This window comes from Haematobia irritans, chromosome 4 (assembly GCF_050003625.1).
Source record: "Haematobia irritans isolate KBUSLIRL chromosome 4, ASM5000362v1, whole genome shotgun sequence".
NCBI lineage: Eukaryota > Metazoa > Arthropoda > Insecta > Diptera > Muscidae > Haematobia > Haematobia irritans.
Genome location: NC_134400.1, coordinates 189,179,205 through 189,417,095, shown reverse-complemented (window position 1 = coordinate 189,417,095; position 237,891 = coordinate 189,179,205). Strand labels below are relative to the sequence as shown.

General features: G+C 31.6%; 4 protein-coding genes and 1 long non-coding RNA gene across 6 annotated transcripts; 1 reads left to right on the top strand and 4 right to left on the bottom strand.

Annotated features, from left to right (window-relative positions):
• Nucleotides 1-1,511: 1,511 nt before the first annotated feature.
• LOC142234993 (peptidoglycan-recognition protein LD-like) lies at nt 1,512-13,342 on the bottom strand. The gene is made up of 5 exons (XM_075306208.1): nt 12,835-13,342; nt 6,945-7,307; nt 2,152-2,333; nt 1,940-2,087; nt 1,512-1,859 (listed from the first exon to the last, which is right to left on the bottom strand). Exons 1-5 carry the CDS (start codon nt 12,839-12,841, stop codon nt 1,702-1,704), a joined length of 858 nt encoding a protein of 285 aa, XP_075162323.1. The 5' UTR covers nt 12,842-13,342; the 3' UTR covers nt 1,512-1,701.
• Nucleotides 13,343-22,495: 9,153 nt separating this feature from the next.
• Pmi (Transmembrane protein Pmi) lies at nt 22,496-31,866 on the bottom strand. 2 transcript variants are annotated; one of them, XM_075303859.1, is made up of 3 exons: nt 31,706-31,866; nt 30,613-30,952; nt 22,496-23,293 (listed from the first exon to the last, which is right to left on the bottom strand). In XM_075303859.1, exons 1-3 carry the CDS (start codon nt 31,729-31,731, stop codon nt 23,129-23,131), a joined length of 531 nt encoding a protein of 176 aa, XP_075159974.1. In that variant the 5' UTR covers nt 31,732-31,866; the 3' UTR covers nt 22,496-23,128. The 2 variants fall into 2 exon arrangements, with proteins under 2 accessions (XP_075159974.1, XP_075159975.1); XM_075303860.1 differs by having other exon boundaries at nt 30,619-30,952.
• Nucleotides 31,867-33,764: 1,898 nt separating this feature from the next.
• Nucleotides 33,765-34,286, top strand: LOC142233074 (uncharacterized). Its single transcript, XR_012721305.1, has 2 exons — nt 33,765-34,031; nt 34,089-34,286. It is a non-coding gene; the product is annotated as an uncharacterized LOC142233074 (long non-coding RNA).
• A 10,690-nt stretch (nt 34,287-44,976) lies between these two features.
• Nucleotides 44,977-62,707, bottom strand: Rabex-5 (Rabaptin-5-associated exchange factor for Rab5). Its single transcript, XM_075305034.1, has 7 exons — nt 62,402-62,707; nt 62,075-62,338; nt 57,213-57,525; nt 56,990-57,147; nt 56,657-56,913; nt 46,322-46,564; nt 44,977-46,243 (listed from the first exon to the last, which is right to left on the bottom strand). Exons 1-7 carry the CDS (start codon nt 62,544-62,546, stop codon nt 45,245-45,247), a joined length of 2,379 nt encoding a protein of 792 aa, XP_075161149.1. The 5' UTR covers nt 62,547-62,707; the 3' UTR covers nt 44,977-45,244.
• Nucleotides 62,708-91,403: 28,696 nt separating this feature from the next.
• Nucleotides 91,404-216,985, bottom strand: LOC142236510 (protein FAM135A). The gene is made up of 8 exons (XM_075307719.1): nt 216,606-216,985; nt 202,826-203,220; nt 144,810-145,059; nt 111,827-112,157; nt 99,733-103,001; nt 99,316-99,527; nt 94,600-94,840; nt 91,404-91,770 (listed from the first exon to the last, which is right to left on the bottom strand). Exons 1-8 carry the CDS (start codon nt 216,680-216,682, stop codon nt 91,578-91,580), a joined length of 4,968 nt encoding a protein of 1,655 aa, XP_075163834.1. The 5' UTR covers nt 216,683-216,985; the 3' UTR covers nt 91,404-91,577.
• Between the last annotated feature and the right edge of the window lie 20,906 nt (nt 216,986-237,891).

The following is a 237,891-nucleotide window of genomic DNA, read 5'->3' as shown; positions in this document are numbered from 1 at the left end:
TATGCGTATAGAAAATTTTGTTAAAATTGTATTTCTATAGAAAATTTTGTTAAAATTTTATTTTATAGAAAATTTTATCAAAATTTTATTTCCATAGAAAATTTTGTCAACATTTTATTTATATTCTATATTTATTTTCCATCATCAGCAAATGTGTTTGAAGCACACACATTTGCTGATGATCAACCCTTCCATCAACGCAAGGATTAACGCATGATATGTAACCACGGATGCCACAGTTAGAATTCTACCAAAAATGGTAGATTTTTTATTGTTAGGTAGATTGGTAGAATCCTTGATGTTTTGGTAGATTTTGCAATGTATTTCTTTCCAAAAATTTTCTATTTTTTCTAGAAAATTTTGACAAAATTTTCTATGAAAATAAAATTTTGACAAAATCTCCTACAGAAATAAAATTTTGACAAAATTTTCTATAGAAATTAAATTTTGACAAAATTTTCTATAGAAATAAAATTCTGACAAAATTTTCTATAGAAATAAAATTTTGAAAGAAAAATTGACAAAATTTTCTATGAAAATAAAATTTTGACAAAATCTCCCACCGAAATAAAATTATGACAAATTTTTCTATAGAAATAAAATTTTGACAAAATTTTCTATAGAAATAAAATTATGACAAAATTTTCTATAGAAATAAAATTATGACAAATTTTTCTATAGAAATAAAATTTTGAAAAAAATATGTTAAACAAAATTTTCTATGAAAATAAAATTTTGACAAAATCTCCTACAGAAATAAAATTTTGACAAAATTTTCTCTAAAAATAAAATTTTGACACAATTTTCTATAGAAATAAAATTTTGGCAAAATTTTCTATAGAAATAACATTTTGACAAAATTTTCTATAGAAATAAAATTTTCACAAAATTTTCTATAGAAATAAAATGTTGGCAAAATTTTCTATAGAAATAAAATTATGACAAATTTTTCTATAAAATAAAATTTTGACAAAATTTTCAATAGAAATAAAATTTTGACAAAATTTTCTATAGAAATAAAATTTTGACAAAATTTTCGATAGAAATAAAATTTTGAAAAAAATAAAATTTTGACAAAATTTTCTATAGAAATAAAATTATGACACATTTTTCTATAGAAATAAAATTTTGACAAAATTTTCTATAGAAATAAAATTTTGACAAAATTTTCTATTGAAATAAAATTTTGGCAAAATTTTCTATAGAAATAAGATTATGACAAATTTTTCGATAAAATAACATTTTTACAAAATTTTCTATAGAAATAAAATTTTGACAAAATTTTCTATAGAAATAAAATTATGACAAATTTTTCTATAGAAATGAAATTTTGACAAAATTTTCTAAAGAAATAAAATTTTGTCAAAATCTCCTATAGAAATAAAGTTTTGACAAAATTTTCTATGGAAATAAAATTTTGACAAAATTATCTATAGAAATAAAATTTAGTCATCATTTCTAATTAATTTGTCAAAATTAATGATGAAATTAAATTAAATAAAAAATAGAAATAGCAGGGCATATTAAAATTTATTTGAAATTAATCAAAAAATTACATATCAAAACATATATATATTTAAAATGTCATATGTATAAACTATTCGAGAATTTCCTATTGAGCTTCAGCTGAATCGATTTTAATATTGACAAGGTAAGGATCGTCTCCTCACGAAAATATGGCTCCATTTCAACCAATTCTCCTTATTTCATAATTTGTTCCTCATTGCAAAACGTACAAAATTGTTTATGGTTATAAATACTATGAAATTTCTTAAGCTTTTGACGTTTAATTGACTCTTTAATAAGAAACTTAAATGTTTTTATGAGTCCAGAAGGTGGAAAGTTTCGATCAAAATTTCCTAAAAAAAAAACAAATAAAAACCAAAAATTGCATTGTTTTTATTGTAAGTTATTTTTCAATATGCTCAGTAGGACCTACCTATAAATCCTATGACCAAAGAATGTTTCGGATCCACTCCCTCCATGTTACTCTCATAATTCCATCCTCTAACTTCGTAAGCCACGCCATTACATCCAATTAGGAAATTGTAAGGTAATTCTTGATGTGTTTTCTTCGAATAGTTATACTGGAAGAAATTTCAAATAATGTTAAAATGCAAAAATTAAATTATGATAAACAACCCTTTATACCTGCAGTTGTTGCAGAAGATATTGACATTGTAATGGGTTATCACAGTTTTTGCTTCCGGTTTGTGTGATTATCACACTATTAAAATTGTGGCCTTCTATATGCTGACCCATGGGTAATTTCTCTATGCTCCATACATCATGATGTACCAAGTCCAAGGAAAATGTTATCGATGGTAAGCGAGCTATAAAAACAGAAATCATTTGTTATAGTCAAAGTAGAAAAATAAATACACAAAAAAACAAAAAAAAACGAAAGAAAAGTGTTCTTCCAACATTTGAAAAAAAATCGCAGAGATGAGTTTTTAATCCCGATAATAATGACGGCAGCATGTGTCTATAGCCCAGTATGCAATTCTAGCGAACCTGATATCCATAAGAAATATATAGGCGTCTTTACTAGCAAAACCTTCGTTAGAATGGTGTTACCGACTGTTTGAATTTCCTAGAAAACCATTGTTATATTTGCTAACAAAAAATCCGACGTTTTTATCGATTTTTAAATTTTGTTCCCATAACAAATACATGAGAAAACTGTGTTATCGGCACACAAACGAAATTTCCATTGGATATATCACTGTGTTATTGGCACACAAACGAAATTCCATTGGATATATTACTGTGTTATTGGCACACAAACGAAATTTCCATTGGATATATCACTGTGTTGCCGGCAATGATTTGCTCTGGAAGTATATACCGATTTGCTCTGGAAGTATATACCGACCTTAAGTAAGTAGAAATTTCACTACAGTTGCATTGGCACTTTTGCTACCGAAAATACCGTGAAGCATTATTATCGATTTTTCCTACTCCCATAAGAAATACATGGCAAAACTGTGTTATTGGCACACAAACGAAATTTCCGTTGGCAGTGCATACCGATTTATAACAAAACTGTGCTGGCACGGAAACGATATTTCCGCTAGATGCGTTTACCGGCCTTAAGAAACACAGCAAAACTGCTTTATTGACCTACAACAGGAATTATCGTGAGAACTGCATACCGGGCTTATATACCGGAAGTATATACCGACCTTAAGTAGGTAGAAATTTCACTCGAGCTGCATTGGCACTTTTGCTACCGAAAATTCCGTGAAGCGTTATTATCGATTTTGCCTACTCCCATAACAAATTAATGGCGAAACTGTGTTATTGGCACACAAACGAAATTTCCGTTGGAAGTGCATACCGATTTATAACAAAACTGTGCTGGCACGGAAACGAGATTTCTGCTAGATGCGTTTACCGGCATTAAGACACACAGCAAAACTGCTTTATTGACATACAACAGGAATTATCGTGAGAACTGCATACCGGACTTATATTGGAAACAAGTCACTAAGTAGATATAGTTAGCCTAAAGTAAGGTAAGTCAATTGTTTAAATTTTCGACCATGAGTAGATCAGAATTACTACCTCTACCTTTAGAAAAAAATGCAATTGGAATTTTTATCTAGAGGTAGAATAGATCAAAATTACATATCGCCTGAGAGTGATACCCCTAACTAACGGATATCTAAAAATGGGCATGGTTGTTACTGGATTATGTTGTTGGCAAAACGAGGTTCTTGAAAATGAATACATAGCTGATTCGCATAGGAGTTTTTATTGATAGTAAAAAATCACCTAAAACGTTGTTATCGATGTTTTACATTATTGTTCCCCTAATGAGCTTTACAGACTATCAGTTATTCCGGACGGAATGTCGGTAATTGTAAAGAATCTTAAAGTGTGTCGGATCGATACGACTTGTCGTCGATGACTAAATAATCGGTAAATGTGTTATCGATCCATACATTTACAGACTCTCAGTTATTCCGGACGGAATGTCGATGTTTTGTAAAGAATCTTACAGTATCGATACGACTTGTCGGCGATGACTAAATAATCGGTAAATGTGTTATCGATCCCATAAACATGCAGCAGTATCGATTATGCCTTCGGACTTAAATTATAATGTGCACAATATATAGGATATGTTCGACACGAGCACTGTCGTCCGGAATAACTTATAGTCTGTAAAGCGCATAAGAAATACATGTCAAGACCGTATGGTCTTGAGATGCATACCAGACGTACCAAACAAAGTTTCCTAAATTATATTGGAATGATAATTTTGCGCAGAGAGCGAAGAGCGAATTTAATGCTGAGAAATCAGTATGGTTATAAAAAACGAAAGCCATTTGCTTTTGTCATGAGTTTTATGTATCGATAATAATCGATAACATCGTTTTAATGAATATTTTGCTACAACACTTTTATTTGTGGAATGAAATGTATATGGTCGATAACAACATCAACCAGAGATTTTAATAAAATCATGTATGCATACTCCTAACATCCGCCTCTTTACCGTTTTTAAATCTGGCATGCTTGGCGATAAGACAGTGTTTCCATAAATTGTATGCGAACTTTTTAAAGATTTTATTAAAACTCAGTAATCAACTGTAGCAAATATTTCGTTACCAATAAGAATCGCATAGCTCCTTTTGATAGCGAAATTTCAATGTGACAACGGTGTTATCCACATTCGATATATTGAACTATAACGTCCAATATACAACTCTTGCAACATTCCTGTTGTATGACAATAGCATAGGTTTGTAATATATTTCTGAAGGGAGCAAATTGATAACAATCGATAACATCGTTATTTCAAAAATTTCGCTGATAAAAATGTCTTTGCCACTTATGGGTATCAGAAATGTAGTTAGTTTAGGTGGCAGCCCGATGTATCAGGTTCACTTAGACTATTCAGTCCATTGTGATACCACATTGGTGAACTTTTCTCTTATTACTGAGTGCTGCCCGATTCCATGTTAAGAACAAGGACGTCAGTTTTATAGCCGAGTCCGAACGGCGTCCCACATTGCATTGAAACCACTTAGAGAAGCTTTGAAACCCTCAGAAATATCACCAGCATTACTGAGGTGGGATAATCCACTCCTGAAAAACTTTTTGGTGTTCGGTCGAAGCAGGAATCGAACCCACGACCTTGTGTATGCAAGGCGGGCATGCTAACCATTGTTTTGTGGTTATTGGTTTTGTCAAAATTTTATTCCTTTAAAATTTTTTTCAAAATTTTATTTCTATAGAAAATTTTCTCAAAAAAAAATGTTGTCAAAATTTTATTTCTATAGAAAAATTTCCCAAAAAAAATGTTTGCCAAAATTTTATTTGTGTAGAAAATTTTTCAAAATTTGATTTCTATAGAAAATTTTGTCAAAATTGCATTTCTATAGAAAATTTTGTGCAAATTTATTTCTATATACAATTTTGTCAAAATTTTATTTCTATAGAAAATGTTTTCCAAAAAAAATTTTGTCAAAATTTTATTTCTATAGAAAATTTTGTCAAAATTTTATTTTTATAAATGTTCTTTTTCAAAATTTTATTTCAATAGAAGATATTGTCAAAATTTATTTCTATAGAAAATTTTCTCAAAAAAAAAAATTTTGTCAAAATTTTATTTCTATAGAAATTTTTCTCCAAAAAAAAATTTTGTCAAAATTTTATTTCTATAGAAAATTTTCTCAAAAAAAAAATTTTTTTGTCAAAATTTTATTTGTATAGAAAATTTTGTCAAAATTGTATTTCTATAGAAAATTTTGTGAAAATTTATTTCTATAAACCAATTTGTCAAAATTTTATTTCTATAGAAAATGTTTTCCAAAAAAAAAATTTTGTCAAAATTTTATTTCTATAGAAAATTTTGTCAAAATTTTATTTCTATAGAAAATTTTATCAAAATTTTATTTCTATCGAAAATTTTGTCAAAACTTTGTTTCTACAGATAATTTTGTCTAATTTTTTTTTTCTATAGAAAATTGTGTCTAATTTTTATTTCTATTGGAAATTTCGTTAAAATTTTATTTCTACAGAAAATTTTGTCGAAATTTTATTTCTATAGAAAAATTTATCAACATTTCATTTCTATCGAAAATTTTGTCAAAACTTTGTTTCTATAGAAAATTTTGTCTAAATTTGGTTTTCTATAGAAAATTGTGTCTAATTTTTATTTCTATAGAAAATTTTGTTAAAATTTTATTTCTACAGAAAATTTTGCCGAAATTTAATTTCTACATAAAATTTTGTCGAAATTTTATTTCTATAGAAAATTTTTATTTAAATTTTTATTACTAAAGTAAATATGTGTAGTACCTCTTAGATGGAAAGGAATATTTTGCAAAATCTACCAAAACATCACGAACCGTTCTGAAATGATATTTTTGTATTATAATTGCTGTCAGAAATTTATTGAGAATGGCATTATCGGCCGTATGACCAACCAACATAAATTATCGCTAACCAAAGAAATTTCTTGAGAATGGTATTATCGGCCGTATGACCAACCAACATAAATTATCGCTAACCAAAGAAAGAAAATTTGTAATTATTATTCGAGCGAAGATTTCGTTTGCATACCAATAACACAGTTTTACCATGTAATTCTTATAGGACCAATATGTAAACAGTCGGTAATAATGCTTCAAATATGCGTAAATGTAGTAAATATACCAATCTATGTCTTACGTTTGGCGGCGATTTCCGTCAGAGGTATATATCTGGGTTTAGGAGGAAACTGTAAATGATCGATAATGCCGTTCTTTCAAAATCTATGCAACTTACCATTGTAAAGAAGATAATTTAATTTAAAACACAAAAAGTAACATGCGATCGACATACACATACGAACACAGCTAGATGCCAGATATTTTTTCTAATAAAAATTTTACAACTTGCACATATCATTGTTTGTAAATCGAAAGTCTTCAATTTCTACTAAAACTTACTTTCTACTATCAGTAAATATGCAGCTATAGCTATACCGGCTAGAAACAGCAATGCAAATGCCAAAACTTTCAATTCCCAAAAATGGCTGCGAAAGGATTTTGTACTGCCAATGCTGCTGCTGTTGGAGAGTTTACTCTCAAAGGACCATAGGGAATTGTCGGAGAGTAACAGAACGTCTTTATCCTTGAAACTGCTATTAATGATGTTCTTGTTGTTGTTATTGTTAGCATTCTTATATTGGCCCATAGACCATCGACGATCTACCAACAGAGGTGTACTCTCATTAGATTCGATCAAAATGATGGTTTCATCCAACGATCCATAGGATTTTCTACTGGTGTTGCTGGTGTCATATTTTGAACCTTTGAAGATAGAACGTTGAAAAATATAAGTCAGTAGTTTCAAAGCAAATAACAAATTCACGAATTGTTTGAAAATATCTTGTATCCAGTTGTATAGAGTGATGAGTAAGGGTGATGTCGTCTTCTGTGTTTGCACCTTCCAAATGAAGAGTTCTACACCGGAATTACTGATCAAAAATGGCATTTTATTATGACCAGAGACAAAATAATGTTATCGAATAAAATAAAAAATGGCAATTGGGACTAGACACACTGACATTTCAGAGATAAATGGAATGTTGATTACCTTACCCAGTTCCTTATCTTTCTATATTCAGATACCTATGGGTAGATGAAAAGTTTAGCAATTTATCTCTCAAGTTATCAGCATCCACTAGTAAATGATACTCAGAGAAAAACGTGAATGGTTTGATTTTATTTAAAACATACAATTTTGACAAATTTTCTTATGGATGAAATTTTTGACAAAATTTCCTATAAAAGAATTATCTACAGAAGAAAATTTTTACAAAATTTCCTGTAGAAGAAATTTTGATAAAACTTTCCATTTTGACAAAATTTCTTCTGGAAGAAAATTTTGACAAAATTTCCTTTGGAAGAAAATTTGGACAAAATTTCCTATAGAAGCACATTTTGACAAAATTTCCTTTAGGAGAAAATTTGGACAAACTTTCCTATAGAAAAAAAATTTGAAAAAATTTCCTATAGAAGAAAATTTTACAAGAAAGAAAAACTTGGAGAAAACTTTGACAAAATTTCCAACAGAAGAAAATTTTACAAGAAAGAAAAATTTGAAGAAAATTTTGACAAGAAGAAGAAAATTTCACAAGAAAGAAAAATTCTAAAGGAAATTTTGACAAAATTTCCTATAGAAAAAATTGTAGCAAATTTCCAATTGAAGGCATTTTTGACAAAAATCCTTTAAAAGAAAATTTGGACAAAAATTTCTATAGAAGAAAATTTTGACAAAATTTCCTATAGAAGCACATTTTGACAAAATTTCCTTTAGGAGAAAATTTGGACAAACTTTCCTATAGAAAAAAAAATTGAAAAAATTTCCTATAGAAGAAAATTTTACAAGAAAGAAAAACTTGGAGAAAACTTTGACAAAATTTCCAACAGAAGAAAATTTTACAAGAAATAAAAATTTGAAGAAAATTTTGACAAGAAGAAGAAAATTTTACAAGAAAGAAAAATTCTAAAGGAAATTTTGACAAAATTTCCTATAGAAAAAATTGTAGCAAATTTCCAATTGAAGGCATTTTTGACAAAATTTCCTATACAAGACAATTTTGACAAAATTTCCTATACAAGAAAATTTTGACAAAATTTCCTATACAAGAAAATTTTGACAAAATTTCCTATAAAAGAAAATTTTGACAAAATTTCCTATAATAGAAAATTTTGACAAAATTTCGTATAGAAGAAAATTTTTACAAAATTTCCTTTAGAAGAAAATTTGGACAAAATTTCCTATAGAAGAAAAATTTTACAAAATTTCCTATAGAAGAAAATTTTACAAGAAAAAAAAATTTGGAGAACATTTTGACAGAATTTCCAATAGAAGCACATTTTGACAAAATTTCCTTTAGAAGAAAATTTTGACAAAATTTCCTATAGAAGAAAATTTTGACAAAATTTCCTTTAGAAGAAAATTTTACAAGAAAGAACAATTTGGAGAAAATTTTGACAAGAAGAAAAAAATTTTACAAGAAAGAAAAATTCTGAAGGGAATTTTGTCAAAATTACCTTAAGAAGAAATTTTTAACAAAATTTCCTATAGACAAAAATTTAGCAAATTTCCAATTGAAGAAAATTTTGACAAAATTTCCTATAAAAGAAAATGTTGACAAAATTTCCTATTGAAGAAAATGTTGACAAAATTTCCTATAGAAGAAAATTTTGACAAAATTTCTTACAGAAGAAAATTTTGACAAAATTTCTTCTAGAAGAAACTTTTGACAAAATTTCTTACAGAAGAAAATTTTGATAAAATTTCTTGTAGAAGAGAATTTTGACAAAATTTTCTTTAGAAAAATTTTGTCCAAATTTTCTATAGAAGAAAATTTGGACAAAATTTCCAATAGAAGAAAACTTTGACAAAATTTCCTATAGAAGAAAATTTTACAAGAAAGCAAAATTTGGCGAAAATTTTGACAAAATTTCCTTTAGAAGAAAATTTGGACAAAATTCCCTATAGAAGACAATTTTGACAAAATTTCCTATAGAATCAAATTTTGACAAAATTTCTAATAGAAGAAAATTCGGACAAAATTTCCTATAGAAGAAAATTTTGACAAAATTTTCTATAGAAGAAAAATTTGACAAAATTTCCTTTAGAAGAAAATTTTACAAGAAAGAAAAATTCTAAATTTGGAAATTTTTGACAAAATTTCTTATAGAACAAAATTTAGAAAATTTCTAATTGAAGAAATTTTTGACAAAATTTCCTTTAGAAGAAAATTTGGACAAAATTTCCTATAGAAGTGCATTTGGACAAAATTTCCTATAGAAGTGCATTTTGACAAAATTTCCTATAAAAGAAAATTTTGACAAAATTTCCTATAGAAGAAAATTTTGACAAAATTTCTATAGAAGAAAATTTGGACAAAATTTCTTATAGAAACAAATTTTGACAAATATTCTCATAGAAGAAAATTTTGACAAAATCTCTTCTAGAAGAAAATTTTGACAAAATTTCTTTTAGAAGTAAATTTGGATAACATTTTCTATAGAAGAAAATTTTGACAAAATTTCCCATAGCACATTTTGACAAAATTTCCTTTAGAAGAAAATTTGGACCAAATTTCCTATAGAAGAGAAATTTGAGAAAATTTCCTTTAGAAGAAAATTTTGACAAAATTTCCTATAGAAGAAAATTTTACAAGAAAGAAAAATTTGGAGAAAATTTTGACAAAATTTCCAATAAAAGAAAATTTTGACAAAACTTCATTTATAAGAAAATTTTGACAAAATTTCCTATATAAGACAATTTTAACAAAATTTCCTATAGAAGAAAATTTTGACAAAATTTCCTATAGAAGACAATTTTGACAAAATTTCCTATAGAAGAAAATTTTACAAGAAAGAAAAATTTGGAGAAATTTTTGACAAAATTTCCTATAGACGCAATTTTTGACAAAATGTCCTATAGAAAAAAATTTTGACAAAAATTCTTCTAGAAGAAAATTTTGACAAAATTTCCTTTAGAAGAAAATTTTGAAAAAATTTGCTATAGAAGCACAGTTTGACAAAATTTCCTTTAGAAGAAAATTTGGGGAAAATTTCCTATAGAAGAAAATTTTTACAAAATTTCCAATACAAGCAAATTTGGATAAAATTTTCTATAGAAGAAAATTTGGATAAAATTGCGTATAGAAGAAAATTTTTACAAAATTTCCTATAGAAGCAAATTTTGACAAAATTTCTTATTGAACAAAGTTTTGACAAAATTTCCTATTGAAGAAAATTTTGACAAAATTTCTTGTTAAAAAAAGAATTTACCTTTACAGTTAAGACGTTGAGAATAGTGTGAATGTAGTATAAGACTTCTCTAAAAGATTGCAAAGAAATGGAGGAGATGTCCTAAAGATTTTTAATAAATCGGATCAAATTAAACCTAAGAGCAAGCGCGAAGTTCTTAGAATGTCTTAGAAATATCTATGGAAGTCATGCAAAAATATCTAATGGAGTTTGAGTTCCACTAAAATTCCTTCCCCAATAACTGTAAGTCAATTGGTCCGGCATTATTGAACTAAGAGAGTTTTTTACAAAAGGTAAAGGGTGATACGGTCAAAATTTGGTCAATATAAACTTGACGTATTTCTTTCAATTTTGCATTCAAAAAACCTGAACACCCCTCATTTTGAAGGTGTGTGTGTGTAGAATGTTGCTCCTATTTTGATTTTGGTATTCACTCTTCAGTTGTCAAAATGCCGTCCAAGCAAGTAGAGCAGCGTATCAAAATTTTGCTCGCGCATCGCGAAAATCCGAGCTACTCGCACGCAAAGCTGGCAAAATCGCTAAAAGTTGCCAAATCAACCGTTACAAATGTAATTAAAGTGTTTGGGGAACGTTTGTCGACAGCCAGGAAGTCTGGATCGGGGGGAAATCGAAAACCGGAAGCCGCTGAGACGACAATGAGAGTTGCCGGTAGTTTCAAGCGAAACCCAAACCTCTCTCTCCGAGATGCCGCAAATAAGCTGGGTGTATCGTCGAACCAAAAAACGAGCCGGACTATCGACTTACAAGAAGGTAGTGACTCCAAATCGCCATGATAAACAAAATACGACGGCCAAAGCGCGATCCCCGACGATGCTGACGAAGTTTGACTGCGTGGTAATGGACGACGAAACCTACGTCAAAGCCGACTACAAGCAGCTTCCGGGACAGGAGTTTTATAGGCGAAAGGTAGCAGATATTTTCAAGCACATAAAACTGTCAAAGTGCGCAAAGAAATATCTGGTTTGGCAAGCCATCTGTACCTGTGGCTTGAAAAGCAGCATTTTCATAGCTTCCGGGACTGTCAACCAAGAAATTTACGTGAAAGAGTGTTTGAATAAGCGTCTGCTGCCTTTCCTGAAGAAACACGGTTGTTCCGTACTGTTTTGGCCGGATTTGGCATCTTGCCATTACGGTAAATAGGCCATGGAGTGGTACGCCGCCAACAACGTGCAGGTGGTTCCCAAAGACAAGAACCCTCCCAACACGCCAGAGCTCCGCCCAATTGAGAAATACTGGGCTATTGTCAAGCGGAACCTAAAGAAGACCAAAAAAACTGCTAAGGACGAGCAGCAGTTCAAGGCAAACTGGCTTTCTGCGGCGAAGAAGGTGGACAAGGTGGCTATACAAAATCTGATGGCAGGTGTCAAGCGTGAGGCCCGGCAATTCGGATTTGGAAAAGCGAAAGCCTAACTGAATAATTTTCCTGAATTTTATACTAATTGAACTTGAAAAAGAAATTTAATTTGATTTTTTAAATAAACGATTTCACCGATTTACACGCGTTTTCCCTTGACCAAACAGAAATGTGATGACTTCTTTTAACCCACTTGTTTTCCCCCCATCACAAAAGTGGTGGTGGCAAGTGGAGGTAATTTTAAGTAGACACCACTGGATGGTGTCCTTTCTTTCCTGTTTTGCAAGCTCCCGACTTTGTTGCACGACCAAGTATGGTAGTACGGTCTAGTGAAAATTCCTGCAGCATGCCAATAATGGAAATTTCGTTACCAAAAAATGCCTACGTATTTTTTATAGGTAGCAGAAATATCACTAAAGCTACATACCGGACCCAAGGTAGGTCAATTATGTAAATGAAAGAAGTTGGATGAAGATGATGTCTGTCCAAAAGTCAAAAAATAAAGTACTGAAGTCATGTTTTGCCATCCATCTCCCCCGATCATTTCAATTGGAGAAGATTATTTTTCTGGCTGGGTCACCATCTTCTCCTGATTTGGCGACTTCTTCTTATTTACAAACCTATGGAGGTGAATGGTATGGTAGGATGGATTACAAGTATCTTACTTACCGTTCATATTTTTACAAAATTGTATTCCTCCCACAAGATAACTGATTTCAAAATACGCTCTTCACTCTTCGACTATATATTCACTTTTTTTATCGAAAACTTTTCCTTGGACTTGGCTCTTCACTGTGAGCTTTTTAGTGGAGCGTAGGTTTTATGATTTTTTACATTTAACACACATTCACTTCAGTTCAGAGTTGTCCTGTCACAAGGACTGGTTGGTTATTTTCAACCACAAATGTGCTTACAGGCAAGCGTAAGCAATAGGAATTTAGCATTTTCTACAAAATTTTATGTATGTTCAAAATGAAGAGAAATTTTTTGAAAATTTCTCCAAACGATCGTGAATATTAATGTGCACTCATGTACACTCTACGCTGGACTAATGGGCCTATTTATGTTTGAAATCGAATTTATAATTTTTTCTTTTTTTTTGTCAAGAATTTAACTATGGCGATCGAATACTGAGGAGATAAAATTTTGTTGTCTTTTCACAACAATGCAATCGGACGTAGTTTTTTCGGCACCGCATGCCTTCACCACTTGTCTGTCGTAATAATCGTCACTCTTTTTTCTGAGCACACTCTCTCTCTCTCCAATTTAAAGGAATTTATTGTTGGAATTTGATTTTAAATTTGAAGCAATAATAAATAAGTACGCTTGATGTAAACAATACTTCCTTATAAATAGGCCTTTGATACGAGGGTCTATAGGAAATGTTGTCAAAATTTTCTTCTATAAAAAAACATTTTTTTTTTCAAATTTTTCTTCTATAGAAAATTTTGTCAAAAATTTCTTCTGTGGAAAATCATTTTTTTCAAGGAAATTTTGTCAAAAATTTCTTCTATAGGAAATTTTGTCCACATTTTCTTCTTAAGGGAAATTTTGTCAATTTTTTTTTCTATTGGATTTTTGTTTTCAAAATTTTTTCTCTATAGGAAATTTTGTCCACATTTTATTCTTAAGGAAAATTTTGTCCAAATTTTTTTTCTATTGGATTTTTGTTTTCAAAATTTTTTCTATATAGAAAATTTTGTCAAAATTTTCTACTATAGGAAATTTCATCAAAATTTTCTTCTACATGAATTTTTATAAAAATTTTCTTCTATAGGAAATTTAGTCAAAATTTTCTTCTACGGGAAATTTTGTTAAAAGCGTCTTCTTTTTGGAATATTTTTTTCTCTCTATAGAAATTTTTGTCCACATTTTCTTCTTAAGGAAATTTTGTCAAAAATTTCTTCTATAGGAAATTTTGTCCACATTTTCTTCTTAAGGGAAATTTTGTCAATTTTTTTTTCTATTGGATTTTTGTTTTCAAAATTTTTTCTCTATAAGAAATTTTGTCCACATTTTATTCTTAAGGAAAATTTTGTCCAAATTTTTTTTCTATTGGATTTTTGTTTTCAAAATTTTTTCTATATAGAAAATTTTGTCAAAATTTTCTACTATAGGAAATTTCATCAAAATTTTCTTCTACATGAATTTTTATAAAAATTTTCTTCTATAGGAAATTTAGTCAAAATTTTCTTCTACGGGAAATTTTGTTAAAAGCGTCTTCTTTTTGGAATATTTTTTTCTCTCTATAGAAATTTTTGTCCACATTTTCTTCTTAAGGAAAATTTTGTCCAAATTTTTTCTATTGGATTTTTGTTTTCAAAATTTTTTCTCTATAGAAAATTTTGTCCAAATTTTCTTTTACAGGAAATTTCATCAAAATTTTCTTCTACATGAATTTTTATAAAAATTTTCTTCTATAGGAAATTTAGTCAAAATTTTTCGTCTACGGGAAATTTTGTTAAAAGCGTCTTCTTTTTGGATTTTTTTTCAAATTTTCTGCTAAGGGAAATTTTGTTAAAATCGTCATCTATTGGAAATTTTGTACAAATTTTCTTCTGTTCGAAATTTTGACGAAATTTTCTTCTATAGGAAATTTTGTCCAAATTGCCATCTATATTAAACTTGGTCAACATTTTCTTCTATAGGAAGTTTTGTCAATTTTTTTTCTACAGGATTTTGTGTCAAAATTTTTTTTATAGGAAATTTTGTCAACATTTTCTTCTATACAGAAAAAGTTGTCAAAATGTCTTTTATATATAGGGAATTTAGTAAAAATTTTCTTTTATAAATTGTTTTTTTTTTTTAATTTTTCTTCTATAGAAAATTTTGTGAAAATTTTGTCTAATTTTTTTTCTATTGGATTTTTGTTTTCAATACTTTTTTCTATAGGAAATTTTGTCCAAATTTTTTTCTATTGGATTTTTGTTTTCAAAATTTTTTCTCTATAGAAAATTTTGTCCAAATTTTCTTTTACAGGAAATTTTGTCAAAATTTTCTACTATAGGAAATTTCATCAAAATTTTCTTCTACATGAATTTTTATAAAAATTTTCTTCTATAGGAAATTTAGTCAAAATTTTCTTCTACGGGAAATTTTGTTAAAAGCGTCTTCTTTTTGGATTTTTTTTTTTTCAAATTTTCTGCTAAGGGAAATTTTGTTAAAATCGTCATCTATTGGAAATTTTGTACAAATTTTCTTCTGTTCGAAATTTTGTACAAATTTTCTTCTGTTCGAAATTTTGACCAAATTTTCTTCTATAGGAAATTTCGTCCAAATTTTCTTCTATATTAAACTTGGTCAACATTTTCTTCTATAGGAAGTTTTGTCAAAAAAATTTTTTCTACAGGATTTTGTGTCAAAAATTTTTTATAGGAAATTTTGTCAACATTTTCTTCTATACAGAAAAAGTTGTCAAAATGTCTTTTATATAGGGAATTTAGTAAATTTTTTTTTTTATAAATTGTTTTTTTTTTTTTAATTTTTCTTCTGTAGAAAATTTTGTGAAAATTTTCTTCTATAAGAAATTTTGTTACAATTATCTTCTAAAGGAAATATTCTCCTATAAGAATTTTTTTTGAATTGTTTAATATTTCCTTCGATAGGAAATTTTTTCACAATTGTCTTCTATAGAAAATTTTGTCGAAATTATCTTCTAAGAAATTTTGTCCACATTTTCTTCTATACGAAATTTGGTCAAAATTTTCTTCTATAGGAAATTTTCTCCTATAGGAAATTCGTTCAAACTTTATTTCTATAGGAAATTTTGTCAAAAATTTCTTCTACAGGAATTTTTTTCAAAATTTTCTTCTATAGGAAATTTTTTTCAAAATTTTCTTCTATAGGAAATTTTGTCAAAATTTTCTTCTATAGGAAATTTTGTCAAAATTTTCTTCTATAGGAAATTTTGTCAAAATTTTCTTCTATAAGAAATTTTGTCAACATTTTCTTCTATATAAAATTTCGTCCACATTTTCTTCATTTTTGAAAAAATGTTCTGTAAGAAAAAATTTTGTCAAAATTTTCTTTTATATGAAATTTTGCAAAACTTTCTTCTATAGGGAATTTTGTCAAAAATTTCTTACATAGGAAATCATTTTTTAAGGAAATTTTTGTCAAACATTTCTTTTGTAGGAAGTTTTGTCAATTTTTTCTGTTATAGAAAATTTGATCAACATTTTCTTTTATAAGAATTTTTTTCAAAATTTTTTGCTATAGGAAATTTTGTTAAAATTTTCTTCTATAGGTAAGTTAATATGTTCTATTCCAAGTTTGGTCAAAATTTTCTTCTAATGGAAATTTCGTAGAATTTTCTTTAATAGGAAATTTTGTCTAAATTTTTTTCTATATAGGAACTTTTGCAAAAATGTTCTTCTATATAGTAAAATTTTCTTCTATATGAAATTTTATCAATATGTTCTTCTATACGACATTTTGTCAATATATTGTTCTATAGGATTTTTTGTTAAAATTTTCTTCTAAACGAAATTTTGTTAAAATTTTCTTCTATAGGTAAGTTAATATCTCCTATTGCAAGTTTGGTCAAAATTTTCTTCTATAGGAAATTTTGTCAAGATTTTCTTTTATAGGAAATTTTGTCTAAATTTGTTTCTATATAGGAACTTTTGCAAAATTGTTCTTCTATATACTAAAATTTTCTTCTATAGGAAATTTTATCAATATGTTCTTCTATAGGACATTTAGTCAATATGTTGTTCTATAGGAAATTTTGTTAAAATTTTCTTCTATAGGAAAGTTATTATTTTCTGTTGCAAATTTGGTCAAAATTTTCTTCTAAAGGACATTTTGTTAAAATTTTCTTCTATAAGTAAGTTAATATCTTCTATTACAAGTTTGGTCAAAATTTTCTCCTATGGGAAATTTCGTAAAATTTTCTTTTATAGGAAATTTTGTCTAAATTTTTTTTCTATATAGGAACTTTTGCAAAAATGTTCTTCTATAGGAAATTTTATCAATATGTTCTTCTATAGGACATTTTGTCAATATGTTGTTCTATAGGAAATTTTGTTAAAATTTTCTTCTATAGGAAAGTTATTATTTTCTATTGCAAATTTGGTCAAAATTTTCTTCTAATGGAAATTTCGTAAAATTTTCTTTTATAGGAAATTTTGTCTAAATTTTTTTCTATATAGGAACTTTTGCAAAAATGTTCTTCTATATACACGCAAAAAAATAATTCTTTCCTCCCAAACGAAATTTTAGACAAACAAAGTTCGTTTCTCATTTGCTTTTCGTTGAAACGAAGTGTATTTGGAAGAAAAGTATATACTTTTTGTGATAAACGTTCATTCTTTTCCAGGATGTTATAACAATTTCATAAAGACTAACTCAAAAATTTTTTTTCTGGCTAATTGCATTTTCCCTCACATCTTTCTCACTTCCACGAAGTTTTTTATTTCTTACCACCTTTTTCTGTAATACAAACAATGTAGAAGAAATTATACGATTTTATAAATTAAAAATTTTTTATTTACCTTTCGCCTGGACGGAGAATCGAACCGCGGACCATGCAATTTGTAAGCCAACACACTATCCACTGAGCTATGTAGCCGTTATTGTCATCAATAGATAATTACCCATATAAGTTATATTTATATAGCATAGCTTGCGGCGCCCACGAGCCGATTAAACAAAGTTTATTTAACAGAAAAATACATTTAGTTGGGCACCGTGGAGCAGTGGTTGCTACGGCCGACTTGCATGCCAAGGGTCGTGGGTTCGATCTCTGCTTCGACCAAAGTTTTTTTTTTACATATATTCCCGATATGGTCGGAAGATTCCGAAAAAATTTTCAACATTACATTCTACTATATTAAATTTTTACTATGAACTTTAAAATGTGTCTTATTAAAGACCTAAAGTCAGAAAAGAACAGTGTTTGAGATAAACGAAATGGACTGTGTTTTTGGTTCAAAAATAACTTTTTTATTGAAAAAATAAAAATTTTCTACCAAACAAATTTTTTTGGTGATAAAAATATATACTTTTCGAAACAATTCTAAAAACTCTAACAAAAGAAAAACGTTTTCGGTACACGTTTTCCAAACGTTTTTTTCTTTGCGTGCAGTAAAATTTTCTTCTATAGGAAAATTTAGCAATATGTTCTTCTAGAGGACATTTTGTCAATATGTTGTTCTATAGGAAATTTTGTTAAAATAAGTTAAGTTAATATCTTCTATTGCAAGTTTGATCAAAATTTTCTTCTATAGAAAATTTTGTTAAAATTTTCTCCTATATAGAAAATTTTGTTAAAATTTTCTCCTATAAAGGAAATTTTGATAAAATTTTCTTCTATATAGGAAATTTTGTCAAAATTTTCTTCTTTATAATTTTTGTTAAAATTTTCTTCTATAAGAAATTTTGTCAAAATTTTCATCTATAGGATTTTTTCTCAAATTTCTTCTAAAGAATTTTTTTTCAAAATTTTCTTCTACAAGAAATTTAGTTAAAATTTTCTTCTTCATTTATGTGGTAACTACATGCTTTGTCACTGAGAGAATCATACTCAGTGACAATTTTTGCAGCATACCTCGTATGCATGTAATCAAAAGCATTTTTATAAGAACCTTTGTTGTATTTGGGTTTATTTATTTATTTTTTTTTATTATTGATCATCATTATTTATTTGATTGAATAGCATTAGGCCTAAATAAGCAAACTTCTTGCAGAATAGCTATGGTAACAAACTCGTTAAAATAACTAAGAATATTGCAATTTCGCTACATTTTCATTAAGATCTCATTGAGTGAATATTTCGATTTTTTGAGAGATTTGTGGGAGAGTAATTGATTTTCTCTACTGTACCACCCACACCGGCCTGGTTTGTTGTTTTATTCAACAAAAACGACAACAACGACACCAAAACAAAAACTATCATAAATAATTCTTGTTGAAGTGTATGTTGTTATTAGTTTGAATGGCGGACGAGGGCGACGTTTCTAGGTACTTCGTTGGAGTTATCATTCTTGAATATCTGTTTGGTAAACAGAGGTAATGATCATCAATGGTGTATACCAGTGTTGTACATTTTAGGTCTTTTTGCAACAGTTCAAAACAAATCGTCTCTGCCGTCCGAGGCGAGTATCGATGTAGGGCACACAGTGGGATGAAAACAATTGTTTTTTTTTATTAGTTTTTTTATGTCGAAATTTTATTTGTCGAAAATTTCTCTTATATAGGAAATTTTAACAAAATTTTATAATTAGCCCAATTCTCAATAACAACTCACTGGGAATTTTTTCCCTATTCCCTGTTCCTTTATTCTAAACAAAATCTCCCTGGGGAATTTTTCTTTATTCCCTTTTCCCTAAAGGTGAGTATTAAGTTCGAGTTTAGCCGCTAAAGTGAAAACTAAATCAGTAAGAAAAATGCATGAAATTATACTTATTTGTTGCAAATTTTATTATAACTTGATGGGGAAAAGCCCAAAGCAAATTTTCACAAAGGTTGTATTCCTTAAAATAGATTATTAAAGCAAAGTAATCGTGAAAAAATGACGTTTTTAGCGGCTAAACTCGAACTTAATACCCACCTTTATTCTAAACCAACTTCGAAAATGGGAAATTTTTCCCTTGGGGAGAAAATTGGTATTACAAATGACAATAAAAAGGGAAAAACGATGACATTTTTTGGGTATCATTCCCCCCAAAAAAAAATCAGGGGAGTTGTAACCAAAATTCATCATTTCTCTGTAATTTCCTTAAAACCCTTAAATTAAAATTGATGATGGTAGGCATCCAACTACAGATCTGTACATATTTTAAGAATTATTTTAGTGGCATCGCGTGCTTTCTCCTTTCTATCCTTTAGACCTTGCTACGTTGATACGCCTCTCCTCAGCTACTACCATAAACACGGCACGTTCTACGCGTTTAACTCAACTTTTACATCAATTTAATACAATTTCAATTCAAAATTTTAATGTTAACAAGTATATACGGCCGTAAGTTCGGCCAGGCCGAATCTTATGTACCCTCCACCATGGATTGCGTAGAAACTTCTACGAAAGATTGTCATCCACAAATTTCAACTCACATGGTTGTTAAATATCATATACTACCACCACATACCAAATTTCAACCAGATCGGATGAATTTTGCTTCTCGAAAAGGCACCGGAGGTCAAATCTGGGGATCGGTTTATATGGGAGCTATATATAATTATGGACTGATAGGAACCAATACCTGCATGGTTGTTGGATACCCTATACTAACATCACGTACCAAATTTCAACCGAATGTGAAGAATTTTGCTCTTCCAAGGTGCTCCGGAGGTCAAATCTGGGGATCGGTTTATATTGGGCCTATATATAATTATGAACCGATATCGACCAATTTTTGCATGGGTGTTTGAGGCCATATATTAACATCACGTACCAAATTTCAACTGAATCAGATGAATTTTGGTCTTCCAAGAGGCTCCGGAGTTCAAATCTGGTGATCGGTTTATATGGGGGCTATATATAATTATGGACCGATATGGACCAATTTTTGCATTGTTGTTAGAGACCATATACTAACACCATGTACCAAGTTTCAGCCGGATCGGATGAAATTTGCTTCTCTTAGAGGCTCCGCAAGCCAAATCGGGGGATCGGTTTATATGGGGGCTATATATAATTATGGGCCGATGTGAACCAATTTTTGCATGGTTATTAGAGACCATATACTAACACTATGTACCAAATTTCAGCCGGATCAGATGAAAATTGTTTCTCTTAGAGGCTCTTAAAGCCAAATCGGGGGATCGGTTTATATGGGGGCTATATATAATTATGCACCGATATGGACCAATTTTTGCATGGTTGTTAGAGAACATATACTAACACCATGTACCAAATTTCAGCCGGATCGGATAAAATTTGCTTCTCTTAGAGGCCTCGCAAGCCAAATTTGGGGGTCCGTTTATATGGGGGCTATACGTAAATGTGGACCGATATGGCCCATTTGCAATACCATCCGACCTACATCAATAACAACTACTTGTGCCAAGTTTCAAGTCGATAGCTTGTTTCGTTCGGAAGTTAGCGTGATTTCAACAGACGGACGGACGGACATGCTCAGATCGACTCAGAATTTCACCACGACCCAGAATATATATACTTTATGGGGTCTTAGAGCAATATTTCGATGTGTTACAAACGGAATGACAAAGTTAATATACCCCCCATCCTATGGTGGAGGGTATAAAAATTTATTAAAATAAAACAGTTGAAGTAAAACAGCTGACATCGAATACTCTGAATTATTTCTCCCATGTTATTCCCCTCCCCTACTGGTTAGAATATGAGGATTTTATTCCCGGGGAAAATGAATTCCCAGGGAACACATTCCCTAGGGAATATTCAGAATTGGGATAAATATGAATGGAATTTTTTTAGATAATTTTCTTAATGATAGTTGACCTTTAAATTCTTAACTAATTAAATTTTGTTAATTTTTTAATAGGTTTTTTTTTAATAATCTGTAGGAAATTATGTCGAAATATTATGCAGTCGGTGATTTTTTCAATTTTTTTTTTTTATTCAGGATGTTTTGCCAAAATTTTATTCTTTAAGAGATTTCACGAACATTTTCTTCAATAGGAAATTTTATTAAAATTTTCTTCTACAGGAAATTTCATTAAAATTTTCTTCTATTCCAACCATTTAACTATTCTTAGACCTAAAAAAAGTGCATAGTAAACACCGCAGAAAAGTCTGCCAAAACCGCCGTTGGGCAATGGGATTAATGCGGTGCTGAGTCTTTTAACAAATTAAAGTATAATCCAATATTCGACCCAGCCGAACATTCGTTTTAAATACATTCTTCTCTTAATTTTTAAATTGTTTTTATTAATTTTTTACAATTTCAAATTTTTATAATTATTATTTTAAATTTACAACTAATACAAAGAATCACTAAATTATAGATTTGTTTTTGGAAAACAACACAATTTTAAATTACGAGTATGCACAACGTTTTGTTCTAGAGTTTTTTTTTTTTTTGTTTAAGAAGAAATTAAAAAAAAATATGTGATGATCATTTACTCTAAATATGACAACGACGTTTTTGGGCGAAAAAAAAAATTAATTATTCTGAAAATATTTTTAAAATTTCAAATTTCATACACATAACCTAAATATAAGTTAAGAATATCTGGGATACATAAAACATTCACCACATATCATTTGGTATAAATACAAAATAAAATTGATCTAAATTATTGGTGAATAAAATAATGTGATTTGCTTTAAGCTTTTGCGATGAACATTTTTTAGCATGGCTTCACTAAATCATTTTGTAAAATAAAAACAAATTCAACTGAGAGATTTTTAAATTAGAAAATGAGACATATAATTAAGAAAAAAACTCCCAAAATAAACAAAACTAAGCCATTGAAACTATTAGTATTGTTTTTTCATATATATATAATGTCTTCTTAACTGTAACTAACTTCCATGAAATGCATTCAAATTGTCTTCGTTTAGAGACAGATTTCGTTACCTGAATTCTAAAAAGTTGGGTTTGGCCTAGAAATGTCTTCTTCGTTTGAAAAACAAAAACAAATAATAACGACGTTGGAAACCTACTGGCTTTGTTTTGCCATATCATACAGAAATTTCAGCATTCTCTCAACCTTTGCATAAAGTATGAAATAAAAATATTTAAAATTATAAATAAATGTATATATATAAAAAAAAAACTAAAATAAAACTGAGATGTTTTGGTGTTGGCCTTTAAATCGTAAAATACATTTCACCATTCCCCTACGAGATTTATCTGTAGAAGACGGTTTTTCAATTTTGCTTAGATTACTTAAAAATGCTGTTGCTTGCTGCCGCTAATTGGAAAACAAAATGTGCGGAAATGAATATATCTTCGGGGGAAAGGAGCTCATTTAGAACATCTTCTGTTTCGATTTTTTTTGTTAAAGCGAAGCTTCGTGGTCATACTACGTGAAACTACTTATATGATCGCCAAATTTGCCAAGCACAAAGCGCAGCAGATAGCAGGGTAACACTACGGTGTAAATATTTGGTTTTTGTATTGGGCTCATAGCCCAAGATCACAGGAGATGAAACATCGTCTACGGGCAGTTTACCTAAAACTTCTTCATTGTTTTCAACCTGTAATTTTAATAAAAGAGAGAACATTAATATCTTGTGGGTGAAATGGAATTGGAAAATTAAAAAAGAAACAAGTATATACGGCCGTAAGTTCGGCCAGGCCGAATCTTATGTACCCTTCACCATGGATTGCGTAGAAACTTCTATGAAAGACTGCCATCCACAATCGAATTACTTGGGTTGTGGTATCTTAAATCGTTTTCTAAATTGTGAGTTAGTCCATACGTGGTATATATTAGACAAAAAATGTATGTGTAGGTAAGTCTACAAATAATTACGAATCGATATGGACTTTTGCACGGTACGTAGAGAGCCAGAATTGAAATATGGGGGTCGCTTATATGGGGGCTATATAGAGTTATGAACTTGATATGGGCCAATTTTTGAGTGATTGGGGATAGATTTATCTGAGGGCTATATATAACTATAGGCCGATATGGACCTAGTTAGGCATGGTTGTTAACGGCCATATACTAGCACAATGTACCAAATTTCAACTGACTCGGATGAAATTTGGTTCTCCAAGTTGCCCCAAAACCAAATCTCGTGATCGGTTTATATGGGGGCTATATATGATTATGGACTGATATGACCAATTTTGGCATGGTTGTTAAATATCACATAGTACCACCACGTACCAAATTTCAACCAGATCGGATGAATTTTGCTTCTCCAAAAGGCACCGGAGGTCAAATCTGGGGATCGGTTTATATGGGGCTATATATAATTATGGACTGATATGAACCAATTCCTGCATGGTTGTTGGATACCATATACTAACATCACGTACCAAATTTCAACCGAATCGGATGGATTTTGCTCTTCCAAGGGGCTCCGGAGGTCAAATCTGGGGATCGGTTTATATGGGGGCTATATATAATTATGGACCTATTTGGACCAATTTTTGCATGGTCATTAGAGACCGTATACCAACACCATATACCAAATTTCAGCCCTATCGGATGAAATTTGCTTCTCTTAGAGGCTCCGCAAGCCAAATCGGGAGATCGGTCTATATATAATTATGGACCTATGTGGATCAATTTTTGCATGTTTGTTAGAAACCATATACTAACACCATGCACCAAATTTCAACCGGATCGGATGAAATTTGCTCTTCCACGAGGCTCCGCAAGCCAAATCTGGGGATCGGTTTATATGGGGGCTATATATAATTATGGACCTATGTGGACCAATTTTTGCATGTTTGTTAGAAACCATATACTAACACCATGTACCAAATTTCAACCGGATCGGATGAAATTTGCTCTTCCACGAGGCTCCGCAAGCCAAATCGGGGGATCGGTTTATATGGGGGCTATATATAATTATGGGCCGATGTGAACCAATTTTTGCATGGTCATTAGAGACCGTATACCAACACCATATACCAAATTTCAGCCCGATCGGATGAAATTTGCTTCTCTTAGAGGCTCCGCAAGCCAAATCGGGAGATCGGTCTATATATAATTATGGACCTATGTGGATCAATTTTTGCATGATTGTTAAAGATCATATGCTGACACCATGTACCAGATTTCAACCGGATCCGATGAAATTTACTTCTCTTAGAGGCTCCGCAAGCCAAATCTGGGGATCGGTTTATATGGGGGCTATATATAATTATGGACCTATGTGGACCAATTTTTGCATGTTTGTTAGAAACCATATACTAACACAATGTACCAAATTTCAACCGGATCGGATGAAATTTGCTTTTCCACGAGGCTCCGCAAGCCAAATCGGGGGATCGGCTTATATGGGGGCTATATATAATTATGGACCGATGTGGACGAATTTTTGCACGGTGTTTAGAGACCATATACTAACACCATGTACAAAATTTCAGCCGGATCGGATGAAAATTGCTTCTTTTAGAGGATCGGCAAGCCAAATATGGGGGTCTGTTTATATGGGGGCTATACGTAAAAGTGGACCGATATGGCCCATTTGCAATACCATCCGACCTACATCAATAACAAATACTTGTGCCAAGTTTAAAGTTGATAGCTTGTTTCGTTCGGAAGTTAGCGTGATTTCAACAGACGGACGGACGGACATGCTCAGATCGACTCCGAATTTCACCACGACCCAGAATATATATACTTTATGGGGTCTTAGAGCAATATTTCGATGTGTTACAAACGGAATGACAAAGTTAATATACCCCCATCCTATGGTGGAGGGTATAAAAAGTCGTTAGGTTAGATGATAAGTATTTCAGTCCAAAGAGCTTCAAAAAATTGTTGTGTATCCCGAACTTGTAATGCAGATTCTATATGCTATTGCTAAAATGTTGCACATAGGTCTTTGTTTTTATATAGCCCGATACATTACGCACATCACGCTTCATTTACACACAAAAAAAAAAAATTCTGATTCAATCACGAAATTAATTGATCCAATTAAGTTTTTAATTGAAATGTCTTCAATCACAGAAATGATAGTATCGATTAAAAAATTAATTGATCCAATTAAAAAATTAACTGATACTATTAATTTGTGTGATTGATTTTTATTTCAATTAAAAAATTCGTTGAATCAATTAAAATTTTAAGAATAGTTTTTTAAAACTAAATTAAGATTTTAATTGGAAAGATGTTCGTGAAATTTTTTCTGTGTTATAAACATACGATTCGTTTTCTGTCTGTAGGCAGATAACTTCGAAGATGAGCTTTTCGATTTGCATAAAATTTTATATTTGGCTTTATTTTTAGACACATTAACAAACATTTTTTTTTATACACCGATTATTTTGATCTATTCGATTTCCGATTTTATTTCCATTGAAATGATCCCCAGCATTGAGAATCTTGTGAAAATGCCGCCACGGTTACCACAGTTGATAGAATTCTACCAAAAGTTGTATTTTTTACTGTTTGGTAGATTGGTGGAATTCTTGATGTTTTGGTAGATTTTGCAAAATATTCCTCTCCAACAAAGAGGTACTTCTACAGAAATAAAATTTTGACAAAATTTTCTATAGAAATAAAATTTTAACAAAATTTTCTATAGAAATAAATTTTGACAACATTTTCTATAGAAATAAAATTTTGACAAAATTATCTATAGAAATAACATTTTGAAACAATTTTCTATGGAAATAAAATTTTGACAAAAGTTTCTATAGCAATAAAATTTGGACACATTTTTTATAGCAATAAAATTTGGACAAAATTTTCTATAGCAATAAAGTTTTTACAAAATTATCTATAGAAATAAAATTTTGACAAAATTTTCTATAGAAATAAAATTTTGACAAAATTTTCTATAGAAATAAAATTTTGACAAAATTTTCTATAGAAATAAAATTTTGACAAAATTTTCTATAGAAATAAAATTTTGACAAAATTTTCTATAGAAATAAATTTTTGACAAAATTTTCAATAGAAATAAAATTTTGACAAAAATTTCTATAGAAATAAAATTTTGACAAAATTTTCTATAGAAATAAAATTTTGACAAAATTTTCTATAGAAATAAAATTTTGACAAAATTTTCTATAGAAATAAAATTTTGACAAAATTTTCTATAGAAATAAATTTTTTACAAAATTTTCAATAGAAATAAAATATTTGACCAAATTTTCTATAGAAATAACATTTTGACAAAATTTTCTATAGAAATAAAATTTTGACAAAATTTTCTATAGAAATAAAATTTTGACAAAATTTTCAATAGAAATAAAATTTTGACAAAATTTTCTATTGAAATAAAATTTCCTATAGAAATAAAATTTTGACAAAATTTTCTATAGAAATAAAATGTTGACAAAATTTTCTATAGAAATAAAATGTTGACAAAATTTTCTAAAGGAATAAAATTTTGACAAAGTTTTCTATATAAATAAAATTTTGACAAAATTTTCTAAACAAAATAAAATTTTAATACAATTTTCTAAAAAAATAAAATGTTGACAAAATTCTCTATAGAAATAAAATTTTAATAAAATTTTCTATAGAAGTAAAATGTTGATAAAGTTTTCCATGGAAATAAAATTTTGATTTTTTTAAGTTTGGTAGATTTTTTATAGAAATAAAATTTTCTATAGAAATAAAATTTTGACAAAATTGATCCAATTAAGTTTTTAATTGAAATGTCTTCAATCACAGAAATGATAGTATCGATTAAAAAATTAATTGATCCAATTAAAAAATTAACTGATACTATTAATTTGTGTGATTGATTTTTATTTCAATTAAAAAATTCGTTGAATCAATTAAAATTTTAAGAATAGTTTTTTAAAACTAAATTAAGATTTTAATTGGAAAGATGTTCGTGAAATTTTTTCTGTGTTATAAACATACGATTCGTTTTCTGTCTGTAGGCAGATAACTTCGAAGATGAGCTTTAGAGATCGATTTGCATAAAATTTTATATTTGGCTTTATTTTTAGACACATTAACAAACATTTTTTTTATACACCGATTATTTTGATCTATTCGATTTCCGATTTTATTTCCATTGATTTTCTATAGAAATAAAATTTTGACAAAATTTTCTATAGAAATAAAATTTTGACAAAATTATCTATAGAAATAACATTTTGAAACAATTTTCTATGGAAATAAAATTTTGACACAAGTTTCTATAGCAATAAAATTTGGACACAAAAGTTTCTATAGCAATAAAATTTGGACCAATTTTTGCATGTTTGTTAGAAACCATATACTAACACCATGTACCAAATTTCAACCGGATCGGATGAAATTTGCTCTTCCACGAGGCTCCGCAAGCCAAATCGGGGGATCGGTTTATATGGGGGCTATATATAATTATGGGCCGATGTGAACCAATTTTTGCATGGTCATTAGAGACCGTATACCAACACCATATACCAAATTTCAGCCCGATCGGATGAAATTTGCTTCTCTTAGAGGCTCCGCAAGCCAAATCGGGAGATCGGTCTATATATAATTATGGACCTATGTGGATCAATTTTTGCATGATTGTTAAAGATCATATGCTGACACCATGTACCAGATTTCAACCGGATCCGATGAAATTTACTTCTCTTAGAGGCTCCGCAAGCTTTTCGATTTGCATAAAATTTTATATTTGGCTTTATTTTTAGACACATTAACAAACATTTTTTTTTATACACCGATTATTTTGATCTATTCGATTTCCGATTTTATTTCCATTGAAATGATCCCCAGCATTGAGAATCTTGTGAAAATGCCGCCACGGTTACCACAGTTGATACAATTCTACCAAAAGTTGTATTTTTTACTGTTTGGTAGATTGGTGGAATTCTTGATGTTTTGGTAGATTTTGCAAAATATTCCTCTCCAACAAAGAGGTACTTCTACAGAAATAAAATTTTGACAAAATTTTCTATAGAAATAAAATTTTAACAAAATTTTCTATAGAAATAAATTTTGACAACATTTTCTATAGAAATAAAATTTTGACAAAATTATCTATAGAAATAACATTTTGAAACAATTTTCTATGGAAATAAAATTTTGACAAAAGTTTCTATAGCAATAAAATTTGGACACATTTTTTATAGCAATAAAATTTGGACAAAATTTTCTATAGCAATAAAGTTTTTACAAAATTATCTATAGAAATAAAATTTTGACAAAATTTTCTATAGAAATAAAATTTTGACAAAATTTTCTATAGAAATAAAATTTTGACAAAATTTTCTATAGAAATAAAATTTTGACAAAATTTTCTATAGAAATAAATTTTTGACAAAATTTTCAATAGAAATAAAATTTTGACAAAAATTTCTATAGAAATAAAATTTTGACAAAATTTTCTATAGAAATAAAATTTTGACAAAATTTTCTATAGAAATAAAATTTTGACAAAATTTTCTATAGAAATAAAATTTTGACAAAATTTTCTATAGAAATAAATTTTTTACAAAATTTTCAATAGAAATAAAATATTTGACCAAATTTTCTATAGAAATAACATTTTGACAAAATTTTCTATAGAAATAAAATTTTGACAAAATTTTCTATTGAAATAAAATTTCCTATAGAAATAAAATTTTGACAAAATTTTCTATAGAAATAAAATGTTGACAAAATTTTCTATAGAAATAAAATGTTGACAAAATTTTCTAAAGAAATAAAATTTTGACAAAGTTTTCTATATAAATAAAATTTTGACAAAATTTTCTAAACAAAATAAAATTTTAATACAATTTTCTAAAAAAATAAAATTTTGACAAAATTCTCTATAGAAATAAAATTTTAATAAAATTTTCTATAGAAGTAAAATGTTGATAAAGTTTTCCATGGAAATAAAATTTTGATTTTTTTAAGTTTGGTAGATTTTTTATAGAAATAAAATTTTCTATAGAAATAAAATTTTGACAAAATTTTCTATAGAAATAAAATATTGACAAAATTTTCTATAGAAACAAAATTTTTTATAGAAATAAAATTTATTTTTTTAGTATTTTAGTAGAAATTTTTCGATTTTACTTCTCGTGCACATTCGATTATTAAAGTGAACATTTTGCAAAATTTAGATTTCAAATCATATGAAAGGGGAATTACCTGGAATTTTCTTGAACGCTTACACGAAAATTGATGCTAATTTGTAGTTTATAAGGCGAAAGTCATTCTTTAGCGTACCTCATTCTTTGTCATTTTAATTAAAAGCCTATTTCAAGGCTCTGGAAAATGCATCGTTAACAAAAATGATAATGAACATTTTTTTTTTACTTTGCTACTCAATTCTATTTTTATTAATAATAAACGAAAAATAATATAATAATATAAAATGTATAATTTTTCAATCGACCAAAATACACTTTACGTCGAATATAAAATTAAGCGTCGTCATTTTGACTAAGGTTGAGGACTGTCTAAGGTTAATAAAATATTTCTTTGAAAATCCAAAATTTGTTAAAAAAAAAAATTAAAAATGAGAATTTTTGAAGTCCTCGTGACTTGGATTCGAAGAGAAAAGAAAATTTTAATAAAACTTTTCCAAAAGGCACAAGATTAAAGATACGAGGCATCAAACTATAAATAAATCGAAAATCGGCTGTTAGGTTAGGTTAGGTTATGTGGCAGCCCGATGTATCAGGCTCACTTAGACTATTCAGTCCATTATGATACCACATTGGTGAACTTCTCTCTTATCGGCTGTTATTGCGACTTGTGTTCAAGACTTTATCATATCTTTTTTAAGGAGAATGGAATGCAACACCCATCAAATACAGTTCCAATACTAATTACAAATTTCACACCTTCAACTTAAACCGCTTCCCATTAAAAGTTATCATCGTAACAAATATAAAGTTATTTTTATCTATGGCAAATAAAGAAAAGTAAACTTTGATTTTCTACTAATACCTGATACTGGCAGCAGGGATCATAATTCCATGAAACAGTATATAGACCTGAGCAAAATAGAGACACAGCACACATAGGTCCAGCGATGACCGGTTTATCACGCCACAACAATGACGATAGCAAGGAGGCTAATCCCGAAACTACAGCAGTTTTGTGCAAACAATTTCCAACGGTAATCCAACGACCAGTCTCATCACCTAAACGATGTGGCTCGATAATAATGTAATCCACCTTAGCCTCCAATGCCTTATCGAGCTCTGCTTCGAAATGTTGATGGGCATTTGAACTGTCATAGACCTCACGGATTATATGAAATGTAGGCACCATCTTTGTACTGTGAAATATGAAATGAAACAATAAATAATTAAAACATTCATAGTAGAAAAATATAAAAACAAAAAACAATATGAATAGAAAAGAAAAGAACAGCCACATAGGGGGAGGAGATGTAGGAATAATAAAAAATAGCATGTATTTAAGTTCAAGGTCAGGGTTTTGAGATTTCATGAGATACAGATGCGCCATAGAATAAAGGTATCCTCACAACCTACCCACCAGCCACCCACCATACCAAATACTCGCAAAAACACAGAAAGAGAGCAAAGCATAGTGGGCTATCAAGTGAGGGGCAGCAACCGCAGGGGAAAGGTGTTTGCAAATAGCCGCTCGCATAAAAAAGTAATAAGACCTCAATACCACCAAGCAGCTGATAACTACTGATTATTATATTTATGTATGGACACTGGTGTATATGAAGCATTTTGGCAATATCTATATGCATTTTTTCTTTTTTTTATAATAATGACACTTTCAATTTGTTCCAAACAAATGCATTGCATAACTATGATGACCCATTGCTGTGATGGTAAATGAGTAATGGAAGAAGAATTCCTTTGCTGGAAATCTATATGAGAGCAGAGTCTATAAAATGACTTTCTTCAAAAACGGATTTTAACTTGGCTTCATGCCGAGGACAACAGCTAAAAAGATCAACTGGGAAAATGTTGATGATGGTCCAGAATAATATATAGCATTTCTGTTTCCCTTCAATTTGATAAAATTTGTATAGCACTAATATTAATCTTACCCATCTTTTTCAATAGCCGATACCATTTTATAAATTTCCTTTATTTTCTACAAATATTGCGTGTTTATACTAATTCCAATTAATTCTGTAGCTTAAAATCGGCAAACACGAAAATATTTTGCTGCACACACTCCCAAGACCGAAATGGATTGTCATTTGTTTTGTTTTGGTTTAACATAAGTGCTATTGTGATTGGACCATTGCATACATTAATTCGTCTGACTGCTATTACCGACTAATTCAGCTAAATTAGAATGTCGTTAATAAGCATTGCAACATCAATACGTTGAGCCTAAATAGATGTATTTGCGTATTGCGTCGTTCAGTCCATAGGCCTGTAGTGGGATTCTGTATTTCTTCACGATTTTGTAAAACCTTTATTACTATAGAAAATTTTTTCAAACTTTTATATCTACAGAAATTTTTGTCACAATTTTATTTCTATAGAAATATTTGTCACAATTTTATTTCAATAGAAAATTTTGTAAAAATTTTATTTCTATAGAAATTTTTGTCAAAATTTTATTTCTATAGAAATTTTTGTCAAATTTTTTTTCTATAGAAAATGTTGTCAAAATTTTATTTCAATAGAAAATTTTGTCAAAATTTTATTTCTATAGAAAAATTTGTCAAAATTTTATTTCTATGGAAAATTTTATTTCTATAGAAAAATAATTTGTCAAAATTGTATTCCTATAGAAAATTTTGTCAACATTTTATTTGAATAGAAAATTTTGTCAAAATTTTATTTCTATAGAAAATTTTGTCAAAATTTAATTTCTATAAAAAGTGTTGTCAAAATTTAGTTTCTATAGAAAATATTGTCAAAATTTTATTTCTATAGAAAATGTTTTCAAAATTTTATTTCTATAGAATATGTTGTCAAAATTTAGTTTCTATAGAAAATTTTGTCAAAATTTCATTTCTTTAGAAAATTTTGTCATAATTTTATAGAATAAAATTTTATTTCTATAGAAAATTTTGTCTATATTTTATTTCTATAGAAAATTTTGTTTAAATTTTATTTCTATAGAAATTTTTGTCAAAATTTTATTTCTATAGGAACTTTTGTAAAAATTTTATTTTTATAGAAAACTTGTCAAAATTTTATTTCCATAGAAAATTTTGTCAAAATGTTATTTCTATAGAAATTTTTGTCAAAAATTTATTTTTATGGGCCTGTTCGAAACCGAAACTTTTTACTAGTAGTAGACCGGTACTCTATTCGGTTTTCGCGTTGAAACTCCATACAAAACCAAAAAATGCGAAAAACTAGCGAAGTTTTTTCCATTTTTTTCCAACATCAATACCCCTGCCCCCTGCCAGTTCCATTTCATCCTCATCGCTACCACAGACTCGTAAGTGACACTGCAACAATCGCCAACTGTGATAGTATTTCGCCATCACTATTGTTACAAGAGCCATTTTATATTTTGTGAAACATCAAGCGCAACTAGCTTCTTAAGGCCGGTACTCTGTTCGGTTTTCGCGTTGAAACTCCATACAAAACCAAAAAATGCGAAAAATTTGCGAAATTTTTTCCATTTGTGATACTTTGTTTTATCGTGTTGAAAAACTGACGTTTATAGCACGGCGCCATTTGCAATGTGAATTAAGAAATAATTTATTTATTAAAAACTAGTTGTGCGGGTTTATAAATCAAACACGGACCATATTTTTGTTCCGAAACTATACAAAGGATCAAAGGAATAGCAGATCAATTGCCCAAGGAAAAATAAAATGTTATTTTGTAAAAACAAGCAACAACCACCAGCTTAATCCAATATCGCTCCCTGTAAAATAGCGCTCCAAGCTACCTAAAAAAACGCCGCTTTCTATGTGCGAAATAATGGTTTCCATAAAAATTTTTCGCAAGAATGAACATAGTACCGGCCTTTATAATTTAATTAAATAAAAACGATAATGAAGTGCTGAAAACATAGTTATTTCGCTTAAAACTGTGAAAAGTATATTGGTGAACAATTTTTAACTTTCCAAATGGAATAAAGTTATAGTTTTTCAAATATTTTTCCAGACATGCTGCCTCCATTGGGAATAAAAGCACTGGCTGATAGACGCTGCAACATCCCTGCCAGCATTTCAAAGTTCCATTTCAACCTCATCGTTACCACAGACTCGTAAATGTCACTTCAACCATCATGAAAAGGTACATCAAAAAGTACATGCAAGTAATTTGCCATCCCTACTGTTAAAAAAGCCATTTTTTTTGTGAAACGCCAAGCGCAACCAGCTTGTTATATTTTAATTAAATAAAAACGAAAATAAAGTTCTGAAAACATAGATTATACGCTTAAAATTGTGAAAGGTATATTGGTGAACAATTTGGTGATTTTCGAAATGGAATAAAGTGATTGTTTTTCAGATATTTTACAGACACGCTGCCTCCATGGAATAAAAACTCTGGTTGATAGACGCAGCAACATGTAACTCGCTACTTGTAACTCAACATCATCATTAATGCCAAAAATTATGTTAAATGTAATGTGATAGTGGTATAAATGTTATATTTTTAAGAATTTGTAAATGTTTAATCAAATTAATCAATATCTAAACAAACGTGTTTTACTCGACCACAATGATTCTTTTACAACTATCTTAAAATGCACTTTTTCTGATTGTTTGGAGGGTCCCTTATTGGCGTCGTTCTAAATTGATCTATAAAGGCACCTAATAATTGCACTCATGCGAAACATTTTTGTAGTAACTTGGCGTGGTACAACTTCTCAATAGTGACGGCGCTTTTCCGACGAGTTTTTGATGTCGTATATGATTGTTTTCGACGTAGTGGGGATTCTCAAAAGAGTCCCCAAATTCAAAAAATGTTGGCAGGGATGTAAATTGCAACTTGTAACTCAACATCAATCTTTTATTAATGAATAAAAATATGTTAAATGTTATGTGATAGTCGTATAAATGTTATTTTTATTAAAATTTATAAATGTTTAATGAAATTAATAAACATCTAAATAATCGTGTTTTACTTGACCACAATGATTCTTTTACAACTATCTTAAAAGACACTTTCTCTGATTGCTTAAAGGGGCTCTTATTGGCGTCATTCTAAATGTATCCAGAAGGACACCTAAAAATTGCACTCATGCGATACTATTTTGGCGTGGTACAACTTCTCAATAGTGACGGCGCTTTTCCGAGGAGTTTTTCGACGTAGTGGGGATTCTCAGAAGCGCCCCCAAATTCAAAAAATGTTGGCAGCGAATCTACTTTAGCACAAGTTGTTAAAACTAAACAAAATTTTTGTGAGTGTAGGAGAAGGGATTTTAAATCGAAAATGTAAAGTAAAAAATTCGTCGGAAAAGTCTAGTTTTCGAGATATCGACATTTGAAAATCGGTATTTTCCTTTATATTTTTGTAAATTCTGACAGCAATTTTTCATGAAATAAGGCCGGTACTATGTTCATTCTTGCGAAAAATTTTTATGGAAACCATTATTTCGCACATAGAAAGCGGCGTTTTTTTAGGTAGCTTGGAGCGCTATTTTACTGGGAGCGATATTGGATTAAGTTGGTGGTGTTGCTTGTTTTTACAAAATAACATTTTATTTTTGCTTGGGCAATTGATCTGCTATTCCTTTGATCCTTTGTATAGTTTCGGAACAAAAATATGGTCCGTGTTTGATTTATAAACCCGCACAAATAGTTTTTAATAAATAAATTATTTCTTAATTCACATTGCAAATGGCGCCGTGCTATAAACGTCAGTTTTTCAACACGAAAAAACAAAGTATCACAAATGGAAAAAATTTCGCAAATTTTTCGCATTTTTTGGTTTTGTATGGAGTTTCAACGCGAAAACCGAACAGAGTACCGGCCTATAAATAAAATTTCGTTTTTTTGCATATTTGGTAAAAATAGTACATTTTAGCAGAAATATGAAGTAAACGTTTTGTCGGAAGAGCGTAGTTTTCTAGATAGCGGTCCTTAAAAATTGGGTATAGGAGGCCGGCCTTCGGCCGGGGTTTGAGGTTTTCTCCTATGGACAGAGCCCAAAGTGGGCTAACGCAAACCCAAAGTGGATAGGTGTCCGGCCTTCGGCCGAGGTATGAGGCTTTCTCCTATGGACAGACCCCAAAGTCGGCTAACGCGAACCAAGGACCTCTCCGGGTCCATGTTATGCTATGTTCCCACCGACTCGTTTTCCTCATTCGTTTTTCCAAAATATTTCACCGTTCACACCGGGTTGAGATGTTTTAGTTTGACAGTTAAGGTGAGTATTAAGTTCGAGTTTAGCCGCTAAAATCGCTAAAGTGAAAACTAAATCAGTAAGAAAAATGCATGAAATTATACACATTTGTTGCAAATTTTATTATAACTTGATGGAATACAAAGTTTGTATTCCTTAAAATGGATTATTAAAGAAAAGTAATCGTGAAAAAATGACGTTTTTAGCGGCTCGAACTTAATACCCACCTTTACCATGGAAACTAGAAATTCACATATATGCGACCTATGTCCAAATAATTACCGCGAGCGCAAAGCGAAAACATTTTTTATGTTATTTTTACATGTCCATGTTCTTAAAAGCCTTTGTTTACTCTTTTATTTTCTATGAAACTTATTTCAATATTTTGACATCTATTTTGAATAGGGTATGTTATTCGGGGTATATTCCAAATTAAGCTGAGTACTATGTTCAGTTTTCAAGCTGAAAACCAGCTTGTTTTCACGGTTACTTTTTTTAATTAATTAATATAGAAATATAAAATTATTTGCAATCAATTCCTTGGATATTTTCCTTCCATTATTTGGTAAGACTTGATCAAAATATAATCGTCTTCATACCTATTTTTGTACTTTTAGTTTAGTGTTTTGGTGAAAAACCCGAACATAGTACTCACCTTTAGGTGGGTTCACGAAAACCGAACAGAGTACCGGCCTTTATCTTCAACACCTTTTCAAAGATTTCGTCAACATTTTGGAAAATTGGAAGTAATTCGCAAACAATTTGAAGATGTATTGAAGATGAGCTGTTTCAAGTCAAATTGAATTTAAGTTGGAAAATTATATTTACCCACAAACTGAAAAGTTCTTGCATTTGAAAAACGCCCATCCTGTATTTAGCTGAGTACTAAGTTCAGTTTTCAAGCTGAAAACCAGCTTTTTTCACGGTTACTTTTCTTAATTAATTTAAAATGATTATCAATCAATTCATTGGATCTTTTCCATCCGTTATTTGATAAGACTTGATAAAAATATAATAGTCTTCATAAATATTTTTGCACTTTTAATTTAGTGTTTTGGTGAAAAAACCGCACTCACCTTTTATTGGGGTAATATCAAAACAAACAAAAATTTGTTTTATTTTTTTAAAGAAATGAGTACACGAAATTAGCAATTGTTTTTCACCATAGAAAATTGATATCTCACCATAGTAAAAGGTATCGGTTTCAAACAGGCCCTATAGAAAATTTTCTCAAAATTTTATTTCTATAAAAATTTTTGTCAAAATTTTATTTCTATAGGCCGGTATGCACCTCTAGCGAAAAATTTCATTCCCATAAGAAATGCATTGCTATTTATGCTAACGAAATTTTCGGTAGCGTTCAATTTCGTAAGCTGGTACGCACCTCTAATGAAAATAACAGGGTTGTCAAAAGCATATTTTGGCAGCAAACATTTAATTTATTACAATCATTGTGTGCGTAAAAGTTTTAAAAGGTCTGTAAATAATAAACAATTTATTTGAGGAATATTTGGAACATATATTAACCATTTTTAAAAGCGATTAGCTGGTTTAAAATTTGTGTATACAGCCCTGTTTTTTTGTTGTAGACTTAAATAAATTTTTGCTACCGAAAATTTCGCTAGAGGTGCATACCGGCCTTATGGAAAAAGTTGTCAAAATTTTATTTCTACAGAAAATTTTGTCAAAACATTATTTCTATAGACAAGTCAACCTAACCTAACTTACAATTTGATTTCCAACTGATTGGCTGACAAGTCTCCGGTCTGACACATAGATGGCGTCGCTAGTATTAAATGCATATTATTTTTATATAGTACCAACCTTCAAACGATTCGTGTCAAAATTTGACGTCTGTAAGTCAATTAGTTTGTGAGATAGAGCGTCTTTTGTGAAGCAACTTTTTTTATTGTGAAAAAAATGGAAAAAAGGAATTTTGTGTTTTGATAAAGTACTGTTTTCTGAAGGGAAAAAATGCGGTGGAAGCAAAAACTTGGCTTGATAATAAGTTTCCAGACTCTGCCCCAGGGAAATCAACAATAATTGATTGGTATGCAAAATTCAAGCGTGGTGAAATGAGCACGGAGGACGGTGAACGCAGTGGACGCCCGAAAGAGGTGGTTACCGACGAAAACATAAAAAAATCCACAAAATGATTTTGAACGACCGTAAAATTAAGTTGATCGAGATAGCAGAGGCCTTAAAGATATCAAAGGAACGTGTTGGTCATATCATTCATCAATATTTGGATATGCGGAAGCTCTGTGCAAAATGGGTGCCGCGCGAGCTCACATTTGACCAAAAACAACAACGTGTTAATGACTCTGAGCGGTGTTGGCAGCTGTTAACTCGTAATACACCCGAGTTTTTCCGTCGATATGTGACAATGGATGAAACATGGCTCCATCACTACACTCCTGAGTTCAATCGACACTCGGCTGAGTGGACAGCGACCGGTTAACCGTCTCCGAAGCGTGGAAAGACTCAAAAGTCCGCAGGCAAAGTAATGGCTTCTGTTTTTGGGATGCGCATGTAATAATCTTGAGAAGGGAAAACCCATTAACAATAACCATTATATGGCGTTATTGGAGCGTTTGAAGGTCGAAATCGCGGCAAAACGGTCCCATATGAAGAAGAAAAAAGTGTTGTTCCACCAAGACAACGCACCGTGCCGCAAGTCACTGAGAGAACAATGGCAAAAATTCATGAATTAAGGTAAGTACTATGTTCGCTTTTCGCGTTGAAATCTTCGTGGTTACTTTATTAAAACAGTTCAATATAAAGCAGACAAATTAACACAATTGATGCGTAGTTTCTTGTTCCTCTATATTTCGGCAAGACTTTACAGGAATAAGTTTGTTTTCATTTATAATTTTGATTATTTAAGGAAAAGTAATCGCGAAAATAAAGTGGTTTTCAACTCGAAAACCGAACATAGTACCTACCCTTAGGCTTCAAATTGCTTCCCCACCCACCGTATTCTCCAGATCTGGCCCCAGCGACTTTTTCTTATTCTCAGACCTCAAAAGGATGCTCGCAGTGAAAAATTTGGCTGCAATGAAGAGGTGATCGCCGAAACTGAGGCCTATTTTGAGGCAAAAGCGAAGGAGTACTACCAAAATGGTATCAAAAAATTGGAAGGTCGTTATAATCGTTGTATCGCTCTTGAAGGGAACTACATTGAATAATAAAAACCAATTTTGACCAAAAAATGCGTTCTTCTCTGTTAAGGCCGGTATGCACCTCTAGCGAAATTTTCGGTAGCAAAAATTTATTTAAAGGCCGGTATGCACCTCTAGCGAAATTTTCTGTAGCAAAAATTTATTTAAGTCTACAACAAAAAAACAGGACTGTGTACACAAATTTTAAACCAGCTAATCGCTTTTAAAAATTGTTAATATATGTTCCAAATATTCCTCAAATAAATTGTTTATTATTTGCAGACCTTTTAAAACTTTTACGCACACAATGGTTGTAATAAATTAAATGTTTGCTGCCAAAATATGCTTTTGACAACCCTGTTATTTTCATTAGAGGTGCGTACCAGCTTACGAAATTGAACGCTACCGAAAATTTCGTTAGCATAAATAGCAATGCATTTCTTATGGGAATAAAATTTTTCACTAGAGGTGCGTACCGGCCTTTAGACCGGGGACTTATCAGCCAACCTGTTATAGAAATTTTTGTCCAATTTATTTTTTCTATAGAAAATTTGGTCAAAAATTTATTTGCATAGAAAATCTCGTCAAAAGTTTATTTCAATAGAAAGTATTGTCAAAATTATATTTCTATAGAAAATTTTGTCAAAATTAACCAAATTCCATTTGGTTCGACCATCGGACCAAATTTAAAAACTAATAATTTTTCGGATCAATTTTGGTCCGGTCGGATAAAATGGCAACCCTGACTCACATTGAGCAATCGAAACTCCCGCAATGAAATAATTCGCCTGCCGATTTCAATGTGAGCAAAATACCAACCTTTTATTGTTATTCACAATTGGAAGCAATTATTTTGTTTTGCCAAAAATAAACAAATATTCCATCAGATACGAATGAAAAAAATAACAAGGCGTAAGATGTATCAGAAAAGGCGTAAGAAGGCACGGGAAGAAAGGCGAAAAATTTCACGCTGTGAAGACAAATCAAAATCTAGTGTTAATGACAAATTTCAAAGGAAATCTCAGTTGCATCAGACAAGAAATGTTTCTCATTTTCCTGCCCCAACAACTAATTCTTATACAAAAAGCATGATGTTGTGGTGGAATACATACTGCACAGCATTACAATATCACAGGGATCAAAGAAGCATGTGGAGAGAGGCAATAGAAGGTGTTCCATATCCCTCCGAAGTCAATGAAGAAGAAGCTTTATTGGAAAAATATGCTGCAGAATATGAGACATCTTCTGAATCTGATGAAGAGGAAAGCGAAGGACATCACAACAATGAAAACATGGATTCAAAAAGCGATGATCAAAGTGACATTGACGTAGAATATTTGAAATTTTTAGAAATCACACATAAACATCGTGAGGAATTACGCGTTAAACGACTAGCCGAGGATATTTTATAAGGAATTTTACATTTTAGACGGGTCTTTTATTAACCAAGACGACGTTGATTTTAAATAAACAATTTTTGATATAGAAATTTATTCAAAGGATCGAAAGAAGGTGTATTACATAGTGGTATTGTTCCATTTCGTTACCATGAAAAGATAGATGAATTCCCATGTGGTAAGTTTGGTATATAAGGAGTAAAGTTTCCCACTATTATTATTCATTAGCCTCAAATTATACATGATCTATACAATGGAATATTGACTACATCCATTTATGATCAATAACTTGAAATTACGGCCACTTACAATGCAAAAGAAAGACCAGTATCATTTCGCCACCACAACCACCATCTTACGATTCCTTTCTATGTTGTGGGGCATTTCTGGGCCCACGGAACATTTTTATGTATCATGTCCGCTATTGCTCTAGATATGCATACATTTTAGACTTGTCATTCTAGAAAAGTGCAGGTTTCGGGGTAATTGTCCTAATCAAAACACTGATTTTTCTGCGATGCATTTTGCCAAACATTAGGGTCTTTATCTTTAGACGAATTGACAGTCCAAACAGGAATTTACTTCACTCTCAAAAATGTCAGTGTAGCATGAGTTGCTCTTAAAAAATAGAAAAATATCTTCGACGAATATGAATGTATCACAATTTCTCGAAGTGTGTCTCTGAAGATCACTAACAAACATATACCCTTGGGATCTAAGATCCTCAACAATTTAGAGCTCTGCCTTACGGTATTGGAAGAGCTAGGGAAAGTAGAAATCATTATCCATTATAATTTTAGAAACGTAGGGAAAGACCATATACATCTAAGGATTTAGATTTTATTTTAACAAAAAACAAACTGCACCTTTTAATTGTAATTAGCAGTGTTCCTATTGAAATGATGATATTCACTTTTTTTATTTTATTTATTTAAGTTTATTTCAGAACATAATATCAAATTTCGTAGTGCCCCAGCGCCTTATAGACATTTTAGGGGCGAGTTGGCAATGATCTATAAAAGCAAATTTTTAACTGTCTGGGAAGCAACGCAACATCAAATGGCAGCAGAAAATCTGCTAAAACACCAAAAGTCTCTTGAAAATGTACTAATTATTTTTTAAAATTGCAAAGAAAAATTGGTTTTCCATGACAATGGTCATGGTATTTTAAAGAACCCATAATAGTCTTTTCATGTATTCCAGCCGCTAATATGCTTAAGAGCTCGAAATTGACCATGTTTTTATATAACCCCCCGTATAGACCTAGCTCTTTATATGACTTCTTGAGCTTTTGGTTACTACACCATCCGGTATGCCTGAAATTGGAAATCTATAGGTCTTTTGTGTACATTCCATTTTTTTGGTGTATCGACAATTTTTTCAATACGATTATGAATTCGATACACAGTTGCCACTCGAGCCAAAAATAATCTAGCAAAATTTGAAGAAAATTTTAACACAAACCAACAAAAAAAAATTATTTCTATAGAAAATTCTGTCAAAATTTTATTTCTATAGAAAATTCTGTCAACATTTTATTTCTAGAGAAAATTTTGTCAAAATTTGATTTCTATAGAAACTTTTTTCAATTTTTTTTTCAATAGAAAATGTCAAAATTTTATTTCTATAGAAAATATTGTCAACATTTTATTTTTATAGAAAATTTTGTCAAAATTTTATTTCTATAGGAAATTTTGTCAAACTTTTATTTCTATAGAAAATTTTGTCAAAATTTTATCTCTATAAAAAATGTTTTCAAAATTTTATTTTTATAGAAAATTTTGTCAAAATTTGATTTCTATAAAAAATTTTGTCAAAATTTTATTTCTATAGAAACTTTTTTAAATTTTTTTTTCAATAGAAAATGTTGTCAAAATTTTATTTCTATAGAAAATTTTGTCAAAATTTTATTTCTATAGAAAATATTGTCAACATTTTATTTTTATAGAAAATTTTGTCAAAATTTTATTTCTATAGGAAATTTTGTCAAACTTTTATTTCTATAGAAAATTTTGTCAAAATTTTATCTCTATAAAAAATGTTTTCAAAATTTTATTTTTATAGAAAATTTTGTCAAAATGTTATTTCTATAGAAAATATTGTCAACTTTTTATTTTTATAGAAAATTTTGTTAGAATTTTATTTCTATAGACAATTTTGTCAAAATTTTATTTCTATAGAAAATTTAGTCAAAATTTTATTTCTATAGAAATTTTGTCAACAATTTATTTCTATAAAAAATTTTGTCAACATCTTATTTCAATAGAAATTTTTTTTCAAAATTTTATTTCTATAGGAAATTTTGTCAAAATTGTATTTCTATAGACAATTTTGTCAAAATTTTATTTCTATAGAAAATTTTGTCAAACTTTTATTTCTATAGAAAATTTTGTCAAAATTTTATCTCTATAAAAAATGTTGTCAAAATTTTATTTCAATAGAAAATTTTTTTCAAAATTTTATTTATATAGGAAAATTTGTTAAAATTGTATTTCTATAGACAATTTTGTCAAAATTTTATTTCTATAGAAATTTTGTCAAAATTTTATTTCTATAGAAATTTTGTCAACATTTTATTTCTATAGAAAATTTTGTCAAAATGTTATTTCTAGACAATTTTGTCAAAATTTTATTTCTATAGAAAATATTGTCAAAATTTTGTTTTTATAGAAAATTTTTTCAAAATTTTATTTTTATAGAAAATATTGTCAAAATTTTATCTCTATAAAAAATTTTGTCAAAATTTTATTTCTATGGGCAACTTTGTCAAAAGTTTATTTCTATAGAAAATTGTTGTAAAAATTTTATTTCTATAGAAAATTTTGTCAAAATTTAATTTCTATAGAAAATTGTGTCAAAATTTTATTTCTATAGAAAATTTTGCCAAAATTTTATTTCTACAGACAACTTTGTCAAAATTTTACTTCTATAGAAAATTTTTTTCAAAATTTTATTTCTATAGGAAATTTTGTCAAAATGTTATTTCTATAGAAAATTTTGTCAACATTTTATTTCAATAGGAAATTTTGTCAAAATTTTATTTCTATAGGAAATTTTGTCAAAATTTTATTTCTATAGAAAATTTTGTCAAAATTTTATTTCAATAGAAAATTTTGTCAAAATTTTATTTCTATAGAAAATATTGTCAACATTTTATTTCTATAGAAAATATTGTCAACATTTTATTTCTATAGAAATTTTTTTCAAAATTTATTTCAATAGAAAATTTTGTCAAAATTTTATTTCTATAGAAAATATTGTCAACATTTTATTTCTATAGAAAATATTGTCAAAATTTTATTTCTATAGAAAATTTTGTCAAAATTTTATTTCTATAGGCAATTGTGTCAAAATTTTATTTCTATAGAAAATATTGTCAAAATTTTATTTTTATAGAAAATATTGTAAAAATTTTATTTTTAGAGAAAATTTTGTAAAAAGTTTTATTTCTATAGAAAATTTTGTCAAAATTTTATTACCATAGAAAATTTTTTCAAAATTTTATCTCTTTAAAAATTTTGTCAACATTTCTATAAAAAATTTTTTCAAAATTTTATTTCAATAGAAAATTTTGCCAAAATTTTATTTCTATAGAAAATATTGTCAAAATTTTATTTTTATAGAAAATTTTGTCAAAATTTTATTTTTATAGAAAATTTTTTCAAAATTTTATTTCTATAGGAGATTTTGTTTTATATCTATAGAAAATTTTGTCAAAATTGCGTCTCTATAAAAAATTTTGTCAAAATTTTATTGTTATAGAAAATTTTTTCTATTTTCTATATAAAATTTTGTCAAAATTTTATTTCTATGGAAAATTTTGTCAAAATTTGATTCCTATAGACAATTTTGTCAAAATTTTATCTCTATAAAAGATTTTGTCAAAATTTTATTTCTATAGGTGAGTATTAAGTTCGAGTTTAGCCGCTAATTTTCACTAAAGTGAAAACTAAATCAGTAAAAAAAGTTATAAAATTATACATATTTGTTGCAGATTTCATTATAACTTGATGGGGAATATCCCAAAGCAACTTTTCACAAAGTTTATATTCCTTAAAATGGATTATTAAAGAAAAGTAATCGTGAAAAAATGACGGTTTTAGCGGCTAAAGGTGGGTATTAAGTTCGAGTTTAGCCGCTAAAATCGTAATTTTTTCACGATTACTTTTCTTTAATAATCCATTTTAATGAATACAAACTTTGTGAAAATTTGCTTTGGGATATTCCCCGTCAAGTTATAATGAAGTCTGCAACAAATATGTATAATTTTATTACTTTTTTTACTGATTTAGTTTTCACTTTAGTGAAAATTAGCGGCTAAACTCGAACTTAAAATAAAAATCGAATGTCGCGATTAGCCCCAGTGCTGAAATAACTGGCGATTTTGCTGTTTTTACTGTTTCTTCGGTATTTAAACTTAACTCCTATAAAAAAATTCATAACTAACTCTTATACTTACTAGCGGTTATACCATGGGAACACAAGCTGATGTTTAAGATTCACTTAGAAAATGAACATACTGTATTATTCAATTCTTTTAAATGGATTTGTATTGTGTTGCAACAACAAAAATTTATTTTCGCGTCTAGAATTGTTTTTTTTACGAAAGAACAAAAAAGCTTTAAACATAAAATTTACATACAATTTGTATAAAAAAGGAGTACACATACAATGGGAAACGTACCAATAAGGAAAACCACTAACCAACTTATATGTCGACAAAAATCTCTTAGGAACATAAAACAAACAAAAATCTAAACTATTTCTTTGTATCAGTATATTGAGTAATTGCTTTTGAATCCGATGCAGAGGTGTTTACACTATGGTTGAGTGAACTAAAATCACCTGTATTACATGAAATCGAAGGAATTTCAAACGAAGAAAATCCACGATAATCAGTTACCATGGGTTTTAATGGGGACGGTAGGCGAGATTCATTTGCGGGTGAATCATCTAATAAGCTAGGTGGATCGGCTAAATTTACGGATATTTCATGTTTAATTTGCATCTGATTCTGTTGCTGCAGAAGATGATCTGGGATTTCCGGAAACATTCGTGGATAACGTGGTGTCGAATTTAAAACCGTTGATTCTTGAGCCAAGGGATCAAATTCAGCTAAATTAATTCCTACATCTTCACCTACACTTGTTTCATTGCTATTATCGGATAAATCAAAATCGTAGTTAATATTGGTAAGGCCACCACGGAATTCTGCCGTTAGTAAAACATCATCGTTGGAATCGTTAGTTTCATCGAGTAAATGCGAAGCACCGTGGTCATCAAAAGGTGTGTAATTAAAAATAGGCGAAGCAAAAAGTAAATCTGCATTTTCCTGTCTATTACTCGATGCTGGCAACGGTGATAAACGCCCCACTATCTTAGGTGTACTGCCCCTATTCGCAGCTGACAAATAGGGACTTTCGCTTGATGTTTGTAAGAGACTATCATCGGCCGATAGAATTTTTTTCGGTGAATTATCAATTTTTTGTGGTGTTAAGGGTAAGGGCAACACTTTGGGGTTAACTTGCTTCGAGGGTGAGGCGGCTATGGAGGTTTTGTTATCTATTGCTGTAATAAGATTGTGTTGATAGTGTCCACCTAAAACTCGAGCAATTTGTTGCAATTGCTCTTGATCATTGGCCAATTCTCTTTCCAAATGAGCTCGTGCTTTGGGTATAAGAAATTCTGGTGTTTTTATATCCAATATTGTAAGTGGTGCTTTGGCCATTACTGCATCTACCTTAGAGGTTATTTCCAGCTACAAATGTAATGTAAAAATAATAAAGAATGATTTTATTGTTATTTTTATTGAGATTTTGGGCGAAATATATCTTACCTCAAAATCTTTAAGATCCATTTCGAATTGAGCAATTCCCTTGGTTATATTCTCATTTCGGGTATTCAGCATTTCCATTCGTTTCATATTTTCCGATATTAGATGTAAACTTTCACATGCCATTAAAGCACTCTCCCAAGGACTACTGAAAGGTTTCGATCCAGACATTAACATATTAAATTCCTCCTCATCCATATTTAAACTTTGCGATGTTAAATTTTCAATAAATGAAATGGCACAACACTGGAAATAAATTGAATATAAATAGGAAATGATTTAGTTTCCTTTTGCGGATTAGATTAGTTTACTTCTTGGAATACGAATGGTTAGAGATATCTGGTAATATTTTGTTCACCCATTAAATGTTCATAAGTACGTGATCACACGAATGTGAGCAAAGTTTTTTAACCGACAGTGAACATCGCGAAATTATTGATTGCATCTGCAGCATCAAAGTATGCCAATATCTGTAAAAGTCTGATCTGAGATTTTAACAACTGTGGTAGACGATTCCAAATTCTCTTAAATCCCAAAGGGAATGACAATATTTTTATTCCATTTAGAGAGGAAACTGAAACAGACAATACCAGTAAAGTGAATGCTTTCCTCAAAGCTGGATCAGGGTATTATAAGTTAGTGCATATGTTTGCAACACCCAGAAGGAGACGAGATAGACACATGGTGTCTTTGACAAAAATGCTCAGGGTTGGCTCCTGAGTCGATCTGTCCCTCTGTCCGTGAACACATTTTTGTAATCAAAGTCTAGATCGCAGTTTTAGTCCAATCGACTTCAAATTTGACACAAGTATGTGTTTTGGCTCAGAATAGATCCCTATTGATTTTGGAAGAAATCGGTTCAGATTTAGATATAGCTCCCATATATATATATTTCGCCCGATATGGACTTATATGGCCCCAGAAGCCAGAGTTTTACCCTAATAAAATATATTCAACCGTCGAACTGAACGGACGTGTTTTTTAATAGCGGAGTATTTCATCGTAATAAGTACTTATTACGAATTTCACGTGTGGTGGAAATAATAAACCACCATGCAGCGAAATTCAAAGTCATCCACTGGGTTGCTAACTTCAGGGCCCAGTGGACGGGTAACGACTGAAGTTATAAATTTTGGCATCGACCAAGAGTCAGGCCCAATTAGTCGACCTGTAGACGGGTCGACTGGCGGTGACACTTTGGCAAGTCGAACCTTTTCTAAAGTGACGATATCAAAAGGAGGCAATCCCTCTCGAAAGAGATTCAAGGAACGATGAAATGCTTTGTTTATCCTAAAGAAATTAGGATCAGTCGACCCAAGCACGTTGTCGGCTAAGCAAAGCGATTCCTTAAAATGGGCTCAAGGAATTCTTGAAGCTGGAAAAAGGGAACGATCACCGGATGAGCTGCCATCCTCTAAACGGGATCAAAGATCGTTTGCGTCAGTTGCAAAAGACAGCCTTGTGATGGCTATTATTAATAAAGGGGCATTGGACGGTATGATTCCAAGGCAAAAATGGGGGGAAATTGAGAACGCGATGTCTGGTGTCTACTCAGAGGTGCGAAAAAAGTTTCCCGGACCAAGTCCTCGACGGCAAGATGCTGGATGGTATCAAGGACGATATAAGTTAATAGCTTTTGCAGACCAGAGGTCTATGGATTGCTTTAAAGCTGCATTGATGCTAATTGGTGAAGTTTGGGAAGGAGCCGCTTTGGAGTTAGTCGATAAAAAAGACATACCGGCTAAACCTAGAGCACATGCATGGATACCGGCAAACCCTCCTGATCCTGAGTCAATACTAGAGAGACTAAAAGAATGTAACCCAGATCTTCCAACCGCCGATTGGAAGGTTGGTCGTTTGGATGAGGTGGATGGACCAAGACGACATGCGGTGTTTATATTAAACATAGAGTCGCTGCCACATCTAGCCCAGACCCAAGGACGCGTAAGTTATGGCTTTCATGATATCCATATGAAGGTATACAAAAGCGATCAGCCAAAGGATTCCGAAACGGACAAGCCTCTGGTAGAGTCAGCAGTGGAAAAATCTCCTAGCGAAGCCGAAGGAGACATAAAACCTGCAGACTATGGCGAAAATCATATGCGGGAAGTTTCTACAGGCTCAAGCCTCACCAAAACTGAACCGCGGATTGTTGCGAGAGTCACCGAGATCTGTGAAGAGGAAGCCCTTGATGACTCAATTGAAGCGGCTGATGTGACGGTGGTTGAAAATTTGGATGGTTCTACGGTTCCTCCAGATAAATCTTCACCATTGTAAGGCCGCTTGTGCTGCCTTAAAAGTTCTCCTGATGAAAAGAGACATAGATATAGTTCTTATTCAAGAACCATACATATATAAGAACAAGATCTGTGAATTAAGCACTCCGGGTTTCAAACTTTTGCATAATACCGGTACCGATATAAATCGAGCATGTATAATTGCTAAAAACGAACTAAACTTGTTTCTGCTTCCTTCATTGAGCAATGCAGACACTGTCGTAGCCAGTCTAGAGATATCCACATGCAGATATTGGGTATCTTCGGTCTACATGGGACATGATAGGGAGATGCCACCCTGTGCCGTTAAGACCTTAGTTGAGGAGTCACTAAAAACAAAGACAAAACTCATTATGGGATGCGATGCAAATGCACATCATAGTATTTGGGGAAGTAGTGATACTAATGCAAGGGGAGAGTCGCTAATAGAGTTTATTTTGCGTACTAACCTGGTAGTTTGCAATAAGGGAGATGCACCAACCTTCGTCACCAGGAACAGACAAGAGGTTTTGGACGTAACGTTGACCTCTCCGGAACTGAATGATAAGATATCTGAGTGGCAAGTTTTGAGGGAACATAGCTTCTCAGATCATCGCTACATCAGTTTCAGATTGGCTGTTCGTACTTCAAAGACCATATTTCCGCCAAATGTTAGGAAAGCTGATTGGAATAGGTATAGGGAATCGTTCAATTCGATGATACCGGAAATGCCGGAGACAAATATGAGCACTGTGCAAGATATCGAACACGCAGTGGAGCGGATTACTAAGGCCTTCAACATTTCACTGAAAGCTGCTTGCCCTAGAGGAAAGCCAAGGGGAAAAAATCGGCCGCCATGGTGGACTACCGAGTTAAGTAATATGAGGAAATCCTGCAGGAAGCTCTTTAACAAAGCAAAGTCCACAAGAGCTCCGGAGGATTGGGACACTTACAAGATGAATCTGAGAGAATATAAACGAGAACTGAGAAGGTCTCAACAAAACTCTTGGGATGATTACTGTAGCAGTATTGAGAATACGTCAGAGGCTTCCAGACTACGGAAGGTACTAGCATCCACTAACACCGCTCCAGGTTTCATTAAAACATCGGAGGGAAATTGGACAACGTCCAGTGAGGAGACGTTGGAGGTACTTTTGGACACACACTTCCCTGGAAATCAGACGGTTGAACCATGTTCCGGCGGTGTAACAGAGGCTCAGCGATCATTTCCTATCGAGGAAATTGTGTCGGAATCTAGAATAAAATGGGCTTTAAATAGCTTTGGACCATTCAAATCCCCCGGACCTGATGGAATTACTCCGGCGGAGTTACAGGCAGTGGCTGAAAGAGTTATCCCCTGGTTGACGGTGATATATAAACGATGTGTAAACTTAGCATATATTCCAGAAAAGTGGAGGGAAACAAAAGTCGTCTTCATACCTAAAGCAGGAAAAGCCTCTCACTCGAGTGCGAAGGATTTCCGACCAATCAGCTTATCCTCATTCCTACTTAAGACCCTGGAGAGGATGATAGACATGTATCTTAGAACTAGCGTGGATTCAAGTTTGCTCTCGAAACGACAGCATGCATACTCGAAGGGCAGGTCTACTGAGACCGCATTGCATGAACTAGTCAGCTTTATTGAAAGCTCACTATCTGTCAAAGAATACACAATCGTGGCGTTTCTAGACATCGAAGGGGCGTTCAATAATGTCCATTCGAGCTCGATATTAAATGGACTGACAACTCTGAATGTTGATCCAGGTATACTTAGGCTGTTAGACGAACTTCTAATAAAGAGACGTATTTCAGCCACACTAGGGCAAGCAAACATACAAAGGTATGTGAACAGAGGCACTCCCCAAGGAGGAGTTCTATCACCTCTTCTTTGGAATGTTGCTATAAACAACCTTCTGGTTTCCCTAGAAAAAGAAAGGATAAAAGTGGTGGCATACGCAGATGATGTGGCGCTAGCAGTCAGGGGAAAATTCCCATCCACAATCAGAGATATTATACAGAGAGCTCTCCGGATGACTGAGAAATGGGCGAAAGATAATGGTCTTGGTGTAAATCCAGCAAAGACAGAACTAGTCATGTACTGCAAAGATCGTAAAACTCCCACGGTTAGGCCCATTTCCTTAGGGGGTACTGAAATTCCCTTTGGTGAGTGTGCAAAATACCTTGGCGTTATTTTGGACAGGAAGCTGAATTTTAGGCTTAATATTGAAGAGAGGGCGAGAAAAGCCACGGTAGCTTTGTACTCGTGCAAAAAGGCAATAGGGAAAAAGTGGGGACTAAAACCAAAAATTGTGCATTGGCTATACACTGCAGTAGTTAGACCTATAATGCTATATGGTGTTGTAGTCTGGTGGCCGGCACTTCAGAAACCGACTTGTTTAGATAAAGTTCAGCGTATGGCGAGCTTATGTATCTCAGGCGCATTTAGTAAGACAGGAACAGACTCCCTTAATGTCATGCTACATCTATTGCCTTTAGACATTTTGGCCAAACAGTCAGCTGCAACAACGGCTGTGCGGTTGCGCGAGCTATCGCTGTGGTCGGAAAAAATGTACGGTCATAGTTCGGTCCTCAAAATAATACCAGATGTGCCTCACGTAGTGGATTATACCCTGGCAAAACCACTTTTCGACAAAAAGTTTGCAACTCTAATTCCCAACAGTGAGGCGTGGTGTACACAGACCCCGGGGAATAAAAGATATATAGATTTCTATACTGATGGCTCCAAATTGAATGGACAAGTGGGGTTCGGAGTATATTCTAAAGATCTGGAAATTCGAATAGCGAAAAGATTACCTAATCACTGTAGTGTTTTTCAGGCTGAAATATTAGCAATAAGAGAGGTGGCGAATTGGCTGAGAAGTAATGTTCCAACAAATATTGGCATTAATATATACTCAGGCAGTCAACCTGCAATAAAATCCTTGGACTCTGTGTTCCTCAACTCGAAAACGGCCATCGACTGCCGCAAATCTCTCAATGAGATGGCTGAGCAGTACAATATTCACCTAATATGGGTGCCTGGCCATAGGAACATACCGGGGAACTGCGAAGCGGATGAGTTGGCAAGGCTAGGGACTACCTTACATATTCCAGGGGAACTGGAATTTGTTGGTATGCCCCTAGCTACCTGCAAGCTCATGCTGCGTGAGAAGGCTGTTAGGATGGCAAATGTTCGATGGGAGAATTGCAAGGGTTGTAACGACACCAAGCAAATATGGCCCCATTTCAACTTAAACCGCACACTAGATATGCTAATTTTCTCGAGACGTCAGATATCACTCCTGATATCTGCTATAACGGGTCGCTGCCTGATAGGCGATTTTGCAAAAACTATTGGCGCGAAGTATAATGACTATTGTATGAGCTGTCATGATGCGGAGGAAAAAGAATCAATTAAACACCTCTTGTGTGAGTGTCCTGCATTTTGTGTAAAGCGCAAGCAACTTTTAGGAGCATATAGCTTCAGATTACTGGCGGATCTGGAAAACGTTAACTTAAGCAGTCTGCTAATGTTTTTGGAACAATCTGGTTGGTTCAACAAAGAAAAATAATCAAGAAGGTTCAGCGGTTAAAACTAGAAGTGCCCATATGTAATAGGTACTTTTAGTTAATGTGGTATCACAATGGACTGAATAGTCTAAGTGAGCCTGAATCTTAATCGGGCTGCCACTTTAACCTAACCTAACCTACCCTAATTTGCTTAAAAGTTTGCCCAAGAAGAACAATTAGTACTATAGTCAAGTGTGCCAAATTTTATTGAAATCGGTTCAGATTTAGATATAGCTCCCATATATATCTTTCGCCAGATATGGACTAATACGGTCCCAGAAGCCAGAGTTTTACCCCAATTTGGTTGAAATTTTGCACAGCGAGTAGAATTAGCATTATAGCTATGCGTGCCAAATTTGGTTGAAATGGGTTCAGATTTAGATATATCTACAATATATAGCTTTCGGCCGATTTACACTCATATGACCACAGAGGCGAATTTTTTGCTCCGATTTTGTTGAAATTTTGCACAGGGAGTAGAATTAGTGTTGTTGCTATGCGTGCCAAATTTGGTTGAAATCGGTTCAGATTTAGATATAGCTCCCATATATATGTTTTTCTGACTTCGACAAAAATGGTAAAAATACCAACATTTTCCTTGTAAAATCGCCACGCTTAGTGGAAAAGTTGTAAAAATGACTCTAATTTTCCTAAGCTTCTAATACATATATATCGAGCGATAAATCATAAATAAACTTTTGCGAAGTTTCTTTAAAATTGCTTCAGATTTAAATGTTCCCCATATTTATACCCTTCACCACTACTGTGGTACAGGGTATAATAAGTTTGTGCATTTGTATGTAACGCCAAGAAATATTGGTCATAGACCCATCTTTTAGTATATCGATCGGCTTAGAATTAAATTCTGAGTCGATTTAGCGATGTCCGTCTGTCTGTATATGTAATTTTGTGCACAAAGTACAGCTCGCAATTTAAGTCCGATCGTCCTCAAATTTGGCATAGGGTCGTTTCTTGGGACAGAGACAATCGCTATTGGTTTTGGAAAAAATCGGTTCAGATTTAGATATAGCTGTCATATATATTTATCCCCGATGTGGTCATAGTTAGCGTGTTTATCAACCGATTTTCTTGAAATACCGTACATCCAAATATTTTATAAATCTCGAAAATCTTGCAAAATATCAGCCAAATCGGTTCAGATTTAGATATATCTCCAATATATATCTTTCGTCCGATTTACAATCATATGACCACAGAGGCCAAATGTTACTGCCGATCTTCGTGAAATTTTGCACAGAGGGTAGCATTGACATTCTACCAATGCTTGGTAAATTTGATTGAAATCGGTTCAAATTTAGATATAGCTCCCATATATATCTTTCGTCCGATTTGAACGTATATGGCCACAAAAGCCAGAGTTTTGCCGTGATTTGCTTCAAATTTTGCACAAGGGGTACGTTTAATAGTATCGTTAAGTGTGCCAAATTTTGTTAAAATCGGTTCAGATTTAAATATAGCTCACATATATATCTTTCGCCCGATTTGGACTTATATGGTCTCAAAAGCCAGAGTTTTGCCCTGACTTACTTCAAATTTTGCACAAGCGGTACTTTAAACGATACTATTGTACGTGCCAAATATGATCAAAATCGATTCAGATTTAGATATAGCTCCCATATATATATTTCGTCCGATTTGAACTTATATGGCTTCAAAATCCAGGGTTTTGCCGTGATTTGCTTCCAATTTCGCACAACGAGTACGTTTAGTAGTATAGGTAATTGTGGCAAATTTGGTTGAAATCGGTTCAGATTTAGATATGGCTCCCATATATATCTCCCGTCCGATTTGCACTCATATGACCAGGGGGGCCAAAGTTATACTCCCATTTACGTGAAATTTCGCATAGATAGCAGAATTATTATTCTAACTATGCATGGCAAATTTAGTCAAAATTGGTTCAGATTGTATATAGCTTCCATATATACGTACACCAGAGTTGGGGAAATATGGTAGACTGTTTCATATTTTAGACCCATTTTCAATGGGATTTTCCTCAAATTGACTGGATAGTTTCCTCAGAGAATACAAATATGGCCAAAATTCTCACACTTTACACAAAATTCTGTGACGATTTCCCCATATCTTAGCCTTATCCTACACACTGCAATGCCAAAATTTCCACAGAACGGATGAGTTTTAAATAAGGCTCCAAGTCACCCGACTAGACCAAATAATATATCACAACCCACACTTGACCATATATCTTGGCGAGATTTAACCAATGTCCTTGTAAAATCGCCACTGCTGAGTAGCAAAAATTGTAAATATTACTCTAATTGTCCTATATCTCGAATACATATGTATCGCCTGAAAAATCATAAATGCTCTTTTGTACAATTGCATTAAAATATCTCTCGCATCATATTTCCCATATTTATACCCATCACCACTACTGTGGTACAGGGTATAATAAGTTTGTGCATTTGTATGTAACGCCAAGAAGGAGTATTCATAAACATACCTTTTAGTATACGGATCGGCTTAGAATTAAATTCTGAGTCGATTTAGCGATGTCCGTCTGTCTGTCTGTCCGTCTGTCTGTCTGACTGTTGGTGTATTTTTGTGTGCAAAGTACAGCTCGCAGTTTTAGTCTGATTGTCCTAAAATTTGGTATAGGGTCCTGTTTCGGCTCAAAGACGGTCCCTATTGATTTTGGAAAAAATCGGTTCAGATTTAGATATAGCTGCCATATATATTTTTCACCGATCTGGTCATAATTGGCGTGTATATCAACCGATCTTCCTCAAATTCCGTACATCCCAATATTTTATGAGTCTCGAAAAACTTGCAAAATATCATCCAAATCGGTCCAGATTTAGATATAGCTCCCATATATAGCTTTCGCCCGATTTACACTCCTTTGTCCACAGAGGCCAATTTTTTACTCCGATTTAGTTGAAATTTTGCACAGGGAGTAGAATTAGCATTATAGCTATGCGTGTCAAATTTGTTGGAAATCGGTTCAGATTTAGATATAGCTCCCATATATAGCTTTCGCCCGATTTACACTCATATGACCGCAGAGGTCAATCTTTTACTCCGATTTAATTGAAATTTTGCACAGGGAGTAGAATGAGCATTGTAGCTATGCGTGCCAAATTTGGTTGAAATCGGTTCAGATTTAGATATAGCTCCCATATATAGCTTTCGCCCGATTTACACTCATATGACCACAGAGGCTAATTTTTTGCTCCGATTTAGTTGAAATTTTGCACAGGGAGTATATTATTAGCATTGTAGCTATGCGTGCCAAATTTGGTTGAAATCGGTTCAGATTTAGATATAGCTCCCATATATATGTTTTTGTGATTTCGACAAAAATGGTAAAAATACCAACATTTTCCTTGTAAAATCGCCAATGCTTAGTCGAAAAGTTGTAAAAATGACTCTGATTTTGCTAAACTTCTAATACATATATATCGAGCGATAAATCATAAATAAACTTTTTCGAAGTTTCCTTAAAATTGCTTCAGATTTAAACGTTTCCCATATTTATACCTTGCGCCACACTGTTTTTTTACTAACATTGTGTTCCACCCTAGTGCATTAGCAGACTTAAATTTTGAGTCTATAGATTTTGTAGAAGTTTATTAAATTCTTCCAGATCGAGTGATATTTAAATGTATGTATTTGGGACAAACCTTTATATATAGCACATTTGACGGTACCGAAAATTTAGATCTACAAAGTGGTGCAGGGTATAATATAGTCGGCCCCGCCCGACTTTAGACTTTCCTTACTTGTCTTTTACTAAAATTGTGTTCCACCCTAGTGCATTAGCCAACATAAATTTTGAGTCTATGGATTTTGTAAAAGTCTATCATATTCTGTCCAAATCGAGTGATATTTATTAAATGTATGTATTTGGGACAAACACATTTGACGGATGTGATATGGTATCGAAAATTTAAATCTACAAAGTGATGCAGGGTATAATATAGTCGGCCCCGCCCGACTTTAGACTTTCCTTAATTGTTTTTTTTTTATATAAAATAATGTCAACATGCTCTCAACAAAATTTGGGGTTATCCAATAATAAAAACTTAAAATATTTTACATATAATAAATATTATTTATTATATGTAAAATATTATTATTTTTTATTCGTATTAAATAAATTAAATTCAACAAAATGTGAATATCAAATCCACAAAAGAGAGAGGCACAAACTTGTATTTTATGAAAACATTTAAAATAGGAAATAATTAGTTATTGGAACAAAATCCGATAGTATCGATTCTATCGTTGTCTTTTTTTTTTTTTTTTTGAAACAATCGAAACTATCGAATGGTGTGACTATCGATAGTTTTGCAGCTCTAATTTGGGAGCTTTTAATTTTTCTGATTCTTGGAAATGCTTTGGGTAACATTTTACAATCAACAAATTTTACGAGCCGCCAGACCGCAAAGTTGAAAAATTTTACAGCAAACATCGTCTGCTATTTTTATTATAATTTTTTTGATGAGTGTATATATCATCTTGAACTTACCAAATTAGTGAAATAATAACCACCCTCACCACTCATGAGGCGTGAGGCATTGGTGAAACGTGTAACAAAATTAATATTGCTATGCAAACGTACGGGATTAGCTTTAAGAACTACAAAAATTAAAGCTGGTAGAAATTCATCGGCACTTGCTGGACCACCCACAGAATGTTTCAGTAACTCGAAGATGTGACGACAACAACGAACTGTACACTCGAGTTTTTCCTGAGGCGAATAAAAGGAATCGATACCAACAAGCTCTATAGGAAACAAAAAAGAAACGCACACACATGTAAACATTATTCCTCCATGTAGCATTTTTTTTTCAACATTTACCTGTAATTGCATTGTATACTAATTCTCGGGATTCGGCGTTAACTTCATCAATACAACAGGCCAAATGTTTAGCAGTTATCCAACTTAGTTGTCTTATACGTTTTTGAATTTTAACATCATTCTCTTCGTCTGTGGTGAAATAGGGACTAAAAAGAAATCTACAAAGAAAATAAAATAAATAAATCAAAAATATGTTTTTTTAAGTATTACGACATTCACTTACTTGTGATTTTTGGTCATTACCACTTTTTCAAAGAAATCTATGGTCACCTCCCGATCTTCATTTGTGGCAATTTGAAAACTTACATCATTGTGTACAATATCAGCGAATTTTGTATAGGCATTTTGTACCAACTCGGATAGTTCATCAATATTTTTTGTATTATTTGCTTGCAAATAGGAGCGTATGTCATAATCCAAACGTTGAATTTCATTTTTCAATTTCGCTCGACCATCATCTGGGATACGCAATTGACGTAATTTTAATATGAATTGAGCTTCCGTAGGATCAAGAACATATTCTTTATGATGATGATCTGTTGATGAGAGAGAAAACAAAAACAATCTTTAGATTTACTATGTTGCTCTTGAACTAAAGGTAATATTCATTGGGTGTCATGGAAATAACAAAATTCTAATACAAACAAGTAAGGAAAGTCTAAAGTCGGGCGGGGCCGACTATATTATACCCTGCGCCACTTTGTAGATCTAAATTTTCGATACCATATCACATCCGTCAAATGTGTTGGGGGCTATATATAAAGGTTTGTCCCAAATACATACATTTAAATATCACTCGATCTGGACAGAATTTGATAGACTTCTACCAAATCTATAGACTCAAAATTTAAGTCGGCTAATGGGGAGACACCGTGGTACAATGGTTCCTGCTTCGATTCCTGCTTCGACCGAACACCAACAAGTTTTTCAGCGGTGGATTATCCCACTTCAGTAATGCTGGTGAAATTTCTGAGGGTTTCAAAGCTTCTCAAAGTGGTTTCACTGCAATGTGGAACGCCGTTCGGACTCGGTTATAAAAAGGAGGTCCCTTGTAATTGAGCTTAACATCGAATCGGGCATCACTCAGTGATAAGAGAGAAGTTCACCAATGTGGTATCACAATGGACTGAATAGTCTAAGTGAGCCTGATACTTCGGGCTGCCACCTAACCTAACCTAATGCACTAGGGTGGAACACAATGTTAGTAAAAAAATATGGGAAACATTTAAATCTGAAGCAATTTTAAGGAAACTTCGCAAAAGTTTATTTATGATTTATAGCTCGATATATGTGTATTAGAAGTTTAGGAAAATTAGAGTCTTTTTACAACTTTTCGACTAAGCAGTGGCGATTTTACAAGGAAAATGTTGCTATTTTTACCATTTTTGTCGAAATCAGAAAAACATATACACAGTCTTACACAAGTTTACATACGGTTTAAGAAATTGTATTTTCTTTAATTAATAAAATATAATAAAATATGCATATATATGCTTTAGATTTTGTAAATTAATTTGAAAAACAAAGTGTCTGTCAATTTTCAAGAAGATTTTTTTAGTCCGGATTATAAACAACAACAAGAAACCTGTTTAGTTATAAGGTAAAAACCTCAAGGGTATGTAAACTTATGTGAGACTGTGTATATGGGAGCTATATCTAAATCTGAACCGATTTAACCCAAATTTGGCACACACAGTTACTAAGCTAATTCTACTCCCTGTGCAAAATTTCAATTAAATCGGAGTAAAATATTGGCCACTGTGGTCATATGAGTGTAAATCGGGCGAACGATATATATGGAAGCTATATCTAAATCTGAACCGATTTCAATAAAATTTTGCACACTTGACTACACTACTAATTGTACTACTAGTGCAAAATTTCAATCAAATTGGGGTAAAACTCTGGTTTCTGGGACCGTATTAGTCCATATCGGGCGAAAGATATATATGGGAGCTATATCTAAATCTGAACCGATTTCAATCAAATTTGGCACACATGACTACACTACTAATTGTACTACTAGTGCAAAATTTTAATCAAATTGGGGTACAACTCTGGCTTCTGGGACCGTATTAGTCCATATCGGGCGAAAGATATATATGGGAGCTATATCTAAATCTGAACCGATTTCAATCAAATTTGGCACACATGACTATACTACTAATTGTACTCCTAGTGCAAAATTTCAACCAAATTCGGCCAAAAATCTGGCTTCTGGGGCCATATAAGTCCATATCGGGCGAAAGATATATATGGGAGCTATATCTAAATCTGAACCGATTTCAACCAAATTTTGCGGACTTGACTATACGACTAAATGTTATGTGTGTACAAAATTTCAAGCAAATCGGTATAAAACTCTGGCTGCGGGGCCATTTTAGTCCATATCGGGCGAAAGATATATATGGGAGCTATATCTAAATCTGAACCGATTTCTTCCAAAATCAATAGGGTTCTATTCTAACCCAAATTAGGAACATATGCCAAATTTGAAGGCGATTGGACTTAAATTGCGACCTAGACTTTGATCACAAAAATGTGTTCACAGACAGACGGACAGACGGACATGGCTATATCGACTCAGGGACCCACCCTGAGCATTATTGCCAAAGACACCATGTGTCTATCTCGTCTCCTTCTGGGTGTTACAAACATATGCACTAACTTATAATACCCTGTCCCACAGTGTGGCGCAGGGTATAAAAATATGAAAGATAACAAAAACTGTTGTCATCTCTAAAGGGGTTCATGCTTTCCGTAGGATGCTAAGGACTCGAAATCGGAGTCACCTTTTCAAATTTTTTTAAAATTTGGAAAAGTAGAATTATTTTCTACAGAAATATAATTTTGACAAAATTTTCTATAGAAATAAAATTTTGACAAAATTTTCTATGGAAATAAAATTTTGACAAAATTTTCTATAGAAATAAAATTTTGACAAAATTTTCTACAGAAATATAATTTTGACAAAATTTTCTATAGAAACAAAATTTTGACAAAATTTTCTATAGAAATAAAATTTTGACAAAATTTTCTATAGAAATAAAATTTTGACAAAATTTTCTATAGAAATAAAATTTTGACAAAATTTTCTATAGAAATAAAATTGTGACAAAATTTTCTAAAGAAATAAAATTGTGACAAAATTTTCTATAGAAATAAAATTTTGACAAAATTTTCTATAGAAATAAAATTTTGACAAAATTTTCTATAGAAATAAAATTTTGACAAAATTTTCTATAGAAATAAAATTTTGACAAAATTTTCTATAGAAATAAAATGTTGACAAAACAATCACAATAAAAGGAAAAATATTTCTGTTAAATATTGACAAAATCTAGATGGGAAAGAATGTACGTATCAATTGAATTAAAAATATCTTCTTAAAATCGAATTATTAAAAAAAGTAACCACGAAAACTGGACATTGTGCGTTTCTGGATCACTTAGACTATTCAGTCTATTTTGGATGCTGTCCGATTCGATGTTAAGCTCAATGACAAGTCGGCACTGGTATTATTGAAAGGGATTTGATGTTCGGTCAAAACTGGGATTTATATGGAAACGCGTTTGGTGGATTTTTTATTGTTTTGTAGTTTGGTAGAATTCTTGAAGTGTTGGTAAATTTTGCAAAATATTCCTCTCGAAGTATGAAGTACTTTAATTTTTTATAGAAATAAAGTTTTGAGAAAATTATCTATAGAAACAAAATTTTGAAAAAAAATTCGATAGAAATAAAATTTTGAAAACAAAAAAAATATAGAAATAAAATTTTCTATACAAGTAAATTTTCGAGAAAATTTTCTATAGAAATAAAATTTGTACAAAATACACTTTAGAAGTAAACATTTTTACAAAATTGTCAATAGAAGTAAAAATTTTGAGAACGTTTTCTATAGAAATAAAATTTTAAGAAAATTTTCTATAGAAATAAAATTTTGATAAATTTTTCTATATAAAATTTTAAAATAAAATAGTAAAACATTTCTTTCTAAAGAAATGCACACTAACCACAAAACAAATCAAAAACTTTAAAATAAAGATTTTCCAAATTTGTTAGATTTTTGGTAAAATTTCCTTCAAATGTTGGTACATTATTTTTGGCACGAGTGGCAACCGTGTATGGAAGGCGAGCGGCTATACTATGTCTGTCATAACCATGGTGGCCGACTTCTCATCCTCCGCTTAGAGCATAAACCATTTAGGTAGAATTACATACCATGCGTTCAATGCGTACAATGCGTCCGATGATTGAAGAGTTGAAATTTCTCTTTGAAATCAAAAGCTCGAATAGTCTGCCGCAAACAGAAAAAAATCAACCCTTCCATCAACGCACGGATTGACGCAGGGTGTGTAATTCAACCTTTTATTACATTGAAAAACAGCAAAAATGACATTCTTCCAAATCTATGAATCGCGAATTTTTCCATTCAAAGATAAAGCAAAGAAGAAAATTTCTTAACACAATTTTCAGATAAAAGCAACGGAATTACAAATTAAGTTTGCAAATCGATTTATTAATACTAAAAATAGAAATGTGAGGAAAGAGATACTAGAGCTAGTTTGTATGTATCGTTCATTCTATTCTTGTACTCAACACAATTTCTATAAACGAAATCCATTACGGGGACAGTGATTTAATCTATTGAATTATTTTAGACCACATAAGTATCACAGTTAGTAATTCTTTACGGAATAGGTACACTAAACAGTTGACAAATTGATTTCATAATAAGATTTCTTTCATATAAATATGTAGGTGAAATTCTAGCGAACTTAAGATGGAATTCAAAAAACCGCAACATATAGAAATTTCCATAGCCGTGGGATAACAACATTGCAAAAATATTACTGATCCACATAAATAAAACAACTTTGTGATTCATCGTAGAGCATCAATTTCTGGCATACTAAAGCTACTGTAAAATTTTCTTTTGCTTCCGCACCGCTGTCTGTAATTTGTTTTCAAATTATTAAAATAAGATTGTGTCAGGGTGTCATTTATTGATAAAGACAGTACATGGAAGCCACTCTTGTGCACAATTTTACTTTACTCGCAATCTCAATCTGCATGCATACTCACTGCGTTGTTGCTGTTGGCGTGAGTGTTTTTTCAGCGTTTGACTTTGTAGGGTTTTCTGGAAAACCGATGGCACCAAAGATTTCTTTTTTGTCAATGTGCTACTGCCTCCTGTGCCCGCACTATCTGTTGTCGGCATTTCCGGCTTGATACCATGACTGCTTGAAGTTGGTTTGTGGTGTTGATGTCTGGGCGATGTCGAAGAACTTTCCACATGAGAGTGTTGCTGTGTTTGTGCGCCCGATGATGAGGAAGGTGAGGCCAATACTTTGCAGAAAATTTATTACCATAATGATTTCTCATAATCTTCGGATGTAAAATAATACTTACGTTTTTTCCTTTGCTCATTACGTTCACGAAAACATTTGGAACATAAGCCTTCAAATTGATAATTGCCATAATAGCCACAGCCCTTTCTGCATTTCAGATCTTGTTGTGGCATACGTAATTGTGGATGGGCCTTTTTACCAAACATTTTTGTTTATTCGGTACTGGCCTTGAATTGCCCAATTATTAAGATGTGAAATGAGGGATAATTCTGTAGGATAAATTGTGTTTCCCCGTTTTTTCTTCTCTGGATATAAAAAAAATCGATTCAATGAATTTCTTACTCTTACACATTTATTCATTCACAATAGATACAATGACTGAATTTGTATGTTTTGTTTTGATATTCGCGTTCTAGTCACAATAATGGCTCAGCTGTTTTCACTATTATCGATAATGCCGGTATTTCGCATGATAGGTAGAGACAGTTCACCAAAAACCACATCCCAAGCACGGGTACCACTAGAGCCACAAATAATCTACCAAAATTTGAAGACAATTTTACCAAAAAAAAAAACTACGAAACAAGAAAATCTTATTTTGCATAATTTTATTTCTATAGAAAAATTTTGTCAAAATTTTATTTCTATAGAAAATTTTGTTAAAATTTTATTTCTTTAGAAAATTTTGTCAAAATTTTATTTCTATAGAAAAATTTTGTCAAAATTTTATTTCTATAGAAAATTTTGTTAAAATTTTATTTCTTTAGAAAATTTTGTCAAAATTTTATTTCTATAGAAAATTTTGTTAAAATTTTATTTCTATAGAAAATTTTGTCAAAATTTTATTTCTATAGAAAATTTTGTCAAAATTTTATTTCTATAGAAAATTTTGTCAACATTTTATTTCTATAGAAAATTTTGTCAACATTTTATTTCTATAGAAAATTTTTTAAAAATTTTATTTCTATAGAAAATTTTTTAAAAATTTTATTTCTATAGAAAATTTTTTAAAGATTTTATTTCTATAGAAAATTTTTTAAAAATTTTGTCAAAATTTTATTTCTATAGAAAATGTTGTCAAAATTTTATTTCTGTAGAAAATTTTGTTAAAATTTTATTTCTGTAGAAAACTTTGTTAAAATTTTATTTCTATAGAAAATTTTGTTAAACTTTTATTTCTATAGAAAATTTTGTCAAAATTTTATTTCTATAGAAAATTATTTAAAAATTTTATTTCTATAGAAAATTTTTTAAAAATTTTATTTCTATAGAAAATTTTTTAAAGATTTTATTTCTATAGAAAATTTTTAAAAAATTTTGTCAAAATTTTATTTCTATAGAAAATGTTGTCAAAATTTTATTTCTGTAGAAAATTTTGTTAAAATTTTATTTCTGTAGAAAACTTTGTTAAAATTTTATTTCTATAGAAAATTTTGTTAAACTTTTATTTCTATAGAAAAATTTGTCAAAATTTTATATCTTTTTTATTTCTATAGAAAATTTTGTCAAAATTTTATTTCTATAGAAAATTTTGTCAAAATTTTATTTCTATGGAAAATTTTGTCAAAATTTAATTTCTTTTTTTTTTTTATTTCAGCTTAAAACCATACATTGACTAAACTACAAGAGTAGCTTAACCAACAGAGGAAAAGAATGTTTGTCAAATTTATTTGGGCAAAGCCCTATAGACTGCAAGATGGCCCAAATAAATTTGACAAACATTCTTTTCCTCTGTTGGTTAAGCTACTCTTGTAGTTTAGTCAATGTATGGTTTTAAGCTGAAATAAAAAAACAACAACAATGCTTAAAGAACAAAACCAACAATAACAAAACAAAACAAATGGAAAAAGAAGAGGAGGCACGCTCAAAATAAACCCAGCCATGTGAATTCAAATCGATGATTTGACAGTGGCATAGGAAAAAGAGATATGTTTGTTTCGAGTTTATTTCGGCATAAGCTGGCTATCAATGTAAAACCTTTTTTCGGAGGGTTCAAGTGTGGTTTTTGTTGGGTTTAATAAACTGCCTGAATTTATTCTGATAGTTGGTTGATAGTTTTGCTGCAAGTAGAGGATGCTGATGAGGAATGTGGTAATTCCGAAACGTGCGTCCATCCAACCATCTTGCAGTCTATAGGGCTTTGCCCAAATAAATTTGACAAACATTCTTTTCCTCTGTTGGTTAAGCTACTCTTGTAGTTTAGTCAATGTACGGTTTTAAGCTGAAATAAAAAAAAAAAAAAAAAAAAAAAAAAAAAAAACAACAACAACAACAACAATGCTTAAAGAACAAAACCAACAATAACAAAACAAAACAAATGAAAATTTAATTTCTATAGAAAATTTTGTCAAAATTTTATTTCTGTAGAAAATTTTGTTAACATTTTATTTCTGTAGAAAATTTTGTCAAAAATTTATTTCTATAGAAAATTTTGTCAACATTTTATTTCTATAGAAAATTTTGTCAAAATTTTAATCCTATAGAAAATTTTGTCAAAATTTTATTTCTATAGAAAATTTTGTCAAAATTTTATTTCTATAGAAAATTTTTTAAAAATTTTATTTCTATAGAAAATTTTTTAAAAATTTTATTTGTATAGAAAATTTTTTAAAAATTTTATTTGTATAGAAAATTTTTTAAAGATTTTATTTCTATAGAAAATTTTTTAAAAATTTTGTCAAAATTTTATTTCTATAGAAAATGTTGTCAAAATTTTATTTCTGTAGAAAATTTTGTTAAAATTTTATTTCTGTAGAAAACTTTGTTAAAATTTTATTTCTATAGAAAATTTTGTTAAAATTTTATTTCTATAGAAAAATTTGTCAAAATTTTATATCTTTTTTATTTCTATAGAAAATTTTGTCAAAATTTTATTTCTATAGAAAATTTTGTCAAAATTTTATTTCTATAGAAAATTTTGTCAAAATTTAATTTCTATAGAAAATTTTGTCAAAATTTTATTTCGGTAGAAAATTTAGTTAAAATTTTATTTCTGTAGAAAATTTTGTTAAAATTTTATTTCTGTGGAAAATTTTGTCAAAATTGTGTTTCTATAGAAAATTTTGTCAGAATTTTATTTCTATAGAGAATTTTGTCAAAATTTTATTTCTATAGAAATTTTTTTTCAAAATTTTATTTCTATAAAAAATTTTGTAAAAATGTTATTTATATAGAAAGTCTTGTCAAAATTTTATTCCTATAGAAAATTTTGTTAAAATTTTATTTCTGTAGAAATTTTTTTTCAAAATTTTATTTCTATAGAAAAGTTTGTCAAAATTTTATTTCTATAGAATTTTTTTTTTCAAAATTTTATTTCTATAGAAAATTTTGTCAAAATTTTATTTCTATAGAAAATTTTGTCAAAATTTTATTTTACAGTAAATTTTGTCAAAATTTTATTTCTATAGAAAATTTTGTCAAAATTTTATTTGTATAGAAAATTTTGTCAAGATTTTATTTCTATAGAAAATTTTGTCAAAATTTTATTTCTATAGAAAATTTTGTCAACATTTTATTTCTGTAGAAATTTGTGAAGTGCCTCTAAGTTGGAGAGGAATATTTTGCAAAATCTTCAGGAACTTGAGGAACTCTACCAAACAGTAAAATGTCTACCATTTTTGGTAATCGTGATCCAATCCCTTTATGGAGCTCTTGCACATATTCCACTTACATGCCGATAGTAAAATTTTACTACGCATTTTCTATGGAAGAAAAATATAAACAACCGATAACAGAAGGAAATCTTCGTTAGTGGATATAGGAATTAATTTCCAGTCTAAATTTTATTTCTATAGAAATGTTTTTCAAAATTTTATTTCTATAGAAAATTTTGTCAAAATTTTATTTTTATAAAAAATTTTGTCAAAATTTTATTTCTATAGAAAATTTTGTCAAAATTTTATTTTTATAAAAAATTTTGTCAAAATTTTATTTCTATAGAAAATTTTGTCAAAATTTGATTTTACAGAAAATTTTGTCAAAATTTTATTTCTATAGAAAATTTTGTCAGAATTGTATTTCTATAGAAAATTAGAAATTCTATAGAAAATAGAAACATTTTGTCAAAATTGTTTTTCTATAGAAAAATTTTGTCAAAATTGTATTTCTATAGAAAATTTGGTCAAAATTTTATTTATATAGAAAATTTTGTAAAAATTTTATTTCTATAGAAAATTTTGTCAAAATTTTATTTTTATAGAAAATTTTGTTTCTATAGAAAATTTTGTCAAAATTTTATTTCTATGGAAAATTTTGTCAAAATTTTATTTTTATAAAAAATTTGGTCAACATTTTATTTCTATAGAAAATTTGGTCAACATTTTATTTCTATAGAACATTTTGTCAAGATATTATTTCTATAGAAAATGTTGTCAAAATTTTATTTCTATAGAAAATTTTGCCAAAAATTTTATTTCTATAATTTTGTCAAAATTTTATTTTGATTTATCTACAGAAAATGTAAGAAGCACCATGACTTCTACCTAGGCTGTCCATTACATCTCTTTTAAGGAGAACATGTTCTCTTTTTGTGTTCGTATCTTTTTGTTCACTCTCTTTTTTTGGTGCCGTATTTTTATGTCCAACAGTGCTCTTTATGTACTCTATTTCAAAGAAACTTCTAGATTGATGGAATTTTATTTATTTAGTAGGAGTTCGCCACTAATTGTTTACTGGGTTAAATCTGTTGACAAATTAAAGGCCGGAACACAATTGCGACGTTTCGACGTACTGCGTAAAAATTAGAAATAGATGTAATTGAACGTACGACGTAAATACGCCAATACGTTGTCGTCGTCAATTGTGGGCGAGATCATAGGAACATGTGTGTTTTATTTTTGACAGCGTATTTTTGAATTTATTCTGTTTATTTTTTAAGAAAATGTGATTCTTTTTGTTTTTTATTGTTTTATTATATATTTATTTCGTTGTTTATATCATTGGAAACTATTATTATTTTAATTTTAACATCAATAAAATTTTTTAGTTAAAATGTTCTCTTTCTTTAAAACGAAAGTTCTCTTTTGCAAATTATCCATACCCTACTTCTACCAATCTACTAATAGTAGAATTCTACCAACTGTGGCAACCATGGTTACAATACTACAGTAGGCTTTGTAAACGGATACTAAAAAAACTATTTAAAATTGAGAAGTTGAAAACAAAATTTTTATTTTCATTAATATTCAGTCTAAAGGAGCTCTCGACAATAATCTTCCAATGGATTTTTTGTTGAAATTTAGTAGAAAGTACTTTTTCGCTCAAAAAATACTTTTTTTTACTTTCTTAGAAATTGTATTTTCCATCCCTGACGGGAACCGGTGCCAAGTCAGGACTATACGGCGGATGACCCGTCAAATCGATCTCTTGAGTGCTCAAAAATTAACTCCGTCCGAAAATTGTATCTGTCAATGGTTTTATTTGTTTTTTTTTTTTTTTTAAGAAACCGTTGAAACCACCAACCACTTTCGGCGAGCTAGAGTCGCAGCTAACAACAGATATTTATCGCTCTTGAAGTGAACTATGTTGAATAATCAAAACGAATTTTGACAAAAAAATGTGTTTTTCTTTGTTAGACCGAGGACTTATCAGCCAACCGGGAGCCACCGTGGTGCAATGGTTAGCATGCCCGCCTTGCATACACAAGGTCGTGGGTTCGATTCTTGCTTCGACCGAACTCCAAAAAGTTTCTCAGCGGTGGATTATCCCACCTCAGTAATGCTGGTGACATTTCTGAGGGTTTCAAAGCTTCTCTAAGTGGTTTCACTACAATGTTGAACGCCGTTCGGACTTGGCTATAAAAAGGAGGTCCCTTTTCATTGAGCTTAACATGGAATCGGGGAGCACTCAGTGATAAGAGAGAAGTTCACCAATGTGGTATCACAATGGACTGAATTATCTAAGTGAGCCTGATACATCAGGCTACCACCTAACCTAACCTATCAGCCAACCTGTTAACATGGTTGCAGCGAACATGTTACATGGTCACCATCCAAAAATAACATTTTGCTCTTGAAACATGTTTGACGTGATCATATTCCTTCTCTGCGTGAATAGAGGGCTTCTTATCCTATAGAGTAAGAGTTGAAAATTTCTGTTGGCAAATAAATTGCTAGGTGAGGAAGCAAATACACTTCAAGGCCGGTATGCTCTCATTAGTAATACAAAGTAAAACGGTGTTATTGACACAATAACGAAAATTTCGGTATAATATAAATGCATACCGGGCTTCAAGCTCCATTATGTTTCGTTCCAATACAACTATCGCTTCAAGTTTTGAAGTGGCATCTGGTGGTGGGAGTTTTATAATATCTGTCCAAGAGTTGAGTAGTCGATAAGACGACTAATAAACAAGTATATACAGCACTAAGTTCGGCAGGGCCGAATCTTAAATACCCACCACCATGAACCAAATGTTAGGGTTTCCTCTGAAATTTCAGGAGGGCTTGAGGACTTGAGGACACTTCCCGAAGATAAATTTAAAGATTTCACCTATGAGGACTATATCAGATTCTGGATTTATAAGAACCATTATTGTTTGAGTTTTAGAGGAATCATTAACATCTCATGTAAGTGTGCAAGAAAATTATAAAATAACGTCTTGATTTGAAATCTTAAATTTGTAGAAGTAAAATCTGGAAATTTTCATGATCAGTGCGCCTTCTACACCCTCAAGAAGTGAAGTCGGTCTATATGGATGCATTACCAAATGGACCGATACAAACTTAATCCGATACACGTTTTTGTGAGCCTAAACTACCAGAATATTTACAATTTCAGGCAAATCAGATAAGTAGTAGTAGTAGTAAGTACTTCTTTATTTAATATTATTTTCATTTTAACAATTTTGCAAATATATACATTGTTTGATTGATTTTATTTAAATTTAAAATATATCTTTAGTTTGAAGTTAATATAAAGGTTTTGCGACATGTTTTCACGTCAGTCGCATAATCATTTATTTACTTTTATTCTTTATTTTGATTTTTTTGTTTTTATTGAAATTCTGTAATTAAAAAATGTCTATAATTGTATGCGGATTTTATATAATTTACTAAGCTGCTCCAGTCACTTTCTCCTCTGCCATCCAACATTCTAAGCATTTCTTCTTCGTTCAACCTTGGTTTCCCGAAAGCTGCAATTCTAAATTCGCTTAATACAGGGCAGCAGGCAATGAAATGTTGGGTCGTTTCTTCAACTAGCATGTTACAAAGTTTACATATTTTATCTTCCTCATTCCGTCCATAATTGTTTCCATTTAAGTGTATCATTCACTTCGGGCTTTAAATATCCAACTAATTTCTTCCAGTGTATATTTTTCATTTATGTATAACTGGGCTCTGAAGGAACTTAGGGATTTATAATGTCTGCTGCTTTGAGCTTTCGTTTGAAATCGTCTTTGCTTCAGATTTAATTTCAATGCACATAGCAAGTCTGTGCTAAACGTATTCCATGATTCGATATCATTTATTACTTCAGGCCATAGCAAGTTCATGTCTTCTGCAAGTGCTTTCAGTTCTTTTACCCAGAAACAATTTCTATTCATCAATAAAGTGGTTAACTGGTGCGGAAGGCGGTTGCGGTTATAGAGAAACATGGTTTTGCCTATATATCTTAAATGGAGGTGCAAAGTATATAACTGGGAATCTTCTACATCTGTTTCAAGCATTAGAATATAGTTTGGTGTGTTACTAGGCACTCTAAATAATCTTTTTATGAAGTATCTCTGCAGAGAATTGACATCATCGAAATATGTGAATCCCCATACTTGAGCTGCATACGTTTGTACAGACCTGCAAACTGACAAGAAGAGTTTCCACTTGGCATCTATATCAATGTCTTTCCTTCCTACGAAATTCTGCCAAGTTGTGTTCAGAGCATTCTTTGCTGCGATATTTCGTTGTTGCAAGTGTTTCCGAAAAGTTAGCGTTGGTGTAAAAATCACTCCTAGGTATTTAAATTCATTTGCTATTCGTACCTCTCTTCCATTAAAAACCCATTTCTCACATCTGCTCAGTCTACCTCCATTTCTGAAAACCATTATTTCCGATTTTTGAAGATTGACTTCTAGATTCCATGTTGTACAATAGACTTCTAAATTTTTGATCATCTTCTGCATCACCAATACGTTATCGGCAAGAATAACAATATCGTCTGCATATAACAAAAGGCGTACGTTTAGATTTTCTATATTCAATCCACCACCCAGGCATTCGTCTAAATCGTTTATATAAAGTGAGAAAAGCAGAGGTGATAATAGACACCCCTGTTTTAATCCCCTTGTGGTAATGAAGTATTCTGACCTCTCCTCACCCGTCCATACTGCTGATTGAGTGTTTTTGTATATTGAATCTATCATTTGTACCATTTTATTTGATAGTCCTATTTCGTGTAATTTATAGATTAATGATTGCCTTGATATGTTGTCGAAAGCAGCTCTGAAATCAACGAAAAATGCATATACCTTTCTTTTTTCTGATAGCTTCAGGCTTATTATAGCTGATAGATTATATATATTATCAACAGTTGAATAGTGTCTGCGAAATCCTGCTTGATACTCAGTGATGATGTTATATTTTTCTGCCCAATTGTAAATTCGATCATTTAGAATTCCCATAAATATCTTGGCTGCACAATTCATGAAAGAGATGCCCCTATAGTTTGAAGGATCATTTATATCACCTTTCTTGTATATAGGGAATATTATCGACCTGATGAATGTATCATCTATAATGCACTCATTATATATTTTATTATAGGTTTGTAGTACACAGAGAATACAGATTGGTTGTGACAATCGAATTTATTGCCAACCTCCTTTTGGCAGTTGTAGCAACTACCAGTTTGCAGTTGTGTCACCCGACTGATTCGGTCGACACAACTAATATCTTATGTGGTGTTGGTTGGGTCTGCTGAAGACATCGGTTATAGCTACCTTCATCATTCGGTTCTGTTGCCCGACCTTAATATTACTCCTGACTAAATTAAAAACCAATTCATTTCCAATCAAATATTATATTTTATTTTATTTTATTTTATTTTATTTTATTTTATTTTATTTTTTTTTTTATTTTATTTTATTATATGTATAGTATAAATCTAAAAACAATGTATTTGATATCAAATCATGAAAATGGCTCGATTATGTTCGTTGTAAATCAGCTCGCCATGAATTGGAAATCACCCTATTCGGCAAAAATCAAATATTAATACTTGCTATAATCTTAACGTAAAAATGTCGGTTTAAATGGTTCAGAAGTAAAATCTAAAATTTTGCCGAATTCACCAGCTTTCGAGAAAGTTCATATTTCTTTTGTAAAAACATGTATTTCAGTTATCAACCTCTATGGCCAGTATTTTACTAAATTAAAAGAAAAAGATTGTGGTTAATTGATCAAATTAAAGATTAGACTAGATGCTAGGGATAAATACCTGTCGAAACTGTATCGATTGGTACATAAAACTGGTACCTCGGAGCACAAAGGCCGTTTTCCCATGTAATAGCAATTACAAACATATTGAATTAGAAATTGAGATATATCCAAATCCATTTTGTATAAGTTAATCTGGACCTACATACATGGTGTATCCAATCTTTACCGTTTTTGTTTGTAGAATTACAGAGGTACATTTTCTATCTTATCTTGATTTCCCTGTATATTTGACTCCTTGACCATTGATTCTGATCCAATCTATTTCCTCCCGAGTTCTTCAGATAATTTGGCAGATCCTTTTATAGAAGATTTAAGAAATTGCCGCTGCTGAGAATTCTACCGTTTTAATTTGAAATCGTCTGTTTCGACATGAAATTAATATTTTAATAGAAATGACGTTTGTAAAATAATTCAAATGATATTCGGTTGTGAAAACCATCCGTAAGTGCTGATAACTAAGTGATAGTTTCGATAATCAATTGCGGCAGGTCGTGTCATCCGAATTCAGGCAAAAATTTTCAAAATAGAGACATTTAGTTCCTACAACTGTATGTCTTCTAGCACAACCGTAAATCCATTGAAATAGATGAAATACTGTAGTAAAGACCCACGTATGATTGTAAATATAGTATATATGTTGAAACAATTGATATTTAATTATTAATGCAGAATTTTCATTACTTTAACCGATTTCCAAACAATCTCTTCTCTGTGTGTAGTAAGTGTCGGAATTGGATTGTTGTGTTTGTGACAAACTCGTAGGGTATACCGTCTTCACCCGGAGCTTTATTTGATTTAAGTGTTCTAAGGACTTTTTCCAACTCGTTCATTGTGATTGGATCGTCTAACATTGCGTCTTTGCGGAGCATTGGTACATAATAAATATTTGCCATAGCTTGTGGTGTCTTTAGAAGGTTTTCGTAATGTTGTTTGAATGACAAAGGGGTGATACATGGACCAATTTTGTATTGGTGGTTGCGTATTTCCCTTGCGATCTTCCACCATTCCTTTGAGTTGCTTACATTATTTAGTTTTGAAGCAATACCCTGATAGTATTGAACTTTGCTATAATTGCATACTGATTTATATGTTTGTTGGGATTTCAAATACAAAGCTTTGTCCTCTAAGCTGTTTGATTTCCTATATTTTCTTAATAATCGAAAAGAGTTGACTCGGGCTTCATTACAAGCAGCATTATACCATTTAGACTTTGCTGTAAAATATTGGTCTATGGGTTGAGCTCTCGGCCAAGACTTTTGGATCATAGCACAAATATCGTTCAATCCCAAGCTCTTGTTTGCTGAGTTAATAATATTCTCATTGAGGTTTGTATAATAATTGTACTTTTTCTGCACTACTCCACTTTAATTTAGGTAACAAGTTCATATGTCTTCCCTGAGCTGCTACTGGTTTAAGTTTTAATTTTAATATTATTGGTAAAAACTCAAATCAGATAAAAACTACGGTTTCTAAAAACCCAAGGATTTAAATCGGGAGATCGTTCTTACGGGGGCTATACTAAAATATGGACCGATACTCACCGTTTTCGGCACACCTCTTTATGTCCCGAAAATACCTCTAGATTTCCAATTTCAGGCAAATAGGATAAAAACTTCGGATTCTAGAAGCCCAAGAAGTAAAATCGGGAAATCGGTCTATATGGGGGCTATACCAAAATATGGACCGATACTCACCATTTTCGGCACACCTCTTTATGATCCTAAAATACCTCTAGATTTCTAATTTGAGACAAATTGGATAAAAACTACGGTTTCTATAAGCCCAAGACCCCAAATCGGGAGATCGTTATAATATGGGGACCATACCAAAACATGGACCGATACTTAAAATTTTTGGCACACGTATTTGTGGTCCTACAATACCTATAGATTTCCAATTTCAGGTAAATTGAATAAAAACTGCGGTTTCTATAAGCCCAAGAAGTAAAATCGGCAGATCGGTCTATATGGGGGCTATACCAAAATATGGACCGATACTCACCATTTTCGGCACACCTCTTTATGGTCCTAAAATACCTCTAGATTTCCAATTTCAGACAAATTGGATAAAAACTATGATTTCTATAAGCCCAAGACCCCAAATCGGGAGGTCGGTTTATATGGAGACTATATCAAAACCTCGACCGATATAGCCCATCTTCGAACTTGACCTGCCTGCAGACAAACGACGAGTTTATGCAAAATTTCAGCACGATTGCTTCATTATTGAAGACTGTAGCGTGATTACAACAGACAGACAGGCAGACAGACAGACAGACAGACGGACAGACGAACATCGTTATATCGTCTTAGAATTCCTCCCTGATCAAGAATATATACACTTTATATAGTCGGAAATCGATATTTCGATGTGTTACAAACGGAATGACAAACTTATTATACCCCCGTCACCATCAGATGGTGGTGGGTATAAAAACAAAAAAAACAAAATCTCCCGATCAATTGATTTTAATACAAATAATAAAGGGTGATTCTTTTGAGGTTAGGATTTTCATGCATTAGTATTTGACAGATCACGTGGGATTTCAGACATGGTGTCAAAGAGAAAGATGCTCAGTATGCTTTGACATTTCATCATGAATAGACTTACGATCTGCCACAACGTCGAATTTTCAGTGAATGGGCCCTAGAAAAGTTGGCAGAAAATCCGCTTTTTTATCGACAAATTTTGTTCAGCGATGAGGCTCATTTCTGGTTGAATGGCTACGTAAATAAGCAAAATTGCCGCATTTGGAGTGAAGAGCAACCAGAAGCCGTTCAAGAACTGCCCATGCATCCCGAAAAATGCACTGTTTGGTGTGGTTTGTACGCTGGTGGAATCATTGGACCGTATTTTTTCAAAGATGCTGTTGGACGCAACGTTACGGTGAATGGCGATCGCTATCGTTCGATGCTAACAAACTTTTTGTTGCCAAAAATGGAAGAACTGAACTTGGTTGACATGTGGTTTCAACAAGATGGCGCTACATGCCACACAGCTCGCGATTCTATGGCCATTTTGAGGGAAAACTTCGGAGAACAATTCATCTCAAGAAATGGACCGGTAAGTTGGCCACCAAGATCATGCGATTTGACGCCTTTAGACTATTTTTTGTGGGGCTACGTCAAGTCTAAAGTCTACAGAAATAAGCCAGCAACTATTCCAGCTTTGGAAGACAACATTTCCGAAGAAATTCGGGCTATTCCGGCCGAAATGCTCGAAAAAGTTGCCCAAAATTGGACTTTCCGAATGGACCACCTAAGACGCAGCCGCGGTCAACATTTAAATGAAATTATCTTCAAAAAGTAAATATCATGGACCAATCTAACGTTTCAAATAAAGAACCGATGAGATTTTGCAAATTTTATGCGTTTTTTTAAAAAAAAAGTTATCAAGCTCTTAACAAATCACCCTTTAGTTACTTACCATCGAATTTGTTTAATAAAATACAAAGTTAATAGTTTAAAATCTCTATATTTGTTTTTTTTTATTTTTTATTTTTTGTTGTTATAATTTTCTTTGGTTTTATTGAGTTGACAATGTTAATGTTGTTTGATTTTCATAAATTTTCCCACGACAATCTTAAACGAGATCATGAGAATTCGTTATTAATTTTTTGATTTGGTTTTGATTTTGTCAGACATAAAATGTTAATTAAACCGTAATTCCTTGTTTGTAGTATAACGTTTTAATCTATTTCTATGGTTGTTTTCATGAAAGCTTGATTCTACGTAACTATTTATGAGTTTATGTACGTATGTATGTATGTATTTAATGTTTTAAAACATATATATTTTGTTTTGATTTCAATCTTTGGTTTTTTCCATTCATAATTCATTATGAAAACACTAAAGTATTTTGGAACTGGACGTATGTAAAAATTTATATTGAATATTCTATGTTTCCTTGTATGTCTTGAGATGTTTTCATTTTAATATCTTGTTTTTTTTTTATTTTTTATTTTCAGATAACAGGGTAACAATTTTATTATTATTTCTCCACATTTTTCGTCGGTACTAAGTTTGTGTTGCACAAGTGGAAACCAAAACTAAAAGTGGAAAATAAGAATCAAGATAGGGCCTTTCATAGCAAAACCTTACCCCACTTGGCCTTTAGAATAACAAGGTGAGTAGTTAGTTCGAGTTTTCAATATTAATCGAATTATGCAAGAGATTTAAATAGTAATCGAATTCAATTCCAATAAATTCTTGTTGCACGCAGAGAAGGAATATGATTACCTCAAACATGTTTCAAGAGCAAAATGTTATTTTTGGATGGTGACCATGTAACATGTTCACTGCAACCATGTTATTTTTTCGGAAGTTATGTATCTGATTTCGGAAAGCATGTTATGTTTGGCGAGAAAACAACATTTTTGCGATAAACATGTTACATGGTCACCATCCAAAAATAACATTTTTCTCTTGAAACATGTTTGAGGTAATCATAGTCCTTCTCTGGGTGTGAGCATGTGCTAAACAACATTTGATATCAATTTTTAAGGGCGTTCGAAAGCATACCATTGGAAATAAATTACCCTGTTAATATTTAACTGTAACTGTGTCTATTTCTGTAATCAGTGATAATGAGAAATGAATATGAATATAGACGATTTCGTTTCAAAAATTATTTCAACACTTTTGAAATTTATGAAATAAATGAAATATGGCCCGAAACAAAAGCATTCGCTCATGGGAGGAAATATGATTATATGAACCCCGTAGTCATGCACTGTTCAACCAATTTTTTCTGTCAACTTCATAATATAAGTTTATGCGGACGTTATGCGCGGTCCAGACTATAAGTTTCTCTGGACGACAGCGCTCGTGACGGCGCATAGTGCCCGTGTCCAATTTTTCGTGACATATTTCAGATATGGGCCATAAGTTGGTTCGAAGACATAATCGATACCGCAACTTGTTAATGGGATCGATAACACATTTATCGATATTTTTGTTATCGCTGATAATTCTTAGGAAATAGGATTATATGAACCCCGTAGTCATGCACTGTTCAACCAATTTTTTCTGTCAACTTCATAATATAAGTTAATGCGTACGTAATGCCCGGTCCGGACTATAAGTTTCTCTGGACGACAGCGCTCGTGACGGCGCATAGTGCCCGTGTCGAACTTTTCGTGACATATTTCACATATGGGCCATAAATTAGGTTCGAAGACATAATCGATACCGCAGCTTGTTAATGGGATCGATAACGCATTTATCGATATTTGTGTTATCGCTGACAATTCTTAGCGTTCGGCCACACTGTAAGATTCTTTACAAACACAGGCATTCGTTCCGGAATAACTAATAGTCTGGACGGCGCATAATGCCCGTGTCCAACATGAAATATTTCAGATATGGGCCAAAAGTTATGTTCGAAGACATAATCGATACTGCAGCTTGTTAATGTGATGGTTTAGTCATTTATCGATATTTTTGTTATCGCCGAAAATTCGTAACGTTTGGACACACTGTAAAATTCTTTACACAGATATTTTGTCCGGATAAACTTAGCGTGAACGGCGCATTAAGTCCGGTATGCAACTCTAATGAAATTTCAGTTACCCCTAAGAAACCTATTATTATTTTTGTTAATGAAAAATCTGTGGGACGTTTATTTATCGATTGCTTATATTGTCTTGTTATAAGAAATTCACTGTGAAACGGTGTTATCGGTACTTAAAGGCTTTTTGAATTTTTCTTTGGTTTATTCGTAATATTGGCTGGGTATGCACCTCTAGCAAACACTAGGCTACTCATCGGAATTGTATGGCTATATTTCCCGAAAATTCCCAGAAGCATCGTTATCGATTATTTACATTTTCATCCCGTGAGAAATTGACGACAAACATGTATTATTGGTATGTAAAATCATTTTCTCATGGTAGTGACGGTATTTAGCTCTTGCTACACACATTTTCTGATTCAATCACGAAATTAATTGATCCAATTAATTTTTTAATTGAAATGTCTTCAATCACAGAAATGATGAGTATCAATTAAAAAAATTAATTGAAAGTCAATTAAAAATTAATTGATCCAACTAAAAAATTAATTGGTACTATTTATTAATTTATGTGATTGATTTTTATTTCAATTACAAAAATTGTTGAATCAATTAAATTTTTAATTGAATATTTTTTAAAACTCAATTAAGATTTTAATTGGAAAAATTTTCGTGAAATTTTTTTCTGTGTAAAATAAAGGGTGATACGGTCAAAATTTGGTCAATATAAACTTGACGTATTTCTTTCAATATTGCATTTAAAAAACCTGAACACCCCTCATTTTGAAGGTGTGTGTGTAGAATGTTGCTCTTATTGATTTTGGAATTCACTCTTCAGTTGTCAAAATGCCGTCCAAGCGTATCAAAATTTTGCTCGCGCATCGCGAAAATCTGAGCTACTCGCACGCAAAGCTGGCAAAATCGCTAAAAGTTGCCAAATCAACCGTTACAAATGTAATTAAAGTGTTTGGGGAACGTTTGTCGACAGCCAGGAAGTCGGCATCGGGGGGAAATCGAAAACCGGAAGCCGCTGAGACGACAAAGAGAGTTGCCGGTAGTTTCAAGCGAAACCCTAACCTCTCTCTCCGAGATGCCGCAAATAAGCTGGGTGTATCGTCTACAACCGTGCATCGAGCCAAAAAACGAGCCGGACTATCGACTTACAAGAAGGTAGTTACTCCAAATCGCGATGATAAACAAAATACGACGGCCAAAGCGCGATTCCGGAGGCTGTACACGACGATGCTGACGAAGTTTGACTGCGTGGTAATGGACGACGAAACCTACGTCAAAGCCGACTACAAGCAGCTTCCGGGACAGGAGTTTTATACGGCAAAAGGAAGGGGAAAGGTAGCAGATATTTTCAAGCACATAAAACTGTCAAAGTTCGCAAAGAAATATCTGGTTTGGCAAGCCAGCTGTACCTGTGGCTTGAAAAGCAGGATTTTCATAGCTTCCGGGATTGTCAATCAAGAAATTTACGTGAAAGAGTGTTTGAATAAACGTCTGCTGCCTTTCCTGAAGAAACACCGTTGTTCCGTACTGTTTTGGCCGGATTTGGCATCTTGCCATTACGGTAAAAAGGCCATGGATTGGTACGCCGCCAACAACGTGCAGGTGGTTCCCAAGGACAAGAACCCTCCCAACACGCCAGAGCTCCGCCCAATTGAGAAATACTGGACTATTGTCAAGCGGAACCTAAAGAAGACCAAAAAAACTGCTAAGGACGAGCAGCAGTTCAAGGCAAACTGGCTTTCTGCGGCAAAGAAGGTGAACAAGGTGGCTGTACAAAATCTGATGGCAGGTGTCAAGCGTGAGGCCCGGCAATTCGGATTTGGAGAAGCGAAAGCTGAATATTTTTCTTGAATTTTATACTAATTGAACTTGAAAAAGAAATTTAATTTGATTTTTTAAATAAACGATTTCACCGATTTACACGCGTTTTCCCTTGACCAAATTTTGACCGTATCATCCTTTAAAATTTTGACAAAATTTTTTAAAAAAATAAAATTTTGACAAAATTTTCTATGGAAATGAAATTTTGCCTAAATTTCCTATAGAAATAAAATTTTGACAAAATTTTTTATAGAAATAAAATTTGGAGAAAATTTTCTATAAAAATAAAATTTTGTAAAGTAAGGTTTGTTGTGTTTGGGTATATTTTCTCAATATTTTGGTAGATTATTTTCGGCTCGAGCGGCAACCGTGGCTGCGAATCAGCCTGCAGTTCTAGCAGAAATAAGACAGTTTTTTTAAGAAATACATTTTATGGTAGTAAAATGTAAACTGTCGATAATACTGACGCTGACGTTAGTAAATATCGCAATGCGTTTCTTATGGGTAGAGGAAATTTTGTAATTGTCAATTGATTACATTCCTAGCATTTAGAGTATATAATGACAACAATCGATAACACCGTCGTTCAAAAATTTTACTTGCAAATTAGCAATTACAGTGAATGAAATGGGCCGATGGGCCGGTTCTTACACCTATTTTCGGCTTTGATGAAAATCTCAATTTCTAACCGACTTCAAAACACGACTTTCGGTTTTTGTATTTTCAATTACAATCGGATATTTTCATCAATGGCAATGGAAATACTTCAATATAGATGCAAAGTACACATAGTTAAAACAAATCGACGATTTTTTTTTCAAAATTAAAAAAAAAATCGACGATTTTTTCAAAATTAAATTTTTCTATGAAAACCGGTACACTCTCACAAAAAATCGCTTCTGTAACATATACTCCCAAACATATTTTGCTTCAAGCATATACATTTTTGGTATTGCCCAAACATTTATATGTGTGATCTCTTCCAATATATAATATGTTTGAAAGCATATTTGTCTAAACAATATCTGTTTGGGTAATCTAAGTTCCAAACATTTTGTATTTTTGCATCCAAATTCAATAATGTTGTCTCCAAAAAACAATATGTTATTTTGTGAACATATAATATGTTTGGAAGCATTTTGCACCCAAAAATATTATATGCTTAAAAAAATTCTCCCAAACAATATTGTGCTCAAAATTTTATTTATTTATTTATATATTTACAATCATAATGAATTATGAAAATAAACAGGTACTATAGGTGCTAACAACATAGGTTTTCGACCTGAATGCTCAAAATTTTGTTTCTGCCCAATTGTATATTACCCCACATCTTTCTCACTTCCACGAGATTTTTTAGTTCTTAGCACCTTTTTCTGTAATACAAACATTGTAGAAGAAATTATTCAATTGTATGATTTTTTTATACCCTGCGCCACACTGTGGAACAGGGTATTATAAGTTATTTATTTTAATTTTACCTTTTGCCGGACGGGGATTCGAACAGCGGACCACACAGTTTGTAAGGATCAAAGAAGTAGCTGATCAATTGCCCAAGGAAAAATAAAATGTTAATTTTGTAATTACAAGCAACAACCACCAACTTAATTCAATATCGCTCCCTGTTAAATAGCGCTCCAAGCTACTAAACACATATATGTTTATAGGCTATTTCTAAATTAATATATGTTTGCATCAAAGCATATTATATATACAAACATTTTATGTCCCAAACATAATATGTTCTAACATATTAACATATATGTCCCAAACATGTTATGCTAGTTTATGAACATTATATGCTTGCACTCAAAAATATTGTGTTTAAAAATTTGTGTTCCAAACATATAATGTTTATAGCCAAACATATGAAAAACAGTCTTTTATCATCCGTGTAGACAAATTTACAAATTGAAAGAAATAATGAACTATTTTGAGAGAAATATGAATTTAGTAAATCTTTATGCTTAATTTATATAATGTTTTCCCGTTTTTTAGTTCATTTAACTAATCCATGAACTAAAATAAGTTAAATTGGCTTTAGTGAAATAGAGAGGTCACTTTTTTTTTTGAGTGTATGAACCAAACAGAGGTGGTGAATTAAAGTCAGCTAATAGCCAACTTTTTTTTTGAAATGAAATCGTTTTAATTTATTGGTCTTATAATTCAATCGATTGCAACAAAATATGTATGTGTTGTTTCATATGTATGTAAACTATTTATTTTTTTGTTTGTTTTATTTTTGTTTTTGATAAAATTTAAAATGCACGTTTAGTGGTTTTATGTTATTTTTTTTTTGATTTCTTAGAGGAAATAGAAAAAGGACTATGATAACGACCAGAAATGCTTATAGAGATATTTTAACATTAATCAAAACAAAAATAAATAATAACAATATTTGAAAGACTCAAGGATACACTTAGAATGTATTTATAATAGATTGGGGTACTTAAATATATATATAACTTAATTAACTTTAACTTAAAATAGTTCAACTTATTGCTATTGGTATTTTAACAACTAATTGACATCAATCTCTTATTATATTTTTGTTTTTCTTCTACAATTTTCTCTCTCTCTCTCTCTTTGTACACACTTTGTGTAAACCTGCATTTGAAGCCTTTTTAAGACTTAAAGGCTGTGGAGGGAGATGTCTCACCTACACCTAATAACATATACATTTTGTCTCGTTTCGTTATATCTATATATATTAAAATTAACACATAAAATATATTTTAATAAGGGGATCTATACATTCAACTAAAAAAAAATAGAGCCATAAATAAGAAGGGGAAAATGCTGTTGTCTTTGAATTCATATACTCTTCGTTCGATTTATAATCTATACTATTAAAGATGTGAGGAATATTTGACTTTTGCTTGTAGAGTTGAAAATGTCTTCTCAAAAATCACTAAACGCAGTCATTGGCTATTTTATGATTTAGTACACCCTCAAAAAAAAAAAAAAAACCAAGTATATACGGCCGTAAGTTCGGCCAGGCCGAATCTTATGTACCCTCCACCATGGATTGCGTAGAAACTTCTACGAAAGACTGTCATCCACAATCGAATTACTTGGGTTGTGGTATCTTTAAACTTCTTAACATCGTTTTCTAAATTGTGAGTTAGTCCATACGTGGTATATATTAGACAAAAAATGTATGTATAGGTAAGTCTACAAATAATTACGAATCGACGTGGACTTTTGCAGTGTATGTGAGAGCCAGAATTGAAATATGGGGGTCGCTTATATGGGGCCTATATACAATTATGAACTTGATATGGACAAATTTTTGTGTGGTTGGGGATCGATTTATATATAACTATAGACCGTTATGGACTTAGTTAGGCATGGTTGTTAACGGCCATATACTAGCACAATGTACCAAATTTCAACTGACTCGGATGAAATTTGCTCCTCCAAGCGGCTCCAAAACCAAATATCGGGATCGGATTATATGGGGCCTATATATGATTATGAACTGATATGGACCACTTTTGGTATGGTTGTTAAATATCACATACTACCACCACGTACCAAATGTCAACCAGATCGGATGAATTTTTCTTCTCCAAAAGACACCGGAGGTCAAATCTGGGGATCGGTATATAATTATGGGGGAATACGGTCAAAATTTGTTTATTTAAAAAATCAAATTAAATTTCTTTTTCCAGTTCAATTAGTATAAAATTCAGGAAAAATATTCAGTTAGGCTTTCGCTTTTCCAAATCCGAATTGCCGGGCCTCACGCTTGACACCTGCCATCAGATTTTGTACAGCCACCTTGTCCACCTTCTTCGCCGCAGAAAGCCAGTTTGCCTTGAACTGCTGCTCGTCCTTAGCAGTTTTTTCGTCTTCTTTAGGTTCCGCTTGACAATAGCCCAGTATTTCTCAATTGGGCGGAGCTCTGGCGTGTTGGGAGGGTTCTTGTCTTTGGGAACCACCTGCACGTTGTTGGCGGCGTACCACTCCATGGCCTTTTTACCGCAATGGCAAGATGCCAAATCCGGCCAAAACAGTACGGAACAACCGTGTTTCTTCAGTAAAGGCAGCAGATGTTTATTCAAACACTCTTTCACGTAAATTTCTTGGTTGACAGTCCCGGACGCTATGAAAATGCTGCTTTTCAAGCCACAGGTACAGATGGCTTGCCAAACCAGATATTTCTTTGCGAACTTTGACAGTTTTATGTGCTTGAAAATATCTGCTACCTTTCCCCTTCCTTTTGCCGTATAAAACTCCTGTCCCGGAAGCTGCTTGTAGTCGGCTTTGACGTAGGTTTCGTCGTCCATTACCACGCAGTCAAACTTCGTCAGCATCGTCGTGTACAGCCTCCGGGATCGCGCTTTGGCCGTCGTATTTTGTTTATCATCGCGATTTGGAGTCACTACCTTCTTGTAAGTCGATAGTCCGGCTCGTTTTTTGGCTCGATGCACGGTTGTAGACGATACACCCAGCTTATTTGCGGCATCTCGGAGAGAGAGGTTAGGGTTTCGCTTGAAACTACCGGCAACTCTCTTTGTCGTCTCAGCGGCTTCCGGTTTTCGATTTCCCCCCGATCTAGACTTCCTGGCTGGCGACAAACGTTCCCCAAACACTTTAATTACATTTGTAACGGTTGATTTGGCAACTTTTAGCGATTTTGCCAGCTTTGCGTGCGAGTAGCTCGGATTTTCGCGATGCACGAGCAAAATTTTGATACGCTGCTCTTCTTGCTTGGACGGCATTTTGACAACTGAAGAGTGAATTCCAAAATCAAAATAGGAGCAACATTCTACACACACACACCTTCAAAATGAGGGGTGTTCAGGTTTTTTATATGCAAAATTGAAAGAAATACGTCAAGTTTATATTGACCAAATTTTGACCGTATCACCCTTTACAACACCAAAAATGCGAAAAGCTACCGAAGTTGTTTACATTTTTTTCCACATCAATACTTTGTGATGTAGCCTAAATAGCTATATGTGCGTATTGCGTCGTTCAAACTATAGGCCTGTAGTGGGATTCTGTATTTCTTCACGATTTGGTAAAACTTTTATTTCTATAGAAAATTTTGTCAAACTTTTATATATACAGAAAATTTTGCCACAATTTTATTTCTATAGAAAATTTTGTTAAAATGTTATTTCTAAAGAAAATTTTGTCGAAATTTTATTTTTATAGAAAAATAATTTGTCAAACTGTTATTTCTATAGAAATTGTTGTCAAAAATTTATTTCAATAGAAAATTTTTTCAAAATTTAGTTTCTATAGAAAATTTTGTCAAAATTTAATTTCTATAGAAAATTTTGTCAAAATTTTATTTCTATAGAAAATTTTGTCAAAATTTTATTTCTATAGAAAATGTTGTCAAAATTTTATTTCTATAGAAAATTTTTTCTAAATTTTATTTCTATAGAAAATTTTATCTAAATTTTATTTCTATAGAAAATTTTATCTAAATTTTATTTCTATAGAAATTTTTTCAAATTTGTATTTTTATGGGCCTGTTCGAAACCGAAACTTTTTACTAGCATTAGGCCGGTAATGCGTTGAAACTCCACACAAACCCATTTTTTTCCAACATCAATACGTTGTGATGTAGCCTAATTAGCTGTATGTACGTATTGCGTCGTTCAGATTATAGGCCTGTATTGGGATTCTGTATTTCTTGTAAAACTTTTATTTCTATAGAAAATTTTTTCAAACTTTTATATCTACAAAAAATTTTGTCACAATTTTATTTCTATAGAAAATTTTGTTAAAATGTTATTTCTATAGAAAATTTTGTCGGAATTTTATTTCTTTAGAAAATTTTGTCAAAATTTTATTTTTATAGAAAAATAATTTGTCAATCTTTTATTTCTATAGAAATTGTTGTCAAAATTTTATTTCAATAGAAAATTTTTTCAAAATTTTATTTCTATAGAAAATTTTTTCAAAAGTATATTTCTATAATTTTTTTTTTCAAAATTTTATTTCTATAGAAAATTTTGTCGAAATTTTATTTTTATAGAAAAATAATTTGTCAAACTGTTATTTCTATAGAAATTGTTGTCAAAAATTTATTTCAATAGAAAATTTTTTCAAAATTTAGTTTCTATAGAAAATTTTGTCAAAATTTAATTTCTATAGAAAATTCTGTCAAAATTTTATTTCTATAGAAAATTTTGTCAAAATTTTATTTCTATAGAAAATGTTGTCAAAATTTTATTTCTATAGAAAATTTTTTCTAAATTTTATTTCTATTGAAAATTTTGTCAAAATTTGATTTTTATGGAAAATTTTTTCAAAATTTAATTTCTATAGAAAATTTTGTCATAATTTTATTTCTATAGAAAATTTTATTTCTATAGAAAATTTTGTCAAAATTTTATTTCTATAGAAAATGTTGTCAAAACTTTATTTCTATAGAAATTTTTTTCTAAATTTTATTTCTATAGAAAATTTTATCTAAATTTTATTTCTATAGAAAATTTTGTCAAAATTTTATTTCTATAGAAATTTTTGTCAAATTTGTATTTTTATGGGTCTGTTCGAAACCGAAACTTTTTACTAGCATTAGGCCGGTAATGCGTTGAAACTCCACACAAACCCATTTTTTTCCAACATCAATACGTTGTGATGTAGCCTAATTAGCTGTATGTACGTATTGCGTCGTTCAGACTATAGGCCTGTATTGGGATTCTGTATTTCTTGTAAAACTTTTATTTCTATAGAAAATTTTTTCAAACTTTTATATCTACAAAAAATTTTGTCACAATTTTATTTCTATAGAAAATTTTGTTAAAATGTTATTTCTATAGAAAATTTTGTCAAAATTTTATTTTTATAGAAAAATAATTTGTCAATCTTTTATTTCTATAGAAATTGTTGTCAAAATTTTATTTCAATAGAAAATTTTTTCAAAATTTTATTTCTATAGAAAATTTTTTCAAAAGTATATTTCTATAATTTTTTTTTTCAAAATTTTATTTCTATAGAAAATTTTGTCGAAATTTTATTTCTATAGAAAATTTTATTTCTATAGAAAATTTTGTTAAAACTTTATTTCTATAGAAAATTTAGTCAAAATTTTATTTCTATAGAAAATTTTGTCATAATTTTATTTCTATAGAAAATTTTATTTCTATAGAAAATTTTGTTAAAACTTTATTTCTATAGAAAATTTAGTCAAAATTTTATTTCTATAGAAAATTTTGCCTAAATTTTATTTCTATAGAAAATTTTGTCAAAATTTTATTTCTATAGAACATTTTGTCAAAATTTTGTTTCTATGCAAAATTTTGTCAAAATTTTATGTCTGTGGAAAATGTTGTCAAAATTTTATTTCTATAAATTTTTTTACAAAATTTCATTTCCATAGAAAATTTTGACAAAATTTTATTTCTATAGAAAATTTTGTCAAAATTTTATTTCTATAGAAATTTTTGTCAACATTTTATTTTTATGGGCATGTTCGAAACCGAAACTTTTTACTAGCATTAGGCCGGTACTCTGTTCGGTTTTCGCTTTGAAACTCCATACAAAACCAAAAAATGCGAAAAGCTAGCGAAATTTTTACCATTTTTTTCCAACATCAATACGTTGTGATGTAGCCTCAATAGCTATATTTGCGTATTGCGTCGTTCGGACTATAGGCATGTAGTGGGATTCTGTATTTCTTCACGATTTTGTAAAACTTTTATTTCTATAAAAAATTTTGTCAAACTTTTATACCTACAGAAAATTTTTTCACAATTTTATTTCTATAGAAAATTTTGTCAAAATTTAATTTCTATAGAAAATTTTGTCAAAATTTTATTTCTATAGAAAATTTTGTCAAAATTTTATTTCTAAAGAAAATGTTGTCAATATTTTATTTCTATAGAAAATTTTGTCAAAATTTTATTTCTATAGAAAATTTTGTCAAAATTTTATTTTCATAGAAAATTTTGTCAAAATTTTATTTTCATAGAAAATTTTGTCAAAATTTTATTTTCATAGAAAATTTTGTCAAAAGTATATTTCTATAGAAAATTTTGTAAAAAATTTTATTTCTTTAGAAAATTTTGTAAAAAATTTTATTTCTATAGAAAATTTTGTTAAAATTTTATTTCTATGGAAAATTTTGTCAAAATTTTATTTCTATGGAAAATTTTGTCAAAATTTAATTTCTATAGAAAATTTTGTCAAAATTTTATTTCTATAGAAAATTTTGTCAAAATTTTATTTCTAAAAAAAATTTTGTCAAAATTTTATTTCTAAAAAAAATTTTGTCAAAATTTTATTTCTATAGAACATTTTGTCAAAATTTTATTTCTATGGAAAATTTTTTCTAAATTTTATTTCTATGGAAAATTTTGTCAAAACTTTATTTCTATAAATTTTTGTTTTCAAAATTTTATTTCCATAGAAAATGTTGTCAAAAGTATATTTCTATAGAAAATTTTGTCAAAATTTTATTTATTTCAAAGGAAAATTTTGTCAAAATTTTATTTCTATAGAAAATTTTATTTCTATAGAACATTTTGTCAAAATTTTATTTCTATGGAAAATTTTGTCAAAATGTTATTTCTATGGAAAATTTTGTCAAAATTTTATTTCTATAAATTTTTATTTTCAAAATTTTATTTCTATAAATTTTTATTTTCAAAATTTTATTTCCATAGAAAATTTTGTCAAAATTTTATTTCTATAGAAAATTTTGTCAAAATTTTATTTCTATAGAAAATTTTGTCAACATTTTATTTCTTTAGAAAATTTTGTCAAAAGTATATTTCTACAAAAAATTTTGTCAACATTTTATTTCTATAGAAAATTTTGTCAAAATTTTATTTCTATAGAAAATTTTGTCAAAAGTTTATAGAAATAAAAATTTATGAAGAAGTACCTCTTTACAAAAACTACCAAACGAATGTGGTATATTCCTCTCCAAAATGTTGAGATCCTGTAATAAAAACTAAAATATCCTCATTTGGGTATATGTTTATTTCTTCAATGTCCGCTTTTTATAATTTTTAGAGTTGAGCTGATATCTGAGAAACGTTCACATTTAGTGCTTAGTACTAAGTTCGTTTCTGCGAAAAACGAATATCTTCATCTATATCCGTAAATAGTAAGAGTATAACAGTTTTTCATGCGAAAACGTGCCCTAGGCTTAGGGCAGAATAACTCTATATAGAGTAATTGAGATGAAAAAGTACCAAATGGCTCGCGGTCGTACCACGGTGCTTTTGGTAGTCAAAACAAAAAGCACAAAAGTGACAACTTTATCAACCCTGATAAGAATCTTATACGGAACTACAAAATGCTAGCTTATGGATATTAATGTTCTTGGTTTGTTTGTCGTCTAAAGGCCGGTATTAAGTTCGTGTTTTGTAAAAAACAAAAATTTTCAGGGTTACTTTTCTTTACTACATTATTTTCAGGGTGAACACTTCTAACATTAATGCTTCGTAGCATTCCTTCCAAGTTTTTTTCGGTTTCGCGAAGAATATCCATATAATTATTATTATTATTTTGCACTTTTGATATTGATTTCCACGAGGCCAATACTACCAAGTGCGATTGTTAATAAACAGTTTGAGAAGATATTTTAAAACCTTATAAAATCGCTTGTCGAAGAGTATATATACGATCGAGTCTAAACAAATCATACACCACTTAAACTACTTTATATCAATCTCTTTATCTCACCATTTTCTATATATATTCCCATTTTGCTATTACATCATTTCGTATTAATTTGTTAATATTTTTTGCTTTAATTCTAATAAAATTCTTTCTATAACTATTCAAAAAGTTTTGCTTTTGAGGCTTTCCATTTGCCTATCAATGAGAGGCAACCGGTGTTCTCTATACTTTTAAATATAGCAACAGACAAATATTACAATACGTTTAGTCAACAGTTTTGTTAAAATATAGATAGAGAGTGAGGTGGACATAGAGGGAACATTAGCATAGAAAAACAAGGGGAGGAATCCAATCTGGATATTTTTGTGTTAAATAAAGATGTTGCTTATAAGTCCACTGATATTGAAGACAACTAGTTTTTCTAAAGGCCTTAATACGGATTACGATGCTGACACTATCTGACCTATGGTATCAAATGTTCGCATATCGACTTGGGAATACTTGATTTCACGTATGCACCTGTAGCAAAATTTGTGCCTGTTATAGAATTATATTTAAACATTTTCCTTAGGATGATGTTATCGACTGTTTATATTTTCTCTCATATGAAACATCGAGAACCCGATAATTTTTGATAATTATCACAAATTTTTACTGGAAATTATAAAAGGTTGGCTGATAAGTCCCCGGTCTGACACATAGTTAGCTAGCTAGTATTAAATGCATATTATTTTTATATAGTACCAACCTTCAAATGATTCGTGTCAAAATTTGACGTCTGTAAGTCAATTAGTTTGTGAGATAGAGTGTCTTTTGTGAATCGACTTTTGTTATTGTTTGATAAAATATGGTGGTAGCAAAACCTTGGCTTGATAATGAGTTTCCGGACTCTGCCCCAGGGAAATCAACAATAATTGATTGGTATGCAAAATTCAAGCGTGCTGAAATGAGCACGGAGGACGGTGAACGCAGTGGACGCCCGAAAGAGGTGGTTACCGACGAAAACATCAAAAAAATCCACAAAATGATTTTGAATGACCGTAAAATGAAGTTGATCGAGATAGCAGAGGCCTTAAAGATATCAAAGGAACGTGTTGGTCACATCATTCATCAATATTTGGATATGCGGAAGCTTTGTGCAAAATGGGTGCCGAGCGAGCTCACATTTGACCAAAAACAAAAACGTGTTGATGATTCTGAGCGGTGTTTGCTGCTGTTAACTCGTAATACACCCGAGTTTTTACGTCGATATGTGACAATGGATGAAACATGGCTCCATCACTACACTCCTGAGTCCAATCGACAGTCGGCTGAGTGGACAGCGACCGGTGAACCGTCTCCGAAGCGTGCAAAGACTCAAAAGTCCGCTGGCCAAGTAATGGCCTCTGTTTTTTGGGATGCGCAAGGAATAATTCTTATCGATTATCTTGAGAAGGGAAAAACCATCAACAGTGACTATTATATGGCGTTATTGGGGCGTTTGAAGGTCGAAATCGCGGCAAAATGGCCCCATATGAAGATGAAAAATGTGCTGTTCCACCAAGACAACGCACCGTGCGACAATTCATTGAGAACGATGGCAAAAATTCATGAATTGGGCTTTGAATTGCTTTGAATTGGGGAATTGGGGAACCCACCGTATTCTCCAGATCTGGCCCCCAGTGACTTTTTCTTGTTCTCAGACCTCAAAAGGATGCTCGCAGGGAAAAAATTTGGCTGCAATGAAGAGGTGATCGCCGAAACTGAGGCCTATTTTGAGGCAAAACCGAAGAAGTACTACCAAAATGGTATCAAAAATTTGGAAGGTCGTTATAATCGTTGTATCGCTCTTGAAGGGAACTATGTTGAATAATAAAAATGAATTTTGACAAATGTGTTTTTCTTTGTTAGACCGGGGACTTATCAGCCAACCTGTTATGTCGATAACAACGCATTCATGCACCCAGATATGGAATATGATCACCTCAAACATGTTTTAAGACAAAATGTTATTTTTGGGTTGTGACCATGTAACATGGTTTTCGCAACCATGTTATTTTCTCGGATATCATGTGTCTGCAGGTTATATTTGACGAGAAAATAACATTTTAGTGACAAACATGTTACATGGTCACCATACAAAAATAACATTTTGCTCTTGAAACATGTTTGAGGTGATCATAGTCCTTCTCTGCGTGTGTAGGATAAGAAATATACCAGGCTTAATGGGAAGTGAGTTCAATAATCGATTTCGGCATTAAAACGTGGCCAAAGCAAATCCTTTACTTTGCGTTGAAAGCGTAAAATTATCAGAATTTTCTAATTTTTCTATTTGGTCATTGGAACTGCAATATCCTTAATTCGAGCAATGTTTTTATATCGAAATAAAATATAATATTATTGATTTAATTGATTTCAATCTATGTTTGTCTTTTTCTCCTTGTTTTTCTATTGCTTCATAATTTTTTTTTTGCTTATAATTATAATGCTTGATTCTAATGTTTTTGATGATTTTTGATTTTTTTTAAGTGTTTCTGCTTTTGATTTTATACTTTAATAAAAGTTTGGCTTCAATATTTACGATCTAATAAATATTATTTGTTTTTTATATTTTTATAACTATGAAATATATAAAAAAAATCAATTCATGTAAGTATTGTTTAGTTTCTGTTTTTGCAGAGATCTATCTTCTCGGTTATTGTTAAAAACATTTTTTTTTGTTAGTTTTGCGAACTACGTGTTTTTTGTTTTTCATATTTAAATTATTTACCCTGTTAAGTAATTCCGTGCTAATTTTTTAAGAAATTTTAAATAACCTTCATGCTTCTTAGGTTCTTGGTTTTGCTTTTTGGCATTTTTTTTTAAATTGTAGATTTAGATTCGCTAACTAAAATACTTAAGACCGGCTATTAACAGGAATTTCTCTATGAACAATTCCGAATCTAGGACAGCTATGTGGGCCGCCCTGCCTATTAATGTATTGGCGGTATGTGGCAAGGCATGATGTACATCATAACGCGTTAGAGTTAGCTCGGGTCGGGCCAAGATGGGAGCTATGATATTGTTAACCATTTCTCTGTAAAGAAAAGAAAACAAAGAGTCTTGATTAGATAAAAAGGCAGACTTAACAAGTATATATGGCCGTAAGTTCGGCCAGGCCGAATCTTATGTATCCTCCACCATGGATTGCATAGAAACTTCTACGAAAGACTGTCATCCAGAATCGAATTATTTCTATAGAAATAAAAATTTTACTAAATTTTCTATAGAAATAAAATTTCGACAAAATTTTCTATAGAAATACAATTTTGGCAAAATTTTTCTTTAGTAATAACATTTTGACAAACATTTTCTATAGTAATAAAATTTTGACAAAAATTTCTATAGAAATATAATTCCCAGTAATTGTGGTATCTTAAATCATTTACTAAATTGTGAGTTAGTCCATACGTGGTATATATTCGACAAAAAAGGTATGTGTAGGTAAGTCTACAAATAATTACGAATCGATATGGACTTTTGCACGGTACGTAGGGAGCCAGAATTGAAATATGGGGGTCACTTATATGGGGGCTATATACAATTATGAAATTGATATGGGCCAATTTTTGTGTGCTTGGGGATTGATTTATCTGAGGGCTATATATAACTATAGACCGATATGGACCTAGTTAGGCATGGTTGTTAAAGGTCATATACTAGCACAATGTACCAAATTTCAACCGACTCGGATGAAATTTGCTCCTCCAAGAGGCTCCAAAACCAAATCTCGGGATCGATTTATATGGGGGCTATATATGATTATGGACTGATATGGACCACTTTTGGTATGGTTGTTAAATATCAAATACTACCAGCACGTACCAAATTTCAACCAGATCGAATGAATTTTGCTTCTCCAAAAGGCACCGGAGGTCAAATCTGGGGATCGGTTTATATGGGGGCTATATATAATTATGGACTTATATGAACCAATTCCTGCATGTTGGTCATATCATTCATCAATATTTGGATATGCGGAAGCTCTGTGCAAAATGGGTGCCGAGCGAGCTCACATTTGACCAAAAACAACAACGTGTTGATGATTCTGAGCGGTGTTTGCTGCTGTTAACTCGTAATACACCCGAGTTTTTACGTCGATATGTGACAATGGATGAAACATGGCTCCATCACTACACTCCTGAGTCCAATCGACAGTCGGCTGAGTGGACAGCGACCGGTGAACCGTCTCCGAAGCGTGCAAAGACTCAAAAGTCCGCTGGCCAAGTAATGGCGTCTGTTTTTTTGGGATGCGCAAGGAATAATTCTTATCGATTATCTTGAGAAGGGAGAAGGGAATCGGGATCGATTTATATGGGGGCTATATATGATTATGGACTGATATGGACCACTTTTGGTATGGTTGTTAAATATCAAATACTACCAGCACGTACCAAATTTCAACCAGATCGAATGAATTTTGCTTCTCCAAAAGGCACCGGAGGTCAAATCTGGGGATCGGTTTATATGGGGGCTATATATAATTATGGACTTATATGAACCAATTCCTGCATGGTTGTTGGATACCATATACTAACATCACGTACAAAATTTCAACCGAATCGGATGAATTGTGCTCTTCCAAGGGACTCCGGAGTTCAAATCTGGGGATCGGTTTATATGGGGGCTATATATAATTATGGACCGATTTCGACCAATTTTTGCATGGTCATTAAAGACCATATACTAACACCATGTACCAAATTTCAGCCGGATCTGATGAAATTTGCTTCTCGTAGAGGCTCCGCAAGCCAAATCGGGGGATCGGTTTATATGGGGCCTATATATAATTATGGGCCGATTTCGACCAATATTTGCATGGTCATTAGAGACCATATACTAACACCAGGTACCAAATTTCAGCCGGATCGGATGGAATTTTCTTTTCTTGGAGGCTCCGCTAGCCAAATCTGGGGATCGGTTTATATGGGGGCTATATATAATTATGGACCGATGTGGACTAATTTTTGCACGGTGTTTAAAGATCATATACTAACACCATGTACCAAATTTTAGCCGGATCGGATGAAATTTGCTTCTCTTAGAGGCTCCGAAAGCCAAATCGGGGGATCGGTTTATATGGGGGCTATATATAATTATGGACCGATGTCGACCAATTTTCGCATGGTTGTTAGAGACCATATACTAGTACCATGTACCAAATTTCAGCCGGATTGGATGAAATTTGCTTCTCTTAGAGGGTCTGCAAGCCAAATTTGGGGGCCCGTTTATATGGGGACTATACGTAAAAGTGGACCGATATGGCCCTTTTGCAATACCATTCGACCTACATCAATAACAACTACTTGTGCCAAGTTTCAAGTCGATATCTTGTTTCGTTCGGAAGTTAGCGTGATTTCAACAGACGGACGGACGGACGGACATGCTCAGATCGACTCTGAATTTCACCACGACCCAGAATATATATACTTTATGGGGTCTTAGAGCAATATCTCGATGTGTTACAAACGAAATGACAAAGATAATATACCCCCATCCTATGGTGGAGGGTATGAAAACAATAAAACTTTTTTTCTTATATAGAGGAATCTATAAATAATTATGAATCTATAAATAATTTGCGCATGGTAATTAGAGGGCCAAATTTGAACCGGATCGGATGAAATTTGATCCTCCAAGAGACTACGGAAATCAAATCCGGGGATCGGTTCATATGCTAGTCTATATATTTTTAAGAACTCTCAAGGGAACTGCATTATCAACAGAGTAAATACATTTTCGCCGGAGTTCTATCAACGAAAATTTCGTGGTAGCTTACCATGTTATTACCGACTGGTTTTATTTCTTCTTATAAACAGACAAAAAGCTAAATTGCCGGCAAATAATTGACATATTTTCCACTTACCTGTATATAGTACCCAAATTGGAGTTATCTCGTATCGCTGCCTTGCACAATTCCAAGCGTGCTGAATGTGCAGGAACATATCGATCTTGACTAGATCCACAAAGTAATATATTCTTGAAATGATGCAAATTACTACGTTGACTCAGTCGATATAAGAAGCTTTTACGCATATCGCTGGTATCTCGCATACATAGCTGGAGTAGTGAGCCGGATTTTTTCCATTTTTGCATAAACCACATACCTAAAATTAAAATAGAATATCAGAAAATTCAGTGATTCATTGTTTATAAGCATTTATATCGATTATATATATATATATTTAATTTAAAAATATATTTACAAAAACTTAAGCCGTTTTATTATTACATAGAGTTGTCAAAACATGAGCGCCTTATAGAAAGCCTTTCATCAACTCTGAGTTTCCAGTATTGGAGATGTTTCCTCACATTGGGGATATTTTTTTGTGAATGGGGACAAGATTTTTGAGTTGGGGACATGGGGATTTGGAGAGAAATTTCCATAAATTTGGGGATTTTTGTGGGGATTTTTTTTTAAATCTGTTTGACATAATAAATTAAAATCAAATTTCTAAATTTTTTACAAAAGAAGTTCAGTGGTTCATTAAGAGTTAAAAAAGAAAACTATGCTGCTTTTTATTCCACGGTATTCGAAAGAGTGCAAATGGAGCATTTGAAATAGAAATGGACACAGGATTTTATTTCGGTGGCCCAAGCTCTTTTTTTTTAATTTTACTCAGTTTGGCTAAGTTATTTTTCTACAATAGCAAAATCATTTCAGGCTCGTTGCCCCCGTAATCAAGGTTCATCACTGATTCGGACAGTATATCCGATAAATATTCACCTTAATATTGATCTACCACCATGGTAGTCACTCGAGCCAAAAATAATCTACCAAAATTCGGAGAAAATTTTACCAAAAAAAAAGTTAAAATTTTCAAAAATGTAGTTCTATAGAAAATTTTGTCAAAGTGTTATTTCTATGTAGAAAACATTTTTTTCCATATAGAAAATTTTTGCCAAAATTTTATTCGAAATTTTTGTCGAAATTTAATTTCTATATAGAAAATTTTGTCGAAATTTAATTTCTATAGAAAAATTTGTCAAAATTTTATTTCTATAGAAAATGTTGTCAAAATTTTATTTCTATAAAAAATTTTGCCAAAATTTTATTTCCATAGAAAATTTTGTCAAAATTTTATTTCTATAGAAAATTTTCTCAAAATTTTCTTTCTATAGAAAATGTTGTCAAAATTTTATTTATATAAAAAATTTTGCCAAAATTTTATTTCCATAGAAAATTTTGTCAAAATTTTATTTCTATAGAAAATTTTGTCAAAATTTTATTTCCATAGAATATTTTGTCAAAATTTTATATCTATAGGAAACTTTGTCGAAATTTTATTTCTATAGAAAATTTTGCCAAAATTGTATTTCCATATTGAAAAATTTTATTCGAAATGTTTGTCGAAATATTATTTCTATATAGAAAATTTTGTCAAAATTTTATTTCTATATAAAAAATTTTGTCAAAATTTTATTTCTATAGAAAATTTTGTCAAAATTTTATTTCTATGTAGAAAATTTTGTCAAAATTTTATTTCTATAGAAAATGTTGTAAAATTTTATTTCTATAGAAAATTTTGGCAAAATTTTATTTCCATAGAAAATTTTGGCAAAATTTTTTTTCTATAGAAAATTTTATCATTTTTATTTCTATAGAAAATGTTGTAAAATTTTATTTCTATAGAAAATTTTGGCAAAATTTTATTTCTATAGATAATTTTGTAAAAATTTTATTTCTATAGAAAATGTTGTCAAAATTTTATTTCTATAGAAAATTTTGCCAAAATTTTATTTCCATAGAATATTTTGTCAAAATTTTATTTCTATAGAAAAGGTTGTCAAAATTGTATTTCTATAGAAAAATTTGTCAAAATTTTATTTCTATAGAAAATTTTGTCAAAATTTTATTTCCATAGAAAATGTTGTCAAAATTTTATTTCTATAGAAACTTTTTGCAAAATTTTATTTCTATAAAAAATTTTTGCAAAATTTTATTTTATAGAAAATTTTATCAAAATTTTACTTCTATAGAAAATTTTGTCAAACTTTTACTTCTATAGAAAATTTTGTCAACGTTTTATTTCTATTGAAAATTTTTTTCAACATTTTATTTCTATAGAAAATTTTGCCAAAATTTTATTTCCATATTGAATATTTTTGCCAAAATTTTATTCGAAATTTTTGTCGAAATTTAATTTCTATATAGGAAATTTTGTCAAAATTTTATTTCCATAGTAAATTTTGGCAAAATTTTATTTCTGTAGAAAATTTTTTCAAAATTTTATCTCCATAGAAATGTTGCCAAAATTTTATTTCCATAGAAAATTTTGTCAATATTTTATTTCTATAGAAAACTTTATCAAAATTTTATTTCCATTGAAAATTTTGTCAAAAGTTTATTTCTATACTAAATTTTATCAAAATTTTATTTCTACACCGAAAAAAAGTGAACTGTTTTATAGGAAGAATGAACTACCTCGCACGAAAATTGAACTAAATTTTGCTATACATTTTGAGAGTTCCACAAAGCTTTGTTAAAACCAGTAAAATTTAAAGCCCTGTTGTACTTTTTAACTGCAGTTCACGAAATTACAGAAAAAATTAACTAAAAGTAAAGAAGAAAATCATTGGCGCCAAATCATGACCATTTTAACCATACAATAGTTCATTCTTACTATTTTTGGGAATCGCAGGAAAATCTTCGTTTACTTTGGTTCATATTGAACTTATGTGTACGGTCATTGAACTTTATACCCACGTTGAGTTCATAAAATTTTTGAGACATACTTAAAAAAAGAAAGATTTCTTTATGCTGCGGAAAACTTCGATAAACATAATAAAATTTAATTACTAGCAAATAATTTTTTTCCTATAAAAACAAGTTAAATATTTGTTAGTAGTTAGTTGAACTACGGAAATTTTTTTCTGTGTATAGAAAATGTTATTTCTATGTAGAAAAATTTGCCAAGATTTTATTTCCATATAGAAAATTTTTTCAAAATTTTATTTCTATAGAAAATTTTGTCAAAATTTTATTTCTACAGAAAATGTTGTCAAAATTTTATTTCTATATAGAAAATTTTGGCAAAATTTTATTTCTATAGAAAATTTTATCAAAATTTTATTTCTATAGAAAATGTTGTCAAAATTTTATTTCTATAGAAAATGTTGTCAAAATTTTATTTCTATATAGAAAATTTTGGAAAAATTTTATTTCCATAGAAAATTTTGGCAAAATTTTATTTCTATAGAAAATTTTATCAAAATTTTATTTCTATAGAAAATTTTGTCAAAATTTTATTTCTATAGAAAATTTTGTCAAAATTTTATTTCTATAGAAAATTTTGTCAAAATTTTATTCCTATGAAGAAAATTTTGCCAAAATTTAATTCGAAATTTTATTTCTATATAGAAAATTATGTCGAAATTTTATTTCTATATAGAAAATTTTTTCAAAATTTTATTTCTATAAAAAAATTTGTCAAAATTTTATTTCTATAGAAAAATTTGTCAAAATTTTATTTCTATAGAAAATTTTATCAACATTTTATTTCTATAGAAAAGTTTGTCATAATTTTATTTCTTTAGAAAATTTTGTCAAAAGTTTATTTCTATAGAAAATTTATGAATTACCTCTTCTCTACCTAATCTACCAAAACATCAAAAAATTTACCAATCAGTGAAACAATAAAAAATCTACCATTTCTGGTAGAATGTTACCATCTGTGGCAATCGTGACTATCACCCAATTTTAGAAGTAGGTTAGGTTAGGTCTGGTGGCAGGCCGATATTTAAGGCTCACTTAGACTATTCAGTCCATTGTAATACCACAGTGGTGAATTTCTCCCTTATAATTGAGTGCTGCCCGATTCCATGTTTAGCTCAATGACAAGGGACCTCATTTTAATAGCCGAGTCCGAAAGGCGTTACACATTGCTGTGAAACCACTTAGAGAAACTTTAAAAGACTCAGAACTGTCACCAGCAACACTGAGAGAGGATAATCCACCGCTGAAAAACTTTTCGGTGTTCGCTCGAAGCAGGAATCGAACGAACGACCCTTTGTATGTAAGGCGGGCATGATGTACATCAAATTTTAGAAGTACATTTTCCTTCATTTCCCAATTTTAGAAGTACATCTTCCTTCATAAATACAAGATGACCGAACTCCCATTTTCATATCTCCATCATTTGGAAGACTATCACCGATCTCTTGTTTTTTTTTCGAACACACAGTTGAATTTTTTTAACCACAAATCAATTTTTGTTTCTATTTTCTTCGATCGGTAGAGACCGTCCATTGAGGCTTTGTTATCGATTGTTTATATTTTATTCCTATAATAAATACAAGGGGTACTGTATTATCGGTATGTAACTAGGATTTTTGTAGAACCCGGCCTTTACGCCCGGTATGCATCCTTGATAAAATTTCTGCATCCAATAGAATAGAAACCTTTGCTAGAGAAATTCTCGTTAAAACGATGTTGCTTCATTTTAATCGAAATGAGCCGACTTAATCGACGATCTCGTCGATTGTCTAAATATAGTCGTTGGTGTGATTCGACGGTTTCATTCTCTGATTAGGAGGTTTTGTACATATTTTATACTCATACAAAAGACATGGTCCTACTCACCCATATTAACAAGTCCGCTAGTATTGTACAATGTACCCAGATGAGGTCCCGATAATGATAGGAATGTATGCAGACGTGGCAATAGTGAACGCATTTGTGGTCTTGCCAAGGCGCTGCGTACAATAATTGTTCCCAATGAATGAGCTACGAAGGAAATGCGTGTTGGATTGAGTCCACAGGTTTCGATATGGTATAAAATTTCAGCAACAAGTCTGCAAGAGAGTGAGATTAATTAACATTCACAGAAATTTGTTTACAGAGAAGTTGCAAGAGAAAGTATTTTTTTGTTGATTTTGGAATATTTTCTCTTCGAATTTCTCTCACATGCTATTTCTCTCTGAGTCAAGTAAGAGAATCTGTTATTCACCTCACATATGAGAGATTCTCTTTTTTCTCTCAGCTTTTTTTTAAACTCACCTATCAGTCATGGTATCGAAATCGGAAAATGTATCACCCTGATTACGTTCAGACATTAGAAATTCCAAATTGGCCCCTGGTAAACCCAATTCTAGATAGGTGCGAACCAAGCGCAAATCAGCCGAATTGCCATCGAGGCCATGAACACAAATAATTAAATGCATGCCATTCGGTGAGAAGGCACGATATTCGTCGCTGATATAAAAATAAGGCAATTCTGAGGAGAGTTTGGTAAAGTCTGAATAAATGCTGCCGTTGTATTTCAATTGTTTGCGAAATTCTTCGCGATATTTTTCAAATTCCATTAACGATATGTTGCATTCCTGGCCCTTGGGCTGTTTTTTATGGGATTTTGTGCTACTGGAACGTATAACCGCAACACATTGATGTTGCGTTGCCGACGCGGATGGCGGAGGAGGCGGTGGCTGCGATGATATATTCGAATTCTCTTTATTCTCATCCTCGGCATTATCTTGAGATTGTTGACTGGATAGTTGTGATGAGGAGTTCATGGGCAATTTGGACTGACTGCTTGAGGCATTCGATGGAGTCGAACGATTCGATTTATTATTATTGACTACAGAGATTTTATTATTTCCCAGATTTCCAAAATCTTTAGGACGTTTCATTTCGATTATACTATGGGATCGTACTACAGGTTTATTGGTGAATATACTGGCCGGCGTTATGGGTTTCATGGATTCGTAGATGTGGTAGACGGGGTTATCTATGGCTACAATGGGTTGTCTCAGATTCATGGCATGTTGGGGTATTTCCTTAAGAGGAGGTGGTGGAGCCGGCGGTATTATCATCGAGGATGAGGGGGAAGAGTGTTGGGTTAGACTTAGATAGGTATCTTGATTGGTTGGCGGATGATGTTGGCTCAATTGATTGCTATTTGTATGCTGGGCTGGTTTGCTATGTTCCTTGGTAGTTCGCTTGTGAGGTTGCGGCTTTTCATTGGCATTGGCCAGTGGTGGATCTCGAAATTCATCGGGCGGCAAGAGATCATCTTGAAATTGTTGAGGTGGCGGTACTCTCACATTGGTTATGGTTGAGGTCTCCTTAATGCTGGTTAAATCAAAATCCGATTTGGATTTCTCTGTTTTACGATGACGTTCTCGTCTTTGATTTTGTATCAAAGAGAAATCCGAATCTTCGACCTCCGTTGATTCGTTATAGGGCAAGTTTCTTAAATTCCTTCTCAACTCAGAGCGTAAACGTTCCGGTTTTACTTTGACTGTGACCGAGGTAACTTTCTTGTTAATTAAACCCCCTTCGGGGGTGGTTTGTAAGACGCTTTTCATTTGCCCCCTTGACTCTTTGAGTTTTTTACTTTTATTCTGTTGCTCCAAGAGCTTTTGCAATTTCAAACGCAATTGCTCACCATTCAAACGGGTCTCTAGTTCATTTCTCTCCTTAGTTTGCTGTTGCTTCAATATGGTCTCCGGACTAGAGGGTACTATGGAACTACGCCTACTGGAAACCCAACCACTTTCTTCACTCAACGATGATGTGGAATCACTTATCACTGCTTCGGTGGTGAACTGAGGTGGTGGGACCAAATTAGGCAGAGATTCACTAAAACCGCTGGTGGTTTGTTCTTGATCGACCGATACCGATGTCGTGTCCAGCTTAAAGGGCACACTGGCTGAGGAGAGCATTTTCTGTTCGGCCTTGGCCTTTTTCACTTTGGAAGGTATGTCGCTTTCCGAACTGCTAGATTCCTTGCGTAAGGTACCATTTTTCAACATTTCCTTAAGATCGGATACTCGTACTCTGGCTATTTCTACGGAACGGGGTATGGTGGAACTATTATTGGCTTCGCCTTCAGTGCAAGCATTATTCAATTGCCTTAAAGCTTGGGAAGAACTACTGCGGGGTATAGCTATTTGTTGAGGCCAAACTATGGAATTTGCAGGAGTGCTATTACCTGTTGCTGTGCCCTCTGGGAGCCCTGATGGCCCCCCATTAGTGGGAAATAAGCTCCTTGGTATTATCTCTCCATTCTTGGGTAATGAGTTGTAGTACGATTGTTGGCGTTCCACCATCTTCTTGGGAGGATTTAACATTTTGATCTCATGCAAATAGTCATATTTACTGGCGGTCATCGAATGCATATCCATGGGTGGCCTACCCAGGGTACGTGCATTTGAGGGTCCGTACTTTTGATATTGTGGTACAACTCCATTTGTTGGCACATCGCCGGAGGGGCCCTCAAAGTTTTTATATTTCATGCGAAACTCGTTGATGTTTCGCATTAGATCCTCGGCCTGGATCTTGGGTTTACGATTGCCATTCAGACCAAATCCTTTAAAGGTTTTCTCCTGGGCCATCTCATTGTACCCGAGGTCATGCCTTAATTCGTTTTCCGATAATTTCGTTGCATAGGCCAAGGCATTCTGGTAGGTGGTCCTTAAGGAAGGTGTGCTGTGCACAGTACCATCCAATTGATCCAAAGACTTACTATGCCTGGCTGGCAGGGTACCTGAACTGCCCATATCACAAAATTCATTCATTGTGGGATCAATGCCACTATCAATTTCGTCTAGCAAACCATTGACCGAATGTCTCGACATATAGCGATGACCCAATGATGGAGCAGTGGGTCCTTTAGCTGCGGCCGATGGCGCTATGGTAAGGCTAGCCTGTAAAATCTCTCCACCCAAGGCGAAACGTGGTGTTAACACTCCTGCTAAGCCGTTCTGTTTCGTTGCATAATCATAATTGGTCACACCACAAGAGCATTCCTTGCCTCCAGCCGATGCTGATCGGCTGCCGTTAACTGTCTTATCTGTTGTTGAGCAATTATTCACCTTATTCTTACCATTTACCACAGACATATCGACCCGATTCAGATGAGGCTCTGAGCCAGTCCGTTTACGGGTAAATTTTCCAGGTTCCACATAACGATCCTCAAAAATTAATGGCATCGAGTTGGTATCACCATCTATGGGAGTACAATGTACCGGTAGCGGAGGTAACGATTGCATATATCGACTTCTCCGTGCCATTTCCGATATGGCCACATAATTTTGATAGTTGCTGTCATAGCATCCGGCTGCTGTGTGTCTCGGATTCTCCATGACAAAGAAACCTTCGGCAAATCGTCGAACTCTGAGGATATGGTGCTTTTTAGCCAACATCGTATGTACCGATGGTTGTGTTGAGGCTATCAAAACTCTGCGCCAAAACATTATGCACTCTGCGCATAATTGAGCAATGTCTGAATTGGCGCGTATAGTAAAGTCTTCTTCGGAGTCATGGGTCTGTAAAGAAAGGCAAAAGAAATTTTAGAGTTAAAACCACTGCTTATGATTGAAATAGAGAGAGAGAGAGTTGTAGATGAATGATTTTCACCGCGAACCTAGCGATGAAACTTAGTGACTTCAATGCTATCAGTAATCTACCTCAAATCGAAAGCAATCACATTCAACTCTCGACCTCTCGAAGCCGTGAAGCAGAAGCGGGAGGATGGTCATTTAAGAGGGTAAAACATATGCCTGTCCAAGCATTCGAAAGATTTGGATGCTTGATTTAGAATTTGTTGTCTATACTGTTGGGAGCAGAGAGAAGATTCTGAAAGCATTTTTAATGGTAGGTTACCACTGAAGTTGGCAAAGACGCGAATAAGGGTGATTTCCCTTCTCATGCCCGTAGGGTAGACACTTGTGTCATCTCTCCTCTCCAGCCTTGTGGAGAATATTCCAGCTGCCAAACACCAACGAGTTTCCGAAAAATCCACAGCATAACAACCGATTTGCATAACATTACAGCATACATAAACAGGGGAATAATTCAAACGAAGCCGTGTCACAAGACGGTCCTTGTAGCTCTTGACCTATCCAAGATATTCGATATGGTTGAAGATATTGAAAACACGTCACTACCGGCTGTAACTAAACGTTTGATTCTTAATCGTGCGTGTGGGCGCTAGTCATACTAGGAATTTAGAGATTGAAAGTCGAATACTCGTAGTGTAAAACTCTGGTACTCTATCTTCTATTCCACCCCCTCCTAACGGACAACTATAAGATAATGACATCCAGTCTCTTTGATTATATATGCGATCGGTTAAACATCTATCTTGCTGATCTTACCAATTACTTCACTGCTAGGAATTTGAAGATATCCGAATCCAAATCCAATTTTCTACATGGTCCCTAGTAGTCAGGCAGTTGAATATTCGAGTCGACGAATTTCGACATCAAACTATTCCAACATCTTCCGGGCCAAATTCGACATTCTTTTTAAATCATCTGCACATGCCATTGCAGAAACGAGGTCCTCAAATTTCTTGCCGGCAGAACTTGACCGCATTGGTCAAGAAAACAGCAATTACCCGGACAGTTCCACGGCCTTAGAACTGGGACAGGAACTATCCCAGAACAACCCTGGATCTTTATCCTTAAACATAATTACATGTTATCAAAGAAGTAACCATAACAACCGATTTGCATACCATTAGAGCATACATAAACAGGGGAATAATTCAAACGAAGCCGTGTCACAAGACGGTCCTTGTAGCTCTTGACCTATCCAAGATATTCGATATGGTTGAAGATATTGAAAACACGTCACTACCGGCTGTAACTAAACGTTTGATTCTTAATCGTGCGTGTGGGCGCTAGTCATACTAGGAATTTAGAGATTGAAAGTCGAATACTCGTAGAGTAAAACTCTGGTACTCTATCTTCTATTTCACCCCCTCCTAACGGTCAACTGTAAGATCATTACATACAGTCTCTTGCTGATTATATATGCGATCGGTTAAACATCTATCTTGCTGATCTTACCAGTTACTTCACTGCTAGGAATTTGAAGATATCCGAATCCAAATCCAATTTTCTACATGGTCCCTAGTAGTCAGGCAGTTGAATATTCGAGTCGACGATTTTCGACATTAAACTATTCCAACATCTTCCGGGCCAAATTCGACATTCTTTTTAAATCATCTGCACATGCCATTGCAGAAACGAGGTCCTCAAGTTTCTTGCCGCCAGAACTTGGAATGCGGTCAAGAAAACAGCAATTACCCGGACAGTTCCACGGCCTCAGTGTGGAAACCTCAGACAAGCGACACGTAGGAGCTCAATGCTGTCCTTAGAACTGAGACATGAATTATCCCAGAACAACCCTGGATCTTTATCCTTAAACATAATAACATGTTATCAAAGAAGTAACCATACGAATGTAAAGCTTGATCTTGACTTTCTAGATCGCCAGATACAGCGCTATAAAATAGAGCATTTAAATCAGGCAGGTTTGAACTGGAAATGTAGCTGATACGGTGAGAAAGTTAAACCTGTTCTTGGAGTACGACCACTGTCCATTGAACCTAGAGGAAAAATACCTCCCAAGGCACGCTATGTAATCAGGCAAGAGCTTGGGATTCATATAAAGAAACCTTGTTGATCAGTTGTAAAGTAATTGGCCGGTGAGTGGCAAATTAGGCAGTGTCAATGTGAACACCTCAGACAAGTGACAGACCTGTCTGCTGCCCTTAAAACTGAGATAGGGAGATTCCACAGTACACCCCTGGATCTTCATGGGAAATTCTCAGACATAATTACATGTTATCAAAGCAGTAACCATCCGAATCGTCATCGGTAGATAGGCTATTGCCGCTCAGCAATGTAAAGCTTGATCTTCACTTTCTAGAGCGCGTGATCCAGTGTGATATACCAGAATATACCAGACCGGTACGAACAGGATTTATGAGGATACTGTAGCTGATGCCGTGAGAATTTTAATCTTGTACTCGGAGTACGACCACTGCCCATTGAACCAGAGGAAAGAAACCTCCCAAGGCACACCACGTAATCTGGCAAGAACTTAGGTTGTCAACAAAGAAGCTTTGTTGACCACTTACAAAGTAATTGGCCGGTCAGTGAAAATTATGCAGCGCCAGTATGGACACCTAAGATAAGTGACACGTGGGGGATTAATATACCGACCTGTCCGAACGCTGCCCTTACAACTGCGACAGGGAGATCTTTATGGAAAATCCTCCGACATAATTACAATTACATCCGGATTACCATCTTGTGAACAGGCTATTGCCACCCAGGAAAGTAAAGCTTGATCTTCTCTTTCTAGAGCGTGAGATCCAGCGTGACACAAGAGAGTTTTTAAACCCGGCCATATACCAGACAGGTCTGAACAGTCGGTCGGAGTCGGAGTCCGACTATAGGCCATTGTACCAGAGGAATAGACCCAAGGTCAGGTTAGTGTGGAGACCTCAGACAAGTGACCCGTAGGCGATTAATATACAGATCTGTCTGAACGTTGCCCTTAGAACTGAGACAGGGAGATATCGCAGTACACCCCTGGATCTTTACGAGGATCATCAGACATAACTTGTTATCGAAGCAGTAACCATTCGAATTCACTGCAATGTGAAACGCCGCACATAGGTAGATATTGAGTAATTAGGGGGCCAAAAGTCAAAATCTTAAATACGTAGTAGGCGCAAAATATTGACGTCTACGTATAGTAAACATTTCCGGGAATTACCCCCCACCCCTTTTTTCAACAACCATACGTCACCGCTTCCGTGAAGTTAGACGCAATTTGATCGTTGACTTGATACGTATTTCTATTTGGGTGCCCGAATTATATCAAATTTCGCAATACGCATGTATGTTTATTTTAAGTTGTGTAGTGAAGTGAAAGTGAAAGTGATTCCCATAGCTCAAGTAAGCTTCTATTAAATAAATAATAAGGGTGATACGGTCAAAATTTGGTCAATATAAACTTGTGTATTTCTTTCAATTTTGCATTTAAAAAACCTGAACACCCCTCATTTTGAAGGTGTGTGTGTCGAATGTTGCTCCTATTTTGATTTTAGAATTCACTGTTCAGTTGTCAAAATGCCGTCCAAGCAAGAAGAGCAGCGTATCAAAATTTTGCTCGCGCATCACGAAAATCCGAGCTACTCGCACGCAAAGCTGGCAAAATCGCTAAAAGTTGCCAAATCAACCGTTACAAATATAATTAAAGTGTTTGGGGAACGTTTGTCGACAGCCAGGATGTCTGGATCAGGGGGAAATCGAAAACCGGAAGCCGCTGAGACGACAAAGAGAGTTGCCGGTAGTTTCAAGCGAAACCCTAACCTCTCTCCGAGATGCCGCAAATAAGCTGGGTGTATCGTCTACAACCGTGCATCGAGCCAAAAAACGAGCCGGACTATCGACTTACAAGAAGGTAGTGACTCCAAATCGTGATGATAAACAAAATACGACGGCCAAAGCGCGATCCCGGAGGCTTTCTGTGGCGAAGAAGGTGGACAAGGTGGCTGTACAAAATCTGATGGCAGGTGTCAAGAGTGAGGCCCGGCAATTCGGATTTGGAAAAGCGAAAGCCTAACTGAATATTTTTCCTGAATTTTATACTAATTGAACTTGAAAAAGAAATTTAATTTGATTTTTTAAATAAACGATTTCACCGATTTACACGCGTTTTCCCTTGACCAAATTTTGACCGTATCACCCTTTAATTACAATTACATCCAGATTACCATCTTGTGAACAGGTTATTGCCACCCAGGAATGTAAAGCTTGATCTTCTCTTTCTAGAGCGTGAGATCCAGAGTGATAAAAGAGAGTTTTTAAACCCGGCAATATACAAGACAGGTCTGAACAGTCGGTCGGAGTCCGACTATAGGCCATTGTACCAGAGGAATAGACCCAAGGTCAGGTTAGTGTGGAGACCTCAGACAAGTGACCCGTAGGCGATTAATATACAGATCTGTCTGAACGTTGCCCTTAGAACTGAGACAGGGAGATATCGCAGTACACCCCTGGATTTTTACGAGGATCATCAGACATAAATTGTTATCGAAGCAGTAACCATCCGAATTCACTGCAATGTGAAACGCCGCACATAGGTAGATATTGAGTAATTAGGCGGCCAAAAGTCAAAATCTTAAATACGTAGTAGGCGCAAAATATTGACGTCTACGTATAGTAAACACTTCCGGGAATTACCCCCACCCCTTTTTTCAATAACCATACGTCACTGCTTCCGTGCAGTTAGACGCAATTTGATCGTTGACTTGATACGTATTTCTATTTGGGTGTCCGAATTATATCAAATTTCGCAATACGCATGTATGTTTATTTTAAGTTGTGTAGTGAAGTGAAAGTGAAAGTGATTCCCATAGCTCAAGTAAGCTTCTATTAAATAAATAATAGTTTTAACTTTTATTTTTAACTATCGTTTTATTTTTCGATAGTTGAACATACCCTCTTTTTCACATAAATAATTTATTTTTTTTAATTTCAAAAGCAATTTTGTTATGGATCAGGATTCCTCCGGATCATATTTTTATGTTTATTGAATACGTTACACATTTAACATTTCTATAAAAAAAAAACAAGAGCCGCAGAATCTCGCAGAAATCCAAGAAAGATTCCGCTTAGAAACGGGGCTGTTAGTGGACATCCCTAAAGCCAATTTTGGTAATACCAATGATGGCAATACGAGTAGAAGATTTTTTGAAAACACAGAATTAGCGGCGGACATAACAGGCATTAACCACGAATTAATAAATACATAGATTTAAAATCTTATTAGAAGCGATTTCAAGTGGACACAAACTAAATACAACAAAATCCAAAGAATATGCCTTCAACACCGCGCAAATGTATGTGGAATTATATGACTGGCATCCCATGACTCCAACAATGCATAAATTACTATTACATGGGGCGACCATCATAGATAATGCACTGTTGCCAATCGGCCAATTATCGGAGGAGGCTGTAGAAGCACGAAATAAACATTTTCGGTCATACAGACAGAATTTTTCAAGAAAATTTTCAAGGGAAGAATGCAACCGTGATATTTATCAAAGATTGCTTCTTTCTTCAGATCCACTCGTAAGTAGTGAAAGATCGTTAAAGAAAACTTCACACAAGATTTTTTCTAGTGAAATTATAGAACTATTAGAACCTGCCGAGTCCCACACTCAATCAAGCATTGAGCACGAAGAACTCGAGATAGAAACATCTTCCAATAAGAAAATTTAATGCATTTTTATTTATTTATGAGAATAAAATGTGTTTTTATTATAAAATATATATTTTTCTTTTTTTTTTTTTAAAACAAATAGATAGTTTTTTAAAATACAGTCTTTCGAAGCCATTAACGTCCAAAAATATTTTTGGCCGCCTAAATATTTCAAATCGACCACTGTGCGCCGGTAGGACTCGGCTATAAAAAGAAGATACCTTGTCATTGAGCTTAACATAGAATCAAGCAGCACTCGGTGATAAGAGGGAAGTTCACCACCGTGGTATCACAATGGACTGAATAGTCTAAGTGAGTCTGAAATATATACCTAACCTAGATTAGGTTAGGTTAGGTATAGTGGCCGCCAGCTATTTCAGACAGACTAGAAAGTTCATTGTGATACGACAGTGTTGGAGTGTCACTGTCAGATTTCATGTTTAGCCCAATGACAAAGGACATCCTTTTTATAGCAGAGTCCCAACGGCGTTTCACATTGCGGTCACACCTCTTACTTGAAATATTACCAGCATTGCTGAGAGAGGATAAACCACCACTGAAAAACTTTTGTAGTGTTCGGTCGAAATCGGGATTGAATCCAGCAACCTTTGAACGCAAGGCACGATGGTGTAGCTAAACACACCCGACTTTCTACCACTCTGAAGTAGAGTGATCAAAATCGGTGGACCGGTTTATCTTCTTAAACCAATTCTGGATTTTTAAGAATATCCCCTTCAACTGAATATCCCCTTATACCCTCTACCATAGGATGGGGGTATATTAACTTTGTCATTCCGTTTGTAACACATCGAAATATTGCTCTAAGACCCCATAAAGTATATATATTCTGGGTCGTGGTGAAATTCTGAGTCGATCTGAGCATGTCCGTCCGTCCGTCCGTCCGTCTGTTGAAATCACGCTAACTTCCGAACGAAACAAGCTATCGCCTTGAAACTTGGCACAAGTAGTTGTTATTGATGTAGGTTGGATGGTATTGCAAATGGGCCATATCGGTCCACTTTTACGTATAGCCCCCATATAAACGAACCCCCAAATTTGGCTTGCGAGGCCTCTAAGAGAAGCAAATTTCATCCGATCCGGCTGAAATTTGGTACATGGTGTTAGTATATGGTCTCTGATAAGCATACAAAAATTGGTCCACATCGGTCCATAATTATATATAGCTCCCATATATACCGATCCCCCAATTTGGCTTGCCGAGCCTCTAAGAGAAGCAAATTTCATTCGATCCGGCTTAAATTTGGTACATGGTGTTGGTATATGGTCTCTAACAACCATGCAAAAATTGGTCCACATCGGTCCTTAATTATATATAGCCCCCATATAAACCGATCACCAGATTTGACCTCCGGAGCCTCTTGGAAGACCAAAATTCATCTGATTCAGTTGAAATTTGGTACGTGGTGTTAATATATGGCCTCAAACTCCCATGCAAAAATCGGTCGAAATCGGTCCATAATTATATATAGCTCCCATATAAACCGATCCCCCGATTTGGCTTGCCGATCCTCTAAGAGAAGCATATTTCATCCGATCCGGCTGAAATTTGGTACATGGTGTTGGTATATGGTCTCTAACAACCATGCAAAAATTGGTCCACATCGGTCAATAATTTTATATAGCTCCCATATAAACCGATCCCCCGATTTGGCTTGCCGAGCCTCTAAGAGAAGCAAATTTCATTCGATCCGGCTTAAATTTGGTACATGGTGTTGGTATATGGTCTCTAACAACCATGCAAAAATTGGGCCACATCGGTCCATAATTATATATAGCCCCCATACAAACCGATCAACAGATTTGACCTCCGGAGCCTCGTCGAAGAGCAAAATTCATCCGATCCGGCTGAAATTTGGTACATGGTGTTAGTATATGGTCTCTAACAACCATGCAAAAATTGGTCCACATCGATCAATAATTATATACAGCCCCCATATAAACGAACCCCCAAATTTGGCTTGCCGATCCTCTAAGAGAAGCAAATGTTATCCGATCCGGCTGAAATTTGGTACATAGTATTGGTATATGGTCTCTAACAACCATGCAAAAATTGGTCCACATCGGTCAATAATTATATATAGCTCCCATATAAACCGATCCCCCGATTTGGCTTTCCGATCCTCTAAGGGAAGCATATTTTATCCGATCCGGCTGAAATTTGGTACATGGTGTTGGTCTATGGTCTCTAACAACCATGCAAAAATTGGTCCATATCGGTCCATAATTATATATAGCCCCCATACAAACCGATCAACAGATTTGACCTCCGGAGCCTCGTCGAAGAGCAAAATTCAACCGATTCGGTTGAAATTTGGTATGTGGTGTTAATATATGGCCTCAAACACCCATACAAAAATTGGTCGAAATCGGTCCATAATTATATATAGCCCCCATATAAACCGATCCACAGAATTGACCTCCGGAGCCCCTTGGAAGAGCAAAATTCATCTGATTCGTTTGAATTTTGGTACGTGATGTTAGTACATGATATTTAACAACCATGCCAAAAGTGGTCCATATCAGTCCATAATCATATATAGCCCCCATATAAACCGATCCCGAGATTTGGTTTGGGAGCCACTTGGAGGAGCAAATTTCATCCGAGTCAGTTGAAATTTGGTACATTGTGCTAGTATATGGCCGTTAACAACCATGCCTAAATGGGTCCATATCGGTCTATAGTTATATAACCCTCAGATAAATAGATCCCCAATCACACAAAAATTGATCTATATCAAGTTCATAATTGTATATAGCCCACATATAAGCGACCCCCCATATTTTAATTCTGGTTCTCTACGTACCGTGCAAAAGTCCATATCGATTCGTAATTATTTGTAGACTTACCTATACATACTTTTTTTGTCTAATATATACCACGTATGGACTAACTCACAATTTAGAAAACGATGTTAAGAAGTTTTAAGATACCACAACCCAATTAATTCGATTGTGGATGACAGTCTTTCGTAGAAGTGTCAACGCAATCCATGGTGGAGGGTACATAAGATTCGGCCTGGCCGAACTTACGGCCGTATATACTTGTTTTTTTTTAACTCACCTTTGCCTGTTCCAGAATCTTATGCAGTCTATCGTTGGTATCGTTTTCCCGAAATGGTGGTGAACCGATTTGTGTGTTAATATTCGGTGGGAGGACGGTACTAAATTCATTCAATGAAATTTTCAATTGTTCGATGGCGCCTAAAAGTAGGCTACAAATTTCACGATGCAATTGACGTGACTGCAATAGTCTGCCAGCTGGACCACCACTACATTTCGTAGTGCTAACCGCTTGTGGGCCAAAGAAAACAGCTTCCAAGGGTCCAGGAGACATACTGCCACGACAGTTTAGTTTACCAGTACCAAGCCAAGGTTTAGAGTTTTTGGGAGCACTGTAAAAAAAATAGAAAATAAAAAATAAACAAAATTAGTTTACAATAATTTTCAAGCAAGTTGGTTAATAAATTGAAAAAAAAAACGATTTTCTTTTAATACCAATCAATATAATAAAACTAAATCTAATGCATAACTTTTCTACATAATATGAGAAAAAAAGAAAAGATTATAAAAAATGAAACTTCTACTTTCATCGTGGGTTAACTAACTACCATTCAAGTGTATGAGGGGGAAAGATGTTATGACAGCTTTTATTACATCTACTCTACCAGATAGTATTGTTTTCTATTTTATTATGTCCATATTTATTCTACTTGGACTTCTAGGAAGTTGTAAATTTGTGAAATATTTGTCTTACCACAATTTAACATAATGGAATAGTGATTTCCTTAGGATTATAAAGTTTTTGATTTTTTGCAATAGGAAGGATCATAAATACAAGGTATATAACAAGGTGATGTATTCCAACGAAGCAACCAACCAATATGCGCATATATGATTATGGGTAATAGAGCGGGGGGAGTTGTTGAAGTTCATGGAAAAAAATGAAAAATGTATATTGGATCAATTTCTAGTGTTAATGGCAGGAGATTCTTTCTTTGTTGCAGTTTCAGTGCTTAATGTGAGTGATGAGATAAAAATTATGGAAACTACTAACGGACCAGGAATAAATATTAATTTAAAGGTTTTAGTAAAAAAGAAATGGGTAAATTAAACACAATAAATTAAAAAAAATATAAGAGATCAGCCATAAAATCCAATTTAAAATTTTTTCTATTATATTTAATTTGTATATGGAGAAGTTTACGAAAAAGTGTAAATTTTCTTTTGATGACCAGTGTCGGCTTTACAATAACCTTTAATATTTAGAAAACAAGCTATGGTTTCTTATTAATTTATATTTATAACCCGCACTACTCTGTGGAACAGAGTATTATGAGGCACATGGTATTTGGCATAAATGCAAAATTTTCTATAGAAATAAAATTTTGACAACATTTTCTATAGAAATAAAATTTCGACAAAATTTTCTATAGAAATAAAAATTTGACAAAAATTTCTGTACAAATAAAAAAAAACTTTTGACAAAAATTTCCGTACAAATAAAGTTTTGAAAAAAGTTTCTGTAGAAAAGTTTTGCGAAAAATTTTCTATAGGAATAAAATTTTGGCAAAATTTTCTATAGAAATAAAATTTTGAGAAACATTTTCATAGAAATAAAATTTTGAGAAATATTTTCTACAGAAAAAAAATGAAAAAAAAAAATCGTATATAAATTAAATTTTGGCAAAATTTTCTATATAAATAAAATTTTTACAAAATTTTCTATAGAAATAAAATTTTGACAAAATTTTCTATAGAAATAAAATTTTGACACAATTTTCTATAGAAATAAAATTTTGACAAAATTTTCTATAGAAATAAAATTTTGACAAAATTTTCGATAGAAATAAAATTTTGACAAAATTTTCTATAGAAATAAAATGTTGACAAAATATTCTAAAGAAATAAAATTTTGACAAAATTTTCTATAGAAATAAAATTTTGACAAAATTTTCCATAGAAATAAAATTTTGACAAAATTTTCTACAGAAATAAAATTTTGACAAAATTTTCTACAGAAATAAAATTTTGACAAAATTTTCTATAGAAATAAAATGTTGACAAAATATTCTAAAGAAATAAAATTTTTACAAAATTTTCTATAGAAATAAAATGTTGACAAAATTTTCTAAAGAAATAAAATTTTGACAAAATTTTCCATAGAAATAAAATTTTGACAAAATTTTCTATAGAATTAAGATTTTGACAAAATTTTCTATAGATTTAAGATTTTGACAAAATTTTCGATAGAAATAAAATTTTGACAAAATTTTCGATAGAAATAAAATTTTGACAGAATTTCCATAGAAATAAAATTTTGGCAAAATTTTCTATATAAATAAAATTTTTACAAAATTTTTCTATAGAATAAAAATTTTGACAAAATTTTCTATAGATATAAAATTTTGACAAAATTTTCTATAGAATTAAGATTTTGACAAAATTTTCGATAGAAATAAAATTTTGACAGAATTTTCCATAGAAATAAAATTTTGACAAAATTTTCTACAGAAATAAAATTTTGACAAAATTTTCTATAGAAATAAAATGTTGACAAAATATTCTAAAGAAATAAAATTTTTACAAAATTTTCTATAGAAATAAAATGTTGACAAAATTTTCTAAAGAAATAAAATTTTGACAAAATTTTCTATAGAAATAAAATTTTGACAAAATTTTCTATAGAATTAAGATTTTGACAAAATTTTCTATAGAATTAAGATTTTGACAAAATTTTCTATAGAAATAATTTTTTGACAAAATTTTCTATAGAATTAAGATTTTGACAAAATTTTCTATAGAAATAATTTTTTGACAAAATTTTCTATAGAAATAAAATTTTGACAAAATTTTCTATAGAAATAAAATTTTGACAAAATTGTTCTAAAAACATAAAATTTTTACAAAATTTTCTATAGAAATAAAATGTTGACAAAATTTTCTATAGAAATAAAATTTTGACAAAATTTTCTATAGAATTAAGTTTTTGACAAAATTTTCTATAGAAATAAAATTTTGACAAAATTTTCTATAGAAATAAAATTTTGAACAAATTTTATATAGAAATAAAATTTTAACAATATTTCTATAGAAATAAAATTTTGACAAAATTTTCTATAGAATTAAGATTGTGACAAAATTTTCTATAGAAATAAAACTTTGACAAAATTTTCTATAGAAATAAAATTTTGACAAAATTTTCTATAGAAATAAAATTGTGACAAAATTTTCTATAGAAATAAAATTTTGATAAACTTGTTTATAGAAATAAAATGTTGACAAAATTTTCTATAGGAATAAAGTTTTGAGAAACATTTTCATAGAAGGAACAAGTAAGGAAAGTCTAAAGTCGGGCGGGGCCGACTATATTATACCCTGTACCACTTTGTAGATCTAAATTTTCGATACCATATCACATCCGTCAAATGTGTTGAAGGCTATATATAAAGGTTTGTCCCAAATACATACATTTAAATATCACTCGATTTGGACAGAATTTGATAGACTTCTACAAATTCTATAGACTCAAAATTTAAGTCGGCTAATGCACTAGGGTGGAACACAATGTTTGTAAAAAATATGGGTAAGATTTAAATCTGAAGCAATGTTAAGGAAACTACGCAAAAGTTTATTTATGATTTATCGCTCGATATATATGTATTTGAAGTTAAGGAAAATTACAGCCAGTTTTACAACTTTTCAGAATAAAATATATGAGAGCTATATCTAAATCTGAACCGATTTCAATCAAATTTGACACGCATAGCAACAAAGCTAATTTAACACCCTGTGCAAAATTTCAACTAAATCGGAGTAAAAAATTGGCCTCTGTGGTCATATGAGTGTAAATCGGGCGAACGATATATATGGGAGCTATATCTAAATCTGAACCTATTTTAATAAAATTTGGCACACTTGACTACACAACTAATTGTACTTCTAGTGCAAAATTTCAACCAAATTGGGGTAAAAGTCTGGTTTCTGGGACCGTATTAGTCCATAATGGGGGCAAAGATATATATGGGAGCTATATCTACATCTGAACCGATTTCAACCAAATTTGGCACACTTGACTACACTACTAATTGCACTCCTAGTGCAAAATTTCAACCAAATTGGGGTAAAACTCTTGCTTTTGGGACCGTATTAGTCCATATCGGCCGAAAGATATATATGAGAGCTATATCTAAATCTGAACCGATTTCAATAAAATTTGGCACACTTGACTATAGTACTGATTGTTCTTCTTGTGCAAAAATTTAAGCAAATTAGGGTAAAACTCTGGCTTCTGGGGCCATATAAGTCCATATCGGGCGAAATATATATATGGGAGCTATATCTGAATCTGAGCCGATTTCTTCCAAAATCAATAGGGTTCTATTCTGAGCCAAAACACATACTTGTGCCAAATTCGATTGCACTAAAACTGCGACCTAGGCTTTGATTACAAAAATGTGTTCACGGACAGACGGACATGGCTATATCGACTCAGTTGCCCACCCTGAGCATTTTTGCCATAGACACCATCTCGTCTCCTTCTGGGTGTTGCAAACATATGCACTTACTTATAATACCCTGTTCCGCAGTGTGGCGCAGGGTATATAAACTTGAGAAATATTTTCTACAGAAAAAAAATTGAAAAAATTTCCTATAGAAATAAAATTTTGGCAAAATTTCCTATAGAAATAAAATTTTGGCAAAATTTCCTATTGAAATAAAATTTTGACAAAATTTTTTATAAAAATAAAATTTTGACAAAATTTTCTATAGAAATAAAATTTTGACAACATTTTCAAAATAAATCAAATTTTGACAAAATTTTCAAAAGAAATCAAATTTTTACAAAATTTTCTATGGAAATCAAATTTTGACAAAATTTTCTATGGAAATCAAATTTTGACAAAATTTTCTATGGAAATCAAATTTTGGCAAAATTTTCTATAGAAATAAAATTTTGACAAAATTTTCTATAGAAATAAAATTTTGACAAAATTTTCTGTAGAAATAAAATTTTGACAAAATTTTCTATAGAAATAAAATTTTGACAAAATTTTCTATAGAAATAAAATTTTGAACAAATTTTCTATAGAAATAAAATTTTAACAATATTTCTATAGAAATAAAATTTTGACAAAGTTTTCGATAGAAATAAAATTTTGAAAAAAAAATTCGATAGGAATAAAATTTTGACCAAATTTTCGATAGCAATAAAATTGTTAAAAAATTTTCTTTAGAAATAAAATTTTGAAAAAATTTTCTAAAGAAATAAAATTTTGAAATAAATTTCTATAGAAATAAAATTTTGACAAAATTTTCGATAGAAATAAAATTTTTGGCAAAAACTTTCGATAGAAATAAAATTTTGAAAAAAATTTCTTTAGAAATAAAATTTTGACAAAATTTTCTATAGAAATAAAATTTTTAAAAAATTTTCTATAGAAATAAAATTTTGATTTAAAAATGTTGATAAAATTTTTTATCAAAATAAAATTAAAAAAAAAATTCTATAGAAGAAAAATTTTGACAAAATTGTCTATAGAAATAAAATTGTGACAAAATTTCCTATACAAATAAAATTTTGATAAAATTTTCTATAGAAATTTGAGTAAAATGTTCTGTAGAAAATTACTGACAATATTAGAAAAGTTATACAAATTCAATGATATGCTGATTTGTATAAAAACAGATATGCACAGTGATAAGTAACAAGTATTAACAGCTCCCTAAACAATGCCCTTATTTTAAAGAAGCAGAAGTAAAGGTAAAGTCGTTGGATCCAAGTAAAGTTTTTTGTTTTTTGAGTGTAGTTTAAAAAAAAAAATTACATATGAAATTTAAAATTCCCCTTGAAAACAGAAGTATTATATTTATTCGTGTCTTTTAATCAAAGTGTGATCATTGGAGCGTATTACAAATATTAATTACAACAAAATACAACTCATACGCAAGCAAGGCCAATGCTAACACATTTAGCGTATAATGAACTTCGAAGTGTTACAATTAATATTTCTAATACGCAATAGTGATACAGTGTTACAAGATATCTTTGGAAAAGGGTAATTTTCCTTCATTCCGGTTTTTACATTTCCATGGTTATTTAGCGCAATATGCGAATTAAGAGCTAAGCTAAGGTAGATGTGAAAAGTGGAACAAAATAAGCTGTAATCACTTTTTTCTTTATCAAGTATTTAGGAATTGCCAGCTACATATATGGCTCTGATTAAATGAGGCAATTTTCATCTCATATCATTCTCATATAATTCATATCTTTTCTCTCTTCAAGAAATTGTAGATAATTTCATTTAAAATTGATTTATCTCCGATTGGAAAAATATGATTTGCAAGTAAAAATATTAGAAAATACGAATCAATCTTATCATGTCATGTGGAATAGAAATTTCATAAATTTATTATGTGAAATGGAGCAGGTGACAGAAACCCGAAAAGTTGATGCGGAAGGAAGAGACGACTGACAAAGTGATTTATATTGGAAAGCCAAGGGACAGAATACGAAATGAAGTGGAAGAGAGTATGGAATCTGTTTTAATATTTGCAAATAGGGAAGTGTTTTCTTAGTTGTCAGAAGTATCCGTAAAACATAACTTGTAGTGCATATGTCTGTATATTGACGAATGTATTTGGAGGAATATCGGAGGGGAGGAACTTGGACCAATTAATAACATATTATAAAAATCCTTAAACATTTTTTATCAGAAACTTTTATTTTCCTCATATCTCCTTGTGAAAAATTAGTTTTGCTTATATCTTTTAAACTAGAACAAAAAGGAGCTTAATTCGTTCACTCAAAAAAAAAAAAATCCATTCAAATCATAAATCAGGCATCCTAGAGCGTAATGTACGTTAATTCGTGATCACCCAAAAAATCCAAAAAAAAAAAACTCTAAATTTTATATTACTTATTTTTGATCCCAATTAGGCTTCGTAGAGCCAATTCCACGATAATTCGTGATCACCAAAAAAAAAAAAAAAATTAAAATGTTACAAAAATTTTTTAAATGAATGAAAGCGAGCTTAATTCATGACCACTCACAAAAAAACAAAAAAAAATTGAATATTCCATTCCATTCCTGTAAAAATTTAAATTATTAATTTAATTCGTGATCACCCCTCTAAAATGGAAAATTCCATCCAAAATCCGAAAAACTATATTTTTCCATATAAATCCTCGAAAGGAATTTGTTTGTATGGAAAACATATTTTGCTGCTTTTTAGTAATCTATGGGTCCTAAAGCTAAGCTTAATTCTAGACTATTCAGTCCATTGTGATACCACAGTGGTGAACTTCTCTCTTATCACAGAGTGCAGCCCGATGCTATGTTAAGCTAAATATATATATATATATATATATATATATATATATATATATATATATATATATATATATATATATATATATATATATATATATATATATATATATATATATATATATATATATATATATATATATATATATATATATATATATATATATATATATATATATATATATGACCACAGGGGCCAAAGTTTACCACTGATTTTCGGGAAATTTTGCATAAAGAGTAGAATTGACATTCTACCAATGTTTGGTTAATTTGATTGAAATCGGTTCAGATTTAGAAATAGCTCCCATATATATCTTGCCCCCGATATGGACTAATACGGTCCCAGAAACCAGACTTTTACCCCAATTTGGTTGAAATTTTGCACTAGAAGTACAATTAGTTGTGTAGTCAAGTGTGCCAAATTTTATTGAAATCGGTTCAGATTTAGATATAGCTCCCATATAGATTTCGCCCGATTTACACTCATTTGCCCACAGAGGCCAATTTCTTACTCCGATTTAGTTGAAATTTTGCACAGGGAGTAGAATTAGCATTGTAGGTATGCGTGCCAAATTTGGTTGAAATCGGTTCAGATTTAGATATAGCTCCCATATATATATTTCGCCCGATTTACACTCATTTGCCCACAGAGGCCAATTTTTAACTCCGATTTAGTTGAAATTTTTCACAGGGAGTAGAATTAGCATTGTAGATATGCGTGCCAAATTTGGTTGAAATCGGTTCAGATTTAGATATAGCTCCCATATATATGTTTTTCTGATTTCGAAAAAAATGGTCAAAATACCAACATTTTCCTTGTAAAATCGCCACTGCTTAGTAATTTTCCTAAACTTCTTATACATAGATATCGAGCGATAAATCATAAATAAACTTTTGCGAAGTTTCCTTAAAATTGCTTCAGATTTAAATGTTTCCAATATTTTTATACCCTCCACCATAGGATGGGGGTATATTAACATTGTCATTCCGTTTGTAACACATCGAAATATTGCCCTAAGACCCCATAAAGTATATATATTCTGGGTCGTGGTGAAATTCTGAGTCGATCTGAGCATGTCCGTCCGTCCGTCCGTCCGTCCGTCTGTTGAAATCACTCTAACTTCCGAACGAAACAAGCTATCGACTTGAAACTTGGCACAAGTAGTTGTTATTGATGTAGGTCGGATGGTATTGCAAATGAGCCATATCGGTCCACTTTTACGTATATCCCCCATATAAACGGACCCCCAAATTTGGCTTGCGATTGCTCTAAGAGAAGCAAATTTCATCCGATCCGGCTGAAATTTGGTACATGGTGTTAGTATATGGTCTCTAACAACCATGCAACCCCATATAAACCGATCCCCCGATTTGGCTTGCGGAGCCTCAATCCATGGTGGAGGGTGCATAAGCTTCGGCCTGGCCGAACTTACGGCCGTATATACTTGTTTTTTTACTAAAGTTGTGTTCCACTCTAGTGCATTAGCCAACTTACATTTTGAGTCTATAGATTTTGTAGAAGTCTATCAAATTCTGTCCAGATCGAGTGATATTTAAATGTATGTATTTGGGACAAACCTTTATATGTAGCCCCCAACACATTTGACGGATGTTATATGGTATCGAAAATTTAGATCTACAAAGTGGTGCAGGGTATAATATAGTCGGCCCCGCCCGAATTTAGACTTTCCTTACTTGTTTTTTACTAAAATTGTGTTTCATCCTAGGGTATTAGCCGATTTAATTTTTAATTCTACACCCTCACAAAAAATCGCTTCTGTAACATATACTCCCAAACATATTTTGCTTCAAGCATATACATTTTTGGGTATTGCCCAAACATTTATATGTTTGATCTCTACCAATATATAATATGTTTGAAAGCATATTGGTCTAAACAATATATGTTTGGGTAGTCTAAGTTCCAAACATTTTGTATTTTTGCATCCAAATTCAATAATGTTGTCTTCCAAAAAACAATATGTTATTATGTGAACATATAATATGTTTGGAAGCATTTTGCACCCAAAAATATTATATGCTTAAAAAAAATTCTCCCAAACAATATTGTGCTCAAAATTTTATTTATATATTTACAATCATAATGAATTATGAAAATAAACAGGTAATATACGTGCTAACAACATAGGTTTTCGACCTGAATGCTCAAAATTTTGTTTCTGCCTAATTGTATATTCCCCCACATCTTTCTCACTTTCACGAGATTTTTTAGTTCTTAGCACCTTTTTCTGTAATACAAACATTGTAGAAGAAATTATTCAATTGTATGATTTTTTTTATTTTAATTTTACCTTTTGCCGAACGGGGATTCGAACAGCGGACCACACAGTTTGTAAGGATCAAAGAAGTAGCTGATCAATTGCCCAAGGAAAAATAAAATGTTAATTTTGCAACAACCACCAACTTAATTCAATATCGCTCCCTGTTAAATAGCGCTCCAAGCTACTAAACACATATATGTTTATAGGCTATTTCTAAATTAATATATGTTTGCATCCAAGCATATTATATTTACAAACATTTTATGTCCCAAATATAATATGTTCTAACATATTAACATATATGTCCCAAACATGTTATGCTAGTTTATGAACATTATATGCTTGCAATCAAAAATATTGTGTTTAAAAATTTGTATTCCAAACATATAATGTTTATAGCCAAACATATGAAAAACAGTCTTTTTCATCCGTGTAGCGATTTTGTAGAAGTACAAAAAATTGTCTCCAAATCTTATCAGATATAAATCAGATATGGTAACACAAATTTTGGTCTACATAATGGTGGAGGGTATAATATAGTCGGCCCCGCCCGACTTTAAACTTTATTTACTTGTTTTTTTTTTTGTTGTGTTCTTCACAAAAAAATATGTTAATTTTTCACACTTAGTGTCCCAGTTCTTCTTATAAATGAAATTTTTTTGTACTACTTTTAGAAATTTTATAAAAGTAAAATTTTTTGTGATCTATACTTTACCAAACTATCACTTACAAGTGCCCAGCAAAAAAATCGTCGCCAAAAAAGTAGTGAAAATGTTCTTCTTGGATCCGGAAGTGGTGCAAAATTTGCGAAAAAGCGATGATTTTAACATGGGCTTGTCATAGGACGGATGTCCACCATTTCACCAGCCGTTGCACATAATTTGCATCACTTCTGGAGGTGTGATGGGAATCCAGTGATTTGGATGTGAATAAAGGCATTTTGTGATATTGTGATGAATAAATAATTTTTAAAATTGTTTATGATTTTTAATGCGTTATAACGCTTGTCTGGAACGTTTGACATCAAATATTTTCAAAAATTCGCAATTTTTCTAGAAAGGATTTAGCACTTTTTCGGCAAAATTTTGAATAATTTGCACTATTTTGAAACAATACAATTTTAAATTTCCCATTAAAAATATGAAACAAGCGAGTTATAAACAAGTATATACGGCCGTAAGTTCGGCCAGGCCGAATCTTATGTACCCTCCACCATGGATGGCGTAGAAACTTCTACGAAAGACTGTCATCCACAAATTTCAACTCATTCGGATGAAATTTGCTCCTCCAAGAGGCTCCAAAACCAAATCTCGGAATCGTTTTATATGGGGGCTATAAATGATTATGGACTGATATGGACCACTTTTGGCATGGTTGTTAAATATCATATACTACCACCACGTACCAAATTTCAACCAGATCGGATGAATTTTGCTTCTCCAAAAGGCACCGGTGGTCTAATCTGGCGATCGGTTTATATGGGAGCTATATATAATTATGGACTGATAGGAACCAATTCCTGCATGGTTGTTGGATACCATATACTAACACCACGTACCAAATTTCAACCGAATGGGAAGAATTTTGCTACTCCAAGATGCTCCGGAGGTCAAATCTGGGGATCGGTTTATATGGGGGCTATATATAATTATGGACCGATATGGACCAATTTTTGCATGGTCATTAGAGACCCTATACTAATATCATGTACCAAATTTCAGACGGATCGGATGAAATTTGTTTCTCTTAGAAGCTCTGCAAGCCAAATCGGGGGATCGGTTTATATGGGGGCTATATATAATTATGGACCGATGTGAACCAATTTTTGAATGCTTGTTAGAGACCATATACTTACACCATGTTCCAAATTTCAGCCGGATCGGATGAAATTTGTTTCTCTTAGAGGCTCTGCAAGCCAAATCGGGGGATCGGTTTATATGGGGGCTATATATAATTATGGACCGATATTTACCAATTTTTGCATGGTTGTTAGAGACCATATACTAACACCATGTACCAAATTTCAGCCGGATCGAATGAAATTTGCTTCTCTTAGAGGCCTCGCAAGCCAAATTTGGGGGTCCGTTTATATGGGGGCTATACGTAAAAGTGGACCGATATGGCACATTTGCAATACCATTCGATCTACATCAATAACAACTACTTGTGCGAAGTTTCAAGTCGATAGCTTGTTTCGTTCGGGAGTTAGCGTGATTTCAACAGACGGACGGACGAACGGACATGCTCAGATCGACTCAGAATTTCACCACGACCCAGAATATATATATACTTTATGGGGTCTTAGATCAATATTTCGATGTGTTACAAACGAAATGACAAAGTTAATTTTTATACGCTCCACCATAGGATGGGGGGTATATCCTATGGTGGAGGGTATAAAAATTGACTCAAATGAACTTCCTGCGCAGTTAAAATAAAGAACATGTTTGTGCCTTAAGAAGAACTGCCAATTTTTTTTTGCTGGGTGGCAAATCTATGTAATTTTATGAAAGTATTAATTAATTATTGTGAATTATATTTCACCGTAGTACTATATAAAAAAGCGGATCTTTGCTTTAATCACAATTTATGGTCATTATTAGTCGTTCAGTTTCTTTAACTTGGATTCAGGCTATTTACCGTGTCAACTTAAATCAAAAAAATACAAAGAATAGAAACAAATTCTTTGTATAGGTAATCTTTAAAATTATTTATTATTATTGGCATATTTGAAATTCACATAAATTGCCTTCAAGCGAAATAAAATCCATGGGAGATACGTGCGAGACAAATCCAATGTCACAAGAATTTCGCATGATAAGCTGCCAATGAAGCCAATATCATTAAGCTATCATTTCTAGTTTGACAGATATACCAGCGTACACTTGGTAACACTTCGTGTCGATAATTCTATACTATACAGGTCTACAGAGTTAACGAGGTGCTATTGTAAAGACAAATTTGACATATTTTTTTCAATAACATATGATTTGTGCAGTAGAGAGAAAATTGAGGCGCCTGAACGTATGCAACAAAATATTCTATCTTAGGTAAACCGGGTAGTCTCTTAAACTATGAATTTCAATGATTGATTTTCGGAGATAAAAATTTAAAAAACAAAAGCACGAGTCAAACATTTTGTCGAATTTCCAATTTGTATTTTTTTCTTCACTGTTTTTGTTATGAATGACCCTTTTAGTGACACTCAAAAATTTATAGTAAATAAATATAATAAAACAGTCAATTTCTGAGGTGTTCTATAGCCATGGACTATAAAATAATTATCTATCACACATAAGTGTAAAATCTATATGATTTCATCAAAGTATACATTTCTATTATGAATTATATTTCACCGTATTACTATTTAAACAAATATGATCTTTGCTTTAATCACAATTTATGGCCATTTATTAGCCGTTCAATTTCTTTTACTTGGATTCAGGCTATTTACCGTGTCAACTTAAATCATAGATACATATAATAACAAATTCTCTGTCATTGCAATTATTTGTTATTATTGGTAAATTTGAAATTCACATAAATTGCCTTTGAGCCAAATAAAATTCTATTCACAGAAATCCATGGGAGACACGTGCCAGTCAAAAACACTGTCATGATTGTTGATGTACTTAGAATTTTACGTTAAAGGTTAAAGCTAAGTTAATTTATTTGATTGGCATCTAATTATTTAAACTTTATCTAATCACCAATTAGTCAATGCTGTTATGGAAACAGATTTGTTAGAGAAAATTCATAAGAAACTCAAAAATAATTAAAGGCAAATTATGACCGAATGAAGCTAAAGTAAGTAGACAGAGATCGGATGAAATAACTTAATAATTGAAGGGTTTTTAATCTAAATTAATATGTATTCGTTTATATTAATACGCTGCCAATTATTTATTTTAAGGAAATTCTCCTGCAGTGGAGGCATTAAAAAAATACATTGATATTGTTTTGTTAGTTTGAGTAGCTTTTGTTTGGTTGGTTGTGTGTGGTAATGATAACTTTGAGAATCATTAGAAGATCATTGGTAGCATATGCTGAAGGGAAAGTGGTAGGTAGAGGTGTGCGTATCATACACTGTTAGAAAAATATGTTTTTCATATGTTCCGATATAAACAAAATGTGTTTCGGGCACAATTTTTAAACACAATATATTTAAGTGCAAACATGTAATGTTCCTAAACTAACTCTAAATGTTTGGGACACATATGTTAGAATATATTATGTTTGGGGCATGAATGTTTCATAAAAATAATATGTGTGAATGTAAACATATATGCATTTACAAATTTCGAGTAAACATATATATGTTGTGATATTTTATTCAGAGAGCGACAGAGAGAGATAGTATAGAGAAAGAAATAGAGATGGAAACCGGGAGGGTTGACGAAAGATATCAACATAACACAGCAAGAGAATCAAAAGAGAGCAACTTGTGTGAAACCGCTTGTATGTTGTTTCGGAAAACTTTTTTATGACAAGGCCAAAAATTTGATATGCTTAAGTCTAAATATTATTTAATTTGAATATTAGAATGAGTATTCGGAGTAAAGAGAATAGACATTTGAAAAAAAAAAACAGCATGTGCTTTCGCCTTGAGAGCAGCATTTTATGTATGTGTGGACATGTGTTTTGTTTATCATTTTGGCGTTATGGGCACAATTTTTTTCTTGGTTCGTTAAAAGAAATAGGAACGTACGAGGAGTAAGTCAAAATATTCAGACAAAGGAAATTAAAAAGAAACGGTGAAAAATATACAAAAATTACAAAGGGATCTTCATAAAAATAACGAAAGGGCACTATACTCTTTTTAGTGTTGGGACAGTAAAATGAAAAAAGGAAGGAACAGTGAAAAATTAAACTGTAAAATGTATAAAAACAAAGTTTAGTTCCACTTTATTAATAAGTAGTCCAAGAGGACTTGACGGACATTAAGTTCGAGTTTTGCAGCTACAACAATTGAAAAAGTTTATTTTCTTTAAAATAAATTATTAAAGAAAAGTAAAATGCAAAACAGGGCCATTTTAGAGCAATAATGCCAACTTAATACCGGCCTTAAAGGTAAACATGAAATTAAGTACAAAACACGATAAGTTTTAAATGCATTTAAAAAGGTGCTAAATGCTAGTAAAAAACTGTACAGGCCTAAATAAATGTATGTGTATATTATAAAATTATTTATGTATGTTTATACTCGACTCCACGTTCTTGTTTTGTTAGAGTTTTTGGATTCCTTCCAAAATTTCAAACTTTTATACCAAAAACAGTTTTTTATTACAAAATTGTTATTTTTCCAATAAAAAAAAATAATATTTTATCCAAAAGCTCAGTCCATTTCGTTTATATCAAGCACTGTTTCTGACTGTAAATCTTTAATAACCCACATTTCGAAGTTTCATTATAAAAATTTAATATAGTATAAATATAAATGTGTAAATTACAAAAAAAAATGGTGTACGGTCGGAGCAGGGATTGAACCCACGACCCTTTGCATGAAAGGCGGACATGCTAACCATTGCTCCACGTGGCAAATAAATGTATGTTTCTGTTAAATAATGTTTTGTTTGCATCGGCTCGTGGGCGCTGCAGACTATGCTACATAAATATAACTTATAACGATAATTGTCTATTGATGGCCATAACAGCTACGTAGCCCAGTGGATAGTGTGATGGCTTACAAACTGTATGGTCCTCGGTTCGATTCTCCGTGCAGGCGAATGGTAAAATTTAAAAAAAAATATAAAATTGAATAATTTCTTCAACATTATTTGTATTACAGAAAAAGGTGCCAAGAACTAAAAATTTCGTGGAAATGAAAATTATGTGAGGGAATGAGCACAATCTTCTTTGGGGAGAATTCTTCCAAGCATATAATATTTTTGGGCTCAAAATGCTTCCAAACATACAATATGTTCACATAAAACACACATATTAATGTTTCGGCAGTATCCAATAATATATATGCTTCCTGCAAAATATGTTTGGAACATATGTTAGAGAAGCGATTTTTTTTGAGGGTGTACACACGTGTCATGCATGAGCGTTCGTGAATAAAAATTTTGCTTCGTGAATGTACTCACGCGCACACCTCTAGTGGTGGGGAGAGAGGCTGTGCGAAAAGAGTTAGTGAGATATGTTTTAAAGGCGTTGAGCGGCTAACTGAATGTGTGTTGGGGGCAATATATAAATGTTTGTCCCAAATACATACATTTAAATATCACTCGATCTGGACAGAACTTGATAACATAGACTTCTACAAAACCTATAGACTCAAAATTTAAGTCGGCTAATGCACTAGGGTGGAACACAATTTTAATAAAAAATATGGGAAACATTTAAATCTTAAGCAATTTTAAGGAAACTTCGCAAAAGTTTATTAATGATTTATCGCTCGATATATATGTATTAGAAGTTTAGGAAATTTAGAGTCATTCTTACAACTTTTCGACTAATCAGTGGCGATTTAACAAGGAAAATGTTTGTATATTGACCATTTTTGTCGAAATCAGAAAAACATATATATGGGAGCTATATCTAAATCTGAACCGATTTCAACCAAATTTGGTACGCATAGCTACAATGCTAATTCTACTCCCTGTGCAAAATTTCAACTAAATGGGAGCAAAAAATTGGCCTCTGTGGTCATATGAGTCTAAATCGGGCGAAAGCTAAATATGGGAGCTATATCTAAATCTGAACCGAGTTAGCTGATAGTTTGCAAGTTTTTCGAGTCTCATCAAATATTCGGATGTACTGAATTTGAAGAACATCGGTTGATAAACACGCCAATTATGACCAGATCGTGAATAAATATATATGGCAGCTATATCTAAATCTGAACCGATTTTTTCCAAAATCACTAGCGATTGTCTTTGTTCAAAAAAACGACCCTATGCCAAATTTAAGGACAATCGGACTTAAACTGCGACCTGTACTTTGCGCACCAAAATGCATGAACAGACAGACAGACGGACATCACTAAATCGACTTAGAATTTAATTCTAAGACGATCGGTATACTAAACGATGGGTCTCAGACTTTTCCTTCTTGGCGTTACATAGAAATGCACAAACTTATTATACCCTGTACGACAGTAGTGGTGAAGGGTATAACAACAAATACAAATTAGACTAATTTTTTATAAGTCATTAAAATTCATGGTTTAAGAGACTACACGGTTCACTTAAGATGTAACATTTTTTGCATACCTTCAGACGCGCCAAATTTTCGCTGTCATTATCGTATAAAAAATATTGAAAACTACAGAGTTTTTGAGTTTTCAGTTGTAGAGTTTTGAAGTGTTAACAAGTTCACGTTGGTATATCTGTCAACTTTTCTATAGAAATAACATTTTTGACAAAATTTTCTGTAGAAATAAAATTTTGACAAAATTGTCTATAGAAATAAAATTTTGACAAAATTTTCTATAGAAATAAAATTTTGACAAAATTTTCTATAGAAATAAAATTTTCTGTAGAAATAAAATTTTTCTATAGAAATAAAATTTTGACAAAATTTTCCATACAAATAAAATTTTGACAAAATTTTCCATAGAAATAAAATTTTGACAAAATTTTCCAAAGAAATAAAATTTTGACAAAATTTTCCAAAGAAATAAAATTTTGACAAAATTTTCCAAAGAAATAAAATTTTGACAAAATTTTTCTATAGAAATAACATTTTGTCAACATTTTCTGTTGGAATAAAATGTTGACAAAATTTTCGATGGAAATAAAGTTTTAACAAAATTTTCTACAGAAATAAAATTTTGAAAAAATTTTCTGTAGAAATAAAATTTTGACAAAAATTTCTATAGAAATAAAATTTGGCAAAAAATTCTATAGAAATAAAATTTTGACAAAATTTTCTATAGAAATAAAATTTTGACAAAATTTTCTATAAAAATAACATTTTGACAAAATTTTCTATAGAAATACAATTTTGAAAAAAATTTCTATAGAAATAAAATTTTGACAAAATTTTCTGTAGAAATAAAATTTTGACAAAATTTTCTGTAGAAATAAAATTTTGACAAAATTTTTTATAGAAATAAAATTTTGACAAAATTTTCCACAGAAATAAAATTTTGACAAAATTTTCTATAGAGATAAAATTTTGACAAAATTTTCTGTAGAAATAAAATTTTGACAAAATTTTCTGTAAAAAAAAACATTTTGACAAAGTTTTCTGTAGAAATAAAATTTTTCTATCGAAATAAAATTTTGACAAAATTTTCTATGGAAATAAAATGTTGACAAAATTTTCCAAAGAAATAAAATTTTGACAAAATTTTCTATAGAAATAAAGTTTTGACAAAATTTTCTATGGAAATAAAATGATGACAAAATTTTCTATGGAAATAAAATGATGACAACATTTTTTATAGAAATAAAATTTTGACAAAATTTTTTATAGAAATAAAATTTTGAAAAAAAATTCTATAAAAATAAAATTTTGAAAAAATTTTTGTAGGAAAAAAAATTTTGAAAAAAATTTCTATAGAAATAAGATTTTGTCAAAATTTTTTATAGGAATAAAATTTTGACAAAATTTTCTATGGAAAGAAAACTTTTAGCAAAATTTTCTATAAAAATAAAATTTTGACAAAATTTTCTATGGAAATAAAATGATGACAAAATTTTCTAAAGAAATAAAATTTCGACAACATTTTCTGTAGAAATAAAATTTTTCTATACAAATAAAATTTTGACAAAATTTTCCATAGAAATAAAATTTTCACAAAATTTTCCAAAGAAATAAACTTTTCACAAAATGTTTCTATAGAAATAAAATTTTGAAAAAAATTTTGTCAAAATTTTCTGTTGGAATAAAAAGTTGACCAAATTTTCGATGGAAATAAAGTTTTAACAAAATTTTCTACAGAAATAAAATTTTGAAAAAATTTTCTGTAGAAATAAAATTTTGACAAAAATTTCTATAGAAATAAAATTTGGCAAAAATTTCTATAGAAATAAAATTTTGACAAAATTTTCTATAGAAATCAAATTTTGACAAAATTTTCTATAGAAATAAAATTTTGACAAAATTTTCTATAGAAATAAAATTTTGACAAAATTTTCTATAGAAATAAAATTTTGACAAAATTTTCTATAGAAATAAAATTTTGACAAAATTTTCTATAGAAATAAAATTTTTCTATAGAAATAAAATTTTGACAAAATTTTCTATGGAAATAAAATGTTGACAAAAATTTCCAAAGAAATAAAATTTTGAAAAAAATTTCTATAGAAATAAAATTTTGTCAAAATTTTCTATTGGAATAAAATGTTGACAAAATTTTCGATGGAAATAATGTTTTAACAACATTTTCTACAGAAATAAAATTTTGACAAAATTTTTTATAGAAATAAAATTTTGACAAAAATTTCTATAGAAATAAAATTTTGACAAAATTTTCTATAGAAATAAAATTTTGACAAAATTTTTTATAGAAATAAAATTTTGACAAAATTTGATATAGAAATAAAGTTTTGAAAATTTTTTTTACAGAAATAAAATTTTGACAAAATTTTCTACAGAAATGAAATTTTGATAAAATTTTCTATAGAAATACAATTTTGACAAAATTTTCTATAGAAATACAATTTTGAAAAAAAATTCTATAGAAATAAAATTTTGAAAAAAATTTCTATAGAAATAAAATTTTGACAAAATTTTCTGTAGAAATAAAATTTTGACAAAATTGTCTATAGAAATAAAATTTTGAAAAAAATTGTCTATAGAAATAAAATTTTGACAAAATTGTCTATAGAAATAAAATTTTGACAAAATTTTTTATAGAAATAAAATTTTGACAAAATTTTCAATAGAAATAAAATTTTGACAAAATTTTCTATAGAAATAAAATTTTGACAAAATTTTTTATTGAAATAAAATTTTGACAAAATTTTCTGTAGAAATAAAATTTTGACAAAATATGATATAGAAATAAAGTTTTGACAAAATTTTTTTACAGAAATAAAATTTTGACAAAATTTTCTACAGAAATGAAATTTTGATAAAATTTTCTATAGAAATACAATTTTGACAAAATTTTCTATAGAAATACAATTTTGAAAAAAATTCTATAGAAATAAAATTTTGACAAAAATTTCTATAGAAATAAAATTTTGACAAAATTTTCTGTAGAAATAAAATTTTGACAAAATTGTCTATAGAAATAAAATTTTGACAAAATTGTCTATAGGAATAAAATTTTGACAAAATTGTCTATAGAAATAAAATGTTGACAAAATTTTTTATAGAAATAAAATTTTGACGAAATTTTCAATAAAAATAAAATTTTGACAAAATTTTCTATAGAAATAAAATTTTGACAAAATTTTCTGTAGAAATAAAATTTTGACAAAATTTTCTATAGGAATAGAATTTTGACAAAATTTTTTACAGAAATAAAATTTTGACAAAATTTTCTACAGAAATGAAATTTTGACAAAATTTTCTATGGAAATAAAATTTTTAGCAAAATTTTCAATAGAAATAAATTTTTGACAAAATTTTCTATAGAAAAAAAATTTTGACAAAATATTCTATAGAAATAAAATTTTGATAAAATTTTCTATAAAAAAAGACAAAATTTCTCTATGCTATGATATTTGCTTCATTGGTATCTCATTAAATTTCTTACCTGCCAATAAAAGCATTTGTGTCATAGTTTATTTTAAAAAATTGTTAGTGATTAACTTAAAATGCTTAGTTATGGTATTAAATTAGTCTTGCACGTATCTTCCATGGATTTCTATGAAAAAAAAAAATTATTTGGCTTGAAGGCAATTTATGTGAATTAAGAGTATCCCAATAATAATAAATAATTTTAAAGATTACCTAGAAAAATAATTTGTTGTTATTATTTATACTTTTGATTTAAGTTGACACAGTAAATAGCCTGAATCCAAGTAAAAGAAACTGATAGACTAACAATGATCATAACTTGTGATTAAAGTGAACATTATTTTTTTTTGTAAAATATTAATACGGAGAGATATAATTTTATATCTTATAAGTAATAAATTTGAAACTTGTATGTGATAGTTGACTAAAATTTCTAAAGCTAAGAAAATGCCGTACTACTACACTGCACCAAAAATGAAGTCTTTGTTTCTTAGGTCGAATGTGGGACAGTAGCATTACCGTGGAGAATTTCTAACAAATTTTATTCGTAGTAAAATATGGGACACTAGTTTTAAAAATGTAATAAAAATGTGCTCTCTGCTTGTGATAATAGTTTCTTGCACCGAAAAAAAAAAATATTGTCGCAAGCATAAAGATTTCATGTCCTTTACATACGATTTCTATTTTTAAGTAGGATAGAAAATGCATTTCTCTGATACTATGATTGTCTGCTCGATCGAAAATCGATAAACTTATTATTGAATGCATTGGGTCCTTGGTGCTTAGATACAGGATTATACTACAATGCTTGAAATGCATCATCAATCTGTTGTGTAAAATTTCATTCCGTAGGAAAGAAATATTTCTCTCTGTGTAAGCAGTTCGTAGTTTGGATTCGGCTATAAAAGAAAGGTCCCTTGTCACCACTTGTCGCATCACAATGGACTGAATAATGTTTGTAAATAGAAATTAAAGTATTCTATTCATTCTCTTTTTGAGTGAGTTTTATGCTTAACAAGTCCCATAGTGCAGCGCTCTTGTTCGGCTTTTAATTGTTTCTAAGCAAACAAGCACATATTCTTGCCATGGAAGTGTAAGCATATAGTGAATAATTTTAATGAGTTAGAGGGGTTTTAGACGATGCAATTGGTTGCGTGCAATTTTTTGTATTCTCTTTTAAAGTTGCTTCTTAAAAACTTCAGCATTTATACGTTGAAATTTTTCATGCAATCGCTTGAAATTTCAAGTTTCAGAAATGTCAAAAAATTGCAAGAGGAACGGAAAACATGAAATTTTTTCTACCCCCTTTGCTTCTCTACCCCGTTTGCCTACAAACAAGAATTGCGTGCAATTATTGCATGCAATTATTGCATCGTCTAAAACCCTTCTTACAAATGATATTTCACAAATGAAAATGACTTTTATGACACGAACAGATGGGTATTAAATTTTTTGAATCTTTGAAAAGTCCTTTTAAAAGGGTGGCACAAATAATTATTACATGAAACCTTGTAACCAAGGTATTATGACTTTGTGGAATATATGTAACGAGCGCAATTAGATGACAGAGTTTACACTGAAAGAAAAATCGATAGCAAAAATAATTCCGAATGTTTTTCATTTTTTACTATCTATGTAATCAAACTAAAAAGGTTACTTAAGAAAATGTTCGGAAAGGAAATATTTTTATTTCCCATGAAATTAAATTGAAAAATATAATTTAAAAGGATATACATTTCGAAATAAAAATTTTCTTGATTGGTTTAATTTTTTTAACTCAAAAATTAAATGAAAATATTTTATTTTGATTTGTAACTTTTGTTTACTTTAAAAATTAAGAAATCAAACCGTTATACACTGAAAAAAAAACATGCGCTGTTCCAAAGATTTTGTCTTTACTTTAACAATTTTGGTATTGATTTCGAGCCAAAGAAGCGGAGAATACAAGTAAGGAAACTTTTAAGACATAATTCTCTTTTAAATTTGGGTTTTGTGTACTTGCTTCTGGGAAGCAAAGTTTGATTTTTCCTTTTTTCAGATTTTTTTCTTCATATGCTATCAAAGTCGTTTAAAAACGAGTCAACGACAACTTTATTTGCAAACTTCACCTTAACAATTTTGATATTGATTCCGAGCCAAAGATGCGGCTTCTTTAAAATAAGGGCATTTTCTTAGCGACCCATGGCTTTAAATCTAGGATCAATAAAATTAAAATTGGGATAGAGATTTCATTTATCAAATTTCATCATTCTCTTTTCGTGTTATATTCACGATTACCAAAAGTTGATAGAATTCTAGCAAAAATTGTAAATTTTTTACTCTTTGGTAGATTTTGCAAAATGTTTTTCTCCAACTAAGATATACTTATTTTTTTTTATAAAATTTACATTTAACAAATTTAAAAATTTTGAAAAAAATTTCTATAGAAATAAGACTTTGGCAAAATTTTCTATAGCAATTAAATTTTGACAAAATTTTCTATAGAAATAAGACTTTGACAAAATTTTCTATAGCAATTAAATTTTGACAAAACTTTTTATAGCAAAAATTTTGACAAAACTTTCTATAGAAATAAAATTTTGAGAAAATTTTCTATAGGAATAAAGTTTTAACAAAAATTTTTATAGAAATAAAATTTTGACAAAATTTTCTAGAGAAACAAAATTTTGGCAAAATTTTCTATAGACATAAAATTTTGACAAACATTTCTAGAGAATTTTTTTTATTTCTTCTAGGGAAATAAAATTTTGACAAAATTTTCTAGAGAAATAAAATTTTTACAAAATCTTCTATAGAAAAATAAAAATTTAACAAAATTTTCTAGAGAAATAAAATTTTGACATTTACTAGAGAAATAAAATTTTTACAAAATCTTCTATAGAAAAAAAAATTTTGATAAAAATTTTCATTCGTTTTGTTTTGTTATTGTTGGTCTTTTTTTCTTTTAATCATTGTTGTTGTTTTTTTGATGTCAGCTTAAAACCATGCATTGACTAAACTACAAGTGTAGCTTAACCAACAGAGGAAAAGAACAAAATGTCTGTAGAAATAAAATTTTGACAAAATTTTCTATAGAAATAAAATTTTGACAAAATTTTCAATAGAAATAAAATTCTGACAAAATTTTCAATAGAAATAAAATTCTGACAAAATTTTCTAAGAATATAAAATTTCGATAAAACCTTCTATGGAAATAAAATTTTGACAAAATTTTCTATAGATATAAAATCTTGACAAATTTTTCTATAGAAATAAAATTTTGGCAAAAATTTCTATAGACATAAAATTTTGACAAAAATTTCTAGAGAAATAAAATTTTTACAAAATCTTCCATAGAAAAATAAAATGTTGACAAAATTTTCAATAGAAATAAAATTTTGACAAAATTTTCAATAGAAATAAAATTTTGATAAAATTATCTATAGAAATAAAATTTTGATAACATTTTCTATAGAAATGAAATTTTGACAAAATTTTCAATAGAAATAAAATTCTGACAAAATTTTCTCAGAATATAAAATTTCGATAAAAATTTCTACGGAAATAACATTTTGACAAAATTTTCTATAGATATAAAAATCTTGACAAAAATATTTAACAAAATTTTCTGAAGATATAAATTTGACGGTGGCAAAGGAAACGAGATATGTTTGTGCGAATTTATTTCGGCATAAGCCGGCTATCATGTAAAACCTTTTTTCGAAACAAGCTATCAACTTGAAACTTGGCACAAGTAGTTGTTATTGATGTAGGTCGGATGGTATTGCAAATGGGCCATATCGGTCCACTTTTACGTATAGTCCCCATATAAACGGACCCCAAAATTTGGCTTGTCAATCCTTTAAGAGAAGCAAATTTCATCCGATCCGGCAGTGATTTTGTACATGGTGTTGGTGTATGGTCTCTAACAACCATGCAAAAATTGGTCCACATCGGTCCATAATTATATATAGCCCCCATATAAACCGATCCCCAGATTTGCCTTGCGGATCCTCTAAGAGAAGCAAATTTCATCCGATCCGGTTGAAATTAAGTATATGGTGTCAGAATATGATCTCTAACAACCATGCAAAAATTGGTCCATATCGGTCTATAATTAAACCGATCCCCAGATTTGACCTCCGGTGCCTTTTGGAGAAGCAAAATTCATCCGATCTGGTTGAAATTTGGTACGTGGTGGTATAATATGATATTGAACAACCATGCCAAAAGTGGTCCATATCAGTCCATAATCATATATAGCCCCCATATAAACCGATCGCGAGATTTGGGTTTGGAGCCTCTTGGAGGAGCAAATTTCATCCGAGTCAGCTGAAATTTGGTACATTGTGCTAGTATATGGCCGTTAACAACCCTGCCTAACTAGGTCCATATCGGTCTATAGTTATATATAGCCCTCAGATAAATCGATCCCCAATCACTCAAAAATTGGTCCATATCAAGTTCATAATTGTATATAGCCCACATATAAGCGACCCCCATCTACGTACCGTGCAAAAGTCCATGTCGATTCGTAATTATTTGTAGGCTTACCTATACATAAGTTTTTTGTCTAATATATACCACGTATGGACTAACTCACAATTTAGAAAACGATGTTAAGACCAATTTTTGCATGGATGTTTGAGGCCATATATTAACACCGCGTACCAAATTTCAACTGAATCAGATGAATTTTGGTCTTCCAAGAGGCTCCGGAAGTCAAATCTGGTGATCAGTTTATATGGGGGCTATATATAGTTAAGGACCGATGTGGACCTATTTTTGCATGGTTGATAGAGACCATATACTAACACCATGTACCAAATTTCAGCCGGATCGGATGAAATTTGCTTCTCTTAGAGGCTCCGCTAGCCAAATCGGGGGATCGGTTTATATGGGGGCTATAAGTAATTATAGACCGAAGTGGATTAATTTTTGCATGGTTGTTAGAGACCATATACTAACACCATATACCAAATTTCAGCCGGATCGGATGAAATTTGCATCTCTTAGAGGCTCCGCAAGCCAAATCGGGGGATCGGTTTATATGGGGGTTATATATATTTATTGACCGATGTGCACCAATTTTTGCATGGTTGTTAGAGCCAATATACTAACACCATGTACCAAATTTCAACCGGATCGGATGAAATTTGCTTCTCTTAGAGCAATCGCAAACCAAATTTGGGGGTCCGTTTATATGAGGGCTATACGTAAAAGTGGAGCGATATGGCCCATTTGCAATACCATTTGACCTACATCAATGACAACTACTTGTGCCAAGTTTCAAGTGGATAGCTTGTTTCGTTCGGAAGTTAGCGTGATTTTAACAGACGGCGGACAGACATGCTCAGATCGACTCAGAATTTCACCACGACCCAGAATATATATACTTTATTGGGGTCTTAGAGCAATAACAGTTTAGCTAAGTTTCCGGACTCTGCCCCAGGGAAATCAACAGTAATTGATTGGTATGCAAAATTCACGCGTGGTGAAATGAGCACCGAGGACGGTGAACGCAGTTGACGCCCGCGAAGAGGTGGTTACCGACGAAAACATCAAAAAATCCACAAAATGATTTTGAATGACCGTAAAATGAAGTTGATCGAGATAGCAGAGGCCTTAAAGATATCAAAGGAACGTGTTGGTCATATCATTCATCAATATTTGGATATGCGGAAGCTCTGTGCAAAATGGGTGCCGCGCGAGCTCACATTTGACCAAAAACAACAACGTGTGATGATTCTGAGCGGTGTTTGCAGCTGTTAACTCGTAATACACCCGAGTTTTTCCGTCGATATGTGACAATGGTTGAAACATGGCTCCATCACTACACTCCTGAGTCCAATCGACAATCGGCTGAGAGGACAGCGAAATACTCACAAGTCCGCTGGCAAAGTAATGACCTCTGTTTTTTGGGATGCGCATGGAAGGGAAAAACCATCAACAGTGACTATTATATGGCATTATTGGAGCGTTTGAAAGTCGAAATCGCGGCAAAACGGCCCCATATGAAGAAGAAACAAGTATATACGGCCGCAAGTTCGGCCAGGCCGAATCTTATGTACCCACCACCATGGATTGCGTAGAAACTTCTACGAAAGACTATCATCCACAATCGAATTACTTGGGTTGTGGTATCTTAAAACTTCTTAACATCGTTTTCTAAATTGTGATTTAGTCCATACATGGTATATATTAGACAAAAAAGTTATGTATAGTTAAGTCTACAAATAATTACGAATCGATATGGACTTTTTGTACGTAGAGAGCCAGAATTGAAATATGGGGGTCGCTTATATGGGGGCTATATACAATTATGAACTTGATATGGACCAATTTTTGTGTGATTGGGGATCGATTTATCTGAGGGCCATATATAACTATAGACCGATATGGACCTAGTTAGACATGGTTGTTAACGACCATATACTATCACAATGTACCAAATTTCAACTCACTCGGGTGAAATTTGCTCCTCCAAGAGGTTCCAAAACCAAATCTCGGGATCGGTTTATATGGGGCTATGTACGATTATGGACTGATATGGACCACTTTTGGCATGGTTGTTAAATATCATATACTACCACCACGTACCAAATTTCAAGCAGATCGGATGAATTTTGCTTCTCCAAAAGACACCGGAGGTCAAATCTGGGGATCGGTTTATATGGGAGCTATATATAATTATGGACTGATAGGAACCAATTCCTGCATGGTTGGTGGATACCATATACTAACATCACGTACCAAATTCCAACCGAATAGGAAGAATTTTGCTCTTCCAAGGGGCTCTGGAGGTCAAATCTGGGGATCGGTTTATATGGGGCCTATATAATTAGGGACCGATATCGACCAATTTTTGCATGGGAGTTTGAGGCCATATATTAACACCATGTATCAAATTTCAACTGAATCAGATGAATTTTGGTCTTCCAAAAGGTTCCGGAGGTCAAATCTGGTGATCGGTTTATATGGGGGCTATATATAATTATGAACCGATGTGGACCAATTTTTGCATGGTTGTTAGAGACCATATACTAACATCACGTACCAAATTTCAGCCGGATCGGATGAAATTTGCTTCTCTTAGAGGCCTCGCAAGCCAAATCGGGGGATCGGTTTATATGGGGGCTATATATAATTATGGACCGATGTGGACCAATTTTTGGCATGGTTGTTAGAGACCATATACTGACACCATGTACCAAATTTCAGCCGGATCGGATGAAATTTGCTTCTCGAAGGGGCCTCGCAAGCCAAATCGGGGGATCGGTTTATATGGGGGCTATATATAATTATGGACCGATGTGGACCAATTTTGCATGGTTGTTAGAGACTATATACCAACACCATGTACCAAATTTCAGCCGGATCGGATGAAATTTGCTTCTCTGAGAGGCCTCGCAAGCCAAATTTTGGGGTCCGTTTATATAGGGGCTATACGTAAAAGTGGACCGATATGGCCCATTTGCAATACCATCCGACCTACATCAATAAAAACTACTTGTGCCAAGTTTCAAGTTGATAGCTTGTTTCGTTCGGAAGTTAGCGTGATTTCAACAGACGGACGGACGGACGGACGGACGGACGGACATGCTCAGATCGACTCAGAATTTCACCACGACCCAGAATATATATACTTTATGGGGTCTTAGAGCAATATTTCGATGTGTTACAAACGGAATGACAAAGTTAATATACCCCCCATCCTATGGTGGTGGGTATAAAAAGTGTTGTTCCACCAAGACAACGCGCCGTGCCACAAGTCATTGAGAACGATGGCAAAAATTCATGAATTGGGCTTCGAATTGCTTCCCCACCCACCGTATTCTCCAGATCTGGCCCACTGCGACTTTTTCTTGTTCTCAGACCTCAAAAGGATGCTCGCAGGGAAAAATTTGGCTGCAATGAAGAGGTGATCGCCGAAACTGAGGCCTATTTTGAAGCAAAACCGAAGGAGTACTACCAAAATGGTATCAAAAAATTGGAAGGTCGTTATAATCGTTGTATCGCTCTTGAAGGGAACTATGTTGAATAATAAAAACGAATTTTGATAAAAAAAATGTGTTTTTCTTTGTTAGACCGGGGACTTATCAACCAACCTGTTATTTCGATGTATTACAAACGGAATGACAAAGTTAATATACACCCATCCTAACATATGGTGGAGGGTATAAAAAAATGTGTTTCTTTATTTTAAGCAAAATTGCAATTACTTCAAAGACATACGACTTTAACGGAGGTATGCAAATTTCCAAAACTTGTGTCCTAAATTTAATACAAAAAATTTTAACGAAATATTATAAACTTTATTTTAATTAAAATTTCATTATATTTTCTCATAAACAATAATCCATCCTAATGTCGTCTTCTGTCTGCATAGGTATAAAATACCATTTGCTACTGTGAATGCTTCTAAAATACTCGTACGATGACATTTTTCATGCATTTGCCCACAAACTCCATGCTACAGCATAATAGCAAATGTCATTACTTTCTGTTTCAGCATTGCCATCATGGAAATTGTCTGTAAGGATTTAAAAATCCTTTTGTGCTCTATGCTGCTTACAGCGGTATGCTCTCAGTGACGAGCTGTGGCATTGTTGTGGAATTCGAAACAAAAAACGAAAAATTCACACAAACTCAATGAGCATAATGGCGTTGATGATGAGAATGCATGAACATTCATGCCATGACATTAAAGTTAACATATCAAACATTTTAAAAGGCACAGCCCGAGGTGTTATGATATATATTTTCCTTTTATGCCACCTTTAGCCGCAACTGTTAGTCAGCGAAAATCATTGTGTTCTTAACAAAACAAATCTTAATGCTACAAATGGTAATGCGGTAAAAATTATTGTTATTCACAATGAAGAACAGTGGTTTTTAGGAAAAAGGAGATAGATTAGAATTATTGGGCATGTCTAAATTTAGGAATGGAACATGTAGTCATAATCTTGTCATAGCGAGGGGCCACCACTAAATATGATCTGTTGAGGTGTTTTGACCAATCGGCTTTGTAGAGGATATTATAATACTGTAGGAGCAAGCGGATCTTAATTGGTGTAATGAAAATGAAGATAACATATGATAGCGCTATCTATTGTATTTGAGAGATAATGACCAGTTGGAGATATAGCTGTTTATGACTTCAGATATGTGATGCGTGTTTGGCCGATCAAGAGGTTATAAAAACAGTAGCAACATACTGGGTAGATGTTTGGTGATCGCAAAGTGGATAAGGCCGGAAGCCACCGTGGTGCAATGCTTAGCCGCCTTGTCACCAGCATTACCTCAGTAATGCTGGTGACATTTCTGAGGGTTTCAAAGCTTCTCTAAGTGGTTTCACTAGAATGTGGAACGCCGTTCGGACTCGGCTATAAAAAGGAGGTCCCTTGTCATTGAGTTTAACATGGAATCGGGCAGCACTCAGTGATAAGAGGGAAGTTCACCACTGTGGTATCACAATGGACTGAATAGTCTAAGTGAGCCTGATACATCGGGCTGCCACATAACCTAACCTAACCTAGCCGCCTTGCATAAAAATGATCATTGGTTCAATCCCAGTTTGGACCAAACACACCAATGTCCTTTTCAGCGATGAATTATCCCTTCTCTGTAATGCTGGTGACATTTTTGAGAGTTTCAATGCTTCTGTAAGTGAAGCACTAGTCGAACTCGGCTATAGAAAGGAATTTCTTAGTCATGCTAAACATGGAATCGTGCAGCATTCGGTGATAAGAGAGAAGTTCACAACTGCGGTATCACAATCGACTGATTAGTCTAAGTGAACCTAACCTAAGGTAAGGCCGGATTTCAGTTGGTTCTGTGTAAATCTTAGTATCAACTAAAGTTAACCAAACAACCGGAAAGGATCGCCCATCAGCGTTGCTTGAGGTGTGAAGTAAAATCTTCAGCGGAGAAACCCACACCCCCGCCCAATAAGTACCATCATCGTGGGTCAAACTTCTTCCTAGCCATCGAAGTAAAATCGGAGGACAAACTTCTTCCTCGCCATTGAAGTAAAATCGTCGGACAAACTCCTTCCTCCCCCTAGCTTTCGAAGTACAATTTTCGTCAGACGAACTTGGGACCTCCCCCGTCAGCGTAGTACAATCTTTGTCTAACATCTTATCCCGCCAGCGGAGTACAAGCTTCGTCGGACAAACTCCTTTCTCCTCCTCACACACGTAGTACAATCTTCGTCGGACAAACTCCTGCCCCCTTCGCCAGCGAAGTACAATCTTCTTCAGACAAACTTGACGAGGGAGGTCAGTGTAGTATAATCTATGTCAAACACCTTATTCCGCCAGCGAAGTCTAATCTTCGATTACAAACTCCTTCCATCCTCTCGTCTACGAAGTAAAATCTTCCTTAGACAAACTTGCGCCCTGCCTCGTCGGCGTAGTATAATCTTCGGTCAAATTCCTTTCTCCTCCTCGCATGCGAAGTACAATCTTTTTCGTACATACTCCTTCCTCTCCCTTGACTTCGAAGTACAATCTTCATTGGACAAACTCATCGCCGCCTTTGATAGCGAAGTACAATCTTCGTCGGACAATCTCCTTAACCCTCTAGCCATCGAAGTACAATCTTCGTAGGACAAACCTCCCCCTCCCTCGTCAGCGAAGTACAATCTTCGTCGGAGAAACTCCTTTCTCCATCTTGCCTTCAAAGTACAGTTTTTGTTGGACAAATCTTCATTGGACAAATTCGTTCCTCTCCTTCGCCTTCGAAGAACAATCTTCGTAGACCAAACTCCTTCCCTTTCCATCGTCAGCGAAGTAGAATGTTTGCCTAACGAACTTCTTTCCTCTTTCGCCTGCGAAGTACAATCTTCGTCCGACAAACTCCTACGCCCCTCGTCTGTGAAGTACAATCTTCGTCAGAGAAACTCCTTCCTGGTAAAACTCCTTGAAGTAAAATCCTTACTACCCCTAGCCTTCGAAGTACAATCCTCGTCGCACAATCTTCGCCAGACAAACTTGCGTACTCCCTCTTTAGTGTAGTATAATATTCGTCAAACCCCTTATCCCTTCAGCGAAGTACAATCTTCGTCGGATAAACTCTTTGCTCCCCCTCGCCTTCGAAGTACACTTTTCATTGGACAAACTTGCGCCCTCCCTCTTCAGCACAATCTTCGCCAGACAAACTTGCGTACTCCCTCCTTAGTGTAGTATAATATTCGTCAAACCCCTTATCCCGTCAGCGAAGTACAATCTTCGTCGGATAAACTCTTTGCTCCCCCTCGCCTTCGAAGTACAGTTTTCATTGGACAAACTTGTGCCCTCCTTCGTCAGCGTTGTACAATCTTCGTCAAACACCTTACGCCGCAAGCGGTGTAGAATCTTTGTCTGACAAATTCCATCTTCCTCTTCGCCAGCGATGTACAATCTTCGTCTGTCAAAGTCTTTCTCGACCTCGCCTGCAAAGTACAATTTTTGTCGGACAAACTCCTCGCCGCCTTCGACAGCAAAGTACAATCTTCGTCGGACAATCCCCTCAACCCTCTAGCCATCGAAGTATAATCTTCGTGGGACAAACTCCCTTCTCCTTCGTCAGCGAAGTACAATTTCGTTGGACACACTCCTTCCTCGACATTGAAGTAAAATCGTCGGGCAAACTCCTTCCTCCCCCAGCCGTCGAAGTACAATCCTCGTCGTAGAATTTCCTCCGCCTTCGCCTGAGAAGTACAATCGTCAGACAAATTTGCGTACTCCCTCGTCGGTGTAGTATATTTTTCGTCAATACCCATATCTCGCCAGCGGTGTAGAATTTTCGTCGGACAAAGTTATTTTTCCTCCTCGCCTTTGAAGTGAAATCCTCGTCTGACAAACTCTTCCCCCAGTCGCTAGCAAAGTACAATTTTCGTCAGTCAAACTCTTTCTCACCCTCGCCTGCAAAGTATAATTTTCGTCGGACAAACTCCTCGCCGCCTTTGCCAGCGAAGTACAATCTTCGTCGGACAATAACCTTAACCCTCTGCCCATCGAAGTACAATCTTCGTGGGACCAACATCCTTCTCCCTCGTCAGCGAAGTACAATCTTCGTCGGACAAACTCCATCCTCCTCATCGCCTTCGAAGTACAGTTTTCGATGGACAAATCTTCGTCGGACAAGCTCGTTCCTCTCCTTCGCCTTCGTAGAATAATCTTCGTAGGCAAATTAAAAAAAGATGAATTTAAACCAAAGATGCTAAGTCCTTAAAATATGTCTTGGCCTATATTTGAAGCTTTTATGTCTTTAATTCAAAGGAACAATATCTCTCTTAAGCTTATAATTTTAAATTGAAGAATACCTTCCTTTGCTCTTAGGATTTTTTTCATTCAAAAGCACGCGACCTTATTGGAGGGAGGGACGCAAAGTACGAAGTTTCGTTTGTTAAAGTCCTTATTTTATGGAATTTTGTCCTCAATATTGTGCAAATTGTATGTAATAAAATATAGATTACATATTATGTCGCACTAGGCCTCTATTTTTTGCGGTGTAATATGGTCTTTGTGAACAGGTTACTTTTCTCCAAACATCATTGTTGTGGGACCAATAATTCAAAATTCATTATCACCATTATTTCATTGTCGCCCAGACAAAGGTCAGTACTCATACAACATCATCCTCGTCATGCTTATCTTTAAACCTACTTGAACACATATGGATGAATAACAGAGTGCCCAGAACGTAAGCATATGTATGTGTGTGTGTGTTTACGCATACATGTATGCAATGTGCTTCCACCTTTAATGTTTTTACTCTTTAGCCTTTTTGGTGTTGCTAGCAGTAACCCCTTGGTCATAGTCATACTTACTTGATATATGGCTGATGTAATGCCACCAAACTGGCATGAATGCCCACACTGATGGCAGCCAAATGGAAATAATCAAACAATACCGGCAGATGATAGTGTAGGCCACGTCCTGGATGAAAATTTAACTGCAGTGTACGCGTTGAAGCCAAGGCTAAATTGGTGGCGGTGGCATTTTGTTCGGCAAACCACAGTTCCAACTGTAATGAGAATTCAGCACGTTCTATGGACTCTTTTAAATGGCGACTGTCAACTGGGAGAAGATAAAAAAGAAAAAAACAAATGTAAAAATTATAAAAATATATATTATTGATATAATGAATAATTTAAAATAAGAGAAAACTATATATATATATATATATTTTCTTGTACTTTACGAAGAAGTTATTTCTTGACGAATAATTAAGAGAATATACTTAGGTGGATTAAGGACATTATGTTTGGTATTTGTATTTTTTGTATTCTTCATTAAATTTAGAAATGTAGGTATTTTTTTAATACTTAAAAGGATCATTCAGATTCCTATTGTGCTATTTTGCCAATTGACTTAAAACTCCCAAAAAGTGTCACTTCTAATAAAAAGATCAACGATTCCTTCCAAAAAAATGGTAAAGAAGGAACATCTGCACATCACATTTTTTTTAAAAAGATCAACGATTCCTCCCAAAAAAATGATAAAGAAAGAACATCTTTACATCACATTTTTATATCCTTCACCACTACTGTGGTACAGGGTATAATAAGTTTGTGCATTTGTATGTAACGCCAAGAAGGAAAAGTCTGAGACCCATCGTTTAGTATACCGATCGTCTTAGAATTAAATTCTGAGTCGATTTAGCGATGTCCGTCTGTCTGTCTGTCCGTCTGTCTGTCTGTTGATGTATTTTTGTGTGCAAAGTACAGCTCGCAGTTTTAGTCCGATTGTCCTAAAATTTGGTATAGGGTCCTGTTTCGGGTCAAAGACGATCCCTATTGATTTTGGAAAAAATCGGTTCAGATTTAGATATAGCTGCCATATATATTTTTCACCGATCTGGTCATAATTGGCGTGTATATCAACCGATCTTCCTCACATTCCGTACATCCGAATATTTTATGAGTCTCGAAAAACTTGCAAAATATCAGCCAAATCGGTTCAGATTTAGATATAGCTCCCATATATAGCTTTCGCCCGATTTACACTCATATGACCGTAGAGGCCAATTTTTAACTCCGATTTAGTTGAATTTTTACACAGGGAGTAGAATTAGCATTGTAGCTATGCGTGCCAAATTTGGTTGAAATCGGTTCAGATTTAGATATAGCTCCCATATATATGTTTTTCTGATTTCGACAAAAATGGTCAAAACACCAACATTTTCCTTGTAAAATCGCCACTGCTTAGTCGAAAAGTTGTAAAAATGACTCTAATTTTCCTAAACTTCTAATGCATACACCCTCAAAAAAAATCGCTTCTTTAACATATGTTCCAAACCTATTTTGCAGGAAGCACATATATTATTGCATACTGCCGAAACATTAATATGTTTGTTTTATGTGAACATATTATATGTTTGGAAGCATTTTGAGCCAAAAATATTATATGCCTGGAAGAATTTTTCCCAAACACGATTGTGCTCATTCCCTAACATACTCGTAATTTTCACTTCCACGAAATTTTTTAGTTATTGGCACCTTTCTCTGTAATACAAATAATGTTGAAGAAATTATTCACTTTTATAAATTTTTTAAATTTTACCTTTCGCCTGCACGTAGAATCGAACCGAGGACCATACAGTTTGTAAGCCAACACACTATCCACTGGGCTACGTAGCTGTTATAGTCACCAGTAGATAATTATCGTTTTAAGTTACATTTATATAGCATAGTTTGCAGCGCCCACGAGCCTATGCAAACATAACATTATTTAACAGAAACATACATTTGTTTGCCACGTGGAGCAGTGGTTAGCATGTCTGCCTTGCATGCAAAGGGTCGTGGGTTCAATCCCTGCTCCGACCGAACTTTTTTTTTTTTTTTTTTTTTAATTTACACATTTATATTTATACTATATTAATTTTTTTAAATGAAACTTCGAAATGTGCGTTATTAAAGATTTATAGTCAGTAACGGTGCTTGATATAAACGAAATTGACTGATTTTTGGATAAAATATTATTTTTTATTGCAAAAATAGCAATCTTGTAATAAAAAACTGTTTTTGTACAAAACTTTAAAATTTGGAAGGAATTCAAAAACTAACAAAAGAAGAACGTGGAGTCGAGTATAAACATACATACATAATTTTATAATATTAACATAAATTTATTTAGGAGTGAACAGTTTTTTACTAGCATTTAACATCATCGCTCTAAAATTCCTTTTATTTTTCTTTAATAATTCATTTAAAGGAAAATAAACTTTTTAAATTGTTTTAGCTGTAAAACTCGAACTTAATGCCCGCTTTTATATTTGTCAACTCCTCGTGGACTACTTTTTAATAAAGAGGAACTAAAGTTTGTTTTTTACATTTTACTATGTAATTTTTCACTATTTCCTCCTTATTTCATTTTACTGTCCCAACTCTAAAAAGAGTATAGTGCCCTTTCGTTATTTTTATGAAGACCCCTGATTTCTTTTAACGAACCAAGAAAAAAATTGTGCCCATAATGCCAAAATGATAAACAAAACACATGTCCACACATACATAAAATGCTGCTCTCAAGGCGAAAACATATGTTGTTTGTTTTTCAAATGTCTATTCTCTTGGTTCAGAATGTATATTCTCTTTATTCAAATTAAATAATATTTAGACTTAAACATATCAAATTTTTGGCCTTATCATAAAACAGTTTTCCGAAACAACATACAAGCGGTTTCACAGAAATTGTTTTCTTTTGACTCTTTTGCTGTGTTATATTGATATCTTTCGTCAACTCTCCCGGTTTCCATCTCTATTTCTCTTTATACTCTCTCTGTCGCTTTGAATAAAATATCACAACATATGTATGTTTAGTCGAAATTTGTAAATTTATATATGTTTGCATTCACACATATGATTTTTATGAAACATTCATGCCCAAACATAATATATTCTAACATATTAACATAGTTGTCCCAAACATTTAGTGTTAGTTTAGGAACATTACATGTTCGCACTTAAATATATTGTGGTTTAAAATCGTGCCCGAAACACATTTTGTTTATATCGGAACATATGAAAAACATATTTTTCTAACAGTGTATATATCGAGCGATAAATCATAAATAAACTTTTGCGAAGTTTTCTTAAAATTGCTTCAGATTTAAATGTTTCCCATATTTTTTTACTAACATTGTGTTCCACCCTAGTGCATTAGCCGACTTAAATTTTGAGTCTATAGGGTATAATATAGTCGGCCCCGCCCGACTTTAGACTTTCCTTACTTGTTTTAAAAATATTTGTTTATTATTTTTTTTTTTTTTTTGAAAAAAATTTTTTTTGGTTGTATATTAAAACATACAGTGCGCATTAAACTCCGTATTTACTAACAAATAAACAATTTGATTTTAGTAGAGAATAGAGATATTTTACACTACAAAGTTTTGTTTCACCAACACTACTTTCATCTCTGATGCATATTATTTAACTTCCAATGTGTAGTTTTTTAAATTTTTGATCAAATTTTGATTTTCAATTTTGACTGCAGATTACTCAGAAGTACTAAAAATTTTCCGGAAATACATATTTTTTCGGTCAACATTTAGAGACGTAAGAATTTTTTTCTGGTTGTATCTTAAAAGATACAGTGCGCATTTAAGGGTTATGCATAAGCGTAGGAAGGCCTCTGGGGAGGGGGCTTAGACCCCCCCAGAAAAATTTTAGCCCCCCCCAGAATTTGAAACTCTATTTATGATTTTCCATTTTTCAATAAATGTCAATAGTTTTTTTTTTTTAATTTTTATAAAAATTAAACAAGTATATACAATCGCACAAAGTTCCGCTAAAGACTTTCATGAACAATCGAATTACTTGGGTTGTGGTAGCAGTTGCCGATGGCAATGTTTCAAGTCAGATATTTATGAAATAAAGCTGTGGTTGAACTTATGATTGATTTAGTTTAGTCAATTTAATTAAACAAAGAGTAATTGATATTAAAACTATTTTTTCATAAATTAATATCTTAATAATGCTGCGAAAAAGCGTCGCCAAAAAAGTAGTGAAAATGTTCTTTTTGGTCTAGAAGTGGTGCAAAATTGGCGGAGAAGCAATGAATGTAATATGAGCTTGTCATGGGACAAATGCCCACCGTTTCAACAGCCGTTGTAATAAATTTGCATCACTTCTTAATGTGAGATCCGAGTTCAGTGTTTTGAATGTGAATTAAAAAATTTTGTGATATTTTCCTAAATAAATAATTTTTATATTGTTTTTATGATTTTAATGCATTCTGACGCTTGTTTGAAACGTTTTTCCTCGAACAATTTCCAAAATTATCGATTTTTCTATAATGGATTTAGCAGTTTTGTGGCAAAATTTGAATAATTTGTACCAATTTATTTATTCTTACTCTTTTTTTAAACTATTTGAAAAAAAAGAAAACAAAAAATTACACATTAAAATATGAAAAAAATCAAGTAAAAAAACTTCCTGTGTAGTTAAAATAATTGAGGACATTTTTGGAAGTACTTTAGAACAACTCACAATTTTTTTGCTGGGAAAAGTGTGGAACTACTTTTAGTTGCTTTATTATAAATTAATTGACGAGTTATTTTGACGTCTAATTTTTTATTAAATTTTATGAAATAAAACATTAATTGAACCTATAAGTTCAGTCCATAAATTTTTAGCTAGGGGGGCTATAGCCACCCCTAGGAAAATTGTCTAGCTACGCTAATGGGGTTATGTTTAGAAATTTGTATATTTGTTAATACTTAAAATGGTCATCCATTCAACCCATTGTGGTATAATACTAATTCACTTAAAATTATCAAAAAGTATCACTCATAGCCGAGTCCGAACGGCGTTCCACATTGCAGTGAAAGCACTTAGAGAAGTTTTGAAAACCCTCAGAAATGTCACCAGCATTACTGAGGTGGGATAATCCACCGCTGAAAAACTTTTTGGTGTTCGGTCGAAGCAGGAATCGAACCCACGACCTTGTGTATGCAAGGCGGGCATGCTAACCATTGCACCACGGTGGCTCCTCATCATATCACTCATAACAAAAGGTGGAATATTCATTGTGAAAAATTTTCACTTTTTCCTAAACTTTGCATAAATTATTCTATTATTGAAATAATTGCATATTTTTAGGCGCCACCATTTGAATTTTGGGATATGCTTTTTAGGTCATGGAAAACATATCCAGAAGAACATAAATCGGGAAATTGGTCGATATGTGGACCTCATGGATATACAGGATGGCTGATATGTAATGAAGCCATCCTGTATGCCCAGGTAAGGCGCTATATTTTTGAAATTTTATTATTCAAAAGCACAAAATATCGGAAATGGCATACAATTTTAGAATCAGTTTAGTTTTGTTCAAATTGGCTACCTTTAGCACATATTAAGGCTTTCAAAAGAGCGACAAAGCCATCATACGCTGCACAAAAGTGGCTCTGCGGTATTTTGGCTCATTCGCGGCGAAGCGACGTGTTGAGATGATCGCTATATTTTTTTTATTTTTTTTAACGTTATTTTAACCCTTTCACCACCGACATAAAACTAATTTTAAAAACTTGAAGTTTTCTTCTGTTCTTTGTTGCACTAACAGAATGTAGAAGAAAAATTGTAATTTTGAGGACCTACCTCAATTTTTTTTTGAAAACTTGTTTGTTTTGAAAACTTGAGTTTGTTTTGAAAACTTAATTCTTGAATTATGACCGAATGACATTACGAAAATAAGCGCTATTTGGTCTATAATATCTTCGGAAGAGTGAGAAAAATAAAACAAAAAATCGAAAAATGTCAGCTTTAGATTTTGTATGAATGTCCGTTTACTAAAGACATACAGTAGCAAAATGGTCTCAAAATTTCATGTTTTTCGTTTTTCGTTTATTGTTAAATAAGTTTATTAAAATGTGTTTTAGTTATCACCAAGATGAAAAATATTTATAGCTTATTAAGATTAAAGCCTCTACTTTAAAACATCAGCGAAACATAAATCGATAGTAAGTGTGGAAATAGAGTTTGGTGTCGTTTTCCTCCTCGATGTCCTCCTAAGTGATCATCGGTAGTCAAAGGGTTAAACAAAAAATGCGGTTTAGAATCAATGACCAAAATTTGGTACACTTTATTATTATTATTTCTAAATGTAAATGTTAGGGGTATAAAATCACGGTTGCCACTAGTGCCAGAAATAATCTACCAAAATTTGGAGAAAATTAAAAAAAAAATTATATTTTTCTACATTTTATTTCTATAGAAAATTTTTTAAAATTTTATTTCTATAGAAAATGTTGTCAAATTTTATTTCTTTAGAAAATTTTGTCAAAATTTTATTTCTGTAGAAAATTTTGTCAAAATTTTATTTCTGTAGAAAATTTTGTCAAAACTTTATTTCTGTAGAAAATTTTGTCAAAATTTTATTTCTATAGAAAATTTTTTTTAAATTTTATTTCTATAGAAAATTTTATCAAAATTTTATTTCTATAGAAAATTTTGTCAAACTTTTATTTCTATAGAAAATTTTGTCAAAATTTTATTTCTATAGAAAATTTTGTCAAAATTGTATTTCTATAGAAAATTTTGTCAAAATTTTATTTCTATAGAAAATGTTGTGAAAATTTTATTTCTATAGAAAATTTTGTCAAAATTTTATTTCTATAGGAAATTTTGTCAAAAGTGTATTTCCATGGAAAATTTTGTCAAAATTTTATTTCTATGGAAAATTTTGTCAAAATTTTATTTCTATAGAAAATGTTGTGAAAATTTTATTTCTATAGAGAATTTTGTCAAAATTTTATCAAAATTTTATTTCTATAGAAAATTTTGTCAAAATTTTATTTCTATAGAAAATTTTGTCAAAATTTTATTTCTATAAAAAATTTTGGTTCTATAGAGAATTTTGCCAAAATTTTATTTCTATAGAAAATTTTATCAAAATTTTATTTCTATAGAAAATTTTGTCAAAATTTCATTTCTATAGAAAATTTTGTTAAAATTTTATTTCTATAGAAAATTTTGTCAAAATTTTATTACTATAGAAAATTTTGTCAAAGTTTTATTTCTATAGAAAATTTTGTCAAAATTTTATTTCTATAGAAAATTTTGTCAAAATTTTATTTCTGTAGAAAATTTTGTCAAAATTTTATTTCTGTGGAAAATTTTGTCAAAATGTTATTTCTATAAAAAATTTTGATTCATTTCTATAGAAAATTTTGTCAACATTTTATTTCTATAGAAAATTTTGTCAAAATTTTATTTCTGTAGAAAATTTTGTTAAAATTTTATTTCTATAGAAAATTTTGTCAACTTTTTATTTCTATAGAAAATTTTGTCAAAATTTTATTTCTATAGAAAATTTTGTCAAAATTTTATTTCTATAGAAAATTTTGTCAAGATTTTATTTCTATAGAAAATTTTGTCAAAAGTTTATTTCTATAGAAAATTTTGTAAAGATTTTATTTCTATAGAAAATTTTGTCAAAATTTTATTTCTATGGAAAATTTTGTCAAAATTTTATTTCTACAGAAAATTTTGTCAAAATTTTATTTCTATAGAAAATTTTGTCAAAATCTTTTTTTTTTGTTTTTTTTTGTAACTAATTGAGACGTATTCTTCAAAGTCTTGTCCTTCTTAATCTTACTTAAGGGGCCTGTCATTTGTTTTAATTGACAAATTTTTTTTCAAAATTTTATTTCCATAGAAAATTTTTGTTAAAATTTTATTTCTATAGAAAATTTTGTCAAAATTTTATTTCTATAGAAAATTTTGTCAAAATCTTTTTTTTTTGTTTTTTTTTTGTAACTAATTGAGACGTATTCTTCAAAGTCTTGTCCTTCTTAATCTTACTTAAGGGGCCTGTCATTTGTTTTAATTGACAAATTTTTTCTCAAAATTTTATTTCTATAAAAAATTTTTCTCAAAATTTTATTTCTATAAAAAATTTTTATCAAAATTTTATTTCTATGGAAAATTATGTCACAATTTTATTTCTATAGAAAATTTTAATAGAATTTTGTTTCTATAGAAAATTTGGTCAAGCTTTTATTTCTTTAGAAAATTTTGTTAAAATTTTAACTCTGTAGAAAATTTTATCAAAATTTTATTTCTGGAGAAAATTTTGCCAAAATTTTATTTCCATAGAAAATTTGATCAAAATTTTATTTCTATGAAAATTTTGTTAAAATTTTATTTCTATCGAAAATGTTGTCAAAATTTTATTTCCATAGAAAATTTTATCAAAATTTTATCTCTATAGAAAATTTTGTCAAATTTTTATTTCTATAGAAAAATTTGTCAAAATTTTATTTCTATAGAAAATTTTGTCAAAATTTTATTTCCATAGAAAATTTGGTCAAAATTTTATTGTAATAGAAATGTTTGTAAAAGTTTTATTTCTATAGAAAATTTTGTTAAAATTTTATTTCTATAGAAAATTTGGTCAAAATTTTATTTCTATAGACAATTTTATCAAAATTTTATTTCTACAGACAATTTTGTCAAAATTTTATTTCTATGGAAAATTTTGTCAAAATTTTATTTCTATAGAAAATTTTGTCAAAATTTTATTTCTATAGAAAATTTTGCCAAAATTTTATTTCTATAGAAAATTTTGTCAAAATTTTATTTCTATAGAAAATTTTGTAAAAATGTTATTTCTATAGAAAATTTTGTCAACATTTTATTTCTATAGAAAATTTTGTCAAAATTTTATTTCTATAGAAAATTTTGTCAAAATTTTATTTCTATAGAAAATTTTGTCAAAATTTTATTTCTGTGGAAAATTTTGTCAAAATCTTATTTCTATAGAAAATTTTGATTCATTTCTATAGAAAATTTTGTCAACATTTTATTTCTATAGAAAATTTTGTCAAAATTTTATTTCTATAGAAAATGTTGTCAAAATTTTATTTCTATAGAAAATTTTGTCAACATTTTATTTCTATAGAAAATTTTGTAACGATTTTATTTCTATAGAAAATTTTGTCAAAATTTTATTTCTATAGAAAATTTTGTCAAAATTTTATTTCTATAGAAAATTTTGTTAAAATTTTATTTCTATAGAAAATTTTGTCAAAATTTTATTTCTATAGAAAATTTTGTCAAAATTTTATTTCTATAGAAAATTTTGTAAAGATTTTATTTCTATAGAAAATTTTGTCAAAATTTTATTTCTATAGAAAATTTTGTAAAGATTTTATTTCTATAGAAAATTTTGTCAAAATTTTATTTCTATGGAAAATTTTGTCAAAATTTTATTTCTATAGAAAATTTTGTCAAAATTTTATTTCTATAGAAAATTTTGTCAAAATTTTATTTCTATAGAAAATTTTGTCAAAATTGTATTTCTATAGAAAATTTTATCGAAATTTTACTTCTATAACATAGAAAATTTTGTCAAAATTTTATTTCTTTAGAAAATTTTGTCAAAATCTTTTTTTTTTGTTTTTTTTTTTTGTAACTAATTGAGACGTATTCTTCAAAGTCTTGTCCTTCTTAATCTTACTTAAGGGGCCTGTCATTTGTTTTAATTGGCAACCCTTAATTTGGTTTCATGTCCACCACTCGGTGAGATGATGATTAAATATAATTCATGGAATTCAAGCTGCCAAGTGTTACAAATATACAAAAAATTGAACAATTTAAATAATTTTCCTAATGAAATGGAATTACAACGAATAACACAACCAAAATCACAATTAAAAGACCATGAAGAGAGCAATATCAACAAAAATGTAAAGCATTGGTTATTGTGGGAGGGCGTGCGTGGGTGGGTATTCAGATTGTGGGTGGATGGATGAAGCATTTGGTCTATAATTTTTATCCCAACTGTAATTATAAGAGACATCATGGCGCCAATGTTTATTGCTTCACAGAAGAGTGGCCCAGGAAAAAAAGTGATGCCAAATCCGGGGAGACAAATTTTCTTACGATGCTCGATGGGATTAAACCAAATTGTATAATAAGCATAATGTTAAAATTTTGTGTTGTTTAATATTTGATGTATGTAATAATATTATTTTGCGATAATTAATTGTCTAAATTTTTTTTTTCATTTAAAAAGGTTAAATTTCCCACTTTTTAAGACTTGCTCAAAAATCAAAAAATCCCAGAATGGGTTCTGAAAATAATTTTAATTTTTTCATGGTTCAAAAAAGGAAAATATATACTTCTAGCTATACATGATTCAACACTGGCAATTATTATATTTTTTTTGTCTACAATTGTTTTTTTTTTTTCATTTAAAAATGTTAAATTTCCCACTTTTTAAGACTTGCTCAAAAATCAAAAAATCCCAGAAAGGGTTTGGAAAATAATTTCCAATTTTTTGATGGTTCAAAAAAGGAAAATATATACTTCTAGCTATACATGATTCAATACTGGCAAAAGTGTATTTCTTTTGCCTTCGTTCCTTCATTAAATTTAGAATTTTTTTTGTTTAAATATTTAAAAAGATCACTCAGATTCCCATTGTACTATAATATCAATTCAGCTTTAACACTTAAAATTCCCCAATTCTCATAATAAAAATTGGAATATTCATATTGAAAAGTTGTCACTTTTTGCTAAATTTTGGAAGCATTATTCTTTATAATTAATGTATTAAGGTTATCTTTTTATATTGAAGTAATTGCATATTTTTAGGCGTCACCATTTGGATTTTGGGATATGTTTTTTATTAGGTCATAAGAAATTTAATCGGGGAATTGGTATATAAGAGAACTACATGGACATACAGGGTGGATGATATGTGCTGCAACCTAGAAAGGAGCTATATTTTTTTTTATTATTGAAAATCAAAAAATGTCGATAATAACATTAAATTTTAGAATCAGTTTAGATTTATTCAAATTGGCTATCTATGCGATACGAATCTATATACGCCTAGCTGTACATAATTCACCACTGGCGAAAGTGTATTTCCATACTATGTAGGGAGTTATGGTCTTTTGGGGTCTTATATGCAAACTTCCAATGTAGAAAGTCTATGAGAATATCCTTTCGCAGATTTTTAATCAGAGAATTTTATTTGTTCTTACCTAAGATTTTATACGGGATAAAATTTAGTAAGTTAAAACTTATTAACCCTTAAATGCACCAGATCACCGATTCCTTCGGAAAAAATATAATATGGAAAATGGTAAAAAAGAACATTTGCATACGACATTTTTTCCAAAAAAAAAAAATTATGCGTTTAAAAAAAAAATAGTGGTTGTATCTTAAAAATACAATGCGCATTAAACAAAGTTTTTTATTTACAAATAAAAAAAATTGATTTAAGTAGAGAATAGAGATATTTTTACCAACATTATTTTCATCTCTGGTAAATGTTATTTAACTTCCAATTTGCAGTTTTATTTTTGATTTTTTTGCCACAATTTCATTTTGACAAAATTGTCAAAATGAAATTGCGGCTGCAAATTACTCAGAAGTATTACAAACTTTCCGGAAAAAACATATTTTGAAAACTAGCGTTATGATGTTTTAAATGCACCAAACTTTATTTCATATAATTTGGTCAAAATTTTAAGACGTAAGAATTTTTTTCTGGTGGTGTCTTATGCAGTGCGCATTTAAGGCTTAATATTAATTTATGATAAGGTTTTCCCAGCAAAAAGTATTTCTCGTAAACCAATTAATTTTTAATTGAGAAAGTAAGAAGATGAAAATATCCCAAACGTTATTATTTGGTTCAATTAATTTTATGTGATTGATTTTTTGCTTCGATTAGTTAATTAATTGAGTCAAATAATTTTATAATTGCATAAATTTTCATGATTTAAATTTATTATTAATTTTTAATTATTTCAATTATATTTTTTGATGGATTTTTGCTTTTATTAAAAAATTAATTGAATAGCTTTTTGGACAAAATTTTATTTCTATAAAAAATTTTGACAAAATTTTATTGCTATAAAAAACTTTGTCAAAATGTTATTTCTATAGAAAATGTTGTCAAAATTTTATTTCTATAAAAAAAAAAATTCTCAAATTTGCATACCCTGCACCACACTGTGGAACAGGGTATTATAAGTTAGTGCATATGTTTGCAACACCCAGAAGGAGACAAGATAGACACATGGTGTCTTTGGCAATAATGCTCAGGGTGGGTCCCTGAGTCGATATAACCATGTCCGTCTGTCCGTCCGTCCGTCCGTCTGTCTGTGAACACATTTTTGTGATCAAAGTCTAGGTCGCAATTTAAGTCCAATCGCCTTCAAATTTGGCACATGTTCTAATTTGGGTCAGAATAGAACCCTATTGATTTTGGAAGAAATCGGTTCAGATTTAGATATAGCTCCCATATATATCTTTCGCCCGATATGCACTAATATGGACCCAGCAGCCAGAGTTTTATACCGATTTGCTTGAAATTTTGTACACACTTAGTCGTATAGTCAAGTGAAATTGATTGAAATCGGTTCAGATTTAGATATAGCTCCCATATATATCTTTCGCCCGATATGGACTTATATGGCCCCAGAAGCCAGATTTTTGGCCGAATTTGGTTGAAATTTTGCACTAGGAGTACAATTAGTGGTATAGTCAAGTGTGAAAAATTTGATTGAAATCGGTTCAGATTTAGATATAGCTCCCATATATATCTTTCGCCCGATATGGACTTATATGGCCCCAGAAGCCAGAGTTTTACCCTAATTTGCTTAAAATTTTGCACAAGAAGAACACTTAGCACTATAGTCAAGTGTGTCAAATTTTATTGAAATCGGTTCAGATTTAGATATAGCTGCCATATATATCTTTCGCCCGATATGGACTAATACGGTCCCAGAAGCCAGAGTTTTACCCCAATTTGGTTGAAATTTTGCACTAGGAGTACAATTAATAGTGTAGTCAAGTGTGCCAAATTTGATTGAAATCGGTTCAGATTTAGATATAGCTCCCATATATATGTTTTTCTGATTTCGACAAAAATGGCCAAAATACCAACATTTTCCTTGTAAAATCGCCACTGCTTAGTCGAAAAGTTGTAAAAATGATTCTAATTTTCCTAAACTTCTAATACATATATATCGAGCGATAAATCATAAATAAACATTTGCGAAGTTTCCTTAAAATTGCTTCAGATTTAAATGTTTCCCATATTTATACCCTGCGCCACACTGTGGAACTGGGTATTATAAGTTAGTGGATATGTTTGCAACACCCAGAAGGAGACGAGATAAACACATGGTGTCTTTGGCAATAATGCTCAGGGTGGTTCCCTGAGTCGATATAACCATGTCCGTCCGTCCGTCCGTCCGTCTGTCTGTGCACACATTTTTGTGATCAAAGTCTAGTTCGCAATTTAAGTCCAATCGCCTTCAAATTTGGCACATGTTCCTTGTTTGGGTCAGAATAGAACCCAATTGATTTTGGAAGAAATCGGTTCAGATTTAGATATAGCTCCCATATATATATTTTTCGCCCGATATGAACTTTTATGGACCCAGAAGCCAGAGTTTTATCCCGATTAGCTTTAAATTTTGCACTTTGCCGACAATTAGTCGTATAGCCAAGTGTACAAAATTTGATTGAAATCGGTTCAGATTTAGATATAGCTCCCATATATATCTTTTGCGCGATATGGACTAATATGGTCCTAGAAGGCAGAGTTTTGGCCCAATTTGGTTGAAATTTTGCACTTGGAGTACAACTAGTAGTGTAGTCAAGTGTGCCAAATTTTATTGAAATCGGTTCAGATTTAGATATAGCTGCCATATATATCTTTCGCCCGATATGGACTAATATGGTCCCAGAAGCCTGAGTTTTACCCCAATTTGGTCGAAATTTTGCACTAGGAGTACAATTAGTAGTGTAGTCAAGTGTGCCAAATTTGGTTGAAATCGGTTCAGATTTAGATATAGCTCCCATATGTATCTTTCGCCCGATATGGACTAATACGGTCCCAGAAGCCAGAGTTTTACCCCAATTTGGTTGAAATTTTGCACTAGGAGTACAATTAATAGTGTAGTCAAGTGTGCCAAATTTGATTGAAATCGGTTCAGATTTAGATATAGCTCCCATATATAGCTTTCGCCCGATTTACACTCATATGACCACAGAGGCCAATTTTTTACGCCGATTTAGTTGAAATTTTGCACAGGGTGTTAAATTAGCTTTGTTGCTATGCGTGCTAAATTTGATTGAAATCGGTTCAGATTTAGATATAGCTCTCATATATATTTTATTCTGATTTCGACAAAAATGGTCAAAATACCAACATTTTCCTTGAAAATCGCCTCTGCTTAGTCGAAAAGTTGTAAAACTGGCTGTAATTTTCCTTAACTTCAAATACATATATATCGAGCAATAAATCATAAATAAACTTTTGCGTAGTTTCCTTAAAATTGCTTCAGATTTACATCTTACCCATATTTTTTTACAAAAATTGTGTTCCACCCTAGTGCATTAGCCGACTTAAATTTTGAGTCTATAGAATTTGTAGAAGTCTATCAAATTCTGTCCATATCGAGTGATATTTAAATGTATGTATTTGGGACAAACCTTTATATATATAGCCCCAAACACATTTGACGGATGTGATATGGTATCGAAAATTTAGATCTACAAAGTGGTGCAGGGTATAATATAGTCGGCCCCGCCCGACTTTAGACTTTCCTTACTTGTTTTTTCTGTAGAAAATTCTCTCAACATTTTATTTCTACATGTTAGAAAATTTTGTCAAAATTTTATTTCTATAGAAAATACTATTTTTATAGAAAATTTTGTCAAAAAAATACGAAACTAATTGAAACCATTGTTTTAATTACGCGGATGATCCATCACCAACGTTTGTTAAAGTTTTATTTCTGTAGAAAATTTTTGGAAAATTGTATTTCTATAGAAAATTTTGTCAAAATTGTATTTCTATAGAAAATTTTGTCAATTTATTTCTATAGAAAATTTTATCAAAATTTTATTTCTATAGAAAATTTTATCAAAATTTTATTTCTATTGAAAATTTTATCAAAATTTTATTTCTATAGAAAATTTTGTCAAAATTTTATTTCTATAGAAAATTTGTCAAAATTTTATTTCTATAGAAAATTTTATCAAAATTCTATTTCTATAGAAAATTTTGTCAACATTTTATTTCTATAGAAAATTTTGTCAAAATTTTATTTCTGTAGAAAATTTTGTCAAAATTTTATTTCTATAGAAAATTTTGTCAACAATTTTATTTTCTAAAAAATTTTGTCAAAAATTTTGTAAAAATTTTATTTCTACAGAAAATTTTGTCAAAATTTTATTTCTATAGAAAATTTTGTCAAAATTTTATTTCTATAGAAAATTTTGTCAAAATAAAAATTACAAAAATTATATATAAATTAATTTTTTAATTGAATTTTGTTTTCAACATAATCTTTTAATATTAGAAATGTTGCCGATATTTTTTCTATGTACTATGTCACTCACAACTATTCAGGAAATATTTCCATTAAATGTTTGCTGGATTACCGTTCCCCCTCAAATCCCATTGTTGTTCTCTTCATGGTTATTGTTGTTGTTGTTGCTGTTGGAGTTTTAATTTGTTTGTTGATTTTAATAACTAACTACTTGCTTTTTCTTTGTCAAAATTTTATTTCTATAGAAAATTTTGTCAAAATTTTATTTCTATAGAAAAATTTCAAAAAATTTTATTTCTATCGAAAATTTTGTCAAAATTTTATTTCTATAGAAAATTTTATCAAAATTTTATTTCTATAGAAAATTTTGTCAAAATTCTATTTCTATAGAAAATTTTGTCAAAATTTTATTTCTATAGAATATTTTGTAAAAATTCTATTTCTATAGAAAATTTTGTCAAAATTTTATTTCTATAGAAAATTTTGTGAAAATTTTATTTCTATAGAAAATTTTGTCAAAATTTTATTCCTATAGAAAATTTTGTCAAAATTTTATTTCTATAGAAAATTTTGTCAAAATTTTATTTCTATAGAAAATTTTGTCAACATTTTATTTCTATAGAAAATTTTGTCAAAATTTTATTTCTATAGAAATTTCTGTCAAAATTTTATTTCTTTAGAAAATTTTGTCAAAATTGTACTTCTATAGAAAATTTTGTCAAAATTGTATTTCAATAGAAAATTTTGTCAAAATTTTATTTCTATAGAAACTTTTGTCAACATTTTATATCTACAGAAAATTTTGTCAAAATTTTGTTTCTATAGAAAATTTTGTCAAAATTTTATTTCTATAGAAAATTTTGTCAAAATTTTATTTCTATAGAAAATTTTGTCAAAATTTTATTTCTATAGAAAATTTTGTCAAAATTTTATTTCTATAGAAAATTTTGTCAAAATTTTATTTCTATAGAAAATTTTGTCAAAAGTATATTTCTATAGAAAATTTTCTCAAAATTTTATTTCTATAGAAAATTTTCTCAACATTTTATTTCAGTAGAAAATTTTGTCAAAATTTTATTTCTGTAGAAAATTTTTTTAAAATTGTATTTCTATAAAAAATTTTGTCAAAATTTTATTTCTATAGAAAATTTTGTCAAAATAGCTTTTTGGGTCTTAACTGAAAAGAAATATTGTTTGTCTCAAATTACGAAACTAATTGATACCATTGCTTTAATTACGCGGATGATCCATCACCAACGTCAATAAAATCTTAATTAATCCGATTAAAAAATTATCCGCCCCAATCAATTTGTGTTGCTATTTTTGTTCCTTTTTTCGTTTTGATTAAAAATTATATAAAAACAAAGTTACAAAAAGTATATGTAAATTAATTTTTTAATTGAATTTTGTTTTCAACATAATCTTTTAATAGTAGCAATGTTGTCGATATTTTTTCTGTGTACTATGTCACACACAACTATTCAGGAAATATTTCCATTAAATGTTTGCTGGATTACTGTTCCCTCTCAAATCCTATTGTTGTTCTCTTCATGGTTATTGTTATTGTTGTTGCTGTTGGAGTTTTAATTTGTTTGTTGATTTTAATAACTAACTATCCTTGATTTCTCTTTGGGGGTTACATTTGATTCAAGGAGATTGCCAAAATGGAATTTAATTAGGGTCGAGTGGCATAGATGGATATGAGAGAGATTATAAGAGGATATTAGTAAAATTTTTCTATGACTTATGAACTTTACGGATTATTTTCTTTGTCCTACCGAAAATCCAAATGGAAGAGGTGAATCTTTTTCATACGTTTCGGTGTATTCATACGTTTCGGTGTATTCAATATTTTTAGCACATTAGTTTTAAGTGCAAGCATGCTGCCGTATGTATGGGATACATGTTTAAATATTAAATTCAATTGAGTATTTTCCTAATCGAAAAAAATGCGGCTTTAAACCAACCTATCCACAAATTGGCCCCAAACATATGATGTAATCTAAATATTCTAATATTCATGCATATGCCAATGGCAAAAACTCAAAAGTGGTTTTTCGATTCATTCTGTTACTATGAGCACTAGGTTATTGCATTACACAAATTGTACAATTGAAATATTTGGATGACACCCAAATATTTATATTCATATTAATTAAGAAAAAGCCCAAAGCCAAAAAACGAAATCTCTCCCAAAAAAACACCTATCCCCATACATAGAACACATATGACCACACATTTAAAAAGGCAACAAAGAAAAAACATACAAACTATAAAATGCTCAATTTAATTAGCATTAAACAATTGCTAAAAATTTAAAAGACTGTTGCAATGAGTAAACCATCCTGCAAACACATTGAAATGTTTTAAACCAATTTTCACCAGCTACCTGTAGAAAATTTTTATAAAATTTTATTTCTATAGAAAATTTTGTTAAAATTTTATTTCTATAGAAAATTTTGTCAAAATTTTACTTCTTTAGGAAATTTTGTCACAATTTTATTTCTACAAAAACATTTGTCAAAATTTTATTTCTAAACAAAAATTGTCAAAATTTTATTTCTATAGAAAATGTTGTCAAAATTTTATTTCTATAGAAAATGTATCAATTTCTTATTTTAATAGAAAATTTTGGCAAAATTTTATTTGTATAGAAAATGTATCAATTTCTTTTTTCACAAATTATATGTTGTTATTCTCGGTGCATTATACTCAATTGATGTATTAAGGGTGGCTTCTCCATCCTCCTGTCTACTGTCCTCATACATTATTCATATGCAAGTCAATGCAAGATTTGTATAAAAAATTTTATTTCAATAGAAAATTTTTGCAAAATTTTATTTGGAAGAAAATTTTGTCAACATTTTATTTTTATAGAAAAGAATGTCAAAATTTTATTTCTACGGAAAATTTTGTACAAATTTTATTTCTATAGAAAATTTTGTAAAAATTTTATTTCTAAAAAAAATTTCGTCAAAATATTATTTCTAATGCAAATTTTGTCAAAATTTTATTTCTATAGAAAATTTTGTCACAATTTTATTTCTACAGAAAATTTTGTACAAATTTTATTTCTATAGAAAATTTTGTCAAAATTCTATTTCTATAGAAAATTTTGTCAAAATTTTATTTCTATAGAAAATTTTATCAAAATTTTATTTCGATAGAAAATTTTTTAAAAACTTTATTTCTATAAAAAATTTTGTTAAAATTTTATATCTATAGAAAATTATGTCAAAATTTTATTTCTATAGAAAATTTTGTAAACATTTAATTTCTATAGAAAAACTTGTCAAAAGTTTATTTCTAAAGAAAATTTTGTCAAAATTTTATTTCTATAAAAAATTTTGTTAAAATTTTATTTCTATAGAAAATTTGTCAAAATTTTATTTCTATCGGAAATTTTGTCACAATTTTATTTCAATAGAAAATTTTGTCACAATTTTATTTCTATAGAAAATTTTGTAAAAAATTTATTTCTATAGAAAATTTTGTCACAATTTTATTTCTATAGAAAATTTTGTAAAAATCGTATTTCTATAGAAAATTTTGGCAAAATTTTAATTCTATAGAAAATTTATAAATTTCTTTTTTTCACAAATTATATGTTGTTATTTTTGGTGCATTATACTCAATTAATGTATTAACGGTGGCTTCCTCATCCTCCTGCCTACTGTCCTCGTACAATATTCATATGCAGGTCAATGCAAGATTTCTATAAGAAAAACTGTGTCAAAATTTTATTTCAATAAACAATTTTTGTAAAAATTTTATTTCTATAGAAAATTTTGTAAAAATTTTATTTCTATAGAAAATTTTGTAAAAATTTTATTTCTATAGAAAATTTTGTAAAAATTTTATTTCTATAGAAAATTTTGTAAAAATTTTATTTCTATAGAAAATTTTGTAAAAATTTTATTTCTATAGAAAATTTTGTCAACATTTTATTTCTATAGAAAAATCTGTCACAATTTTATTTCTACAGAAAATTTTGTACAAATTTTATTTCTATAGAAAATTTAGTCAAAATTTTGTTTCGATAGAAAATTTTGTAAAATTTTTATTTCTATAGAAAATGTTGTCAAAATTTTATTTCTATAGAAAATTTCGTCAAAATTTTGTTTCGATAGAAAATTTTGGCAAAATTTTATTTGTATAAAAAATTTTGTAAAAATTTTAGTTGTATAGAAAATTTTGTAAAAATTTTATTTCTATAGAAAATTTCGTAAAAATGTTATTTCTATAAAAAATTTTGTTACAATTTTATTTCTATAGAACATTTTGTAAAAGTTTTATTTCTATAGAAAATTTTGGCAAAATAATATTTCTATAGGAAACTTTGTCACAATTTGATTTCCAAAAAAATTTTGTCAAAATTTTGTTTCTATAGAAAATTTTGTCAAAATTTGATTTCTATAGAAAATTTATAAATTTCTTTTTTTCACAAATTAAATGTTGTTCTTCTCGGTGCATTATACTCAGTTGATGTATTAAGAGTGGCTTCCTCATCCTCCTGCCTACTGTCCTCGTACAATATTCATATGCAGGTCAATGCAAGATTTCTATAATCTTGCATTGATTAAAATTTTATTTCAATCGAAAATTTTTGTAAAAATTTATTTCAATAGAAAATTTTTGCAAAATTTTATTTCCATAGAAAATTTTGTCAAAATTTTATTTCTATACAAAATTTTGTCAAAATTTTATTTCTATAGAAATTTTTTTAAAAATTTTATTTTTATAGAAAAATTTTTAAAAATTTTATTTCTATAGAAAATTTTGGCAAAATATTATTTCTATAAAAAATGTTGTCAAATTTTTATTTCTATAGAAAATTTTGTCAAAATTTTATTTCTATAGAAAATTTTGTCATAATTTTATTTCTATTGAAAATTTTGTCAAAATTTTATTTCTATAGAAAATTTTGTCAAACTTTTATGTCTATAGAAAATTTTGTAAAAATTTTATTTCGATAGAAAATTTTGTAAAAATTTTATTTCGATAGAAAATTTTGTAAAAATTTTATTTCTATAGAAAATTTTGTAAAAATTTTACTTCTATAGAAAATTTTCTGAAAATTTTATTTCTATAGAAAATTTGTTGTAGAAATTTTATATCTATAACAAATTTTGTAAAAATTTAATTTCTATAGAAAATTTTGTCAAAATTTTATTTCTATAGAAAATTTTGAATTCTATAAAAAATTTTTCCAAAATTTTATTTCCATAGAAAATTTTGTCAAAATTTTATTTCTATAGAAAATTTTGTCAAAATGTTACTTTTATAAAAAATTTTGTTAAAATTTTATTTCTATAGAAAATTTTGTCACAATTTTATTTCTACAGAAAATTTTGTACAAATTTTATTTCTATAGAAAATTTTGTCAAAATTTTATTTTTATAAAAAATTTTATTATACCCACCACCATAGAATGGTGACGGGGGTATAATAAGTTTGTCATTCCGTTTGTAACACATCGAAATATCGATTTCCGACTATATAAAATATATATATTCCTGATCAGGGAGAAATTCTAAGACGATATAACGATGTCCGTCTGTCTGTCTGTCTGTTGTAATCACGCTACAGTCTTCAATAATGAAGCAATCGTGCTGAAATTTTGCACAAACTCGTCTTTTGTCTGCAGGCAGGTCAAGTTCGAAGATGGGCTATATCGGTCCAGGTTTTGATATAGTCCCCATATAAACCGACCTCCAGATTTGGGGTCTTGGGCTTATAGAAATCGTAGTTTTTATCCAATTTGCCTGAAATTTTAAATCTAGAGGTCTTTTATGACCATAAAGAGGTGTGCCAAAAATGATGAGTATCGGTCCATGTTTTGGTATAGCCCCCATATAGACCGATCTCCCGATTTTACTTCTTGGGCTTATAAAAACCGCAGTTTTTATCCAATGTACCTGAAATTGGAAATCTAGAGGTATTGTAGGACCACAAATACGTGTGCCAAAAATTGTGAGTATCGGTCCATATTTTGGTATAGCCCCCATATAGACCGATCTCCCGATTTGGGGTCTTGGGCTTATAGAAACCGTAGTTTTTATACAATTTGTCTGAAATTGGAAATCTAGAGGTATTTTAGGACCATAAAGAGGTGTGCCGAAAATGGTGAGTATCGGTCCATATTTGGGTATAGCCCCCATATAGACCGATTTCCCGATTTTACTTCTTGGGCTTCTAGAATCCGAAGTTTTTATCCTATTTGCCTGAAATTGGAAATCTAGAGGTATTTTCGGGTCATAAAGAGGTGTGCCGAAAACGGTGAGTATCGGTCCATATTTTAGTATAGCCCCCATAAGATTGATCTCCCGATTTAACTCCTTGGTTTTCTAGAAACCGTAGTTTTTATCTGATTTGCCTGAAATTGTAAATATTCTGGTATTTTAGGCTCACAAAGTCGTGTGTCGGATTAAGTTTTTATCGGTTCATTTGGTAATGCCTCCATATAGACCGACTTCACTTCTTGAGGGTGTAGAAGGCGCACTGATCATGAAAATTGCTTGAAACTCAATGTAAAATTTCCAGATTTTACTTCTACAGATTTAAGATTTCAAATCAAGACGTTATTTTATAATTTTCTTGCACACTTACAAGAGATGTTAATGATTCCTCTAAAACTCAAACAAAAATGGTTCTTATAAATGCAGAATCTGATATAGTCCTCATAGGTGAAATCTTTAAATTTATCTTCGGGAAGTGTTCTCAAGTGCTCAAGCCCTCCTGAAATTTCAAAGGAAACCCTAATATTTGGTTCATGGTGGTGGGTATTTAAGATTCGGCCCGGCCGAACTTAGTGCTGTATATACTTGTTTTTATACCCACCACCATAGAATGGTGACGGGGGTATAATAAGTTTGTCATTCCGTTTGTAACACATCGAAATATCGATTTCCGACTATATAAAGTATATATATTCTTGATCAGGGAGAAATTCTAAGACGATATAGCCATGTCCGTCTGTCCGTCTGTCTGTCTGTTGTAATCACGCTACAGTCTTCAATAATAAAACAATCGTGCTGAAATTTCGCACAAACTCGTCTTTTATTTGCAGGCAGGTCAAGTTCGAAGATGGTCTATATCGGTCCAGGTTTTGATATAGTCCCCATATAAACCGACCCCCCGATTTGGGGTCTTGGGCTTATAAAAACCTTAGTTTCTATCCAATTTGCCTGAAATTAGAAATCTAGAGGTATTTTATGACCACAAAGGGGTGTGCCAAAAATGGTAAGTATCGGTCCATGTTTTGGTATAGCTCCCATATAGACCGATCTCCCGATTATATTTCTAGGGCTTCTAGAATCGATAGTTTCTATCCAATTCGCCTCAAATTGGAAATCTAGAGGTATTTTAGCACCATAAAGAGGTGTGCCAAAAATGGTGACTATCGGTTGATGTTTAGGTATAGTCCCCATATTGGCCGATTTCCCGATTTTACTTCTTGGGCTTCTAGAATCCGTAGTTATTATCCAATTTGGTTGAAATTTGAAATCTAGAGGTATTTTAGGACCATAAAGAGGTGTGCTAAAAATGGTGAGTATCGGTCCAGGTTTTGGTATATCGCCCATATAGACCGATCTCCCGATATGGGGTCTTGGGCTTATAGAATCCGTAGTTTTTATCCAGTTTGCCTGAAATTGGAAATCTAGAGGTATTTTAGAACAATAAAGAGGTGTGCCGAAAATGGTGGGTATCGGTCCATGTTTTGGTATAGCCCCCATATTGACCGATCTCCAGTTTTTACTTCTTGGGCGTCTAAAATCTGTAGTTTTTATCCAATTTGCCTGAAATTAGAAATCTAGTGGTATTTTAAAACCCTAAAGAGGATTACTGAAAATGATGAGTATCGGACAATGTTTTTATATTGGCCCCATATAGACCGATCTCCAGATTTTAAGCCCAAGAGGCTTATAGAAACCGTAGTTTTTATGCAACTTGCCTCAAATTGGAAATTTAGAGGTATTGTAGGACCATAAAATGCTATGTCGAATATTGAGAATATCGGTCCATGTGCCCTGATAATGAAAATTGCTTGAAACTGAATTATACTTTCCAGATTTTACTTCTGCTAATCATTTAAATAATGGGGGTAAAAATGTACAGATGTTATGTTAGATTTTAAATCAAGGCGTATTTCATCGTTTTCTTGCACACTTGCATACGATGTTTATGATTCCTCTAAAACTCAAACAAATATGGTTCTTATAAATCCCGAATCTGATCTAGTCTTCATAGGTAAAATCTTCGAATTTATCTTCGGGAAGTGTACTGGTTGAACTGGTCTGCTTGTCTCAAATCCCCCTGAAATTTTCAAAGGAAAATATAATATTTGATTTATGGTGGTGGGTATTTAAGATTCGGCCCGGCCGAACATACTGCTTTATATACTTGTTATAGAAAATTTTGTCACAATGTTACTTCTTTAGAAAATGTTGGCAAAATATTATTTCTATAGAAAAGTTTGTCAAAATTTTATTTCGATAGAAAATTATGCCAAAATTTTATTTCTATAGAAAATTTTGTTAAAATTTTATTTCTATAGAAAATTTTGTCAAAATTTTATTTCCATAGAAAATTTTGGCAAAATTTTGTTTCGATAGAAAATTTAACAATTTCTTTTGTTTTTTACAAATTATATGTTGTTATTCTCGGTGCATTATACTCAATTGATGTATTAAGGGTGGCTTCTTCATCCTCCTGTCTACTGTCCTCATACAATATTCATATGCAGGTCAATGCAAGAAATCCAATGTTTTTGTACTGCATTCACCAGCATCTGTGCATTGTCAATGCCACTCCAATCTGGTGATTTACATTGAAAATAGCTGCAGATATTCGTTTTCATTGTTTGTTTTTTCATTTGTCTTTCAAGTCATCTATATATATATAATTCTTTCCCTTTGCTTTTCCTTCTTCGTATAATGCTGTGTCAGGAATTCTTTGAATATTTTTCCAATACACGTTTCCTAACTGATACAGAACACCGCTGTAAAGCATTACTTTCCGTCTTCCCTTTGCGAGTAATGAACCTAGATATAGGTTGGACTTGCATTACGGTGACAAGTATGTCTTAGTATTCTAAATGATGTCATGTGGAATACCATGTGTAGGTATTTGACAGCTAGTGGTAGTGGTGGTTCGTAATCAACCCCACCAGATCAGATCGAATCAATTGAGTTTTAATGGAATTTTGAGAATGACATAGAGAGGGAGATATTCAACTGCGGTTGCGGTTGAAATGCATATACGTTATCTATGTGGTTCTAATTCAAAAAGGAAACGATTTAAATAAATGCATTAAAATTTAAAGAAATTATTATTTTTTTTTTAATTTTCTGTGATTATCCCACGAAAATAAGAATGTCAACCAACTGGAGACGTAAAAAAAGCGCAGCTTTGGTTTCCGATCAAAACAATCTACTGACTATCTCCTGGATTCGGTATTGGTTCTTAGCGATGACACCATTCTTCCTCCCTTGTAACTTCAAGGGACCTCAGTAAAATGGGACCTAGCACGTGTTATGAAAATGAAGTACCCGTTTTTCCTAATCGACAATAAAATGAGGAATATGCCATAAAACATAATAAACCAGGAAAATGGCGCCCGAGCAGGGTGTATGCACTACTGGATATAATTGTCTCTATTAAATTTTAGACTTTCTTTATTTGTTTGAATTCAACCTATGTCAAAGTACAAAGTAAAAGTCGAATGATTTCCTCTTCGATCTCTTGAAATAGTTCAGTTCACTCCAAACTGTTGGCACATTGCCTTCATGTTCATGAACTAATCATTTCACTGTGTTTACCTTCAAATGACCAACAAACAATTTTTTCCTTTGTCTTCATTTATTTCTCTGTCATTTTAGATGTTTGTTTACTATGGCCAAACTATAAGTGATAGTTACAAAGAGAGGGTTAGGTAAAGAAAAAAAAGCAAGCAATACAAAAGTGGCCAAAATGTAGTAAAAGTTTTACAATTTGTGTAAAATCCTCGGGTTATGTCCATTAACATCAACGCCTCTTATTTTCGAGGTACAAACAAAACAATGTTTGTTTCATAGTAAACAAAGTCAAAAAAAGTAGCAGTAGTATTAAAATTGAATAATGTGAAGTGCTCTTTTGGAATGGGTATATTAGGGTGTATGGGATGAAAGATTTGCGAAATTACTCAGCAAAATGCTGAGTAGTTAGTTGTGGTGAAAAAACTGCTAACCAAAAGCACTTTTGCCATACCTTCACAGAAAAAAATTTCACAAAAAATTTGCCAATTAAAATTTTAATTGAGTTTGAAAATATATTCATTTAAAAATTTAATTGAATCAACAAATTTTTTAATGGGAACCAAAAATCAATCACAACAGTTAATAGTATCAATTAATTTTTTAATTGGATCAATTAATTTTTTAATTGACCTTCAATTAATTTTTTAATTGATACTATCATTTCTGTGATTGACGACATTTAAATTAAAAAAATTAATTGGATCAATTAATTTCGTGATTGAATAAGAAAACAATTTTTTTATGTGTTCTGAATATGGGCCCAATTAATTTCGTGATTGAATAAGAAAACAATTTTTTATGTGTTATGAATATGGACCCATAAAAAAAATGTTTTCTTATTCAATCACGAAATTAATTGATCCAATTAATTTTTTAATTTAAATGTCGTCAATCACAGAAATGATAGTATCAATTAAAAAATTAATTGAAGGTCAATTAAAAAATTAATTGATCCAATTAAAAAATTAATTAATTGAAAAGTGAAAATGGGTCGTATTTTTTTTTTTTTTGGTTTTTCAGGCTTCAGTTAATCTTTTTTGGGGTCCATTTTCTTGGCTCATATTGGAATCGTCGCAGTTGGGGCCCTGTTTTATTTTAGGTTTGGGTACATTTTCCTGGTCCCATTTTCATACCGCCCCACAACCTATTCGAAACAGAGAAGTCGAAGCTAGTCTTAAATCAAAACTTAAAATGGGACCCATTTTAATTTGGGGTCCATTTTTATGTCCAATTATGATGGTTCTCCTTTTTATGGGGTTCAAATTGATTATGAACGATCGCCCTAAATTTGGGCCTTGTTTAATTTGGAGTCCATGAAATTAAGCCCTAAAACGTAAACGAAGCAGGGAAGATGAGGCTATACGTTCTCTTCTTCGACAAATTTTTCTATAGGAATAAAATTTAGAGAAAATTGTCTATAGGTTAGGTATTGTGGCAGCCCGATATTGCAGGCTCACTTAGACTATTTAGTCCATTGTGATATCACAGTGATGAGCTTCTCTCATATCACTGAGTGCTGCCCGATTCTATATTAAGCCCAATGACAAGGACCTCGTTTTTATAGCCGAGTCCGAACGACGTTCTACAATGCAGCGAAACCACTTAGAGAAGCTTTGAAACACTCAGAAATGTCACCAGCATTACTGAGTTGGGATAATCCACCGCTGAATCACTTTTTGGTGTTTGGTCGAAACTGTGTTCAAACCCACGACCTTGTGTATGCAAGGGGGGGGGGGGGGCATGCTAACCATCGCACCACGGTGACGAAGATGAGGAAGATGAGGCTATGCATTCTCTTCTTCGACAAATGTTTCTATAGAAATAAAATTTAGAAAAAAATGTCTATAGGTTAGGTTAGGTATTGTGGCAGCCCGTAATTGCAGGCTCACTTAGACTATTTAGTCCATTGTGATAACACAGCGATGAACTTCTCTCTTATCACTGAGTGCTACCCGATTCTATATTAAGCCCAATGACAAGGACCTCGTTTTTATAGCCGAGTCCGAACGACGTTCTACAATGCAGCGAAACCACTTAGAGAAGCTTTGAAACACTCAGAAATGTCACCAGCATTACTAAGTTGAGATAAAAACAATAAAATTCTCTATAAAAATAAAATGACGACAAAAATTTTTTATAGAAATAAAATTTTGACAAAATTTTCTATAGAAAAAAAGGTTTGACAAAATTCTTTATAAAAATAAAATGACGACAAAATTTTCTATAGAAATAAATTTTTGACAACTGTTTCTATAGAAATAAAATTTTGACAAAATTTTCTATAGAAATGAAATTTTGACAAAATTTTCTATAGAAATAAAATTTTGACAAAATTTTCTATAGAAATAAAATTTTGATAAAATTTTCTATAAAAATAAGATTTTGATAAAAAATCTATAGAAATAAAATTTTGACAATGGTTTTTCGTAGAAAAAAAATTTTGACAAAATTTTCTATAGAAATAAAATTTTGACAAAATTTTCTGTAGAAATAAAATTTTGACAAATGAAAATAAAATGACGACAAAATTTTGTTACAGAAATAAAATCTTGACAAAATTTTCTATAGAAATAAAATTTTGATAACATTTTGTACAGAAAAATAAAATTTTGATAAAATTTTCTATAGAAATAAAATTTTGACAAAATTTTCTATAGTAGTAAGATTTTGATAACATTTTGAAAAAAAATCTATATAAATAAAATTTTGACAATTTTTTTTTGTAGAAATAAAATTGTGACAAAATTTCCTAGAGAAACAAAATGTTGACAAATTTTTCTTTAGAAATAAAGTTTTGACAAAATTTTCTATAGTAGTAAGATTTTGTTAAAATTTTCTATAGAAATAAAATTTTGACAACATTTTTTATAGAAATAAAATTTTGACAAAATTTTCTATAGAAATAAAATTTTGACAAAATTTTCTATAAAAATAAAATTTTAACAAAATTTTCTATAGAAATAAAATTTTGACAAAATTTTCTATAGAAATAAAATTTTGACAAATTTTTCTGTAGAAATAAAATTTTGACAAAATCTTCTATAGAAATAAAATTTTGACAAAATTTTCGATAGTAATAAAATTTTGATAACATTTTGTATAGAATAATACAATTTTGACAAAATTTTCTTTAGAAATAAAGTTTTGACAAAATTTTCTATAGTAGTAAGATTTTGTTAAAATTTTCTATAGAAATAAAATTTTGGACAACATTTTTTATAGAAATAAAATTTTGACAAAATTTTCTATAGAAATAAAATTTTGACAAAATTTTCTATAAAAATAAAATTTTAACAAAATTTTCTATAGAAATAAAATTTTGACAAAATTTTCTATAGAAATAAAATTTTGACAAAATTTTCTGTAGAAATAAAATTTTGACAAAATCTTCTATAGAAATAAAATTTTGACAAAATTTTCGATAGTAATAAAATTTGGATAACATTTTGTATAGAATAATACAATTTTGACAAAATCTTCTTTAGAAATAAAGTTTTGACAAAATTTTCTATAGTAGTAAGATTTTGTTAAAATTTTGAAAAAAAAAATCTATATAAATAAAATTTTAACAAAATTTTCTATAGAAATAAAATTTTGACATTTTTTTTTTTTGTAGAAATAAAATTGTGACAAAATTTCCTATAGAAACAAAATGTTGACAAATTTTTCTATAGAAATAAGATTTTGCCAAAATTTTCTATAGAAATAAAATTTTGACAAAATTTTCTATAGAAATAAAATTTTGACAAAATTTTCTATAGAAATAAAATTTTGACAAAATTTTCTATAGAAATAAAATTTTGACAAAATTTTCTATAGAAATAAAATTTTGACAAAATTTTCTATAGAAATAAAATTTTGACAAAATTTTCTATAGAAATAAAATTTTGACAAAATTTTCTATAGAAATAAAATTTTGTCAAAATTTTCTATAGAAATAAAATTTTGACAAAATTTTCTATAGAAATAAAATTTTGACAAATGATTCTATAGAAATAAAATTTTGACAAGATTTTCTATAAAAATAAAATTTTGACAAAATATTCTACAGAATTAAAATTTTGAGAAAATTTTCTATAAGAAAAAAATTTTGACAACATTTTTTAGAAAATAAAATTTTTGACAAAGTTTTCTATAGAAATAAAATTTTAACAAAATTTTCTATAAAAATAAAATTTTGACAAAATTTTCTATAAGAAAAAAATTTTGACAACATTTTTTAGAAAATAAAATTTTTGACAAAGTTTTCTATAGAAATAAAATTTTAACAAAATTTTCTATAGAAATAAAATTTTGACAATTTTTTTTTGTAGAAATAAAATTGTGACAAAATTTCCTATAGAAATAAAATGCTGACTAATTTTTCTATAGAAATAAAATTTTGCCAAAATTTTCTATAGAAATAAAATTTTGACAAAATTTTCTATAAGAAAAAAATTTGGACAACATTTTTTAGAAAATAAAATTTTTGACAAAATTTTCTATAGAAATAAAATTTTGAAAATTTTTTTTGTAGATATACAATTGTGACAAAATTTCCTATAGAAATAAAATTTTGACAAATGTTTTTATAGAAATTAATTTTTGACAAAATTTTCTATAGAAATAAAATTTTGAAAAAATTTTCTATAGAAATAAAATTTTAACAAATTTTTCTATAGAAATAAAATTTTGATAAAATTTTCTATAAAAATAAGATTTTGATAAAAAAGCTATGGAAATAAAATTTTGACAATGGTTTTTCGTAGAAAAAAAATGTTTGACAAAATTCTTTATAAAAATAAAATGACGACAAAATTTTGTTATAGAAATAAAATTTTGACAATTTTTTTTGTAGAAATAAAAATGTGACAAAATTTCCTATAGAAATAAAATGTTGACTCATTTTTCTATAGAAATAAAATTTTGCCAAAATTTTCTATAGAAATAAAATTTTGACAAAATTTTCTATAAGAAAAAAATTTGGACAACATTTTTTAGAAAATAAAATTTTTGACAAAATTTTCTATAGAAATAAAATTTTGACAATTTTTTTTTTGTAGAAATAAAATTGTGACAAAATTTCCTATAGAAATAAAATGTTGACAAATTTTTCTATAGAAATAAAATTTTGCCACAATTTTCTATAGAAATAAAATTTTGAAAAAATTTTTTTTGTAGATATAAAATTGTGACAAAATTTCCTATAGAAATAAAATTTTGACAAATGTTTTTATAGAAATTAATTTTTGACAAAATTTCCTATAGAAATAAAATTTGGAAAAAATGTTCTATAGCAATAAAATTTTAACAAAATTTTCTATAGAAATAAAATTTTGACAAAATTTTCTATAAGAAAAAAAAATGTGGCAATATTTTTTAGAAAATAAAATTTTTGACAAAATTTTTTAGAAAATAAAATTTTTGACAAAATTTTCTATAGAAATAAAATTTTAACAAAATTTTGTAAAGACAAAAACAATTTTGACAAAATTTTACATAGAAATAAAATTTTTAAAATTTTTTTTGTAGAAATAAAATTGTGACAAAATTTCCTATAGAAATAAAATTGTGAAAAAATTTTCTATAGAAATAAAATTTTGACAACATTTTCTATAAGAAAAAAATTTTGCCATTTTTTAGAAAAAAAAATTTGATAAAATGTTTTAGGAAATAAAATTTTTGACAAAATTTTCTATAGAAATAAAATGTTAACAAAATTTTCTATAGAAATAAAATTTTAACAAAATTTTCTAAAGAAAAAAAATTTTGACAAAATTTTCTATAGAAAAAAAAAAAATGTTGACAAAATTTTCTACAGAAAAAAAACGCACAAATTTCCGTGATGTCTGCATTTGCAATACAGCCTAATATCAAACTTTACAATGACCATTCATTCTCTGTGCGATGGTTTGCAAGTCAGAACCACGAACTTTTTACACAATTGTATGAACACCATGCAATTGATAATGGTGTAACAATAACAACAACTTCAATTACATGAATAGATACAACAACAAAAATAAAAGCAAAAATAAACTATGAACAATTTAAGCTATGTGGTGCTGGTAAAACCGGCAACATTAGCTTAGGCTAGACACAAACAATTTCACTGTGCTTTTTCAAATTTTAGCACTTTGTGCTCCTATCATAGCCCACACCCTACGAGTAGCTGAGATTCGATGCTGTCAAGGCCGTAGCCAGGATTTTAATTCGGGGGGGGTTCAACTTTAAAAAAAATATTCATATAATCTCATGTGTAGAAAATTTTATTTATGCATAGGTATGTATACAATATTTTTATAATATCAAATTGAGCCGACGGGCTTTTTGGGCAGTAAATAAATCAATGACTTCTTCAGTCGGCACATTTATTCGGCGATGAACCGACATTAATGCCAATCCATTGAGTCTACTCTCGCCAGTCGAATTTCTAAGATACGTCTTTAATCTCTTCATTTTTGAAAATGAACGTTCGGATGAGCACGTAGTAACTGCAGGGATGGAAAATGCAGTACTAAAGTACTTTTTTCAATACTTTTTCACCCCGGTCAGTACCGTAGTACCCCCGCGAATGATTTAGTACCTTTTGTGTAGACATTTTTGAGTCGATATCAGATTTATGGTATAATAGCTTTGACAAAATATTTTAATATTTTGAGAAAGTCTTTATCAACCTTATTTGCTAATAGTCTTTTACAAATATGGCAAAACAGACATGTTCATGTGGGAAGAAAATCTCGATTTTGTAAAAGATATAGTCAAAAACAGGATTTTATTGAACTTCAAGAATGTTTTAGTCGAAAAAAGAATGCGATTCTATATTATCAATTGTTTTATTTCGGTAGAAAATGTTGTCTAAATTTTATTTCTATATAGAATTTTTGCAAAATTTTATTTTTATAGATAATTTTGTCAAAATTTTATTCCAATAGAAAATTTTGTAAAAATGTTTTTTCTATAGGAAATTTTTGCAAAATTTTATTTCTATAGAAAAAATTTTGCAAAATTTTTTTCTATAGATTTTTTTTTGCAAAATTTTATTTCCCTTCGTTTTGTTTTGTTATTGTTGGTTTTGTTCTTTAAGCATTGTTGTTGTTTTTTTATTGCAACTTAAAACCATACATTGACTAAACTACAAGTGTAGCTTAACCAACAGTGGAAAAGAATGTTTGTCAAATTTATTTGGGCAAAGCCCTATAGACTGCAAGATGGTTGGATGGACGCACGTTTCGGAATTACCACATTCCTCATCAGCATCCCCTACTTGCAGCAAAACTATCAACCAATTATCAGAATAAATTCAGGCAGTTCATTAAACCCAACAATGAACCACACTTGAACCTTCCGAAAAAAAGGTTTTTGTATGATAGCCGGCTATAGAAAATTTTTGCAAAATTTGATTTATATAGAAAATTTTGTCAAAATTGATTTATATTGATTTATATAGAAAATTTTGTCAAATTTATGACAATAATCTTCCAGTGAAATTTTTGTTGAAATTTAGTAAAAAGTACCTTTCCGCTCAAAAAATACCTTTTTTATACTTTCTTAAAAATTGTATTTTCCATCCCTGGTTACTGGCAAAGTGACCACAATTTTTAAAAGAATATGCACGTTTGGAAATATCTCTTTATTGCACTCTCCAAGTGCTTCCATCGCTGAATTAGGCAGGTTCTTTTCGCAGGTTTTGCGCCATTTCATTTACACATGTCTGTTTGGCTGTTTCCTTGTTGTTGCTATGGCCAAACAAAGCGAGTCATGTTCACAAAAAGAACAACAATCACACATAAAAAGCAGAAATACATTTTACATTTGTGGTGCGAGAACAAAAACAATTTGTTTTTTCGACCGTCGTTTGACGGGCTTTTCAACTAGTATTCTAGGATTTGTGCAAGTTTTATAGATAAGCGTTTTCAAAATAAAACCTTCAGCTTTCCTTCAACATCTTCGATAAGATTTTTCTATGCAGCTAAAAATATATATTTATTTATATAAAAATATTCATTCATTTCGGGGGGGGGTTTGATCCCCCTCATCCCCCCCCCCTGAATACGGCCTTGGATGCTGTAGTCAGCTCACCAATCAGATCAGAGTGTTGATGGTGTAGGAGTAATTTAGTATCTAAAATAAATGTAATACAAAAAATGATGCCAATTTGTCCAAAAACCAACATCCTGCTGTAATCCGGAAGCATTGACTATATTTTCGTATACAATGTCCAAGGATAACAAAATCTCTAACGTTCCCAAAAACAGAAACAAATAATTAAATTTTGTCGAAAGTTGGCTATGCAACGAAATGGATTGGAGTACATTGGAGTTCGAAAAGTAGTTGGGCCAATTAAATTTGAGTGGGAAATTTGATTTATATTAAAGTGGACTGATAGCAAAGGGAAGAAAGGGAATTATAAAGATTTTCTTTACATTGATTTTGAGATAAAGGATATTAAGTTTTTGTTTTGCTTTGAATATCATAGGTATTTGATTTGCTTTGCTAGTATCAGTATCCTTCATGACTAAAAAAAAGAACATGAAATGTCATCCAAATCCATTAGTAAATTTTCCCATTCAAGATATCCTCAATTAAATAAATGAAGTTTTTTGTAAGTACTTTTAAGGCTAACCCTGTCCTGCAAATTTTGCAAATTCCTGTTAAGTTCCTGAATTTTTGATCAATTTCGTTAAAGATGAAGGATAATTTGTTCATTCTTTGATGTTTAGAGAATTTAATCTAGAATAAATAAATTCTCTTTGAGGTCTTGAAAGTAGAGGCGTGTGCGTGAATGGGACTAAACAAAAATATGTCTATAGAAAATTTTGTCAAAATTTTATTTCGTGAGTGAATATCAAATTCTGTTGGTGAATGTGCATGAATAATATTTCTTCGAAATCACGCTCACGAAAAAAATCACGTTCACGATTAATTTCAGACTTACGACAACATTCACGTTCACGAAAAAATTCACGCGCTCGATGTAGTTCACGTTTAACATTAAAAAAAAATCACTCTCACGAACAAAGTCTCTGGTGAAATAGTTTTAATTTGCTAAGGGTTTCGCCGTGAGCTATGAAAATATTCCTTACTCATGACTCAGCGAGTCACGAGGTTTGTCGTAAAACACGATAATTTTCGTGAATCATAAGAAATTTTGTGAGTTACGAGACTTGTTGTGAATCGAGACTTTAAATGTTACTCGTGCGTGAGCGTGCGTGAGTACAACAATTTTATTTCGGGAATATGCGTGAGTGTGAATTCCTAATCACATGTCGTGTGTGAATATGTGTGAGCGTGAGTGAGATTTCACGCTCGCGCACACCTCTTCTTGAATGCTTTCGGGGAAGATCGACGGACGGCACACCTATTTATGGATATAAAAAAGATTTACAAATCGAGAGAAGCCTATACCAAAACATGGACCGATTTACATCAAATACCTCACACCTCTTTACGTACCTAAAATACCCCTAGATTTTGAATTTCCGGCAAATCGGATAAAAATTGGGATGTCTATCACAGATGCCACTCAAACCAAAAATAATCTACGAAAATTTGAAGAAATTTTTACCAAAAAAACTACCAACATTTTGTTAAAATTTTATTTCTATAGAATATTTTGTCAACATTTTGATTTCTAAGGAAAATTTTGTCAAAATTTTATTTCTAAAGAAAATTGTGTCAAAATTTTATTTCTATAGAAATTTTTGTCAAAATTTTATTTCTTTAGAAAATTTTGTCAAAATTTTATTTCCATAGAAAATTGTGTCAAAATTTTATTTCTATAGAAAATTTTGTCAAAATTTTATTTCTAAAGAAAATTGTGTCCAAAATTGTATTTCTATAGAAAATTTTGTCCAAAATTTTATTTCTAAAGAAAATTGTGTCCATTGTATTGTATTTCTATAGAAAATTTTGTGGGTGGGTGATATCATTAACACATACATACAGATAGACGTGTTTGTGCGAGGCTCCAAATAGATATCTGATTTCTTACGCATATTGTCACTTTCGGTACACTAAGGCGGAACTCAGAGTTGTGTCGTCTTGTGGATGGTTACAACATTTGTTCTCCAAGGGGTAAAAACGGTGGATTATTACAAATAATTAAAAATAAAAAATCTGAATTTCACTGGAAAGACCGCGTTGTTATTTGCACTCAATCGATGTACACAACAAAACCCAGCTGTTCGCTGTCAAACAGAATACTGGTTGGATGGTAAGAGTGTTGCCATACAAAATAAATTGATCATCAGCTGCTTACAGTCTAGTAGCGTTACCAACCATTTGTTGCGATACAAAAAACAGGCAGCATTGCCAGCCAGGAATACTCTGTTTAAAATGAGTAATACGCCCGTTACAACAAATGCAATTCAAATTGCTCAATCAGCTAAGAGAATGCTAGTTGATACATCTCCAGACGATACTACTGCAACTCAGTCACAAAAGCTTGTTGGAAATGTACAATTATCAGAACTGATGAGAATGATGCAAATATCAATGGAATCTATAATGGATGACAAATTACGGAACGTATCAACAAAGAACGATATAGAAGAACTAAAGAATCACATAGCCGATATGGATGATAAATTCAAAGAACTAAAAGCCGAAAACGATGCTTTGCGACGAGAAATAGAAGACTTAAAAGCGGAAAGATCTAAAGAGCAAAAACAGCTTTTGCATTTAGTTGAACAGAGCAAGCGCAAAAATTTGTTTCTAAAGGGTGTTATGAAAAAAGGATCCCCAAAAGCATCCGTTGAGTTTTTATTCAAGAACACAATGAAACTCAACGATGTAAAAGTTGCTTCAGTACGAGTGTTATACACTTCAAATAATAAAATGAGTACAATTGTAGAAATGCAAGACGAAGAAATGGTGCGGAAGATATTACAAAATGTAAACAAGCTAGCAGGATCTAGTATTATTATTGAAAAGGATTTAAGTGAAATAAAACAACAGGACAAGAAAGTATTAATGTATCTAAAAGACGAAATTCTGGCTTTGGATAAAACCCATAAAATTTTTGTAAGAAATGACTCCATAAAGATTGGAAATAAATGGATGTATTGGTCAAGATCCAAAGAACTAATGTGTGGAAAAAGTAATGCTGACACGCATCTAAAAGAATTATATGGAGATAAACTTAATGCTCTCGAGATTAGCTACAATACCTTTTTGAGCAATATGAATCAAAAAAACTAAGTATAAGCAATATAAATAAAAGCAAATGCACTAATGAGAGTAACTTTTTAAAAATATTGTCATACAATGTCCACGGCCTAGAAAATAAAATGCTTTATGCCGACTTTTTTAAGTACATTAGCACATTTGACATATTCTTTCTTTTGGAAACTCATGTTCTCTCCAATAAATCTGAAAAATTTAAGCAATATTTTGGCGATTTTGAAATATATTGGCGATATGCTACAAGAAACTCTCAGTATGGTAGGGGAATAGGAGGTTATTTAATTGGCATAAGAAAAACCTTACGAAATCTTGGGCTGAGATATACCTATCGAACAGAAAGTGGAATTAGCATATTAAATTTAGAAATTGATGGAATACATTTCAATATAATTCCAATTTATATGAGAGTGCCAACCTGGAAAGAGCAATTGCTGGAACTTGATTCAGTACTGCGAGAAATAGATGTGAAAAACCCCATAATTATAGGCGATTTGAATGTGAGGATCGGATCCATGCAAAAGAACATAGACGATGTATTTAAAGAGACTTTTTACGCTGGATTAGAGAAAAGAAGATCCAAGGATAAAGAAGTAAATTCTAGAGGAAATGAGTTTCTTAACTTTTGCTACGATCATGGATTAGTAATTGCAAATGGCATGACAACTGGAGATGAAATGGGTGAGTTCACATTTGTTAGTCAAGTCGGAACATCTGTTAACGATATCTGTGCAATATCACAAGAACTATTGTCACATATACATTCCTTTACTGTTATTACAAAAATTTGGTCGGATCACATGCCAATAACATTATCAATGGTTTTTAAAATGAAAAATAAGTCGTCAAACGTTAACACCCTTTTACCAAAACTGAATTTTAATAAACGAACTTGTGCTGAATATCAAAATAATATAAGACGCATTTTAGCACAAAGGCAAAAATCAAATTACTCGTTTCACGATATAGTCAACATAATTCAAGAAGCAGATATGGCTATATCTAAAAGAACAATATTATTTCCAAAAAAAGAGAAATGGTTTAATCTGTCCTGCTTTAATGCCAGAAACAAGTCCTTAAAATATTTAAATAAATTCAGAAAGCATAACAGTGATGAAAATAAAGAAAAATATATAAAATATAACAAAAACTATAAAGAAATATGTCAAAATGCTAAAGTTCAATACATTTCAAGGTTGGAGGAAAAGCTTGACATGATGAAAGATTCTCGAGATTGGTGGAAGATTGTAAGAGAACTAAGAAATCACGAAAAAAATGGTAGTATACCTATACCAGCAGAAAATTTAAAAATATACTTTCAACAACTCTTGAATCAACCACAAATTTCGTCAGATATCCAATACGCCCATATGTATTGGAAAGATAATGATTTAGATAAAGAAATTGACATTCTAGATGTTACGAGAGCAGTAAACAAAGCCAAACTGAATAAAGCAGCAGGGGAGGACCGTATACCTTATGAGTATTATAAAAACGCTCCAAATGAATTATTACAAGAGATTGCAAATACCTGCAACATATTATTTGAGAAAGGTGAACTAGATATGTTGTTCATTAAAACTATTATATATCCTATCCTGAAAAAAGGTGACAAAACGCAACCAAGTAATTACCGGGGCATTTCTTTTATGAATTGCTTACCAAAAATAATGATGGGTATAGTTGCAGATCGATTGTCAAACTGGACAGAAAAGCACAACAAATTAAACGAATATCAGGCCGGTTTCCGAAAGAATTATTCCACTGCTGATAACATATTTAACTTGTCTTCAATTATACACTTGAACTGGTACAGAAATAAGAAAACTTATGCGTTTTTTGTTGACTTCAGAGCTGCATTTGATCGCGTTGCTCGTAGAGCTATGCTGTTTAAGCTACATAATATTGGAGTCTCAACAAAAACTGTTAAATTTATCGAGAAAATATATGAAAAAACTACGTTCTCAGTATGGACAGGCGAAGAACTCTCCGATAGTTTTGATACAGACACAGGTGTAAAACAGGGCTGTCTGCTATCACCGCTGTTATTTGCCTTATACCTCAATGACCTACATGACTATTTAGGTGGCGGTATAAATATTGATAGTCATAATATTCGACTTTTAATGTATGCTGACGATATCGTGATTTTAGCAGACGAGATAGAAGTACTACAGGGGATGATACAAAAACTAGAGAACTATTGTATGCTTTGGAACATGGAAGTTAATATGGAGAAGTCGAAAATAATGATATTCCGCCGAGGAGGAAGGATATCTACAAAAGAGAAATGGTATTTTCAAGGCAATGAAATAATAAACACCGCAGAATATTCCTATTTAGGATTGACGTTCACCCCAAAACTTTCACTCAGAAAACAGATACTGGAAAGGAATCAGTTGGCAAAAAATAGTATCAATGCTACATGGAACTGCTTTTTGTCAAGAAGAAATGTATCATTGAGAACAAAATGGAAAATTTATATGGCTATATGTAGATCAATACAATCATACGGATCTCAATTATGGGGCTTTACGCATTTTGATGAGGTGGATAAACTTGCGTTATACTTCTTAAAGAAAATACTAAAATTACCCAGCTTCACACCCACTTATGCACTAATGTTAGAAACCGGAATAGAATGTGGCCATCTGTACACTCTACAAAGTCATCTGAAGTATGTAACACGAATTTTGTATGATTATGGAGAGAATAGATTACCAAATTTACTAGCGAGAAAGGTAATGGTACATGGAATATTTTGGAAAACATCCATGGATACATTAACGAGGGAAAATAGTTTGGAACCTTTTACACTCCAATTAACAAAACAAAATTGGGTACAAAACACTCAGCGACTTGTACAAAGTCTACATACAAAGCAATTTAATAATTCAGTTGCAAAAGCAATCAATTCCGATAGATTCTACAATAAATTAGAACCTACACTTGGTGGATCATACCTCGTAGAACATCTCTCACAGGACGAAATGATGTGGATATTTAAAGCCAGAGGTGACATGATTGCACTTAATTCCAACAGATTCCAAATACACACAAATCCCAAATGTTCCATGTGTAACACTGATGAAATCGAAAATATACAGCACTTCCTTGGCCGATGTCCAGCTCTAAAAGAATTCCGTTTAATGTTTTTCCACAAGCAGTCGCTAAATGAAAATGAACTAATAAATATTCTTAACGGATGTGTCATTAATTGGAAAAGTTTAGCTTGCTTTTTGAAAATATGTATGCAGTATAGAAATCAGTTACTGTCTGAATTCAATTTGTAATCGCATAATCGTTTATCTATACGTTATCAATTTCATTATAATTAATGGCAGACGACACCAAGTCAATGTCATAACAAACTACACTATTTATTCTTATTCAAATATTTTATTTATATTGCAATATTGTCTTAAGTCAATGAAATATATAAAGAATAAAGAATACAATACAATAGAAAATTTTGTCAAAATTTTATTTCCATAGAAAATTGTGTCAAAATTTTATTTCTATAGAAAATTTTGTCTAAATTTTATTTCTGTGGAAATTTTTGTAAAAACTTTATTCTTAATTAGAAAATTTTGTCAAAATTTTATATCTATAGAAAATTTTGTCGAAATAAAATTTTGACACAATTTTCTGTAGAAATAAAATGTTGACATAATTTTCTAAAGAAATAAAATTTCGACAAAATTTTCTATAGAAATAAAATTTTGGTAAAAATTTTCTATAGAAATACAATTTTGGACACAATTTTCTTTAGAAATAAAATTTTGACAAAATTTTCTACTGAAAATCTTTACAAAATTTTCTATAGAAATAAAATTTTGACAAAATTTTCTATAGATATAACATTTTGACAACATTTTCTTTCGAAATAAAATTTTGACAAAATTTTCTATAGAAATAAAATCTTTACAAAATTTTCTATAGAAATAAAATATTTACAAAATTTTCTATAGAAATAAAATTTTGGAAAATTTCCTATAGAAAAAAAAATATTGACAAAATTTTGAGAAAATTTTGTATAGAAATAAAATTTTGATAAAATATGCTATAGTTATAAAATTTTGACAGAATTTTTTATAGAAATAAAATTTTGACAGAATTTTTTATAGAAATAAAATTTTGACAGAATTTTCTATAGATATAAAATGTTGACAAAATTTTCTATAAAAATAAAATTTTGACAAAATTTTCTCTAAAAATAAAATTTTAACAAAATTTTCTATAGAAATAAAATTTTTGCAAAAATTCTATAGTAATAAAATTTTTACAAAACTTTCTAAAGAAATAAAATTTTGACCCAATTTTCTATAGAAATAAAATTTTGACATAATTTTCTATAGAAATATAAAAATTTGGCAAAATTTTTGTAGAAATAAAATTTTGATCAAATTTTCTGTAGAAGTAAAATTTTTACAAAATTTTCTATAGAAATAAAATCTTGACAAAATTATTTATAGAAATAAAATCTTGACAAAATGTTCTACAGAAATAAAATTTTGACGCAATTTTCTATGGAAATAAAATTTAGACAAAATTTTCTATAGAAATAAAATTTTGACACAATTTTTATGGAAATAAAATTTTTACAAAAAATTCTATAGAAATAAAATTTTGACACAATTTTCTATTGAAATACAATTTTGACAAAATTTTCTAAAGAAATAAAATTTCGAAAAAATTCTCTATAGAAATAAAATTTTGGACAAAATTTTCTATTGAAATACAATTTTGACAAAATTTTCTATAGAAATAAAATTTTTACAAAAAATTCTATAGAAATAAAATTTTGACACAATTTTCTTTAGAAATAAAATTTTGAAAAATTTTTTTTTGAAATAAAATTTTTACAAAAATTTCTATAGAAATAAAATTTTTACAAAAATTTCTATAGTAAAAAAATTTTTACAAAATTTTCTATAGAAATAAAAGTGACAAAATTTTCAATAGAAATAAAATTTTGACAAAATTTTCTATGGAAATAAAATTTAGACAACATTTTCTATAGAAATTAAATTTGAATTTTCTATAGAAAATTTTGTCTAAATTTTATTTCTGTGGAAATTTTTGTAAAAACTTTATTCTTAATTAGAAAATTTTGTCAAAATTTTATATCTATAGAAAATTTTGTCGAAATTTTATTTCTTTAGAAAATTTTGTCAAAATTCGAAAAAATAAAATTTAGACAAAATTTTCTATAGAAATAAAATTTTTGCAAAAATTTTTATAGTAATAAAATTTTTACAATACTTTCTATAGAAATAAAATTTTGACACAATTTTCTGTAGAAATAAAATGTTGACATAATTTTCTAAAGAAATAAAATTTCGACAAAATTTTCTATAGAAATAAAATTTTGGTAAAAATTTTCTATAGAAATACAATTTTGGACACAATTTTCTTTAGAAATAAAATTTTGACAAAATTTTCTACTGAAAATCTTTACAAAATTTTCTATAGAAATAAAATTTTGACAAAATTTTCTATAGATATAACATTTTGACAACATTTTCTTTCGAAATAAAATTTTGACAAAATTTTCTATAGAAATAAAATCTTTACAAAATTTTCTATAGAAATAAAATATTTACAAAATTTTCTATAGAAATAAAATTTTGGAAAATTTCCTATAGAAAAAAAAATATTGACAAAATTTTGAGAAAATTTTGTATAGAAATAAAATTTTGATAAAATATGCTATAGTTAATTTTGACAGAATTTTTTATAGAAATAAAATTTTGACAGAATTTTTTATAGAAATAAAATTTTGACAGAATTTTCTATAGATATAAAATGTTGACAAAATTTTCTATAAAAATAAAATTTTGACAAAATTTTCTATAAAAATAAAATTTTAACAAAATTTTCTATAGAAATAAAATTTTTGCAAAAATTCTATAGTAATAAAATTTTTACAAAACTTTCTAAAGAAATAAAATTTTGACCCAATTTTCTATAGAAATAAAATTTTGACATAATTTTCTATAGAAATATAAAAATTTGGCAAAATTTTTGTAGAAATAAAATTTTGATCAAATTTTCTGTAGAAGTAAAATTTTTACAAAATTTTCTATAGAAATAAAATCTTGACAAAATTATTTATAGAAATAAAATCTTGGCAAAATGTTCTACAGAAATAAAATTTTGACGCAATTTTCTATGGAAATAAAATTTAGACAAAATTTTCTATAGAAATAAAATTTTGACACAATTTTTATGGAAATAAAATTTTTACAAAAAATTCTATAGAAATAAAATTTTGACACAATTTTCTATTGAAATACAATTTTGACAAAATTTTCTAAAGAAATAAAATTTCGAAAAAATTCTCTATAGAAATAAAATTTTGGACAAAATTTTCTATTGAAATACAATTTTGACAAAATTTTCTATAGAAATAAAATTTTTACAAAAAATTCTATAGAAATAAAATTTTGACACAATTTTCTTTAGAAATAAAATTTTGAAAATTTTTTTTTTGAAATAAAATTTTTACAAAAATTTCTATAGAAATAAAATTTTTACAAAAATTTCTATAGTAATAAAATTTTTACAAAATTTTCTATAGAAATAAAAGTGACAAAATTTTCAATAGAAATAAAATTTTGACAAAATTTTCTATAGAAATAAAATTTAGACAACATTTTCTATAGAAATTAAATTTTGACACAATTTTCTTTAGAAATCAAAATTTTGGCAAAATTTTCTATTTTATTTCTATAGAAAATTTTGTCAAAATTTTATTTCTAAAGAATATTTTGTCAAAATTTTATTTCTATAGAAAATTTTGTCAAAATTTTAATTCTATAGAAAATTTTGTCAAAATTTTATTTCTACAAAAATTATATATTTCTATAGAAAATTTTGTCAAAATAAAGTTCCTCGTAGTTGCCAATATTTTGCAAAAACTACCAAAACATCATGAATACTACCAATTTACCTAAGAGTAAAAAATCAATGTTTGGTTTAATTCTACCAACTGTGGCAACCGTGTCGGGCAATATGAAACAAAACATTGACCGATTTACACCATATTTATCACAATGGACTGAATAGTCTAAGTGAGCCAGATAAATCGGGCTGCCACCTAACCTACGATACACCATATTCGGACCTAAAATCACGGTTGCCACATTGGGTAGAATTCTACCAAACATGGAAGATTTTTTAGTGTTTTGTAGATTAGTAGAATTCTTGGTGTTTTGGTAGATTTTGCAAAATAAATATTGAAATAAATTGCTAAAGTAACAAAATAAAACATTTCTTTCGAAGCAAAAACATTTTTCCATACTATCCACAAAAATTTGATCAATAATTGCAAAATATTTTTTTTTTTTAATTTGGTGGATTTTTGTTAAAATTTTCTTCAAATTTTGGTAGATTATTTATAGTACGAGTTGCAACCATGCCTAAAATACCTCTAGATTTCAGACAAATAGAAGAAAAATTGCGGTGTCCAGAAGCCCAAGAAGTCAAATGGGGATATCGGCCAATAGGGGACTATACCAAAATATGGACAGATTCACATCATGTTCGACACACTTATGTGTGGACTTCAAATAGTAAAGTCTTTCAATTTCTGGCATATCGGATAAAAATTGGGATGTTTATACGTTTAAGAAGTCAAATTGGGAGATTGGGCCATACCGAAAAATGGACCGATACTACTTCTAGAAATTTTTATTTTCAGAAAATCTGATAAAAATTGCGGTGTCAAATGGGGAGATCGAGCTATATTGGGGGATATTCCGAAACATAGACCCATACACACCATCTTCGTTACACTTATTTACTCCTAGATTTCCAATTCTAGGCAAAATTGTTGTGACTAAATGCTCAAGACCCCAAATGGGGAGTGGGTTTGTATGGGGGCTATATCAAACCAAGGACCGGTATAGGCTACACTCTCAAAAAAAAAAATCGCTTCTGCAACATATACCCCAAACACATTTTGCTTCAAGCATATATATTTTCAGGATTGGTCCAAGCATAATATTGTTTGTATTGTTCAAACCTATAATGTTTCACCTTAGAACATATACTGGTACAAAAAAAAAATAATGAAATTTTCTTTGTGTGGATGTATTTTTAAGGCGCCAATTGGTTACTTCCGTTATTTTACTTGCAGCATACTCTCTAGGTCTCTCTTTCTAAACACATACATGTTTGTAGGCTATTTCTAAATAAATATATGTTTGCATTTAAGCATATTATATTTACAAACAGTTAATTTCCCAAACATAATATGTTCTAACATATTAACATATATGTCGCAAACATGTTATGCTAGCTTATGAACATCATATGCTTGCACTTAAAACTATTGTGTTAAAAAATTTGAGTTCCAAACATATAATTTTTACACCCAAACATATGAAAAACAGTATTTTTCGTCTGTGTATCTTCAAACTTTAATCTCTCTCAAATTTCTGCATGATTGATTACGACAAAAAAAATTCAAAGAAATTGAATTTTCCCAACATTTTATGTTATTTCGATAGAAAATTTTGTTAAAACTCTATGCTGGTGGTTATAAAAATGAACTAAAAACAAGAAGTACACGCTCAACAACAATAATTTAAAAATTTTTTTATAATAGTCTTAAGAAGATTCAAGCAAAAAAAGAAAAAATTAAAACAAGTATATAAGGCCGTAAGTTCGGCCAGGCCGAATCTTATGTACCCTCCACTGTCATCCACAAATTTCAAATCACATGGTTGTTAAATATCATATACTACCACCTACTACGTACCAAATTTCAACCAGATCGGATGAATTTTGCTTCTCCGGAAATCAAATCTGGGGATCGGTTTATATGGGAGCTATATATAATTATGGACTGAAAGGAACCAATTCCTGCATGGTTGTTGGATACCCTATACTAACATCACGTACCAAATTTCAACCGAATGGGAAGAATTTTGCTATTCCAAGGTGCTCCGGAGGTCAAATCTGGGAATCGGTTTATATGGGGCCTATATATAATTATGGACCGATATCGACCAATTTTTGCATGGGTGTTTGAGGCCATATATTAACATCACGTACCAAATGTCAACTCAATCAGATAAATTTTGGCCTTCCAAGAGGCTCCGTAGGTCAAATCTGGTGATCGGTTTATATGGTTGTTAGAGACCATATACTAACACCATGTACCAAATTTCAGCCGGATCGGATGAAAACTTTTTCTCTTAGAGGCTCCGCAAGCCAAATCGGGAGATCGGTTTATATAGGGGCTATATATAATTATTGACCGATGTGGACCAGTTTTTGCATGGTTGTTAGAGACCATATGCTAACACCATGTACCAAATTTCAGCCGGATCGGATGAAATTTGCTTCTCTTAGAGGATCGGCAAGCCAAATTTGGGGGTCCGTTTATATGGGGGCTATATATAATTATGGACCGATGTGGACCAATTTTTGCATGGTTATTAGAGACCATATACTAACAGCATGTACAAAATTTCAGCCGGATCGAATGAAATTTGCTTCTCTTAGAGGATCGGCAAGCCAAATTTGGTGGTCCGTTTATATGGGGGTTATACGTAAAAGTGGACCGATATAGCCCATTTGCAATACCATCCAACCTACATCAATAACAAAAACTGAAATGTGGAACGCCGTTCGGACTCGGCTTTAAAAAGGAGGTCCCTTGTCATTGAGCTTAACATGGAATCGGGCAGCACTCAGTGATAAGAGAGAAGTTCGCCACTGTGGTATCACAATGGACTGAATAGTCTAAGTGAGCCTGATACATCGGGCTGCCACATAACCTAACCTTACCAACATCAATAACAACTACTTGTGCCAAGTTTCAAGTCGATAGCTTGTTTCGTTCGGAAGTTAGCGTGATTTCAACAGACGGACGGACGGACGGACATGCTCAGATCGACTCTGAATTTCACCACGACCCAGAATATATATACTTTATGGGGTCTTAGAGCAATATTTCGATGTGTTACAAACGGAATAACAAAGTTAATATACCCCCATCCTATGGTGGAGGGTATAAAAATTGTTTGTGTGCATACAGAATTTCATTCTTACTTATTTTTGGGAATAGTACGAAAATGTTCTTCTGTTTTGAGTTTACTTTGAACTTATGCCATCATTGAATTTTATACCGTCAACTGTGTTGGGGGCTATATATAAAGGTTTGTCCCAAATTTGATAGACTTCTACAAAATCTATAGACTCAAAATTTAAGTCGACTAATGCACTAGGGTGGAACACAATGTTAGTAAAAAAATATGGGAAACATTTAAATCTGAAGCAATTTTAAGGAAAATTCGAAAAAGTTTATTTATGATTTATCGCTCGATATATATGTATTAGAAGTTTAGGAAAATTAGAGTCATTTTCACAACTTTTCGACTAAGCAGTGGCGATTTTACAAGGAAAATGTTGGTATTTTGACCATTTTTGTCGAAATCAGAAAAACATATATATGGGAGCTATATCTAAATCTGAACCGATTTCAACCAAATTTGGCACGTATAGCTACAATCCTAATTCTACTCCATGTGCAGAATTTCAACTAAATCGGAGCAACATATTGGCCTCTGTGGTCATATAAGTATAAATCGGCCGAAAGCTATATATTGGAGCTATATCTAAATCTGAACCGATTTCAACCAAATTTGGCACGCATAGCAACAATGCTAATTCTACTCCCTGTGCAAAATTTCAACTAAATCGGAGTTAAAAATTGGCCTCTGTGGTCATATGAGTGTAAATCGGGCGAAAGCTATATATGGGAGCTATATCTAAATCTGAACCGATTTCAACCAAATTTGACATGCATAGCTACAACGCTAATTCTACTCCCTGTGCAAAATTTCAACCAAATTGGGGTAAAACTCTGGCTTTTGGGGCCATATAAGTCCATATCGAGCGAAAGATATATATGGAAGCTATATCTAAATCTGAACCGATTTCAATAAAACTTGGCACACTTGACTATAGTACTTATTGGTCTTCTTGTGGAAAATTTTAAGCAAATTAGGGTAGAACTCTGGCTTTTGGGGCCATATAAGTCCATATCGGATATATATATATATATATATATATATATATATATATATATATATATATATATATATATATATATATATATATATATATATATATATATATATATATATATATATATATATATATATATATATATATATATATATATATATATATATATATATATATATATATGTGTGTGTGGGAGCTATATCTAAATCTGAACCGATTTCTTCCAAAATGACTGGACTAAAACTGCGACCTAGACTTTGATTACAAAAATGAATTCACGGACAGACGGACATCGCTATATCGACTCAAGAGCCCACCCTTAGCATTTTTGCCAAAGACACCATGTGTCTATCTCGTCTCCTTCTGGGTGTTGCAAACATATGCACTAACCTATAATACCCTGTTCCACAGTGTGGAGCAGGGTATAAATATTAATAATAATAAATTGTAACTAAATAATCATTTTATCTTTAATTTTTATACCCTCCACCATAGGATGGGGGTATATTAACTTTGTCATTCCGTTTGTAACACATCGAAATATTGCTCTAAGACCCCATAAAGTATATATATTCTGGGTCGTGGTGAAATTCTGAGTCGATCTGAGCATGTCCGTCCGTCCGTCCGTCCGTCCGTCCGTCTGTTGAAAGCACGCTAACTTCCGAACGAAACAAGCTATCGACTTGAAACTTGGCACAAGTAGTTGTTATTGATGTAGGTCGGATGGTATTGCAAATGGGCTATATCGGTCCACATTTACGTATAGCCCCCATATAAACGGACCCCCAAATTTGGCTTGCGATTGCTCTAAGTGAAGCAAATTTCATCCGATCCGGCTGAAATTTAGTACATGATGTTAGTATATGGTCTCTAACAACCGTGCAAAAATTGGTCCATATCGGTCCAGTTTTACGTATAGCCCCCATATAAACGGACCCCCAAATTTGGCTTGCGATTGCTCTAAGAGAAGCAAATTTCATCCGATCCGGCTGAAATTTGGTCCATGGTGTTAGTATATGGTCTCTAACAACCATGCAAAAATTGGTCCACATCGGTCCATAATTATATATAGCCCCCATATAAAGCGATCCCCCGATTTGGCTTGCGGAACCTCTAAGAGAACCAAATTTCATCCGATCCGGCTGAAATTTGGTACATGGTGTTAGTATATGGTCTCTAACAACCATGCAAAAATTGGTCCATATCGGTCCATAATTATATATAGCCCCCATATAAACCGATCCCCCGATTTGGCTTGCGGAGCCAAAGCAAATTTCATCCGATCCGGCTGAAATTTGGTACATGGTGTTGGTATGTGTTCTCTAATGACCATGCAAAAATTGGTCCACATCGGCCCATAATTATATATAGCCCCCATATAAGCCGATCCCCAGATTTGACCTCCGGATCCACTTAGAGGAGCAAAATTCATCCGATCCGGTTGAAATTTGGTACGTGGTGTTAGTACACGGATGAAAAAGACTGTTTTTCATATGTTTGGCTATAAACGTTATATGTTTGGAACACAAATTTTTAAACACAATATTTTTGAGTGCAAGCATATAATGTTCATAAACTAGCATAACATGTTTGGGACATATATGTTAATATGTTAGAACATATTATGTGTGGGACATAAAATGTTTGTAAATATAATATGCTTGGATGCAAACATATATTAATTTAGAAATAGCCTATAAACATATATGTGTTTAGTAGCTTGGAGCGCTATTTAACAGGGAGCGATATTGAATTAAGTTGGTGGTTGTTGCTTGTTATTACAAAATTAACATTTTATTTTCCCTTGGGCAATTGATCAGCTACTTCTTTGATCATTACAAACTGTGTGGTCCGCTGTTCGAATCCCCGTCCGGCAAAAGGTAAAATTAAAAAAAATTATAAAATTGAATAATTTCTTCTACAATGTTTGTATTACAGAAAAAGGTGCTAAGAACTAAAAAATCTCGTGGAAGTGAGAAAGATGTGAGGGAATATACAATTACGCAGAAACAAAATTTTGAGCATTCAGGTCGAAAACCTATGTTGTTAGCACCTATATTACCTGTTTATTTTCATAATTCATTATGATTGTAAATAAATAAATAAATAAATAAAATTTTGAGCACAATATTGTTTGGGAGAATTTTTTTTTAAGCATATAATATTTTTGGGTGCAAAATGCTTCCAAACATATTATATGTTCACATAATAACATATTGTTTTTTGGAAGACAACATTATTGAATTTGGATGCAAAAATACAAAATGTTTGGAACTTAGACTACCAAAACATATATTGTTTAGACCCATATGCTTTCAAACATATTATATATTGGAAGAGATCAAACATATAAATGTTTGGCCAATACCCAAAAATGTATATGCTTGAAGCAAAATATGTTTGGGAGTATATGTTACAGAAGCGATTTTTTGTGAGGGTGTATATGGTCTCTAACAACCATGCAAGAATTTGCCTATATCGGTCCATAATTATATATAGCCCCCATATAAACCGTTCCCCAGATTTGATCTCCGGAGCCTCTTGGAGGAGCAAAATTCATCCGATCCGGTTGAAATGTTAGTATAAGGCCGCTAATAACCATGCCAAAATTGGTCCATATGGGTCTATAGTTATATATAGCTGATCCCCAATCATACAAAATTTGGTCCATATCGGTTCATAATCATGGTTGCCCCTCTAGCCGAAAATAATCTACCAAAATTTTATTTTTAAAGTTGTGCAAATGTTATTTCTATAGAAAATTTTGTCAAAATTTTATTTCTATAGAAAATTTTGTCAAAATTATATTTCTATAGAAAATTTTGTCAAAATTTTATTTCTATAGAAAATTTTGTCAAAACTTTATTTCTATAGAAAATTTTGTCAGAATTTTATTTCTATAGACATTTTTTTCCAAATTTTATTTCTATTGACAATTTTTTCCAAATTTTACTTCTATAGAAAATTTTGTCAAAATTTATTCTATAGAAACTTTAAACTTAATTATATTAAATACGTATCGGCCTTTTTTAGTTTAATATATACCACGTATGGACTATGTAGTATATATTACGATCTTAAGAATTTTTAAGATACTTTGCCATCGGCAACTGTTACCGCAACCCAAGTAATTCGATTGTGGATGACAGTCTTCAGTAGAAGTTTCTACGCAATCCATGGTGGAGGGTACATAAGCTTCGGCCTGGCCGAACTTACGGCCGTATATAAAGGGTGATTCTTTTGAGGTTAGGATTTTCATGCATTAGTATTTGACAGATCACGTGGGATTTCAGACATGGTGTCAAAGAGAAAGATGCTCAGTATGCTTTGACATTTCATCATGAATAGACTTACTAACGAGCCACAACGTCAAATTTTCAGTGAATGGGCCCTAGAAAAGTTGGCAGAAAATCCGCTTTTTTATCGACAAATTTTGTTCAGCGATGAGGCTCATTTCTGGTTGAATGGCTACGTAAATAAGCAAAATTGCCGCATTTGGAGTGAAGAGCAACCAGAAGCCGTTCAAGAACTGCCCATGCATCCCGAAAAATGCACTGTTTGGTGTGGTTTGTACGCTGGTGGAATCATTGGACCGTATTTTTTCAAAGATGCTGTTGGACGCAACGTTACGGTGAATGGCGATCGCTATCGTTCGATGCTAACAAACTTTTTGTTGCCAAAAATGGAAGAACTGAACTTGGTTGACATGTGGTTTCAACAAGATGGCGCTACATGCCACACAGCTCGCGATTCTATGGCCATTTTGAGGGAAAACTTCGGAGAACAATTCATCTCAAGAAATGGACCGGTAAGTTGGCCACCAAGATCATGCGATTTGACGCCTTTAGACTATTTTTTGTGGGGCTACGTCAAGTCTAAAGTCTACAGAAATAAGCCAGCAACTATTCCAGCTTTGGAAGACAACATTTCCGAAGAAATTCGGGCTATTCCGGCCGAAATGCTCGAAAAAGTTGCCCAAAATTGGACTTTCCGAATGGACCACCTAAGACGCAGCCGCGGTCAACATTCAAATGAAATTATCTTCAAAAAGTAAATGTCATGGACCAATCTAACGTTTCAAATAAAGAACCGATGAGATTTTGCAAATTATATGCGTTTTTTTTTTTAAAAAGTTATCAAGCTCTTAACAAATCACCCTTTACTTGTTTCTCTATACTATTCCTCTCCCCCCCCCCCCCTGATCACCTCCTTCTATTCTTTGCGTATAGTCATTGCATATTATTGATTAATTTTGCTCCAATTAAGATCACCACTAATTAGTTTAACTGCGGAATTCTTTTTTTCTGTGTATTCTTCATTCGTCTCCGGAAGTCATGACACACCCTATAACATCACGGTAATAAAAACTCCCAATAATATTTTCTCCATACATAGATACACAAAGGAAAATTTTCATAAAAATTTACGATAGCAAAATACAAAGTCTGTAATGACAACGGTATAAAAACTTTAAAAACAATTTTAATAGCTGCTAGTAGTGAAGTAAGTGAATCAAAAGGATATCACATTTGCCATTTGTCAATGCAAATACATTTGCTGCTCAAAATGATTGACTAAAAAGACAACCGTAGTATTGACAATTTCATACAAAGTGTTTTTGGCTTTTCTTTTTTTTTATATTCCCACAACGACAATGAAAAAGTGACACTGATAGGATTTCGGAGGGAAATCTTTTTGATTGTTAGATTTTCTGTTTTCTTCCACTTGTCCACTTGGGTCCCTCCCTCGATCTATTGTAAGAGAATGAAAGAAATAATAACGAAGGATATTACAAGATTATCCTTCACCAAAAAGGACATTATCATTATTGATGAAGACATTGTAGTCAATGGCATTTGATTTGTTAAATATTTAAGTATACTTGTACTTAAATACATTGTAGTGTCTGTTGAAGACGTCTAGAAAGTGATGGATAAAAAAAAAAACAATATAAGATTATGAGAGACTTAATCGATTTTTTTTCATAATGTGAAGATTTTTGTTAGGCATATTAATGATGATCTTAATTGAATTTGATAAGCAAAATTTAATAATAATATGCAAAGACTGCAAGCAAAAACAGAAGGAGGTGATCAGGGAGAGAGGAAGTATAGAGAAATTTAAGTTGGAGATGCAGAGCTGACGAGGGACATCAACATAAGCGAAGATTGTTACGAGGGCGGTTTGGAAACTTCTTAGCCTATCAATGAAAGATAATAGTTAGTTTTTCAAAAATATTTTTATTTTTCAATATAATCTCCTGAAACTTCAATACACTTAGTCCAACGCTTTTCTAGCAATTCTAACCCTTGATTAAAATAGTTTTCCTCGTGGTCTTCAAAATAGTGGTTTACAACTGTAATTGCATCTTCATTTGAGGTAAAACGCTTGCCAGCAAGGATTTTTTTTTAGATTTGGGAACAAGCAAGAGTCACTGGGAGCTAAATCAGGAGAATAAAGAGGTTGACCACCCAACTCGTACTTTAATTCGTTGATTTTAGCCATTGTTAAAACACCCGTGTACGCTGGCGCGTTGTCTTGATGAAAAATTATTTTTTTGTGTTGTAAGCCAGGACGTTTTTCTCGAATTTGTACATTTAATTGATCCAAAAAGGTTGCAATAGTACTTTGAATTTATTGTTTTACCCTTTTGCAGATAGTCAATCAGTAAAATACCTTTGAAGTCCCAAAAAACCGTTGCCATAACCTTACCAGCCGATTGAATTTTTTTTCGCCTTCTTTGGAGCACTTCCGCCAGCTTCAGTTCATTGTTTGGATTGTTCTTTTGTCTCTGGAGTATAGTGGTGGATCCATGTCTCATCATGAACAGTTATGAAACGACGCTTAAAATCCATTTTATTTCGCTTAAAACGATCCAACACGCCAAATGCAGTCAAAAAAACATTTTTCGAATTTTTGTTAGTTACGTACGAGCCACCGTGGTGAAATGGTTAGCATGCCCGCCTTGCATACACAAGGTCGTGGGTTCGATTCCTGCTACGACCGAACACCAAGAAATTTTTCAGCGGTGGATTATCCCACCTCAGTAATGCTGGTGACATTTCTGAGGGTTTCAAAGCTTCTCTAAGTGGTTTCACTGGAATGTGGAACGCCGTTCGGACTCGGCTATAAAAAGGAGGTCCCTTGTCATTGAGCTTAACATGGAATCGGGCAGCACTCAGTGATAAGAGAGAAGTTCACCACTGTGGTATCACAATGGACTGAATAGTCTAAGTGAACCTGATACATCGGGCTGCCACATAACCTAACCTAACCTAACCTACGTTCTTTTGCATTTCTGCTAACGATAAATAGATGCCTCTCAAGCAGAGCACCATTCTCATTTAATTTTCTCATTGTGTTACGTTCCCAACTTGTCGTCACCAAACAGACCGGTTTCAATTGCTATTCTTCCTTTTATAGCCTTGCCTCTTTGCGGTTCACGCATACTGGTTTTGCATGTGGGTGTTGTGTTGTTGCAAACCGGTAACGGTACCTTATTTACCACTCATGTGCCCAGCAACAATTCTTAACTTTACCCAACAGACATCTTTTATCTCGCATGGGATAAAATTTGTTTAAAACGATGTTAGAAACTTATTATGTGCAACTCAGGAATATATTTCAAGTAACAAACATAAAACAATTCATGTAAAAAAAAAAAAACAAGTATATACGGCCGTAAGTTCGGCCAGGCCGAATCTTATGTACCCTCCACCAAGGATTGCGTAGAAACTTCTACGTAAGACTGTCATCCACAAATTTCAACTCACATGGTTGTTAAATATCATATACTACCACCACATACCAAATTTCAACCAGATCGGATGAATTTTGCTTCTCCAAAAGGCACCGGAGGTCAAATCTGGGGATCGGTTTATATGGGAGCTATATATTATTATGGACTGATAGGAACCAATTCCTGCATGGTTGTTGGATACCCTATACTAACATCATGTACTAAATTTAAACCGAATGGGAAGAATTTTGCTCTTCCAAGGTGCTCCGGAGGTCAAATCTGGGGATCGGTTTATATGGGGCCTATATATAATTATGGACCGATATGGACCAATTTTTGCATGGTTGTTAGAGACCATATACTAACACCATGTACCAAATTTCAGCCGGATCGGATGAAATTTGCTTCTCTTAGAGGCTCCCCAAGCCAAATCGGGGGATCGGTTTATATGGGGGCTACATATAATTATGGACCTATGTGAACCAATTTTTGCATGGTTGTTAGAAACCATATACTAACACCATGTACCAAATTTCAGCCGGATCGGATGAAATTTGCTTCTCTTAGATGCTCCGCAAGCCAAATCGGGGGATCGGTTTATATGGGGGCTATATATAATTATGGGCCGATATGGAGCAATTTTTGCATGGTTGTTAGAGACCATATACTATTACCATGTACCAAATTTCAGCCAGATCGGATGAAAATTGTTGCTCTTAGAGGCTCTGCAAGCCAAATCGGGGGATCGGTTTATATGGGGGCTATATATAATTATGGACCGATGTGGACCAATTTTTGCATGGTTGTTAGAGACCATATACTAACACCATGTACCAAATTTCAGCCGGATCGGATGAAATTTGCTTCTCTTAGAGGCCTCGCAAGGCAAATTTGGGGGTCCGTTTATATGGGGGCTATACGTAAAAGTGGACCATTTTCAATACCATCTGACCTACATCAATAACAACTACTTGTGCCAAGTTTCAAGTTGATAGCTTGTTTCGTTCGGAAGTTAGCGTGATTTCAACAAACGGACGGACGGACGGACATGCTCAGATCGACTCAGAATTTCAACACGACCCAGAATATATATACTTTATGGGGTCTTAGAGCAATATTTCGATGTGGAGGGTATAAAAAAAAACTAAATAAGAGGTTACTCAAAGCAAAGAATTCAGTCATCTATAACAAAATGGAAAATAAAACAACATAAAGGTGAGGCGAAAACGAGTGTACCGACTTTCGCCGTTACACTGTCCTCCTCCAACGCGGAGGGGGAAGCAACTGGATGATGATTTTACCTCGGCGGTTGATGAGAATGCGGTACCGTTGGTCCTCTATAGTCAGAGTGTGCTTGTATGGCCGGCGTGCCTTCGGTATGGCCAGGCAGTACCTCATATATGGACGCAGCTCCCTTAACACTTCCTCTGACAGTTCTTCGCGGCATTCATATTGGGGTGGAACCACTACAGCACTTGCAAGCGGTCGGACGGGGGACGGTTCCCGGGTTCGGATCAGCCGTGAATTTTGTCTCGGCCCGTTGTCTTCCGAGTCGGATGATTCCACGAGTGTGGGAGAGATAGGCCGTGGTGCTACCGGAGAGTTCGGTGTGCTTCCCGCGTCGATGGTCCCGGCGTGTAGCAGTTCGTGTGCCAGGATGACGGGGCGTTCGGGTAGTGGTGGAGTAGCCTCTCGTCCTGCTTGTGTCGGGTTTGCACTAATTCCCTCTTCCACATAGTAGGGTGATGTGGGCCGGAACGATGACGTCAGAAGGGCCTCTAAAATAGACGTTTGCTTGACCATGACTGGACCTGAGTTTTGGCGTACACGGTATTCTTTGGACTCACGCTCACGCACACTCACGAAAAGAAATTTTGTACTCACGCACACTCACGCACGAAAATGTCGTGACTCACGAATAGTTTTGTGAGTAATTTACTTTAGCGATGTGTCTGAAATCACGAGCATTATTCAAATCGAGAGCGTTATTACACTCTTAACATCCCAGGTATCATTAAAATTGTAAATGAGTAAAACTCTTAAGCGTTTTATGTTGATGAGTAGGATTATTTTCGTGAGCGTGAGTTGGTGAGTAGGATTATTTTCGTGAATTTGGCAAAATTTTCTATAGAAATAAAATTTTGGCAAAATTTTCTACAGAAATAAAATGTTGACAAAATTTTCTATAAAAAAAAATTTGACAAAATTTTCTATAAAAATAAAATTTTGACAAAATTTTCTATAAAAATAAAATTTTGACAAAATTTTCTATAAAAATAAAATTTTGACAAAATTTTCTATAGAAATAAAATTTTGACGAAATTTTCTATAGAAATAAAATTTTGGACAAAATGTTCTATAGAAACAAAATTTTGGACAACATTTTCTATAGAAATAAAATTTTGACAACATTTTCTATAGAAATAAAATTTTGGAAAAGGTTGACAAAATTTTCCATAGAAATAAAATTTTGGACAAAATTTTCTATAGAAATAAAATTTTTGACAACATTTTCTATGGAAATAAAATTTTGACGAAATTTTCTATAGAAATAAAATTTTGGACAAAATTTTCTATAGAAATAAAATTTTGGACAACATTTTCTATAGAAATAAAATTTTGGCAAAATTTTCTTTACAAATAAATTTTGAGAAAAATTTCTATAAAAATAAAATTTTGAAAAAATGTTTGACAAAATTTTCTATAGATATAAAATTTTGACAAAATAAAATTTTGACAAAATTTTCGATGGAAATAAAATGTGACGAAATTTTCTATAGAATTAAATTTTGCAAAATTTTCCAAAGAAATAAAATGTTGACAAAATTTTCTACAGAAATAAAATGTTAACAAAATTTTCTATAGAAATAAAATTTTGACGAAATTTTCTATAGAAATAAAATTTTGGACAAAGTTTTCTATAGAAATTAAATGTTGGACAAAATTTTCTACAGAAATAAAATTTTGGACAAGATTTTCTATAGAAATAAAATTTTGACAAAATTTTCTATAGAAATAAAATTTTGGAAACTTTTCTATAAAAAAAAAAGTTTGACAAAATTTTCCATAGAAATAAAATTTTGGACAAAATTTTCTATAGAAATAAAAATTTTGACAACATTTTCTATGGAAATAAAATTTTGGCAAAATTTTCTATAGAAATAAATTTTGAGAGAGTTTTCTATAAAAATAAAATTTTGAAAAAATTTTCTATAAGAATAAGATTTTGACAAAATTTTCTATAAAAATAAAATTTTGACAACATTTTCTATAGAAATAAAATTTTGACAAATTTTTCTATGGAAATAAAATTTTGGCAAAAATTTCTATAGAAATAAATTTTGAGAAAATTTTCTATAAAAATAAAATTTTGACAAAAATTTCTGTAAAAATAATTTTTTTACAAAATTTTCTATAGAAATAAAATTTTCTATAAAAATAAAATTTTGAAAAAAAATTTCGATAGAAATAAAATTTTGCCAAAATATTCTGTAGAAATAAAATTTTGAAAAAAAAAATCTATAGAAATAAAATTTTGCCAAAATATTCTGTAGAAATAAAATTTTGAAAAAAATTTGTATAATAATAAAATTTTGAGGATTTTCTATAGAAATAAAAATTTGACAAGAATTTCTATAGAAATAAAATATTGACAATCTGTACATCTTAGTAAGTCTTGTTTTCCAGTGTATAGGACCATCATGGATATGTGACCATATTGGTCTCTTATATCAAAGGGTTCATATTAACGTAGTACTTAAAATGTCAATAGCACACGTTATGTGTGAAAGTCATACTTACCTAATAAATGTGTCCGAAAGTATATCACATCACGTAAAGTCACCTCCTCATTGCGATAGAGTATTTGGAATACACGTGAGGCTCCTGCCCCATTAATTATACTGGCCGATGCTAAATTGTGGACATTGTTGGGCAATGGTGGTATATCTGAGGGTTGCTGTAGTTGATGTTGATCTGTGGCCTCAGTGCTGGAATCTGCTGTGGAGCCATTGACAACCGAGGCCAAGCCATTAACACCCATGCTTGGCCCATTATTAACAGCTCCTTCACCATTTGTTGCTATGGCAATGGGATGTATGGCTGGCTGGCCATTAGCTGTGGTTTCTGGTATTGTGGTCTCGATTTGTACTGGTAATCGGGGTGAGACACGCAAGGAACATCGTACTTGATATAGACTATTTACGAAGACACACACACATTAATTGAGATTGTTAAGATGTTTATGGATGGAGTGGTTCGTGGATATCGAGAAAGAAAAGAAGAATTAAATCAAAGAAATAAAATGAGAGTTAATTAATGATATAAATTTGGGAAGAGAGTAGTTGAAAAAGGAAATAAATACGTATCGAAAAAAAAACTTGGAGTGAAAGAAGATCATACGCGTATAGGGTGGCCGATATGTTTTGCAATCCATTGGAACCAGGGCTGCGGAGTCGAGTCAATTTTGCTCGACTCCGGTTCCGACTCCGACTCCAGCATTTCTTATTAACCTCGTCTTCGACTCCGGAGTCGACTCCAGGTGGTATACCTACCCAGCGGGAAAATTGTGAAGTGCCGCAAAAATCATGCCTTCTTAACCCATGATTTTCGGATCCTTAGCAGCTTCCCATATGCCTTCTCCAATCATGCATGCTAAATTGCTTTGCACTTCCTTTCTAAAAAATGTCCACAAACATTATTCTGTGCCTTCTTTGGGAATTGAAAAAGGAAGGACCTACATTGTTGTTATAAGAACGAAAATTCAGTTTTTTATATTTATGATAATTTTGAAAACACGTAGACTAATTTTTTTTCTTTATCCAAAAAAAAAAAAATATGCATCCATGATTAAGAGGGACAGTTTTAATCCAATCTTGAATTCGTGGAATTGAATCTGACTTTAGGTAAATAAATAAAAGCAATTTTTCTTATTTGTGAGTTAAAAAAGCAAACAATTTGTCTTTGATAGATCAGCTCCGCCCTTTCTCTCTAGTAATTTTGACAACTTGTTTCACGGTATGAAATTGAAATCGAATCGTAAAGTCTAATAGGAAAACACGAATAAACTCATTATCATATTAAACAAGTAAGGTAAGTCTAAAGTGGGGCGTGGCCGGCTATATTATACCCTTCACCACCATATATACCAACATCTTAACACCTTCAAATTTGTTTAAATATGAACCGATTTGGGAATTTTTTGTAACATTCACAAAATGTCTAGACTCAAAATTTAAATTGGTTTATGACCGGGACGGACCATAATGTTAGTAAAAACAAGTATATACGGCCGTAAGTTCGGCCAGGCCGAATCTTATGTACCCTCCACCATGGATTGCGTAGAAACTTCTACGAAAGACTGTCATTCACAAACGAATTAATTGGGTTGTGGTATCTTAAAACTTCATCGTTTTCTAAATTGTTAGTTAGTTCATACGTGGTATATATTAGACAAAAAAGGTATGTATAGGTAGGTCTACAAATAATTACGAATCGATATGGACTTTTGCACGGTACGTAGAGAGCCAGAATTGAAATATGGGGGTCGCTTATATGTGGGCTATATACAATTATGAACTTGATATGGACCAATTTTTTGTGTGATTGGGGATCTATTTATCTGAGGGCTATATATAACTATAGACCGATATGGACCTAGTTAGGCATGGTTGTTAACGGCCATATACTAGCACAATATACCAAATTTCAACTGACTCGGATGAAATTTGGTCCTACAAGTGGCTCCAAAACCAAATCTCGGGATCGGTTTATATGGGGGCTATATATGATTATGGACTGATATGGACCACTTTTGGCATGGTTGTTAAATATCATATAGTACCGCACGTACCAAATTTCAACCAGATCGGATGAATTTTGCTTCTCCGAAAGGCACCGGGGGTCAAATCTGGGGATCGGTTTACATGGGGGCTATATATAATTATGGACTGATATGAACCAATTCCTGCATGGTTGTTGGATACCATATACTAACGTCACATACCAAATTTCAACCGAATCGGATGAATTTTGCTCTTCCAAGGGGCTCCGGAGGTCAAATCTGGGGATCGGTTTATATGGGGGCTATATATAATTATGGACCGATATGGACCAATTTTTGCATGGTTGTTAGAGACCATATACCAACACCATGTACCAAATTTCAGCCGGATCGGATGGAATTTGCTTCTCTTAGAGGCTCCGCAAGCCAAATCGGGGGATCGGTTTATATGGGGGCTATATATATATATATATATATATATATATATATATATACTGACTGATGTGGACCAATTTTTGCATGGTTGTTAGAGATCATATTCTGACACCATGTACCTAATTTCAACCGGATCGGATGAAATTTGCTTCTCTTAGAGGCTCCGCAAGCCAAATCGGGGGATCGGTTTATATGGGGGCTATATATAATTATGGACCGATGTGGACCAATTTTTGCGTGGTTGTTAGAGACCATATACCAACACCATGTACCAAATTTCAGCTGGATCGGATGGAATTTGCTTCTCTTAGAGGCTCCGCAAGCCAAATCGGGGGATCAGTTTATATGGGGCCTATATATAATTATGGACCGATGTGGACCAATTTTTGCATGGTTGTTAGAGAACATGTACTAATCATCATATACAAAATTTCAGCCAGATCGGATGAAATTTGCTTCTCTTAGAGGATCGGCAAGCCAAATTTTGGGGTCCGTTTATATGGGGGCTATACGTAAAAGTGGACCGATATGGCCCATTTGCAATACCATCCGACATTAATAACAACTACTTGTGCCAAGATTCAAGTCGATAGCTTGTTTCGTTCGGACGGACGGACGGACATGCTCAGATCGACTCAGAATTTTACCACGACGAATATATATACTTTATGGGGTCTTAGAGCAATATTTCGATGTATTACAAACGGAATGACAAAGTTATATACCCCCATCGTAAGGTGGAGGGTATAAAAATATTGGAAATATTTAAATTTCATAAAATTTCGCAAATCTTCATTTATGATTTATAAGTCGATATATACGAATTAGAGTATAGGTAAATTTGAATCATTTTTGTGAGTTTTCGACGTAACTGTGACCATTTTACAAGGAGCATGTGGGTATTTTGGCCATATTTGCTAAAATCGGAGAAGCATATACATATATGGGGGCTTTGTCTAATTCTGAGCCGATTTTAATAAAATTTGGCACACATTGCTAAAATTTTTATTGAACTCTCATTGCAAATTTCAATCAAATTCGGTGTGCATATTTATAAAGTTAATTCTACTCCGTGCGCAAAATTTCAACTAAATCGGAACAAAAGATTGTCCTCTGGACCCATAGGAGTGTAAAGCTATATCTGAATCTGAACCGATTTTACTGATATTTTGCAAAATTTACTAGAATCAAAAACTATTTGATTATACGAAATTGGAAGAAGATCGGTCGATAAATACATCATTTATGGACAGATCGATTATATATATATATGGCAGCTATATATAAATCTGAACCGATTTTTTCCAAAAACAAATATGGATCGTCATTGAGCCGCAAAAGGACCCTATGCCAAATTTGAGAACAATAGGACTTAAACTGCGAGTTGGATTTTGCACACAAAATAAATTATCACTTCCCACAGAAGGGAACAGGGAATGACCTCACGTGTAGCGTAAGTTTACGTTTTGACGCCCAGATCACATAAATGTGTCGTAGGCTAGTGGATGAGTGTAGGACTACCAATCACGAGAACCCCGGTTTAAATTTACCTCATATGTAAAAATACCTCATAAGGTAAATATTAAAATCTCAAAAATGAGGTAAACTGTATAGGAAAAGTAAGTCTAATTAAATTCTAACTTAAAAGTTGTTAGGTCAATGTTCACTTCATAGTCAGCCTTGCCTTCAAAAGTTTTATTTTTACACGCTTTATTTTATGCCTTCCTGTCCAGGCCTTCTTGAGGGCCTTCTTTCGAAGGCATGATAACATGGCATCGACTTCACTACCTCTAGAAGGCATACGACTAGAAGCAAGAGGCAAGGCCTTGGTCTCCAATCCAATGTTATTTTGAAATGAACACGCAATGCAGCCCCCAGGCCTTATAGCTACTCGAACAACACTTCCATCATCGATTCCACGTCGCTTCCTTTTTTGAAATCAAAGCCTAGGTAGCAGTTTTAGTCCAATCGACGTCAAATTTGGCACAAGTATGTGTTTTTGCTCAGAATAGAACCCTATTGATTTTGGAAGAAATCGGTTCAGATTTAGATATAGCTCCCATATATATAATTCGCCCGATATGGATTTATATGGCCCCAGAAGCCAGAGTTTTACCCTAATTTGCTTAAAATTTTGCACAAGAAGAATAATTAGTACTATAGTCAAGTGTGCTAAATTTTATTGAAATCGGTTCAGATTTAGATATAGCTCCCATATATATCTTTCGCCCGATATGGACTAATACGGTCCCAGAAGCCAGAGTTTTATTGCAATTTGGTTGAAATTTTGTACTAGGAGTACAATTAGTAGTTTAGTCAAGTGTGCCAAATTTGGTTGAAATCGGTTCAGATTTAGATATAGCTCCCATATATATCGTTCGCCCGATTTACACTCATATGACCACAGTGGCCATCTTTTACTTCGATTTAATTGGTATTTTGCACAGGGAGTAGAATTAGCATTGTAGCTATGCGTGCCAAATTTGGTTGAAATCGGTTCAGATTTAGATATATCTCCCATATATAGCTTTCGCCCGATTTACACTCATATGACCACAGGGCCAATTTTTAACTCCGATTTAGTTGAAATTTTGCACAGGGAGTAGAATTAGCATTGTAGCTATGCATGCCAAATTTGGTTGAAATCGGTTCAGATTTAGATATATCTCCCATATATAGTTTTCGGACGATTTACACTCATATGACCACAGAGGCCAATTTTGTGCTCCGATTTAGTTGAAATTTTGCACAGGGAGTAGAATTAGCGTTGTTTCTATGCGTGCCAAGTTTGGTTGAAATCGGTTCAGATTTAGATATAGCTCCAATATATAGCTTTCGCCTGATTTACACTCAAAATACCAACATTTTCCTTGTAAAATCGCAACTGCTTAGTCGAAAAGTTGTAAAAATGAATCTAATTTTCCTAAACTTCTAATTCATATATATCGAGCAATAAATCATAAATAAACTTTTGCAAAGTTTCCTTAAAATTGCTTCAGATTTAAATGTTTCCCATATTTTTATACCCACCACCATAGAATGGTGACGGGGGTATAATAAGTTTGTCATTCCGTTTGTAACACATCGAAATATCGATTTCCGACTATATAAAGTATATATATTCTTGATCAGGGAGAAATTCTAAGCCGATATAACGATGTCCGTCTGTCCGTCTGTCTGTCTGTCCGTCTGTCTGTCTGTCCGTTGTAATCACGCTACAGTCTTCAATAATGAAGCAATCGTGCTGACATTTTGTACAAACTCGTCTTTTGTCTGCAGGCAGGTTAAGTTCGAAGATGGGCTATATCGGTCCAGGTTTTGATGTAGTCCCCATATAAACCGACCTCCGATTTGGGGTCTTGGGCTTATAGAAATCGTAGTTTTTATCCAATTTGCCTAAAATTTGAAATCTAGAGGTATTTTATGACCATTAAGAGGTGTGCTAAAAATGGTGAGTATCGGTCCATGTTTTGGTATAGCCCCCATATAGACCGATCTCCCGATTTTACTTCTTGGGCTTATAGAAACCGCAGTTTTTATTAAATTTACCTGAAATTGGAAATCTAGAGGTATTGTAGGACCACAAATACGTGTGCAAAAATTGTGAGTATCGGTCCATATTTTGGTATAGCCCCCATATAGACCGATCTCCCGATTTTATTTCTTGGGCTTATAGAAACCGCAGTTTTTATTCAATTTACCTGAAATTGGAAATCTAGAGGTATTGTAGGACCACAAATACGTGTGCCAAAAATTGTGAGTATCGGTCCATGTTTTGGTATGGTCCCCATATAAACCGACCTCCCGATTTTACTTCTTGGTCTTATAGAAACCGCAGTTTTTATTCAATTTACCTGAAATTGGAAATCTAGAGGTATTTTATGACCATAAAGAGGTGTGCCAAAAATGGTGAGTATCAGTCCATATTTTGCTTTAGCCCCCATATAGACCGATTTCCCGATTTTACTACTTGGGTTTCTAGAATCCGAAGTTTTTATCCAATTTGCCTGAAATTGGAAATATAGAGGTATTTTCGGGTCATAAAGAGGTGTGCCGAAAACGGTGAATATCGGTCCATATTTTGGTATAGCCCCCATAAGAACGATCTCCCGAATTAACTCCTTGGGTTTCTAGTTTTTATCTGATTTGCCTGAAATTGTAAATATTCTGGTATTTTAGGCTCACAAAAACGTGTATCGCATTAAGTTTTTATCGGTCCATTTGGTAATGCCTCCATATAGACCGACTTCACTTCTTGAGGGTGTAGAAGGCGCACTGATCATGAAAATTGCTTGAAATTTCCAGATTTTACTTCTACAGATTTAAGATTTCAAATCAAGGCGTTTTTTTTATAATTTTCTTGCACACTTACAAGAGATGTTAATGATTCCTCTAAAACTCAAACAAAAATGGTTCTTATAAATCCAGAATCTGATATAGTCCTCATAGGGGAAATCTTTAAATTTATCTTGTGGAAGTGTCCTCAAGCCCTCCTGAAATTTCAAAGGAAACCCTAATATTTGGTTCATGGTGGTGGGTATTTAAGATTCGGCCCGGCCGAACTTAGTGCTGTATATACTTGTCTTTTACTAAAATTGTGTTACACACTAGTGCATTAGCCGACTTAAATTTGGAGTCTATAGATTTTGTAGAAGTCTATCAAATTCTGTCCAGATCGAGTGATATTTAAATGTATGTATTTGGGACAAACCTTTATATATAGCCCCCAACACATTTAACGGATGTGATATGGTATCGAAAATTTAGATCTACAAAGTGGTGCAGGGTATAATATAGTCGGACCCGCCCGACTTTAGACTTTCCTTACTTGTTTTTTTTTTTTTTTAATTGCTGACTAAGTTAGTATGTTAAAAGTTAAAAGTTTTCTGTGCCCTGTAATTAAAAAGAATACACAAAACTTGTTTGTCAACCAACACCAACATAAATACATGCGCTAACATACTTGTGACTCCTGTAAACGAGGATGACGATTACGATGCCAAAGTAATTGCATTTGTATACAACTAATTACACTTTGGGTCAAAGGTTAACATAAGGAAATATCTCTAACAAGTTGTGTTACAGTACAGTAATTGAATTGCTTTAATGGCCAAGTTTGTTTTTTTTTTGCCATGTCCTTAGAAGGACAAATTGTCCTTCAATGCAATTACTAGGAGATGTAATGGTATGACCCTATCGAATAAAGTTTATCGTTATGGAAAAGAAAAGAATTCCGTTAGTTTTTGTGGTAACGAGAAAACTTCGTTTGAGAGAAAAGTATTTTTTCTTTGTGTATACCCGTTGGTAGGAAATAAGTGTGTCGGTTAACCAAACCAATCAGTAATGTTATAACAAATATAATAAATACAATAAGTAGAAAGATAATTTAATAAAGATAATAACAAGTATATACGGCCGTAAGTTCGGCCAGGCCGAATCTTTTGTACCCTCCACCATGGATTGCGTAGGAACTTCTACTAAAGGCTGTCATCCACAATCGAATTACTTGGGTTGCGATAACACTTGCCGATGGCAAGGTATCGTAAAACTTTTTAACACTGTCTTCTAAATTGTAAGTTAGTCCATAAGGGGTATATATTAAAAAAAAAAAAGGCCGATTAAATACGTATATAATTCAGTTTGACAAAATTTTCTATAGAAATAAAATTTTGACAAAATTTTCTATAGAAATAAAAACTTGACAAAATTTTCTATAGAAATAAAATGTTGACAAAATTTTCTATGGAAGTAAAATGTTGACAAAATTTTCTATAGCAATAAAATTTTGACAAAATTTTCTATAAAAATAAAATGTTGACAAAATTTTCTATAGAAATAAAATGTTGACAAAATGTTCTATAGAAATAAAATGTTGACAAAATTGTCTATAGAAATAAAATGTTGACAAAATTTTCTACAGAAATAAATTTTTTACAAAATTTTCTATAGAAATAAAATTTTGACAAAATTTTCTATGGAAATAAAATGTTGACAAACATTGCTATAGAAATAAACTTTTTACAAAACTTTCTATAGAAATGAAATTTTGACAAAACTTTCTATAGTAATAAAATTTGACAATTTTTACATGGCTGTTAGAGGCCATATACTAACGAAATGTACCAAATTTCAACCGCATCGGATGACTTTTGCTCCTCCAAGAGGCTCCGGAGGTCAAATCTGGGGATCGGTTTATATGGGAGCTATATATAATTATGGACCGATATGGACCAATTTTTGCATGGTTGTTAGAGGCCATATACTAACGAAATGTACCAAATTTCAACCGCATCGGATGACTTTTGCTCCTCCAAGAGGCTCCAGAGTTCAAATCTGGGGATCGGTTTATATGGGAGCTATATATAATTATGGACCGATATGGACCAATTTTTGCATGCTTGTTAGATACCGTATACTAACATCAGGTACCCAATTTCAAACGGATCGGATGAATTTTACCCCTCCAAGAGGCTCCGGAGGTCAAATCTGGGGATCGGTTTATATGGGAGCTATATATAATTATGGACCGATATGGACCAGTTTTTGCATGGTTGTTAGAGACCATATACTAACACCACGTACCAAATTTCAAGCGGGTAGGATGAAGTTTGCTCCTCCAAGAGGCTCCGGAGGTCAAATCTGGGGATCGGTTTATATGGGAGCTATATATATTTATGGACCGATATGGACCAATTTTTGCATGGTTGTTAGAGACCGTATACTAACATAAGGTACCAAATTTCAACCGGATCGGATGAATTTTGCCCCTCCAAGAGGCTCCGGAGGTCAAATTTGGGGATCGGTTTATATGGGGGCTATATATAATTATGGACCGATATGGACCAATTTTGGCATGGTTGTTAGAGACCGTATACTTAGACCACGTACCAAATTTCAACCGGATCGAATGAATTTTGCTGCTCCGGAAGGCTCCGCAAGCCAAATTTGGGGATCGGTTTATATGGGGGCTATACGTAAACGTGGGCCGATATGGCCCATTTTCAATACCATCTGACCTACATCAATAACAACTACTTGTGCCAAGTTTCAAGTCGATAGCTAGTTTCGTTCGGAAGTTAGCGTGATTTCCACAGACGGACGGACAGCCGGACAGACGGACAGACGGACGGACATGCTTAGATCGACTCAGAATTTCACCACGACCCAGAATATATATACTTTATGGGGTCTTAGAGCAATATTTCGATGTGTTACAATCGGAATGGCAAAGTTAATATACCCCCATCCTATGGTGGAGGGTATAATAATAAGGAATTGTATTTACATATAATATGATACTGAATTGGAATGAATTGGATATCAGAGTTCTGAGTTGAACGTATTTGTCAGATGGGATACCAAAAATTTTGTTCGCAAACATTTTCACTATATCGTAACGTTTCAATCCGAAGACATAACGGGCAATGTTGTTGAACGTGGTTGTTAGTCTTTTTAAGTCAGTGGTGTTACATCCAGAGAAAATTCCACAGCAATATAACAATGTTGGCAGAACTTAGCATTTGGCCAACAGCAGTCTTATACGAAAAGGTGTAATATGATCAGACCAAGTTAAATTCTCATTGAAAGTTACTCCAAGATTCTTTACTCTTTCTTGACAAGTTCTATTTGGCAGTTACCCAGAAATATGTTAACATTCCCCACACTTGTGGACTTCTTATGAATCAGAATTGCCTTCGATTTATTGGGGTTTAGAGCCAGACCATTGTCATTCGCCCAAATCTAGGATCCTGTTGAGCTCATTGTTAACATTCATTACACACCTATCGATTGTATCAGTAGTGGCAGACGTGTATAGCTGGACATCATCAGCATACATTCTTATGTTGGTATGTTCAAGCTGGTTCGGTAAATCATTCGAATCAACGTATATAGCAAGGCAACTTGGATAAATATGCAGTTCAATCATTGAGACTTTCGTGAACAGTTCAAACGCTGAGACTTTAGTATCAAACCCGTTACTTGATCCGCAGTCACTGAGACTTCGTCTGCGATTCAATCATGGAGACTTTAGTCTGCAATTGAACTGAACTGAGACTTTTGTATACAGTCAAATAGCAGAGCCTTTGGTCAGAAGTTCAATCACGGACGCATTTAATAAATATTCGAATTCACACTGAGGTTTCGACAATAAGTTCAGTTACTGAAACGGAGCCACTGTGGTGCAATGGTTACCATGCCCGCCTTGCATACACAAGGTCGTGGGTTCGATTCCTGCTTCGACCGAACACCAAAAAGTTTTTCAGCGGTGGATTATACCACCTCAGTAATGCTGGTAACATTTCTGAGGGTTTCAAAGCTTCTCTTAGTGGTTGCACTGCAATGTGGAACGCCGTTCGGACTCGGCTATAAAAAGGAGGTTCCTTGTCATTGAGCTTAACATAGAATGGGGCAGCACTCAGTGATAAGAGAGAAGTTCACCAATGTGGTATCACAATGGAATGAATAGTCTAAGTGAGCCAGATACGTCGGGCAGCCACCTAACCTAACATAACCTATAGTATATGTTCCTCTCAATTATCTAATTACGACCAAATACAGCAAATAAAACAAGTATATACGGCCGTAAGTTCTGCCAGGCCGAAGCTTATTTACCCTCTACCAAGGATTGCGTAGAAACTTCTACTGAAGACTGTCATCCACAATCGAATTACTTGGGTTGCGGTAACACTTGCCGATGGCAAGGTATCTTAAAATTTCCTAACACCGTAATAGATACCACATAGTCCATACGTGGTATATATTAAACTAAACAAGGCCGATTGAATACGTATATAATTAAGTTCAAAGTTTCTATAGAAATAAAGTTTTGACAACATTTTGTATGGAAGTAAAATTTGGAAAAAATTTTCTATAGAAATAAAATTTTGACAAAATTTTCTATAGAAATAAAATTTTGACAAAATTTTCTATAGAAATAAAATTTGGAAAAAATTTTCTATACAAAAAAAAATTTTGACAAAATTTTCTATAGAAATAAAATCTTGACAAAATTTTCTATAGAAATAACATTTTGACAATGTTTTCTATAAAAATAAAATTTTGGTAGATTATTTTTGGGTCGAGTGGCAACCATGATTATGAGCCGATATGGATCAATTTTTGTGTGATTGGGGATCGGGTATATATAACTATAGACCGATACGGACCAATTTTGGCATGGTTTTTAGCGGCCTTATACTAACACCACGTTGTAAATTTCAACCGGATCGGATGAATTTTGCTCCTCCAAGAGACTCCGGAGATCAAATCTGTGGGAACGGTTTATATGGGGGCTACATATAATTATGGACCGATGTGGACCAATTTTTGCATGGTTGTTAGAGACCATATACTAACACCATGTACCCAATTTCAACCGCATCGGATGAATTTTGCTCCTCTAAGAGGCTCCGGAGGTCAAATCTGGGGATCGGTTTATATGGGGGCTATATATAATTATGGACCGATGTGGACCAATTTTGGCATGGTTGTTAGAGACAATATACTAACACCACGTACCAAATTTCAATCGGATGGGATGAATTTTGCTCCTCCAAGAGGCTCCGGAGGACAAATCTGGCGATCGATTTATATGGCGGCTATATATAATTATGGACCGATATGGACCAATTTTTGCATGGTTGTTAGAGACCATATACTAACACCATGTACCAAATTCCAGCCGGATCGGATAAAATTTGCTTCTCTTAGAGACTCCGCAAGCCAAATCGGGGGATCGGCTTATATGGGGGCTATATATCATTATGGACGGATGTGGACCAATTTTTGCATGGTTGTTAGAGACCATATACTAACAACATGTACTAAATTTCAGTCGGATCGGATGAAATTTGGTTCTCTTAGAGGCTCCGCAAGCCAAATCGGGGGATCGGTTTATATGGCGGCTATATGTAATTATGGACCGATATGGACCAATTTCTGCATGGTTGTTAGAGACCATATTTTAACACCATGTACCAAATTTCAGCCGGATCGGGTGAAATTTGCTTCTCTTAGAGCAATCGCAAGCCAAATCGGGGGATCGGTATATATGGGGGCTATATATAATTATGGACCGATATGGACCAATTTTTGCATGGTTGTTAGAGACATAACACCATGTATCAAATTTCAGCCGGATCGGGTTAAATTTGCTTCTCTTAGAGGCTCCGCAAACCAAATCGGGGGATCGGTTTATATGGCGGCTATATGTAATTATGGGCCGATGTGGACCAATTTTTGCATGGTCATTAGAGAACATATATCAACACCATGTACCAAATTTTAGCCGGATCGGATAAAATTTGCTTCTCTTAGAGGCTCCGCAAGCCAAATCGGGGGATCGGCTTATATGGGGGCTATATGTAATTATGGACCGATATGGACCATTTTCTGCATGGTTGTTAGAGACCATATACTAATACCATGTATCAAATTTCAGCCGGATCGGGTGAAATTTGCTTCTCTTAGAGCAATCGCAAGCCAAATCGGGGGATCGGTATATATGGGGGCTATATGTAATTATGGACCGATATAGACCAATTTTTGCATGGTTGTTAAAGACCATATACCAACACCATGTACCAAATTTCAACCGGATCGGATGAGTTTTGTTCCTCCAAGAGGCTCTGCAAGCCAAATCTGAGCGTCGGTTTATATGGGGGCTATACGTAAAAGTGGTCCCATATGACCCATTTGCATTACCATCCGACCTACATCAATAACAACTACTTGTACCAAGTTTCAAGTCGATAACTTGTTTCGTTCGGAAGTTAGCGTGATTTCAACAGACGGACGGACGGACGGACGGACATGCTCAGATCGACTCAGAATTTCACTATGACCCAGAATATATATAGTTTATGGGGTCTTAGAGCAATATTTCGATGTGTTACAAACGGAATGACAAAGTTAATATACCCCCATGGTGGAGGGTATAAAAATACTGCGTTTCATTTAAGATTTGTTGATCCTTTAAAGGTAACCTGTAATTGGCGTACCTCAGGCCATGACAAAATCACATCATAGAATGTTTCATTAAACCTTTCAATATACGAGGAGTTTATATTGATTCTTCTTGGAAATCTTTTTTATTACTGCTGGGAATAAAATGAAATTCTCATCTTCATCTTCTTGGAATTCCACTTTACTTGAAAAACATCTGTCACATAATTCAATGTTGATAGATCTAATGTGAAAACCAAAAAAAAAACATCACCAACGGGCTTTTTGATTGCTTTCTCCGTAGGGCATATTCGTAGCTTAACTCAATTGCAATAGGATGTAGGTGGGGCAGAGAATTAAAGGATAACAGATATAAATGAAAAAGGGCAAATGGCAACATTTAAGTTAGTTCTTACTTACCCTCTCTGAAATAAATCCACATTGAAAAATTTATATAACTCCACAGAAAATTCAATTGTTGCTTGTAAATCACCCATTACGCTTGAGAGAATACGAGACCACTGCGATGGTCACCACTGTAGAATAATGATAATGTGACAATGCTGGCAATAATGTTTCGGCAACTGTAGATAGGACTTTGGTTTGTTTTGAGAAGACAAACAAATGGAACTGGAGCTGAAGCTGAAGCTTGGATAGATGCATACAAAATAATTTCAATAATTTTTATGTGCGGCTATATGAGATCTTTGTAGCCTTTACCAGGGTCCTCTTTTTTAGAGTATGAGCGTATGTGTGAGTGTGTTTACACAACTGCAATGGCGAAAGCCTTTATTCTCTGAGGCCAAAGAATCCTAGTGAACCGGTAACTAAATAAACATTCACTCAACCACATCTACATTTGTAAGCATTCATTGCGGATGTGGATATATATGGCATAACTGATGATGATGATGATATTTGCTGGTGGTGATGGTCCTCCTCCCCCAAGGACCTTGCATTTATGTTGTGTAGATGATTATTTGCTTTCTATAACCAGAAGATGGTTCTGTGACAAGGTTAATGGCTCTGATGTTGCAAATGAATACCGATACGTATGTTGATGGTGTGGCAAAAAAATAAAACCAAATTGCTAGTAGTCGAGGTAATGTTGCTATGACGATTGTTCATTGCCGGTTTGCTATAGCAAAGGACAAACTCATACATCCAATACCAAGTTTCAATTGTAGCCTACAAACAGAAAAACAAATGCCTGCCTGCCTGCCTGCCTGCTTGCTTGCCAAGCTTGGAGAGCTCTTGAGTCAAAACTGTTTATGTTTGTGCTTAGCATTATACAATGGCATAATGTCGTCTAATGGCAAAAATATGGGCTAAGATCATCATTAGCATCCTACAGTGCCGGGCAGAAGGATGATGTGATATTTGTTGGATTTCTTCTTAAGTGGCAGCAATGGGGTTAAACCTATTCACGTTAGCTTTGACATTATGGATTCCATGGAGAATAAGAGGGCCAAAGGACTCATATCCTTGTAAACTCCTTGGTAGAATTTAATGTTTGACATTGCTGTGTTCTATAGTTTGCAATGGCCAGTGGGAGGAGCTTTTGATGATAATTTAAATGTTTCAAGTATGTTCCGCTATGGTCTATATTTGTTTCCGGTTCCGTTTCAATGCTTCTTCTTCTTATTTTACTACTTCAAAGAAAGTCTCTGCTTTCTTTTATCCAAATAAATTGCACTAATGGCTATATTATTGATATTCTCTCGTATATTTCCCTTTAAGCTTAAGCCTTAAATTGTGTAGTTGCAGATGTGTGTGTGTTTTTCTCCAGGCCTCTTTACTTCAACACCGTTGAAATCACCATCTCCATTTTCTTATTTTATTAAATCTACTCCCATGATGAATACATCATTGTGTATTTGTGCACAGCATAACAAAGTCATAACTTTAGTGTGGTGACATAGAATATCAGCATCTCTGTACAAAAAAAAAAAAAACCCTAAAAACAGAAGAAAAGAGAGAGTGTGTGTGAGAGAGAGGAAGTTACTTACAGTGGTGACATAGAATATCAGCAATATGAATTTAAGACGGGATTTCTCATTAATACAAAACAAAAGAGCAGAGAGCGAGGGGAGAGAGAGAAAGAGTGTAAGAGAGTTGTTTATTGTTTCTATTAATTTCTCTTGTTAGGGGATTTCGCATACAATGGCAAAAAAAAAAATCGTAAAAAAAGGCAAACGTAAGTTTAATAAATTCTATGCACGTAATATTTGTATGTGAGCTTTGTGCTAAAGCACAAACAAACAAAAAAATAGCCCATAATAATAATCATCATCAAATTCGTATTTGCAATTTGTCGTATTGTGGCAACATGAATTTTCTTATTGCGTTTCTGTTTGGTTTTTGTTTCATCAAGGAATATTCAATTTCCCATTCTTTTGTGCCTTATTAAAGTGGCACTTTCATTATTTTGCTTGTTGCCATTATGGCGCCTAGAGATATGCTTGGTTATAATGTATTTTATTACTTTCATCATATAGTATATAATGTATTAGAATTGCTAAAGTACAAATAGATAAGAACAAGTTTATATGGCCGTAAGTTCGGCCAGGCCGAATCTTATGTACCCTCCACCATGGATTGCGTAGACACTTCTACGAAAGACTGTCATCCACAATCGAATTACTTGGGTTGTGGTATCTTAAATCTTCTTAACATCGTTTTCTAAATTGTGAGTTAGTCCATACGTGGTATATATTAGACAAAAAATTTATGTATAGGTAAGTCTACAAATAATTACGAATCGACATGGAAATTAAAATATGGGGGTCGCTTATATGGGGGCTATATAGCATTATGAAATTGATATGGACCAATTTTTGTGTGATTGGGGATCGATTTATCTGAGGGCTATAACTATAGCCCGATATGGACCTAGTTAGGCAGGGTTGTTACTAGCACAATGTACCAAATTTCAAATCGGATGATATTTGCTCCTCCAAGAGGCTCCAAAACCAAATCTGGGGATCGGTTTATATGGGGGCTACATATGCTTATGGACTGATATGGAGCACTTTTGGCATGGTTGTTAAATAAAATATACTACCACCACGTTTGAGGCCATATATTAACACCACGTACCAAATTTCAACTGAATCAGATGAATTTTGGCCTTCCAAGAGGCTCCAGAGGTCAAATCTGGTGATCGGTTTATATGGGGGCTATATATAATTATGGACCGATGTGGACCAATTCTTGCATGCTTTTTGGAGACCATATACCAACACCATGTACCAAATTTCAGCCGGATCGGATGAAATTTGCTTCTCTTAGAGGCTCCGCAAGCAAAATCGGGGGATCGGTTTATATGGGGGCTATATATAATTATGGACCGATATGGACCAATTTTTGCATGGTTGTTAGAGACCATATACTAACACCATGTACCAAATTTCAGCCGGATCGGATGAAAAATGTTTCTCTTAGAGGCTCCGCAAGCCAAATCGGGGGATCGTTTTATATTGGGGCTATATATAATTATGGACCGATGTGGACCAATTTTTGCATGGTTGTTAGAGACCATATACTAACACCATGTACCAAATTTCAGTCGGATCGGATGAAATTTGCTTCTCTTAGAGGCCTCGCAAGCCAAATTTGGGGGTCCGTTTATATGGGGGCTATACGTAAAAGTGGACCGATATGGCCCATTTGCAATACCATCCGACCTACATCAATAACAACTACTTGTGCCACGTTTCAAGTCGATAGCTTGTTTCGTACGGAAGTTAGCGTGATTTCAACAGACGGACGGACGGACATGTTCAGATCGACTCAGAATTCTACCACGACCCAGAATATATATACTTTATGGGGTCTTAGAGCATAATTTCGATGTGTTTCAAACGGAATGACAAAGTTAATATACCCCCCATCCTATGGTGGAGGGTATAAAATAAAACAAGTAAGGAAAGTCTAAAGTCGGGCGGGGCCGACTATATTATACCCTGCACCACTTTGTAGATCTAAATTTTCGATACCATATCACATCCGTCAAATGTGTTGGGGGCTATATATAAAGGTTTGCCCCAAATACATACATTTAAATATCACACGATTTGGACAGAATGTGATAGACTTTTACAAAATCTATAGACTCAAAATTTAAGTTGGCTAATGCACTAGGGTGGAACACAATTTTAGTAAATAAAAAAATATGGGAAACATTTAAATCTGAAGCAATTTTAAGGAAACTTCGCAAAAGTTTATTTATGATTTATCGCTCGATATATATGTATTAGAAGTTTAGGAAAATTAGAGTCATTTTTACAACTTTTCGACTAAGCAGTGGCGTATTAACAAGGAAAATGTTGGTATTTTGACCATTTTCGTCGAAATCAGAAAAACATATATATGGAAGCTATATCTAAATCTGAACCGATTTCAATCAAATTTGGCACACATGACTATACTACCAATTGTACTCCTTGTGCAAAATTTCAAGCTAATCGGGATAACACTCTGGCTTCTGGGTCCATAGAAGTGCATATCGGGAGAAAGATATATATGGGAGCTATATCTAAATCTGAATCGAATTCAACCAAATTTGGCACGCATAGCTACAATGCTAAATCTACTCCCTTTGCAAAATTCAAACCAAATTGGGCCAAAACTCTGGCTTCTGGGTCCATATAAGTCCATATTGGGCGAAAGATATATATGGGAGCTATATCTAAATCTGAACCGATTTCAATCAAATTTTGCACACTTGACTATACTACTAATTGTACTGCTAGTGCAAAATTTCAATCAAATTCGGCCAAAAATCTGGCTTCTGTGGCCATATAAGTCAATATCGGGCGAAAGATATATATGGGAGCTATATCTAAATCTGAACGGATTTCAATCAAATTCTGCACACTTGACTATACGAATAAGTATTATGTTTGTACAAAATTTCAGGAAAATCGGTATAAAACTCTTGCTGCTGGGTCCATATTAGTGCATATCGGGCGAAAGATATATAAGGGAGCTATATCTAAATCTGAACCGATTTCTTCCAAAATGAATAGGGTTCTATTCTGACCCAAATTAGGAACATGTGCCAAATTTGAAGGCGATTAGACTTAAATTGCGACCTAGACTTTGATCACAAAAATGTGTTCACAGACAGACGGACGGACGGACAGACGGACATGGTTATATCGACTCAGGGACCCACCCTGAGCATTATTGCCAAAGACACCATGTGTCTATCTCGTCTCCTTCTGGGTGTTACAAACATATGCACTAACTTATAATACCCTGTTCCACAGTGTGGCGCAGGGTATAAAAATATGGGAAACATTTAAATCTGAAGCAATTTAAAGGAAACTTCGCAAAAGTTTATTTATGATTTATCGCTCGATATATATGTATTAGAACTTTAGGAAAATTAGAGTCATTTTTACAACTTTTCGACTAAGCAATGGCGATTTTACAAGGAAAATGTTGGTATTTTGACCATTTTTGTCGAAATCAGAAAAACATGTATATGGGAGCTATATCTAAATCTGAACCGATTTCAATCAAATTTGGCGAACATAGCTATAATGCTAATTCTACTCACTGTGCAAAATTTCAACTAAATCGGAGTTAAAAATTGGCCTCTGTGGTCATATGAGTGTAAATCGGGCGAAAGCTATATATGGGAGATATATCTAAATCTGAACCGATTTCAACCAAATTTGGCACGCATAGCTACAATCCTAATTCTACTCCCTGTGCAAAATTTCAACTAAATCGGAGCAAATAATTGGCCTCTGTGGTCATATGAGTGTAAATCGGGAGAAAGCTATATATGGGAGATATATCTAAATCTGAACCGATTTCAACCAAATTTGGCACGCATAGCTACAATGCTAATTCCACTCCCTGTGCAAAATTTCAACTAAATCGGAGCAAAAAATTGGCCTCTGTGGTCATATGAGTGTAAATCGGGCGAACGATATATATGGGAGCTATATCTAAATCTGAACCGATTCCAATAAAATTTGGCACACTTGACTACACTACTAATTGTACTCCTAGTGCAAACTTTCAACCAAATTGGGGTAAAACTCTGGCTTCTGGGACCGTATTAGTTCATATCGGGCGAACGATATATATGGGAGCTATATCTAAATCTGAACCGATTTCAATAAAATTTGGCACACTTGACTATAGTACTAATTGTTCTTCTTGTTCAAAATTTCAAGCAAATTAGGGTAAAACTCTGGCTTCTGGGTCCATATTAGTGCATATCGGGCGAAAGATATATATTGGAGCTATATCTAAATCTGAACCGATTTTAACCAAATTTGGCACACATAGCTATAATGCTAATTCTATTCCCTGTGCAAAATTACTAAATCGGAGCAAAAAATTGGCTTCTGTGATCATATGAGTGTAAATCGGGCGAAAGCTATATATGGGAGCTATATCTAAATCTAAACCAATTTCAATAAAATTTGGCACACTTACTACACTACTAATTGTACTCCTAGTGCAAAATTTCAACCAAATTGGGCCAAAACTCTGGCTTCTAGGACCATATTAGTCAATATCGGGCGAAACATATATATGGGAGCTATATCTAAACCTGAACCGATTTCTTCCAAAATCAATAGGGTTCTATTCTGACCCAAAACAGGAACATGTGCCAAATTTGAAGTCGATTGGACTTAAACTGCGACCTAGACTTTGATCACAAAAATGTGTTCACAGACAGGCGGACGGACAGACGGACGGACGGACGGACATGGTTACATCGACTCAGGGAACCACCCCGAGCATTATTGCCAAAGACACCATGGGTCTATCTCGTCTCCTTCTGAGTGTTACAAACATATGCACTAATTTATAATACCCTGTTCCACAGTGTGGCGCAGGGTATAAAAATTAATTGAAACAATTTTTAATCAAACCAGAAACATTAAATCAATGATTGCAAATGTTTACATTTTTCAATAAAAACTTAATTGATACAATTAGGAAAGAGATTGAAAATAGTTCGCGTTATTAATTAAAAAATTAAATATTTGTTGATTATTTTATAACCTTCTTGCGATTTAATTTGTACCTCGTTAATTTTAATTTTTCTCTTCTATGAAACTTTCTCCAAACATAAAACGTTATATATTCCCAGGTCTTTGCATCTTCTTAGCAAATTTCTAGCATAATGCTTGAGCAAATTTATTCTTCTTTTTTCACTTCTACTTTTAATGGACTTTTTCCCTTTTTCTAACAATGGGTTTTCCGTTTTTTTTCTTTTTTTAGTTTGCTGAGCTGAGATGGAGAAAGTCTTTTGCCATCGCTGTCAAATAAATAATAATGGCCATTTCTTACATTTCGACAAAAGTTTAAATAGGTCAGTGCACCATCATAAGAGTTTATCGTGTAAGCTTTAACCGGATTATCTTTTGTAAGGATTACGGTAATATGAACAACTTTCCATGGATTTTTTATGGCCTATTTGTGAATGGATAACCTAATTTGCCTATCCAAAAGGGAGGAAATTCTTTGTGTGTTGAGCTATAATAGCAAAGAACATCCATGCGGGTAAGTGTTCTATAGGAGTAGTAGATAATCGATTAGATATGGTCCTTAAAATTGCGATAAGTTTGTAGTTTGAATGTACACTCATATAGAAAAGTCTGTTAATTGTGAAATTGTTGTTAATACCCTTTACCAAGAGATGTGGAGCATATACGCTAAGAAGAAATTTAGCTGTCACGATCATATTCAAAGAGAAAAATAATATGATTGAGGCTTTTTTTTGTGACAACCATGGAACATTGGAAAGAGAAAAATAATATGATTGAGGCTTTTTTTTGTGACAACCATGGAACATTTTTACCCTAACCACTTTCGCCCAGCGAATACTGCACTAATAAAATTAGTATGACTGTTATCTAAGATGTTATTATATATTTTTATGGGTACATACTGTGAGCGCATACAACAGTTTTACGCGGCAAATTTGTTATTTACTAAATGGAAATTTTCTGCAGATATGGCAAATCTCTTATTTTATTATTTTTTTAATTTATTAGTTTGATTTTTACAAACGTTGTTATGTTAGTTTGAGTAGCTGTTGTTTTGGTTGGTTGTGTGTGGTCTTTGTTATGCTGGCATGGGGAAGTAAGTTTGAGAGTCATTGGTAGAGAATTAAAGAGAGGGAGTATGAGTCTAAAAAATTGAGATAGAGAGATAGATAAAGTAATCAGAGCAGGGTTGTCATTTAGGTCCGATCGGACCAAAGTTGGTCCAAAAAATTATTAATTTTTAATTTTGGTCTATTTTCGCAAATCGGTATTTTTTCAAAATTATTTATAGAAATAAAATTTTGACAAAATTTTCTATAGAAATAAAATTTCGACAAAATTTTCTATAGAAATAAAATGTTGACAAAATTTTCTATAGAAATAAAATTTTGACAAAATTTTTTTTAAAATTATCTATAGAAATAAAATTTTGACAAAATTTTCTATAGAAATAAAATTTTCGTTTTATTTTGTTATTGTTGTTGTTTTGTGATTTCAGCTTAAAACTATGTATTGACTAAACTACAAGTGTAGCTTTACCAACAGAGGAAAATAATGTTTGTCAAATTTATTTGGGCAAAGCCCTATAGACTGCAAGATGTTTGGATGGACGCACGTTTCGGAATTACCACATTCTTCATCAGCGTCCTCTACTTGCAGCAAAACTATCAACCAATTATCAGAATAAATTCAGGCAGTTCACTAAACCTAACCACACTTGAACCTTCCGAAAAAAGGATTTACATTGATAGCCGGCTTATGCCGAAATAAATTCGTACAAACATATCTCTTTTCCTATGCCACTGTCAAATCATCGATTTGAATGCAGTTGGCTGGGTTTATTTTGAGCGTGTTTCCTCTTTTTTCATACGTTTTGTTTTGTTATTGTTGGTTTTTTCTTTAATCATTGTTGTTGTTTTTTCTTTTCCTCTGTTGGTTAAGCTACACTTGTAGTTTAGTAATACATGGTTTTAAGCCTAAATTAAAAAAAAAAAACAACCACGAAATAAAATTTTGACAAAATTTTCTATAGAAATGAAATTTTGACAAAATTTTCTATAGAAATAAAATTTTGACAAAATTTCATATAGAAATAAAATTTTGACAAAATTTTCTATAGAAATAAAATTTTGACAAAATTTTCTATAGAAATAAAATTTTGACAAAATTTTCTATAGAAATAAAATTTTGACAAAATTTTCTATAGAAATAAAATTTTGACAAAATTTTCTATAGAAAGAAAATATTGACAAAACGTCATATAGAAATAAAATTTTTAAAAAATTCATATAGAAATAAAATTTTTAAAAAATTTTCTATAAAAATAAAATTTTGAGAAAATTTTCTATAAAAATAAAATTTTGACAAAATTTTCTATAGAAATAAAATTTTGACAAAATTTTCTATAGTAATAAAATTTTGACAAAATTTTCTATAGAAATAAAATTTTGACAAAATTTTCTACAGAAATAACATTTCGACAAAATTTTCTACAGAAATAAAATTTCGACAAAATTTTCTGTAGAAATAAAATTTTGACAAAATTTTCTATAGAAATAAAATTTCAACAAAATTTTCTATAGAAATAAAATTTTATCAAAATGTTCTATAGTACTAAAATTTCGACAACATTTTCAACAGAAATAAAATTTTGACAAAATTTTCTATAGAACTTAAATTTCGACAACATTTTTTATAGAAATAAAATTTTCACAAAATTTCATATAGAAATAAAATTTTGACAAAATTTCATATAGAAATAAAATTTTTACAAAATTTCATATAGAAATACAATTTTTACAAAATTTTTATAAAAATAAAATTTTGACAAAATTTTTTATATAAATAAAATTTTGGGAAAATTTTCTATAAAAATAAAATTTTGACAAAATTTTCTATATAAATAAAATTTTGGGAAAATTTTCTATAGAAATAAAATTTTGACAAAATTTTCTATATAAATAAAATTTTGACAACATTTTCTATAGAAATAAAATTTTGACAAAATTTTCTATAAAAATAAAATTTTCACAAAATTTTCTATAGAAATAAAATTTCGACAAAATTTTCTATAGAAATAAAATTTTAACAAAATTTTCTATAGAAGTAAAATTTTGACGACAATTTCTAGAGATCTAAAATTTTGACAAAATTTTCTGTAGAAAAAAAATTGTGAAAAATTTTCATTAGAAATAAAATTTCGACAAAATTTTCTATAGAAATAACATTTTGACAAAATTTTCTATAGAAATAATATTTTGACAAAATTTTCTGTAGATATAAAATTTTATCAAAATGTTCGATAGTACTAAAATTTCGACAAAATTTTCAACAGTAATAAAATTTTGACAAAATTTTCTATAGACGTAAAATTTTGACAAAATTTCATATAGAAATAAAATTTTGACAAAATTTCATAAAATTTTTAAAAAAATCATATAGAAATAAAATTTTTACAAAATTTTCTATAAAAATAAAATTTTGGGAAAATTTTCTATATAAATAAAATTCTGACAAAATTTTCTATATAAATAAAATTTTGACAAAATTTCATATAGAAATAAAATTTTTAAAAAATTTCATATAGAAATAAAATTTTTACAAAATTTTCTATAAAAATAAAATTTTGGGAAAATTTTCTATAAAAATAAAATTATGGGAAATTTTTCTATCAAAATAAAATTTTGACAAATTTTTCTATATAAATAAAATTTTGGGAAAATTTTCTATAAAAATAAAATTTTGACAAAATTTTCTATATAAATAAAATTTTGGAAAAATTTTCTTTAGAAATAAAATTTTGAGAAAATTTTCTATAGAAATAAAATTTTGACAAAATTTTCTATAAAAAATAAAATTTTGACAAAATTTTCTATAGAAATAAAATTGTGACAAAATTTTCTATAGAAATAAAATTTTGACAAAATTTTTTATTGAAATAAAATTTTATCAAAATGTTCTATAGTACTAAAATTTCGACAAAATTTTCAACAGAAATAAAATTTCTACAAAATTTTCTATAGAAATAAAAAGTTGACAAAATTTTCTATATAAAATTTTTGCAAAATTTTCTATATAAATAAAATTTTGGCAACATATTTTTTGTACTAAAATTTCGACAAAATTTCCAACAGAAATAAAATTTTGACAAAATTTTCTATATAACTAAAATTTCGACAAAATTTTTTATAGAAATAACATTTTCACAAAATTTCATATAGAAATAAAATTTTAACAAAATTTCATAGAGAAATAAAATTTTTAGGAAAAGAGATATGTTTGTTTCGAATTTATTTCGGCATAAGCCGGCTATCAATGTTAAACCTTTTTTCGGAGGGTTCAAGTGTGGTTTTTGTTGGGTTTAATAAACTGCCTGAATTTATTCTGATAATTAGTTGATCGTTTTGCAGCAAGTAGAGGATGCTGATGAGGAATGTGGTAATTCCGAAACGTGCGTCCATCCAACCATCTTGCAGGGCTTTGCCCAAATAAATTTGACAAACATTATTTTCCTCTGTTGGTTAAGCTACACTTGTAGTTTAGTCAATGTATGGTTTTAAGCTGCAATAAAAAACAACAACAATGCTTAAAGAACAAAACGAATTTTTACAAAATTTCATATAGAAATAAAATTTTTAAAAAATTTCACATAAAAATAAAATTTTTACAAAATTTTCTATAAAAATAAAATTTTGAGAAGATTTTCGATAGAAATAAAAATTTGACAAAATTTTCTATATAAATAAAATTTTGGCAAAATTTTCTATAGAAATAAAATTTTGAGAAAATTTTCTTTAAAAATAAAATTTTGATATAATTTTTTATCAAAAATTTCTATAAAAAATAAAATTTTGGCAAAATTTCCTCATTCTTTGAGTGTAACGATTTATGCCTTCTCAATAATTTAGTAGGCCAACTGAGGTACTCAACTGTGTTCCATAGACTCATTGAAATCAAACAAATATGGGGCAATGAAAGAACAACATTCAATAAATTGATTACGTTTTAATGAGATGTATTTCTTGTGAGGCGCAAAGCAAAAAACAAAAAAAAAAAAAAAACGAACTGAAAAACTATGCCATCTACCATAGAGGGTGATGAATAAACAATGATGGTTTTTATCGTCGGTGGCCGGAAAAGAAAAACAAAACAGAGAACGACCTATTGACTTTGTTGTTTATTCCCTGCCATTGTAAGATAGACCCTAATACACTACTTTGTGTCGAGGTTAGGGGGTCAATAAAAATAAAAAATGAACCAAAAGTGCTTTAAATCCTTCCTCTGCTTAATCCTATCAAACACCCACAATCATCCGTCGTTAACAAAAGAGCAAATGGAAAATTAAAGCAAAATGAATTAAAATCCACTTTTGCTAAAAGATAGTGAGGTATTAGGGAAAGATGGAATGTAGTTTTTTCGCTGCTGTTAGGGTTAAACGTTTGAAGATTGGTAGGAACGTAGCTAACAGATAAGACAATGATCTAAGGTGTAATAACTTAAAATTTGTGTTACCTTCCACATATACTCAAAAAAAAAAATCCGTCGTTAAATTGAAGCAAAAAGTAACTTATTTTGGTATATATTTTTTTGTTTTAGGAGAAGATGCGCTATTTATTAATGTGTATTGATTAATGGAAATGCACGATGATTTCTTGGAAAATGTATTAGAAATAGATATAGCTATAGAAAAGCGTTTTCAAATAAGGCAAATTGGAAATTTTAATGCCTTTAAGCAATTTGAATTCCAAATAAAATTTTAATGTCATTTTCCCAGCCTACCCAGTACTCGAAGTAAAGATTGATTCATTGCTTTACATTTAGGAGTAAATTTTGTTTTAAATATCTATATATATTTTTGTGTATATGTTGTCACCATGGTATACATGGCTTAGTGGAGAAATTTGCATTTTTTTTTAAATATTGTCATTATTGAGTTAGTTTGAGTTGCTGTTGTTTCGTTAAATGTGTGTGGCTATTGTTACGTTGAATATGTGGAAGTTAGTTTGAGAGTTATTGGGTGAGCATTAGTAGTAAGAGAGTTACCTAAAGCAATGAGAGTAGCTCAATTGTATTTTTTATGCTCATATGCTCTTTTTTGCCAAAATGAGCATATTTTTTTAGTGAATGGGAGTGAAATTTTTGTGTTGGCGATTTGGTGAGGAATTTCCATAAATAAGGTTTAATAAATAAGGCTATTATGATAAAATTTTAGAAAATGGGGCAATGCATATATATGGGAACTATAGCTAAATCTGAACCGATTTCGATGATTTTTTGCACATATAGTTAATACTATAGAAAATTAAAGTAAGCCAACTTTGAGCAAGATCGCTTGATAAATAAGGGGTTTACGGCCAAATTTGGCAAAATCAGGTGATACATCTACATGGGAGCTATAGCTAAATCCAGGGCTGTGGAGTCGAGTCAATTTTGCTCGACTCCGGCTCCGACTCCAGCATTTCTTATTAGCTTCGACTCCGACTCCGGAGTCGACTCCAGGTGGTGGTGTACCTAAATCTCATTTTAACAGTATTCCAATTGTAATTTTAAGGTGTAGTGTTCCAAAAATAGACCGATTTAAGTATTCTATTTTGCCATATGTCAAAAAGAAGATACGACTCGACTACAAATCTCAGAATTTCATGGGTGTAAAGAACTCTACATTTTAATTTCGGGCCAATTAAAATACGACACAAGGCTATATAGGGACCACATCAAAATATGGGTAGATAACAAACAATAAACACCAAATTTCACAAAATAAGTAAGCTGCCAGAAGTTTAAAAAGTAAAATCCTGTTATTGGTCTATTTAGGCATTTTATAAAAAATAAATCTACATAAAAACGATAAATACACAAACATCAAAACATAATTTAAAACAAGTAAGGAAAGTCTAAAGTCGGGCGGGGCCGACTATATTATACCCTGCACCACTTTGTAGATCTAAATTTTCGAAACCATATCACATCCGTCAAATGTGTTGGGGGCATTTAAATATCACTCGATCTGGACAGAATTTGATAGACTTCTACAAAATCTATTGACTCAAAATTAGAGTCATTTTTACAACCTTTCGACTAAGCAGTGGCGATTTTACAAGGAAAATGTTGGTATTTTGTAGAGGTCTGCATCGAATAACTTTTTACTACATGTATGCAATTCGCTGTCGAATATAGTACATACTCTGTCTTTCTCTCAGAGCGCAAGTAGTGAAGTGAAGAGAACACTTGCTTGTCAAATACCACCAAGTACTTATCCGAAACAATGTGTGTTCCGAAAAAAAGGAACAATAAAAATGTAAGTACTTGAGAAAAAGTACAACATGGATTCTCTTCACTTCACGTGGTACCACAAGTATTTCTCAGTTATGTTCGAAGCAAAACTTTCCATTATTATGAATCATAGATATGTATGTATATCACATATTTCATATATTTATGTATGTCACACACTTACCTTAACGTTTGCCGTTCTTTATAACAAACCAAAACATATATTATGGAGAGTAACTGTTTTTTGTATTTCTGAAACTGCACGTGGTACATGGAGTACTCTATGAAGTTTTGTTCTCGCAACATACTCGACGTGATCACTCTGAGTACACTTCAATAAGAGAGAAAGAGGAATATGTGTTTGTTGGTAGTGAAGACATCAGAGTAGCAACAAGAAGTTACTCGTGGCTTTTGGTGTTCATCAAAATGTGTACCAATAGTTTTGCGACTCTCTCGAATAGATGTACTCATGTAGCAAGTACACGTGTACTCTGCATTTACAAATGGAATTGTGCAGACCTCTAGTATTTTGACCATTTTTGTCGAAATCAGAAAAACATATATATGGGAGCTATATCTAAATCTGAACCGATTTCAACCAAATTTGGCACGCATAGCAACAATGCTAATTCTACTCCCTGTGCAAAATTTCAACTAAATCGGAGTTAAAAATTGGCCTCTGTGGACATATGAGTGTAAATCGGGCGAAAGCTATATATGGGAGATATATCCAAATCTGAACCGATTTCAACCAAATTTGGCACGCATAGTTACAATGCTAATTCTACTCCCTATGCAAAATTTCATCTAAATCGGAGCAAAAAATTGGCCTCTGTGGGCAAATGAGTGTAAATCAGGCGAAAGCTATACATGGGAGCTATATCTAAATCTGAACCGATTTCAACCAAATTTGGCACGCATGGCTATAATGCTAATTCTACTCCCTGTGCAAAATTTCAACTAAATCGGAGTTAAAAATTGGCCTCTGTGGTCATATGTGTGTAAATCGGGCGAAAGCTATATATGGGAGCTATATCTAAATCTGAACCGATTTCAACCAAATTTGGCACACATAGCAACAATGCTAATTCTACTCCCTGTGCAAAATTTCAACTAAATCGAAGTTAAAAATTGGCCACTGTTGACATATGAGTGTAAATCGGGCGAAAGCTATATATGGGAGATATATCTAAATCTGAACCGATTTCAACCAAATTTGGCACGCATGGATATAATGCTAATTCTACTCCCTGTGCAAAATTTCAACTAAATCGGAGTTAAAAATTGGCCTCTGTGGTCATATGAGTGTAAATCGGGCGAAAGCTATATATGGGAGCTATATCTAAATCTGAACCGATTTCAACCAAATTTGGCACGCATAGCAACAATGCTAATTTTACTCCCTGTGCAAAATTTCAACTAAATCGGAGCAAAAAATTGGCCTCTGTGGGCAAATGAGTGTAAATCAGGCGAAAGCTATACATGGGAGCTATATCTAAATCTGAACCGATTTGGCTGATATTTTGCAAGTTTTTCGAGACCCATAAAATATTCGGATGTACGGAATTTGAGCAAGATCGGTTGATACACACGCCAATTATGACCAGATCGGTGAAAAATATATATGACAGCTATATCTAAATCTGAACCGATTTTTTCCAAAATCAATAGGGATCGTCTTTGAGCCGAAATAGGACCCTATACCAAATTTTAGGACAATCGGACTAAAACTGCGAGCTGTACTTTGCACACAAAAATACATCAACAGACAGACAGACGGACAGACAGACAGACAGACAGACAGACGGACATCGATAAATCGACACAGAATTTAATTCTAAGCCGATCCGTATACTAAAAGGTTGGTCTATGATTACTCCTTCTTGGCGTTACATACAAATGCACAAACTTATTATACCCTGTACCACAGTAGTGGTGAAGGGTATAATTATAGCTGCCAAGGACATCGGGTGTATATGGAGATTTCTCAAGTAATTATCTCCATATACAAAATATGGGCCGACGGGAATTTTCCGCATTTGTTTATGGATCTCAAATCAACTCTAAATTCAAAATTTCTGACAAATCTTATGAAAATTTTAGACTGGGAAAAATTTCGTAAACCAAATCGAAAGATGTGTTTATATGTAAGTGATGTATCACGAAATTGCCAGTATGACCCGTCTTCGAACTCGACATGCCTGCCAAAAAAGAACGTTAGGTTCTACTGCTATATTGCCTTAAAATTGTACCCTTATCAAGAGTACATATATGGTAAAAAATAGATATTTTAATATGTTCAAAATGGGCAATACGATTGATCAATTCAGCCCATATTCTAGTAAAACCTACTTTTTATATTACCGTGAAATTTCACTCATATAAATATACTTCGAATGCCCTGAAACTCATTACTTCGTTTTCCGTTGTTCGATTAAAAACCTAAATGGAATCTAATTTGTCGAAATATTTCTTTAGTTATAAAGATGGGAAGTGTTTTTTCAAATTTTGTTTCGCCGGAGTCGGAGTCGAGCAAAATGTTTACGACTCCGGCTCCGACTCCGACTTCAGCAAAATCTTCAGACTTCGACTCCAAGACTCCGACTCCGGCTCCGACTCCACCTCCCTGGCTAAATCTGAACCGATTTCGATGATTTTTTTTCTGCACATATTGTTAGTACTAAAGAAGATTATAGTGAGCCACGTTTGAGTAGGATCGGTTGATAAATAAGGGTTTTAGGTCAAATTTGGCAAAATCATCATATAAAAGGTTGGCTGATAAGACCCCGGTCTTACACATAGATGGCGTCGCTAGTATTAAATGTATATTATTTTTATATAGTACCAACCTTCAAATGATTCGTGTCAAAATTTGACGTCCGTAAGTCAATAAGTTTGTGAGATAGAGCGTCTTTTGTGAAGTAACTTTTGTTATTGTGAAAAAATGGAAAAAAAGGAATTTCGTGTTTTGATAAAATACTGTTATCTGAAGGGGAAAAATACGGTGGAAGCATAAACTTGGCTTGATAATGAGTTTCCGGACTATGCCCCAGGGAAATCAACAATAATTGATTGGTATGCAAAATTCAAGCGTGGTGAAATGAGCACGGAGGACGGTGAACGCAGTGGACGCCCGAAAGAGGTGGTTACCGACGAAACCATAAAAAAAAATCCACAAAATGATTTTGAATGACCGTAAAATGAAATTGATCGAGATAGCAGAGACCTTAAAGATATCAAAGGAACGTGTCGGTCATATCATTCATCAATATTTGGATATGCGAAAGCTCTGTGCAAAATGGGTGCCGCGCGAGCTCACATTCGACCAAAAGCAACAACGTGTTGATGATTCTGAGCGGTGTTTGCAGCTGTTAACTCGTAATTTTTCCGTCGATATGTTATGAATTATAGCTCCATCTCTACACTCCTGAGTCCAATCGACAGTCGGTTGAGTGGACAGCGACCGGTGAATCGTCTCCGAAGCGTGGAAAGACTCAAAAGTCCGCTGGCAAAGTAATGGCCTCTGTTTTTTTGGAATGCGCATGGAATAATTTTTATCGATTATCTTGAGAAGAGAAAAACCATCAACAGTGACTATTATATGGCGTTATTGGAGCGTTTAAAGGTCGAAATCGCGGCAAAACGGTCTCATATGAAGAAGAAAAAAGTGTTGTTCCACCAAGACAACGCACCGTGCCACAAGTCATTGAGAACGATGACAAAAATTCATGGATTGGGCTTCGAATTGCTTCCCCACCCACCGTATTCTCCAGATCTGGCCCCAGCGACTTTTTCTTGTTCTCAGACCTCAAAAGGATGCTCGCAGGGAAAAAATTTGGCTGCAATGAAGAGGTGATCGCTGAAACTGAGGCCTATTTTGAGGCAAAACCGAAGGAGCACTACCAAAATGGTATCAAAAAAATTGGAAGGTCGTTATAATCGTTGTATCGCTCTTGAAGGGAACTATGTTGAATAATAAAAACGAATTTTGACAAAAAAAAGTGTGTTTCTTTGTTAGACCGGGGACTTATCAGCCAACCTGTTAGATCGCCCGAGTTTGTAAAACTCGCAACGTGACCCCATTTGTCAAAATCGGGCAATACATGTATATGAGAGCTATTCTAAATTTGATCCGATTTCTTCCAAATTCGATAGTGTTCGTCCTTTCGCCCAAAAAACATTTATTTATTTATTTCAGTCTTTGGATTTGCATTACAATCCTTACAGACTAATCTTATAACTAACAAGTATATACGGCCGTAAGTTCGGCCAGGCCGAAGCTTATGTACCCTCCACCATGGATTGCGTAGAAACTTCTACTGAACACTGTCATCCACAATCGAATTACTTGGGTTGCGGTAACACTTGCCGATGGCAAGGTATCTTAAAACTTCCTAACACCGTAATATATACCACATAATCCATACGTGGTATATATTAAACTAAAAAAGGCCGATTAAATACGTATATAATTAAGTTTAAAGTTTCAATAGAAATAAAATTTGGACAAAATAAAATTTTGACAACATTTTCTATAGAAGTAAAATTTGGAAAAAATTTTCTATATAAATAATATTTGTATAAAATTTTCTATATAAATAATATTTGTATAAAATTTTCTATAGAAACAAAATTCTGACAAAATTTTCTATAGAAATAACATTTTGACAAAATTTTCTATAGAAATAACATTTTGACAATGTTTTCTATAAAAATAAAATTTTCGTAGATTATTTTTGGCTCGAGTGGCAACCATGATAATGAACCGATAAGGACCAATTTTTGTGTGATTGGGGATCGGCTACATATAACTATAGACCGATATGGACCAATTTTGGCATGGTTATTAGCGGCCTTATACTATTAGCACGTTGCAAATTTCAACCGGATCGGATGAATTTTGCTCCTCTAAGAGGCTCCGGAGATCAAATCTGGGGAACGGTTTATATGGGGGCTACATATAATTATGGATCGATATGGACCAATTCTTGCGTGTTTGTTGGAGACCATATACTAACACCATGTACCCAATTTCAACCGAATCGGATGAATTTTGCTCCTCCAAGAGGCTCCGGAGGACAAATCTGGGGATCGATTTATATGGCGGCTATATATAATTATGAACCGATATGGACCAATTTTGGCATGGTTGTTAGTGACAATATACTAACACCACGGACCAAATTTCAATCGGATCGGATGACTTTTGCTCCTCTAAGAGGCTCCGGAGGTCAAATCTGGGGATCGGTTTATATGGGGGCTATATATAATTATGGGCCGATGTGGACCAATTTTTGAGTGGTCATTAGAGAACATATACCTACACCATGTACCAAATTTCAGCCGGATCGGATGAAATTTGCTTCTCTTAGAGGCTACGCAAGCCAAATCGGGGGATCGGTTTATATGGGGGCTATATATAATTATGGACCGATGTGGACCAATTTTTGCATGGTTGTTAGATACCATATAGTAACACCATGTACCAAATTTCAGCCGGATCGGATGAAATTTGCTTCTCTTAGAGCAATCGCAAACCAAATTTGGGGGTCCGTTTATATGGGGGCTATACGTAAAAGTGAACCGATATGACCCATTTCCAATACCATCCGACTTACATCAATAATAACTACTTTTGCCAAGTTTCAAGTCGATAGCTTGTTTCGTTCGGAAGTTAGCGTGATTTCAACAGACGGACGGACGGACGGACGGACATGCTCAGATCGACTCAGAATTTCACCACGACCCAGAATATATATACCTTATGGGGTCTTGGAGCAATATTTCGATGTGTTACAAACGGAATGACAAAGTTAATATACCCCCATCCCATGGTGTAGGGTATAAAAATATATAATATCTAATGATTTACAAAAATCAAATAATGTACAAGACAAATCCAACGTAAAATTTGAGATCCGATTAAATTCCTTTAAAGCACGCACAATTGGTTCAATACACACAAAAAAAAATTTTCTGGTTCAATCACGAAATTAATTGATCCAATTAATTTTTTAATTGAAATGTCTTCAATCACGAAAATGATAGTATCAATCACAGTTTTAAATGGGCATAGAAAAAATTCTTGATTAAAAAATTAATTGATGTTATTAGCAATTTTCAATTAATTTTTTAATTGATTCAATTAAAAATTTAATTGATTTTGAATGCAAACCCCAATTAATTTTTTATTTAAAAAGTTAACTATTTTCAATTACTTTCTGAAATGTTCATCACTTTTTTTAACTGACTTAGTCTTCCGAATTTGATTAAAACGTTAATTGTATCAATTAATTTTTTAATTAAAAATTTTAAAATTTTCAATCATTGACTTAATTAACTTAATGTTTCTATCTTGATTAAAAAGTTAATTGTATCAATTAATTTAATAATTGAAAAAACATTCAACTTCAATTAACTTTTTAATTGGAAATATTTTGGTGATATTTTTTTCTGTGTAGTTGCTACGATAAATTGGAATGAAAATTTCATAAAAGTCGTTTAATAATTGCGACCGGAATCCTATGCACAACAAATACATAGACAGACGGACACCAAACAATCACCAGGAGGTGTTTCTGAGTCGATCGGCATATACATTATGGGGTCCCAAACCAATATTTCTGGTAGGTTATACTAATGTATAATTTAACTCAGCTTGGCTAATACAATTTTCTATAATTGTGAAGTCATTACGTGTGGACTCGGGTCTAAATGTTGTTCCCTCATTAGTGTTAATCACTAATTTGGACAATATATCCCATAAATATAGAAATAATGAAGATGGTTCAGCTTCATATTGATCTAACACCCAATTTTATTACATGAGTATGCAGAAGTAAATTTTCGTGGTTTTGTGTTTCATTGATCATTGTAGATTTCATAGCAGTCCCCATAATTTTTATATGTAGTACTATTTTTTTTCAAATTTTTAAATTATTACAGATTTCCTACATTAGAGTATATTTCTTTATTTTTTTTTTTTTCATAAAAATTTGTCAACAATTAATTGGGGTTTTTTTGTGAGGAATTTCAATATAAATTGAAGATTTTTGGCGATGAAAGCATCAGCAGCAAGTCAACACTCGCATATATTAAAGAGAATAAAGAGAATATTTTTGAATGGAAAAGATCAACATACATGGCAAAAACGAAAGCACTCATACAGGCACATTTATTTGCAACAAAAATTTGCTCCCACTTGATTCTCTCGCTGAGTTATGTTGATGTCTGTGAACTCTCCTGGTTTATAACTTTATTTTCCCCCCAATACTCGGATTCTCGCCTACTCTGAGTAACATGTCACATCATACATATTCTTACTTGAAACTTAATGTAAGACTGAGATGATGATGAGAGAGTAATAAAGAGTTTGGACAATTTGCTTATATGTTGGAACACTAACGTTGGAC

Bases quoted from the DNA above. Each gene is read 5' to 3' on its own strand.
- LOC142234993 (XM_075306208.1), bottom strand. The intron at 2,334-6,944 runs GTAAGTTTTAGT...CTGTTTTTATAG, and splicing joins ATATTTACTGATAGTAGAAA to CTCGCTTACCATCGATAACA. The intron at 2,088-2,151 runs GTATAAAGGGTT...AATTTCTTCCAG, and splicing joins ATCTTCTGCAACAACTGCAG to TATAACTATTCGAAGAAAAC.
- Pmi (XM_075303859.1), bottom strand. From the start codon at position 31,731: ATGGTATCGGCTATTGAAAAAGATGG. The intron at 30,953-31,705 runs GTAAGATTAATA...CATATTTCACAG, and splicing joins TCGGCTATTGAAAAAGATGG to TACAAAGATGGTGCCTACAT. The intron at 23,294-30,612 runs GTAGAAAATCAA...TTAAAATTACAG, and splicing joins GCTGCCAGTATCAGGTATTA to GTTGAAAACAATGAAGAAGT.
- Rabex-5 (XM_075305034.1), bottom strand. From the start codon at position 62,546: ATGTTTGGTAAAAAGGCCCATCCACAATTACGTATGCCACAACAAGAT. The intron at 56,914-56,989 runs GTAAATGTTGAA...TGTTTCCTATAG, and splicing joins AGTATACAATGCAATTACAG to AGCTTGTTGGTATCGATTCC. The intron at 46,244-46,321 runs GTAAGATATATT...TTACATTTGTAG, and splicing joins TGGATCTTAAAGATTTTGAG to CTGGAAATAACCTCTAAGGT.
- LOC142236510 (XM_075307719.1), bottom strand. From the start codon at position 216,682: ATGGGTGATTTACAAGCAACAATTGAATTTTCTGTGGAGTTATATAAA. The intron at 203,221-216,605 runs GTAAGTAAGAAC...CTTCGTAAATAG, and splicing joins GTGGATTTATTTCAGAGAGG to TCTATATCAAGTACGATGTT. The intron at 94,841-99,315 runs GTGAGTAGGACC...TTTTAATTTTAG, and splicing joins TAGCGGACTTGTTAATATGG to GTATGTGGTTTATGCAAAAA.